This window comes from Rhineura floridana, chromosome 14 (assembly GCF_030035675.1).
Source record: "Rhineura floridana isolate rRhiFlo1 chromosome 14, rRhiFlo1.hap2, whole genome shotgun sequence".
NCBI classification, from domain to species: Eukaryota; Metazoa; Chordata; class Lepidosauria; order Squamata; family Rhineuridae; genus Rhineura; species Rhineura floridana.
In genome coordinates, this window is record NC_084493.1 from 12515914 (window position 1) to 12764527 (window position 248614).

The 248614-nt window shown below is 41.9% G+C and overlaps 8 protein-coding genes, 1 non-coding gene and 1 pseudogene across 24 annotated transcripts; 7 read left to right on the top strand and 3 right to left on the bottom strand.

Moving 5' to 3' along the window:
* The first annotated feature begins 2553 nt into the window (after window positions 1–2553).
* On the top strand, window positions 2554–2661 carry LOC133370118 (5S ribosomal RNA; annotated as a pseudogene).
* Window positions 2662–4122: 1461 nt separating this feature from the next.
* Window positions 4123–24317, top strand: AFG2B (AFG2 AAA ATPase homolog B). 3 transcript variants are annotated; one of them, XM_061595281.1, is made up of 9 exons: window positions 4124–4265; window positions 12578–13694; window positions 14962–15147; window positions 16061–16216; window positions 17438–17647; window positions 18413–18640; window positions 19680–19814; window positions 21915–22040; window positions 23461–24317. In XM_061595281.1, the coding sequence occupies exons 2-9, from the start codon at window positions 12621–12623 to the stop codon at window positions 23605–23607; spliced, it is 2262 nt and encodes a 753-aa protein (XP_061451265.1). In that variant the 5' UTR covers window positions 4124–4265; window positions 12578–12620; the 3' UTR covers window positions 23608–24317. The 3 variants fall into 3 exon arrangements, with proteins under 3 accessions (XP_061451267.1, XP_061451265.1, XP_061451266.1); XM_061595283.1 differs by lacking the exon at window positions 17438–17647 and having other exon boundaries at window positions 4123–4265; XM_061595282.1 differs by lacking the exon at window positions 14962–15147.
* A 5900-nt stretch (window positions 24318–30217) lies between these two features.
* On the top strand, window positions 30218–33711 carry C14H15orf48 (chromosome 14 C15orf48 homolog). 2 transcript variants are annotated; one of them, XM_061595285.1, is made up of 5 exons: window positions 30218–30328; window positions 30477–30541; window positions 30869–30954; window positions 31149–31209; window positions 32935–33711. In XM_061595285.1, exons 2-5 carry the CDS (start codon window positions 30497–30499, stop codon window positions 33001–33003), a joined length of 261 nt encoding a protein of 86 aa, XP_061451269.1. In that variant the 5' UTR covers window positions 30218–30328; window positions 30477–30496; the 3' UTR covers window positions 33004–33711. The 2 variants fall into 2 exon arrangements, with proteins under 2 accessions (XP_061451269.1, XP_061451268.1); XM_061595284.1 differs by lacking the exon at window positions 30218–30328 and having other exon boundaries at window positions 30400–30541.
* Window positions 33712–39952: 6241 nt separating this feature from the next.
* On the bottom strand, window positions 39953–40024 carry TRNAA-CGC (transfer RNA alanine (anticodon CGC)). Its single transcript has one exon. It is a non-coding gene; the product is annotated as a tRNA-Ala (tRNA).
* A 32757-nt stretch (window positions 40025–72781) lies between these two features.
* On the bottom strand, window positions 72782–95338 carry SLC30A4 (solute carrier family 30 member 4). Of its 2 annotated transcripts, XM_061595370.1 has the most exons (8): window positions 94464–95333; window positions 92950–93485; window positions 88775–88921; window positions 83913–84066; window positions 80728–80935; window positions 78542–78647; window positions 76827–76961; window positions 72782–75697 (listed from the first exon to the last, which is right to left on the bottom strand). In XM_061595370.1, exons 2-8 carry the CDS (start codon window positions 93332–93334, stop codon window positions 75543–75545), a joined length of 1290 nt encoding a protein of 429 aa, XP_061451354.1. In that variant the 5' UTR covers window positions 93335–93485; window positions 94464–95333; the 3' UTR covers window positions 72782–75542. The 2 variants fall into 2 exon arrangements, with proteins under 2 accessions (XP_061451354.1, XP_061451355.1); XM_061595371.1 differs by lacking the exons at window positions 72782–75697; window positions 76827–76961 and adding an exon at window positions 76970–77937 and having other exon boundaries at window positions 94464–95338.
* Window positions 95339–117706: 22368 nt separating this feature from the next.
* On the top strand, window positions 117707–125684 carry BLOC1S6 (biogenesis of lysosomal organelles complex 1 subunit 6). 2 transcript variants are annotated; one of them, XM_061595631.1, is made up of 5 exons: window positions 117707–118009; window positions 120621–120765; window positions 121097–121184; window positions 122170–122259; window positions 123569–125684. In XM_061595631.1, exons 1-5 carry the CDS (start codon window positions 117940–117942, stop codon window positions 123686–123688), a joined length of 513 nt encoding a protein of 170 aa, XP_061451615.1. In that variant the 5' UTR covers window positions 117707–117939; the 3' UTR covers window positions 123689–125684. The 2 variants fall into 2 exon arrangements, with proteins under 2 accessions (XP_061451615.1, XP_061451616.1); XM_061595632.1 differs by lacking the exon at window positions 122170–122259 and adding an exon at window positions 122016–122102 and having other exon boundaries at window positions 117712–118009.
* Window positions 125685–129702: 4018 nt separating this feature from the next.
* On the top strand, window positions 129703–160843 carry SQOR (sulfide quinone oxidoreductase). 5 transcript variants are annotated; one of them, XM_061595728.1, is made up of 11 exons: window positions 129710–130015; window positions 130319–130482; window positions 138493–138744; window positions 141485–141655; window positions 143762–143815; window positions 147877–148071; window positions 151321–151530; window positions 152063–152246; window positions 154564–154631; window positions 155570–155748; window positions 157248–157429. In XM_061595728.1, exons 3-11 carry the CDS (start codon window positions 138511–138513, stop codon window positions 157303–157305), a joined length of 1353 nt encoding a protein of 450 aa, XP_061451712.1. In that variant the 5' UTR covers window positions 129710–130015; window positions 130319–130482; window positions 138493–138510; the 3' UTR covers window positions 157306–157429. The 5 variants fall into 5 exon arrangements, with proteins under 5 accessions (XP_061451716.1, XP_061451712.1, XP_061451711.1 ...); XM_061595732.1 differs by lacking the exons at window positions 130319–130482; window positions 157248–157429 and adding an exon at window positions 157734–160843 and having other exon boundaries at window positions 129703–130015; XM_061595727.1 differs by lacking the exon at window positions 130319–130482 and having other exon boundaries at window positions 129713–130015.
* On the bottom strand, window positions 158575–173990 carry LOC133369938 (nicotinamide riboside kinase 2-like). 2 transcript variants are annotated; one of them, XM_061595734.1, is made up of 8 exons: window positions 173898–173990; window positions 165333–165423; window positions 163169–163214; window positions 162796–162979; window positions 161147–161218; window positions 160519–160625; window positions 159675–159757; window positions 158575–158773 (listed from the first exon to the last, which is right to left on the bottom strand). In XM_061595734.1, exons 1-8 carry the CDS (start codon window positions 173915–173917, stop codon window positions 158768–158770), a joined length of 609 nt encoding a protein of 202 aa, XP_061451718.1. In that variant the 5' UTR covers window positions 173918–173990; the 3' UTR covers window positions 158575–158767. The 2 variants fall into 2 exon arrangements, with proteins under 2 accessions (XP_061451718.1, XP_061451717.1); XM_061595733.1 differs by lacking the exon at window positions 173898–173990 and adding an exon at window positions 170196–170483.
* A 1061-nt stretch (window positions 173991–175051) lies between these two features.
* On the top strand, window positions 175052–179467 carry LOC133369939 (CDC42 small effector protein 2-A-like). The gene is made up of 3 exons (XM_061595735.1): window positions 175052–175124; window positions 175585–175686; window positions 177588–179467. Exons 1-3 carry the CDS (start codon window positions 175071–175073, stop codon window positions 177660–177662), a joined length of 231 nt encoding a protein of 76 aa, XP_061451719.1. The 5' UTR covers window positions 175052–175070; the 3' UTR covers window positions 177663–179467.
* A 4799-nt stretch (window positions 179468–184266) lies between these two features.
* Window positions 184267–226393, top strand: SPPL2A (signal peptide peptidase like 2A). Of its 6 annotated transcripts, XM_061594978.1 has the most exons (18): window positions 185013–185375; window positions 188983–189045; window positions 191000–191083; window positions 195571–195690; window positions 196630–196812; window positions 197767–197850; window positions 199781–199914; window positions 203232–203377; window positions 205748–205844; window positions 207939–208040; window positions 208468–208549; window positions 209264–209338; window positions 210536–210592; window positions 210926–210979; window positions 211424–211523; window positions 214059–214136; window positions 214274–214434; window positions 224372–226393. In XM_061594978.1, the coding sequence occupies exons 3-18, from the start codon at window positions 191081–191083 to the stop codon at window positions 224444–224446; spliced, it is 1551 nt and encodes a 516-aa protein (XP_061450962.1). In that variant the 5' UTR covers window positions 185013–185375; window positions 188983–189045; window positions 191000–191080; the 3' UTR covers window positions 224447–226393. The 6 variants fall into 6 exon arrangements, with proteins under 6 accessions (XP_061450961.1, XP_061450959.1, XP_061450960.1 ...); XM_061594977.1 differs by lacking the exons at window positions 185013–185375; window positions 188983–189045 and adding an exon at window positions 184267–184918; XM_061594975.1 differs by lacking the exons at window positions 185013–185375; window positions 188983–189045; window positions 191000–191083 and adding an exon at window positions 184268–184918 and having other exon boundaries at window positions 224372–224464; window positions 225398–226393.
* The last annotated feature ends 22221 nt before the right edge of the window (window positions 226394–248614 follow it).

Here is a 248614-nt window from a genome sequence, read left to right on the forward strand (position 1 = left end):
TGACCATTAGGCATGGGGTTGGCTAGAGCTGATGGGAATTGTAGTCCACAACATTGAGAGGGCCCTGTGTTGGCTATCCTTGGTCTATAGTGGTACCATCTAGGAAGGGCATCTCCAGAGTTTCAGACAGGAGCCCCTCTCAGCCCTACTTAAAGATGCTGCGGGTCAGACCTGGGACCTTCTGCATGCAAAGCAGATGCTCTGCCACTGAGGTACTGGGAAATGTAGGCCTTTCCAAAGTGGTGGATATCTTTGCGGGCGTATTCTGCAACATGTCATTGACGCAATCGTGCATTAGTGGTAGATTTAGACTGGACCATCCACAGATCATTCTGCGTTATTAGTTGTTCTGCAATGCTTCCTCAGTGTTACCACATTATTGCTATCTGGAGGGGCACTCTGCCACTATAGCACAACAAAAAATGGGACAACCGTGCCCCCCCCAAATATTTGTGGTATAAAAAAGTTATAGGACTTGAGCAATAAGCTATAGGACATGCACCAAAGCACCATGTCTTGCCCTTAAAGTTTTGCAGGCACACGTTGTATTGAAAGCAGGAGCGTGCATCACTGCCCTGATACCATCATTAGCACAAATCATCAGGAACTGACAATGAAAAAGATGTCTGAAGGTACCCTTAGGTTTGTGCAATTACAGCGGATTAAAGCACTCTTGTTACTCTAGTGCAACAAATCCACTTTAAAAACAAACAGACTTTTTGCTGGAGTGAAGGGGAAATACACCAAAAAGTGTGGAATGGACAAATGATAAATGGGAAGACATATAAAGACCACGTCCGCCCCATTCAAGTCAGGATGAATGCTGGATAAAAAGGTCATCTGGAGGAAGCCTAACAGTGTCCCTCCCCGCAAAAAAAAAAAAAGGTTGTGGAGAGGAGAAGCAGAAATGGTGGAGATCCTGAATATAACCACAACATTTACTATATTATATAGGCTGGTTTGAGAGACACGCAAAGCAGCAAGAGGAATACTGGATTAGATTTTGTTTCTTCAGTAGAAACTACCCCCTGTAAAATCACTCTTCTCAGAAGAAACAAATATTCATCACTGATGTTTAGCTGCCATCTGGTGGGTATTAAGAACACCCACAAAATATATATCTTGGGAAGAAAGAGTGGGATATAAATTTAATAATAAATAATAATAAATTACTGATGAAAAAAATAGGTGGATTGTCATCACTAGCATAACAGCACAATCCTATCCTTGTCTATTCAGAAATAAGACCCATTCTCAGTTTCATGGGCCTTACTCACAGGTATGTGTGTATAGGACTGCAGCCGTCATTGCTTTTAATAATTCCACAAATTCAAGCAGGGTGGATCTACCAAAATATATTGGCTATGAGAGGCCTGAATTTCCAAATTCAGAGGCAGTATACCTGTTAAAATAAGACACAAGCAACAAAGAGTAGCTATCATCTTCATACTTGTGAGGTTCCCAGAGACATCTGCTGGCTGGTTTTGGAAACAGAATGAAAGACTAAATGGAGATTTGATCTGATCTAGAAAGGCCATCTGTATGGGTGATACCAACTGCAAGACTTGTGAATCTTTTTAAGTTGGCATTCTTACCTTCACAATATACTTCCTTTGGGCAAATTCTAGCAAAGATGCCAATGTGGTGTAGTGGTTAGAGGGTTGGACTAGGATCTGGGAGACCAGAGTTCAAATCCCTACTCAGCCATAAAGCCCACTGGGTGACTTTGGGCCAGGCATCAACTCTTAGCCTAATATACCTCACAGGGTTGTTGCGATGATAATATAGAGAGAGTAGACCCATGCACGCCACCTTCAGCTTCTTAGAGGAAAGGTGGGATATAAATGCAATAAATAAACAAATACAGCACACACACCCCAAGAGCTGCTTTGCCGTGTTGTGTTTTTTTTAACACAAAACATGTTTTTATTACTTTTTTATCTATACAAACTGTAATCAACCACAGAAAATCATTTGAAAACTATTTTTTTTATAAATCCAAACATTGTATGTACTTCAGTGACTCCATGCTCACAACCCCTTACATTATTTATTTATTGCATTTATATACCACTTTTCAGGTGGACCTCACAAAGCAGTTTCCATAAAATTATTACAACAATAATAATGATTTTTTGTTACAATAAAATGGGAAAGACAGCTTGTTTAAGAAGAATCTGTTATGGCTTCTTCTCTTCTCTCCTCTCGGATCAAGATGGTTCTACTGCAGATGCCCCTGTGGTTACCACAGCATGGAGCCAACTACCCCTCCCTCAATTGTGGGCACAGATCAGCCCAGAAAGATTTGTGGTGGCTGGGTAGGACAATCCCAGAATACCCCTTACTTATATATACACTAGGAATTGCATCCATGTGTCAACCACTTGGCATGTTCTAAAGAGCAGCCAGTGATTGTGGGTATGAGGGTTGTCTATCTGAGGGGAACTGAAGTCATTTTTTAATACAGCACTTCTTTTGGATGCCTCCTTGATTTTATTCTCCATCTCAAGATCACCCTCCACATTTTGGTTAGTGAGACGGTAGCATGTTCCTGCCTACGCCATACTACCCTGATCACGCCTGATCTCATCAGCTAAGCAGGGACAGGCCTGGTTAGTACTTCGATGGGAGACTGCCTGGGAATACCGGGTGCTGTAGGCTTAGAGTAAGGCAATGGTAAACAGCCTCTGAATGCCTCTTACCATGAAAACCCTATGAATATATATATTTTTTAAAAGAAGATTCATAGGGTTGCCATAAGTCGTAATCGACTTGAAGGCATATAACAACAGCATGTTCCTAATACTAAATTACTCTTGGGGCCCAGTTATCACCAACCCACAGCAATTCCATGGACAAATCTGCCCCTACTGGGATTTTTTGTTTGTTGGACTTTGCAAAGCGACATCACCTTCGTTACGCCCTTCCCTCTCCTTCCTAGAATTTGTATCCAGAGATAACCATGTCTCACTGGTTCTCTCCATTCCACCAGGTTTCCATGATGCACACTCAATCTATGCCATCTTCTACGGTCAAGCACTCCAGCTCACCTATCCTGCTTGGAGAGTTCGAGCATTAGCAATATAAACTCCTATACACGGTGTGTGTCTCCAAACGTCTGGCATGTGTGTTTTACCCTACGGTGCGTTGGCCTCTCTGAATTATTATCATGCTCATTTTGCTCTCCAGACCTGCTAATGGAGATCCTTTTCACTGGAGGTTGAACCTTCTTTATGTAAATTGTACGCTCTGTCTCTGAAGCTCAGCTCAGCTAAAAGATCCCTGAAGAGCCTTTCTGCACCAAGACATGTGCTTTGAGAAAATGAAGCAAGCTCGTGGCTGCCCTCTAGTAACCAAAGTAAGAAATTATCCCTTCATCTCCCAACCACTGTAGCCGTGCGATGACAAAAACACCCCCCTCTTTTTCTTTACCGTCCCCTACAAATCCAGCCCTATTGTTTTACTGTGCATGGGTGTCAGAGCACGTTGTCTCACACGACTACCAGAAAAAGCATCGAGACCAACAATAGCTTTGGTATGCCCGTCTATCAACAATAATATAATGTAATCGACCAGTGTATATAGGGCTTTGCAAAGAAAGAGACCACGGGTCACCGCCCCAAGAAGCTTACAGTGTAAAGAAAAAGACACGAGAGATTCTTATTATTTCAATAGTATTTTTTCTATTTATAGGGCTGCAATCCTAACCTAATAGAGAAAGTCCCATTGTAGTGAATAGGACTTGTTCTGAGAAGACGGTTAGGTTTGCACTGCAAAATCAATTAACTCATGTGCACCACAGTCCTAGCGATGTTTACGAAGCCCCATTGCGTCCAATAGACCTTACTCCCTCGTAAGTGCCTATTTCGCACAAAACCTCTCCGATCTCCCCAACCCAAGCAGCTCACACGTGCTTCTCCTACATCAAATAAGACAGACTTTCCTTTCTGCAATGATGCTCCACCCTTCTCGACACTACGTCAAATCAGAACGTTCCTCTTCCCTCAATGCCAGCTTCCCTTCTCTGGTTGAGCGTCTGATTGGGTATACGCCACCCAATATCCGCTTCCGATTGGACCAGAGGAAAAGCGACTCAATCAAAGGGTCGGCCTGAAGAACTTTTGGCTTGATTGGCGGGGCTGCTAGCCAGTTAGTGCAGTTGCACGACAGGCAAGCCGCTCCTTCGGAGAAGCGCTTTTCGTTTGCCTTTCCTGCCTGCAAAGAAGATGTTTGACGTCACGTCCCAGATGAAGCTCTGATGCGTGGTGAGTTTTTAGGCTGCGGTGCTATACCCACTTTCCCAGGAGTAACCTGCATTGAACTCAGTGGGGCTTGTTTCTGAGCAGACACGTCTAGGATCCCCCAGTTAGGGTGCATACACGCTATGCCTTTAAAGCACATCCAAAACACATTTCCTCCGCCCCCCCCCCAAAAAATCCTGGGAACTATAGTTTAAGGGTTCTGGAAACTAGCTTTGTGAGGGATAAAACTACAGTTCCCAGGATTCTTAAACTATAGCTGCTTTAAAGGTGTACGCGGCGTTAGTGGGACTCTGGCGGCAATAATGGATTGGACAGAGATATAGTAGAAGTGGAAGGGGGTTGATTGATAATACTTTTAGTTCACATGGGGCTGGGAAATTGCCTTCCCCCCCCTCAAAGAATCCTAATTTCCAGTTTTCATTTTTTTTAAAAAATAAATTTCTAGTATTTATAGGATCTGAGATATGAAGCAAACCGTTCTCATTCGTTTAATGAGCAACTAGCCTGCTTCCACCGTTCTCTTATGTTTGGAATATTTACTTACCACCACCATCACCCCCAAAACCGGAAGAAATCCTGCAGGTGCCCATGCTTTTAGAAGTGAGACTATTGTGGCTGTGTGGTTTGTGTATGGTTTGGAATGCCTGATGTCATCTGCATTTGATTTTCTTTTGTACCTGTGCCTTAAAGTTTTGTCTTTGGAACTGGAGTAGGTGTGTTGGAAGATAGGGTAAAGGAAGCTGCATTATCCCTGATTCAGACTATTTCTGCACCTAGCCCAGTACTGTCTACTCTGACTGGCAGCAACTGTCCTGGGGCCCAGGGCGGCAGAGGTCCTTCCCGTCACCTGATTCCTACTCCTTTTAATCAGAGATGCCTGGGATTGAACTTGGTTCCTTTTGTGTCCAAAGCATGCATTCTACCGCAGAGCTATAGGGCCTTCCTGACTACTGGCTGGGTCGAGCACTAGCTCAACTTCTAACAAGAGGTGCGCTGATGCTGAAGGCTGCCTAAAAATTGTGGCCTCTCGCCCCCAAATTGTGGCAACTTGCAGTCACTAATGATAGGAGGAAGGTATACTGCACCTGCCTAAAGGCAAACTGTTCACATTTGGGAAGTTGGTTTTGGCAGAGCAGGTTTTGGAGACAGAGCCCACATTCAAAGTGAGCGCTGCTGTCTGTGCAGGAAAAGCACAGACTCTATAAATAGACACTGGCATGATCTTCACACACACAATGGTGTATATGTGCTTTTAATTCCCAACCAATAATACAACTGGTAAATTATTGTTTTTATTATTCTTATTTATTAGACTTGTCAGTTGCTTGTTACCTAAAGGTCTCCAAGTAGCATAACAACCTATTTAAAAACATGTTGTTGTTGTTATGTGCCTTCAAGTCAATTACGACTTATGGCAACCCTATGAATCAGCAACCTCCGGTAGCATCTGTTATAAACCACCCTCTTCAGATCTTTTTTTTTTTTTTTTTTTTTATATAGTTTTTATTCAAATTTTTCCAAAAAACAAACAAAACAAAGTAAGAAAAAACATAACAATACTACAACAAAAAATAAAAATAAAATGGTTGACTTCCGATTTGTCACAGATCAGCTATAAGTATATAATATACATCAAACCTGTCCCTTAATATGTACATACAGAATCCCTTTTCTCCATAAGCTGTCTTAATTAATCATCAAATCCCAGTATCATCATTTTATTTTGATCTTTCGACAAAAAGTCTAAGAGAGGCTTCCAATCCTTAAGGAATGTATCTGTCGATTTTTCTCTAAGTAAACACGTCAATTTATCCATTTCTACTAAGTCCATTAATTTCAGTAGCCATTCTTCCATTGTTGGTATTAATTCCATTTTCCACTTTTGTGCATATAATAATCTTGCTGCCGTAATCATATATAATAATATTCTTCCATATTTCTTTTCTATTTGTTTATCCATAAAACCCAGTAAAAAAAATTCTGGTTTTGACTGAATATTTATCTTTAAAATTTTTTGCATCTTCCTACCTATCTGTGCCCAGAATAATTTCGCCTTTTTACATGACCACCACATATGATAAAAAGATCCTTCTTGTTGTTTACATTTCCAACAAACATTAGAGACATTACTATACATTTTTGACAGCTTTTCTGGAGTCATGTACCAACGGTACATCATTTTATAAAAATTTTCTTTAAGATTATAACATAATGTAAATTTCAAGCCTTTTTTCCACATATTTTCCCATTGATCCATTTGTATGTTATGACCAAAATTTTTTGCCCACTTTACCATGCACTCTTTTACTTGTTCTTCCTCCATATCCATTTTCAATAAAAGTTTATACATTTTTGCAATTATGTTTTCATCATTTGTATACAAACCTATTTCAAAATCAGATTTACTTATTTCAAACCCATACATTTTCTTGTCCATTTTATATCTTTCTAACAATTGTAAATAGGCAAACCAATGAAAACTATATCCTTCCTTTATCAATTGTTCTCTCTCTTTCATTGTGTATTCTCCATGTACATTTTCTAATAGTTCTTGATAAGTTAACCATTTCTCTTTTCCAGACATTTCTCTTCTATAAAACGCTTCTTGACTTGAGACACATAATGGTATTTTCGAATAAAACCTTGGTTTGTATCTATTCCATATTTTCAACAGAGAACGTCTTATAAAATGATTGTTAAAGTCTACGTTTACTTTTACTTTGTCATACCATAGATATCCATGCCATCCCCACTTCAGATTGTGGCCCTCCAAATCCAATAGTCTTTTATTCCTCAATAAGATCCATTCCTTTATCCAGACTAAACAGCAGGCAGCAAAATAAAGTCTCAAATTTGGTAATCCCAGTCCTCCTCTTTCTTTAGCGTCTTGAAGTAATTTAAATTTAACTCTTGGTTTTTTTCCTTGCCATACAAATTTAGAAATATCTTTTTGCCATTGTTTAAAAGGTAAATCAGAGGATATTACAGGTATTGTTTGAAACAAAAACATCATTCTCGGTAATACATTCATTTTTATCACAGATATTCTACCCATTAATGACAGTTGTAGTTTATCCCATCTTAGCAAGTCTTTCTTAATCTCTGTCCATAATTTTTCGTAATTATTATGAAACAGCTTTGAGTTTTTATTTGTCATGATGATGCCTAGATATTTCAACTTTTTTTCTATTGTAAAATCTGTCTTGTCCATTAACTCTTTCTGTTCCCTTAAAGTTAAATTTTTCACCAACATCTTTGTTTTTTGATTGTTGATCTTAAATCCTGCTAACGGTCCAAATTCTTTTAATTTATCCATCAATATATGAATTCCTTCCAAAGGGTTTTCTAGTACAATTATCAAATCATCAGCAAATGCTCTCAATTTATATTCTTCTTTTTTTATTTTTAATCCCGAAATCCTTTTATCTTGCCTTATATCTCTAAGCAGCACTTCTAAAACCAGAATAAATAAAAGGGGAGATAATGGACATCCCTGTCTTGTACCCTTTTGTATTTCACATGAATCCGTTAAGTCTCCATTAACAATTATCTGGGCCTTCTGTGATGTATAAATCGATCTGATCCATTTTATAAAGTTGTCTCCAAAATCCATTTGCTCCAAAACCTGGAACATAAATTTCCAATTCAAATTATCAAATGCTTTTTCAGCATCTAAAAAAATCAAAGCTGCTTGTTTATCATTTCGTTGTTCTAAATATTCCAACACATTCAAAACATTCCTGACGTTGTCACGTAATTGTCTTTTAGGTAAAAACCCTGATTGATCTTCCTGAATAAATTGTTGCAATATTATTTTCAATCTTTCAGCCAAAATCATTGTAAAAATTTTATAGTCATTATTCAGTAGAGATATTGGCCGATAATTTTTTGTTTTAGTTAAATCTTGGTCCTCTTTAGGTATTAATGTTATATTAGCATTTTTCCAACTATCCGGTATCTTTCCCTCTTGCAAAATAGAATTCATTGTAGACTGTAAGGGTAGCAAGAGTTCTTCCTCCAAACATTTATAATACATTGCAGATAGCCCATCTGGTCCTGGCGCCTTTCCTAATTTAATTTTATTTATAGCTTCAGATATCTCTCTTGACGTAATAGGGCCATTAATAACTTGTCTCTGAAAATCTGTAATTTTCGGCAAATTCTGTTTAGATAAATACTCTTCTATTTTTTCAGATGGAATTTCTTGACACTTATACAATGTTGAGTAATATTGATGAAAAATCTTTTTGATTTTTACATTATCTGTCAGCGTCTCATCTCCTTCTTGTATCTTTAAAATAATATTTTTTTGACGTTCTTTTCTTAATTTATATGCTAACCATTTCCCAGGTTTATTTGCAAATTCAAAAGTCCTTTGTTTAGCAAAATTTAATTTCCTTTCAATTTCTCTAACTGTCAACATTGATACTTGCTTCTGTAACATTTTAATTTGATTTACAATAGAAACTTTAGCTGGATTCTTTTTCAATTCTTCCTCTTTTTGTTTTATTTCTTCCAAAATTAATTGCATTTTCTGTTGTTTCTTTTTTTTAAATTCAGAATTACATTTAATAAAGTATCCCCTCATAAATGCCTTACTCGTATCCCAAACAATATTTTCACTTGTTCCTTTATATAAATTATATTCAAAGAACTCCTTTAATTTCTTCTTACATTCTTGTACTACTTTATCATTCTGTAATAAAGATTCATTTAGTCTCCATCTAAATCCAAGATTTTTTTTTTTTAAAGTTAATATCACAGGATTGTGGTCCGAAAAAGTTTTTGGTAATATATCCATTTTAAAAATATCCTTCGCTAAAATTTTTGACATCCAAATCATATCAATCCTCGAAAATGTTTTATGTCTTTCTGAAAAATAAGTAAATTCCTTTGCGTTATCATTTATATATCTCCAGGTATCCACCAATTCTAAATGTTCCATGAGTTCAAAACAAATCTTCGGTAATTTACCTTGTGTCTCTTTGATATTTTTTTCAGAAAGCCTATCAATTTTTGGTGAGATTACCCCATTCCAGTCACCCATGACACACCAATGCTCATATGAAAACTCTGACAATTTTTCCATAAGTCCTGTATAAAACCTTGTTTTATCTTCATTGGGGGCATAAATACCCACTATCAAAATGTTTGTACCTTGTAAAGTAATTTCAACCCCCACAAATCTACCACTATCGTCCAATAATACCAATTTAGGAAGCAATTGTGGGTTAATATAGAGAACAACTCCATTTTTTTTTTTTGGTCCAGCTGAAATAAATTCTTCACCCAAATTTTTACAAATCAAATATTTGGAATCTTTCTTCTGAATATGAGTTTCTTGTAGACAAATTATATCCAATTTTAATTTTTTCAAATAATGAAACACTTTCTTTCTCTTCTGCGCCGTGTTGGCTCCATTTATATTCCAAGTTAGGTATTTGTAATCCATCATTAAGCGTGTATTTTAAAATTTGCCTGATGCTCCTTTTGATCCATCATCTTCCTTCCCCTCCTCTGCATATCCTTGTTGACTTTGTTTCCCAGGAACTATATCCATATCTTTGAGTTTATCTTCTTCCATATCTTTTGAAGCTTTTCTCAAGAAGTCCCTTGCTTTTTGAACAGTATTCAGTCTGTATTTCTGTTGTCTGAATGTAAAAATCACTCCTTCTGGAACGTCCCACCTAAATTGAATTTTGCATTGCTTAAGTTTTTCTGTAAGGAAAGCATATTCTTTTCTCTTACGTAAAAGTCTAATAGGAATTTCCTTCATCACCAGTATTTCCTTACCATCAATTTTAAAGGTATATTTAAAGTGTTGCTGTAAAACCATATCTCTGGTCGTCTTCTTTACGAAATGAACAAGCACATCTCTTGGAATTTTTTTCATTGTTGCATATCTGGAGTTAATTCTATAAACTTTGTCTATTTCAAATTCCATCCTATCTTCATTCAAGTCCAGAAATTTTACTAAAGCATTAACAATTTTATCTCTAATGTCTTCACCTGTTTCCTCAGGGATTGCACGGAATCTCAAACAATGCTCTTTATTTCTCATTTCAGTCACAGCTAAATAGTCCAAATTTTTTTCTAGTTCCAGATTTGGTATATCTGTTCTATTCTCCAAGGTTTGTACCTTTTCTTTAGTATTTTTTGCATCTTCCTTTATTTGCCCAATTGTCCCTTTAATCTCATCCACTTGTGTTTTAATATAGTCTTTTATATCTGTCAATTCAGTTTTCATTTCCTGTTTCATTTCCTGTTTTATAGCATTAATCCCTTCCATTATTTTTTGAAACATTTCTGGGGGTATATCCTCTTCCTGTGTATCAATAGAACCTCTTCGCCCCTGGGCCTTGGTTGTTTTTTTAGTTGTCATTTTCAAAAAGAGGCCTTTAATTTCTAATATTAATCACTGTTTCAGAACCTAAGGGCAGTCTATTTCTTTTCTTTTTTTTCCCTCCACCAAAAAGAAGAGTTAATATTCCAGGCCTATTATTGAAATCCAGCCAGCACAACACAGTCCTTATCTGCTTCCAAGAATGCAAAACAATTCTGGTTGCCAAGACTAAACAATTAGTAGCATATACGAGCAGCGGATTCATCCAACAAGAAATAGTCCAAAGAGAAAAATAGTCCAAAATATAATAATTACCTCTCATCCGTTTTTAAACTTTAAAAGTCCAAATTCAAGCCAGCTTTTTGTCGTAAAAAAAGTATATAAGTTGTTTATATTTTCTTTCTTCCTTAATTATATTTAAAAGAGAAAAAGTATGACTCACCCAGGTTTCTCAATTGCTGATTCATAAACAAATCCCTTTTATTGCAGTAATTTAAGCCGAATGATAAGGTTTAGGCAGAAGTGGGCTCGCTGGTTAAGAACGTTTTTTTTTTGAGAGAAGAAAAAACGCTTCGCTTTATTCCAGTTCAGCTTGCGTGGAATTCCTGACTCCGTCTTCAGCCGATCGGCTTGCCTTCTTATCTCAGGAATTTCCTGATCAATTCCAGCCGCCGACAGCTCAACGAAGTCTTGTGGAAGATCTGATCGGTTCTCCTATACCTTGGAGAACATTTAAGCCAGTCCAAGATTCCTCTTGGCTGGCTTTTAACCTGAAAAAAGCTTCCTCTGAGGCAGAGCTCCCTCAGAGACAACCACCAGCCAGCACCACTTCCCGGAAGTCCCACCCTCTTCAGATCTTGTACAGGTCTGTGGATCAGTCCATCTCTTGTTTGGCCTTCCTCTTTTTCTACTCCCTTCGTTTTTCCCAGAATTACTGTCTTTTCTAGTGAATCGTGTCTTCTCATGATGTGTCCAAAGTATAACCTCAGTTTCATCATTTTAGTGTCTAATGATAGTTCTGCTTTAATTTGCTCTAACACCCAATTATTTGTCTTTTTCGCAGTCCATGGTACGCGCAAAGCTCTCCTCCAACACCTCATTTCAAATGGGTTGATTTTTCTGTTATCCGCTTTTTTTATTGTGCCATTCATTATGCCATTAACAAGCCCATACAAAACATTAATAAATGTATTCAAAATGCCTACAATTCATTGAAAATATATCTTATACACACTCTTCCCAGCCATGCCTCTTCTCTGCTGGTGGGCCTCCCAGAGGCATCTAGTTGGCTGCTGGTGGAAATGGGACATAGGCCTTTGTTCTGGTCCAGTAAGGGCTCCTCTTATGTTAGATCAGAGGTGAGGAATTTTTTTTCAGCCTAAGGGCCACATTCCCATATAGGCAATCTTCCAGGGGCCACATGCCAGTGGTGGGCAGGGCCGGAAGTAAAAGAGGCTCAGAGCAATGAATGTTAAATTTACTTTTGTACAGTAGGCTTGCTTCTACACACGCTCACACCTCCTTCTCTGTCCATCCATCCTGGCAAGAAGGAAGCATGATCAGAGTTCAAGGATGCATCCTAGCCTGGCAAAAGCACTCGGGGAGGATGCAAATGCGGGCTGGTGAGGAGTGTGGGCTGTGGAGAGTCTTGAGGGCCATAGAGAGGTGTAGAGGGCCGCATTTAGACCCTTAGCCTGAGGTTCCCCATACCTATGTTAGTTACATCATTCAGGGAAGGCAGACTCCTCCTTATTCCGTGATTCAGGAATGTCTTTATTTTTCAGGTGAATTATACATATGAAATTATCGCAGAACGGCTTTTCAAATATCCTGCTGTCTCATAATTTAATTTTGAATGCATCCAAGAACTTTCAACCTTGCTACAAACTTTGCTCCTCCCCCTGACATTTCTCTCCCCCTTACTAAAACCTGCTGTTTATTTTGTTTTGTTTCCATATTCTACACTGTTCAGAGAAACGTCCATATATATAATTTGTGACCCAGCGACTCTGAAGATGGCTTCGTTAAAGCTGCTGCCACAGGATCCAGAAGATGAAAGCACCCAGAGGTGCCGACTGGGGCCTGCTGCTTTCTCTGCCCTGGGCGCCACGCTGGGCTCCCCGGTTAGGATCACCCTACCCGCCGGCAGCTGTCTGTGTACTGCCTGGCCTAGGCATGATCTGGCTGATGGCTACTTGCAGGTTGATCTGAAATGCAGAACTCGGGGTTTAAAGGAGAGCCAGCTCCAAAATCTCACTGTGACCATGGACCACTTAAAGCTGCTGCCCTGTTGCAAGCTAAAAAGAGTGACTGTTAAAGTTGTCTTTAAAAACCGTGCCTTGAAAAAATCCATTCCTCAAGCCATGCAGCAGGAAGTGGTCAAAGAGCTACTGAGAAAGGCCTGCATTGCCCATCAACACGTTGTTACCTTCAGCCCAATAGTGGCCAATCCAGTGGCATGCGTTGAAATATTGTCCACGGAGCCTGCCACTACAGAAGAAGCTGGCTTGATTACCCTCCAAACCAACGTAATCATTAAAGAGGCAGTCACACTAGACTGGCATAACCGTTTAATAGAGGATGGTGCAAAACTCCTGGTGGCCGGAATGGACGATGCCAGCAACTCCTTAAAAGAGTTGATTGACTTGCCGTTACGCTTTCCAAAAACCTTCCAGAAGCTTGGCCTTTCTGTTCCCAGAGGAGTGCTTTTGGTTGGGCCTCCGGGAGTGGGTAAAACCCTTCTGGTGAAAGCAGTCACCAGGGAAGTAGGTGCCTGCCTGCTTTGCATCAACGGTCCTGTTATCTATGGTTCGAGGCCTGGCGAAAGTGAGGAAAACTTGCGACAAGTGTTTGAACAAGCGAGAGAATCGTCTAGTGAGGGCCCAACAGTTCTCTTTATCGATGAGATTGATTCATTGTGCCCGAAGCGGGGCAGTTCGAGTAACACCCCAGAAAATCGACTGGTGGCTCAGTTATTAACTCTTATAGATGGCATTGGTGAAGCACAGGAAATGGTGATTGTCGCAGCAACAAACAGGCCCGATGCCCTAGACCCTGCCCTGAGAAGGCCAGGTAGAATTGACCGTGAGGTGATTATAAATTGTGTCTTAATTTGTTACTTCTGATTGCTGCTTAGTGATTCACCTTTGGGGGAAATGAGTGGGGGAACTCTGTCAGAAAACTTGGGACTTCTACTGTCTTTCCTCAAAAGACTGTAGAACAGTAGTTCCTGTGAGAGAATTCTTTTGTCACTTAGCCCATTCTCAGAGCACATTTCGCAAACTTATTTCGCTGCAAGTGGCAACAGTATGAAAGTGGTTTATTTATTTATGGTTAAATGTATATCATGCCCTTCCTCCCAGAAGAAGCCCACGGCAGCAAACAAAAACACTCTAAAACATCTTAAAAACAGACTTTAAAATATATTAAAACAAAACATCTTGAAAAACATATTAAAACAAAACATCTTTTTTTAAAAAACAGCTTTAAAAACACCTTAAAAAGCAATTCCAAAACAGATGCAGACTGGAATAACGTTTCTACTTAAAAGGCTTGTTGAAAGAGGAAGATTGAAACAGATTTAAATGTTCAGTTGCAGTCCTGCCGCAGAGTTGCATGGTGTGCAACTAGCATGATGGAAAATGGGATGATAAATAATTTCCCCCAGGTGCTCACACATAGGGGTTCCTTCGCATATTGTGTTCAACATGTGGACATTGGAGGGTGGGGCTAGCCCGGAGACACAACTTTGTGGGTGGGGCCAGGAGTGCACACGCCTCCACACTTCTTCAAACCATGAGTGTCTTTCACATGAGTAATACTTGAATAGGGCTGATATGTGCGAGAGTCATATCAAGGCAAGTGCAGTGGTTCTTTTTAATGGGAATGTGCTGAATCTCAAGCTCACTTGGAAGCTATTCCCTCTGAACTGAAAATGTGGCCCCTGTTACTTGGGTGGTAGAAAAACATTCAGAATACGCTCAAGAGTTTAAGTTTCATTCATACCATCTAGCACAGGATGGGGAGATGTTGCTGGAGTACAGTTCCTATCAGCCCTAGTCAGCATGGCCGATAACAAGGGATGATTCCTGCATTGAGCAGGGGGTTGGACTTAATGGCCTTATAGGCCCCTTCCAACTCTATGATTCTATGATGGGAGTTGGAGTCCTGCAGCATCTGTAGGGCTGGAGGTTATCTGTCCCTGATCTAGCACTTAGTCCTGGCACTCAAAATAAGTCAGTAAGTGAAATTTGCTTCAGATAAGCCCTGACTCGCTTATGGTTAAACCAGTGGTTGTGAATTGTCAGGATACAGAAAGATGCCCACACATTTCTTTTTTTTTGTCCTTTTTCTTAGGTTATCATTGGGACCCCAACCATTAAGCAAAGGTGGTCTATTCTGCAGTTGATTACTGCTAGCATGCCTGTGTCAAACGATGTTAATTTGCTTGAACTGGCAGAAATAACAACCGGCTTTGTTGGAGCTGACCTTACAGCGCTCTGCAGAGAGGCTGCGATGCTGGCTGTCTTTCGTACCTCTTCAGTAAGAAACTATTTCAGACATCAACCCCAGATCTTTTCATTCATTATGCTTTTGTCCATCGTTGCACTTTCCTTTTCGCTCTGCTTTGCTTTAAATGCTCAGCCGTTTTTGGTCCCGTTTTGGCATCAAATAAGCGTGTGTGGGTTGGCATGAATTGCTGGGTTGGGCCAGCACAACATCACAGCTTTGTGGACTTGTGTCAGTTGCACCTGTGCAATGGCGTATCTGCGTCAATGCTTCTCCAGTGGCTTTAGCCATCATTTCTAGATAGCGTAACAACAATGCACAAAGCTGAGATGCAGAAGAGACAAAGGTGGTGAGAGGGCTGTAAATAACTTGTTTGTCCATCACAGAGTTGGCAACGCTGACCCAGCTCTACATGCCCGATACGCATCGTTCCCTCTATTTGTTAGGTTCAGACAGTGAGTGCCATTAACTCATGTTACCAAATAGCATCATTCACACTCAAGAAGGAGGTATCAACCGGCTAGTGGCCGTGGATGCTGGTCCATTAGGGTAGGTGGGGCACACCTCAGTCTGGCCTCTTCCTTAGTCTCTGTGTTGCCATTGTAGAACTCAGCAGGGGATGAGGACGAAACCAGAATTAATTGGCTTTGGATCCACCGAATGTTGGTCAGTCTGCCTTTTGCCCTACCAGCTTTAATGGCTGCCAGCCACCACTGGCCACAGTTGCTTCCACTAGGAGGCCTCTGTAGCTGCGCTATCACGAGCTACTCTACATACTAGCGGAATTGCACGTCTCTGTAGAATCAGAGTGTTGTAAGACATTATAACCCAGACATATGAACTCACTGTTCATTGACAGGACTACTCACAAGTAAGTGACTTCACGGCTTTGGCATTAACAGCAACCCAACCTTTTATTTTTCTGCTTCTATGTGCGTTTCTTCAGGATTCAGTTAAAACCGTTTGTATGTCAGACTTCTACCAAGCATTGAAAAAGATCCAGCCGTCCTCTGTTCGAGGCGGAGTCGGGCTGACAGACTTCAAACCTGTCACCTGGGATCAGATTGGAGGTCTGGAAGACGTGAAGCTAAAGTTAAAACAGGTAGAGTTACAGAGAAGCATCTGAAAGGGCAAGTTATATCTTCGTCAGTCTCAATTTCTGCAATTCTTACTTTATCACATTTTCAGCTCTCTCACTAGGGAGCTTGGAGTGCAGTTCAGGTCCCTGTCTGATGTTAGCCCTGTAAGACAGGATAACATGTAAAATGATAGCTTGATACAGATGACCACTTAAGTCAGAGACAGGGAACCTGTGGTCCTCCAGGTGTTGCAGGATCCTGACCATTGGGCGATGCTGGCTGGGGCTGGTGGGAGTTGGAATTCAAGAACATCTGGAGAACCACATGTTCCCCATCCTGGCTTCAAAATGCTTCGCATATTTTATGAGCAGAGCTGCAAAGAAGATCAGTCTCAGTATCTCCATATGGCAGAGACACAATTTGAGCTTGGGCAGGGGGGAGAGAGACTTCCTGGCCAGACGCATTGATCAAGACCCCAACTGCTTAGCTTGAGCAAGTTGGTGACCTCATATGCCTTCAGACCATAACCTGGGACCAGATTAGAATTGTCAAAAGGAGCACAAGGCAATGCAGCTCAGTGCAGAATGCAGCTGAGGTTATTAGCCCAACATAAGAACAGCCTGTTGGATCAGGCCAGTGGCCCATCTAGTCCAGCATCCAGTGGCTAACCAGATGCCCAAGGGAAGCCGGCAAGCAGGAGCTGAGTGCAAGAGTACTCTCCCCTCCTGCAGTTTCCAGCAACTGATATTCAGAAGCATACTGGCTCTGACTATGGAGGAAGAGCACAGCAGTTGTGGCTGGTAGCCACTGATAGCCTTATCTTTCATTAATTTATCTAATCCTCTTTTAAAACCATCCAAGTTGGTGGCCATCAAAAATGAAAAGCATTGTAGTATATACAATAACACTAATATGTGTTCACATGTCTGATTATACAGGCCTTAGTTGCCCCCTTATACCATCTGGGGTCAGTGGGGTGGAGAATAAAGAGTACTTTGTGTGTGTTTAAAAATAAATAAATCTCCCATGTTTACAAAGCAGAGTGCAAGTTTAGTAAGTGAAAAGCTTAAAGGTGGCTCAAAACTGAACTGATGATTGCTTGGCAGGAAGCAGTTTCTCTTTAGATTGGGGCCTCCTGCCTGCTTCCAGTGTAATGCAGTGGGGTGACATCGTGATCTGAAGGTGTGTTGGTTTGTATGTTCTAAGGAATTAATGGAGGTTTCTGTTTCTTTATGTATTTGCAGAGCATTGAATGGCCCATAAAATTCCCAGAGGCTTTTGTTAGAATGGGGCTCGCTCGTCCAAAGGGCATCCTTTTATACGGGCCATCAGGTTGTGCCAAAACTACACTTGTAAAGGCAGCAGCCACAAGCTGCCACTGTTCCTTTCTGTCTGTCAGCAGTGCTGACCTCTTCTCACCTTATGTTGGAGACTCAGAGAAGATTTTGTCTCAGGTTTGGTTTTCATTCTCAAAATCCATTGTCTTTGGATGGAAGGGGAACACATTATGAGCTGGTTCAGACTTAACAATCTTGGTCTAATAACCCACAGTAGATCCTGGTTTTATATTGTGGTTGGAAAGTCTGAGATTAAACTATAGTTTCCTGGTTTAGGTGTAACAGGACGCTGTGGTTTAATAAACCCTGGATATTTTCAGTTAGAGTGTCTAAGAGAACGGAGCAGAAGAGAATATGCAAGATTCATTCTCTGTCTAATGACCTATGCTTTATTACACCAATATTGTTGCATCTGAACAATGGGCTGTATTCAGCTAAGTCCTACTTGTAGTACACCCATTGAAATTAATGAACCTAAGTCAATCATGTCTATTAACATCAGCGGATCTACCTTGAGTACGACTAGTAGTGAGGACTGCCCTATATAATTATGTCTATACTTTATTAAGAGCGACAGTCTCATTGTTTATACATCATAACGAGTCAAGCCATGCTAATTACAGTACTTTGCAACTTGATGCTAAATTTTTATATTGAGTCATTTCTCCATTTGTCTCTTGGTGTGGCAAGGCTGACCTTTCATGTAGCTAAAATGTAGCTTCAGTAAGTACAAAGATGATTTGCATTTTGTTTGAATTTTGAAAAATATTTTGACTTCATCAAAAATGTGGAACAAAATGTTCATTTATTTTCAATTTGACTAAGATCATGTGTATTCATGGATATACTGTATGATTCCACCCTCATTTTTCCTTCTTCAAGGTATTTCGTCAAGCAAGGACCAATACTCCAGCAATAGTATTCCTGGATGAAATTGATTCTATCCTGGGATCTCGGTCAGTTGGTAAAACTGGGCATGGTGTCCAGGAACGAGTTCTATCTGTGCTCCTTAATGAATTGGATGGCATTGGACTGAAGTTAACTGAAAGACGAGGAAATAAAGCAGAACTGGAAAATGACAGTAGAGAACAAACAGAAAATGATAAAAAGGTATTCTCATAATGAGGTTGAAGTATCTTTGTTTTTAATCATTTTGCTTAGTCAGAAGACGGAGGAAGAAAAAAGGGGGGCAGTTTTAAACTACTCCTTCTTACTATTTGGCCTTACGTATTATACATACATTTCAACAAATCTTAAGCATATTCTAAGCAATATAAGCAGATGTAAAGGATTTCAGCACATTTTATGCATATTTCAAGCCATTATCTGGGCTGGCCCATTACACAGCACTGCAGCAGCTGGACAAATTAACTTGTTGGAACAGTATTAGGTTCATAAGCCAATTTTGTATATATTAAGTAGCTCTTTTTTTTCTTTTGAAAACTTTTTCTTTTGGGTTTCTGTAAGTTATTATTCTTGAATGTGTTTTCCCTTACTATTCAATAAATACCAATGCTAGCAAAATGAAACCTGTTAGATTTTAACAGATAAATATATGGAAGAAATATTGCAAAGAGGTATCTCTGGAACCTCTTCCTTGCATGACTTTGATAGGTTTGCTTACTTTGCGTTTTGTTATGTCTTCAAAAGATGTCATCTGCATAAACTACAGCAGTGGTTATCTCAGGCTGAGTTTTAATTCTGATGAATTCTGTATCTAGAACAAATTTGCTTTCCTGTGGTACCCCATAGCAGGGATTGGGAAACAAATGGCCGGCCAGCCGGCCCCTGCCTGCTTGGCCAGTGGTCAAAGATGGTGCGAGTTGTAGTTCAACAACATCTGGAGGACTAGAGGTTCTCAGTCTATGCTTTGTAGCCTTATCACGCTGAACAATCTTATACATAGAAAGGGGAGGATAAACTGTTTTGTTACTAACAGTACAATCCTATATCTGTCTACCCCAAAGCAGGTTGGATTCAGCAAGGTTTACTGCCAATACATAGGCATAGGATCACAGCCTAATTCTTTTTTCTTAGTTGACTTGATGTCTAAAGCATATCGGTTGGGTACTTGGGAGGAACAGGCAAAATACAAAGTAAATGTATGAATGATTGTTGATTAACCATTTAATTTATGCCAACTTATTAGTTGGAATTTCAGGAAGTTTTTAACAAAGATGTTGTTGTCGTCGCTGCGACAAACAGACCAGACATGTTGGATGATGCTTTGTTGCGGCCTGGACGGTTAGATAAGATCATCTATGTTCCACCTCCTGATCAGAAGGTATGGCATAAATCCAGAGGTGATTTTTAATAAACCAAGAAAATGGGTAATTCCAAGCATTCAGATTTTCCAAGCATTCAATTTCAAGGTATAAAATACCTTGAAAATGCATTTTAATAGTAGTGAGTCTCAATTTGATCATGTAAAACCTGGGTAAAACCTTAGTGGAGAACTTACAGTATAGCTTGAACGTCCAGACATAAAGCGGGCAAACCATGGTTTACAGCTGTTTGCCTGTTTTCATTTTTCATCTGCTCAGCATGCAGCTTCATAAGCTTGCTCCCAGCTCATTGGTACATCTGCCTTGTGAGGAAAAACAGTGGCTCTAACTGTGGTTTGGCAGTAGCCTATAAATTGAGATGCAACATGAATCGCAGCCAGTGGTTTACAAACCAACTTCAGGCCATGGTTTTGAGATCCTAGTTTGGCAGTCCTTAGCAAACCATTGTTTGTATTGTAAGCTAGCATAGGTTTGGGCATAATGCCAGCCCGTGGTTTGGTGCTATGTCTGAATTGGCAGGGTATGTCATTTGGTAACTAATTGTTCTTTTCTGTTTCAGAGTAGACTATGGATTTTCAAGTTGTAGTTTAATGCTGTAAAATATTGGATTTCAGACTGTGTTCCAAGGGATTCCTTAGAAACCTTTCAGGGGTTTTGTGATTTTTTTTAAAAAGATCAATAATGATGGACAAATGTCCCTGATAGGCAACTTGTCTGCCATTACTGTTTTTACCCTACAATGTACAGCTGTAGGGGAGTGTTGGAAGCTTTTAAAATGGGTTTAAAGGTTTTATTTGCACATCTCTTTCCCCCTCCCCTTCTTTTTGTATTTGTTATATGCCTTTCCTGAAATCTGGTATGATGAATGGTGGTATTAAAATGTTTAATACAAATAAAATAAAGTTCATGAGAGGCGCAGGAGGTTTAGATAGCAATCCATGTGAATTGAGAGTGCACTCCAAAATGCATTGAGCATTCTTTGCAATGCACAGAGATCTTTTAAAGCAGTAGTGGGGGGGACTCCAACTCCCATCAGCCTCTCATAGAATGGACAATGGTCAGAAATTATGCGAGTTGTAGTCCACCAACATCTGGAGCTTCACAGTCCCCCACCCCCACCTGCTTGCTTTAGAGTCCCTGGCTATTTAAAAAAAAGTGAGCCATAGATGATGTACATAAAATACTTAAAACTAGCATGCATCAGTTTAACTGTAAATTAACTAAATATGAAATACTGTGATAAACAATAAAGAGCTATGGGATTTTTTTAAAAAAAATTGGAAGATGCCAGATTTAAGTTTGCCAGCATCTGTGTTCTAATCCATTTCTCAGGTATGGTTGAGCCAGCCTTGAAATAACCCCACAAAAGTTACTGGCATACCAAAAAAAATCACTAGAGAGCATGTTGTGGTTGGTGCAGCCCTTGTGGACCAGCCTCCGCCGCTATTTAGTGGCAGTATGGATGTTGCCAAAACAGACTTTCACATCATCATAAAGGCAGGTGCTAAAGCTCTAGGACTAAACGCACGTGCAAGGTGTTCAGCCCCATTGGACACAGTGATATTTGCTTCCAAATTAGCATACATAAGATTGCAGGGCATGTTACCTAAGAGAGTACGAAGTCTGACTCTAGACAAGAAGTATTATTTATTGTAAATGATACAAATAAAAGCAGTTTTCTTAAGTTTTAAAAACATGATTAAGCTTACTTGTTCCACTGGACCTCTGGAGATCAATTGGTGCTACTCCACTATATTTTATAGGGATTTAATATTAGGTTTTTATTACTATGATGGTAATTGTTGTAGCTTTATAGAGAAATACTGTTTTAATCTTTGTATATTTCCTCAAGTGCTTTTATACTTCAGGGGAAGTCCCAAATACCTTTGAGCCTCTTTGAGTATGGGCAAGTGGCTTACAATTTTAAATTAATAATTAATTAATAATTAATTAAATTAATAATTAATGTGTGTTTACTTGGAAGTACATTCCTGTGAACTCTGCAGAGCCTGATTTTGTGAAATTGTGCACAAGATTATAGCATTAGACCTTTACAAGAGTATACAACTAACTGACCTTTCTTTTCCATTCTGCTTTAGGGGAGGCTTTCTGTTTTGAAAATCTGCACAGAAAAAATTCCACTAGATCCTGATGTATCCCTAGAGGATATAGCAGCTCATGCTGATCTGTTCTCTGGAGCTGATATTGAGAATCTTTGTAAGGAGGTAAGGCTTGTGTTCTTAATTAATCAGTGGCAAATAAGGTAAAACATAGAGAATTTTCTGAAATATTCTAATTTTTCCTAAAGGAGGAAAATGTTCATGTATGACTGAGAAAGAAGTAAAATCTCAACTTGAAATGCAATTGTGTTTGTAAGAAAGAGATAGAATCTAGAATTGTTAATCGTATATTATAGCTGTTTGATTGATTTTTGCCTTATAGACTTCAAATGAATAATTTAAGTGGCTTCTTAATTTAATTTGTATCAAATACTAAGGATGCAGTATGCCAGCAAGCTTCCTTAAGATACACTCAGAGTGTTGTATTCAACAAAGTCCTGTTCAGAGTAGACTCATTAAAATTAACATAGGTTCATTAATCATGTCTATTAACTTCAATGGGTCTACTCTGAATGGGATTAGCATTGAATACCACCCATAAGAGGCAGATATGATGGGTGAAATTCATCAAGGTCATACTCAGAATAGGCCCATTGAAACCAATGGGCAAGTAACTTAAATACACTGATTTCAGTGGATTTACTCCTACCGTGCCTGATACTGGATATCACCTCGTGTCTTCACAATCTTTCCTTCTAGCACATGGGTTAGATTAGTCTATATTTTGATTACATCCTTCCTCCAAGAAGCTCAATGTAGCACATGGTTCTTCTCACCCCTTCTTATCCTCACAACAACTCTGTGAGGTATGTAAGGCTGAAAGAGTGACTGGCACAAGGTTGCTTGGGGTCTCTGAAGTCCTGTTCTGACTGTCTGATCACTGCATCACATGTTTATTAAGTATTGTGCAATCACCTCTGGCATGACCTTGGGCATTTCACGGCTGTGGGAAACAACATTGTGAACAGTGTGAGGATTGCTACTTTCCATGGGGATGTATGTTGGCAATGTATCTTGAAGAAGCTCTCAGTCATTTGAGTTCCCATCTGTTATCATAGAAGATCCTATAAGATCATGTCAGAAGTCTTAAAACCTTCCATTGCAAGATTGTTTGTGTGGAAATAACGTAATTTTCTTTACTGGTCATGTTTGAACTAATAGCAAATATTAGGATTCCTCTTAATATTATTCTGTTAAGTGAAAGAGCTGTGAGAACATGAAATGTGTGTATCATATATAAGAATGGAAAACACACAACACAGATGTTCGCCACGTGTGTGGCATACACAATGAATGATGGTTCTGCTTTTAAACTTTTAAGTATTTTAAAGGTTGTTCAATGGTTTTAATATTTCAATAGTTTGATTATATTTTCATACAGATTTTTGTATGTTCTTAATTATGTGTACTTTTTATCTGGAAGCCGCCTTGAGTTCCAGTTTGGAAAAAGGGCAGGGTATAAATAAAGATAATAATAGTAATAAACTTCATTTATGGTGGGTTTGTTCTCCTCCCTCCCCTTTAGGCTGCTTTGCTGGCGCTGCAAGAGAACAGAGTTGAAGCAATACCTGTCAAGCACAAACATTTTGAGAAATCATTGGAGATTGTAAAACCGTCAATAACCAGCAAGGAGCTGGAATGTTATGAAAAAATGTTCAGAAATCAAGAGTGATCCTTGTGAAAAGTAAGAGAGGGGAAACTGTCGTGCACATTGGCATAACCAACTCTTGGTCAAGAATTCAAGAAATCTGCAAAGAGTAGAGAGACGGTGCGGTTATTTATTTATCTGTTGTATACATTTCTACATCACCTCTCCAAAAGTGTTCAAGATAGCTAATATGCATCCCAGGGATTCTCTTAGGACTCTAGTGGAACTTGGATCCCGTGCGATGAGGAGAGGTTTCTTGGTGGCATCACAGATGGGCGCCAGTCAGGCTGCCAGGACCAATTTCCTCTTTGTTTGGCACTAGAGAGAAGATTATACATATTACTAAAAGGCTGTAAGCGTACTTTCACAGTGGTCCCGTGGTGGTGTTTATTGTACATGTCTACTGAATGTCTATTCACCCTATATTTTTAGTTACAATACTGCAGTTATAGAGCTGACAATAGGGAAGTCAACCCTTGACTTAACCCTGAGTGTTGCCCAGGATCTGAAGTGATTATACAAGTGCTGTCAAACCACTCAGGACCACAGTGCTATTAAATTCAACATACTTCAAAATGAAAAATTGCTCCCAAGAGTCTATGACAGTCAAATTTCTCTCTTGTTTTTAACACAAAACAATTTAATTTTCTCATAATAAAGTAAAATGTGTTTGAAACAGAATACAGCTGATTTCTATCATAATATTCAATAAAAGGTGTCCAGTTTGTAATAAAGTATATGTCTTTCTTCTTTCTTTCATATGTAGCTTGTCAGTTTTCTTCTGTCTGATATAATTTTCCCTTGTCTCTAACAACTGTCTAAGGACTACAAGATTATAGTGAAATGCTGTGCATGTTTATGAGGTGAAGGGTAAAGGAGTAAATGATAAAGTGGGACATAAAGGCTTTCAGTTTGGGGGTGATTTCGGGGGCGAGGAGGCAGAAGTCCCTGTCCCTCAATATAACATAAATATGCCAAGATAGCATGTTACTCCATTTGTTTTGAACAAATAACTACAATCCCTGATGCTGGGAGGGGCCATAGCTCATTGGCAGAGCACCAGCTTTGCATGCAGAACGGTCCAAGTTCCATCCCTGGCATCTCCAGGTAGGATGGGGAGACCCCTCTCTGAAATCCTGGAGAGCCGCTCCCAATCAGTGTAGACAGTACTGAGCTAAATGGATAAATGGTCTGACTCTGTATAAGGCAGCTTTCTATGTTCTAAACGTAATCAGAAGGCAAGTTTCTTTCATTTTGGGGCATGTCTTTTTGCTAAGAGATATTGGGGAGAAAATAAAGAATGGTGCCTACTGGGAGGAAGGGCAGGATATAAATTTAATTAATAAATAAATAACAGATTACAACATTCAAACTGACTTGTTATGTCTATGGACTTGCACTAAGGACAAAGTGAATCCAAGGGCAGAGAATGAGTGTTTGGGTTTTTTTGAGCTCAGAAAAAAATGCAGGACATAGAGACATAACTGAGGCTTACAGAATCATTTCTCATATGAAGAAACTCGATAGCTTTTCTCCCTCTCTCGTATCCCTAGAACCAGGTCATCTAGTGAAGCTAGTTGGCCTGAGATTCAGAACAGACAAAAGGAAGTACTTCACATAGTACATAGTTGACTTACAGTATCTCAATGTGTAAAAACAGCCACTAACTTAAATGACTTTAAAAGAGGATTAGCTTAGGTTTATCAATAATTATTAGTCATGTATGGCTAACAAGATGAGCCACGGAAGCTATAACAGGCAAGAGTTCTTTTCTTTTGAAGAAATGGAAGTCTGATGCAAATGAGGACGAAAACTACCAATACAAATGTAAAGTTGACAATAAAGTAAGCTCAAAAAGAATTTGAGGAACACATTGCTAAAAACATTGACATACTATTTGTCTTTTCTTCTAAAGGCATAGTATTTTCCTTTTATAATACTACCCAGCCTGCCTCTCTACATACAAGATGGTTAAGTATAAATAAGCAAATATCAGGGGGAGGTTTTTTATAGGTTAAAACAAATGTCTCATGAGCAGATACTTCCTCTCCTTCCCTGTTCTGCCCCAGATCTGTTTTGGAGCAGATGTTGGCGGTGCACAGAGGCTGCAGGGGCAGGAGAAGAAGTCCCATTACACAAATGCTATACTGTTCTGCTTGTGCGCTGGACACCATTGGATACAACTATATCATTCTATCCCCTTTTGAGCCAACAACGTTGCAAAGCTGTTGTGTAATGGATTTTAATTGCTCCCACTACAGTGAAAATACAATATTGTATAAAAAGTTGCTTTGTGGAGGGGGTTCCCATCTGGGACTTAATCCAGACACAGTGGAAGTTTGTAAGGCTCACATCCCTCTGCATTTGATGGTTAATCATACAATAGTATGAGGGCCTTTTGGCCATAAGGCGCGGTGTAAATAAACTATAATAAGTATAATAGTAGAGTTGGAAGGGGCCTATAAGGCCATCAAGTCCAACCCCTGCTCAGTATAGGAAACCAGTTAAAAGTATACCCAACAAGTGGCTGTCCAGCTACCTCTTGAATGCCTCCAATGTTGAAGAGTCCACCACCTCCCTAGGTGTTATTTTTATTTATTATTATTTATTTATTAAATTCATATACCGCAGGGCGGCAAACAAAAACACTAAAAACATTCTAAAACATCTTAAAATAGACTTTAAAATGTATAAAAAACAAAACATTTTTTTTTAAGTTTTTTAAAAAATTGGTTCCGTTGTCGTACCGCTCTAACGGGAAGATTTTCCTATGTTTAGTCGAAACCTGGCTTCCTGTACGTTGCGCCTGTTATTCCGTGTCCTGCACTCTGAAATGACAGGTTCTCAGGTGGAGGTGGATCCTGTCCCCAAGGAAGGGTGTCTGGCTGCTTCCTTTGTTCACTTTGACAACCTGAAGAATAACCAGAAATTTCACGCTTTTGTGTACAAAACAGTGTTTACATTTTAATTTTAAAAATTGCTGCCTGTTTATAAATAGTTTTAATTCCTCATTGTGTGTGTTTATGTTTAATTATTTGTTGATAATTGAATGTTGTGGGGGGATGGATTTATTTCATTAGTTGTAAGCTATTTTGGATACCTTTTGTAGAAAAGCAGGGTGAAAGTTACAAATGGAACTAGAACTGAACTGGAAAAAAGAGATTAACACAACCTCTATGCAAAGCCTAAATAATAGCCACAATTTAGTGAACTTTTAAAATAACTCCAGTATGGTTAGGCCTGGTGTAGGCCATATATTAGTCATATTCATAAGATGCCTCATAAACAAGCTCTTTAGGCATTGTGTAAATCAATATGTGCAGCTGCCCTTCATGCTGACCCAGAAGCTGCAGCTAATGCAAAATGTGGCAGCTCAATTGCTTATTGGGACAGATTATTGTTATCAAATAATGCCTCTGCTGAAAGATTTGCACCAACTGGCTGCTGTAGGTTGAAAGGACAAAGAACTATACAGCTTGGGACCAGGATACCTAAAAGATGGTCTCATCCCCTAAGTACCCAGCCAATCAATGAATTCTGAAGGCAAGAGCATCCTGCAAATACCATCCCATTAGGAGCTCCATGAAGTCAGAATCGGGCCTTTAGCATGGTGGCACCTACCCTCTGAAACTCCCTCTCCTTATACATCAGTCAGGCACCTTCTCTTATTTTCTTTCAGGCGTGAGCTAAAGATAATCCTCTTTCAACAAGCCTTTTAAATGGAGGTCCCTTTATCCCAGTTGGTATCTCTGTTGAATTTGAATTGATTCTATGTATGTGCTGTTGTTTTCAACTGCTGTTATACATATATTGTGTGTTTTAAGCTGTTTTTATAGCTCTAACTGTTCCGCATCTGTTTTTATTATCTTGGGAATTGCTTTAGGATGCCTCTTGGGAAGCAATTCATAAATGTAATAACAAAGCAAATAGTGCCTCAAAAGCCACTCAAGAAACACATTGGATAATGTTGGTAAACAAATGGAGAGCGGGTCGCCCATGTGCTCCAGCCGCAACCCTAAAAGTGTTATCTTCTCCCAGCAACTGGTTGGCTGACTTTCACCCAACTGGATGTTCCATCAGCTTTTGAGAGGGTTTTCTTCAGAAGTTCTACCTTCTGACTCCAGAGGCCTACTTTGGACAAGCCTGTCTCCACCCCTCCCCTCTTCGTATTGCGGACAGTTCTAGTGCCAAGAAGGAGAGACTGAGCATCACGTTCCACTCATCTGCTGTAAAGGGTAATAATAATAAACCACAGGAGTTTGAGAAGAGTGAAGAAAATGAGGCGAAATTCAGCGTCAAAGGCCTAGCCTATTGGGGGATTTAAGGGTGTGTGAGAGAATGGATGATGACCAACGGGGGTAGTGGAGGTAGAAACAGAAATGACAAGTGGGACATCAGTCCAATAAAAAAAGATGGCCGGGGGTGTGGGGAGGGGATTAATGGCCCTGAGCCCAGATGCCCAACAGCCCTTGGCCTGGTTCTATTTAGTGGTCTATCACACATCAAAGGCCTGTCGTTCCATAATCCAAGTGGAGCTAAAGGAATGGGAGAGGTTAACCATCCACTCGCGCCAGGCTTCTCTGGGCCTAGAGGAGGGCGGTGCTGGTGGCCTGCCTTGCAGCTGGGATTGTACTAGATCGGGGCCTGGTCCTTGGGTCACATCTGGCTCCCTGCAGATGCCAATTCCACCCCACCCCAAGAAGTGGATATGTGGATATATATGGAAGGATTTGTTGCCATGTCAATAAACCTTCCAACGGACCACACTGAAGAGGAAGGGGATTGCTTACAATGCTACGCTTCCCTTCCCAAAGCAGCCTTCCAGTAAACCTTTAGTCTCAAACCTCTTTGTGCCTGAATGAGACAATGTGGTTTCATGTACTCCTTCATAAATGTATAATGTCCTACCGCTATATTTGGGAAGGGGGAGATTGAAGGGGAGCATTTGCTTCTTCAGTGTATGCATGTGGGTGAAAAGGAGCTTTTAGTCTCTGTTGCTGATGATGTCAAACTAGTGGGGCGTGTGATGCCATTTTGGATTAATTGCTTTGAACCTAAGAAGAGCCCACCTAGTCATGTCAAAAGCCCACCTAGTCCAGCGTCCTGTTCTCAAAGTGGACAACCCAATGCCTCTGGGAAGCCTGCAAGCAGGACCTGAGGGTAAAGGCACCCTCCCTCCCTTCTTGTAAACCCCAGCAACTGGTATTTGAGTACCTCCTATACTGGAGGTAGAGTATAGCCCCCTGGCTAATAGCCATTGATAGCCTTATCCTCTATGAAATTGTGTAATCCTGTCTTAAAGTCATACATGAATTATTGGGATATGCAGAATTACATTAAGTTATTGTGGTGGTGGTTGTTATATGCCTTCAAGTCGATTACAATTTATGGTGACCCTATGAATCAGCGACCTCCAATAGCATCTGTTATAAACCACCCTGTTCAGATCTTGTAAGTTCAGGTCTGTGGCTTCCTTTATGGAATCAATCCATCTCTTGTTTGATCTTCCTCTTTTTCTGCTCCCTTCTGTTTTTCCCAGCATTGTTGTCTTTTCTAGTGAATCATGCCTTCTCATGATATGTCCAAAGGATTATAACCTCAGTTTCATCATTTTAGCTTCTAATAATAGTTCTGGTTTAGTTTGTTCTGTTGTTGTTGTTGTTATGTGCCTTCATGTCAATTACGACTTATGGCGACCTTATGAATCAGCGACCTCCAAGAGCATCTGTCATGAACCACCCTGTTCACATCTTGTAAGTTCAGGTCTGTGGCTTCCTTTATGGAATCAATCCATCTTTTGTTTGGCCTTCCACTGTTTCTACTCCCTTCTGTTTTTCCAAGCATTATTGTCTTTTCTACTGAATCATGCCTTCTCATGATGTGTCCAAAGGATTATAACCTCAGTTTCATCATTGTAGCTTCTAGTGACAGTTCTGGTTTAATTTGTTCTAACACCCAATTATTTGTCTTTTTCGCAGTCCATGCTATGCGCAAAGCTCTCCTCCAACACCACATTTCAAATGCGCTGATTTTTCTCTTACCCACTTTTTTCACTGCCCAACTTTCACATCCGTACATAGAGATCGGGAATACCATGGTCCATTAAATTATTGATATATGGTAAATGCAGGATTATAGGAGAGGGGGAGGCCCTGCCCCCCTTTTGTGATGGCACGCTTAAACGAATGTTTAAGAAGGCTACCAAGAGATTAAAGTTGGCAGAAATCAGTGGATAAGGCTTTTGGACTTAATGGCTGCCCCCCTTCCCCCTCGCCCTGCAATAATACAAGCCCTGAATCTATCTATCTATATAGTGGGCATGCTGAACCTAACGAATTGGGTGATGCTGTAAATTGCTGCACTGTGCATGTGTGTATCAGCGGATCAACCCAGCTGCCTGCATTTTTGGACTTTCCATAGAGGCAGGCAGGGTTTAGTCTAAACTTTTTTTCTGCCCGCCCCCTTCCTTAACAAGTGCCACTTCTTTCCACCATCACCCCGCCCTCCTAGCCCAGTGGGGTTCTGACCCTCTTCTCCAGGAGTATAGCGACTGCTGTGTGAAAATCCAGCAGGGGGCGCCCCACCCCTGCATAACGCCGGACACATTGGCAGGTTCCCCGGGGCGGTTCCTGCGCTGGGTGTCTCGTCCGGGCTACGTGACTTGGGCCACATCCAGCCCTTGGGCGTTAGCGGGCTATATAAAGGCGAAACGGCCTCCCGCGGAAGTGCAGCTCCAGACAGCCAGGTTGTCGGGTGTGGGGGGGTTGAATTTTATCCTGGGGAGGGGGAGCGTATTGCAGAGAGTCGAGGTGACAAGGGGGTGGGTACTTCTGCCTGGAGTGGTACCCAGGATGCTGACTGATGGTAACTCTGGAACTTGGTTTTTCTCCCAGGTCTACACTTGCTTGTTGCCATGAGGGATATGGGACTCTTCCAGTTGATGATGAAGAAGAAGGAAGTAAGTTTCAGAAAAGGAGCAGGGCTGATGGCAGAAGGATGGTGGGCTCTGAGTGAACATCCCATCCTCTGCATGCAGGCGATGCTCAGAAGCATCCTTGGAATGCGCTCAGCCCTTCTTGTGACTTGCTTTTGGTTAACCCAGCAAGGAGAACGGAGGCTCTGGGGGAAAACGCCTTTTGGAGATATCCTCACTCAGCCTTCCAATCTCGGCTTTAGAGGAAGGATGGAGCTCAGCTTGAATGACTGTTGATGCATCATCCAGCCTCATCGTACATCACCTTGACCTTGCTAAAGAAAATCCCTGACTTCCTTCTGTTTCTTCCAGCTTATTCCCATGGTTGCGTTTGTGAGCTGTGCTGGATTTGCGGCACTGTATTCTTGCTGGCACGCCCTGAGAAAACCTGAAGTGGTGTAAGCAATCTATCCCATCATTCGTCTTAATTTGGCTATAGGCGCTTTTAATTTGGGGTCTTATTTCCATGTATTTAAAATGGGACTATAACCATCCAGTTTTGCAGAATAGAAATAAATGATTTTTTTTAAATAGAGTTAAATACAGGATGTAATTTCTCTATTTTTTTGTAATTGTTACATTTCATTTTTAGTTTTAACAAGACTGGCAACCCAGAACCATGGCAAAATGTGGATCCTACTAAACCCCAGAAGGTACTGAAAGCAATTGTTACAGGAAAATTAATCCCTAATTATATTGTGAATTTTTATTCAGAAATATTAGGGTATTGGTGTGCATAAAGTTAAAATATTTTGGATTCATTTGGCCATTTTTTGCACCTGCATTTCAACATTCTACAACTTATTTCAAGTAGAAGTTTTGGTTATGAAAAGAGTAACTAATCTTAACGAACATAGCCTGACAATATTTGTTCAATAAGCCTTGGAAGTTTGAGTAGAGGAATCCTGAGAGATCTGCAAAAAAGAAAATAAAAGGGGGGGCACATTAAAAGAAACTAGGATAATAATCTTTTTTGTTTTTATTCAGTTTATAAGTTTATTCAAGTTGTAAATTTAAACTTAAACTGCTTTCTCTGGCAAAATAATATTTTTATAATAGAATTTAGAATTGTATCTACTTCTAAAAGTTGTAAGTCACTCCTCCATTCAGAAAAGGACCAAGGTGATATAGAGTTCATAAACGTATGGTTGCCCGGTCTTTCCTATCTTTAAAAGACAGGACACAATCCAGCAAAAATTAAGCACCTCTACGCATGTACTTAGCTTTTTCCCATTATTTTATTGCATTAAGGCTGCAATCCTAATCCCTCTTACCTGGGAATAAGCCTTATTGAATCCACTAAGATTTACTCAAGGTGAGTATTGCACTATAAGGAGGCTAGCCAACATTAATCATATTCAGAATGGATTCCTTTTTTATGAGAATTTTCACATATATTTTACATTAAGTAAGCAATCAGGTACATTTCACATACAAAAAAAATCTTATCTTTCTGGTGCAGGAGTAAAGCAAAACAAAGTGTATCATTAATACTTTGCCTCAAAAACCTATACTATGTTGTATTAACTGCTATCTAAATCCTAATATCTAACTTCTAATTTTCAATCCCTATCCAAACTCCCTTCCTCTCAGAATAAATATATTGATGTCAGTGGGTCTGCTCTGAGTATGACTGGTTGGCTATCACCTTTCAGCCGGCTGTAAAAAGTGAAGTCTGCATAATTGTCCAAGATAGAAATTCACAGCAAAAAGGTTGGGGGGGGGGCAACAGGGATTTGGGGAGAAGAGGACATCCTGGTCTCTCTGCTGTCAAACCAGACTCATAGGATCGCATTTGAGCTAGCCAGCTTCCCAGTTGCAGTTCTGTCTATTTAAAAGCAACGGGCCAAATTCCAGAGGGTTGATCAATTGCTAGCACGATTCAGAACAATGAAAGTAGGGAGGAAGAAAAGCCACGGAAACCGGGGGATGCTAACTTTCGGCTAAAGTACTCCGCTATTGTTTACTGTTGTAGTGTGGAAGGACGGATGTGCTGTTTCGTTGTTATCATGCTCTAAGTGATTTATTTCATTTTTATGGAATTGATGGTCTTCCGCTAAATAATAAAGATCTGGAACAGATGCCACTGTTAATGGTTAATGTTTGTGAACTGCCATAGGATCGTTCTTGATGAAGGTCGCTTTAAAACGGAGCAATAAACAAGAATGACTTAACTTTGGCTATATCATGATAATGGTTGCATCAGGTGCGGGAAACCTTTGGCCCTCCAGATATTGCTGAATTACAGCTTCTATCATTCCCAGCAACATCTGGAGGTTTAAAGCTTCCTCACACCTGGTTTACATAGATAAGCTTTGGTTTGGTTTTGCTTTTTAACATTTTGCCTTTTTGTCTTTTTGCCTTAAAATGCCTGATAGCTGTTAACAATCAATCAGGAATGGAAGGCCATAGAAGAGCTGGAGAAGGTCCGAAGCGTGACGAAGTGACGAGGTGTCGGCCCCTCCAAATGACACTCTATGAATCTAGTGGAATCATTTCTGCACAAACTAGATTATCGAAACCAGTGTGCGGAAATGCTTCTGCTACATTTTTAGGGTCTCCCTCCAATTTTTTGGACTCTGGATAAGGACCTTACTGTTTGCTTGAGTAAGTTGCCGGGCGTACATCCACACAGTCCAAAGATAGAGGTTAGCTCACATTTGCGACAGCCACGTTTGCTTTGAGCAGGATGCTCAAATATTCTGTTTTCTAACAAGATGTAAGTCTTCATCCATTTGTAAACTTTAAACAAAGTTGGATTATTTTTGTCTGAAATAATATTGTAGTTTATGTTTTCAATAAATTGGCATATAAATTTAAAGACTGTACAGAACAGAATTTCTGGCTAATAGAGGAAAGAACCCAAACTGGAATGGCTGGAGTCCTCTGGAGTAGGAGCACTGAAGTCAGTTCTCTTAACTTGAGAGCTTCAAGCTAAGTCTATCTTTAATCTTTTCTCCAGAGAAATATCTGAGTTTCTTTCCACCTGCTTTTGTGTTAATATCTTTTTATATTTTCATTTTCATTTTTGGAAAAGATTTAAGACCACCAAATTACATTACCCCATCCCCCCCCCAATTTAACAAATTGAATAAAATGCACCGTCATTTTGAGATCAGCAGGACTGGTCAGAGTGATGGGTGTCAGGTAAAGTATCACTTTCTCAATTCATTATGCAAATGCATTAATATGTACGTGTTTCAATGTTTTAGCCATGTTCCTGTCTGCACTTTTCTTCTGCTTTTGAGTAGCACAACAAGCAGGGGTGGGAAACCGTTGGCCCTCCAGTTGTTGCTGAACTACAACTCCTATCAGCTGTGTTTCTCCTCTCCCTGATCTGGTATGGGTGAATTAGTGTGCAAAAGACACTTCTCACATGCTCAAGCACTACTCTGTTATTTCACGTAGTACAAGGTAGTGTCCTAGTAGTAGTGAGAGAGGTTCTGGGGCAAGCCTGGGACAAAATAAAGCTCTTCAGTACTGTTTATCATTTAAGCAGTGATGTGGGTTTTCAGGAAAATGCCCTAAATAGACCGTGATCTCATTTAGCATGTTCATTAGATTCATATTTAGTAAACAACACTTAAAAAGTACCCCATATTAATGTTATGTCCCAATAGTCACAAGTATTTGAACTGAAATATTTGATTAGGGGGGAAAATTCAGATATAAATCCTCTAAAATAAATAAATAAATATTCCATAGTGTTGCAAAGAGTCTAGGCATTTAAGGCTGAAAATGTAAGTTTTTTTTAAAAAAAAGATTTGTCCCATACACCCCCAGTTTTTGATGGTAATGACTAGGTAACAAACAACAAAGCAACTGGACAATGCATCCATTAATATGCTTAATTTGCATAATTAGCAAATAAATTGCATAATAAATTGCATGCCCAGATGTGTGGAACTGGAATATGGCAACCCTTGTGTTAAACACTAAACAAGGCACTAAATGTGTCACGTGCTGCTGTGCTTTTGTTTTAAAGTTAACAATAACAGAGGTGAAGACCCCTAACTTTTCTCAAGAATGGGGCACACAGGGTCAGGAAGTGAATCCTTTTCTCCTCTGCTGTGCTCCCAGTAAAATCTATCCCACCCCACTACTGCTATTAGTTCCAGAAGGGAAACTTTTGCACCATTAGAAACTTTCCTCCTGGGGCTAACAAGCCACAGGAGATGGGACTGTTTTCATCTGGACTGCGGTAAGGGAGGAAAGGGTTGGTTGCTTGATTATTACATTTAGAGCCCACCTTTCCTCCAAGGAGCTCCAAGTGGTATGCATGGTTCTCCCTCTCCTCATTTTATCCTCACAACAACCCTGTGAGGTAGGTTAGGTTGAGAGACAGTGACCGGCCCAAGATCACCCAGCAAGCTCCATGGCTGAGTGGGGATCTGCGCCCTGAGCTCCCAGGTCCTAGTCCAGCACTCTAATTACTACACCAACCCCCCCCTATATTGACCATTGTCGTGTGTAAGGTTGACCTGCCCCTGCTATTGATCTTAAAAAAAAAAAAAAAAAAGCAGCAAGGGCCCTTTTTAAAGCCGTTTTTGGAAAGCCCGCCTCTTCTTTCTCCCTGCATTAACCTGCACTGGGAGAGAGTGATCTCTGCATTAACTCCCATTAACTCCCATAAACTGTTGAGGTGTGCATGGGTCCGTGAGCAGGGCAGGCCTCAGGCATGCCAGGGCCCTCGGGCACCACCCTACCCCAGGCCCCGGTGCTCCCCTCTGCAATTCGCTGCAGGATTGCTTCCACGCATCGCAGGGCAGGAGCTTCAGAGCCCCCGCCATTCCCTCACTCAAACTACCTTTTTTGGCTGTGTTTTGCGGCTGCGTGCACTGTGTGTGCAGGGCTACCCTTAACCAAGATGGCAGCCAAGGTTTCCCTAAAGCCTCTGCCACCATATTGGCCGATGGCACGCATAGCACACATGCGTGCCATCAACCAAGATGGCAGCAGAGGTTTCAGCCCCTTAGGGAAACCTCAGCCACCATCTTGGTTAAGGGCAGCCCTGTGCATGCAGCTGCAAAACACAGCCAAGGAAGGTAGGTTGAACGAGGGAATGGCAGGGGCTCTGAAGCTCCTGCTCTGCGATCCTGCTGCAAATGGCAGAAGGGGAGCAGAGGGGCCCCTGTAGCCCCAGGGGCCCTCAGCCAGGGCCCACCTAGCCACCTTTTGGAACCGGCCCTGCTATCAAGCAGCACCCACACCCACATGTAACCCTCCCATTTTTTGTCACACTTTGTAGAGGCATTTAGCACAGTGTGGAATTATAAAGAATAGAGATACAACATTCAAATCTGTAAAGTATACCCAATGAGCAGCAATTATGAGTAATAGTAGAGAGATGCCTCCCAGCCCAAAGGGACTTCAGTGTAAGGGCTCATCTACACGGTGGTTTACTGTGTATTTGGTGCTACTCACATCTCCTTTAAGTTTGCATGGTTCACATGATGTTACTGGCAAACAGAAGCTATCATTCAGTTTCCCCCCTGTAAATCCACACCAACCCAATCCATTGATAATACAAAAAGGGAAGAAAAAAACATTTTCTCTAGTGCTTGCAGACAATTTGCTCCGATGCTTTTAGGTGGTTGTGTCAATTATTTCCCTCTCCACGCCCACTCCTTCCTCCCTTCGTTCATTTTATTTCCTGTAGTTTGACAAGCAACTTCCAGTTGCTCTCCTCCATTCTGCTGGCCTTTTTTTTTTTTTTTGCTGCAAACGGTGCCTTTTCTTTTTCCCCTAACTTGTGTGCAAAAGCATAACACTGCTCAAACAAAGATTTGTATTGCAGCTGTATCATACCAGAGTGAAAATAAAAATAATTGCATTTTCGGGTTGTTTTTAAAGGAACCCGGTGCAGCTGTAAAATAGACTGAGCATGGTCACCTTAGCAACCAGAGGGAGTGGAAATGTATAATTAGAGGGCAGGACCACAACGAAAAATCGAGTCTAATACTACCCGGAGGAATGCCTGCTTATGTGAATGGGGAAAAGTGATTGGCAGCTAACTTTTGAGCAGGAACTGTGGATGACGCAAATGAAAAGCTAAGGTAAAAGAAGTGTACTTCCTACGAAGAAATGCTCCCATGTAGATGAGCCCTAAGTTGATTCCAGGTTGAGGAATTCTGCCAAAAGGCATTGCATAAGGACTATGTCAGAATGCCTTTCCTAAAAGACTTTTTAAAAGATTGATAAGTGTGTCATGCTGTATGACACGTGTCTGAAGCACAAGCAAAGGAGGCATTAAATAATAAAAATTATACTTGTGCACTTTGGTTTGTTATGGGTACCCAAAAACATGTATGTGAAAAAGAGCTATTGACACGCTTGTGTGCAGCTGCAGTATTAACATTACAGTTTGGATTTTTTTCAAAAAAACAAGAATGACTCAACAGAATTCAGGCACTGCACAGATATAGATAACACACCACCCTTCTTGATTTCTCAAAATGTTTGTTTACAAGGCCGTACTCACATTTATAGACAGTTTATTAACCATGATGAGTGGCAGAGTTATCAAAAAGTCCCCTGGTGGTTACTTAGGGCAAGGCGACACATTCATGGGGAGTAATCAACACCGTTCAGCTTGTAGCTGAATGTGCGGTCCATCAAAAAGGAACAGATAATCCTGCATGCAGGAATTAATTTACGATAGGACTCATACCCAGAACATTATACAAATCTTTGGTGTGACCACTCTTGGAATACTGTGTAGAGTTCTGGTTGCCTCGCCTCGAAAGGAATATTGTAGATCTGGAAAACGTTCAGCGAAGGGCAACCAACATGATCAAGGGGATGGAGCAAGTCCCCTCTGAGGCAAGGTTACAACGTTTGGGTCTTTTTAGTTTAGCGAAAAGGCAAGTCAGAGGGGACATGTATATAAAATTACGCATGGTGTGAAGAAAATTGGTAGGGAGACATTTTTCTCCCTCTCTCATCATACAGTAATATCTCAGTTAACAAAGTAGATGTGTTCCACGGCACCGGAAGCATTGTTGACTGCAGAGGTGCCCACACTACCTGGTAAGGAGCACCATTCCAGCCATGCATGAGAGAGCTGCCTGCAGCCACTGAAAGCCAGTAGACAAGGAGCCACATTCTGACCACGTCAAAAGTGTGTGCCTGCTCCCCCACTCCCAAAAAATACTTTGTTAAAAGGAGCTTCTTTCCTGGAGGATTTGTTAACTGAGGTATTGCTGTACTAGAATTCAGGGCCATCCAATGAAGCTGAATGTTAGAAGAGTTAGCACAGGCAACAACAAAAAAAAGTACTTCCTCCCATAGCGCATAGCTGAACAACGGAATTCACCCCCATGAGATGTAACGATGGCCACCGACTTGGATGGCTTTACAAGAGGATTAGACAAATTCATGGAGGAGAAGGCTCTCAATGCCTGCTAGACACAATGGCTATGTTCTGCTCCGCAATCAGAGACAGTATGCCTCTGAATACCAGCTGATGGAAATCACGGGGAGGGTGCTGTTGCGCTCAGGTCCTGCTTGCAGGCTTCCTGTATAGGTATTTGGTTTCTCGCTGTGAGAACAGGATGCTGGACTAGGTGGACCTCTGGCCTGATCCAGCAGGGCGCTTTTGTTCTTAACTAAAATAAAAAATAGATTAACATATCCCTGAAGAAGTTCCCTCAAGACTAAAATGAAACGTTCAGTGGGATCACTGGTTTTTCTCCCTGATCCAGCCTTTGTTGTTATCCTTCAAGTCGATTATGACTTATGGCGACCTTATGAATCAGTGACCTCTAAGAGCATCTGTCATGAACCACCCTGTTCAGATCTTGTAAGTTCAGGTCTGTGGCTTCCTTTATGGAATCAATCCATCTCTTGTTTAGCCTTCCTCTTTTTCTACTCCCTTCTGTTTTTCCCAGCATTATTGTCTTTTCTAGTGAATCATGTCTTCTCATGATGTGTCCAAAGTATGATAACCTCAGTTTCATCATTTTTGCTTCTAGTGATAGTGCTGGTTTAATTTATTCTAACACCCAATTATTTGTCTTTTTCGCAGTCCATGGTATGTGCAAAGCTCTCCTCCAAAACCACATTTCAAATGAGTTGATTTTTCTCTTATCCAAGTGTCCAACGTTCACATCCAAATATACCCCTGTCTCACACCCTTTCTGATTGGGAACCAATCGGTTTCTCCATATTCTGTCCTTACAGTAGCCTCTTGTCCAGAGTATAGGTTGTGCATCAGGACAATCAGATGCTGTGGTACCCCCATTTCTTTTAAAGCATTCCATACATTTTCATGATCTATACAGTCAAAGGCTTTGCTGTAATCTATAAAGCACAGGGTGATTTTCTTCTAAAATTCCTTGGTCCGTTCCATCATCCAACATATGTTTACGATATGATCTCTGGTGCCTCTTCCCTTTCTAAATCCATTTTGGATGTCTGGCATTTCTCGCTCCATATATGGTAAGAGCGTTTGTTGTAGAATCTTGAGCATTACTTTATTTGCATAGTATATTAAGGCAATAGTTCAATAATTGCTGCATTGTCCATGCTGTGGTAACCTCCAAGTTAGATTACTGCAATGTGCTCTATGTGGGGCTGCCTTTGAAGATGGTTCAGAAGCTGCAGCTTGTGCAAAATGCAGCAGCCAGATTGGTAACAGGGACCAGACGGTTCAAACATATAAAACCGATTCTGGCCCACTTGCATTGGCTGCCTGTATGTTTCTGAGCTCGATTCAAAGTGGTGGTTTTAACCTATAAAGCCTTACATGGCTTGGGACCACAATGCCTGATGGAACGCCTCTCCTGACACAAACCCACCCGTACATAATGATCAACATCCAAGGCCCTCCTCCGGGTGCCTACTCTGAGGGAAGTTGGGAGGATGGCAACAAGGGAGTGGGCCTTCTCAGTGGTGGCCCCCAAATTATGGAATGATCTCAGTAATGAGGTGCGCCTGGCGCCAACACTGTTATCTTTTCAGCGCCAGGTCAAGACTTTCCTCTTCTCCCAGGCATTTTAGCATGTGTTTTTAAAATTGCTTTTTAAAAAAATGTTTTTTTTAAATTTGTATATTTGTTTTTAATGTTTTTAATTGTTGTAAACCGCCCAGAGAGCTTCAGCTGTGGGGCGGTATACAAATGCAATAAAATAAAATAAAATAAATAAATAAATGATACTGAATCAGACCATTGGTTCATCTAGCTCAGGATTGGCTACAGCAGTGTGTTTCAACTTTGGGTCCCCAGAGGTTGTTGAACTACAACTCCCATCAGCCCCAGCTATCTTAGCCAATGGTCAGGGGTGATGGGAGTTGTCATCCAACAACATCTGGGGGCCCAAGGTTGAAGAGTACTGGTCTGTAGTGAGCGGCAGCAGCTGTCCAGTATTTCAGGCAGGATTCTCTCTTAGCCTTATCTGGAGATGCCAGGGATCGAACATGGGACCTTCTGCACGCGAGGCAGATGCTCTACCACTGAGCTGCATTCCCTTCCCCTGGGCCTGACCCATCAGATACCTCCCACACTATCTTATCACTCCAGCAGCACAGAGACCACAAAAGCCGGGGGGCTATGGAGCAGATAAAAAGTGCCCATCTTAAGGCCAGGGGGTTGGCCCTTGAAGAATCTGAAATGTTCACAAGAGGCCAGTGCCTAGAAGGTGTAGGCTGGGGACAGAGGCTTAAAAGGCCTCAGGCTGCTGTCCACCTCAGTTGGAGCAAGTTACTTACCTGGAGCTATCTGTGGTCCTGCAACATCAGAGCTGCCTTCTCCATGGGATGTGGCATTAGACCTGTAATCCAACAATATCTGAAGGCACCACTGTGTTAAGGAGTGAATAATCTAAGCCAGTTGTCCTTGTGAGTCCCCCTCAAGTGAGAGGACAGGATTTTATAGGTGGATTATCCGTTGTAGAACTCAAGAAAAGAAAATACAAGCAAAGAGTGTATACCTGCACTATAAGTTAGACCTAAAGCAGGAATTAGGTACATAAGGGCATAGACATGGGATCTTGTCTCATATGTTTTATCTCATGTTCACTGTTGGGCAACCACACCTCTGGTGTTGCTAAATTGCTAGCCTGCTATGTGAACTAACTCTTTGTTTTCTGAAAAGGGAAAACCTTGCAAGCAACATGACTATGTAACCTGAAAGCTATCCATTATCCTGAGTTGACCTTTTGGTCAAAAACCAATTGTTTCCCTGTTCAAAATAAAACACTCTTTGAAGAAATAGTTTGGGAAGGGATTCGCTGTTGCTAAATTTAGTGTTCTTACTAATGACATATGGTTAATGCAATTCATGGCAAACTCTAAAAGCTCTTGTCAAGGCTTCAGTTTCTTTTCCCTCATTATAACAAGGTGGGGAAAATATAGCAGGTCTGCAGAGCTAGCTGGATATGAGACAATGGCATGTTTCATACTCATCTTAAGCCAGGCAATGGCTCAGTGTGAATGCATAAGTGTGCAGAAAGGCTCTGGGGATTGCGCCCTTCCACCTATCCTCTAGCTGCTCTGCTGCTAATCTAAGGTATGGTTTAGCATGTCGTCCAAACCCGGGCTCATGGTTTGTCTCATTCCAGACAAACCATGAGTTGTAAAGGTTGTTCTTGGATACCTTTTGGATACTACACCATGCATGTTTTTTTCTATGAATGCAATATGATAAAGCTATCTCAGAGTAGACCCATTACTAACTTTGGTCCATTAATTTCAATGGGCTTACTCTGAGTAGAACTTAGTGGAATATAACCAAATGTTTTTACCAGAGATCTGAAAGAGATATGATAAAGCCGTCACAAATCAAACAAGGTTTGTGTGAATGAATTCTAGGCAAGAGTGGTGAAGATATATAACCTTAAAGTCTCTTACAACTATTGTTGGTTTCCAGCATGTGCCAGTGGACCCAGCAGCAGCAGCAGGGCTGTAATGGTTGTGTAGGATCTCATTGTGACAGCCCTCATAGCCACACCACCAAGGAAAGTCCAGAAGTGCAGGCAGCTTTCTTGATCATATATATTACACACATCCCAAAGAGCCACAGTACATCTCACAATACCCACTTTATTAGAATCAGGATGACTGCAATCCTGTGCATAGTTTCCTGGCAGTAAACACCATTAAACCCAGTGGTATTTACTACTGACTGCCCAGGTTCAACTTGTAAAACACAATGAGCTTTAACAAAAGACCTTCAGCCAGCTGAAATAGAATTTCTGGCTTTTAATCAGCAACACAATATTGAAAAGAAGTGTCAGTATTTAAACTGCTGGCATGAAGTAGGAACCCAAATAAATAAAAGGACAGAGGTATCCAGTGTCTGCTTGATTAATTTCCTCATTCTCTTACTTCAAGTATGTATACATGACATTATTCTGCATATAGGTCTTGTTTTTTCTAGGTAGTCCACACACAATCTGGACCTATTGCATATTTTATGCCCCTGAAAAGTGCTTTTCCACAAACTAGTTTCATTCTAAAAATAAAAGTTGTGTAGACTGATTCTGCATTACCCCCCCTCCCTCCAGTGTGTCCATTTGAAAACAGATGGAGGCAGCAACAGGGGTGTAGTCATACCTACCCAATGACATTATGGATGAGTGTATACAAAATTTGCAATTATCATTTCCTTAGTGTGTTGGAGGGCATGGGAAAGGCATGGAAAACCTCATAAGGAGGAGGCTTTTCAAATGCATATCAAGGAACCACATATACCCTTGTGGATGGCAGGATCTAGAACAGTGGTTCCCAACCTTTTTTCCCCCATGGACCACTTGAAAATTGCTGATGGTCTTGGCGGACCACTTAATAACTTTTCTGCCTGTTGTAGCAATGGTGCCACAACAATATCTATTGTGCTAGATGTCGTATAATTGCTATTGCTTCTTTTATTTCTTATATTGTATTTTACAGTAGTACAATTTGCATTCCATAGAATTCAAGTTGTAATGCAATAAAATACAAGAAATAAAAGAAGCAATTAAAAATATAATTAAAAACAATATGAATATTTCATGCAGACATTGCCACGGACCACCTGAATGAAGCTTGCAGACCGCTGGTGGTCCATGGATCACAGTTTGGGAAGCCCCGATCTAGAATACATCTAGATCGAATACATCTACCTTGAAGGTGACTGTGAATGCTTCCGCATTTAGATAAACTACTTCCTTGTGATCTGCTGCTGCTGATCTGTCACAAAAAAAACTTGTGAAAGCCTCATTATCACCTCATTCACTTGCCAGACCAAGGAGAATTTCTCAATTACCCTGGTACACCAGCAGAGAACATCATCAGCTCCTGCTCTGAAAGAAGCTCCAGAGATGCACACCTCTGCAATTCCCTCTCCACCACTACACTGAACAGCAGGCTGCAAAGGTCCTCTGGCAATCCCTCTGGTAATAACTGCTAACCCAAAATGGCAGACCAACAACAGGATCCGTGTGGGAGGCATGAGAAACCATTTCTGCTAGGCAAACCCCAGATCAGCTCATACCGTCTTCCTTTGGCCCACTATCTTCCCCCATCCTGCTACAGCCAGGGAGCAAAACGTCCTTTGGATGTTGCTTTGGTTGATAAACCTAGGAACAGTTGTACACAACTGAATGTACATAATAATGCTTTTACGAGGCAGGTGTTCCAGCATGGACTACAGCTGCCTTTCGTCTGTGTGCTTTTGAAAAGGTAGCTGCACGCCAGCAAGACTTTAGTTCCTCCTTTTTGTGTCAAAAGCAACTGTGCCCTTGTCACTCTTGTTATCCTAATGACTCATTAGAGTTTCGCTTGCCTACATGCTGCAGAAGAACAGACGGAAGCAACCGTTCCTCAAACTTCGTTGTGACTGACAGTGCATGTGTGTTTGTATTTTACATGCACCCCAATTTCCAAGCAGCCCCAGTGCATAACATAACTTGCATTTGATTTCCTTAGAATTAAGGTCATTGGAAACTGGTGCTGTTTTCTGTGATAAAGGGTAGCCTTCAACTCACTTTTACTCAGAGTAGGCCCATTGAAATTATTTATTTACACATGTATACAAGCTGAGCATAAGATGAAAAGGCTCACATCATTAACACCCCCAACAGATCTTGCCTTACCATTAGGATTTGGGGGAGGGGATCATAGCTATAGCTTTGGATTCCTCACAGAGGTCTCTGGGTCTCTTCCCAGCCCAGTTCAAAATGAGAACTGGCTCCAGGTCTGTTGTCCTCTTACATTCCCCAAAGACATCATGGGAAGGAGGGAGGAGGCATTTATTTATTAATTTTTATTTCCTTACATTTATATCCCACCTTTCTTACACAGTCGAACCCAAGATGATACACATGGAGTCTTTAGGACACCTTCCATCCAGACACTGACCAGATCTAAACCTGTTTAACTTCAATTGACCATGTATCCCAGTGTCCCCCTACATGTTGCTGGACCCATCTTCTGCTCACCTTCCAAAAGGATCTTCAGCTACTTAGTTTCTATGGCAACACTGACACTAACAATTTGCTGCCCTTTCATGATACCCAAAATGTCACATGGGGCCTCACTCTGCCTAATCTAACCCCAGCCAGCCCTGTAAATGTGTGTATGAATCAGCTGCTGTTAAATGGTTCAAGGGCAGCTCCCCCCCCCATGTTAACAGAGTGGCCCAGTGAAAAGGTGCTGGGCCCATAACCTGTTAGCAGAATGACTAGAATAAAACACGGAATTCAGAGAGAAAATAAACTGGTAATGCTTTATTCAAGGAAACTGAACAAAACCAGGGAATAATACCAGGAGAAAGAAACAGAGTGTTTTGTCTTATTTACAGGGTTCAGGCCTATTCAGGGGAAAAACATTCTCCAGAACTCCTTTACCTCCAACAACTGTCAAATCTCAACTATCTTCCTGACAACTAACGCCCAACTGACTACTAGAACCTTAAGCCAATCAGAGTCTGCTGTCACCCAGACCAATAAGTGAATTAACTTCTTGTGTAACTGACTGAACCATTCTTGCTTTTGTATTTCCAACAACAACAAAAACCATGGAGCAACCAATTCTTTGTTGCTATTAGCTTGTACCTGCTCCCAGCCTTAGACATTTTCATACCTGAAGCAAAAAGTTAAATGGATGCCCCCTTTCCTCTGGAAGAGAGAGAGAGAGAGAGAGAGAGAGAGAGATGTGGCTTCCAGGAAGGTGCTATTTTCACAAACCAGCAAATTCAGGTTGCACAATTAAAAGCTTATTTGGTGCTAAAAGCCATTTTGGCATATAAACTGTATATAAATTAATAAATAAACAACCTGTTAGTCATCTTCAGTGACAGCTGGTGTAAAAATTTGTTAGCACATTTGGGGGAGTGGGGGATGGTTTGTCACATGTGCAATAACATTTCACTTTTGTTTGCTCTTCAGCTGAGCATAACCTAGCCCCAGTACCAAATGATCCACTTCCCCATTCCAACAGTATGGTTGCCACCACATGCAAAAGAAGACAGGGCTCCTGCACCTTTAAGAGTTGTGCAAAAGAGGGGACTTCAGCTAGTGTGGCTAGTCCTACACAACTATTAAAGGTACAGAATCCCTGTCCTCTTAAATCTTGTCACCCTACCCAACCGTTAGCATTCTGGGGCCACTGAGCATGCTCAGTCCTCACTGGTTTCAGCCCATAACCTTCTAGCACCTAACCAAGAGACAGGATGTGCATGAGAAATTATTCTACTTGGGATCAAAAGGGGTTAATTATAGAACAGCCATATCCCAGGTTGTTATGTAATTCAGACAGCCAATGGGAATTTATTGTGCCATAACCACTGTGGTATGAAAACCATACCAAGATGTTCCTCAGATGTGTCTGAACAGGACTGATTCCAGCTTCAACCAGGTAACAAATAATTTATCACATTACTAACACCATGTAATGATTCTGGGTCCACAGACAGACTAGACAGATGAGGAATGTGCTTGACTCTAAGACCTCTAAGCATGTAAGACCAACTTGTGCAACAACATCTAGGTCTTTGAAATTGCCTGGGTCATGTGAGTTTAGGGCAAGTCCTCAAATTATAAACTTCTTAATACTAAGTAACTATCTCTAAACTATGAACTGTTGTGATTACACTTGGGGGTTCCTCTAAGACTACTGATACCCCCCTCTTGTGTGCAAATGGTGCTACTTTGGTTATATAAGCAAAGGCATTTCACAGCCCTGGATATCAGAAACAGGGGGGTTGAACTAAGTGGAAGCCAATATAAATGCAAAATATTATAAGAAACAATAATTAGGCCAAGAGTGAGATATGCACTAACTTTTTCCCTGATCCCAATGGGCACTCCACCCAAACACCTTCCCTGACTTTCATGCAGATGCTTGCATTAATATGTCTCAAGCAATATTGTTTCAGCTAAATTAATCCTGATTTATAGCTTTGGGGTAAAACAGGTATGGAAAGATCGTGAGACTCTGCTAAAAATGTGGAATGTGAAAGTAATTGCACACTTTGGGACATTGATCACTTAGAAATCAAAGCTCTTCAGGTGCTGTTCATCACAGTGATCACATATAGGTATTTTAGCTATGGTTTAGATAATCCTTCATTTTCTGCATGGATTTAAAAAAAAAATCCAAAATACTTTTGGACACTAAGACAGTACAGCTGCATGTAAGTTAGAATGTATATGGAAAGCCTTTATAGTTACGGTACATATCTTCTTCAGAATTCTGATATTGTAAAGCCTGAAAACTCTGGTCCATCACAAAAAAGACTATTTGTCCTGACATAGTGAGAGGTGTAATCTGACCACATTTCATAAAATTCTCGTGATGAATCGTGATAACAGTTTAAAATGTTTGCTTCAAAGGGCAGGTGTTTGCAATTATTTTGTGTCCACCAAACTTATCTTAAATGTACTGTTTTGGTAATTTAGATTATGTGAAATAATTGAGTGTGTGTTTTTAGCTAGTTGGGTGAAAATTCAGTAGTTATGAGACTTCAGCGTTCCCATTTTAAATCCGTCACATAATGAAATACAGATAGTGCAACTCATGCCTGTTTGAAAGACTGATGCTTCCGCAATGGTACCCCCTTCCCAAAAGAAAAATGGCCAGCATCAACATGATCAGACTAAGCAGATTGCATTTGTAGATGGGGGAACAGGAGTTGTTGCATCTGTGCACACTTGCAAGTGTTTGCACATAGTTTTCTGCTGTGTGCGTGCATTACATCTCACTGTATGTACTATATGTGTGTGATGCATAGCAAGTGGCTAGCTGCTGCAAGTTACACCACATGTTTGCACACAACGCGTCTGTGTGTGTGTTTGGGCATGGCCTGCCACTACCTGTTTCCACACTGCGTGTTGCTGTGCATATTTGAATGTGGCAATGTGTTACATATGTTTGTGTACAATGTGCTGCTGCATGTTGCAGTACATGTTGGCATGTGGCTGCACATGCTCCTGTGTGCATTTGCATATCGTTGTATGTATGTATTGTGATGTGCTACTGCTTTCCTGATATGGTACTTCACATTTGTGCATTCATCAAACTACTTGCCTGAATAGGAGCCACTATAAAGTCGAATATTATGAGAGGAAATACTTTAGAAATGTCAACTTACTATCAGGAAAGTATCTATAATTCAGTGGATGTTGAGAAACTGCAAAGCGCCCAATTGCACACAATGGAACAGACAAGGGGCTCCTCCAGACAACCTGTTTATTGAGCATCCTCATTTGCTTGCACAAAGGGTAGACTATGCCCAGTCTTTACTGAGCATTATTTCTCATTTTTTTTGCTGAAAAGTTACACAACAATGATCATTGTCTATGCAATGTGCCCTCCCTCTATGGTAAAACATCTTTGTAGATCTTGAAGAAGCAAAGGGTTGCACTCAGGAAGTGTACTGCCTTCAAGTCGATTCCGACTTATGGCGACCCTATGAATAGGGTTTTCATGAGGCTGAGAGCCAGTGACTGGCCCAAGGTCACCCAGTGAGTTTCATGGCTGTGTAGGGATTTGAACTGTAGTCTCCCAGGTCGTAGTCCAACACCTTAACCACTATGCCACACTGGCTCTCACTCAGGAACTACCATGCATCCTGTTAGGACTCAAGTCTCTTGAGCTAACGCCCTGGAGGCATATTTCTGCAGAAGGTAGATGTGCAGACTAGCAGAACTCCGAAGATCAACTATTTTTGTCTCAGTGCTGTCTCCATTTCTTAGGGGGTAGATATGATTGTGCAATTAACTAGGATAAAACTGGGTTGCAGCCATGGTCACCTAGCGCTCAGACTTGTACAGAGAAATCGTATATTGTCCACACATTAACTAGGATACATTTTCAGAAGCGTTAAGGCTTGCTTCCTTTGCAAACTTCAAAAGCCTTCTGATATGTCTCCTCTTGAGGGTACTAATGCAAGCCATTAATGGCTGTATTTTTTACTTTTCCATCAAAAGCCCTTTAAAAGAAGGTAATAATGTCTGCCCAACTCCATTAACTATTGGATAGGCTATGGATATCGTCATACATAATAGATTATTTTTCTTTGCAATACAGAAAATACACTGTTAATTAATTTTGAAACAATAATACCCAAATGAGCAAGGCAGGAGAAGATATTTTAAGCTTTGGGGGGGAGGGCTTTGAAAACTGAAAACTATACACAAAAGGGCAAAACGTTTGTTACTTTTGTGGACCTCCACCCCAGTTCTTTAAATTATGATCTAAACTCATTAAATTTAATCCCCGTCGTTGGGTTTAATCCCTTCTGAGACGCAGTCATTGTTCAGTGGTAGACCAAGGTTCAATCCTTGGCATCACCGGTTAAAAGGATCTGGTAGCAAGTAACGGGACAGACCTCTCGCTGCCTCAGCCCCTGCAGAGCTAGGGCTCCTCCAGACATCCTTTTTATTGTTCTTTCATGATGATTTGTGCTCATGACGCTATACTGCTTGCACCTAAAAAGGTCTTGGAGCTGTCACACTGCTTGATTTCCAGTCTGCGCAAGATCTGTAACTTTCTGCTGAAATACTGGAACTTTTTATGCCACAAATGCTCTGGTTTATTTTAGTGCTGCTCTTGTTGCACCATAGCCCCTCCGGACAGCAATAATGTGGTAGCATTGGAGAAGCACCACAGAAAAAAACTATAGTGCAATAAATCCACTACTAATGCAACTATTATCGTATCAAGAACATATTGCAGAATATACCCACAAGAAAACACCACTCTGGAGCAGCCCTTACTGTCAGCGAGAATAGACAATACTTAACAAACAGGATCAACCAAGACATTGTGTGATACTTTTTGTTACGTAAATAACAGCCAGGAGAAAGCCTGGGCAGCCTCTGATTGTGGAGGAATGGGACAGGGAGCAAAAAATTAACTTTTAATTTCCCCATTATTGTCTCTGGGAAATTCCTCCCTTCAAAACTGCAATTTTAATTTCAAGGGAAGCTTCCATTGGCACCATGGAGACTTTCTTTGAAATGCAACTGGCAGCTTTGGGATTTTTGTCTGGACCATGGCAAGGAAAGAAAGGGAGAAACTTAAACTCCCCTTCCATACCTTCCACAGCCCAAGACTGTTCCATCTTCCCAAGACTGATATTTACATAACAAAAACTATGCAATTAATATCATATCTAGTTCTGCTTATATAAGGCAGTTTCCTATGTCCCCTAAAAAGGTCCTTGCAGAGCTGGCATCCTGGGTGCATAAGCAAGATCCACAAGGCAGGTGAAAACTTTTCTATTCCAACAGGCTCTTGGGAACTGACTGCTAGGGCTATTTATAGGGAGCTGTTTTGTTTATTTTTATTTTGTGTTTTCTAATCGCTATGTTTTAAAATGTATAGAAGTTTAATTACATTTCACTTATAACTTTCTGTATGTTATACTAATGTTTTTAACTGTATTTGTTTTAATTTTTGTAAGCTGTCTTGAGTCCCAGTCTTAGGAAAAAGGGAAGATATGAATGAATAAAAAATAAAGCGGATATGTTCTGTGGAGTCAGCAGTGACAGTAATAAACAAGAGCATCAGTAATGGGTCAGGAACAATGAAAATGCCATGAACAATTTGGAAACAGGGCTAAATGGCCAATGTTTCAGTTAGGGAAACAATTATTTACAGGGAAGAACTGCAGTCAGTGATGGTTGAAATAATATAAACTGATTGCTGAAATATCAGATGTCATACTACTCTCAGATACGTACCTGTACCATGACAGGGAGGTAACAGAGGAACCAATGTGAATACAATTGATAGCAGAGGAGATACATCCGAGGACAACTAGAAATGAGTGTCTAGAAAGCCCTTTATTTGTAGGACTGAGGGCCCTTCCAGACTAAGATTGTTGGGAGGAGGGGTGTACAGGTATATTCTGCAACATGTCATTGACATGTCATTAGGGTGGATTTCCACTGGACCATCCACCCATAATTCCACTTTATTAATTGTTCCGTGATACTTCTCCACCATTGTTGCCATCTGGAGGGGTGCTCTTGCACTATCGCACAACGAAAGTGGGACAAAAAAACAAACTGGAACATTGCTGGTGCAAAAAGCGAACAGGATTTCCTCAGGAAGTTGTGGGACATGCACTGATGGGAAATTAAGTAGTATGTCCACCCTGAATATTTTGCAGGCACAAACAATACTGAAGGCAGGATCATGAGTACAAATAGTCATGAACGCGCAATAAAAAGATCTCTGGGATTGGCTGTTTGGCCTCTGTCTCCTCCTACTGTATGGCAAACACCAGTTGTCTGCTTCTCTTTATCATAACAGGATCCCTTTAGCAAACCTGAAGGGGAGGAGTGTTGAATTGTTCTGCTTCATTGGGAGCTGTATTTGTTTTTCTTGTATATTTTACAATAATATAAAATCTAAAAAAGTGCATCTGAAGGGGCCCTGAGTCAAACTACCATGGGACGCATTTATACCAATGGTACATTGAAATCTTTCTGAAAATGGGTTGAAATTTTATTTTATTATGAGGAGTCAGAGCTCCTGCTACAGATATCTATGGGAAACATCATTTTAAGTAGGTGCTAATTCTTTATTGGCTACCCTTTTCTTTTAATACAGCTTCAGTTCCCAGGACTCATTGATGTGTGAGCTGTGATGTAAAGCACTCTAAAACAAGTTTAAACGGTGTAGTGTAGAAATATTCCTAATTTCTCCTCGTTCGCTTATTATTGCTATCAGCTCATGGTTGTAACATTTGCTGCTGCAAATGATGAAAATGATACACATTGTACCCTAGAATATTATTATTATTATTGTTATTATTGTTGTTACAGTTCATGTATAAGCAAAGTGTGTCACCTTATGCATCAGCTGTTGCTTAGGGTTCCATCTTTATGATCTGATTCTGTCTTATGAAATTTCCCCCTCTGGAACCTCCAATGAATCCTTTGGTTCCTGCTATCATTTACATTATCTCCATAGTGGAAATTTCCATGTAGAAGCCAGTTTTGTAAATGGATCCTGCTAAAATGAGATTGCTTCCCTGTTATACTCTCAATAAAATCTTTTTTTTTTCTTTGCATGACAAATACTTCTGAGAATTTCAAAGGTTAAACTGGAGAACACAAGAAAAGCTGTCAGTGTACCCACCCAAAAGCAATAATTCTATAAAACATCAGTAAAGCCAAGTTCACCTAGGAGAAATGAAATCAAGTTCAATAATTAACTATAAAACGCATCAACTATAAAACGAGAGGTAATATGGCTGAGATGCTGAAATACTTATATCACAGGGGTGGGGAACCTCGGGCCTAGGGAAATATGCAACTCTCCAGGCATCTCTGTTTGGCGCTCTGGACTTTTCCCAGGCCACACCCTCATTGGGTACTTTTGCCTAGCTCGAACATGTCCTTGACCCGTGATAAATGCCTCTTGCTTTCCTGGAAGGAGGATGGAAAGATGGAGGGAGGCATGGTGTTTGTAGAAACCTCTAACTTTTGCATGGCTGGAATGTAACCTACTGTGCAAAGGTAAGAGTCCTGCCTGGATGATTGCGCATGAGGGGCTCCCGACCCCTGCTTCATCAGGTACACACAAGGGAAATATAAACCCACCAGGGTAAGCTTCTTCTGTTGTTGCACCACTGTCACAGGAAAGGCCACATGTGCTAAATCCCGCCTTTCCTGAAAATGTTAACGGCATGAGAGCCCCGTGGTCCTTTCTGGAGAATGAAAGATCTAGAACAGAAATTTAAAGCAAAATGGGCATAACCAAGAAGAATATTTTATATAATTGTTTTACTGCAAGTGCTATTGTTGTTGTTGTTGTTGTTCATCACACATTTAGGTTGCAATCCTAACGCCACTTACACAGTTAGGATTGATATCATGATACTAATTGCAAGCAATATTTTTTAAGAAGCAGCAGCTGTTGGCGGGAAAAATAACTTCAGCCCTGAAAAACAAATGTATAAAAATGGAGGACATCTCTGTGAGGATGTGAGGCACATATTAGGCAAAACAGAAGAAAGGAAATCGGAGGTGTTTGTGTTGCTGAAGAAGGTATCATTAGATAGAAATGATGATTAATGCATAAATCAGGACCAGGGTTGAGGGACCCTAGGCAGACCTCTCCCTACATCAGGGCTGTGGGCTTACTTGGCATAAGCAGTAAATAAGCAGGAAACCGCCACCTTACATTTCTCACAATGCCTCAGTGTACCCAATATTTTTGTAGTAAGCAACAAATGTCAACAACAACAATCACACGAGGGCACAGGTGGAGACCCTTTGAGCCTGCAGATGTTGCTGAACTACAACTGTCATCATCCCTGGCCATTGGCCGTGTGGGCTGAAGCTGATAGGAGTTGCAGTTCAACAACATCTGCAAGGCCAAAGGTTTCTCATTTCTGCTCCAGGGCACTGGAAAATTTAAATGGTGGCTTCCCAAACCCAACTGGCTGATATTTTGTTATTTTGCCTTGATGATAGTTATAAGCTGGAGTGAATATTATTATTAATTGCACTTTTAGACCGCCCTATAGCAACAGGCTCTCAGGGCGGTGTACAACAGGATAAAAACACATTTAAAACCAGCGAATGTGGATACAACATAGAAGTATAAAAACACATTAAAAACAGATTAAGACAAAATTAATAAAAATTACAATTAATTAACTATAACATTAAAATTAAAAACTAAGACTAAAATGCCTGGGCAAAGAGGTAGGTCTTTACCTGGCGCCGAAAAGATATCAAAGAAGGCGCCAGGCGTATCTCGTCAGGGAGGGCATTCCATAATTCGGGGGCCACCACCGAGAAGGCCCTAGATCTCGTTATTGCTCTCCGGGCCTCCTTGTGAGTTGGAACCTGGAGAAGGGCCTTCGACGTCGAGCGCAGCGAACGGGTAGGTACATAGCGAGAGAGGCGTTCCACCAGGTATTGCGGTCCGGTGCCATTAAGGGCTTTATAGGTAAGAACCAACACTTTGAATCTGGCCCGGAAACGTATTGGTAGCCAGTGCAGTTGGGCCAGGACAGGTGTTATATGATCAGATCTTTTAGTCCGAGTGAGAACTCTGGCCGCAGCATTCTGCACCAGCTGAAGTTTCCGAACCGAATAGTTGATTATTAATCATATTATACAAATATAATGTTATTTTGCAATGTGTCTACATCCCTTTTCAGAGTTCTCAGCTAAACTATACAGTCTTATATATTTCCCTGTGAATTTTTATCATCATCAGGAGGTGGTTGTCGACGCCCTAATGGAACGCTCATAAAACCTTCCATATCTAATCAATATGTCAACACTTCCTCCTGCTGTGGTCTTTCTGTGTGTAAGAGAAACAGAAAGGAAGATTTAATCAATTCTGATAGCTAGCACCTCTGTTGGATGTTAGTATTTACTTCCTGCAGGAATGGCTGTGTTTGTGTATGGCCTAGGTGTTGCTAGCCAACATCCTAGGCCTCATGATTTCCTAATGGCTTAGGCAGAGCAAGATGGGGCCTAGTAAAGTAGACCCTCATAGCTACTGTTGGCCTTGTTTTTAAAGCACACTTGTTGCTTTAGGACTAGCTGGGGCATACTGATATGGATACCATGGATATCATTGTGGAAATGATTAATTGGTTCTGGCAGCTGTTGGTTCTTGGGCAGTGCCCAGTAAAGCTTTCACATTAAATAAATACACCCCCTGTCCCCCACCTCCCTGCTCTCAGATGGGTTGATTCATAGTCCAATTGGAGACTTCTAATATACCGCCCAGTCTTGTTGTATGAGCCACGCGCAAGAGACGGCTAAATACAATCTGCAAAAAGCATTGAAGTGGCAGCGAGATTTATGGAGCATATCTATCAAAGTTTTGGAAGTGCATGAGGTGACGCCTTCCCTTCTGGATTATTATTTTTTATCTCAGATCAAAGTGATTGACGATTCGGAAAATTAGAAACTGGCCTTACCCAGCAACATATGGCGGGTCCCACCTCTGTGCCATGAGTGACCCCAGGAATGTTTACTAAAATGCTGGTGCTTTTAAAACTGATCAACTCTGGTCCTTTTGTCTCTATTCTGTGAGGCAATTGTAGTTGCCCAGCATGGTTCACAAGTATATTTTTATCACCTGATAACCACAGGTTATCAAATGGTGAATAAGCCTTTGCAAATCAAACACTGAAGCTAGCATGTTAATATCGTTCACCTCACGAACAAAATGCCTCCCTGTGGATTCCATTCACACATTCAGCTGCCAATCAAAGGAACATAGGAAGATGCCTTATAGGGGGAAGGGCCATTCAGTCTCTCTCCAAGTGGGGCTGAGATGGGAAAACCAATGGGACACCATTGTTAAAACATCTGCACTGGCTGCCCATCCACTACTGAACCAAGGTCCTTGTAATAGTTTACAGCAACCTGAACTTAGGTTCAGGGTAACTTAGGGTCCACCTGAACCCTTATATTCCAACTCCGTCACTGAGATCATTGGTCATCCCCCAAGTATCATTGGTCATTCCCCAAGTTGGCAAGGCTCATTTGAGAACAGCAAGCCTTTAGTGTCATCAGCCCCATCTGGAATGCTCTGCCAATAGAGATTCTGCTGGCATCTTCTGTTCTGATTTTTAAATGCCTGCTGGAAACTTTTCTGTGTCATCAGGCTTATGCAGGCAATTGAGACAATATCATTCTGCAATAGTTGGCTAATGATTTTGGATTTTAAAATTCAAATTCAGCTTTAAATACGAACTGAATTGAATTTCTCCACTATCCCTATTTGTAGGCTAGGGATGGGTGAGAATTTTGATTCAGTTTGCATTTCAAGCAGAATTTATCAAATTTGCAATTTCTGAAACAATATGAGAAGCATAATCCCAAGGAGCCCAGTTGCCCCCCAGCTGGTAGTTGCAGACAAGGAAGGGGTGGCTTGTGCAGCTGTGGCAAGCTGAGCAGGCCCTAGCCAGCTGGGGAGGACTAGCCTCAGAGGGAGGCAATGGTAAACCCCCTCTGAATATCGCTTACCATGAAATCCCTATTCATAGGGTCGCCATAAGTCAGGATCGACTTAAAGGCAGTCCATTTCCATTTTCATACACTAGCTTCTGATGCAGGATGTCATTATTAGGCAGATCTGCCAGTGTGGTATAGTGGTTAAGGTGTTGGGCTATTACCTGGGAGACCAGGGTTCGAATCCCCACACAGCCATGAAGCTCACTGGGTGACCTTGGGCCAGACACTGCCTCTCAGAGAGCCTCAGATGAAATTCTTCTAGCCGCCTTTGATTCCTTTTTGATTCAGAGGAAGGCAATGATAAAACCCCCTCTGAATACTACTTACCCTCAAAACCCTATTGCCATAAGTCGGAATTGACTTGAAGGCAGTCCATTTTCATTTCTCTTTGTGTTATAGTCTGCTGTTTCTGCAACCTTACCCCCTTTCTTGTGCAGTTGTCTGTAGTTTAAAAAGAGAAAAATGACTATTATGGCCGATCCTCAGAGTGCATCTGGCTTTGAAAAGAGTGTCTGATGGAAACAGAGAGCTCTGGGAGAAATTATAGACACACAGTGAGTTGGCAGTTTGTGACTACATCACTATACAACCACATTCTTACTGCTCGGTTGAGAAGAGAACAGTGTGTGTGTTTTACTCAGTTATGAAATGGGGAGGGGGGGAGAGATAGGTTATAAAACACTGGGGGGGGGGAGGACAGGTTCAGCAAAACCATACCCCCAAAGTGAAAGCTTAGGTATTGGGAAGTATATGCGAGAGAGAAATGAAAATGGTATTTTAAAACTGTAAAATGCTCTGGAGGACCCGGTGGTCAAAAAGTGGGATGTAAACAGTAATAAGCTACTTCCTCCTAAACTTCACTGAACACAGATGGTCCCAACCTCTACAGGTGGCTCGCCTTCCACTTTCAAGCTCACACAGTGGCTTAGCACAGGACCTGGGTGCAGCAGTCTGGGCAGAAGCTGGGAAAAGGAGAAAGAGAAAGCATTGCCCCTTCATCAATCCTTCCTCCCTCCCTTCCTATTTCAAACTCAGATGGAAGGAGGAGAGAGCGTTGACAGCAAAGGTAGCAGTCAGGTAGGATCTGCTACAGCCACCCTTTCTTTGAGAATGCTGAACCTCGGAGGGGGCCATGGGAAGCACAAGTCACTTTGCTGTCTATTCCCACTAACAGACCCCTGTTTGAGGGATTGGTAAAAGGGAAGCCTCCCCTTTGTGAAGAAACTTTACGGCCCTACGTGAGGGAATGCCTTTAGCCGCCTTTGTTTCCTTTTGGGAGCGAGGCGGGTGTAAATGTTATAAATAAATAACTAGCTCAGGAGCCCTGACATTTCAGTCTTTGTTGTTTTTAAAAAAAGGCAGAGACGCTATACCCTTCCCTATGGCTCAGACAAAGATCTTCCCCTCACAAATGTCTGATGAGTAGGATTCTGCAAAGTTTAGCGTGCAGTTGGACACAGATGGGAGCAGGGAAAAATGTTACGCAGCAGGAAAGCTCATAATGTGCAGTTTGAAAAATGGGGGTTGGTGGGAATTAGACACGTTAGGTGCATGTTTATTAAGCATTTAAATGAGTAATGACGGGCAGTGTCAAGGACAGCACGTACATAAATTATATAAGCGTAGAATGCACTGCATCAGCCCCTCAGATTACATCCTAGGATTATTGCAAATGAAAACATACTGCAAAGAAAAGAGCAGGAATGGCTTGGGGTAGAGAAGGAATGTTTTTCTGCCAGTACAATTCATGAAACTCCACGCTGTTGCCTTGTGGCATCTAGTAGCGGGTAGATTTTGACATGAGTTTCTGAAAACCTTGCACATTTATTATAAATAAATATAAAAAGCCACCCTGGGCTTCTGCTGGGAGGGTGCAATATAAATCAACTAATAAATAAATAATAAAGTGAAATATGGGAGAACCCATATTTATCATGTCGAAACTACTCAACTAGCTTACAAGTCGAGAACATTTGGTCCACCCAGTTCATAAGTGAAAGAAAACCACTGTCCCTGGCATCACATGGCCAAGCCCAGTGCACAGATTGTGTAATTTGATAATTTGATTGTGTAATTATAAGGTGTAAGACAGCCAGTGCGGTGTAGTGGTTAAGGTGTTGGACTGCGACCTGGGAGACCAGGGTTTGAATCCCCACACAGCCATGAAGCTGACTGGGTGACCTTGGGCCAGTCACTGCCTCTCAGCCTCAGAGGGAGGCAATGGTAAACCCCCTCTGAATACCGCTTACCATGAAAACCCTATTCATAGGGTCTCCATAAGTCAGGATCGACTTGAAGGCAGTCCATTCCATTCATATAAGATGTGTTTTTCCTGTAACAGCATTGGGTTTCCACAGTGGGGTAAAATCCATCATTGCTTAACTTCTTGAATGTGAGGCAAGGAAATGAGACAGGAAGGAAGCTACATTTTTTAAAATATGTTCCTAGTCTGGCATTCAAGTTATGTTTCAAAAGAGGAATATTCATATTTACATACCAATTTTTCTACACATTGAAGTGCCTTACAGTGCTTTAAAACAATCAAGTTATACAAATAAAACATAATTAAACTAAATGCTGCATAAAATTTAATAAGGGCAGACAAACTCAGGCCAGCCTATTGTTTTATCTGTGCAATGTGACGAGAGATGACCCTTGTCTCTAACTGTAGAAGATGCTTGCTTAAATGACCATCAATAGCTTTTAATGATTGGTGGCCAGGAACTGGTGGTCTATCTAGCTCAATGAAATCTACACAGACTGTCAGCAGCTCTCCAGGGTTTCAGACAAGAGGCTTTCCCAACTCTACCTGGAGATAGGAGGGGCTGAACCCGGGGACCTTTTACATGCAGAGAAAATCCTCTACCACTGAGCTACACAGCCCAAGCAATTAGCTGCTGCATTAGGTTCTAGTTGGCTGCTGGAGAGAAACATTTTGGAAGTTGGTCCAGTCCTCAACACAGAGGAATTATTACCTGCCCAGAAACAAGAAACCTTTAAAGATATTCACAGGAGTTTGAAGAGTTGCAAGCCAATTGCAACAATACACTTATTTCCCATTTTATTTTCACACAGTATCCACTTGATTGATAATAATGCCGTTTTGTTTTAATGTATTTTAACATGTGTTTTTATGATGTTTTAAAGTGTTTTAGTGCTTTGTTTGCTGCCCTGGGCTCCTGCTGGGAGGAAGGGCGGGATACAAATAAAATAAATTGGCCTGGTGCCGACGCTGCTATCTTTTCGGCGCCAGGTGAAAACCTTTTTATATTCCCAGGCATTTTAATGCGTTTTATTATATGTATTGTTGTATTTTGCTGCTGTTTGATTATTTTTGTTTACCTTTGTTGGCTTGATTTTATTGTATTATTGTATTTATATATTCCTGACTGTTTTATTTTATGTACACCGCCCAGAGAGCCCTTGGGCTTAGGGCGGTATATAAATTAAATAAAATAAATAAATAAATAAATAAATAATTGTGACGTATAATGCCACTATCTTTTCCTCTCCTCTCTTTGGTTAATTTGTAAGGGAGAAGGAGTTAAAATGATGAAATAAAAGATTGCTTCTCTGATGTAGGTATGGCAAATATATTAAGATCAGCATCTCTATAGAGTGCAGGAAGCCAAAGCAAAATCTTACAATCCTCAAATGTCTTTCTATTTTAAAGTTACTTATTAATTATTATTAATTTCAGAAGAAAGGACTTTACATGTACTTCTATGTGGAAGTATACTTATACTATTGTAATTTGTTACATTCCTCATTAAATTCAAGATGGAACTCGGTTTGGGGGTTTTTCGCTTGGGTATCTTGGGTATGTTGCTTGCCTTCACCCTCATATCAGATTCAGGACGCTGTATCAGTCTACGCTCATCAGACTTTAAATCTGTAAAACAGAAAATGAAAAAGCGAATTAATTATTCTTTATGCTATACCAGCTGCAGCATCTCTATTCTAATGGTTAGTGGGACATCTAGCGGTAGGTACAGGAAAGACACTCTCCGGTTTTAGTTCTCCCTGGTTTTGCCCCTGGTATGTGAAGTAGCAGAACTGTCTGGGAGGTGGCCTCCCCAGTCTTTTTTGCTGCACCTGGAGAACAGCAACCTGCAGGAGAAGCCAGAAGGTTTGGTCAGCTCAGCCTGCCTGTGAAAAGCAAGAACTTTGCCACAGCTATAGCTACTTTCCAGGGGTGGAGGGAGCCTATTTATTTGGAGGCCGCTGGTGGTGATAGATGGTGTCACCCCCCTGCAAGTCCAGCAAGAGGGAGGGAAGTCCCCCAGGACTACTGTAGTGTGGACGAGCTTGTCCTGTCCCGGGTGAGAGGCAGGGCTGGTTCAAACCTGCTTGTCCATCACTTGATTTGTCAGCCCTGGCCCGTGAATGACATGTAGCTGACTAGTACGTGAGCTGGCTGTGATGGAAGCCAGTTTGTGTGAGGTAGGGTTGCCAGGTTCAGGGCCTGAGAGTGATCCTGTATCTTTAGGAGAAGAGAAAGCCAGCCAAGTGCAGGTGTTCTTGCAACCCTGTAAAGGGAAAAACCACAAGGTGGAATTCTCCCCCCTGCACAACTTTTAAAGATACAGAAGACCTCTTGGTTGCCAGGCCCATCCTCCAAGAGGTCTTCTGTATCTTTAAAAGTTGTGCAGAGGGAAGGGAGAATTCCACCTTGTGGTTTTTCCCATTACAGGGTTGTAAGAACACCTGCCCTTGGCTGGCTTTCTCATCTCCTAAAGATACAGGATCACTCTCAGGCCCTGAGCCTGGCAGCCCTAGAGGTGATATGAAAGCCCTTGTCTGTGGTGCTGTCTGTGATTCCACATTTACGCATACAAATGGCCATTTAGTGCTGCAGTCATCAACTTTGTATGTAGGTGCTCACAGTTTTCAAATATGGATTTGATCTACATGGTAGCACTGTAAAAGGCCTAGAGCATTTTAGGCATTGTGCTAGTATTTGCAGATGTTGTCAGTGCTGGGCGTAGCCCTAATAGAGGCAATAATCGTTGCTGTAATTAACAACAGTTCTCTCCATCAATAACAATTAAGGCTGTAATCCTACACATCAGGGATTTTTAGACCTGTGGACACATTCGGAATTTTGAGAAAGTGCCGTTGGCGCCAGTCGCAAAATGGCTGCTGTGCAAAGCTAGCACAAAATGGCTGCTGAGGGCACGGCTGGCATAACACAAAATGGCTGCCACAGCTAAACAAGCAGAAAAATAAACGACACAAAATGGTGTGACCATATGGGGAAGGGCCATAGCACAGTGGTAGAGCATCTGCTTTGCATGCAGAAGGTCCCAGGTTCAATTTCCAGCATCTCCCGGTAGGGCTGGGAAAGATCCCCATCTGGTAGCCTGGAGAGCCACTGCTAGTCAGTGTAGACAATACTGAGGATCAATGGTCTGACTCATTCTCTCCCAGAGAGAAGCTCCTGTTCAGAACAGAAGGAAGGGAGGGTGTCTAATCCTGACATCCAATGAAATGTGGGTGAGTTTAAGGGTGTGTGACCAATGTAGGTGAGGCTGCATCAGCCAGCGCAATCAGGAACTGAGCAGGAAGAAGGAACAGCCTCTTGTGTGTTTTTGAGGGGATATTTGCTGAGACATTTCATGGGTGCCATAGGAGGTACTGAGTAGGCACATCGGTGCCTATGGGCACTGTGTTGGCAACCCCTTCACAACCTGGGAATAAAGCCCCATTCAGAAGAGCTCTGTGCTAACATTCCTATCAGCTTCACAGAGCTTGCACATTGGGCAGAAGGTCTGAAGGACTTGTGTGTGTTCAGCTAAACATGCAGACTCCTCCACACAAATGGGAATACTGCATGATTGGGGATCCCAACTGTGGAGAAACGTGACTGTGGAGAAACGTGATGCTGTTACTACTACCGCCAACACTACTAGTACCACCTATCTGGAGGGCACCTGGTTGGCTAAGTCAGTGTTAGGCCAAGAGCTGTTTCTCCCTTGCAAAGCACGCTTGGACAATTTGCAGCAAAGACAGGATGTGAGCAAGTGCTTAACAAAGGTCCACACCAGACCGTTTCCCCCTGAGACAGCCCAAGTTGCTCCTTGTTTAGCTATTGGGCTGCTGTTACACTTGGCTGTTTGGGCCTCAACTCCTGCTGGGCAATGTTGAGCCCCAGCTAGGACTCCCATTGAGCTGAGCCCACACTCGAGAACATGCTCTGGAATGTTCTATAGTAAACAGGCGTTAACATGGCAGACACACAGGGGTTCCCTCAGCAGACGTTGATGAGAAAAAGTTTCCATAGGAACACAAAGCTTGAAAAATAACTGGTTCATAGGTTTCCTGTACACCTTATAATCTCCCTTGCCGCACAAAAACCCAACTATTCATTTCATTGGCAATTTGTCGTGACCAAGTAAGATTGTCTACCAAGATAAGGTCTTTAATGGTGGGTCCGTAAGTGACTCTACAGGCTAATCCTAGATCCACACAGCCTCCCATAGTGAGGACATAGGTTTCCAGATGGAAAACAGTCACAATGGATGTGCGATGCCACTGGGATGCACCTTTCAGATTGTGTGTGTGGTGCAGTCTCTTGTGGTAGCAAAAATCTTACTCACTGCCTCTCCATGAATTTGGAGCCCTGCCCTTCCTTGCATCAGGTAATCCACACCTGTTGATTGACCATCTGAAATGGTGACTCTCTCTCTTTCTGTTCTGAGAGCAAAAAGGCAAATCCTTAAGGAAGGACCTGGCTTCTTGTAGTGGCTCATTTAATGGAACTGCAGATCCTAGAAAAGCAGGACTGAACTTGTTTTGCAAGTGAGCCCTTTCAAACATTCTTCACACTGCGGGAGATTCATTGCTTGCCAATTTTTGTTAAAATCATTGTTTATTTGAGCAACAATAGCTTAGCACTAATTTCTCCTTAATGTCCAACTTCCTGCTCGGCTAACAATCAACACCTCAGCTTTTCTGCGTTCATTTTTCTTTAGTGTGTATTTTTTGCTCACTGACTGACTAGCGTGTACCTTTACACTAGTGGGGTGGGAAAGGGGGGCCTAACCAATCTGCCACGCTGGGCTGGCATCAGCACTCTTGGGCAGTCGATAGGGCCCAAGCACCCCAACAGGGTCCACTGGGACTGACACAGTCACCTGTTTGATCCTCCTGCTCATAGCTGCAGCCATGAGCTTACTTGGTGGCAGGGTCTGGGAAGCCGACCCCCGACCCGTTTAAAACATCCATTGCACATAATTCCTTCAGGAGCCTTTGCCTAGCCTAATATACCTCATTGTGTGAATTCAGCACACATCCTAGACCATCCTTCCCCAAGTTGGTGCCCTCCACATGTTTTGGACTACAACTCCAATTAGCTTCAGCCAGCATGGGGTCAGGGATAGGGTTGCCATATTGCCCCGTTAGCCGGGTTTTACCCGGATTCTCTGCATGCCATCCGGCGCCCGGCTAGTCCCTTAGGCGGCCCGGATTCTCAGCTTTAATTTTTTAAAAAAAATAAGTTTCTAGGTGGTCCGGTTCTCGAGATATGCATAAAAACGTCAGCCGCCCCCCCCGACTGTTAAATCTTTCTTTAAACAGTACTGTATACGGTACTATAGCACTGCCTAGCTTTAACCCCGCCCGTTCAGGATTGCAGCCAATCAGGGATTGTGTTTCAGTTTCATTGACCTGAGGCAGTGTCTAGAAAACAAAATGGTGGTTTCACCCCGTTTATCTGAAAATCTCATAAATTGGGTAAGTATATACATTTCAGTTTTTTTTCCTCTTGTGTGCAGGAGTCAGATCTTGGGCAGTGTTTTGAAAACCTTCCCAATGCTTGCTTTTTGTAAAAGCAATGCTAATCCCATATGCCCAGAGTAAATCCCATTGAATTCAATAGGACTTACTTTTGAGTAGACATGGTTATGAATGTGCTCAAAATCAATGGGACTTTGGAGTGAATGTAAAAAAGAATTGTGTTTGTGTTCTAACTCTTTCTGCCCCCTTCTCCAATCCTATTTTAAAGCAAGTAGGCAGGGCTTACTTAGGTATTACAGTTTTTATTCTGTAGGAAAGTAATACTGATTTTTTTTAAACTAATACTGATTTTTCTGCAATGACCAACTGGTTTGACAATAAACTATTATATGGGCTGTATGTATTTATACATCTGCAGTGTGTGCGTGTGTGTGTATGGAGTCTTTCCAACACCCCTGTGAGGTAGGGTTGGAAACCAAGGCAACTCACAACAAGAAATAAAGCCATTTAAAATCCAATAACCATAAAAACAAGTATAAACAGTTGCAAAACAGCCTAAAGTGGCAATCGGAATTTTGGGTTGTGTGAATGAAGTTGCTTATCACTTGAGGTTGCATTTCTGTCCCTGTTTGAGTAAGCCCCACTGAATACACTGGGACTTGCTTCTGAATAAATAAACCTAGGATTACACTATAAATATCTTTACAGTTTGTGTAAATAATAAATATATTTGATAGTCATGCTTATATAAATATTTCTTCATTTATCATATTTTTGGTTTTTGGTTAGGAATCCTGACTGGTTGTGAGATGCTTAGTTTTTTGCCTTACTCATAGGAATCTTGTTGTGGTTGGTATGGTATTACATTTAGGAAAGTGTTACTGCCTTCTGTGTTTTTTTTTCCTGTTTGCATTTCACTTATCTTTAACCTCACTCCGTTACAGCCATAGAAGCAACAGCAGCATATGCAAGATAATTAACTCCCATTAGTGATAAGAACAAGAATTTATAATTATTATTTCAATTAAAACAAGAGGCTTATCAATACTTTGAAGAGGACCAGATATTTATTTTGTTTCTGAGCCCAGGACTGGGTCTTTCATGATATCCGGGGGGGGGGGAAGCAGGAGAGTAGTCGATAAGACAGACATCCTGGCATTGATAATCTAATTAGCAAGGTATGTGTGGGGTTGTTGCACACTTCCAGGCCCAGTTTCATTTTGAGTATGGAGGTGGAACCTGTGTAGATGTGGTTGATCAAAGGGAGAAGAAATTTTGAGTTAAGCAAAGCTCTGCTTTTATAAAACCTAAGAAACATACAGATACTTTGAATGTCTGAGTGCCTGCACCAGTGGAATACTGGAGGAACTTGTAAAACTTGCTGCAGCAGTATTTAGAACTGAGCATGTGGTGTGAAAGACTCCTTTTCCTAACATTTTGGCTTCTTGTTTTTCTCCACCCACCACATCTTTGAAATATATCGTATATGGTTAACCGTACTGCTGCCCTGACTTACTTTGTTTGTTGCTATTTTGTGTTTTTATTATGTTTTTATATTGATTGTGTATTTTTATTGTTTTTATTATATTTGTAAGCTGTGCTGAGCTCTGTTTTTAACAGCAAAAGGGCAGGATATAAATTTTCTTAATCAATAAATACTCCCTAGTGTTGGAAACTAGAGTCTAGGCATTTAAGGCTGAAAATGTTGCTTTTAAAAAAAAGATTTCTCACATCTTTCCCCAGCTTTTGGTGGTAATTCCTAGGCACAAAAACAAAACAACTGGACAATCCAAATATTAATATGCAGATATTTGCATAATATGCAAATACTTTACATAATATGCAAATTAACCTGCCTGGATTTGTGGAACTGGAATATGGCAACCCTAGTCAGGGATGAAGGGAGCTGTATTCTAAAACAAGTGGAGGGTGTTGGAGTATTGGTAAAATTAGCAGAGGTTAGTGGAGTGTAGCTTGCTCAGTGTTTCTGTGCAGAGTGAGTGTGTATGGTTTTAGGGATGGGATCTGTTTGCCGGTGCTGGTTCAAAAGCATTCCATCAACATAACTAGCTGACATTGATTTGAATTCATTCTGTAGTCACCAGCCACTGCTTTTACTGATATAGGGCTTTTTTGCTCAGACAAAATACCACTAATAACAACAATATTTTAAAAGGATATGTCAATCTTTTGAAGGAAATATTGATAAATTTTCATTCTTACAATCAACGTTTTAGAGGCGGATCTAAAAAAGAAGTCTGTTTTCAAAAACAGCCACGGAAATTCACTACATTAAAATCCAATCCTCAATGATTGAGCATAAGCAAATAAATGAAAAAATTGGTATCTAATCTGAATTGGGCAGAATTCTAGCACATCCCGTGTGGTTTATGTGGGAGAAAGAAAGCTTTTTCGTTACTTTGAGTCACTGAGACTTTAGACAAATAAGAAAATACTACATTATTACCAGAAATACATACTTGATAGTTAGCTACAACTAGAGCCTTTCCTAAGTTGGAGATGCTGCTCCACGAGCTAGAGGAAGCCCCAGCTGACGAAGCGTCAAGGCGAGTTAAGCAGCAGAGCGAAAAGAGGGTAAGTAGCTCCCATTTATTCCATTATTTAAATTGAAGTAAAACAGCTCAGAGAAATAACTAATAAGGGCAGCCCAAGGTCACCCTGAGCTAGGAGCCAAATCCTGGAAGAACCTATATCTTAGGAGACAGATCCTAGGAGAAGGAAGCATATAGAAAGCTAGTTTTCAACACCACCCTAGCAGGAAAGCTTCAGGGGACACTGTAAACAAGGCTAAATTCCAGCCGGAGAGAAGGGGGAAAAGGAAACTCCACCGATACATACAGGGAGAGAGTCGGCTCAGTCCTTGCTAAAAAGGGCAGCTTCAGCCTTCCTGAAACACAACCACAAGCTCTGTTTCCCTAGGTTAAAGAAAGGTCAGGCTGTTCTAGGTGGGAAAACAACAAACACAAAAGACTTGCCTGGAAGGCGCAGCCCCTTGCTGAAATTAAAAGCAGCCAAAAGCTTAAACAGCCCCGCCCCTCGCTCAGGAAGGAAGCCTGAGAGAATACTAAAGAGTTAAGCCCCAGCTGATAGCCATCAGCCTCAAGTAACACATCATTGGCTGGCAGCAGTAGCTGGGAGGAACCAGCCACACATATAAAGTCAGAGCACCCTAGCGAGGGAGCCTGCTCCACGAGCTAGAGGGAGCCCCAGCTGACGAAGCATCAAGGCGAGTTAAGCAGCAAAGCGAGTTCGGCAGCAGGGCGAGGAGGCCAGGGCCCCCCACTCTGCCCGTCTGTTCCCTGACCTCAACTAAACCGCAGTCTCCAACCCATTGACGTAATAAACCTTAAACAAAACTATGCAGGTAAGAAGCCAGCAGGGGTGTGGGGGCTTTCCAGTGTTTTGCACCGCCTGCAGCATGTACGACTATCTGCCTGTTGGACAGAAGTCGTGGGTATGCTCTCGGTGCAATGAGCTCCTGGCTCTCCGGGAACGACTTCATTTCCTTGAGGCCAAGGTGGCGGACCTGGAAAAGCTGAGAGAGGCAGAGAGGTGTGTGGAGGAGGCCTTCAGGGACGTTATAGCTGTGTCCCACTCCAACGATGATAGCTCTCCTGCTATCATGGACAACGATGGTCTCGGGGAAGGAGAGCATCCAGCTGAGGAAGAGGGAAACGATCCCTTAGAAGGGACCCATTGCTTGGGGGATGAGCAGCTATCCTCTCGTGCCGAGGATATATCTCCAGGGGGTGGAGGGATCCTTGTAGTGGGTGATTCGATCATTAGGAACATAGACAGTGGGGTGTGTGATGGGCGTGTAGACCGCAAGGTGTTTTGCCTGCCTGGTGCGAAGGTTGCGGATATCGCCCGTCGTTTAGATAGTTTGGTAGACAGTGCTGGGGAGGAGTCAGTGGTTGTGGTGCATGTTGGCACCAACGACATGGGGAAATGCAGCCGTGAGGTCCTGGAAGCAAAATTTAGGTTGCTAGGTAGGATGCTGAAAGCCAGGACCTCCAAGGTGGCTTTCTCTGAAATGCTACCGGTTCCACGCGCAGGACCAGCCAGACAGGCACAGCTTCGCAGTCTCAATGCGTGGATGAGACGATGGTGTCGGGTGGAAGGGTTTGGATTTGTTAGGCACTGGGGAACATTTTGGGACAAGCCGGGCCTGTACAAAAGGGACGGGCTCCACTTGAACCAGAATGGAACCAGACTGCTGGCACTTAAAATTAAAAAGGTGGCAGAGCAGCTTTTAAACTGACTGAGGGGGGAAACCCGACAGGAGCTGAGAACGGTCCGGTTCGGAATAAACCTCCCCCCTGGGATAAAAACCAAAGAAATGATGAAATTTTAAAAGGGGTAGGCCTAGAAGTAGGCATTGTGAGAGCAGGGGCACGGGATATAAATTCAGAAGAGCAAAATTACCACAGGCCTAACCACAAGTGCCAAAGACACTTGAAGAGAGACACTGCTTACAAGTGCCTGTATGCTAATGCTAGGAGCCTGCAAACCAAGATGGGAGAACTGGAGTGCTTGGTCTTAGAGGAGAGCATTGATATAGTGAGCATAACGGAGACCTGGTGGAATGGAGAAAACCAGTGGGATACAGTTATCCCTGGATATAAACTATATCGGAAGGACAGGGAAGGACGTATTGGTGGCGGAGTCGCTCTATACGTGAAAGAAGGCATTGAATCCAGCAAGCTCGAAACCCCAAAAGAGGCAGACTCCTCCACAGAATCGTTGTGGGTGGTGATACCATGCCCCAGGAGGGACTTAATACTGGGAACGATCTATCGTCCCCCTGATCAAAATGCTCAGGGAGACCTTGAGATGAGATATGAAATTGAGGAAGCATCCAAACTAGGAAATGTGGTAGTAATGGGTGACTTCAACTACCCGGACATAGACTGGCCGCATATGTGTTCCAGTCATGACAAAGAAGCAAAGTTTCTAGATATTCTAAATGATTATTCCCTAGACCAGTTGGTCATGGAACCGACCAGAGGGACGGCAACCCTGGACTTAATCCTCAGTGGGGACCGGGACCTGGTGCAAGATGTTAGTGTTGTTGAACCGATTGGGAGCAGTGACCACAGTGCTATTAAATTAAACATACATGTAACTGGCCAATTGCCAAGAAAATCCAACACGGTCACATTTGACTTCAAAAGAGGAAACTTCACAAAAATGAGGGGACTGGTAAAAAGAAAGCTGAAAAACAAAGTCCAGAGGGTCACATCACTCGAAAATGCTTGGAAGTTGTTTAAAAACACTATATTAGAAGCTCAACTGGAGTGCATACTGCAGATCAGAAAAGGTACCGCCAGGGCCAAGAAGATGCCAGCATGGTTAACGAGCAAAGTCAAGGAAGCTCTTAGAGGCAAAAAGTCTTCGTTCAAAAAATGGAAGTCTTGTCCAAATGAAGAAAATAAAAAAGAACACAAACTCTGGCAAAAGAAATGCAAGAAGACAATAAGGGATGCTAAAAAAGAATTTGAGGAGCACATTGCTAAGAACATAAAAACCAACAACAAAAAATTCTATAAATACATTCAAAGCAGGAGACCATCTAGGGAGACGATTGGACCCTTGGATGATAAGGGAGTCAAAGGTGTACTAAAGAACGATAAGGAGATTGCAGAGAAGCTAAATGAATTCTTTGCATCTGTCTTCACAGTGGAAGATATAGGGCAGATCCCTGAACTTGAACTAACATTTGCAGGAAGGGATTCTGAGGAACTCAGACAAATAGTGGTAACGAGAGAGGAAGTTCTAAGCTTAATGGACAATATAAAAACTGACAAATCACCGGGCCCGGATGGCATCCACCCGAGAGTTCTCAAAGAACTCAAAGGTGAAATTGCTGATCTGCTGACTAAAATATGTAACTTGTCCCTTGGGTCCTCCTCCGTGCCTGAGGACTGGAAAGTGGCAAATGTAACGCCAATCTTCAAAAAGGGATCCAGAGGGGATCCCGGAAATTACAGGCCAGTTAGCTTAACTTCTGTCCCTGGAAAACTGGTAGAAAGTATTATTAAAGCTAGATTAACTAAGCACATAGAAGAACAAGCCTTGCTGAGGCAGAGCCAGCATGGCTTCTGCAGGGGAAAATCCTGTCTCAGTAACCTATTAGAATTCTTTGAGAATGTCAACAAGCATATAGATAGAGGTGATCCAGTGGACATAGTGTACTTAGACTTTCAAAAAGCGTTTGACAAGGTACCTCACCAAAGGCTTCTGAGGAAGCTTAGCAGTCATGGAATAAGAGGAGAGGTCCTCTTGTGGATAAGGAATTGGTTAAGAAGCAGAAAGCAGAGAGTAGGAATAAACGGACAGTTCTCCCAATGGAGGGCTGTAGAAAGTGGAGTCCCTCAAGGATCGGTATTGGGACCTGTACTTTTCAACTTGTTCATTAATGACCTAGAATTAGGAGTGAGCAGTGAAGTGGCCAAGTTCGCTGATGACACTAAATTGTTCAGGGTTGTTAAAACAAAAGGGGATTGCGAAGAGCTCCAAAAAGACCTCTCCAAACTGAGTGAATGGGCAGAAAAATGGCAAATGCAATTCAATATAAACAAGTGTAAAATTATGCATATTGGAGCAAAAAATCTTAATTTCACATATACGCTCATGGGGTCTGAACTGGCGGTGACCGACCAGGAGAGAGACCTCGGGGTTGTAGTGGACAGCGCAATGAAAATGTCGACCCAGTGTGCGGCAGCTGTGAAAAAGGCAAATTCCATGCTAGCGATAATTAGGAAAGGTATTGAAAATAAAACAGCCGATATCATAATGCCGTTGTATAAATCTATGGTGCGACCGCATTTGGAATACTGTGTACAGTTCTGGTCGCCTCATCTCAAAAAGGATATTATAGAGTTGGAAAAGGTTCAGAAGAGGGCAACCAGAATGATCAAGGGGATGGAGCGACTCCCTTACGAGGAAAGGTTGCAGCATTTGGGGCTTTTTAGTTTAGAGAAAAGGCGGGTCAGAGGAGGCATGATAGAAGTGTATAAAATTATGCATGGCATTGAGAAAGTGGATAGAGAAAAGTTCTTCTCCCTCTCTCATAATACTAGAACTCGTGGACATTCAAAGAAGCTGAATGTTGGAAGATTCAGGACAGACAAAAGGAAGTACTTCTTTACTCAGCGCATAGTTAAACTATGGAATTTGCTCCCACAAGATGCAGTAATGGCCACCAGCTTGGATGGCTTTAAAAGAAGATTAGAGAAATTCATGGAGGACAGGGCAATCAATGGCTACTAGCCATGATGGCTGTGCTCTGCCACCCTAGTCAGAGGCAGCATGCTTCTGAAAACCAGTTGCCGGAAGCCTCAGGAGGGGAGAGTGTTCTTGCACTCGGGTCCTGCTTGCAGGCTTCCCCCAGGCACCTGGTTGGCTACTGTGAGAACAGGATACTGGACTAGATGGGCCACTGGCCTGATCCAGCAGGCTCTTCTTATGTTCTTATGCAATGACCAGTCATTGTGCTCATTTAATTATTGTTTTATTTATATATTATTTAATTTATATCCCACCCTTCCTCCCAGCAGGAGCCCAGGGCAGCATGCTTCAGGGGAGAGACAAAAGGAACATGTCTGCTGTCCCTCTGCTCGTCCGAGAAGAGGATGAAAGTGAGGTAAGCTCCCTGAGTGTATCAGTTTACAAGGAAAGGAAGACAGATAGAGGAACTAGGGTTGCCAGATCAGAAGCATCTCAAAGCCTGAGATTTCAGGAGCGGGCCTGAGTAATGTCGTGGGGGCGGGCCCAAGTGATGTCACAGGGTCAGGCCCTGGTGATGCCATTAAGCATGATATATTAAGCATCAACCACAGTTGCTTGGCACATACAATTGAAACAAAAACATTTCGCTGATTGGAAATTAAGATAGAAATCTTAGCTAAAAAATGGGGCCTGAGTAGGGAACATTTAATCTAGCCTACTTGCTTCTGGCAGGAAGAGTTTAGGTACCCTCAGGCCAGGCCAATCACCAGAAGGCCATTGTAGGAAGAAAGGAGCCTAGTGTTGTGGAGATGTTAGATGGGAGCACTTAGGAGTAAAGATGGATGCCCCTGAAGGCTGCAATTCTAAACAAACTTACTAAGTGACTAAGCCCCATAGAACTCAATAGGACTTACTTCTGAGTAGATATGGTTTGGATTGTGCTGTTGGTAAGGCTTGACTAGGGATTCTCTGCAAAGATATCCATATCCAAGCAGAGGTGGCAACCCCTGCCTGGAATGCCCTGCTCCTACCTTTTAACATGGCTGCTCCAAATTTCTTTACAGACTTGACCCTTCACTTCAGAAAGAGGTCTGAGAAATGAGTAAGAAGATTCTCTACCCTTTTTTGTCTATACTGTGGGCTGCTATAAACTCACTTTGACAGCCAATCCAATTCCAGTGAATAATAATTGACAGAGAGAAAACATACATGGTTTGGTGTACCTTCGCAGGCAGCAGCTTGGGAACAATTGCAGCCACACTTCCCAGTATGTGAATTCTCTTTCACCACTATTGGGCAAGAAACAAACCATCATGCAAACAACAAGTGCATCATCAGTGGGTTTCCTGAGCACATGGAACCACGGTTGTTGCTTCTATGGATATAAGGGAGTGAGGTCAGAGGTAAATGAAATGCAAATAGAAAAAGACAGTGATGATTTCCTAAATGCAATACCATACCAACCACAAGAAGATTCCTATGAGTAAGGCAGAAAACTCAGCATCCCACAACCAGTCAGGATGCCGAACCAAAAACCAAAACTAAAAAAAAACCAGTCAACCAATCCCCATGCAGCACAACCTGACCTGGGAGCTGCAGTTAGTGCAGAGTGCTGTTGCACAATTGTTGACATGAGTGAGATCCTATCAGCACGTAATACCTCTGCTCTGAAATCTGTGCTGGTTGCCTATTTGCTACCAGGCCAAGTTCAAGGTGTGCTTTCCATGTTACGGGTGCCACATAGTCCTTGTTCTGCTCTTGTAAGAAATCAGTCCTTTAGTGTGACAGCACCTACGCTTTGTCGCTCCCTGCCTATTGATATTAGGCAGACACCTTCATTGTACTCTTTTCAGCACCTGCTAAAAACATTTTTGTTTAGGCAAGCCTACCCGGGCATGTAGAAGCTATTGTGGTTCTTATCTGCTTATAACTCATTGTTGGTTTATTATTTTGAATGTTTTTAAATACCTGTTTTTCACTGTTTCTACCAATATTTTTTTTTTAACGTCTGTAAACTGCTTTAAGATTTTTTACAATAAAGAGGTATATAAATGTTGTAAATAAAATACATAAATAGATTTTGGAGTCACTGTGGCCGTTGGGTCTCTTTCCATATCTAGGAAAAAAGGAATCCGTCTTATACTGACTCAGGCCATTTGGTACCATCTAGCTCAGTACTGATGACATGGACTAGTATTGGCTCTCCAGGATTCCAGGCAATAGGCTTTTCTAGAAATTGAATTTTGGACCTTTGGATGCAAAGCATATGCCCTACCACCGAGCTACAGCCCTTCCCATTTAAAAAAATATCTTTTAAAATTGTTCTGCTAAGCTTAGACCCTTTGAAATTAGCAGACCTAAATTAGCCAAGTCTGTTAATTTGCTATGGGTCTACCCTGAGTAGGATTAACATTGGTTACAATTCTGGGCCTCACCTGTCCGTTAAACAAATAGTCTACGCATTGAGAATTGCGGTGGACTCCCACCGCACAAATGGTCCCCCCCTACACCTTTAGCATAAGCCCTTTTGCTAAATAAACTAAAATAAAAAGGAGAGAGGAAGAAGAAAAATAACTGTTTAACCTGTGCTACTAACATTGCTATAGAGATGGAACCACTGCATACAGTAGGAAGCGCTATCTCATATCTTGCAATAGCAAATGTGGTATGTGCTGACATTAACTTGGCAAGCAAAAAAATAAAATAATGACTCGTATCTACTCACCTACAGTCCAGAGTGAGTTCAAATGAGGATTCGTACAAGGGGGAAAAAATCTCAAAAGGCACAAAATGAATAATAGGAATAACACATAAATGGGCAGGTTAATAACTGATTTAATAAACCCACCATAAAGCAACACACTAGTTTAATTAAACAAATATATATATCATTACAATTTTAAAAAACTCCAAATACAGTACAGATCTACCAAACCCCCAATTTCTAATTTTGTGTTCTGTAAACCCCATTTAATGAAAAATCCATTATGAACATCCATTGTGTGCAAAAATACCTGACTTCCAGAAAGGTCATATAGAAGGAATACGCACACTTTTCACAATTTGTGATATGGCTTTGTGTTGTATTGTTATGTAGCAAAACAGGCTTCCAAAGCTGTTAGCTCTTCATCTCTGAGCTGGAAATGCAAGCATACTGTACTGTAGGACGTCCTGTCTGCTTTTGGAAGAAAACAGAATATAGTGCATTTTTCTCATAACTAATACTGAAATTTTGTCTTGGGGTAAAGTAGAAGGGGAGAAGTGTTGGCTAGCCCCAACTACAAGTGGCATAAAAAATCCAGCAAGTGGGCCTCAACATCATTTAATCAAGGTACCGACTTCCAGCATACTCCGAGTGAGTTTGCTGTTCATCAAGGAATCTCTTTTACAACAAATTGTGACGCTACTGTTTCAGAGGTGGGGAGCCTATGGCCCTCCAGATGTTGTTGGACTCCAGTTCCCATCAGCCCCAGCCAGCATGGCCAATAGTCAGCAATCATGGGAGTTGTAGTCCAACATCATCTAGAGGGCAACGGCTTCCCCACCCCTCTTTTACATGAAGTATCTGAATAATTATTTAAATAACTATACAAATTGCTTTCATGAAAGGGCTATTTTTTTTTAAAATCACTCTTCATCAGAAGATAACACTTGGTCCTGAAACCCTGTAACAAGATTCACTTCACGAAGGAACTAGATAATGATTTCAAACTATTGTGTTCTAAACAATTACCCAAATTAGTCAAAATATGCTGGCAATGGTCAACATTGATACTTTTTCCATTGTGATCAAGCGGAACTATCCTTTTTGGCTTCTTTAGCCCGAATTACAGGTAATACAAAAGCTTCTGAAGGAAAATAAAATATTGCAAGCTATGTTTAAAAGCACTGATTGACTCAGATTTTACAGATGAAGACCATTGCTTCCAGTCTTAGCCCAAAGTTATAGCAAAAGTTTCTTACAGCACAATGTTATTCATGTCGATAGAGTTCTGTTTAGATGTAAAGAAATTTGAGTCCAAATTCTGGTATTTTTTATTAATATTTGCAGCATTAATCTATGTTGTATCTGGCTTTGAATAACCCATGATCCGAACACAACATCTCTGTATTACGGTTCTTTCCCCTGGTTTTCCCTTATCTATACTTAAAATTAAGAAGAATCCAATATGAATTTGGTGCCTGCGGTGCAGTTATTAAAGCCTGCAATTCAGCACAGGTCAAAAAGGAAGATTTTACTTTTATGTTACTAGAAGGACAGCAACAACAAAAATTGACAGTGGGTGTGCTCCTGTTCAATTAAAAGACAGTACAATTCACTGAATCACTAACATTTCACTGGCGCACTTTAGCATACATCACCATGCAAAAGCCATTATTGGGAGGAAATGTAAAAGTGACACGGAAGCCAGATTCTTATGATGTTCAGCTTCAGGGATTGTCTGAAGCCTTTCTTCTCTTATTACCTGAATGTCTACAACAGCCTTTGCCAACCTCGTGCCCTCCAGATGTTGTCAGACTACAACTCCATGCTGGCTGGGAATGATGGGAGTTGTAGTCCGATAACATCTAGAGGTTACTGTGTTGGTGAAGGCTGGCTTACAACATGTCTACTGATTCAATCTCTGTGTTTCATGTGGTTTCTATAAGGCCCCTTCTTTTTCAGTGAGGCAAATCCATCACAAAAAGTCTCCTACGACATATTTATTTACTAGAATTAAGGTTCATGCTTAACCAAACGGCCTCCTGAAGCAGGTTAAATGATATTCAAGATGTTCGATAAGAATCGTCTGCAACTCAAATATATTTGAAGAAATTAAATATTTTTCTATGGTACAAGTCCTAAGATACGAAAGACAACTAATCCTTTCAAACACAGTGGGTCCAGCCCCAAAGTCTTCAGTTAAACAACTGGTCGCTTGTCCCAGGAAAATACTTTTTCTGGTTTGGATCATAGTTTAAAGCCAAAATTTGCAAAACTGGTTACTCTAAAAGCTAGACCTCTCAACGTGTATTCAAGTTTGTACAAAGAGACAACTTATAAAAAGTCCTGTTATCCCTGCCGCATTTTGGTGTTTTTTTTTTTTTTTTAGGCAAGGTATTAAAAACCTAGCTATTGGGGGAAAATACTGTGTAACCAGTTCAGGGATCATTAACAACTTTGATTACAGACATGATCAACCTTGGCAGCTCTTTTTAAACTCAAGTAGTTAATTCGTGCTGCCCCTTTTGGAGAGTAGACAAGTCAGAGTTAACAAATGGCAACATGGAAGTGTATTCTACGAGGTATCTGCCAAAAGTAACGTGATCTGTAAACATTTCGTTGGAAATATATTGGCATGACAACCGTAGCAGAAATTAACAGGCAGGAAGAGTTACAACTTGTTTTTGTTAAAAGGACAATTCTGACCCAGTATTTTCACCAGTTCCAATCCTTCTTCTTGTACTAGATACCAATACAAGTCCAAACCTAAGGGATTCTATTCCATTTGTAAATCTTGCATTTATTGCTTTTGTGGTCTTTTTTGGCTGCAAGATCAAAAGTATAAGGCAAGTCTCCAAAAAGTGTGGAAAAATTAGGCACTGGAGCTCTGACAGTTTGCACAGGTTTTATTCTCTTCTCGCCTGTAGCTCTGAAGCTGGATTGAACACTGATAGGCTCCAAATGTGTTCAACAACAACCGCCTGGCCTTGGACTGGATTTCCTCCCACTTTGATGAACTACCAGGAACTGAAAGGTAAGGAAGACACAGAAAGTACCATAAAGACATGGACGGAGAAACACAACATCCTGGTGGGACAGCGGCAGGTATGATGGCAGAGGATCAGAAATATCCAAAGCCCTTCTGGGCATGTGGTTGTGGGAACAGAAAGCTTGGAGCAGCATCCGAGTTTATTTTTCCTCCAGGGCTGGGTTTGTTTTGGTTTTAAGTTATTTCCCTCCAGTTGTTGCAATAAGAGGGAAAACACATGTATCAGTTCTAGGGCTGGCGTTTGATATCCCCTCTCTGGCCGCCCTTTCATGGGCACGTTGAGAGAATGGGAAGGCTGTGGATCTTTAGCTTTATGTCTTCCTCTGATCAGTCCCGGGCGTGCCCTCTTTTTGCATTATCGTGGAAACTCCGGTGTCCTTTATACTATCCGTAGTCCCAGGACAACTAAGTCAAGTGGATAGTTGCCTTGGTAGAAGGGAACACTTGTACTCTCCTCTATACCCCAGCTAGGAAACCCAGCAAGCAAAGTTCAGCCTTGCCCCAGTTGGATGTAAATGTCGTTTGTTAAAACTCTCCAGAAATGGCAAGCCTCTGAATACCAATTGCTCAGGAGCACAAGCAAGGAGAGTGCTACTGCAGTCGGATCCTGCCAGTGGGCTTCCCACAGGATGGTGGACTAGATGGGCCCTTGGTGTGATCCAGCATGATTCTTCTTATGTTCACTTTTGTTCTAACATTGCTAAACTAATCTCCCTCCTCTCCACCTTTTCCCACCCCTCCCATTTTCCTTGCGTGCATAGGTCTTTTATTAGACTGAAAGCCTGTGTCTTTATATGTATAGTGCTTAGATCAGGGGTGGGGAACCCGTAGGCCTACTGATGTTGTTGGATTCCAACTCCTATCAGCCCCTAGCCAGCACGACCAATGGTCTGCGATGATGGGAGAGTTGCAGTCCAGCAACATTAAAATGGCCATAGACCCTGACCTAGATGATGCAGGTGCACAAGAAACAATAAGTTACTTTATTTCTTCAACAAACCAGAAATAAGACACACAAACAAAAATGGGAGGAAAAAACCCTTAATCTAGTCACATGGTTCTAACTTCATTAACATAGCACTTTGCTATGCACAAGTCCCATTTTACCTAATTGCAAGTGGACTATGGCAATCGTTTTTCCTGCAGTTAGCGACCAAATATTCAGGTTTTCCACTGAAAGCACGTCTTCAATTTTCATTAGCTCTTCTTTGATGCGATCCACATTCAAATGCTTTGGAACTCCTGTGAGGATATTTTTAAAAGAGATTATACCAATACACTGAACTTGAACAGATTACAAACCGTTTTTAAAAAGGCAGCCATTAGTCGTGCAAATGCCAAGAGGCAAAACACTCTGGTCTAATAAGAATTCTTGCAATGTCTCTCGCACTTCCAAGAACTGACAAACATTTTCACTCATTTGAAGCTATACATTTATTTTGAAATAGTAGTAGACTTCTTCTCAAAATGTTTGGCCTTTAGGAATGGTTTTCACATTGGCCCAGTTTTCACTTAACACCGAACCATAATGTAGCATTATGAGGATGAGCCACAGTTGCCCCTCCCATTCCCTGGCACGGCCACAATGAAGAGATTGGAAACTTTGTTTAAATTAACAACAGTTTAGCATTATGTCTAAAAATGAAACTGTGATTATTCTTATTGAAGGTTTGTTCAAAATAGGCCTGCTTCTAAAACTATGTTATGAAATTAGCTTATTTCAACAAACCATAGTTGGGATCAACCACAGTTTGTTGGATTTGGATGCTATGATAACTGTGGTTAATCTAAATCTAAAAATGGGAGTGAAAAATTGTGAACTCTTCCTTCTGGGTATGTGCAAGGTCAAGGCTAGTTCCCATAATGTAAAACCAGCCCATTGACTCCCATCTGCTGAGGAAACCCAGCACATAGCAAATGATTTTGGAGTATGTTTTATGGCACAGCATTTGGTCACGTAAGGAACTGAACCGCCTTGTTTACATAAGAACAGCAATAAAAAGAAAAGGTCTTCTTATTGATAAGATTCCAAAGAACCAGAATGCAGCTGGAAAACCATGGCAGTGCTCCACTTGAAACGACCCAAAAAGCAATTTAAAACTGCGTTTCTATGATGCAGAACTGATGCATCTCCCCAAAGGACCTGGTCCACAATTTCCACAATTCTTCAAAACTGTCTTTCAACTGGGGTCCTTTCTTTTCGGCACCAAAATTACATCTAAAATGGGGGAAAATACAATCCAAAATAACAATGAGGCAGCAAATTGGGGAAGACACAAGGCAATACTAAGGTTGGACTGGGATAACATCAAGAACTGCATGAGGCTGGTACATCAGACCAAAACAATTCATGGCACCTGGCTAGGTGTCTTGATGGATAGGTCCTTAGAAACTTGCAGTATAAAAGGGAACCCTCAGTAAAGCAGAATGGGAGATCAATTTGCAACATGGATTTACCATACAAGGTTTATTCATCAACATCAGCTAGTATAGCCTCTGATACTGTTAGCTGATATCTGATAGGTGGAATGTCCTGATAGGTGAAAAGATAATTCGTATTTCGGCTGACATAATGAAACATTTAATTCCTCTGGGTGGGGCACAGCTGAAATAATCATTAGAGATGTTGAGTAAAGCTCAGATGGCACTAAAGCTTAGAGCTATATCACTCTTCAGGACCGCTACATACAGCAAAATGTACTAGTATTCCAAAATTATTGATCAAAACGTTAAAACATCTTTAAATGATCAAAGGAGTAATACGGTAATTGTTGCTTCTACCTGCTCTCAGTCTCAAATTTAAGAGTTCCAATGGTCATTACCTTCAAGTACGATTATTCCAGTGTCCCATATGATCCGAAATGTTGTAAAAGCCACGAGAACTGAGAATATGTATGTGCATATGGGATCAGCAATCTTGTACTCCGGCTGAAAGAAAGAGGTTAAGGCCTGGTAAGACTGGGCGTAGGTAAAGGTCTTCTTAAGATTCCAAACATTTTGAAGCCTTAGAACAGGTCGGGCTTGCAAGAGACATACTTTCCATTCTTCTCCAATTTTCGATTTGCCCTCTCTAATCCTCCTGTATTTTAGAGAGCGGGCATAGCTCAGTGGCAGAGCACAAAAGCAGAACAAGCTAAACTCCCTTGCAATATTTTCGTAGTAGTTGTTGTTGTTATGTGCCTTCAAGTCGATTACGACTTATGGCGACCCTATGAATCAGCGACCTCCAAGAGCATCTGTCATGAACCACCCTGCTCAGATCTTGTAAGTTCAGGTCTGTGGCTTCCTTTATGGAATCAATCCATCTCTTGTTTGGCCTTCCTCTTTTTCTACTCCCTTCCGTTTTCCCCAGCATTATTGTCTTTTCTAGTGAATCGTGTCTTCTCATTATGTTTCCAAAGTATGATAACCTTAGTTTCAACATTTTAGCTTCAATTGATAGTTCTGGTTTAATTTGATCTAACACCCAATTATTTGTCTTTTTCGCAGTCCATGGTATCCGCAAAGTTCTCCTCCAGCACCACATTTCAAATGAGTTGATTTTTCTCTTATCTGCCTTTTTCACTGTCCAACTTTCACATCCATACATAGAGATCGGGAATACCATGGTCTGAATGATCCTGACTTTGGTGTTCAGTGATACATCTTTGCATTTGAGGATCTTTTCTAGTTCTCTCACAGCTGCCCTCCACAGTCCTAGCCTTCTTTTGATTTCTTGACTATTGTCTCCATTTTGGTTAATGACTGTGCCAAGGTATTGGTATAATCCTTGACAAGTTCAATGTCCTCATTGTCAACTGTAAATGTTTTTACGACAGCACACCTCCTCAAACGTATAATTTAGTTATGTATACTTGTTTTTTTTGTTTTTTGTTTGCAAATTTAATTAAAAAAATAAGAAAAAATAATAACAAAACAAAAATGCTGGAGATACAAAAAATAAAAAATAAGTTAAAAAAAATATGAATACTAAGAACAATAAAGTGCCATCAGAGAAAAGAGCAGCCGTCAGTATATGCATCCTGAGTTAAGCATTTAATATAAGCCCTCCAGATGTCCAAGTAGGTATCCACTCGACACTGATGTCTATAGGAAATATGTATACTGTTTTTAAGATTTTGCCCATTTTGATCTATTGTTGTCAATATGTTATGTACCCCAGCGGAGATTTTTTTTATTAAGTGGTTTATAAATGTTTGTAAGTAAATAAAAACATTACTGGTTTCAAAAGAAAAAATTATAACATACTGCTACAGTGCTTGGAGGAGGCGTCCCCTGCAACAAGGAGGAGTGTTCTACCCATCAATTGTTTGGGCATTCACGGGCTTCCCTTGGAAGATGTTTCACTGAACTGGGGCCAAAAGAGAAAAGGTCCCGCCTTTCATCCCTGCAATGATACTTCCTGTGGTTCTGGAAACAAAGAGGGCTTCCATTGCCAATCACAATAAACAGGGATGGGGCTTATATGGGGAGAGGCATTCTTTAGCTCGGCTGGACCTAGGCAATCTCCAGTCAGAGTGCTGCACCCAGAATACAAAATGCAAACTCAAGTATATGTATGTGAAACCTCCACACAGAACAGAGAATCTGGGATTTCTTGTGTCCCACACTTGGGTTGGTTAAAAGAAGGAGAGGTGACCAAGAATATCTATTTAAATGTACATTCCCTAGTTAAAAACTTCCCCACCCTCCAGATGCCAAAACTCCAGTTGAAACACACTGTATATTATATCCCCAACGACTAGCCCCCAGATCCTATTAATCCAATCCTGCAGTTCTTTGAATGGACTGAAGCTCCGGTGCACACAAGGACTTCCCCACTGCATTGAACAGGACAGCAGTTCTGTGCATGTATCCTTTGCATGTACCTTCCACTGAAGAAAAAGTGAGAGCTCTGGGTCAGATGCATTTATGCGAACCCCATACCAGGAGCATTTCACAGCGTTCCAGTGTTGACTGGTCCCCAGTCAGAAACATCTTTGTTCCCAAATCTAGTGCCAGGTCCTACCTTGAAACGAATGATGTATGCAGCTACAAGCACGCCAATACTCTGCACCAGATCTCCCAGGGCATGTACAAATGCAGCTCTCACCGCTAGGCTGCCGTGGCTGTGGCCATGCCCAGCAGCTGCAACCGAAGAGTTGGACGGAGGAACAGACGAAGGGGTATGTGAATGGGAGTGAAGGTGACCAGACTGGTTCAGCAGAAAGCCCATTCTGAAATGGAAAGTGGGAGACAAGACAACAAAATAGACAAAAGAAAAGCCCACCTGTTAGTGTATGCTTGATCCCAAGGTTGCAGTATTTTAACTCTGTTTTATAAGCATGAAGAGTGAAGAACAAACCACTCATGCAGCCTTTCCCAACCTGTCCCCATAAGTTATTGGACTACAACCCCCATCAGCCCCAACTAATTCTCAGCCTACGGTCAAGAATGATGTGAATTGTAATACAGCAACATACGGGCCCCAAAGGTTGGGAAATACTGCACTAATGCAAGTTGCTAGCAGCTACAATTAAATTTACAGCCTGTGATGGTCACAGGGCTTTTACTACTAAGCCACTGTGAACGGGATAAAGAACATGGATCTACACATAGTGGCCTGCCACAGATCCAGACTGTTTCCCCCGCCGCTTACTTTCTTTCTCCCCCTTCCCATGGCCCTTTTGGGCAATGCCCTCTTGCAGATCTAATGTGCTTAGCCTCTTGCCCGTTTTAAAATGGAAAAACCATCTCGGGGCGAGGAGGAGGAGGAAATCCTTTTCTCACTTCTGCACCCTAACCATGGCACGGCTTGGCAAGGAAGCCTGGCAGATCAAATCATGTGGTCAAGAGAAAGGCTGGAGCAGCATTGTGGACTCAATGCCCCTTCTCTCATAAGAACACAAGAAAAGCCCCGCTGGACCAAGCCAAAGGCCCAACCAGTCCAGTATCCTGTTCTCACAGTGGCCAACCAGTTGCCCACGGGAGTCTTCTCCGGAGCAAAGGGTGTCTCATACAGACCTGTACTTAATATCAGGTCATCACACTTGATGTCAGAGTTCATCCCTTGCCAGCGTGACCTCAGAGATGTGATAGGAATCCCGAATCTGGTAATTTAGAGGAGTCACTAGGTCTGCACGTACTGGGCTGTCCCCAGTAAAGAGGCGATGCAACCCACACGCCAAGAGACAGCCGCCAACACATTTTATGGCCCAGGAGACAAATTGCTACGCGACACAAAGAGCATTTGGTGACGTTGCAGGATCTAAAATAGGCATCTGTAAGGAATGGCTGTTTTGCTTCTGTTCGCCAAATGAGGATTCGCCCTAGCATTGGAATCTAATGCCGTTGACAGTCCCATACCGAGGGGTGAGGAAGATTTCTCTGCCTGAGGGTCACAGGCAAAATCAGACGGAGCCATGAATGTAACTTTTACCTATGTTCGGTGGCCTAGTTTCTACACACATACACACCCCTCCCTGGCCTCCATCTGGGCAAGCAAGGGCTATCATCAGAGTAAAGGACACGTTGCAGCCAGGCAAAAACACTCCAGGAGGGTGCAAAGCACGGGCAGGAGCGGCTCTGGCTGGGGAGAACCTTGTGGGCCAGGTAGAGAGGCGTGGAGGGCCATATTCATGCCCTAGGTCTATGGTCCGTTAACCTGTAAGCAAAAAATCCTTATTGTCTGACAAAGGGAGGCACCAAAGAGTGATGGGAGGAGCCCATATAGATATAGGAGCAAGCAGAGGAGCTTCCATCTCACTGCTGTGGTCCAGCCTGTCCGATTCCTCTCCCACCTTCCTCCTGGGAAAAAGCCAGCAGGGCCATGAAAAGGATTTCTCCATTGGCGTGCATCTCCCTCCGATCATTTTCGGGAAGCTTGTGTGTGTTCCGTGGGGAAATTACAAATGTGGATTCCCAATGAATAGCAATTTTGCTCACAGTGGCAAGAACATGTATTGTTCAAAAATGGGGAAACAACAAACCCCCAATATTGATAGGCTAGCTGAGAAAAACTCGGGAAACAGCATTAATGATCAAAATGACATATAACAGAAATGCTGTGTACCATAATGATCAAAGTGAGTTTTTAGAGAGATGGGCCTTGTTTATACAAGTTTGGAATGATAAGGTGACACATGAAATAGTTCTATTTCATTCACTTACTTTAATATAGCAATTTATCAATATGTTTAAAAATACAAATGTGTAAAGAGATTTCTTTCTCCTTTCAAAAGTTTTTCTCTTTATTTCACCTTTTTTTCTTACCTTTTCCCTCCTCTTTCAACGTTTCTGTAACGTAATGCTTTGGTTACACAAGTTGTCTCAGATAAATCAGTTTTCTTTTACAATTTTTTTGTAAGTTTGTTACCTTTATATTTCCCCTTTTTGCTTTGTGAGCACTTATTGTACACTAATGTAAAAGCTGTAGTAATAATAATAATAATAATAATAGAAGCTTGGAAGGGTGAAATAGAGTGAGCTGGCAGCCAGGGGTACCCTTCAGAAGGCTGGATGAAGCCTCCAGGCCAACAGTTGCTGGCTGTTGCCCAAAGCACTGTATATAGTACAGAACCCACAATATCCTGTTCGTTGCTGGATGGAAAAGAAAGTAAGAACATGAAAGGGATGACTGGAGAGGTCAAGTGTCAAGGAATGCTGGGAAAGGGAATGCCCTCACACAAAGGAGGGCTGGGTGGTGCAGGACACACCTTGTGGAACAAACTGGTTTTCAACAAAGAGTTAAAAAAAGAAGAGAGGAGTTTGAAGACTGAAAAGCGAGAACAAGAGGAGACAACAAGGGGCCAACAGAAGAGAAACTACAATGAGCCTGACAAATAAGGGCCAGCTTGCCACATGTTTGGCCGCTGCACCACTTCACTTTATAGTTGGTTCTCACACTGCTCCAGTAACATGTAAAGTCATATTGCATGCCAAGGTTGACGGGCATAAATGCCATTATGGCCATGCCACAGGGGCAAAAACGTTTTACACATGATTGGACAACGTGGGAAACATGCATGGCGAAACAACGAGACAGCAACACCTACTTTGCACTAAGATAACACACACAAATCAGCTCTTAAGATCCCGAAGATAGTCAGACTAGCGCGCAGTCAAGTTAAGCATGATGCCGTATCAACGAATCCAATACAGTAGCCACTTGCTTAAAAAACCAACTTTTTTTTAACAGAAGGAAAGAAAACTTACATAAGGTTTACTGCGACACCAATGGCTGCTGTAATAAGCATGATATCCCCATTGATTTCATAGTCCATATGGATGGTCCTTTGAACAGCTTCATACAAGAGGAAAACCATAAGGATATAGATCAGCAATACGCTGAACATGGCAGACAACACCTCTGAGAAAAAGAAAAACAGCAGCAATATCACATTTAGCAGCATTTAGCACTTCTGTCACTTTTTTAATTATCCCAAATGCCTACAATTCTCATCTTATTTTATGAACACTGTTCTACTAGTTAAGCCCTTTCACTTTTGTATGGTACTTCCACATGCCCCAGAACTAGTGGTGAAAGCTCGTGCGAGAGAGATGGCTGTCTGGTGGGGTAAAGGAGCAATAAACATACATGCCTTATGGTCAGAGCTTGGAAAAGTTGCTTTTTTTGAACTACAACTCCCATCAGCCCCAGCCAGCATGGCCACTGGATTGGGCTGATGGGAGTTGTAGTTCAAAAAAAGTAACTTTTCCAAGCTCTGCTTATGGTTTTGGAAAGGTAGCATGACAAGCCACGCCTGCTTAACTTCCTCTTTCTACGCAACCCTGAAAGGTGCAGGAGCCCTGACCTCTTTTGCATCTTGCCAGCCTGTTTATCATTAAGCAATCCTACGTAAGATGTTGAGGATTGCCACCCTGTTTATCATTGAGCAACCCCCAGTTAAACTATTGAGCAATCTCAATTCAAGCTTTTGAAGAATCCAAATTCCCTGGAACACAGTTTGGAAACTCCCTGCTGTATGCACACCGCCTCTTGTAATTAGCAACAACTGCACCACAGATTATTAGCCTCACTGCCCACGAGACTGGCACTGTGCAAAGCTGTCACAATTTCTCTTTTTAAAAAAAAAAATGACAATAGGCTGATTTATTACGAATTTTTCAACAGGAAAGGTCTCGACTATGGGAACAACTCAAAAACTTTCAGCTTCTTCCCAGCTTTATGGGCCCAATATGATTTATAAACTATGGGTTATATTCAACTATCAGAGAACACCCATTAAAAATTAATGAGCCTCAGTCATGTCTATTAGCTTCAATGGGTCAACTCTGAGTAGAACTAGCATTGACTACAACCCTATTTCCACCCACCACCTTTAAAAAAAAAATTCCCAGGGTGGCTTGGGGCACGTGCAGACATAAAAAAATGCAACACTATTTTATTTCGCCAGCTTCTCTTATGCAAGGCTGGGCTTCTCCGGAGGATCTCCATCTGAGCCGGAATGAGGAACTTATCCCAGTGTAGCCCAGCTGAGCCAGGACCCAGCCGGCTGAGCCAGGGGTCCACCATATCTAACTCCCCTCAGTCCAGCATAAACAGGAGTTGGATTGTGCCCTAATGCTGCAACCTAAGCACCTTCTCCTGGAAAAAGACCCACTGAATACTAGGACTTACTTCCGAGTAAACATACATAGGACTGCATTGTAAAACCATGTACTAAATATGAACAGTATGTAAAAGCTGAACCAAAAGTCGGGGGGGGATATTTCCAAAGTCTCCTTTTACTCCATCTAGAAGGAGGGTTAAATTTCATAACTGAGCCTGCCAAGCTTTTATTCCTAGAGAGACATTTTCCTGCACACCGGCCTTCCAGTATCACCTCATCAATTCATTATTAAAGCCATACTGTACCATACTGTATAGCAGCAAGTCTTTCTCTGCCTCAAACAATAAAGAATTTGGCAGCAATGGAACTTTTCTTTCAAGAGTTTTTAATTTTGCAGAATGAGTATCCTTATGACTGAAATACAACCCACTGGGACCAGGAGTAGTTTTCAAAGGCATTTAAATACACTCCAGTGCTTAGGGTTATTATACTGCTCCCATGGGCCCCTTAACAATCAGGAACATTAAAGAACCAAAACTACGGCTGAAAAAAATCTAATTATAGCTTTAAAAAAAAAAGTCATGCAAACAGTGAACTGAATAATGTGATTGTAGACGAGCCTAACAGTGGCATGAAGCAGAGTTGGGTCAGTGTATTTTTAATTGAAACACACTTTTTCCGTTTTGTAAGTTCTATTTCTAAGAGTCGATAAACGTTCTTGGAAACCTTTTGTGGATATTGTTCTGGCTTCTAGAGAGGAAACTGTAGTCATTTTTAAAGGTACATCAGCTCACCCACAATCCAGTACACAGTTATATATGCATGTTATCCCCTCTGAAATCAGTGGGGCTTTAATAATAATAATAAATTTAATAAATTAATAACAATTTAATGAGAGTCCCGAGGCAAATTACATAGATTTAAAAATACAAAGCATACATAAAACCATACAGAAATTGAAAAATACAAAAACGAAGAACCATACATAAACAAATCTGTAAAATCCTTAAAAACATTGGTCTGAAGGGGTAAACATTTAACCAAATGCTTGAATAAAAAGATGGGTCTTCAGCAGCTGTCTAAAAATGGGAGCAGAGGGAGCTGATCTTACCTCACCTAATACCTTACCTAATAATAATAAGAAAAATAGTTACATTTGTATCTTGACTTTCCTCCAAGGAGCTCCAAGCCACATACATGATTGTGGGCCTCCCATAGGCATTGGACTGGCCACCGTGCGTACAGAATGCTGAACTAGACAGACCTTGGTCCGATACAACAGGGCTGTTAGGTTCTTACGATCTCCACCCCACAATTTTATCCTTACAGCCACCCTGCAGGTTGCAAGTTAAGGAAAGATTGAGAGCCTCCCATGATCTCCCAGTGAGCTTCACGGCTGGGTGGGGATCTGACCCTGAGAATCACCAGCAGTAATGTAGTGTCAAATTCAGAAGTGCAGGGTCCCTTCACGATAGTCATGCATAAGAACATAAGAAGAGCCTGCTGGATCAGGCCAGTGGCCCATCTAGTCCAGCATCCTGTTCTCACAGTGGCCAACCAGGTGCCTGGGGGAAGCTCGCAAGCAGGACCTGAGTGCCAGAACACTCTCCCCTCCTGAGGCTTCCGGCAACTGGTTTTCAGAAGCGTGCTGCCTCTGACTAGGGTGGCAGAGCACAGACATCATGGCTAGTAGCCATTGACAGCCCTGTCCTCCATGAATTTGTCTGATCTTCTTTTAAAGCCATCCAAGCTGGTGGCCATTACTGCATCTTGTGGGAGCAAATTCCATAGTTTAACTATGCGCTGAGTAAAGAAGTACTTCCTTTTGTCTGTCCTGAATCTTCTGACATTCAGCTTCTTTGAATGTCCACGAGTTCTAGTATTATGAGAGAGGGAGAAAAACTTTTCTCTATCCACTTTCCCCTTCCACACCCCCTTCCAAGATTATACTCTAAAATGAGCTCCCAGACTCTTACTCTGTTTGGAGTTCTGTGGAGTGATGAGTGCAGGATGAGGGTATGTCTTTTTGAGGTTCAACAAGAAGACGAGTTTCCATAAAATTCTTCTCAGTGGCGAATATGCTCCCCTTTTGTGCCAATTAGTCTGTAGAATGCTGGAGACCTAGGGACCCTGATCCCCCCAAAAGTAAGGGATCTATGACCCCCCATGACCCTAGACAACTACACCCCTAATCACCAGTTCTTGTCTAACCCAGCAGATGGAGAAACCTGTGGCCCTCCACATACTGTTGGACTCCCAACTCCCGTAAGCTCCAGCCAGCGTGACCAGAGGTCAAGGACGAGAGGAACTGCACCCCAGCAGCATTTGGAGAACCACAGGTTCCCCCCATCCTTGCTGTGTTGGATTATAGCCACATGGCTTTTGTCTGGGCCAGACATCTTCTGTACATCAAACCAGACATAAAGCTACCTGACCAGTGTGGCTAAAGGTAAAGGTGTCCCCGCACTTGTAGTGCGAGTCGTTTCCAACTCTTAGGGTGACGTCTTGCGACGTTTACTAGGCAGACTGTATATATGGGGTGGGATTGCCAGTTCCGTACCCGGCCTTTCTTTACCCCCCAGCATATGCCGGGTACTCATTTTACCGACCATGGATGGTTGGAAGGCTGAGTGGACCTCGACCCCTTTTACCGGAGATTCGACTTCCTCCTTCCGTTGGAATCGAACTCCGGCCGTGAGCAGAGCTTTCGGCTGCGTTACCACCGCTTACCTCTCTGCGCCACGGAGGATCTCCAGTGTGGCTATTCCAGGATTATTATTATTTTTTTAATCATGGCTCAGCCATAGAACGGACAAAACTGTCAAGATGCAGCGTTCAGGCCTTCCCCTTTTTCCTCTCCCTTCCAACAGCATTCCCACCCCACCCCCAGGGGAAAATCGCTTCCCCCAAACCACATGTTCTGCCAAGCCGCAAGCTCTGATAAAACTGTATTGCCAGGAGAGGAAGAGCGAGTGGTGTCTAGCCTCTTGAACAATGACAGGAGAAGAGTGTTTTTTGTACTGCGCTGAATATACAGCACAACCCTAGACACGGCTAATTAAAAGAAAGCCCCCCCCCCAAGTTTCACTAGGATTACTCCCAGGTAAGGGAGCATAGGGTATCTTCTTCTTGCCTCTGGTGAAGTAGCTGCTGCCTAAAGAAAGGCATGCTACATTAAGCCAGCGAGAGTCCCAATGCATCTCAGGCTTCTAGGTGAACACCTAAGATATTTTGTACATACATGGAAAAGCATGAACCCAACAAACACATGTTTGCAAAAATATGGTTCTAAGTACAGGAAGCAGGTAACCCCCCCCATACGACCTTCTCTCATCAATCAACATTTAAAAATAGTTTTCACAAGCTGCCAGCCCCTAAGAGAACCATTTAGAGAGTTAACATTTGCACTTATCTGCCTTTTATTTATGAACCCAAGATATTAGACTTAACTGCTAATTGGCATGTACAGCCCTGTTAGAACAATAAAAAAAATAGGTCACCTACCTAAGCGATGGAATCCAAAGGTGAATTTTTTTGTCGGCGATTTCGCAGATAGCCACAAAGCAAGCAGAGTCAAAATAATGCCACTGAGGTCAGTTAACATATGAAGCGCATCAGTCATGATTGCTAGGCTATTGGCAACATATCCACCTTAACATGCAAATTCAAAAGGAATATATATATATATATATTAGGTATATGATGCTAAAGGTCTTCACATAATTAGAGAGAAGCAAAACTAAGTCTACATTCAACAGAGAGCTGTAGCCAGAGGTCTCCTTGACAAGAATATCAGCAGGTTGCATACGTTTGCCACATCCACATATTAACATTTAAGGAGTATACAAAAAAAAATGTACATCTGTAATGGGATCGTGGTAATTCTAAGCAACCTGATTTAAGCCATTATAGTATATTTCTATCCTTAGCAGGAAAAAAAATAATCTCACAATTAATGTATAATAAACGTGACTCATAGCCCACTTCTAAAGAAGCTGGGATGCATTTTAAAGGATCTGAAACAATAAACACGCATGCGTTAGCATTGGATGGAAACATCTCCGCTTGGAAACCTTTCCTCGGACAAGCCATCTCCTAAGACAGCCTGCACCAATCTGGTGCTCTCCAGATGTTTTGGATTACAGTTTCTATGAGCCACAGCTGCTGGCTGGAACTGATGGAAGCTGCAGCCCAAAACAGGTTGACGAAGGTTGTCTTAAGCGATTAATATCATTTTCGTAAGTTACCATAGCTGTAGTCCTGAGTCGCTGTCACAGATTCTAGCGAGGCTCCTACAAAGTTCCAATGAAGGTGCCTCCAGAGGACGTCCCCAAGGACCCTTACCTAGTGTTAGAGCTTAGCTCACCTAGCTGCTGTTTTTTGGCAAGCTACATAATTTGGCTAAAATTGGGGGAAGAGAATCCGAGTATGGGGCTTATGGATTTTATTAAGGGTCTCCTTATCCCCGCACCCCACCCATAATTCAAATCCTGCCTAGAAGGAGAAAACCCAACCACTGTGGTCCTGAAACTACATAGAAACATAGTCACACTTTTGCTAGGTTTAAGGCTTTGTTTTTTTCAAGACTCAGCCCTACAAACTTCAATCACATGTGCCAATCTATTGTGTGGGATTAATGTGCATACCCTGCCCCTGTGATCAGATGGCTAAACCCAGGCAAGCATAGGCACTAGAAACAACAAAAGTGCGACACCAGTGCAACAGGAGGTTAAAATGCGGGCAGGGGACAAGATTGTACTGGCATCACATTCCAAAATGTAATCTAGCACAAAATTAGGATACAATGGACCCCTCACAATGTTAACAGAAAAAGATAAACCAAAATGGAAATTGAAAAATGCTTTGGTGAAATACTGGGCTCATCTACTATATATTTTGGAAAGCTGCTGTCTGCTTGCTATATATTTGAACTTAAGACATTGTAAACAAATTTTGCTTGATGGTTCCTGAGATTATGGAGCAAGCTTTTGTCTATGTTTGGATACTACTGCATGCCATTTTGAACCAAGATGGCCGACTAAACCTTTCAAACATGCACTGATTTAAACCAATGGTGTGGGTTTTTTTGTTTCTTTGAATTCCTAAGCAATGCTGGGTATAAGGCTACTATTAGTAAATAATGGAAGGGTTCCTATATACCTCAATAGCTTAAAACAGTTTATCTTTTTTTTAAAAAAAGACAAACATTAAAATAAAGAAATCCATGGTGCAAATTTGCACCACCAGTGTGTTAACTCCTAAATCCTTTGCGATGGTTTTTTGTACACACAGGAATGTTGTCATAACAACTTTATAAAGTGGAATCTGTGATACAGACAAAATGCTAAGATTTCCCCTACCTATTTTGGGAAGTTTCTGGGGACAGAGTAGACCCACAATTAGCTAAGGTGTGTGGCATTCCCATTCATTTCAGTGGGGGAAATTGGATCCCTGCTAACATAGAGATGAAACGCCTTAGGATAAGTGACTCCGTAACTGTGGAACACCACACGGACTATAAAGCGGTTCAGGTGTGCTCATGAGGCTTTACAAATATTTCAAACAGCTGCCAGGGTGCACAGCAACCCCATTAGTGTAGGAGGATGTTTATAAAAAAGAAAAAGAAGTCTCCTTATTGTCCCCTTGTATAAAAAAAAACACCAAAAAGGCATATTAAGATCCCAGTCAATAATGAGCCTGAAGTCTCATTGCAGTCTTCAATGAGCCATAAAGGACGAAAGTCCATCTCATGGGTGGCTGATCACAAACCTTTTCACAAGCAGTTGAGGATACTCCAAATTTAAAATAATGGGTTGTAGGGAACAATAGGCAAAGAGCACAACCCTAGATACAGCAGAACCCAGCAAACTTTCTGTGGAGGTGGAGAGCTCAGCTACTACTTATTGATCAATAGCCGCAGGCTTGCTTTGGTCAGCTCAACTGCCAGAGGGCTTCTGGGCTGCTGAATCCCTTTTAGTTTCTGCTATGGTGCAATTTGTGTAGATTCCTGACCCACACGTTGTGAAGAAGCTCCCTTCAAGGATGCAAGAACTATGTCCGAGAAAGCAGCCTTTCTCATAAGTCCATAAAAGTTGCAGGCTCCCACCCCAAAGAGTTTTATTAATCATACTTGCGCACACAAAATATATGCTAGTTATTTGTGACACTGAAGATCTAAATGGGGGGAGGGGTCAGACCCATAATGAGGGGGGTTGGGGGGCTGCTCCCTAAAAAGTTTACGAAAACCAAATAATTAAATTTATTACAGAAAATAAATCTGCCCCCCTACTTTTTTTGGTGTCCCCCCTGAACTTTTCGGCTGGCTACGGGCCGGGGGGGGGGAAGACTTCCCAATCTGAAAACACAACACAGACCTTTGTAGCCATTTTTGAAATCACATCAGCAACTTTTTGGTTGCTTAGAAGCAACCCTCGTTTGCCACAAGTAACCAAGTGGCAAGTGCTATAAGGGGCATGTTGACAACAAGCTTTGTCACTTAACATTTTGAAACAACCTTGCTCTGCATAGTGCTTACAACCTTACAGTAACTGAGTAACCTGAGCAAGTATTATCTGTTAGCATGGATCCAATTTGCTGGACTACAGCCCAAATAGCTCACAGAGGCGGAGAAATACACTACAATAAGCAGGTTAACATATTTTTTCCATAAGAACATAAGAAGAGCCTGCTGGATCAGGCCAGTGGCCCATCTATTCCAGCATCCTGCTGTCGCAGTGGCCAACCAGGTGCCCATGGGAAGCCCACAAGCAGGACCTGAGTGCAAGAGCACTCTCCCCTCCTGTGGTTTCCAACAACTGGTTTTCAGAAGCATACTATGGTGACATAGCATAGCCATCATGGCTAGCAGCCATTGACAGCCTTATCCTCCATGAATTTGTCTAATCCTCTTTTAAAGCCATCCAAGTTGGTGGCCATCGTGGCCTCTTGTGAGAGCGAATTTCATAGTTTAACTATGCGCTGCGTGAAGAAGTACTTTGTCTGTCCTGAATCTTCCAACTTTCAGCTTGGGCGGGAAGTTTCGGTATAAATTCCACATAGGTCAGGAGAAAGCTACTTCCCCAACTGTTTATTTCCTGGCAAGCAATCTGTCACAATCATGTCTCAAGCTGCCATGGGACATATAGGTACTTGCAAACAGATTGGCTGGTTAAAAATTATAATTTATGGGTCAGTAATTTACTGGCACCTTGCTGAAACTAATCAGGCCTTGGTCTAGTCAGTGCCTGGATGAGAGACCACCTGGGAACCGCATGCATGCCACCTTGGGTTCTACGATGAAAGAAAGATGGGATATAAATGTAATAAATAAAAAATAGTTTTTATTTTTTACTGGGGCTACCTTATCCTTTTTCAGAAAGATTCTGAAAAAACAAAGGGAAAACAAAACCTTCATTTTGTAAATGGAGACATGCTGTTCAGTAGAATCAATCCGTGCAACTGTACTTCAGGAAGTTGGCAATGCCCTTTTACCCCCACTTTCATGGCATGTTGCTTTTGCTTCAAGGTGTTCTCTGAACTTGCTGCCTCCTTGCAATGAGATATCACCAGCTAAGTAACCAATTGTGCTGAGTAAATAACTAAAAGGCTGTCCCGGGCACAGTGACTTAAACAAAGCAATGACAATATCTCCTTCGTATGAGAAGTCAAGACAGTCTTACCTATAAGCTCTCCTGTCATAAAGAGGAGATAGAGAACGGCTGCTAGGGCCAGCCGCCTCTTCACCTTCCTTTGCTTCAACAGTTCCCTTTGTTTGTTGCAATTGTGACAAGGGTCTGTAGTACTGGGTCCGCTCTGGGTACTCCGCAGAGCAACGTCCCTCTCCAGCAAGAACTCGTCATCAGAAAGGGGACCCACGTGGGCTCCATTGACAGAAGCCTCGGCTGCATCCTCAGAAACCACGACCCGCAACTTGTTGAACCTGGGAAAGTCCTCCTCGCCAGCCTCACCTGAAAAATCAAAGGCACTGCAGTCGTTCAAGAACAAGGGGTCATTGTTCTTCCTCAGGGCAGACTTGAGGCTGTTCCAGATGCTGGAGTGAGCCATAGTAGGTTGCCGGCCTGGAACGCAGCTGAAGGCCAATGCGCTTAGGAACAGCTCTTATCGCAGGCCAGAGGGCTCCTTTTTGCTATTTGCCTGGGTCATCTCTCCTCTCGGAAAAAACAGATGCGCCAAAGTCGGTCAGGTTCATTGAAAGCTGCAATATGCAAAACAGATGGCAGTTAGGAACTCAATTAACCTTCCGCCCATTAACATCATGCCAAGGCTGCAATGATCTGAAGGGTTCTCTGCCCAGCCTGATCGGTTACAAAGTCTAAGAAGGTGTAACCGAGTTTGCTCATATTCAATCCACGCCTCACCCTTCCGTCTCTCCCTCTGCCAACAAAAAATTAAACCAACAACAAAAAACTGTTAACTGTAAGCGCCTCGGGGCAGGAACCTGTTTTTGTTCAACATTACATGGGTGTTGATGGTGGCACTATGTGAATCACCAGCTCAGGAAGGGGGGGGGGGCTTGCTTTTCAAGAAAGGTTTGAACACCAGTGGCTTGAAGACAAAAGGGAGTGAACAGTTGTCAAATGGCACCCCAATTAAGGATGGAAAGATTTGTCAGTTTCGGTCCTCTCAGCTTCTCATTTTTCCAATGTTAAATTCAGTTCTCTACATTTCTGCAGCAATATGCAATTAAAAAAAAACCCTCATGAAAATTCTCCACCATTTTAGCACCAATTTCTCCAAATAAACACATTTTTGTGGGCAATTTTGACAAAGGTACACATTTTTGCAAGCCATTTCTCATCGCATCATGCCTTTTTGCATGCTATTGTCACCCATATATTCCTTTTCATGCACATTTTCCCCTAATACATGCATTTTTGTAAATATTGTTTAGTTGGCGAACCGCATCCCAAAATTCTAATAAATGCAAATTTCGAAGGATGGCTGTGTCTCGGTTCACATATTGTCATATTTCCTCTCATGCACAGGAAAGTGTGGATTTGACACATTCTGCCTGAAATGCGAACTGCATCGAAATCCTCACCCATCCCTCATTCCCCCATCCATCCCCAAACCCAGAAGAAAACAACACCACGCCAAGGGAGCCGCCGGCATTCTTAAGGGCCAACGGCGCGCTCCGTTTTCAATGGCCAGCAAAAACCACCGTCGCTCTTACGTGCGGGAGACAGCCATCGCGGCACGCCTCGGAGGCGAGAGACAGGGGCTCGGGCAGCACGGCGTAGGGACTGGCGATCTATCTATCTGCCCCGCCGTGGAGAAGACGCCTGCCCCGTGCCTGGGATCCAGCTCTTCAGGACGCTGGCTGCCTTAAGTCCCTCGGGAGCGAGCGAGCCAAAAATTCCTCCACTCTCCCCCGCCGCCAGGAGCCAACGAGGGCTGGGCAGAGCCAGCTTGCGAGGCGATTAGCGGCAGAAGAGGGTGTGGGCTGCTTCTGGAGAAGAATATGCATTCCTGAATATTCATCGAGGCTTCGCCTCCCCCTGGCAAGTGGGGCAGGCTTTAGGAAGGGAAGGCTCCTCCGCGCATCGCGCCATCCCCGTCAGCAAAGCAAGCCGGCCCGGTCTCCAAAGCGGAAAGAGGCGCGGAGCTGCCAAGAGGCCTTGAGTTGATAAAAGGAAATGAAACGCTTTCGCTTTTCCCCCCAGCCAGCCCGAGAAGATGCTCGTCTCCCCAAGCCTTGGAATCTCGGCTGTCCCCTGGTTTCTCAAGCAATGCCTTCGCCGAGCGTTCCTGCTGCTGTTTTGAAAGCTGGCCAAAGCCCTCCTCGGACGAGAAGCTAGCCACGTTCTCACGACGCCGATGCGGGGCCACGCGGTTTAGGGAAGGCGCACGCCGTTCCTGCTATGCCTGTTGCTGGACGCCCCGCGGTTCCCCGAGGCGAGGAGCTGGCGGAGCTGCGGTTTCACGTGCCCGCATTCTCTGACACCTTGACGGAGCTCCGAATCTCAACCGCTGCAGCAACGGTGCCGTGGATTCGAAAGGGTTAAGCGTGCACACGCGTTCGAAGCTCGGTGCAGGCTGGGAATTGTAGGAATGCACGGCTTCCTGCGCAAGAAATTAGCCTTTTCTTAAAAAAAACAAAAAACGCATGCACGGTGTTTTGTTACTTTCCCGTCTGCATTCTGTTGTTTATGAATTTTATCCCTCCAAGCGGATCTCACTAGCCCTCATTTTTTTATCCTCACTGTAACCACCAGGGGTGTAGACGTCTGGGGTCTGAGGGAGTCTTAGATCCTATACTTTTTGGGAGCAGGGTCCCAATATCTCCAGCATCCTATGAGCCAATCATCATGAAAGGGGAGAGTGTTAGCTACTGAGATGAGTCTTCTAACATGCTTCCTTGTCCTTTCCTGCTGATTGGAGCCAATCAGAGTGAAAGGAGGTCTGAGCAGACTCTTCTCAGTAGCTAACACTCTCTTCTTTCATGTTCATTGGCTCCTAGGAACATCAGTTGCGTGGGAAAAGGCATTAACAAGGATCTCATTCTCAATCCAGCAGCAAAAAAAGGAGAGGGAGGGGACACGGCATGGCATGGTGTGGCAGTGACTATCATGAAGGGACCCTGAGCTTCTGAATTTGCCACTATGCTACTAAATAACCCTGAGAGGTAGGTCAGGCTGATATGTACACACCATACTTTAAAACACCCCCCCTCCAAGAATCTTGGGAACTGTAGTTTGCCTGACAGCCCTATCATTCCTAGCACCCTTAAACTACAGTTCCCAGGAATCTTTGGGGGAAGTTATGCACTTCAAATGTATGGTATGTAAGCAGAGCCAGTGAATTTCATGGCTGAAGGAGAATTAAGAGCCCACTCTGCTCAGAAGTCAGTCCTATTGAATTCAGTGGGAGTGAGCTCCATTGGATTCAATAGGCCTTGCAGTGCAATCCTAACCATGTCCACTCAGAAGTAACTCAGTAGGATTTACTCCCACATAAACCTGCATATAATCAGGCTGCAAGCTTATTCTGCTTCCTTTCTATGCACACAATCAACGTGTTTGTAGATTTCACAGTATACAGGGACGCTATGAAAAGTGATCATGGTGAATTAGTGCTTAATTTGAGCACCATGCTCAGTCCCAGAACCTCTTTTCTGTGCTAAGGCAATGGAACACTTGCAGCGTCACCAAAGAAGACAAAAAAGGGTTTATGGAACTATCTCATCTAATTGCTAATGATCCAGAGGCATAAGAGCTGGTTTCAGGGTGCAGAGACACTTACTGTTTTGTCGATTCCAGTGCATCTCCACCTCTCTTTTCTGAAAATCAGGGCATATGACGCTAGTCAAACCCCACCCCTTTTTACTGTAAAACTTAGAGGGAGCAGCTTGAGTGTGTGTGTTTTTAAATTCACTTCAAAAAGATTTTGCAACTGATCGGCAGATCAATCCCCCCCTCCAGGTGTGGGCAATGGAAGCGCTTTGCTGTAGGCGACCGGTGTGCTCACAGCCTAATACAAGGGTCACATCTATTCCACATATTTAAAGCACATAGCTTCCCCTGAAGAATAATAGTTTGTCAAAGGTGCTGGGAACTGTAGCTCTGGGAGGGGTAAACTACAGTTCCCAGGATTCTTTGGAAGAAGTCATGTGCTTCAAATGTATGCTGTGGATGTGACCATAAACAGAATCCCCCAGTGAATCTTTGGGGGTAATCTTTCAGGGGCAAGAACTGCAAAAATAATAGGTATTAATATATCAATGTACAGCTTGATTCTGGGGCAACAGTTTACCTCCCATGGAATGTCTGGTTTGATCCTTGAATCTCTGAAGTATAGGGAATAGGGAGGATGGGCAGATTATTTTAATAGTCATGATCTCCGATGCACACACACGGTCTGCTTCCCTAACACATCCTGCATCTGCAAACCACCAGTCTTGATAGTAAATGCTTCTGAGTGTGTTCCACTTGCTGCTGTTCAGTAATAAGTTGCAACCAGGTGCGTGTGGGTGTTGTTATTTTTTTTAAAGAGGAAACTGTTACGGTCTGTTTGCTATGCTGTGCTTCAAAAGCCAGTGCAAGCCAGGCTCTGAGGGAGTAAATGACTGGAACATAGTGGCATAGGCTGTGCAAAACAGAAGTATTTTAGGTTACAATTGTTAGTGTTTTATGGTTAGTAACAGGTTATTATAAATTAAGTTTTAACATAGAATCATAGAATAGTAGAGTGGGAAGGGGCCTATGAGGACATCAAGTCCAGCCCCCTGCTTGTGAGTCACCGTGGGAGAGGTATCCTTGAAAGGCACCTCATAGATAGACAGATAAATAAAATCATGTGAATTATTGAGAATGTTGTGGGGGAGGGGAGGACAGATAGAGGTAGTACAATTAGGAAACCTCCAAGTGAATCTTCTCACTCCTGTTAGTAGGAAAACGTATAGGAGACAATTCACCCCTTCACCATCCACCTGAGGTCTGCTTCATTTATGCAGCTACATGCTTTACTCTCTCTCTCTCTCACTGAAATCAATGGGAGTTGGAAGTAGGTTGTGCCTTATGTTAATTATAGTTGTAAAAAGATGTGTCAATTGGTGGTATTCAGAGCTAGTGCCAGGCATGACTGGGCCCTTGGACACTAGCCTCTCCCGGGCCCATGGTACCATAGCCCAACACACACACCCCATACAGTCAGCACAGGGCTAAAAGCCTGCCTGTACACCCCACCTACCTCTTGTGTCATGTTAATTTATTATTTATTATATTTGTATCCCGCCCTTCCTTCCAGTAGGGGCCTGTGCCTGTCATCAACCAAGATGGCAGTAAGGACGGCAGTCCCTTAGAGAAGCCCTCGCTGCCATCTCAGGTGATGGCAGGCATGGGCGCACACAGCGTGCACAGCATTCACACCGACTGGAGAAATAGGTGGGGCATGTGGGCTGGCTTATTGAAGCCCACACTGGGGGTGCCTGGGAGCTCCCTCTCTGCGATCCACGGCAGCATCTGGTTGCAGGACCCGATGCTGTGGCGGCTCATGGAATGGGAGCGCCACCCTATGGAGGGGCCCTGCAGGGGCCCTCAGCCAGGGCCCAACCTGGCCGCCCTCTGACGCCAGACCTGGTGGTATTCTCCACAGACTGTAGACATTGCTAGAAGCCTTCTAAATTGTGCTGCATGCAGTTGCTCACCAAATACTTAACAATTGTTCATAATTTCTCATGAGAAGCAAGGACACTACCCCACGCAGACAGCAATTTTGCCATTCTTTGTTACGCAAAAAAAAGTCACAATGTATATAGCTACAGCTTTCTCTTGTAACTATAGAGACAGATGTTTTTGCAGTGGTCATTTTTAGCAGAAGTGCACATTTTTACATCTCTTTTCAGAAGTATAGGGAAAGCAGTACCTTGTAAGAAGAAAGTGCTGATGCAACAACAACACAAAATCCTCTCTGCGGGTGCCTTTTGCATTGCTTACGGGGTGTGCATCAGCTTACTGGGGCGTCCAGCTGGTCCTGCCCATCACAACTCCCTGCAGACTCTCTTTTGAGAGCTAGAAAACTTGTTGGTGCTTGTTGGTGTAAGATAAAGTGGTTGCAAGGCAGAGCAGAAATAATGCTTCTGACCTCAAAATACCTCACCGTTACAAAACAATATTCCATAAAGAAAGCCACAGACCTGAACTTACAAGATGGTTCATGACAGATGCTCTTGGAGGTCACTTATTCATAAGGTTGCCATAAGTCGTAATCGACTTGAAGACACATAACAACAACAAAACACTAACTCTGTTGACCACACACAAATCTTAACACCTTTTAAAAAAACCTGTCTACAAAATCTCTTTCAAGGCCCTTCAACCGCCAATTTGCATCTTAAAGCTGCTGCTGGTGTTCCTGCCATTGAGACCCCTGAATCCTCTGTCCTAGTGCAAGGCTTTACACAAGAGAAACGGAAGCTGCAGGAAGAAAAGTATGAGGAGGGTAAAAGGAGAAAGAGTAATGCAGCAGTCATTCTAGCTTTCCTGTGCTCTGTGCCCCACTAAACAGTAGCTTCCTGGGCCGAGCACCGAGATGCCACCTTTTTATGGACTGATGTCCTGCACCTTTAAGAGCTGCATGCTAGGACTAGGCAGAAAATCAACAAGTGAAGCTTGTTTCTGTCTTGCCTTTTCCCTATAAAACTCAAAATAGCATAACGCTTAAGATTCTACAACAAAGGCTCTTACCATATATGGAGCGAGAAATGCCAGACGCCCAAACTGGATTTAGAAAGGGAAGAGGCACAAGAGATCATATCGCAAACATGTATTGGATAATGGAATGGACCAAGGAATTTCAGAAGAAAATCACCCTGTGCTTTATAGTTTACAGCAAAGCCTTTGACTGTGTAAATCATGAAAAACTATGGAATGCTTTAAAATAAATGGGGGTGCCACAGCATCTGATTGTCCTGATGCGCAACCTATACTCTGGACAAGAGGCTACTGTAAGGACAGAGTATGGAGAAACTGATTGGTTCCCCATCGGAAAGGGTGTGAGACAGGGGTGTATTTTGTCACCCTATTTATTTAATCTATACGCAGAACATATCATATGGAAAGCAGGATTGGACCAAGATGAAGGAGGTGTGAAAATTGGAGGGAGAAATATCAATAATTTAAGATATGCAGATGATACCATACTACTAGCAGAAACCAGTAATGACTTAAAATGAATGCGGATGAAAACTAAAGAGGAAAGCACAAAAGCAGGACTACAGCTAACAATGACAACAGAAGATTTGTGTAACTTAAAGTTGACAATGAGGACATTGTACTTGTCAAGGATTATACCAATACCTTGGCACAGTCATTAACCAAAATGGAGACAATAGTCAAGAAATCAAAAGAAGGCTAGGACTAGGGAGGGCCGCTGTGAGAGAACTAGAAAAGGTCCTCAAATGCAAAGATGATCACTGAACACTAAAGTCAGGATAATTCAGACAATGGTGTTCCCAGTCTCTCTGTATGGATGTGAAAGATGGACAGTGAAAAAAGTGGGTAAGAGAAAAATCAACTTATTTGGAATGTGGTGTTGGAGGAGAGCTTTGCGTATACCATGGAGTGCAAAAAAGACAAATAATTGGGTGTTAGAACAAATTAAACCAGAACTGTCATTAGAAGCTAAAATGATGAAACTGTGGTTATCATACTTTGGACACATAATGAGAAGACATGATTCACTAGAAAAAACCATAATGCTGGGAAAAACAGAAGGGAGTAGAAAAAGAGGAAGGCCAAACAAGAGATGGATTCATTCCATAAAGGAAGCCACAGACCTGAATTTACAAGATCTGAACAGGGTAGTTCACGACAGATGCTCTTGGAGGCCACTGATTCATAGGGTCGCCATAAGTCGTAGTCGACTTGAAGGCACATAACAACAACAACAGTATTACCAGAAGGTCTCCCACCTTGGCACTGACTGAATCTGGATCTGCTTAGGTTCAAGCAAAGTTGCTGCAACAGTTCTTCAGATCATGCTTATGTTAAGGGGGTGGGGGAGGAAGAGCTCAGATATCTTTTGTGGTTGTGCAGAAGATTTTTGGCAGGTTGTCATGCAGGGGTGGGGAAAGCTGCAACTACTGCAGAATGCAGCAGCCAGATTAATAACTGGGGCTGGATGCACCTCTTCTGGCCCAACTGCCCTAGTTGCCTACATATTTCCAAGCCCAACTCCAAGCCCTGGTTTTAATTTATAAAGCCTTACACAGCTTTGGGCTACAATACTTGATAGAACGTGATCTCTCCCAATACATATCTATCCATGCATTAAAATCTTAATAGGAGGCCCTTCTCCACAAGCCACCTCTGAGAGGGGTTTAAGAGAGAGTGCCTTTTCGGTTGTGGCCTCCTGTCTATGGAACATTCTCCCCAGCAAGGTCCAGCTAGTGCCAATCTTTTTATTGCCAGGCTGAAATGTTCCTCTGCTTTCAGGCATTTGATTGGCTGTTTTTACTTATCATTAATTTTTACTTTGTTTTTGGTTAATTTTATATACTGCTGGGTTTTATCTTAATGTTTATGAGATGTATATTTTTAACACTATATGCACATGTTGTTATTTGTATATTGTACATTGATTTATATATTGTATTTTGCATTGCTGTAAGTCACCTAGAGTGTCCGTTAGCTCGGACAGATAGGCAACTAACAAATAAAATTTTATTATTTATTATTATTATTTTATTGTTTGGCTTTACACTATGGATGGTATTCAATGCTAATCGTACTCAGAATAAAGCCATTGAAGTTAACAGACATTACTAACTTTGCTTCGTTAATTTCACTGGATCTTCTCTGAGTAGGACTTAATTGAATACAACCCTATGTATGTTTTATATTTACACCTTGGGCCATTTTTGAGAGAGGCAACTAAGCAATTTAATAATAATCCTGCTTTTATATGGGATGCCTCTCCTCTGTTCCATTTAGTTACTATAGGCACTGTTTAAACCATCTGTGTGGATACAAAGCAGAAGGTATATAGCCTATATATAGGGAGAGGCACTTGGAGGGTTTTGTGCCTCAGGATTCAAAATAAACGACAAGCGGCCTTGAAGATTAGATAACAGCCAGGGAGTAGCGTAGTATCTGTTCGCCAAGCAAATCAGCTGAGAACAGTTGCTTAGAGCCAGGCCATTTTTACGAGCAACAGAATGTAACAACAAGCAACCTAAAAACCTTATAGGAATTAACCTCATAGGAATTAATCCTGTCTACAATTATACCATCAAACAATTAAGATAAAGAACTCATTCTATTTTATTTTATTTTCTCCTTCCTGTTCCTCCTTTTCTACTAAAAATAAATGGATAATTAAGCGGCAAAAGACAAGCTAGCAAGTTAGAAATTAAGTCAGCAATTAAGTTAGCAGCAAGTTAGTAAACTAGCAATAAAATTCTTTTTTGCATAAGCCGCTTTCTACTACCAGCTAAATTACGCCCAAGATTATTCTTAATTATTGCTGCTAAGGATGGTCCTCACGAGGAAAATGCACAAGGATGGGGCTAGCACACAAGATAATGAAAGTAAAATTAAGTTATCAGAGAAATTTTCACAGCCGACAGACCGGCTCTGTAAACAAAATATACAAGGTTTACAAACGAAAACTCTGAAACAACTTAAAATAACCCAGTTTTGCATTCGTAAGAACCCCACACAAGAATCTTCATTTGCCTTATCCCCCCCACGGACTATCCCGGATTTAAAGAATTTAAAAGACCCACAGCGTTTAATTAACTCCGACACAGTTTGTTCAAAGTCTCAACATAGAACTTCCTTTCATACACTTTCGGATTGGTCCCTTGATTCTAAGGTATTACATCAACTTCAGGACCCTCCTTTATCTACCACTCCTAATTTAGCGATCGAGCTAGCACAAGCTGATATGTTATTGCCCAAGGATAACGAGATAATTTCAGTAAATCCAGCGACTCTGAAGAAGAGACTCTCAGCCTCAATGGAATATCTTTCAGAAGACCCAAATCCTGCCCAAGACATCGATCCCTTGGAAACGTTCTCTACAGTTCCTGAAATTCCCTTTCTTTTCTTCCATTTGACATCATTTGCGGATCAATTAGGGATGATAAAAAAATTTCTCACAGAGACAAACAGCTTGTTAAGAACTTTAACAGAGGAATGTTTAAAACCCCCTCTTCTGGCCAACTCCACCTTAACTGGGGATCAACCCCCTTTTAAAGCTACTTCAACAGTGTCAAAAGAAAAAAAGTCTTATAAGCAAAATTCGAAGAAAAGACATTCTAGAAAATAGCAAAAAACAATTAAATCGAAAAATATAAAAAATTGGAAACATCCTAAATATAGGAAAATGAATTTCCATAGACTTTTTAAAGTACTTGAGGAATTACTTGCTATAGAACGATCTAAAGGAATTTCCAACCGGACTGACCTGTTTCAAGAACCAGGAGCATATATTTCCTTACCTCAGGTCCCTATGCGGCAGACAACTCCCCAGGCTCTATTATCAATTCCTGATGTTTCTTTTTCTCCTCATTGACCCTCAGATGGCCTTTCCACTAATGAAAAGTCAGATGTTCATACACATTGGAAATTACGACTTAACTCCAATACCTTAGTCCTGTCTCAAGTACCATATTGTTTTCCTTCTAATCGACACGATAATTGTAACTCGTTCAATGTTAAGACACATATTCATCATTTTTTGCAGACTCAAAATTTACATCTGTTCAATCCAAATGACTTAATTAAAGTGGAAATTCTGTCAAAAGCACAGCTTGGCATGTCAGTCTTACTTACTTTTAAAACTAGTAATGCTGTGACCTTACTTTTGAAGAATAGATATCACTTCAATAATTTGGACATCGGACTACATAGACACTTCATCAACGTAGCTAACCCTTGCCCTTAAAATGTCCTCTATATAATGCTCCCAGACACACGTTTTTATCTCCCTTTATTAACTCTAGAGCTGGGCTTTCCTCTGATGTTTTAATAGCCGACTTGTTGTCAGATAACTATGGAGTAATCACTATGGCTGTAGCCAATTTTGCTCTTGCTGCAAAGCATATTAGAATTCAATATTGCAAAACCTAATTGCATTGAATTTTAAATCGTTTTATCTCATAGGGAAGCCAACAAAATTGTGTACTACATTGTATGGTTTATCTCTATTTTATTTATTTTATGGAAACATGTATGCTATGGCCCATGGCTAAAAGCGAATAAAGTGTTGTTGTTGTTGACTGATATGATCGACATATCTTTGATAACCACCCCTAAATCTCCGTCCTCACTTTCTGAACAAATAATATCAAGTTGTATTAATTCTTTACATCCATCATGCTGAATTACTGAGCTACGGCCACATGAATCCAATAGACCCCCCCTTAATATCTCCTAGTTCCAAAAAGATGCTGCTCAACACTAATACAACTAGACCTATATCCACTGTATTAGGAAAAGGGATACATAACCGTCAAAATAGCTTGCGATTTTCAAATAGCCCTCGTCCACCCCGTTGTATTGTCACGCCGATTCGGGTACCTTTAAAAAAAGAAACACGCCATCTTGAAACTAAACTAAAACATTCGGATTACTCAGTTCTACTTTTTAATGCGAGATCAGTTAACCATAAGATTACAATCATTTATGATCTTATTAAAGATGAACATGCTGATCTTGCATGCATAACTGAAACCTGGTTGGAAGACACAGGGGGTGCTAATCTTAACTCCCTCTGCCCCCCAGGATATTCTGCCTTCCATCAGTCTAGATTAGACAATCGAGGAGGGGGAGTAGCTATTATTCATCACAAAGCTATCTCTTTATCTAGGCTATTACCTCAGCACCACTCTGGTTTTAAATCCCTATGTTTAAAATTCAACCATCAGAATCCTATTGTAATCTTATTAATTTATCGTTCACCTCATTCTTTAATAAACTCTTTATCTGAATTACTTGACTTAATTTCAGGACTGATGCTGGAGTCCTCTAATCTTCTAGTGTTGGGAGATTTAAACATCCATGCAGAATCTTTCTCCCTCGGATCAACAAAAAATTCCATGACTTTGATGTCAACCTTGGGATTCCAACAACTAGTACATACTCCAACTCACACTGCTGGCCACACCCTTGACCTCATCTTCCAGTCAGTTTCGGATACGAACGACTTTCAAATTGAGAACATTGTTATCTCCCCACTGTTTTGGTCTGATCATTATTTGATTCAATTCAAGCTATTATTCACACCTCCCCCACCCAAGACCCCGCCTCCTATCAAATTATATCGCCCCAGAAGAGTATTAGACCAAGCTGCATTTTTATCTAAGCTCAAAAACTACCCTGATGTCCATATGGGAGAACCAATCGACATTCTTACCAACACATGGAATAATAGGTTGACAGAAACAATAGACACAATTGCTCCTCTTCATCCATTGAAAATGGCTAGACCCAAACCTATTCCTTGGTTCTTAAAAGAACTGTTAAACATGAAGCGCTCTTATCGGCGTTTAGAACGTCGTTGGCAAAAGTCAAAGGACCCATTGGATCGAGTTGCTGTCAAAAAATTTGTCAAAACTTATACCTCTGCTAGACATGCAGCCCAAAGATCCTTTTACTCAATGGAAATTGCCTCGGCGAATAATCAACCAAAAGAACTTTACCGCATAGTGAATAATCTCCTGCATCTACCGCAACCTGTTTCGCATACAGTTCATTCTCAGACTCGCTGCCAAGAATTCGCTACATTTTTCGAGACCAAAATTGACCAGATTCGTTCTATTTTAGATCATACTGCCTTGATAGACGGAAATAATACTGCACCTGAAACAAACTGCTCCTGTCTTTTTTCCACCTTTCAATTTGTTTTTTCTGAAGACATCTCCCAATCCTTGAAGGGAATGAACTCTACCACTTGCCCACTTGATCCATGTCCTTCCTGGCTCATAAAAATATCTAGAGCTGAATTAGCTGATTGGCTTAGTGTGATTGTCAACTCTTCCCTCCAACAAGGTTATCTACCTGAATGTCTGAAGGTGGCAATTATTACTCCATTATTAAAAAAAACATCTCTTGATCCTACACTGTTAAACAATTTCCGTCCAGTATCCAATCTGCCTTTTTTGAGCAAAGTCATCGAAAGAGCTGTAGCCACACAAATGCAAACATTTCTAGACTCCACTAGCGGCTTCGATCCCTTTCAATCAGGCTTTAGACGGAATCATGGAACTGAGACAGCTTTAGTCACCTTAATTGACGATCTTTGACTTGAACTAGACAAGGGTAATTTATCCCTGCTGGTTCTATTGGATTTATCAGCTGCCTTTGATACTATCGATCATGACATCCTTTTGGATCGCCTATATCAAATGGGATTTAGAGGTATAGTATTGCAGTGGCTCCGCTCTTTTTTAGAGGGCAGGTCTCAGAGAGTTGCCCTCGGGGATTATTGTTCCACACCCTGGCCTTTACAGTCTGGCATCCCTCAGGGCTCCGTCTTGTCCCCAATGTTATTTAACATTTATCTCAAACCTTTAGGTAAGATTATTCGAGAATTTGGAATCCATTATCATCAATATGCGGACGATACTCAACTCTATTGCTCTTCTCCACCGAATGCAAAAGAAGCTGTTCGTCCCCTTAATCATTGTCTTGTGGCAGTACAGAACTGGATGAACAGAAGTAAACTAAAGTTTAACCCAGAAAAAACAGAGGTCATTCTTATCGGAAAAAGTCCTCCTCAAGAAACAGGCAACTTACCGTCACTAGATGGAGTTCTTCTTCCTTTAAAGACTCAAGTCCGTAGTCTGGGTATAATTTTGGATTCAGCTCTGACTTTAGAACCCCAGATTACGGCCGTTTCCAGAATTGCATTTGCCAAATTAAAACTTGTTCGTCAACTTCGACCGTTCCTGGGAATGTCTGACCTAAGAAAAGTTACCCAAGCACTAGTGACCTCGCGGTTAGATTATTGAAATTCCCTGTACATCGGACTTCCCGCCAAATCGCTTCGACCGCTTAAGCTGGTACAAAGAGCAGCAGCAAGAATGATTACCAGATCCAGCCCGTGGGTCCATACTACGCCCCTTCTCTATCATCTGCATTGGCTCCCCATTGGATTTTGGCACCAGTTTAAAATACTGGTTTTAACATTCAAAGCCCGACATGGATTGGCACCGACATACTTGACTAATCGTCTTTATGAATCTCAGTCTTCTCGCCCTATCAGATCGACCACCGAATCTACTCTTACTGTTCCATCGACGTTTAACCATTCGACATACGGCTATTAGAAATACAACTTTCTCGGTTGTTGCTCCCTCCTTATGGAATCAACTTCCGCCTGAGATACGACTTTCTTCTTCTATCATCGATTTCCGCCCCGGATTAAAACATTTTTATTTTACCAAGCTTTTAACGTTTGAAGGGAAATGTCTTAGAAAATTGTTTAGTAACAATATTTTTAACTTGTACTTTTAATTGTTTAGTTTTATTTGATCCTGTATTGGACTATGTTTTATTGTTCCTCCGCTCTGAATTCTAAATTTTTGAACTAGAGTGGAATATAAATTTGTTAAATAAAATAAATAAATAAATAAATAAATAAATAAATAAATAATTAAATTATGTAAATGTTTCTCAGTAAGGCAGTGATTCTCAAACGGTGCGCCCAGGCACACTGGTGCGCCCCAAGAGGTGGCTAGGTGTGCCTCAAATATTATGAAAGTATATCTTAAAAATGAGAAGAAACCCATTTGTATAGGGTAAGTAATAGTTTTCTATAGTTTAAGTTATTTTTATTCATAGTTTAAAATATATTAATATATTTTTAATTTTGTACACGAAGTACGCCAGAAATTTTTTATATGTTTTACAGTGCACCGCAAACAGTAAGGTGTGTGTTTGTATGATGTAACTGTGTACCAAACAAAGGATTAATTGGGTGGACTGGAACTTAAGAGAGCTGCCTTTAATCAGGTCTGATTTTTTGCCCATTTAGTCCAGGTGAAGGAAAATTTTGGCCTTCCAAATGTTGCTGAACTGCGAGTCCCATCAGCCCCAGCAAGCATGGCCAAGCATGGCCAGGTATGATGGGAGTTCTAGTTCAACAACATCTGGAGGGACAAAGGTTCCCCACACCTGATCTAGTTCAGTGGTCATCAGTATAGAATTGTGCTCACCAGTACCTCCCATAAGCACTGTTCTTCAACCTTGGGTCCCAAGAGATTGTTGGACTACAACTCCCATCAACCCTAGCCAGCTTAGCCAATGGCCAAGGAGGATGGGAGTTGCAGTCCAATAACATCTGGGGCCCCAAGGTTGAAGAACAATCATCATATGGGGCCTGCAAAAGATTGTGCTTTAAAAAGCTTGACTTGCTCATTTCTGCATATCAAGCTGCTCCTTGAATTATGGTTTAAAATCTGTACATGATAGGCAGCATCTTATAATTGATCAATTAATTATGACTCAGAATAAGTCGATTAATAACATAAGTTAGGAGTGCATGTATCCCCTGAAATATCCATGCAAAATCCAAACTACTCTTCCGCTCAGTTCCTGTTCAGGCTCTTCTACATTGAACACACCCAAATTTCATTGGATGCCAGGACTGGCCACCCACTCTCCCATTCATTCTGAACAGAGAACAGGAAGAAATAGCTTATTTCTTTGAGCAAGTGTGGCAATAACTAATGTAAGTGCCTGTTTCTATTTGACAGAGTGGCTGATGGGGGGGCAGGGTTCCCTGACTCTTCTCTTTTAGATGTTGTTACCATTTTGTGTTATGCCATGCCCCTGCAGCAGCCATTTTGTGACTGGCGCCCACATCACTGTCTCAGAATTCCAAATGCACCCACTGGCACAAAAAGGTTGGTAATCCCTGATCTTGCCCATCTCTAACTGGCAGAGGTCTTTCGTATCATCTGTTATTTGATCCTTTTAACTACGTCCCTATCTGAGCAGGGAGGACCTCACATCAGTGGTACATGCTCTGGTAACCTCGCGATTGGATTACTGCAATGCGCTCTACGTAGGGCTGCCTCTGAAGACAGTTCGGAAGCTACAGCTTGTGCAAAACGCGGATGCCAGATTGATAACGAGGACCAAGTGGTCCGAACACATAACACCTCTTCTGGCCCGCTTGCACTGGCTTCCAATTTGCTTCCGAGCCAGATTCAAAGTGCTGGTTTTGACCTATAAAGCCTTATACGGCATGGGACCCCAATACCTGTTGGAACGCCTCTCCCAATATGAATCTGCCCGTACATTGCACTCGACACTGAAGGCCCTCCTCCGAGCTCCGACCCACAGAGAAGCTCGGAGGGTGGTAACAAGAACTAGGGCCTTCTCAGTGGTGGCCCCCAAACTGTGGAACAGTCTCCCCGATGAGGTGCGCTTGGCGCCGACGCTCTGTCTTTTTGGCGCCAGGTTAAAACCTTCCTCTTTTCTAGGGCTTTTAATTTAACTTAATTTAGTTTTAAAGTGTGTTGTAATTGTTTTTAGATCTTTCATTCTCTGTACTTTTGCTGTATGGTATTATTGGATTTTATTGTATATATTTGTATTGCGTGTTGTTCACCGCCCAGAGAGCTATGCTAGTGGGGCGGTATAAAAATTTAATAAAATAAAATAAATAAATAAAATAATACAGATGCCAGGGAATTTAAGCAAGGACCCTTGTGTATGCACAGTATGCATTCTGCCTCTGAACTATGTTCCCTCCCCCAAAAACTATGAAACAAAGCCCTCTGAAAACCTAAAAGAGAAAGATGATGGGAAACGTTTCCACTTAATTCTTTGTTTTCCTTGTTGACATTCAGGTACCAATATAATCAACTTTTAATTCTGCTGAATTCAAAAGTAGCATAATTATGCTTTCTATTAAGTTCCTAACAAGGCTGCAATCCTATGCACACATATAGCTTGATCATATATATGTGTGTAGGTTGAGTAATCGCATTCTGGCCAGTCCAATGAACTTTTTTCCCAAGTGGGTGCAAGATTGTAAAACTCTCTGGGAGTAAATCCTACTAAATTTACATAAGACATGTACAGGCTCGGCCTGCCAACTTTGCACATTTTTTGTACCACCCTGTGAAGTTAAGAGCAGCAGAAGTAAAAAAAATATTCTGGACATGTTTGATTTATTTTTCAATTAAGGTTTAATATTCTTGATTTTGGGTTTACTTCAGTATAGTTTCTGGTTTTGCTGGATGAACACTGTGACCTCCTCCTCCCTCAGAATGTTTCTTAAATCTCTGAATGTAGTGAAACTGTGTGTTCTCTTCTTAATAGTCTTTTGAAAGGTTGCATGGTTCACTTAAAAAACTTTTTAAAGTTCTGCATTGGAGGCTATACAATATTTGACAGCTGATTCCCTTTACATGGTATACAGAACTGTGGTCGACAGATTCTTGTATAGATTAAGACAACTGATTATAAAGCCATTCAAATGTTAAGGGAGGATGTGGGGTTTATTTTTTATTATTATTATTTTTGTTTGTTTTGCTTTGTTCAGGATATGAGTGCTTGTGGGTTTTTCCAGGTTGCTAAGCCTTTCCGAAGCAATATAGGATTGCCCGCTTTTCAATCAGTCCTTGTAGCTGTGCCTATGAGAGTCAACCAATTCACAGGTGGTAATGTTTGTGCTTTGAAAAGCTTGTCATGCTGATTTCTGCATTATCAAGCTGCTCTTTGGACTATGGTTTAAAAATCTGTAGATGACAAGCAGCATATTATAGTTGATCAACTAATAAAGACTCACAAGCAGTTGGTTAATAACATAAATTAGGAGTACATATAGTTGCTTCTCTGTCAGCCTCCATTTGTGGGGAGAAGTGCCACAGGTTGTGTGTGTGAAGCTCCAGTTCTGTAAGCAGAGAGTCCCCAAAGAGGGTGTTTTGGGATGGAGCACCCAGCAGCTTTGGATCGGCTGACCCTACAGGTCTGCAGATCCCCTGAGGGGGCCAAGAATCTCATGCCTGAAGCTTCGTTGTTGTTGTTATGTGCCTTCAAGTCGACTATGACTTATGGTGACCCTATGAATCAGTGACCTCCAAGAGCATCTGTCATGAACCACCCTGTTCAGATCTTGTAAGTTCAGGTCTGTGGCTTCCTTTATGGAATGAATCCATCTCTTGTTTGGCCTTCCTCTTTTTCTACTCCCTTCTGTTTTTCCCAACATTATTGTCTTTTCTAGTGAATCATGTCTTCTCATTATGTGTCCAAAGTATGATAACCTCAGTTTCATCATTTTAGCTTCTAGTGATAGTTCTTGTGTAATTTGTTCTAACACCCAATAATTGGCCTGAAGCTGGTTTAATGAAAAATTGCAAGAAACCGTCTCCCTTCCACACACACCCCTTCTGCCCTGGCTGGCACAAGCGGTAGATCTGCCATGTTGCTCTGCCTCCCCAACCTCACTTAGGATTACTCTGAAATTTTAACTGGGCGATGGTTCTGAGTATGCATGATCAAAACTGAACTACACATGCTGCCCCAGAGTTGGCATGGCTAGCTTTCTTTTTAATTAGCAAGCTCTGCCTTTTACAACAAGGTGATGCTTATTTTCCCCCATAACATTTTATCTGGGGGAGATTCCCTTTCCCTAAGCTACATAGGTTGATAGCCTGTTTCTTCCTTCTCTGCTTGTGGCATATTATGGTCTAAAGACCATAGGTCTTCAAATGATGGTTTGGACAATTTCCCACTCTAGCCTACTGTGGCATTACCACCATTTTTCAAAAAGAAAAAGAGAGAGGGAGGCAGCAGCTAAGGAGGAGCGACCTCCTATACCTATCATAGTTTATTTCTTCATTGATAGAGCATGTGATTTGCACATAAAAGGTCCTTAGCATCTCCAGGCAGGGCTGCAAAAGACTCTGAAAGTCTAGAGAGCTGCTGCCAGTGTGTGCAGATAATGCCATGCTCGATGGACTAATGGTCTGACACACAGTATAAGGCAGTTTCCTAAGTGAAGAGGGAAAGCACCACAACTGCAGTTTTTCTTATCCCTGTGTGACAAGCAGCATGTTCCATTGTAGATTCTGTGTCATGAGTTGAAATTGGGAGGATTTTGTCTTGGGGTCAGAGGCTTGACTTAGAAACCTTCTGGTCTCTGTTCTGCTTCAATCTGCAATACAGTAGAAGAGCCTTGATCTAGCAAGGCAGCTCCATTCTGGCAGAGAAGCCTTCTTCTGCCAGTATCACCTCCAGGTTCAGGAGGAGCTTTGGGCAACCTTCATGCTCTCCTCCTTCAGCGAGCCTATCTCCTCACTGTGGTACAGGCTCTCCAGATGTTGCCAAATGACAATTCCTCTCAACCCTAGCAAGAATGACCAATGGCCAGGGATGAGGGGAGATGGTAATTCAGCAACATCTGGAGGGCCAAAGGTCTCCCATGCCATCTGTAGCAGGTCCTTGGGGTTCTTGTCAGTGGGTCCCTCGCTGTGATATGGCTCTCAGCAAATGCCTGACCATGCTGACCCTTGATGCAGGCCTATCTCTAGCTAGAGAAAGTTTTGGCCATGAAAGAATTCCTCATCCACCCACACATGTGGGAGGAATCTCATAGTTAGGGTTGCTAGGTCAGAAGCATCACAAACTCTGAGATTTCGGGGGCAGGCCCTGGCGATGTTATTAAGCATGATACACAGTTGCTTGGAGCATACCATTCAAACAAACAAAAATCTCTGATTGGAAATTAAGAAAGAAATCTTAGCTAAAAGAGGATGTTCCCAGGTCCAGCTGAAGTGACTGGACCATTCTTTCTCACCTGCTTAGGGAATCCGGGCAGGCAACATTTAATCTAGCCTACTTGCTTCTGGCAAGAAGGGTTCAAGTGCCCTCAGGCCAGGCCAGTTGCCAGAAGGCTATTGTAGAAACAAGGGAACCTGTGTTGTGGAGATGTTAGATGGGAGCACTCAGGAGTAAAGATGGATGTCCCTGAAGGCTGCAATTCTAAACACACTTATTAAGAGAATAAGCCCCATAGAACTCAATAGGACTTACTTCTGAATAGATACAATTAGGATTATGATGTTGGTAAGACTTGACAGATCCTCTGCATACATTACCCTATCAAAGCAGGGTTGGCAACCCCCTGCCTGGAATGTTCTGCCCCTGCCTTTTAATGTGGCTGCTCCAAACATCTTGACCCTACACTGCAGAGAGAGGTTTGAGAAATGAGTAAGATCATTATCTACCTTTTCCTGCCTATCCTATGGGTTGCTATAAACTCACTTTGATAGCCAACCCAATTCCAGTGAGTAATAACTGACAGAGAGAAAATACACATGACTTGGTCTACCTTCACAGGCAGTGGTTTGGGAACAACAGCAACTGCAGCACACTTCCCAGTACTTTATCACTACTGAGCAAGAAAAAACTGTCATGCAACCAACAAGGTGCATCTTCAGTTGATTTAAAGGGGCTGAGCTGAGTGCATGGGATCACTGTTGTTGCTTCTATGGATGTAAGAGAGTGAGGCTAGAGATAAATGAAATACAAATAGAAAAACAAAAACAAAAGACAGTGATTTCCTAAATGCAATACCATACCAACCAGTACAAGATTCTTATGAATAAGGCAGAAAACTCAGCATCCCACAACCAGTCAGGGTTCCTAACCAAAACCCCAAACTAAAAGGATCCTGGCAGCCAGTCAGCCAAGGTCAAAGAAATCCCCATGCAACAAAACCTGACCTGGGGGCTGTAGTTGGTGCAGAATGCTGCACTATGATTGCTGGCACAAGTGAGACCCTGTCATTCAGCACATAATACCTCTGCTCTGAAATCTGCACTAGTTGCCAATTTGCTACCAGGCCAAGTTCAAGGTGTGCTTTCCATGTTATGGGTACCACATTGTACTTGTTTACCACATAGTACTTGTTCTGCTCTTGTAAGAAATCGATCCTTTAGTGTGGCAGCACCTATGCTTTGGAACTCCCTGCCTATTGATATTAGGCAGGGTCTTTAATTGTACTCTTTTCGGCACCTGCTAAAAACATGGTGTAGGCAAGCCTACCCAGGCAGAAGCTATTATGTTTTTTTATCTGTTTTTAACTCATTGTTGGTTTTATTATTTAGAATGTTCTAAATACCTGTCTTTAACTGTTTTTGCCAATAGTTCTATTGTTCTAATTCCTTCTGTAAACTGCGTTGAATTGTTTTACAATAAAGTGGTATATAAATGTAAATAAAATACATAAATAGATTTTGGAGTCACTGTGGCCCTTGGGTCTCTTTCCATTTTTAGGAACAAATGAATTTGCCTTATACAGACTAAGGCCATTTGATACCAACTAGTTTAGTACTGATAACATGGACTAGTATTGGCTCTCCAGGATTCCAGGCAATAGCCTTTTCCAGAAATTAAATTTTGGACCTTTACATGCAAAGCATATGTCCAGCTACAGCCCTTCCCGTTTAAAAAAGTATATTTTAAAATTGTTCTTTTCAATTCACTAATGAATGCACACCATACCTAGGGCAGATCCATACCAAGCATTTAAACAATATTCAACACACATTTGAAGCATTTGAATCCCACCACAGAATCATGGGAACTGTAGTTTGTTAACTGTGATGGGAACTATAACTGTGAGACTGGGGTGACTCACCTGGAGACCTGGGGAGTATCCCCAAAACCCAAATCTCTGGGTAAATACTGGAGACCCGGCACCTCTGTTCATGGTCAGTATGGAAACAAATCTCATTTTAATCCTACAACACATCATATTTTTGTATACATCTCTGACAACTAGAGTCTGTTTCCTTCACAGTTTCATTTCTTTTTCTTTCTTGCTCACATATCTGCATACATTTGTATATGTGCTGGTACCCTGAACACAACTCTGGGGAGGGATTGCTTTAAGAAATGTTAAATGTAGGAGTCCAGTCCCCAACATGAGCCAAGATTTCTCCCCTTTTCCTCAGAAGGCAGTTGTTTCACTCTGTCTTGCAGAACATTTTTTTACTCTCGGTGATGAGGGCCAGCCCAAATGAAGTAAGTACCTTGGTATTTTGGGTTTGTGCCATTTTTGTCTCCATTAAAGTTTATATCAGCCAGAAATTATTAACGTGGTTTGGTCACATTTGCTATTCCACAGGCCACAGTCAGTGGTGCAGTAGATGATGAGACTTAGGATGTCCAGCTCCTGAGCAAATGACAGATGCTGTACCTATATTGTCTACTTTAACAATTACAAGGCTGAAAGGTGTTGGGAGTAAAACACATGTTATAAGTGACCTGAACTGGGGTGTTGTTGTTGTTGTTGGATTTTCTCATCTAAAGTGTTTGTTGTTTTTGCAGGCTTTACTCCTCTCCTTCCTCCCTTCTCCTCCAGTCTTTGCTCAGTTAGCTAGTAATGGCTCCCTGAGTACAGACCCTGTAGCGCTTCAGCATGTATGGCATTTATCTCTTTGTAGTTGTTAGGTCCAAACCCAACCACGAGCTGTCCACAACCTTACTCACCTCTCGTTCACCCCAGGAAGAGTGCGGAGTGGCCTTTCCCCCACTGCCAGAGGCCAGGAAAACATGACACAGATACCTTTGTAAAGGGGTCCCAATCCGTCCAGCAAGATGCTTTCCAGAGATGGGAACCCCGTTTATTGAAAGAGTCCAGATTATATACCCTCATTGAGGTTACAGAATAGGGGAGTAAAACATCATAAAACATAAAGAACACTACATGGCAGTATAGAGGTCAGGAGAGGGGAAGGGGCAAGAGGAGGAGGCGAGAAATATGCCAGGGACATGTCACCCCCTTTTGAGATCAGTCTTGCATACTATACAACCTTGAGATAAGAACTGGTGTCAGGATGCCTGAAAACAACTAACAAGGAACATCAAAACAAACAGACAAAAGACAGAGATCCCAAGCTCGTACAGAATACATTATTGTGGGGCAAAGGCTTTCATCCTTTGACATGTCTCTGCTAAGGCTCAATAAACAATGGAGGTGTGGATCCTGTTTGTAGATTGAACCACTTTCTTCCTGTAGGGTTATCTGGGAAAGTTAGGTTAGGGGCAAATAAACCGAGATCACTTTTATTTCTACTATAGTCCATTTTCACTCAACATAGTACTAACAATTTCTTCTTTATTTTTTCAACCACCAGTTTTAAGAGACTAGTAATTTCTGCACTCTGATGCAATATAAATCCATACAACCTCTTAACAGAAAGGAGATGGCCAAGAACAGCTTTCCTCATCGCAGCAGTACCAAGTGAAACCACATCTGCCTAACCTCTTCCCTGAAACCACGAGAGGGATCCTTCATCCACAGATAACGTGCTGCATGATTTGGGGTGACCTGCCTGCCCTTTGCCTCTCCTGCTTTCAATCCTGGTAGAATCAAACTACTAAACCACTCAAGCTACAACTCAGCTAGAGGCCCCTATAATTCTAATATGGACTACACCAGACAAGCACTCCCTAAAAGGCCTTTAAAAGACCTAGTACTGTTTTTTATTTCTATTTTTCATGTTTTGCTTCGCTGTTCCTAATACAACCAACCAAACACTTCTGTGCCATAGAGTTAAGGTTCGGTTCTAAGAGATAGGAGGGAAAACAGAGTGGTAAACTTCCGGTAAAAACTGATTGCTGCCACCGGTTTCACCTGTCCTGGTAGATTTACAATACAGTATACAAAACTCAAGATAGACTGAGAGCCTTGCTGTAGACTTTAACATCTCTATAATGAACCCCCTGTATACTTTTTCTGCCTTGAAAGCTAGGTTGGACAAATTCAAATACTAGACGTGAAGCGCCAGTAAGGGCTGCGATGGAGGTGCGCGCTTACTACACTTTGTTCTTCTCTAGCTCTATGGGTTCCATGTCTCGCCTGTAGGATTACCGCCTTTCTCTGCAGCCGTTCCTTCTTTTTTTTCCGTCACAGCGGGTGGGACAGCGCAACCCAATCAGTGCCAACGTGAGAGTGAGCCGGAGCCTAACAGTGAGAATGGATTTTAATTGTAGACTCCCACATGCCGCCTAACTTCCGGGTTACTTTTGAAAACTAGAAATGCAAGCTTTTCACATTTTGTGTGTGTAAAAATCTACGTCTGCGAGCGCTGGCTTTGAACTCTGGGAGTGGATCTGGTGAGGGAAATTAGATTGCTTTTTACTTTAGCCTAGGGAGATATTTTGTAGTGGGGTGTTTTGGTGTGTGTGTGTGTGTGTGTGTGTGTGTGTGTGTGTGTGTGTGGAGGAGAATGTTTGACTGAAAATCCAAACCAACCTCAGCCCCACTTCTAACCTGCACGATGAACAGTGGACTACACTGCAGGATTGTCATAGGCTACTTAACTTTCCATCACAATCTTCCCAACCTGCAATATGGTAGTGGTGGTATTATTATTCTAGTGTCTTTGTACTCAAGGCGACGCAGAACAGTTTGAAATCAAAATGTCATAAAATAACATTAAAAATATAATTGGACTGCAGTAGTGTTGGCATAACTGCACTCTACATTGAAAGCATGTTGAAAGTACCCCCCCCAAGAGTCCTGGGAACTGTAGTTTACCCCTCACAGAGCTACAATTCCCAGCTCTATTAAGGCTGCATTCCAAGATACACTTATCTGGGAGTGAGTCCCATTAAACCCAATGGAACTTACTTCTGACTACACAAGTATTGGACTGCAGCCTAACAAACTACAGTTCCCAGGACTTGGGGGGGGGACAATGTCTTTTCAATGTGTGTTTTAAAAACACACATGTTTACAGACTAAAAACAAACAATCTTACTTGTCGCACGAAATAAGTTAGAAAGAAAGTGAACTCCTGTGTTATATTTATTTATTTTTGCTGCTTAATCACGCCAGAGCTAAAATCCTGGGTTTCTCCATTGTTTTCTATGGACGATTCTCATTTAGAAGGGGGCGGGGGACAGTATGTGAAGGAACTAGGAAGTTTCATCTCCGCACTATAAATTTCTGTTTCTCTACATTTTTGTTATCTCTGTGATTCTCAGCGACCGTCTTGTTCCTCCGTCGAGGCTGGCTGCCTTTTATGGGAAGGCCTACACTCCTTTCCCCTCGGGGCCTGTCTTTTTCTCACCCTGAGGCGCTCCTTCCATCGAGGAAAACAGGCTTTCCCCCCTTTTGAGTGGCGCAGCTAAGGAGGCTCGCGGGGAGCCTCGGCTGGGTTTGTGCGTGCGGCAGCAATGAGTCTGGCAGAGCCGCTCGACGTGAAGGCGGGATTGCAGCCCCGGCCTTTGAGCGACCCTGTCTTGGGTATGCTGAGTATGATAGTAGGCTTGGGCTGGGCTGGCTGTCAGTGTTCCTTCCAAAATCCACAAAGAGCCTTGTGGGCACTTTGAAGACTGAGGCTGCAATGCAATACATGTCTACTCAGAAGTAAGCTCCATTGGGTTCGTTGGGACTTACTTCCAGGTAAGTGTGTATTGGATTGCAACCCGTAGGGTGGTATCCAACGCTAGTCCTACTCAGAGTAGACCCTTTGAAGTTAATGGACATGGCAAACGTGAGTTAATTCATTTCAGTGGATCTACTTTAAGTAGGACTTAGCAGGATGCAAGTCTTAACAAATTGTATTTTTTGTTGTTGTTTAGAAGATTTATAAGCCACTTGATCAAAGAGGTGGCCAAGCAGTGTACAAATATTGGAGCACAAATTTTCCCAGACTACAGTCCCATTTCATTGGATGTCATGAAAGTTTATGCCATAATAAAATGGCTAAAGCTGCAATCCAATACATGTGTACTCAGAAGTAAGCTCAATTGGGTTCAGTGAGACTTACTCTCAGGTAAGTGTGTATTGGATTGCAGCCTTAGTCTTCTTGAAGATGTCACCATGAAGTCCTTTGTTGATTTTGTTGCAATAGATTTAACACTGCCATCTGGGTTCTGGGTGGAAGGTTTCTAACAGGTATTAAAAATGGGGGAGGAGTGTTGAATTTTTAGACTGGAAAAGATTAAGGGGTGAGCTCCCTCCTCCAGGACAAATGTGGAAAATCAAGCTGTAATTATTATGTACTGTATGTGTGTTTGTATAGGCCACCCAGTAACAGTGTTGTCTGAGATGGGTGTCTTACAGTATAAAATAGTTTTAGTAGGAATTTTCCCTTTCTCTGCTCTTTAGTGTACCACTGGTGGTGTTGTTGTTTTTAGTATACATTTTATTTAACTTATCTTGTATGCTTATTGGTTGGGTTTTTAAATAGTGTGTGCTTAGTTGTACAGTAGGGCCCCGCTTTACAGCGCTTCGCTTTACAGCATTCCGCTAATACAGCGGTTGTGAATTGTAGAAAGGCCCTGCTTTACAGCGCTTGTTCCGCTCTTACGGTGGTTTTTTGCCGCCAGGCGCCATTTTGGTCAATTGAAGTCAATGGGATCCGCTTTACAGCAGTTTTCGCTTTACAGTGGGGGTCCGGAACGTAACCCGCTGTAAGAGCGGGGCCCTACTGTATTCCCTTTTTGTATACCACCACTTTCAAACCTCTAGATAAAGGATGAATAAGAAATATTTAAGTAAATAACATGCAATATTTAAAGTACAGTGTCATAAAACAACTGAAGCATAAACGTTTCTAGCATAACTAATAATGTGCCGTACAAAACTGTCATCAGATTCTTAAAAAGCTTAGAAGAATCAAAACTTCATTTGGTGCTGAAATGAAGAAGGTGCTGTTAGATTTTAATTTAATTAAAACTAAAGTTAAAACCTATCATGGCCTAGATTAAATTTAGCTGCATCTGCATCCTTCTCATTTTTCATTTTGCACAGCCCAGTTTGATATGGGACTTCCAGCCTGCAGTGTGATCATGTCCAGTTGTTTCTTATGCATCATCTGGTTCTAGTCTTTCAGTTGATATAATTAGTTGAATGTAAACTGCCTTATGTCAAAGAATTGGTCCCTCTTCCTCAGTATTGTCTACTTACACTGACTGGTAGTGATTCTCTAGGTTTCAACCAGGAGTCTTTCCCAGCCCTACCTGAAGATGTCAGTGGTTGAACCTGGGACCTTTTGCATGCAAAACCCTAATTAATTCCCATAAGAGACAGAAAGTGACTTCTAGCTCAAACTCTTACAGTAATGTTCTCCCCTGTGTGCATCCAAGTTCGATCCATTGGGACTACATGTAAGGTATCTAAGGAGCTAACACAGGCCTATTGCTTTCTCAAAATAATTTGCTCATAGCTCCTTAGATGTCATTCCACAAAATGACTGTTGCTATCATTTCTTGGATGCTGACAAAATTATATCATAGTTGAAGTGTGTGTTGATGTTTCAATATCAGTTCAAATTTCCAATGACTTGCTAAACAGAATTGCATTTTTCAATTAGAAGATGGCACCTTTGCTTGTGATTTGTGAGCATGAAGGCAGCGGAGGGGCTAGGGAATTCTCTGAAACTTTTTTCCTAACGTGGTAAAAGGTGCAATGCAAGTACAGATCCAACCTGTTCTCATAAGAGTTTTGATGGCCTATCCAAAAGGCCTATCTAGTTCATCATACCCCCTGTAATAAAGAGTTGTCCATATTCATGATGGTGACACTTTTGTGCAGGATGTCCTGCTTTTTTTAAAGATCGGGATTGACTAGGAGTTTGTGTTGGTTGGAATAAATAAGGACCTGTTACTGTAACACAATGGTAAAGAGCCCATAGGCTCAAAAAGCTACAAATTGTTTCCTATTTGAGCAGTCATGGACTGAATATTTAGTAACTCTGCATTATTCTGCATTGCAAACATTTCCAGCATCGCTGGGCTTTTATATTGGGGATTGGAAAATTTAATTAATTACATCTTGTAGTTTCAATAATTTTTTGTAGTTTTAGGGGGCTACACATGTGACAGTTTTTATAAACTTGTTGTCTTTTCAGATTCTAATGCTAATTCTCCTGATGAAGGATTGATAGAAGACTTCACTGTTATAGATAAGAAAGCTGTGGAACAACTAACAGAAGGGCTGATTTCACATTATGTACCTGATCTACAGCGGTCAAAACTAGCCTTAAAAGAGCTAACGTATGTAACAAAACACGTTTCTTTTTCTCTCTTATTCAGATCCTAAATAGACTACCTGTGAAAAGAATGAGTCTACTTTATTTGACTCCTCTGTTTTAAAGATCACCAGAAAAACCATTTGTGCACTTAATCATCAGCATAGATCTACACATAAACCATCATATCACACTTTCCGCTTCTCCAAATCAAACTCAGCCCTGCCTATGGAACTGAGTGACGTGACATGCTTGAGAGAGCTGCTGTGTCTTTGCTGGCAGACAGCATTTATTTTTCATCAGATTCTGTATTTCTAAATGTGATTGGATTGTAAACTATTGTGTTCTTCTTTCAGACAGAACCAAGAAGTACTACTAGAAACTCTACAGCAAGAAATCTCAAAGTTTAAAGAATGTAATTCTGTTCTTTATATAAATGAACTGGTAAGTGTGTTTTGTCAGATACTTGTTTATTTTTCTTCTGTTTTAAAGGCCATGCGTTTAGTTTCTATTTTGTGCAAAAATACTGCAAATTGCATATTTTGAGACAATCTATGCTAAGTGAGAAGCCCTAAATACAGTATAACCAGCTTGATTCTTTTACAGGGGAAATTTAACATCTCATTCTGACGTTTTATAGTTTGCATATTTGTATTCACAATTACCTCTCTTTCTGTGCATGCTTAACATGGGAGTGATCCCCATTGGACACTGCGGGATCTATTTTTGAGTAAACATACATAAATGAGGCTGCAAGTGAGTCTTGTTTGCCCCTTACCAGCTTGATCCTGTGCAGGATTAGGCATGCCTAAGCCAACTGAAATTGACTCTGCAGGCATTTCAGGGAAAGACATTCTTGGGCCATGCTAGAAGTAGCTCAGAAAGATTATCCAACTGGGCTTCAGGAAGATATCTAAATGTACTAGCAAAAACAGTGATATATATGAACGTTGCATGGACTTTAACAGCAGCTCTTGATGTTCTCTGACCTTTCAAAATTCATGGAAGAATATTGGCTCCCATTGTTAGCACAACCTAGCATCATGGCAATAATCTTACAGCCCAATTATTATGCATGTTTACTTGGAAATAACTCTCACAGAGGCAGTGGAACTTAACTTCCAAGTATGTGTGCATAATATTACAACTTCACACTCATTTCAGTATTTTCAGGCAGTCATTTGAGTTGCTATTTTTGAAGTTACACATCCATCTTAGATGGACAAATATATTAAATTCCACTGAACTGAGTTCTCATTTCTATTTGTTTTTAAGTTTTCAGAAGCGAAGTACTATCACAATAAGTTGGTAAACATTAGGAAAGAGATGATGATGCTACATGAGAAAACATCAAAGTTGAAAGTGAGTTTTGTTTCATTTATGCTAGCAAAAGTTTAACATCATGTGCTGTTTATTTCTTTGTTCTTAGTTTCGATCTGGAAGACCTCTGATTTTCATGCTCTGCTTTTGTTATATTTCCATTGCAAACTGCCATCGTCAGTATTTTCTCGTGTTAGAAGTAAGTTGGGATCACTCTGAACTTCACTTGACTCTCTTCATAGTACAAAAAGCTTGTGTACAACAAAATCCCTTGTAACAATTAAGCTACGAGTGAGGAGAATTCATAAAGCTACATGAGAGTAGCTATTGTAATATTACAATATCACAGTCTTTATTACTATGCTTGGGCTGTAGTCATCTGCACTCTTGGTAAATGCACATGATATCAAGCTGCATGTCTTAACTTTAGAACTCTAGTGATTTAAGGTGACAGCCCTATGCATGCCTACCTGGAAGTAAACACCACTGAACAAAGCGGAACTTACTTACAAATAAACATTCTGCTGCATGCAAGTTATCTGGGGATGCTACACAAGGATGTATTTCTTTTTTCTTCTCCCTGCTTTAGCATTAAAGTAAGCGTGTGAAACTAAACAGCCAGTCTAAATATTGGCTGCTTATTCATGCCATTTGAATCGCTGTATCGATGGCCTTTTCTTTGTGGAGCCAAAGAGATTTGGTCTGGAAGGGAGTGGAGAGACAGAGACATAATGTGACGTCTTGGCACTTGCAAACTATCTCCACTATTTTTTCTTACCATTTTCTTACCATACTGTGGGACTTCTTGTTTTTGTGTTTAAAGCTACACACAGTTGCTTGTCTTTCTGTTTTATTTCAGTTGTTTTTCAATAAAGTTTTTCCAAAAAAAATTGCTGTATGGATAGGAGTATGTGTGTACTATTGTCTGTATGATATATCTGTACACACACACATTCAGAATACGTTAATCACTTGTTTAGAATTATTTGGAGTGTTCATGTGCATTGCCCAGAATTGTTCCCTTGATTAGACCAACATCACTCCTTGTAATAACAAGCTTAGGTGGTGAAGTGCTGACAGGAAAAGAGGCAAAACAGGGCTCCTGGAAAGCTGGGGTGGGGACTCTGAGCTTGCAGAAGGACAAAATGTCATCTTATGGGGCATCTCTCTCCCCCTCCCCATCAGTCCAATGAGGTCTGAGCATGCTGAGTATCCATGAAATGTTGCGTGTCAGTTGGAAAAGAAAAATGGCAAAGTGGTGATGGTGGGGAAAGGGTGGACTACTTGGAGGGAATGGCTGGCTAGAACAGAAGCACTCTTTTCAGGAGAGAAGATGCACTGCAACATTTTGTGGCAGATCCCACTTGTTATATTAAGGGACGGGGAACCCAAAAAGCTTTCTGAGGGAACCCTGGAGTAAATAACAGCAGGATATTGTTGCTACTATGCTGCCAAATATAATTTTGTGGTTTCGGGAAAGTAACATGATTTCTGGCTTTTCATTTCAGAAAAGAGCTCTTAAACTCCAGCAGAAAAGGCAGAAGGAAGAACTGGAACGTGAACAGCAACGGGAGAAAGAGCTTGAAAGAGAGAAACGGTTAACTGCCAGACCAGCTAAAAGAACATGAGAGCCGAGCATGTATTGGCTTGTCAAACTAATTATAGCATTCTCTGGACTTGCTGGGAAGGCCATGTTGCACCTCATGATTCTGATGTTCTTACTTGCCAAGAAGTCTATTAGCACAGTATTAATATTTCCAGATTGCTATTACCTAATCAGGAAGGCAGTTAGGAACAGACAGCTTACCATTGCAGCAGCTCAAGATGCCTTTTTGGTTAATGCTATGCAGCTTAATACTGCTGGGTCAGATTTTTTCTTTTTCACAAATGGATGGTCTAGGTTGGTGCACACTTGTCCAAGTTCGAATGTTTCCTTGATAGCAGACCTCTACTTCGTTAACTATATTGTAGACTTAAACTTTCAGTCTTGTTGAAACTTCTTGGTTGTCGTCACTGATTCTCGCTTTCCTGTTGTCATGTATAAAATACGCATTGCCGCTGGAGACAGCCAGTGACTATGGATGAGAAGTCTATATGGGCAACCTTGTCCATTTAATTTTAACATGATATGTAGACAACCTGTCAGAATATGTAGCCAAAGTTTTCTTCACTTCTTCAGCAGTATGTTATGTACTTAGCAAACATACAAAATGTGGATGATGTACATCAGGGTTCTTTGGCCCTTCAGATCTTACAGGACTACAATTCCCATTAGCCCTAATCAGCATGGCTAATAGTCAAGGTTGATGGGAATTGTAGTTCAGCAACATCGGGGGGGGGCAAATGTTCCCCAGCCCTGATATAGATGCAACTTTAAACACCCATGTACACATATCTCAGAACCTCTGGAAGGTTCTTGTAGATTGTGCCTGTTAGTTCTAGCTTTCATAGTGATGCTCCATAACAAGTGATTTTAGAATAATTTGTCAATATGTGCAGCAGTGACATCTTATAAATATGCATGACAAAAGAATAAGATGACATTATCGGACCAGTTTGAAAGCTAGTGGAAGATAATAGATCAGCTCCATGGTCTCTGTTTTTATTGCTTTGCTTTAATTAAAAAATGTTTTTAATGTCCATATTGCTGTGTACTCAACCACTCAAATTAGGAAAACAGCCAAAATGGCTCTCTATTTAAAGTCCAGTCTATTTTAGTTACAGCATATCTTGGGGTCAAAAGGGTTATCTGTAACAAAGGCTGGTAAAAAAAAAACATATATAAACATTGTGCTTTCCTTTTAAAAGGAACAGAATGTGACTCTGTACTTCTCAGCCAGCAAAAACAACAGATAGGTGCTGTTGCTTCTGCTTATTTCTAAAAGATATATATGAAATAAAGTGCACATTTTTTTTAGAATGGTATAGTTACTGTTAAAATACCTCATTTGTAGTCAAATATAATTGAAGTTGGATTATATCTAAATAGTTTAATTAAAATATAATGGAAAAATAAAGAGACGCAATAAAGGGAAAAATAAAGAGAAATAATTCAATGATTTCTTTGCCTTGTCCTAATATTGTGCTCTCTAATATAGTGCTTCCCCCTCCATTTAAGGAGAAGGGTATTTTCCGTCCTCCCTAGTCTTATGTGACTGTAGCAGTGAACAAGAGAAGTTTAATTACACTTATGAAATATTGGTGAATTTTCAAAGAGTCTGACGGGAAACGTCTGGGAACATATGCTAGAGTGATCACAGGTAGTACTTTTCTTTCACATCTAGGGATTACTTGCCTGCAGAGGTACCTAATCAGCAGATACTAGTCTTCTATTAAAGTTGCAGTCCATTTATTTATGTCTTGTCCTTTGTAAAACCAGTGTGGCTGCCAACAATTAAAATTCTGTTTTAAAAAAGTGCAATTAGGCAGATCAAATTTTGTATTAGAAATTAAAGGTTAATTTAAAGAAAAAAATAAAAGTTGACTCTTTCAAGGCCTATACCACATAAAATAAGTGTATTGTAGGTTAGTCTCTGGGTTTATTATTGATTTTTATTTGTATTCTTAAAAAAAGTTGTTTAAAAATTTATCTCAAAATTATTACTTGTCCAATAACTATAACAATGTAGTGTGTGTGTTATATGACTGCTTCGTTTCTCTACAGCAGTGGTTCCCAAACTTTTATTCCCATAGACCAACATTGCTGAGGGTCTTGGCAGACCACTTAATGATTTTTCTGCCTGTTGTAACAATTCTAAGGTGCTGTGCTAGATGCTGCACAATTTTTAATTAATTTATTTATTAGTTGCCCATCTGGCTGGTTGTCCAGCCACTCTGGGCGACATACAGAATAAAAACATACAAATACATTAAAACATTAAAATCTCAACAGTATAAAAAACCTAACCCACCCCAAAAGCCTGTCTGAAGAGCCAGGTCTTCAAGGCCCGGGCGGAAGCTCATCAGCAGGGGCGTGATGGAGATCGTTTGGGAGGGAATTCCACGGAGTGGGAGCCATAATAGAAAAAGCCCTCTCCCTAGTCCTCACCAGTCTAGCTGTTTTAACTGCTGGGATAGAGAGGAGGCCTTTTGAGGCTGATCTTGTTGCGCGGCATCCTTGATGAGGCTGGAGGCGCTCTTTCAGATAAACTGGGCCGAGACTGTATAGGGTTTTAAAGGTCAAAACCAACACCTTAAATTGGGCCCGGAAAATAACCAGCAACCAGTAGAACTTCAGCACTGGAGAGATGTGATCTCGCTGGAGGCTGCCTTTGATCAGGCGAGCCGCTGCATCTGTACCAGTTGCAGCTAATTGTATATTTATTGCTTCATTTATTTCTTATATAATTTGTTTATATTTGCATTCCATAGAATTCAAATTATAATACAAAAATGCAATATAAGAAACAAAAGAAGCAATAAAATGCAATTAAAATCAATATAAATATTTAATACAGATATACCATGGACCACCTGAATAAAACTTGTGGACCACTGGTGGTCCAATGCGGTTTCACTTGAACTGGGGTTCTTTTTAGTTAAGTATTTGAACTGTTTTATAGTGTTTACCTTTGGTTTTGCTGTTGAATGAACATGTATGTATTCATTCTCATCACATGCTTTGGATATTGGCTAAAACCCAGTTCACCCCAGAATAATTATAGTGATTATCAGGCTACAGAGGAGCAAATGGATTGTTGACCAGTCTTGAAAAAATAGACAGAGTTCTCTAATATGTTACCAAAAAATACCCTCTTCCATTAGCTAATTGTGCATAAATCCCAGTAATAAATTCTGCCATGTTTGTTTTCCTTGAACCTGTGCTCTATGCTAAAAGGAGTAGTTGAGAAAAAGCTCTTGGCCTGTCATCTAATGCTAAGTGAGTTGTCCTCAGCTGTGGGCTTTTCTAAATAGTTTTTAAGCTGCTGAGAATATATCTCTGTCTTGGCTTGAAGTACAAATTCGCTGGACCAGATGCTTAATGGTTTGTAAGGCTGTTTGTGCACATTGGGGTGAAGAGCCTTGGAGTTAAACCCACGAGCCAAACACGGCCCTTCAGGCCTCTCTTTCTACTTCTCTGGACTCTCTTTAGGCCACAACCCTCACTGGCCCAGCTCTTCACACACCTTAAGTGTTTTTGCCTGGCTGGAATATATTCTTGCCCGGTGATAATTCATGTATCTTGTTTGGATGGGGATGGAGAGATGTGTGTGTATGCAACTTCTGACTCGTGGATGGAATGTAGATCTAGTAGGAATAGTATTTGTTGCTCCTCCCACTTTTGACTCTGGCTCTGCCCACCACTGGCATGTGGCCTTTGGGAAGGTTGCCCATGAGGGAATGCGGCCCTTGGACTGAAAACGGTCCCCCGTCCCTGGGATACATGGAACACTGGTGTGACCGCCTTGGTGCTAGCTGGGACTCTAGGCAGTCCATTTCCATTTTTACCCCTGCACTGAAAAGATCAGCCCGAGACACCCACCTGTGTGAGAAAGACCACAAATAACGGTTTGTGAGGGATTCTCTCCGAGCAGAAACTCTGTAAGCAATACCTAAACAAAGGCACTGTTCTTTCTGCTCTGTGTCAATGCCTCTTTCAGCCTGAGAGTGGCATTCTCTTGGCAACCTTCCAGTGGCCATGGACCAGTGGTGGGCAGGGCTAGAGGCAGAAGTGGGCGGAGCAACAAATGTGAATTTCACCTTTGTTCAGTAGGCTAGTTTCTACACACGCAGTCACGCCCCTCTCCATCCAGGCAAGAAAATAAAACCTGGGGGAGAAAGCAGGGGCCATGAGGGATATGTCCTGTGGTAAGTCCTGAGGACCAGACAGCTGTGGAGACTGGTGGCTCCGATACCACTGAGGGCAGCAAATCTGCTCTGGGTTTTGGTCCGAACTTTCAAGAAGCTGTCCAAGGTGCTTTCATCCAGTACTCGGGGATACACTGTCTCTAACATGAGTAGTGTAGTGGCAAATTCAGAAGTATAGGGTGCCTTCATGAGAGTCACAACCATGCCCTTCCCTCTTTTTTTTTTTGCTGCTGGGTTGAGAATGAGATTCTTGTTTGTCTTCTACCACAGCAACAGATGTCCCTAGGAGCCAATCAGCAAAAAAGAAGAGAGTGTTAGCTACTGAAAATAATATTCTCAGTGGCTGACTCCTTTCATTCTGATCTGCTCTAATCAGCGGGAAAGGACAAGAAAGCATGTCAGAGGACTCTTCTCATGGCTAACACACTCTCTTTTCATGCTGTTTAGCTCATAGGATGCTAGAGATATTGAGACCCTGCTCCCAAAAAAGCAAGGGATCTAAGTCCCCTGAGACCCTGGATGACTACACCACTGCTAAACATGGAAATTCCAATTAATTAATTAGCCTTTCCAGTGAATGATCCTCAAGATGGCTTACAGTGAACTGTAATAGTACATGCACCTATCTACAAGCCCCAAATCCAGGAGCACTTTATAGTCTCCTGGGTGATGGATGGACCATTTATCTATTTTGGGTAATTAGATCCTCTGAACTTCTTTAAGGGCAATGAAAGGTGTGCTTGTGCCAGTGCAGTGTTTGTTGCACTGCAGTCTTACCTGGGAGTAAATCCTATCAAACTCAGTGGGGCTTGCTTCTGCGTTAGGCATGTAGAGTTGCTGTTGGGAACCTTTGGCCCTCCAGATATTGCAGAACTACAACTCCCGTCATCCCTGCCCCCTGGCCATGCTTGCTGGGGCTGATGGGAGTGGTAGTTCAGCAACATCTGGAGGGCCAAAGGTTTCCCTAACTGGTTTTAAGTAAGAAGGGAGGCAGGTGGGGGGCTGGCTGAGGGCAGAGCCCCATTTTAATTTTATTTCTATGCCGCAATTGTAATAAAACCTCTAAGCGGTTTACAAAAAACATTAAAATGATAAAGAAAAAACAGTTAATGACAAGTAATTTTAATAATCTTTAAAAAAAATTTTTTTTTAAAAACAGTAAGCTAAAAAGAGATCAAAGCATGTCAGCTTCTACTTGTCTGGATAGGCTTGCCTAAACAACAAATGTTTTAGGCATGCACCGAAAAGAATACAGCACATTTACCCTTCACGGACCAGCCTCTGCCATTCTGAGCGACTGGCAGTCATCCAAGGGAGCTTTGTGTGTTCTGTCAAACGTGCGGAAGAGAACATGTTGTCTCAGTGGGGTCACAGGTGGTGTAGTGATGTTATGGGGACAGCACATGAGGGCAGAAGCCCAGGGCCCAACTCAGTAAAATAAGCGGGAGGGGGCCCCAATTGCACGGCTGGCTTATTACATTTTAAAGCCAGATGAAGTAAGTCGCATCCCAGCTAAGTTTCAGAGTAGACCCACTGGGTGGTAGTCAGCTAACTCCTACTTAAGAGTAGACCCACTGAAGTTAATTGGCATGACTAACTTGGGTGCATTCATTTCAACGGGGCTCCTACTCCCAGCAGAGCTTAGTTTGTGTATTTATTACATGTACAAGCCGCCCTTCCTCCCAGCAGGAGCCCAGGGCGGCGGACAAAAACACTCTTTTTTAAAAGCGTGTTTTCAGTTGGAATACAGACCATTCAATGACTCGGCCTGTGCTAGTCATGTGCATTTCAATGGGTCTCAGAGGAGTAAAACTGAGTGGGACACCAGCTGTGCAGGCTAAAAGGTACTGCATAAGCCCAGGCCAGAGTCTGCAATGGCCAAACTGCACCAGCTCGGCGCCCCGGACTTAGATGGGCAAGGAAAGGTGCCGAGGCGTAAAGAGCCCTGGAGCTTTGACCGGGCGAGAGACAGCGGCGCTTGTTTACCTCCAGCTCCAGCCTCTGCCGGCCCCTCCCGGCTTTCCCTCGGATAGGCGACAAGATCGGCTCTTGCGCAACAGGTGGAGGGAGGCCCCAGAGCGAGCAGGCGGGCAGGCAGCGCCGCGATTCTGGCGAGCGGGGCTGGGCGGCTAGTCGCTTTCGAGCTGGTGAGTGTCCTTCCCTAAGGATATGTGCGAAGTTGCCTCCTTTGCCTTCTCTCTTTCCCAGTATCTTTCTTTCTGGGTTCCTTTCCTGCACTTTTTAAACAGCTGCGCGAGGTGGAAGCTCAACAGGTGAAGCTTTGCCCATCCCTGGCTCGTTCTGCCCGCAAAACTCCTCATCCTTTCCATTAGACACCCATAAAAAAAGAGTCCGGGCGTTTGAGCCGGTAAAGGGAAATGTGGAGCAGGGTGTGGGATTTCAGAGTTGGGTCTGAGCCACTGTTCAAGGCGTGTTTTCTCTTGTTACAGAGATGGGGACCCTATGGTAACACAGATTTTGTTGGACTCCAATATCCATCAGGCCCAGCCACCATGGGGAAAGGTCAGAGATGGTGGGAACTGAAGACCAGCACTCACAGGTTCCCCACCACACATGCTTAGGGAGATCATGCACAAGTCATGAAGATTTTTGGGTGAGTGGGTGGTTTTTCTTTTTTTTCTTTTCGCACTATACTTTTAATATTTATATAGCAGGCAGCTGTTCAAGAGGTGCAGCTTCCCCCAGGATAGAGATGGTGCGATGAGGAAGGCTTGTGTTGCCTGGATTGCTGCCTTTAATACACTTTTAAAATAGCCCAGTGTTGCTTTTGAAAGGTGGCAAGAACTCTAGAAGTTTGAAGTCTGCAGGCAGGCATGCCATAGAATCCTGACAGCTGTAGTTTGTTAAGGATCCTGGGAACTGAAGCTCTGTAAGGGGCAAACTACAGTTCCCAGGATTCTTTGGGGGAAGTGTTACGCGTTGAGTGTGCTTTCAATGTATGGTATGTTTGCAGATCATATCACCTGTTTTGTTGTTGTTATGTGCCTTCAAGTCGATTATGACTTATGGCGACCCTAAGAAACAGTGGCCTCCAACAGCATCTGTTATGAACCACCCTGTTCAGATCTTGTAAATCATATTACCTGTAAGCCCAGCTTATGCTCGAAGTTTAGTGACAGAGCACATGCTTTGCATTCAGAGGGCCCCAGGTTCAATTCCTGGCATCTCCGGTTAAAAAGATAGAGTAGGAGGTGATAGGAAAGACCCTGGAGAGCTGCTGCCATTCAGAGTAGACAATACCAGCCTAGATGAACCCTGATGTAGGGCAGCTTCCTGTGCAATTAAGTGTGCATAGCACTGCAACCTAATTGTTACTTGGAACGCCAGGGTGTGGCAAGGAAGTAAAAACCTTTCAGATAATTGGTATTGGATCCTTAAAGATAAGGTTACATTGACCTTCTCTTCTGCTTTTCCATCTGGTTGTGCAAGAGGTGATAGGTAGCCTCTAGGACAGGGATTGGGAACCTCAGGCCCAGGGACAGAATGTGGCCCTTGGGACTCTCCCCAGGTTGGGTCCCCTCTCAGCCCCTGCACTGTAACCTCCTCGAGTGCTTTTGGCTGGCTGTTTTGTGTCCTTGAACTTGTGATAATGCCTCTTGCTTCCCTGGATGGGGGAAGGAGAGATTCCTTGTCTGGGTGTTACCAAGGACGTTTGCCTGTGGCACTACTCACCCACAGCAGCCCCTGGAAGGTTGCCCAGGAGTGAGTGTAGTTCCCCATCTCTGATCTGGGACTTTTCAATCCCAAGGACTAGAGCCTTGGCAACATCAGGGAACTTCTGATTGTACATTGATGTATCCTAACCCTTTTTAAAAAATCCTTTTTGTCATGTATCACCTTTATCCCTTTTTAACCATGCACTTCCATGTCCATAACCCTGTAAGGGAAGTTTATGAGAAGGGTTTAGGAAAAGGTACAGGGAAGAACAGAAGGCAGAGTCAGAGAGGGAAAGGAGTCTTAGGAAAAGTAACTTGGCAGAGAAGAGAGGTGCACATCGCCAAGAAACAAGGAAGACTGAACTGCACATATTGGTTTCGAATTACCAGCAAAATGTTTGGCTGCAAGTCTCCAGTCCTATTTTTTTGGTAATATTTATATACCACTATTTTAAAAAATCAAAAGCGGTTTACAACATATAAAAACACATGATAAAACTGTATAAAAATTTAAATCAGAAATCATTAACTATTTATTTATTCTTTATTACTTGATTTATATCCCGCCCTTCCTCCAGGCAGGAGCCCAGGGCAGCATTTAAAAAATAAGTACATATTTCTATTTGCTTAAGGTCTCTCAGCCATTTCAAAACAGTTCACCATGTAAAAACAGATACAAAATTCACACGAATCACAATCTGATAACAATTTCTCCCCAAAAATCATCCATTTAGTTCAGTCAACAGATATGGAAATAAAACTGAAAATAAAAACGTACAGTGTGCTACCATAATCTTAAGAACAGAGCAAAATACAAAGGAAGGTATAACATACGTACCATTAGCTCAAATATACACACATTCAAGAAAAGAAATGGCCTAAGTAGCCCTCCAAGATGATCCTTCCAGCTTTAGATGGTTAATTGCCTTCACTAGGGAAAATAAAGTCTGTGGGTTGTATTCAGCTAACATTTACTCAGAGGAGACCCATTGAAATTAATGGTCCCAAGTTAGTCCTGGTCATTAATTTTAATGTCATAAATGTCAGCTGACTACGACCGAGCGTTTTGAGGTGACGTCATAGCTCAGTAGTGGGGCAGAAGGTTGCTGGCTCAATCGCTGGCGTCTCCCATTAGAAGGACCGGGAGAGAGATGTTGGGGAAAACCCTTCTCTCTGGAGAGCTGCTGCCAGCCAGAGGAGACGACACCGGCCTAGATGGATAAAATAGTCTCACCTCGTGCAAAGCAGCTTGCTATGTTGATCGGCCACTGGAATAGGATTCTGTTCTCCCAAGTGTATCTTTTGGTAATGAAAAGTGTTCTTCTACCTGCAGTCGTTACAATTACAGCTAATAACTTCCGCTGGAAGTGTAGCATTACAGGGTTGATGCGTTTAATAGTGCAAGTCTCAAAGGAAAGCTCTGTGATATGCTTCTGTCTTACTGCAACGTTCCTGCTGTGCAGACTGAAGCTGGAAATGCATACAGGCACAACCAGCCACCTCAACTCTCTCTCACACACACACAGTACGCTGAACGAGTTTTTTTAAAAGGCTTTTTCTGTGTACGTATCAGCTTAATGCTAGTTTCTTAGGTGGACAGAGCAGCCCTTGCCAGTTGAGGGTCCTCCAGCTGTTCTGGACTGCAACTCTCATCAGAACCAGCCAGGCTTCTTTTTACAGCTGTACAGATTGTAAGATCTTTGAGGCAGGGACCCATCTTATTTCTGTCACTCTGTAAAGGACCACGTACATTGATGGCTATATATTTTGTGTGTGTTTGTATTTATCGCAAACAGGGATCTGAAACGAAACACTGATGTGGTGTGGGAAATCTCAGGCCTATGGGCCAAATGCATCCCTCTTGGCCTTACCCCTCAGCAGCTTTGCACCCTCTTTGTTTTGCTTTGCATGGAATGTGTCTTTGAACTCTAATCATGCCTCTTTTGCCTGCCTAGGTGGAGGATAGACAGCAGTGTGCGAGCGTGTGTTAAAATTAGTCTATTGTACACAGGGGAAATTTACATTTGCTGCTCTGTCCATCGCTGCCCTTGGAAGTTTGCCCAAGAAGGCAATGCGGCCCTCAGTTCTCTCCCCTGCTTCATAGCCCCAGCCCCTAAAAGGAGCCGTCTTCAGCTCTGTACTGTTCAGCAGTAAACTACGGCTGTGGCAGGTCTGTGCGTGCTTAGCACTGAATAGAACTGTAGACAGCACAAACCAGACCTTGGAGGACATTGGCTATGCCTTGTATCAAGCATTTTTGCTGCCCAGAATTGGTTTAATTGGCTTTCAAAGGTGTGTTTAGCTGGCCTTTGGTTGCTGTCTTTGCAGCCATAATTCTTCTAAACTAAACATACCATAGTTATGGCCTGGGAGGGGAAATATATACAGGCCAAGGTTTCCTGAATTTCACAATCTGTTGTGTTTGTTCTGCAACTGCATTTATTGCATGTTGCACCATAACTTGGAGCATAGGTTCCCCTTCACTCTACTTTGTTGCTGGGGAAAGCTGCACCTGTTGGATTTCTTATGAAAGCCACCTCACAAATAAGCCCATTCGAATTTCTATCCCTCAAGAAGCCACTGGCGGTGGTTAGCATTTTTCTGGCGGTGGATAGTGTTTTGCTATCTATAACATGCAGATGTGCACCATTTTTTTTTTTATCATTTGGAATTGACTCAACCCGCAGCTGCTCTTGTCTTGAGTCTCCTGAACTGTTGCGCACAGAGGACTCTGGGGTTATATGGCTTGCTTTGCCCCACTTTTTACGATTGGAAGTAAGCCGCTGTTTAATAATTAAGCCACGTGCTCGGGCAAAGGAGGAAACTGAAGTCATAACCTTTTCATCAATCATGAGTTTGATAACGAGAGCTTTATTTACAGGGCAATCCTGGAATGTATGGCATTGAGCTATACGTTTATGCTGCCGCTGCCAAAAGGGCAGTGCCCTTTCACTGCCTTCTAAGTATACGGCAATTTTGTATCAAGGGAGTGTAAAAGTTAACCTTAATTCCTGGTGTCTGAACAATGTGCCCAACCATAATTTTATACCCTCTAATGCAGTACTTAATTTTTTTATACGGATCACTTTAAAATTGGTGGAGGTCTCAGCAGATCTTCGTTCATGGTCACGTGTAATCGCATGATGGCAAATCACAAACACCTGAAATTAGAGGTTTTGCAATAAAGACCAAAATGTGCTGAGCTTTCCTAAGAAATAAATTTCTTTTCTTTGGGATTTTTTCCTTCCTTTTCTGCAGTTCTTTGGATGCTGACCATTTTTTGTCTCCAACCTTCCGACCAGCGGCATGCCAGTAGTGGTCGGGGCCAAAGGCCAAAGTGGGTGGAGCAACCATTGTAAAATTTACCTTTGTGCCGTATTATTATTAATTAATTAATTTTATTCTATTCATTTATATCCTGCTTTTCCCCTAGAACTGGGACTCAGGGTGGCTGACAAAAATTAAAACAGGTACATGTTAAAAACATTTAAATAAAACATGCAGAAGTTGTAATTAAAATGTAATTAAACTAGTTATAAAACAATTTAAAACATAGCGATTAAAAGACACAAAATACAAATCAGTGAGGACTGCACCCTATTTAATATTTTATTTATTTATTTATTATTTGATTTATATCCCGCCCGTCCTCCCAGCAGGAGCCCAGGGCGGCAATATAAAAAATAGCCCTTGCAGTCAGCTCCCGAAAGCCTGTTGGAACAGAAAAGTCTCCACCTGTCAACGGAAGGACAGCAGGGAGGGAACCAGTCTAACCTCTCTAGGCTGCTTTCTGCACACACCCCTCTCTTTCCTCCATCCAGACATGAGACAAGCAAGAGGCATTATCAGAGTTCAAAGACATGCTCCAGCCTGACAAGAACACTTGGTGTGATAGTCAAAGGCCAGTGAGGGGTGTGGTCTGGGGAGAATTTCGAGGGCCAAGTAGAGAGGGTCGGAGGGCTGCATTCAGGCCGTGGGCCTGAGGTTCCCCACCCCTGATTTAAATGCATAGATTTGGAGCCATTGCATTCAGTTTGGCCCCTTAGTGCCGCTGAAGTTGTTTATTTTGTGGATTCCCCAAGACTATCAGGTGAATAACCTCTTAAATGTGTTCCAGAGGGGTAATCGTGTTAGTCTCTTCCAGCAAAAACAATGAAGGCCACTTCATTTGTCAGATGCAACTGATGAAGCAGACCGTCGTTCATGAACGCTTGTGCCGTAATGCATTTGGGATAGTCTTGAAGGTGCCACAAAACTCTTCCTTGCCCCTCTCCGAAGGGGTTAAATTAAGGTGAATGAGCGAGGGAGAAACAGATCTCTCAACCTGCTTTGCAAAGTCTGGGGCAGGAAATAGGCAGGAAACAGTTCATCTGACGACGCTGGAGCCAGGCTGCTGAACAAAAAGAGCTGAGTCATTTGTTACATGTGCAACACGAACATTCTCTGTATGTCACAGCCTTACGAAATCTGAGTGGATATCGTCCAGGCTTCCACACCTCCCACCGTGCTGTCGGAGAAGTCTGCAGATGTGTCAAAAGGGAAAGGAGGATAATGTGCAGCAACTCCCCTGTGAGGAAAGCTTGCAACATTTGCCGCTTTTTAGTTTAGAAAGAAAGGCAAGCAACATGATAAGAGGTGTATAAAATTGTGCAAAGTGTGGAGAAAGTGAATAGGCAGACTTTTTCACACAGTAGAATTTGGGGCCATGCAGTGAAGCTGAATGTCGGCAGTTTAGGACAGACAAAAGAAAGCACTTCTTTCTTCCTTTTTTTCCCGTCTGCAATGCCATAGTTAATGTAAGACAGAAGTGAAAACTTCCCAGCTCCTCCTCGTGGCTGCACCAGGAGAGGAAGGAGACAGCATCTGAGCCCGAAACTGGCTGAAGCTCATTCTTGTAATGCTAAACCATGATTTGCACCAAACTATAGTTTAGCATTGCATTCAAATCAGGGATGGGGGAGAACTTTGATTCAGTTTGCACTTTCCAAAACAATATTGGAACCAAACCATAGTCCTCCTTCAAACTTCACACTTCTCTGAATTTTCCAGTGCTGTTCTCTAGCCAAGTAATGTGTTCCAAACCATTTATTCTGGGATTAAGGTGCGCGTAAAAATGCATATGTTAGTGAAAATAACATTAAAAATGCATTATGTCTGTGAAATTTTTTGCAAAAATGTGTACATTAGGCAAAATTGCATACAGATATATGTATGTTAGGAGAAAAAATGGAAATGGACTGCCTTCAAGTCGATTCCGACTTATGGTGACCCTATGAATAGGGTTTTCATAGTAAGCGGTATTCAGAGGGGGTTTACCATTGCCTTCCTCTGAGGCTAAGAGGCAGTGCCTGGCCCAGGGTCATCCAGTGAGCTTCATGGCTGTGTGGTGATTTGAACCCTGGTCTCCCGGGTTGTAGTCCAGCACCTTAACCACTACACCACACTGGCTCTCTTATGTTAGGAGATATTCATACTATAATGCCGATGAATTTTCATGAGGACTTTAAAAAATGCAAACTGATGTAGAAATTTGGAGAGCAAAATATAAGCTTGGAAAACTGAAACGGAAATTAACAGATTCGCCCATCCCTGATCTAAACCAGCCCTCTGGATTGCTACTGCCTGTTAGAATAAAAAATGTTGGTCTAGAGGGCCAAATTGTCTTAACTTTATAGAATGCAGCTCCCTCTGTTCCTAATAAGTATGAAGTTGATAAAATAAAATAATTGTACTTTTCATGAGCCCAAATGTTATTGTCACTGCTGCATTTTGCAATATTGCAGCATTTGCATGAGCTTGAAAAAGTTAAGTAATGCAAACTACTGTTTACAATTTTATTATGGACATGTTTGATTTTATTCTTGTAGGCTGCCCTGAGTGCCCTATGATAGGGTAGATGGGCGGGATAGAAATATTTTAAATAAATAAATAAAATAAATAAACTTGGCATACTGCCCCAGTCACTCCTCAATACAACAAAAATTGTTTGCATTTCAGACTCCCCTAACATTTTGCAAACGCTTTAACAGAAAGTAAAATCTCTTTCAGCTGACAAAAACGTTTAAGAGGGTCTTCTCCATCTGGATTAATGTTACCGCACAAGAAAAAGATACAGACAAAAGCAAAAGTCTTTTCTCGTGGTTTATATCAAGACAGTTATTACTGGAAGTTTTTTGGAAAGTGTTTCTGGGAACAGATGTCGGTAAAGTTCTGATGGATGAGAGATGGCCCCTGTGACTCAGTTGGGGATGGTGCCTAACGCCAATAGAATTTAGAAGGCTTCCCTTTTCTTAAGTGACAGCACTGGTGTGGTAGTGAAGAATTTGAAGCCTGACCTAGAATAGATGGTGGGGAACCTCCAGCCTTTGGGCCAAATGCAGCCCTCCTGGTTTCCTTATGTAACTGTTAGGGTTCTCTTAAGGTCATCTCCTGTTCTCCAGAGCTCCCCCTCATTGGCCCTGTTCTGAGCCCTTGATTGCTTTTGTGGGGCTGAAACCCCTAACCCAGGTGTGGGGAACCTCCAGCCTCCAGGACCAATCATGCCCCCCCAAGGGTTCAATTTGGCCAGGGAGGCCATTTTCCCCAAACCGTGCCCACCTGTCCACCTGCTGATGTCACTAGTGAGGGTGGGCTTTTGAAGCCATGCTCCCTCCCACCCATCAGCTGATGGGTAGATCACAGTGCACCTTCAATCTCCTTGGAGTTTGAAAGCCCTGCGGTTTGCTGCAAAGTCTGGGGCTTCCAGGGGAAGTATCACCTAACATCACTATGATGTCAGGTGACTGACAGGTGGTTTGCCCTGCCCACCTGTCAACTTGGGCCCTCCAGGGGTGAGGGAGATGAAGATCTGGCCCTCCGGCCACAAAATGGTTCCCTACGTCTGCCCTAACCATAATAAAAAGCACCTTTCCTTTTTAATGCTCCCATCTTTCCTTACTGCTTCACAGATTTGACACAGACCAAAGATGGCGACAATTGGATTAATATCTTCCTGCGCCTGTGCCCGTTCAATGGTGCCTTTACTTAGGACGGGAATTCAACCAATGAGCTCGTCCCAATTGCACACAACAGCCAGGTCTGCCTCGAAGGATTACTACGAGGTGCTTGTGCTAGGGGGAGGCACCGGCGGGATCTCCATGAGCGCACGGATGAAACGGAAAGTGGGTGCTGGCAATGTGGCGGTGGTTGAGCCTCAAGAGGTAAAAGTGTGTCTGTCTCTCCTCTCTCCCCCCCCCCCAACCATCCCAGTGGGCTGGAAGTTCCAAATATTAATAGAGGCTTGACTCATACATATCGTATTCCTCTCCCACGGGTGTTCCAGACAGAATAATCTTGTGATGTACTCTCTCATTTTGTACTGGATTGGGAGGAAGGCTGTATAAAGTTGCTAAATAAAACAATGAACTGTCTGTGCATAATTTCTTTTACTTTATGATAGGCCTGTTGGAGAAGAAATTTCCTGCTCAAAGCTTATAGCATCTTTTTAATTCAAGGAGAACAGTGCGTGACAGGTTTGTGGGCAAGCGATCAGACAGAGTTGTACTCAAATAATTTTTCCCTGGGACAAGACGTCCTCCTTATGCCTCCGCTCCTATCACCAGGGTGGGATTAAGTGCAGCTCATCGCACATATGAATTGTGCCAGTTTTGTCTTTGTAACCGAGGGATGGGGGAGAAATTTGATTCAGTTCACATTTAAAGGTGAACCTACGTAAGTTGCGCTTTCCGAAACAGTATGAGAACCAAAACAGCCATTCTTTGAAATTTGACCTTCTCTGAGTTTTGCAAGTGCAGTTCTCCAGTGTACAAAAATGCATATTCTGGGTAAAGTGTGCATATTTTAGTGAAATGCATATTTTAGTGAAAATAACATACAAAAAGGCATTGTAGCAGGCAAAATTGCTCACAAAAAAGTTTATCTTAGGAGAAATCAACACTAGAATGCTGATTTATTTTCATGAGGACTTTAAAAAAATTGCAAACTGATGTGGAAATGTGGAGAACGGAACTTAAGAATGGAAAAATGGGAAGCTGAGAAGATTTTAACTGTCAGATTTGCCCATCCTTACTGGAGCCTGGTATTGTTTACTCTGATGGGCAGTGGGTTGCCAAGGACAGGTTTTCACTAGCCCCCCACCCAAGCTTCTTAACTGGAAATGTAACCATTTAGGCCCTGAGGTATGGAACTCTCATTTCTTACCATCTACTTAGCTGACAAGTGGAATGCTTCCCTTTATTTCCAATGTTCAGGCTCTGAGTGCTGTTCCTGATATATTATTATTATTATTAATTAAATGTATATCCCGCCCTTCCTTCCGAAGGAGCCCATGGTGACAAACATATCAACAAAATGTTTTAACGAGACAAAGAAAAGCATTCTAAAAACAGTTACAAACATTGCAAAACACAGTTACAGTTAAAAACATTCTTTCATCTGTGACCTTCAGGATGCCAGAACAGTCTCCTTCAGCCATCAAATGCCTGGGTAAAAAAGAATATTTTCAAATTCCTCCTGAAAGTATGTAGCCAAAACAGCCCCATCTATGCACAAGAGGGAAGGTATCAACAGGCTTAAGGGAAGCCTCTTTCTTTGTGTGAAGTGCCCGGTTCCAGTTTTTATTCTTAGACATTTTCATTCTCTTTGTTTCTGCCCTGGTGTCAGCTCTTATCAAGCCTTTTTTTTTTAGTGTGCAGTTGGACACAAAATGTGGAGCTGGAAAAAAAATTGTGTCCTTGGAAAGCTGATAATCTGCAGTTTGAAAAATGGGGGATGGTAATTAGACACGTTAGGCGTATGTGTTTATTAAGCATTTCAATGACAAGCAATGTCAGGGACGACATACACACAAACGATATAAAGATAGAATGTGCTCCGTTTCCATACTCAAAATGTCCAAACCGTATTAAAACACCTTCTTTGGGGCTGGAACATTCTGCACCTTTACTTTTAGGCAGATAATCCTTCACTGCATCTTTGTTAAATAACCTTGAAGAACCTCTCTTGTTTGGATGCTTGTTATGTTACTGAGATAGAGGAGATTCATAAATGAATTGTCACAGCAGCATATAGTTCGTAAGAACTACCGACTCCTGTTGAGAAATCACCACTGATCCAGGGCATAAGCAAGGAGGCCACATTCACATTATATATTTATTCGACTATTATTCCACTTTAAACACTCATGGCTTGCTCCAAAGAATCCTGGGAAATGTAGTTTGTAAAGGGTGCTGAGAATTGTTAGGACGCTCCTGTTCCCCTCAGAGTGCTACAGTTCCCAGAGTGGTTTAATGATTCATCCCTGTTCCCAGGGAACTCTAGGAATTGTTGCTCTGTTGAGGGGAACAGAGTCTCCTAACAACTCTCAGCACCCTTAATAAGCTAAAGTTCCCATGGGGGAAGCCATGACTATTTGAAGTGGAATAAATGTACAGTGTGAATGCAGCCTTCGTTCAGCCCTTTTGTTTAGTGCAGGGTGTCTGATAGAGCAGTGGTTCCCAAACGTTTTTCCCTACGGATCACTTGACAATTGCTGACAGTCTCGGAGGACCACTTACCCATTTTTCCTGCCTTTTTTAGCAATTGAAAGGCACTGTGCTAGGTGCAGCATGATTTTTAGTTGCATGTTTATTGCTTCCTTTGTTTCTTGTATTGTATTTTACTGTATTACAATTTGCATTCCCTAGAATTCAAACAGTTGTACAGTAACATACAGTAAAAGAAATAAAAGGAGCAATAAAAATACATTTAAAAATCACTATGGATATTGAACGTGGACATGCCGGAGATCGCCTGCATGAAGCTTGTCGACCACTGATGGCCCACGGGCCACAGTTTGGGGACCTCCATGAAAGGGCATTTGTGCAGTTGGAAAATCTGCTTGTAAACAACCCTGGCTTTTATCCTGGGCACCCTGTTGTAGCCTCTACTGCTGTCTTTCAGAATCATTATTATCAGCCACTCTGGACTTTGGTTGGAGCTGGGGCAAAACAGTTGGCACCTTCTTCGCGTCCAACGGCCAGTGTGATTCCCTCGGGTGTAAAGTGGATCCAGTCCAGAGTGCAGAAGCTGGATCCAGATAAGAGCTGTGTCCATTTGGAGAACAACCAAAGGGTAATGTGTGTTAAGGTCCCAACTCAGCTGTCTCCTCAATTGCCAGTTCATTTAACTCTGATAAATACAAAAACCAAAATATTAGGGAAGTGTTGTACCCAATCTAAGTACCAGACCATATTCACACCATACTTTTATTCTGCTATTCCACCATATATTTATTCTGCTGTTATTATTCCACTTTGGGGGAAGTCATGACTTCCTTCATAGAGCTACAATTCTCAGAGTTCCCTGGGAAGAGGGACTGACTGTTAAACTACTCTGACATGTGTCGCTCTGTGAGGGGAATATGAGTCTGCTAACAACTCTCAGCACCCATCACAAACTACATTTCGTAAGATTCTTTTGAGGGAAGCCTTGTTTGTGTAAAGTGGAATAAATGTCTGGTGTGGATGTGTCCTTACTCAGAGTAGACCCGTTGAAATTGATGGACATGGCTAACTTAGGTTCATTAATTTCAAGGGGTTTACTCTGAGTAGGATTCGGTCAACTACAACCCATGACTTCTAATCAACGTACCATCAGAGGTCCTTGTGTGATTGTTTTGGGCTGCAATCCTATATGCACACACTTACCTGGGAGTAAGTCCCATTGAACTGAATAGGACTTATTTCTGAGTAGGCATGCAGAGGATTGCACTGATAAAAGTGATGTATGCTAAAATTGCTTTTTAATATGTTTTTTTTTACTTTTTTTAAAATGTCTTCAAAGCTTTTAAAAAATGTTTTTAAAGTTGTTTTGTTTTAATGTATTTTAAAGTCTGTTTTTATGATGTTTTAAAGGATTTTTAGTGCTTTGTTTGCCGCCCTGGGCTCCTGCGGGGAGGAAGGGCGGGATAAAAATCAAATAATAAATAAATAAATGAGTGTTGTTGTTGTTGGCACACATTAATAAAATATAAGTCCTCATTGTGGGACACCATCTGCCTTGTGAGGAGGAGGAAGAGAGCAAGGCAGGCAGGCAAAGACAACATCATGACTTCCCCCAAAGTGTGCTGGGAACTGTACCTTAACCTTTCACAGAGCTACAGTTCCCAGTACCCTTAACAAACAACCATTCTTGAGATTTTTTGGGAGAAGTCATGTGCTTTAAATTTATTTTATTATAATCTATTCTATTTATTAGATTTATATCCAGCCCAGTAGGAGCCTAGGGCGGCAAACAAAAGCACTAAAAACACCCTAAAAATAACAAAAAACAGACTTTAAAATATATTAAAACATCCTTAAAAACATATTAAAACAAAACATCTTTAAAAACATTTTTATAAAGCTTTAAAAACATCTTTTTTTAAAAAAAGCTTTATAAACTCATTAAAAAGCAATTCCAACACAGACGCAAACTGGGATAAGGTCTCTACTTAAAAGCTTGTTGAAAGAGGAAGGTCTTCAGTAGGCGCCAAAAAGATAACAGAGATGGTGCTTGTCTAATATTTAAGGGGAGGGAATTCCAAGGGGTAGGTGCCACCACACTAATGGTCTACTTCCTATGTTGTGTGAAACGGACCTCCTGATCAGATGATATCTTGAGGAGGCCCTCACCTGCAGAAAATAGTGATCAACTGGGGATATAAAGGGTAAGACGGTCTTTCAGGTATCTTGGTCCCAAGCTGTATAGGGCTTTGTACACCAAAACCAGCACCTTAAACTTTAAATGTTGCGTGTACACAGCCTTTATACCACTTATTTGTTTTAGTATTTTAATATTGCAAACTGCCTTGGATACCTTGGCAGAAAGGTGTTATATAAATGCAATTCAATAATTAAATATAATTGTCATGTTATAAAAGCCCATTACTGGAAACACTGAGGAAAAATCTACTGTGACCGTCTACCCAAGATATTCTGTAATTCTAAGGACTCGAATTATGAGTTGGCCAAGGGTAACCAACATGGTACTCACGGAATGCTGCTGGACTACAACTTCCGTCATCCCTGACCATTGGTTGTGATTGCTCAGGCTGATAGGAGAAGGAGTCCAGCAATATCTAAAGGACTATCACGCTGGCTACCCTGGCTCATGGAGAAACAGCTGTGTAGTATAGACTGGCAACAATACTCGCAGTTAAATATGCTTAATGTAACAACTCATTTTCTTATATTTCAGATATCTTACAAGTATTTGATCATTGCCCTTGGGCTCCAGCTGCATTATGAAAAGGTATTTTTTAAAAACGTCTCTCTGCTGGTGTAAAACCTGATGTAAATCAGGATTCAAAGACTTACTTTGAGCTAGGGGTGTAGGAAGGCATCATTTTTTTCTTTTCTTTTTGTATAATTTTTTATTTATTTATATTCTTTACAGAAATCTTTAGGTAAAACCTCGTACATATATCAGTCCAACAACAACATAATCCTATATCAACAATATTCAACAAAAATATAGAAACAAAAGGGGAGCAAGATCTCTCGAGGAACATGTCCTGAAACAGAACCCGCATATTGGCCAGTTTATGGGAAGATGTCCCACTTAAATCTCCTGTGGAGTAGTTTCTGTAGTTATATTTGTTTCCAAATCTGCCAGGCCTTCATGGGAGGGCGATGACCAAATTAATCTTACAAAGTATGTTCAATAAATGAATGCCAAGCTATATAGAAAGAGTCTGGCACCTCTTTTCCTTGGGCATCATTTTCTGTTCCATTACATGCAGCGCTGTTTCCATTCTGCTGCAGTTCACCTTCCTCCAAAAACTGTTATTTGTCTCGCTGTCCACTTAAATTATGTAATGACATTGTTATTTTGTTGTTCCACCCCATTAATTTCAGTCCAAAGGAAATGCAAAAAACGTAATCAATTACGCATCTTTTGCAGACTGAAAGTAGCAACAAAAGCAAATACTAATCACATTCGCTGGATTGATTTCCATGCCGAACATGGGACAAATAAGTAAAGACTGGCAATTTCCACTCCCGTTTCCATTTTTGTAAAACATTTCCAGCATCCCTGCTTTGTGCACGTTGAAAGGCTTGGGTGCACTGTCGTGGAATTACGACTGAGTTCTTTTTGAGGAGACTTAATAATGAAGCCAAAGCCTCCGTCACAATCATGGCAACAGTTACATTGCATTATTCTATGTTACAATGCTACAATGATGCTCTACCCCCTGTTCCATCCGTCCTCCCTCCATTCCTGCAATATCAGTGTCCTTGGCACATTTTCACTACAACAGCACTATTCTCTATTGTCTACGTGACCCCCTGTCTAGGGAAAATGGCAGTCAGACTTGCTCAGTATTGATCGAAATCCACCTCAGCACTCATTGTCGTCATTCATTTCTTGGAATGGTAGATGCCCTTCTCCATACCCTTTCTTACATCACAAGCAGCTTTTGAAAGTCCTTTTGAAAGAGAGGACCAAAAAGCATGCATAAGTCTAAAGTCCCCTTGAATGCGCGGGACTAGTTTACCATTCTTTAGATCACGGTCTATGTTTCCAGTGGCATTTTACAGGGTTTGTTTTTAACATTGATCTGAATTGTGCAAATTAGATGGAGCTGTTTTATATACCATTGACCAAGAGACTGGCCCAAGATGTTTTGGTGCCTGTGGTGAAGAACAAGTTGGCACCCTCCTGTGGAAAAGTGCACAGGCTCAACCCCAAATGCCGATGAGGCTGTAGTCCAGCCTTTGCCAACTTGGTGGTCTCTGGGTGTTTGGAACTACAATTCCCATTAACCTCAGCCAGTGCTGTTTGGGGTTGATGGAAGGAGCAGTCCAAAATATCTGGAGGGCCTCAGGTTGGCAAAAACTGCTGCAGTCCTCTACCCATGTACCTGAGAGTAAGCCCCATTGAAATTCACTCCACCCCCCTGGGAATCTACTGCCTGATTCATGAGGTTCAAGTTATTTATTTATTTATTATTTAATTTATATCTTCCCCTTTCTACCAGCAGAAGCCCAGGGCAGCAAACAAAAGCAGTAAAAACACTTTAAAACATCATAAAAACAGACTTTAAAATACTTTGAAACAAAACAACTTTAAAAATATTCTTTAAAAAAGCTTTAAAAACATCTTAAATAAAAAGGGTTAAAAAACATATTGTTTAGAAAAAAATGTTTTAAAAAACATATTAAAAGCAATTCCAACACAGATGCAGACTGGGATAGGTTTGTTCACCGCCCTGAGAGCTATTTCGCTAAGGGCGGTATATAAATTGAAATAATAAATAAATAAATAAATAAATAGGTCTTAACTTAAAAGGCTTGTTGAAAGAGGAAAGTCTTCAATAGGCGCCGAAAAGATAACAGAGATGGCGCCTGCCTAATATTTAAGAGGAGGGAATTCCAAAGGGTAGGTGCCGCCACACTAAAGGTCCATTTCCTATGTTGTGCAGAATGGACCTCCTGATAGGATGGTATCTGCAGGACGCCCTCACCTGCAGAGCACAGTGATCGACTGGGTATATAAGGGGTAAGACGGTCTTTCAGGTATCCTGCTCCCAAGCTGTATAGGGCTTTGTACACCAGAACTAGAACCTTGAACTTGGCCTGGTAGCAAATGGGCAGCCAGTTGCCTCATAACAAGGCTGGCTTGCCACACTGGCCAGATTCTAAAAATTTCTGTTAACCAGACTAACACCAATGAAAAGTCATGGTTTTGCATGATATTGATTTGTGGGCTCTTTATATTATTTCCCAAAGCTGGTGGGAGTGGGCGAAAATTCACACCCAGAAGGCCTTTCAGGCTATAAAATATTGGAGTTACTTGCATGCAGGGATGGGGCTGATGTGTGTTCAGAACAGCCTCAATCTAACCCAGGGTTAAATCCACTTTTAAATCCACTGATTTCAATGGGTTTATGTGAACTAAAATCTGTGTGGGCTGTGGTCATGTTGTACACTGGGACACTGTGTCCCAGTGCATGTGTGTGTGCATGCAGAGTGTTTGTCACAGATGGTGATCATGACAGACCAGTTTCATATATGTCCTTCAAGGAAGTACCTTCCACACAGGAATTATGTAACATATGAATTGGCTGTCGCTGGTTTGTCCAAGCTGGATCTGGCTGACAGAGAAGGCCTGCAGGGGCCTCTAGTGGTGTATCTTAGAAAGCTGAACATATTCAGAGAAAGCCTAGCCCTTGCTTCCTGAATGGGATCAATGAGATAATGAATGAGCTATAGGGGACACCTGAAAAGACAATAATGCTGGCCAAAACAGAAGGGAGTAGAAAAAGAGGAAGGCCAAACAAGAGATGGATTGATTCCATAAAGGAAGACACAGACCTGAATTTATAAGATCTGAACAGGGTGATTCATGACAGATGCTATTGGAGGTCACTGATTCATAGGGTCGCCATAAGTCGTAATCGACTTGAAGGCACATAACAACAACAACAACAACTGTATATGTTAGAAGATGACAGTTAAAAGTGGGATTTTGGACACAGTTGGATGCCAAGAATTCAATTTCACTTTTTTTCATCGAGGATGTTACTTTTTTCTATTCCTTAAATTTTTAAAAAGTTAATTGCTCTTTGTTTTGGATTGCAAAGAACAGTGCTCTCAACATGTGGAGGAAGGTAGAGGGGCCTTCATGAAATCCACTTGTGCACCCCAACCCAATTTTAGCCAAATTAACCCTCCCACAATAGCTTTCTAAACAGCGTAGTTCAGGGAAGCATCACACTGTGATTTGAGCACTGTGGCTTATACCAGTGGTAGGGGTCTTTGGCCCCTCAAATGTTGTTGGGCTCCAACTCCTATCAGCTCAAGCTGGGAGGCCCACTGGTCAGGGATGATGGGAGTTGTAGTCCAACAACTTCTCGAAGGCCGCAGGTTCCTCATCCCTGATCTATACCAATCAAGGCACCATGTGACATTTTATACCAGGAATAGGGAACCGGTGGCCTTCCAGATGTTGTTGGACTCCAATGGCCATCAGCCCTAGTCAGCGTAGCCAGGGGTTAGGGATGATGGGAACTGTAGTTCTGCAGTATTTGGAGGGCCACAGGTTCCCCATCCCTGTTTTACACAATAAAGCACTTTGTTGTTTATGCAAAGACTCAGTCTGAATATTTTACAAGTACTGAATCAAGATAACTGCTGATGTAACAACTCTGATCATAATCTTGGTCCCAAGGAAATTACGGGATTATTGTCTGACTGAGGATGGCACTTTTTTAAAAAACTGGTCTAGCATGAAGGAAACCATCCTTAATCTGCATGTCTCACATGCTCGGCACAATTCAACACTACACAGCTAATATTGTTCTGTTGCAGATCAAAGGCTTGCCTGAGGGCTTTAACGCTCCTAAAATAGGTTCCAATTATTCCATTCGCACAGTAGAGAAAACTTGGAAAGCTCTGCAAGATTTCCAGGGAGGAAATGCCATTTTCACCTTTCCAAACACCCCCGTGAAATGTGCAGGGGCACCACAAAAGATCATGTACTTGTCAGAGGCGTACTTGAGAAAGGTATGTACCGGCCACTTCTGGGACCACAGTGGACTTAATAGGTCTGTGTTGTTACCTGAGCAGATAGGCAATACTAAAAGTGCTAGATCTTCACCTGTGCAGGTATTATTCCAGTTTCAACCGTTGGAACAGTGAGTCTGTTCACAAAAACCATTTAGCTTTTAGGGTGGGCATGTGAGTGTGTGTGGTGGGGAGTGTGTGTGTGTGTGAGAGAGAGGGAGAGAGGGCTGTTACCTGATTTAAGAAATCTTAGCCTGCACATTAAACACATTTTAGTTCAGCTATGTCTGCAAACATTTGCAGGTGACTAAAACAATAGTTTCAAAGAAAGAAGGAAACTTTGCTTTTTAGTTGGTGTTTGTAAATCAGGAGTGTGGAACGTATGGCTCTCCTGATGTTGCTAGACCACAGCTGCCATCATCGTTCACCATTGGTCATGCTGACTGGGGTTGATGGGAGCTTTAGTCCAATCACATCTAGAAGGAGACACATTCCCCACCCTTGAGGTATATGGTGTAGCAGGCATCATCTTGGAAGAGGCACCCCCTCCTGTGTGAGAGTGATGCCTTTTCAATTAATTCTGGACGTTGTTTGATTAACTATTTAATCAATTAATGATTGCAGTAATAGAATCGTAGAATAGTAGAGTTGGAAGGGGCCTATAAGGCCATCGAGTCTGCTCAATGCAGAAATCCAAATTAAAGTATCCCCGACAGGTGGCTGTCCAGCTCCCTCTTGAATGCCTCCAGTGCTGGAGAGCCCACCACCTCCCTAAATCATTGGTTCTATTGTTGTACTGCTCTAACTGTTAGGAGGTTTTTCCTGATGTTCAGTTGAAATCTGGCTTCCCAGAACTTGAGCCCATTATTCTGTGTCCTGCACTCTGGGATGATCGAGAAGAGATCCTGCCCTCCTCTGACAACCTTTCAAGTACTTGCTGTCATACGTCCCCTTCTTTGTTAATTGTTATACGATTTTGTTCTTAGGATCTTTTTGCTCTGTTTATACGAATTTTGTCTTATTTGCTGTGCAATGTGTGTTGGAAGTTGGAAGAGTTCAAATAATAAGTACAAATACTCAACATCAGGGACCGAGGAGTTTGTGGACCTCCGGATGTTGTTGGACCGCAGCTCTCATCATCCCTGTCCAGTGGCTATGCTAGCAGTGGCTGATGGGAGATGGAGTCCAACAACCATCTGGAGGGCTGTAGGTTTCTCATTCCTAACATACATCAATCCTAACAAAAGAGGCAGCGTTTAGTTAAGTGTGTTATGGACAGATGAGACCCCCCCCCCATTCCAGAGTGAATGGGAAGACAGTTGTACCAAAGATATGATGTCCAACTACTATAAGGATCTAACATGGAAGCTTGGAGATAAAGATTCTGGCGCTAATATTATGGAGATCCTCTGTGGACAAGTGCTTATATTCCTACGTTTACATGCTATAATCCATAATAAGGAGTCTATAATAAGGCCTCCAGGTGTTGTTGGACTCCAACTCCATCAGCCCCAGGTAGCATGGCCAATGGTCAGGGATGCTGGGAGTTGTAATGCAACAACATCTGGAGGGCTCCATGTTGGCTACCCCTGCATTAAAGTGACGCTTTCCAAAAACTGTCCCTGATGGTCCCTCCTCTTATGGCACAGTATTTCTGTGGTGATTACTTTCCAAGATCTCCAGACCTTAGGAAACTGCCTTAAACTGAGTCAGGCCACTGGAGGCCATTGGTCCACCTAGCTCAGCCTTGTCCATACTCACTAGCAATGAGTTTTCTCAGCTGTATCTGGACATTCCAGGGATTGAGAACCTGTTGTTCTGTGTTGGAGTAGGCTAGGGGAAATCTGTTGTCAAATCCCACTCAGCAGTGGAGTTCTGTAGCTGATCTCGGACCAGTCAACTGTCAGCCTAATCCTACCTCACAGGGTTGTTCTGAGGATAAAATAGAGGTAGGGAGAACCACATAAGAAGAGTCTGCTGGATCAGGCCAGTGGCCCATCTAGTCCAGCATCCTGTTCTCACAGTGGCCAACTAGATGCCCATGGGAAGCCCACAAACCTGAGTGTGGGAGTGCTGTCCCCTCCTATGGCTACCGGCAACTGGTTTTCAGACACATATTACATCTGACTATGGTGGCAGAACACAGCCATCATGGCTAGTAGCCATTGATAGCCTTATCCTTCATGAATTTGTCCAGTTTTCTTTTAAAGCCACCTATGTTGATGGCCGTCATAGCCTGTTGTAGGAGTGAATTCCATAGTTGAACTATGCACTGCGTGAAGAAGGACTTTCTTTTGTCTTTTCTGAATCTTCCAACATTCAACTTCACTGAATGTCCGCAAGTTCTAGAGTATGTTACCCTGAATTCCTTGGAGGAAGGATGGGAAGAAAATGTCATAAATTATATATCCAGAAGTTGCTCTAAACTATATTGGATTATTTGGCTATTGCAAAGATAGCAGTCTTCTACTGCTTCTGGTTTAATATACCTGTATACAGTCAGTGGCAGCTGGTGGCTCTAGGCTCATTCACATGGGGACTTACTCCGAGATCGGTGCTACTCGCATGCCTGTTAAATCTGCTGAGTTTACATGATGTTTCAGCCCATGGGAAGGCAAGTCGCTGCTTTCTCCCTTAAATCCGAAGCAAATCAATCCAATTTTAATCCGAAAAGGGAAGGAAAACCCTTCTGTGCTTTGCATCTCTAGGGGCTTGTAGACCCTTAGCTCCCATGCTTTGGTGAGTCCACGCCCACTCCCTCGTCCTCCCTTTTTTTATACTATGGAACAAACTGAGCATGCCTGGTTGCCAAGGTAACCAGAGGAATAGTTTGATCTTAAGAAGTCGTGGTCATTTGGAAGCTACGAGATTAACCCTTCCCCCTCAGAATGAATGCAAAACAGCAGGGCTCATATTAGGTAAGAAGTGTGAACCTTTAAATTCCATCACGATGAGAAAAGCTTCACCTTCAAAACGGAGGCCAGCTCCAGTGTGAACCAGCCCTCCATGTCAGTGGAGCAGTGGAATTCACTCTGGGGTTTTCCTGGAGCTGTCCAAGGTGCTGAAAACTATTTTGGGCCTAGGTTCCAGCACCTTGGACAGCCCTGGGGAAAACCCCAATGGATCCCACTGCCCTACTGACATTAAGCCACCAGACTCCACCGTATATGGTACTGTATAGACAGACAAAAACAACATTTCTTAAGCCACTTACTTTGGAATTATCTTTCCCCACCCCCTCCCTCATAGACTGGAAAACGACCGAAAGCCAAAATAATCTTCAATACCGCCCTTGGAGTGATTTTTGGTGTTCAGAAATATGCTGATGCTCTACTAGAGATTATCAAATCAAGGGACATTACAGTTAACTATAGATGCAACCTTGTTGAAGTTCGAGCTGATAAACAGGAAGCAGTCTTTGAAAATTTGGACAAACCTGGAGAGATGGAAGTTTATCAGGTCAGTAAAATCTGATTTTGTAGGATGCATCTATGTATAAAGCCAATTAATTCTGACTATCATGAATTTTCCCGTTTACAGCCTGGATTGGTTTTCTGTTTGTTAGAACAGGCAGCAAATAGTAATTTAAAACCTTGATGGAAGTATACTCTGTGCGAAGGTAAGGGCCGTTGATAATAGCTGTGAAACTGATCAAACATGTTCAAGCATTGAGATGGCTGGGCTATGAGGATGATTTTGTGGGCTGGTGATATGGCTTTATTCAGTGGGTGAAGAGACTGCATAAGACCTGAAAACAACCCCCTCCACACATGGTGATTTGTTAGGGTGAAAACGAGCAAAACTTTATAAGGGCCATAACCATCTCTACTTAATATCCAGCAAGTATTTGTGATGGAATTTGTTTCTGCAGCAGCTTAGCCATGAAAAACCCTCTTTTTTTCTTGACCCAAGAATTGAGCCAGCTCAGCAGTGATCTGCAGTATCAGATTTTCAGTTTCATTTGAGCTCTTTTTTCTTTTTCTCAATCCAGTATGAAATGCTTCATGTCACTCCACCCATGGGACCCCCTGCGGTGCTTCTAAACAGTCTGGTTTCAGATGCAGGTGGCTGGGTCGATGTAGACAAGGAGACATTACAACATAAGAAATACCTAAATGTGTTTGGGATTGGAGACTGCACTAACCTCCCTACTTCAAAGACGGCTGCAGCTATAGGTAAGAGGGCAGTTTCTAGAAACGACGTAGTTCTACTTTAACGTAAATGGTGCCGGTCACAGAACTGGCCTTAAACTTTAAGTTATAACCTTCCTATACTGGAAGAAGCATTTTACTAATCCAATGTCAGAAAGATTTCAGATACGTAATGGCTTTTTTAAAAAAAACACACCCAAAGACTTATTTGACTGGTACAGATTTGGGTCAAATGTTAAATTTATTAGGGGGAAAGTAATATATAAGAAAGTAATATCTAAGAAAATATATGGAACATGAAGTGGCACAGGCTGGGACGCTTTGGACACTTTTGTACCTCTGTGGGCAGGCAGTGGAACCCCTCAGTAGATAGAAGGGGTAACAGAGGAAAGCATTTTGACAGTAAGTTTACACTTGCAAGGCATTTCACTGTATTCTAAATCGATAGCTTAGGCTTAGATGATTAGGAATGAGGCTGTTTTTTATCTCAGCTGTCAAGATATAGTTCAGTTCCATTGGATACGCAGCTGTTAACTGTGTCACATGGGTACATGTGCCAACTAAAAGATAACTGTCAACATTTAAAGCATCTCAGGTCCTGTACTTCCATTCACCTGATATGAACTCTAAGCAAAATATTATTCATATTTAAACGAGCGTAGGCAGGCTGCTGAATGATTACTTGCAATAACTCTCATATCTAATGCTGCACCCTTGCACGTGACAGTACGTTTACTCTTAAAAATCACTGGCTGTTACTGTTAAACATGAACCCAACCCAGCTAAAGTCAGATGTATGAAAGTGAGTGAGGCTAGTGGTCTGCCTACCTCAGTATTTTCTACTCTAGGGATGGGGAACATTTGTTCAGCTCGAGGGCCACATTCCTTTCTAGGCATCCTTCCAAGGGCCACATGCCATTAGTGGGCAGAGTGAGGAGCAAAAGTGGGTGAAGGATCTAATGTAATCACACCCCTCTCTATCCTCCATTCAGGCAAGCAAGAGTCAAGATCAGAGCTTAAAGACACATACTAGTCAGGCAAAAGCGCTCAAAGGGAGTGCTGAGCAGGACCAGTGAGGAGTAGGGCCTAGAGAGAAGGGTTGTGACTGGGGAGAGTCCCGAGTAGTGATGTCAGAGAATTCTGATGAAAACAGAAACAGGAGCAGAAATTGCCAATGTTGGCTTATTCGTCCCATGTCCAGAACGGAAATCAATCCAGCGAATATGATCGGATTTTATTTATTTAACAAAATTTATATACCACGTGATTGTGAAAAAAACTCTTAAGTTGTTTACAAAAAATATCAATACAGTTAAAAGCAAATCATTAAAAACATGTTTTTTTAAAAAAAGATTAAAAACAACAGTAGACAAAAAAAGAGAGGTTAAAACGCGTATACAAGGCAGAACAGAAAAGGATGCCTTCTTACGTCGCTAGTCCTGAGAGTTAGATAGAGAGGCCTGAAGGACTGCCTTCAGCCCCTGCGCCCGACGTTCCTATCCAAGGTTCCAGTGTTAAACTGGAGATGCCAGGAGCTGAATCCCAGATCTTCTCCAGGTAAACGTATACGAGAGCCAGTGTGGTGTAACAATTAGGGTGTTGAACTAGGGCCTGGCAGAGGAGGGTTCAAGTCCCCACTCATCCAGAAAGCTCACTGGGTGACTTTGGGCTGGTCACTGTCTCTTAGCTTGACCCTACATCACAGGGTTGTTGTGAGAAGAAAATGGGGTGGGGATAACCATGTATACCACTTTGAGCTCCTTGAAGGAAAGGTGGGATACAATAATAATATTATCTGCCACCAAGCTACAGATACGCTCTCTAATGTGAGAACAATGTAAAAACAATGGTGAGCCTTAAGTTACTCTTTATTAAGATTGTTGAGAACAAGTTAACAGGACTTGTTCACAACTCATTTTAGGTAGATCAGGGTCCATATGTTTTATCACTGACTAAATTGATGATACCAATTAGTTCCATTAAATACAAAATGCACCGTGTTAACATCATCACATTCTCATCCGAATGTTTTAACTCCCATCTGTTACAATTCTGCAGTAGCTAGACTACAAGCTTTTAGAAAGCAAAACCTACATCAATGTATTTGAGAGGCATAAAATGCAGAGGAAGACATGTTGGTCCATTAGGAAATTGAGACAGAAAAGGAATTGCCTGTCTTCTCTTTATATTGTTTTATCTAAAACAGGAATATCCAGATAATTGTTTCAAGAGGTAGCATTTAAAAATAGCATTCTGTTTCCAGACTCGTGTGCTAAACTGACGATTTCAGCCTGAAAAATGTGGCAGCACTAATGTAAACAAACCATTATCTTTTCTGTAGCTGGCCAGTCTGGTGTACTTGATAAAACTATTTCTTCTGTAATGAAGGGCAAAACTCCAACTAAGAAGGTGAGCTGATTAATTCTATGCATTTGTCCTTGAAGGGATAGCATTATATTTTGAAAGGTTTTTTTTAAGTCAAGCTTTGTTTTTAATAGACACCCTATTAGTAATGGATTAAGCTGGAAAATTGTAACACGTTTTGAGACAGTATTCTTTGAATGTCTAATGTCTGAAAAGATTCTAACCCAGATTCGAAAGGTTCTGTTCACAGGTTGCCATCAAACAATTTGTAGGCAGGATTATATTACCTACATTTTAAATAATCAAATGGCTTCTCTCCCTCTCAGTATCTGTGTCCACGCAAGTATTGGCAAATAGTTATCTCCAAGTGATATGTTATGAGGAGCCCCAAATGGGAGCATTCAATACAGAAATGCTCAAATTTAATTGAAACAAAGTTCTGTCATTCTGAAGCTCTGCTGTCATGGCCCAATAGTATTTCATAGATGCAGCTCTGGAAATTTTTCTACCGTTCAAATCTTGAGTGAAATACTGTCAATACAAGAACAAGCATACCTTGCGCCTATGCTTTCCAAAGGTTGGATGCATGCGTTATCCAGCCAGACACCATCCCCTCGATTTTAGAATAGATACGCTTGGCTCCCTTACAGGCTTTTCTGGAAATTTCATGTTGTTGTACTGCTAACATACAACAGCAGGCAACAGAACATCCAAATTGCCATTGCTCTGGCCCTGCCTTTGCACTGATGGGATGAAAAACAGGAGAAACAGACACAGCACCCTAATATGAACTGGATTAGTGGGAAGGAGGGTATGTTGTCCCCAAGCTATGCTCTGTGAAAGAGGGTAGAGAGAGCCTTCATTGTATTTTGTAATCAGGCTTAAGATCCTTCTGGATAAAATTAAGAGAAATTGTTTTGCAATACTGAAGGGATGGGTGTATGTTCCACTATGTAAAATGTATGCCACCAATTATTTTGTAGTATGATGGATACACCTCCTGTCCCCTGGTAACAAATTACAACCGTGCAATCCTAGCAGAATTTGATTATAACGCTCAGCCTTTGGAAACGTTTCCTTTTGATCAGAGCAAGGAGCGGTTCACAAGTTTTCACATGAAAGCTAATATGATGCCTTTTCTTTACTGGCATGGACTACTCAAGTAAGTATGCCTGTGCATGTAAACCAAAGTAGTTTGTAAGGTTTATGGGGAAAATCAACCAGCACAAAACACAAGGGGGACTGCCCTCTGTAAAGTTTTGTTGTGTAAACTGGCTGTGCATTTATTAACTGCATAGGTAGGTTTTTGTTTGAATAATGACATTTGTTGAAAACATTTGGGCAATAGTATGGAAAATGTAGTGTCTTATCCCTGGGAAAGATTGAGGCACAATGAAGTTTAGATTGTTATATGCAATTCAGCCTGAAAGTGACAGCTCATAGAACTTGCTGCTATAAAAGCAGCTTTGAAACAAACACTAATTCCAAATGGCTGTCTGAAACAGTTCCTGACTTAAAGACCACACTCAATTTCCAGAGGGTTAGGCTGCAATCTTAATCCCCTGGCTGCCACGGGTGGGGCTTGATGGCACACACAACCAGCGGGACATCCAGTCCCACTACTCAACACAGGCCAGGATGGAAGGTTGGGGAGCAGGAAAAACAGCCCTTTTGCCAAGTTAGCTCTCAGGCTGGTACAGCAAAGAGGCCCACATCAGGCCTGTTGCTTTCACATAACACCAAGGTCTGCACAAGATCCAGTACATCTTGTGCCACCCCAGTTCTACTGCCTGCACACCCTTTCAAGGGCTGCTGCTGACAGTAGCTTCCACCTGCCCATCAGGGTGGGTGAACTTGCCAGCAGAGCTCTGTAGATGACAAGAGCCAAGCACAACTGAGGGGAGAACATCGCCACTCCATCTAAATCCTCTCCGGTGCAGTAGATCAAGGGTCTGAATTGCTGTTAGGCTGCTGCAATACCTTTAAAACTGCCACATTATTTATATATTTCATTTGCCAAAGCTCTCTGGGCAGTTTACAACAATTAAAAACATTAAACACAAATATACAAATTTAAAAACACATTTTTGGGGCCACCAAGAAGGCCCTGTCCCCTGTTGCCATTCTCCCAGGTTCCTGCAGGGCCTTGGATGTTGAGCATAGTATACGGGTGGGTTCGTGTTAGGAGAGGCATTCCATCAGCTATTGTGGTCCTAAGCCATGTAAGGCTTTATAGGTTAAAACCAGCACCTTGAATCAAGCTTGGAAACATACAGGCAGCCAATGCAAGCGGGCCAGAATTGGTTTTATATTTTCAAACTGTCTGGTTCCTGTTACCAATCTGGCCACTGCATTATGGCACAAAAGGTTATGCCCTAATAAATTTGCTAGTCTTTAAGATGCTACATGACTGTTTTTGTCTCAAGATGAATTGCATTAGACTTGAGGTATATAAGCCACCATTACACCAAACAGCAACCTTTTAGAGTTATATTCTTTCATGCCACACTTGTGTGTCTTCTGGAAAAAAATGAGAAGGGGACCCTGGTTGGAAAGGGAGCACTGATGTTAAATGCAAAGGTTATTTGGTAAATGTGATTATGAGCTTGGGAGTGGTCTTTATCCCAGTTCTAATTGTTTTTCTAAAAAAAATTCTTCTAGGGGATACTGGGGAGGCCCAGCTCCAATAAGAAAACTGCTACACCTGGGGTTGAAGTAATTTCTGTAGCCATTTTGTACCTGCTACAAACCACTCCAGCCACACATGGACCACACCCTTAAGAGACATGCAGGGAGATACACTGCACAGAACTTTTTTGCATCAATAAAATAGTTTTTCAGCACAGATTGAAGCTCGACTCATTTATATCTAAAAAAATTTATGCATAAAAAAAAGCAAACAAAACTGGTACTCTTCTGTGTCTTTATAGTATCTGTATTTAAGAAACCTCCTCTGGATGGTAAGCAGAGCGCAGCAAAACGTTCATTTTTAGCAGCTGATTTTCCAACTATTGTCTACCCATGAGATAATACTTAATTGTAGTGTTAGCTTATATATTTGTGCAGTATCCCAGCTTTGACAGCATGACCTGGCATGACCCCTGTTTGTTTAATTACATTTATACCCTGCCTTTCTTTTCATGATAGAAACCAAAGGCGGCTTACATATGGTTCCCAGGCACTGACTAGACCTGACACTGTTTAGCTTCAGCAGCGAGCTGGCCTCAGATGCCTTTCAGACTCACTAATGAACCTTAATGCACAAGCCTTCATTTGCCTTAAAACAAACTACCACCTCCGAGTCTCTGCCCTCGGCAATAAAAATGGTCTACTTTACAAAGCTGCCATGAGGGCTGCTGAGAAGGTTTGTGCTTTGAACATTCAGAAAGCATTCTATAAAATGTCACTGAGTGTACTAACTCCTTACTTCTCAGTATGCCAGCTAGCTGTCCTTTTACAAAGAACTTCTTGTATCTATGTCTTTGTAACAAATATAAAGTATTCTACACTATTCAATGAAAATCAGGCTCTTTGTAGCCTTTTCTATCTGTAAATGGATTGCAGGATTTGCACTATGAATGTATTGTTCCACACTACTTAAGTCAACATTCCGTAGATAGCATCCAGCTAAGTAGGAACTGTCGCAACCATCTGTTTTCTGTCATTTGTCTGCAATTACATTTTCTTCTACCTGTTGGGGAGGTGTCATGGCTCAGTGACTGAATATATGGCTTGTATGCAGAAGGCCCTCGATTCCATCCTAACATCTCCAATTCAAGGAGTGAGGTAGGAGGTGGTACAAAAGCCTGAGAAGCTGGACAGCAGTTGTCTGTCAAAAAGAGACAATACTCAGCTAGACCAAGTAGTCTGGCCAGGTATTAGGCAGTCTCCTGTACTTTTGATAATATAGTTTACACAATAAAATCTCTAGTATGTCTCTGCAAACATGATTAGTGTCAATAAAAAGCATAAAATAAATCACAAAAGCTTTATCGGTGGTAGATGCTTTTTAATCAAGGCCACATTTTAGAGACTTGAGTCAGCATGAAGCTATTTATTAAAAGCAAAGGGAAAAAGCTTCATAGAAGTTGGAACTTTACTGCCAAGCCAGGCATGTATAAGAAAAAAATAAGTTATTGAACAAGCGTCTTCTACTTCATAAGAATCCTCCAGCCACTTGTCTATCTCTGTCAAAAGAAGAAAACTGTACTGTGAGTGACTGCTGCATATGCTTTATAAACACATTAAACAAGACAGCATTAGATGAGAATCTCAGAGCCTTTAAAGTTTTTTGAAGAATCTACCAACCAGCCCACCAGTACCAATTGTTCAGACCGGTAGGAGTTCTTGCCTTAGGGAAAGAAGGGGCAAGCAACCAAGCAGAGAACAAAAAGCATGACAGTTCAATTATTTCCAGTTGAGTAATGTTCTGGTATGTTAGCCTTTTGAAGCAAGATGGTTGCTTATTCCTAACTGCAGCTTAATTACACCCAGCCCAAGCACTCAATAGTGGAGTCATCCCTCTAGAATTTAATTGTATTATCCATTGCCACCTTGGGCTTCTTCTGGGAAGAAGGGCGGGATATAAATTTAATAAATAAATAATCCACACTCAAGTAGAAACTAGACCCTCCAATGGAAACTAAAATTATTTTTCCCATTAAGCTTTTACAAAAAACTCAATGGAGTTTTGCTGTTGGGATGGATAGTGCATCACATGCACTTAAAAGAGTTGGCCCTTTTCTCCAAACCCCTGAAAACAGGACTACTATATATTTAAGAGTTGCGCAATAAGCAGAAATTCAAATTTCACCCCTTTATTACATGCTGGAGATCTCTATTCTGTTCAGTATTATAGCTGTTTGCCATGGGGTGTTCAAGGTGCAGAAGAAGTGATGTGGAAATTTTTCCAGTGCTTTATTTTTGTTTGCAAAATTTCGTGCTTCCTAAGTTCGCTTGTAACAATGAATGGATGCCAGTTACAAATAAATATTAAGCAAGCAATACTTTGGAACACTGACAAGTTTCTCTTTTTACATGCAACGATCTGCAACTCATTTTGCCCCCATTCTTAAGCACAATTCTTACCAGCAGTTCTTCCAAGCTGTTCTGAGTATGTTCATAGACTTGATTAAAGAGCTCCTCCCTTGATTTTCTTCCATCCAATTGAACTGAAATATAAAACACCATCATTTGAAGATGGAAGAAATTTTGTTGATGAAATAATCTAGTTATTTTAAGGATTGCTATTTTTGTCTTTGCTAGGCACACAGATCTGCATACACGATGCATTTTTAAGTCTGGTCAACAGGAGTTAGGAAAAAAAGGTAGACGGTTAAGATTCACAAAGATCTTTTGCCTGAAGAAATGCTGTTTTGTTTTCATGAAGACATACTGGTGTATTTAATATTCTTCAGACCCCCACCCCCACCCCCACCGATTCATAGGTAACACAAGTAATAGTTTGTTGTTACATACAAGAGCCTTGGCCTTGCATATCCCCCCCTCCTTTCTGGACACAAGGGGATTTACAATTTTCATTCCCAGATATTCCCAAACCTAGCAAATGGCAAGTACAGTTTCTTAATAAACTAGGATACGGATTACAGATTACCATAAAGTTAAGTGCCTGCAGTGAGTAAAATTGCCTCCAAGCAACTAATCAAGTTCACCCAACCTCCTAGCCCGAGCAAATAACATCCTACCCCCATTTCCAGTTTGAAAGCTTGCTCTGAATCCTGGGACAGAGAGGTCAGGTCCAGTCTCCATGTGACAGAGGCCCAGCATGAAGCTAGCTAACTTTCCTCCTGCAGCCCCAGCCATTTGAAGCTGCAAAAGGGAAGCAACTTATGCTTGGTGGAAAATGAATACTTGAAAGTATCTTACCTGACAGGATAATAAAACTGGCTCCCACATCCCAATTTAAACTTACCCACATCAACATTAAGGTCTTCCATTAGCTGCTTATGTTTGATGTACATGGGCCAGACGTGACCATCAAACAATCCAGGTGGATCTGGTACAGTGTAATTCCTTGAACTAAACAATGGGGGGGGGAGAGAAATCCACAAATTTCAACTTGAACTTGGATTACTATGCAGTAAATTAAAGAGCCCTTTGCCTATGCCACTGGTTCCCAATGGATTACTTGAAAATTGCTGATGGTCTTAGCGGACCATGATTTTTCTGCCTTTTGTAGCAATTGTAGTGTGCCGTGCTAGATTCGGTATGATTTTAAATGGTTTTAATTGTTGCTTTATTTCATATATTCTATGTTATGGTATTACAATTTGCAATTCTGTAGAATTCAAATCATAATATGATAAAATGCAACAAAAGAAACAAGCAATAAAAATACAATTAAAACTCAATATGAGTATTTGATGTGGACATGCCACAGACCACCTGAACAAATGTCGTAGAACACTGGGGGTTCACGGACCAGTTTGGGAATCCCAGCCTATGCCAAAGCCATCTACATTTCAGTCACCTCAGTGTGAAGTTTCAGATTATGGAACACCTTGTGCAAGTTGAAGGTTGGTGTGTGTGTTTTTGCCTACCTTCTCCTCCTTTTGCATTCTTCATAGGGAATAGAAAGAAAATACCGGTAATCAAATACATCAATCAAGGGCCTAAAAAGAAAAACATTATATAGTTTTTATACAATAGAACACAGGAAGAACCCTCCAGTATCATACTAAATGGTCCATCTAGTCCAACAGCCTGTCTCCAAGAATGGGCATGAAGGCTGTAGTCCTCCCTGCTGGATATCCAGCAACAGGGATACTGCCTCTTATGTGGCTCACAGCTAATAAGAAACTACTGACAGACATTCTTAATCGTCTAATTCCTTATTAAAGTTGGTTGCTGTTGCCATATTCTATAACAATATATTATGCTTCTGCAAAAGTGTTTTCTTATCTGTCCTAAATTGACTGCCTGTGAAATCCATCCATAACTTTATAAACCCCTATCATGCCCTCCTTTGCATTGTTTATTGTGAACCAAAAAGCCCAGGTGCTTCACCTTCCTTTACAGGGTATGTGCACCACCTCCTTGATAATTTTGTGGCCCTTTACTACATCTTTTCCAGTTCTACAGTACACTTTTAAAGACTGACCAACCAGAATTATACACAATATTCTGAATGTGCTCACATCACAGATTTCTATAATGAAAGAACAATCCATTTATTCCTACCCACTATTTTCTGTTCTTGAACTCATAAATGATCCATAAAAAAACCTGTCATCCTAGCCCATGATTACAAAGCTCATTTATGAGCTTTTGGTGAGAGACATGATCATCAAAAGCTTTTTGGAAGTTCAAGTCTCTATCTACATGCTTATTGATATCAACTTGGCACGTGGAACTAACCAGCGGACAACATTTTCAAGTCAGAGGCGAATGCTACCTGACCCTACCTTACAGAATCATCCTAAGGATTACTAATAATGTATGCGAAGCACTTTGAATAAAGTTCTATATAAATGCTAAGCAAATTATAATAATTTTCCTGGTGTCAATTTGTTGCCATGAGCCGTTATCACAACAAAAATTCAGTGATAAAAGGAATGGCCCATATCAGCTAAACATCATTCTACTTAAGTCTATAGTGGTTGTAGAGAGACAAGTAATAGCTCATAAGTCACAGCAACAAAACAATAAATAAATTTACAGTTTCATAAATTGCAATATCATTCAGATGTTCTGCTTTGCCTGCCTGAGTAATACCTTTGAAAGTTTCACATAAGTACACTTACAAGCTACAACCAGGAACATAAATAAAAAATTACTTGATAAAATTTGACCTTCCATTAACCTTCTACTTGAAAGAATGTCAGCCTATCTTTCAGTCCTGCCATTCTGATCTGATCACACCCCAAAGAAGGTAGGTTACACATGTTTTGGTTCAGCCTTTCCCAAAAGCAACAGAAATAACATCCCATCAGACTAGCAATCTTCCATCATGCACTGAAACAAGAAAGGCTATCATTTCACAACCTGCTCATGTGCCCATAAAATCAAAATTAGTCACACTACACTCACTGCATTATCAAATGCCTGGTGAGAACATGCAGCTGTTTTAGCAGGTATGTGATTAGATACAGACTGGAATATTAAGTTTAATTTACTAGAAGAAGATAAATGTCCTGGATCTATAAAATAATCATCCAGAATGATTTGAATACCCATGTGCTTCAGTTACCTGTAAGTATAAAGCAAGAATCCTTCTACAATAAGGATATGGATGGTATCATTGTTCTCCTCTGAATCCTCTATAGTTCTGGTATCTAGTATATTAATGCCATGCGATCGTTCAAACTTTATTGGGTTTTTCTTCCAAGCGTTGATGGTACTCATCATTGCATCCATGTCCAAAGCACTAATAACTAAGACAAAAGAGCAGTAAAGTGATTAGATTCAAAGGAAGACACAAGCATTACCAGTTACGAATTTCAAAGGACCCTACCAATTCACACCCTATCGTGCAACATATGTTCTGTTCATAAAGACCAGTTCCAGAACTAAAATGTTTATTTTTATGTAATGGTTACTGCATGGATATAAACAGAACTTACCATCATACTGTTTTAATCCATCTTCAACCTCTATCTCATCCTGGGGCTGAAACAGAATAACAACTGTCTACAGAGCTGCTCACAAATTCAATGCACATTTTAAGAAGAGCAAGATGGGCAAAAAAACATGCTGAAACTGACTTCTGGGCAACTCACTGCCCTTGCAAAGAGATTACAGCTAGACCTTCAGTAAACCTATGTAGTGCCAAACAACAAGGCAATGACAAGACACTTTCCCCTTTATCTCATCACTAGCACAAACACACCTAAATTACTTTCAAAGCAAGTCATCCCGACGGCACATTGGGGTCTTATCCATTAACTGCAGAGCAACCCCTGTGTCCTAACTCTCCCACAACAAACTGATATGGCAAAACAAAAACAAGATCGAAAGTACAAACAGGCCTTAAGACATCAGGTAGGAACAGCATAAAACCCCATTTAGTTCCCAAGCTGGAGAAAGCAGAAGTTGCTGGACATGGACCAGGCACAGTTTCACTAAGTGTGTGTTGATTCTGAACTCCTAGAATCCAAAGTGGACCACTGAGTGACTTACTATGGAATTAAAGCAGTCAATGTTGGGGGTGGGGAAGAGAAAAAAGGGATTTGCACAGCCTGGGGGGAAAAGTCTAGGTAGGCTAGATGTGTCCCACACAGCACACCTGTTCAAGGTAGCAAATTAGAGGTCAACTAGATGCTACAGTGGGAGATCCACACATTTAAAATGGGATTTCTCCTAATAATATAGTGTCTGTTTTAAGGCAAAAAGAGCAAGGGAGGCTGTATGCCAAACCTTCCATCTGCCATCTCTCCCTCCAGGAGTTTTCTCCTCAGCTAAGTTCTGATACTGGAAGTGAGCTCAGTTGTGAGATGAAGAGGAGCTGTGGGGATGTAAACAATGGACACAGGCAGGATCCTCACCCATGATTCCCTTCTGCTATTAAAATTGGATACCCCATCCCACTTTTTCTAGAAGGAGGACAGATCGAGTTCTATGGATCTGTGCTGCCACATTTATTCTTATTCCAGTTTGTAAAGTTAAAAATTCAATACCAAGGTGAAAATTCTGTGCTAAGAAAAGTGAAGGTTTGTAATCCGTTTCTTAGGTAACCTGAGCAAACTTGCATTTGTTTGCATATTTCATTGTGTTAAGTCATCAGCAGGACTAGAAGCTATGCTGATCACCAAAGTCCCAGGCCCAACCTCTGCAAATATCAGGTTACTTCCCACACATCTGCAAACCTCTCCTCACAATTATAAGGGCTAGAAAGCTATCTCCCCAAGATGTGGCCAGTATCAAATTCCGTATTTTTTTTTTTGCTTGCATAAAGTTAGTTTTAGCGGCACTTGCAAAATGACTTCCCCACCCTGCACTCCTACTACACTTAAGATTTCAAAAGGCTACTATGGGACAAAAGGGGGAAAAAATCCCCTTTTATAAGAAATGAGCTACTTCTGTGGGCATTACTGGCATAAGAACTGGTGTTCAAGTTTGCTTTTTACTTCCTCCCTCCCCATTTCCCCCCCCCCCCGTTTCCTGTGAGTTAAACATGCTTTAAATAATGCGGATTTTGAACACAGAAAGCTACTGAACAACATAGGGCCAGTTCACATCTCTGTATACAGTGCCTGTTATTTAGTACATGCAGAGGTAGTCAGATGGCTACCGTGGAAGGTGCAGAACAGCAATTCTGCCTGTGTTATCCTTCTGAGTGCACTACAAAAGTATCTCAATAGTAGACATGGGCAGGAATACACAATCCTGGGTGTTACATGCTAAAGCATCCTTTGCAGTGGAAACATCAGACATTCCATTATTATTGTTGTGTACAGGAGATATCTTCCATTGCTCCTTCTACAGATGTATCTCAGAAATGGGATGTATTCTGGGCTCTACATTCAGAACGTTGGGGTTTGATGGCCCCAACAGCATAACCCTTATTTTCAGAATTCAACCCACTTTCCAAAGTGACCTTACACAAGTGAACCAGCTCCAAAGATAAGTTATAGAGCATTTCAATAATGAATTTTGTATTAAATCTGTTTAAAACAGATGCTGGCCACCAGATTTCTTGTTTCCAAAACAGAATAGGACAGGTGATGATACAAGGAACACGGGGATTGCAGAAGAAGAAGGGCGTACAAATTGCATTGCTTGCCTCACCTTAAAGAAGTCGTCTTGATGCACTACGCTGCAATTAGGCAGTGCCTGTTTGAGTCTGTTGGTCAGGGTCGTCTTCCCACCGTTGGTGATCCTGAAACAGGAATACAGAACGAAGGATGGAAGAAAGGTGTGAATTACATCAGCAAACATACAGACTCCAAACCTAACATGTGTGGAATGTGAGAAACTTCTCTCTGTGGTGGGGAAACTTTGCTAGGAGAGTATGAGGGGAATTAGAGAGGTCGAAGGGGAAATATGAAACTAGCTGCTAGAGGAGACAGCTGTACTTCCTGTTTCTGCTTATGGTGGCTGCAAATTATGTCCTGATTACCGCCCATATGCTTCCCTTCTTTTACACACACATAATGGCTGTTTACCATGTTAAAACATTTTCAGTAAGCAGAGACCCCAAGGGGTAGCCATGTTAGCCTACTACAGCAAAACCAGCCAGGGTTCGAATCCCCACATAGCCACGAAGCTCACTGGGTGACCTTGGGCCAGTCACTGCCTCTCAGCCTCAGAGGAAGGCAATGGTAAACCCCCTCTGAATACCGCTTACCATGAAAACCCTATTCATGGGGTTGCCACAAGTCGGGATCAACTTGAAGGCAGTCCATTTCCACTTTTCAAGCCTTTGCAGGCTTGCAGTCTACTTAGATCCATGAAGTGTAATTCTCATTTTGTTACCCATTTTATTTATAGAGGAGCCAAAGTAACAGTATGAGTTAAAGTGCCCATTTAGGGCAGCCCTGGGTTCAAATCCACATTCAGCCATACAGTTCACAGGATAACTCTGGGCCAATCACATCCTCTCAACCTTCCTCACAGAGTTGCTACTGCAAGGTAAGACTACGTACATGCATGGGGAGAACTAGGTTCACTGCCCAGAGCTTCTTAAGAACTCTGCTGGTTCAGACCAAAGGCCAGCTATTCCACCATCCAGTTTTCCACAACAACTGGATACCTAAGGAAACCCCACAAGCAGGACATAAGGCCAACAGCCCTCTCCCACCGTCATTTCCCAGCAACTGGTTTTCAATGCCATGAACTGAACTGAAACAGCCTTGGTCGCTCTGGTAGATGATTTGAGGAGGGCATTAGATAGGGGAGAATTCACCTTTCTTGTCCTCCTCGATCTCTCAGCGGCTTTTGATACTGTCGACCACGGTATCCTTTTACATCGCCTGGAGGGATTGGGAATTGGAGGCACTGTATTACAGTGGTTCCGTTCCTTTCTCTCCGATAGGTACCAACAAGTAGCATTGGGGGAGGAGGTTTCAGACCCTTGGCCTCTCAATTGTGGTGTGCCACAGGGCTCTATCCTCTCTCCCATGCTATTTAATATTTATATGAAGCCGCTGGGGACAATCATCAGGAGATTTGGGCTGCAGTGTCACCAATATGCAGATGACACTCAGCTCTATCTTTCGTTTAAATCTTCACCAGAGTTGGCTGTGGAGACCTTGTCCAAGTGCCTGGAATCCGTGAATGGATGGATGGGAAGGAACAAGCTGAAGCTGAACCGCGATAAGACCGAGGTGCTACTTGTGGGGGACAAAAGAAGATTGGGAGACGTTGACCTGAAGTTCAATGGGGTGAGTTTACCCCTGAAGGACCAGGTCCGCAGCCTTGGGGTTGTACTTGACTCCAGGCTGTCCATGGAGGCTCAGATTTCGGCGGTGAGCCGGGCAGCCTGGTATCAACTACACCTCATACAAAGGCTGCAACCCTACCTTCCTGCTCATCAGCTCCCCCTGGTAGTACACGCCCTGGTCGCCTCTCGTTTGGACTACTGTAATGCGCTCTATGTGGGGTTACCCTTGAAAACGGTCCGGAAATTACAACTTATACAAAATGCGGCAGCTCGACTACTTATGAATAGTCGCCGCCGGGATCACATCACACCAGTGTTGTTCGATCTACACTGGCTTCCAGTTGTTTTCAGGGCCCAATTCAAGGTGTTGGTATTAACCTTTAAATCCCTATACGGTCTCGGCCCAGTTTATCTTACGGAGCGCCTTCCACGCCACCAATTATGCCGCCCGACAAGATCAGCCACTCAAGGCCTTCTCTCAATCCCGCCGACAAAAACAGCTAGATTGGCGGGTACAAGAGAGAGGGCATTCTCAGTGGTGGCCCCCACTCTCTGGAACTCCCTCCCACAAGATCTCCGGCACGCCTCTTCCCTAAATGTATTCTGTAAAGCCTTAAAGACCTGGCTCTTTCAACAGGCCTTTGGGATCTCCGGGGAGGGTTAATTACTGTGACTGAAATGCCTCCTACCCTGTTTTAATATTGTTGCTGCTGTATTATTCTCATACTGTTTTTTATTGTATTATTGTATTTTATCTCATTGTGTTTTAACTGTTTTGTACGTCGCCTAGAGTGGCCTTTGGCCAGATAGGCGACACAGAAATTAAATTTTTTATTATTATTATTATTATTATGCTGCTTCTGTTCCTGGAGGCAGCGTATTGCCATCCCAGTGGCCACTGATAGGGAGATTCATGGAAGAAGAAAGGGTGAGATAAAATATATAATTTAAGAAAGCTATCCTGTCTTCATTAAATGCAGGTTCTCAAGCAGTCTCCCCATCCAGTCTCAGAACCTAGCTTCCAACAACCTTGCTGTTTCATGTGCCTTCAGCCCTGACCCACTATAAGGTTTTACATTTTTTTAAAACGCACAAACACTAAAATATATACTGATTAATTGGATACACAAGGGGAGAGAGAGGCTATGTACGAACCATACGCTGCAACCACATTATTTCTCCCAAAGAATCATGAGAAATATAGTCTGTTAAGAGTGCTGGGAATTGCACTTTTGTGAGGGGGTAAACTACAGTTCTCATGAGTCTTTGGGAGGAAATATGTTTTAAATGTATGGTGTGTACGCAGCCAGAGAAAGATTGCGGGAGGAGGAGAACCCAATGTGGACAAAAGGCCATGAAAAAATATTAATTTGAAATATTTCTATGACACCTTCCAAGACTACAGTCTTTTCAGGCAGCTTCCATTATTGTATAATTTCATTAAACCAACAATACCACAAAAATCACCATAAAAATGCAAGAAACATTACTGGCAGTTACCAACTAGCGCTGCCTCACTGTCTTAACATCCTACACTAGAGCCTCAACAGCTGCTGCCGAACAGAATGGAAGCAAGACACGTGGAAACCTTCTGCTCCAACGGCCAGTTAGTTGCACAAGGACCATCGAGCTGAAGGCAGCACACTCTGGTCTCTCCTATCAGCCAGGGGACAACGGTCCCTGGAGGAGGCTGCTTTCTTCCCACCACCATGAAAAAACCCCTCTTGGCTCCATTCATTGGCCAGAGAAACAGCAACTGCAGAGCTCACTTTTCTCTCTCCCCCCCCCCATCCCAGAAAGAACATTCAGCTCAACTGCCGGTTGTTGCCCTGGAAAAGCAGAACGGATGAAGGAAAAAACACTCTGGGCCAAAGGCACAAGAACCACCAACTGCTCCTCATGGAAAAACACCAGCGAGCCAAGATCGAGATCTACTAAATTAAGGATTCTTAACTGGGGTCCACAGATGGGCTTCAGGGGGTCCCTGAACTGGGCATGCACACACACAAAAAATCAATTCCCAATGCAATCAAATTAATTGTACTTATGTATTTATTCATAGGGGTCCATAGCTTTCATCAGATTCTCAAAGGGGTCCCTGACCCCCTCCCCAATGTTAAGAACCACTGCAGTAAATGTTTGTATAGTTCACCACCTTGTTTGTGGCCCTTGAAAATCAGCCAATCTTCCCTCCCTCCTCCCTTGTGCCCTTGGCGCCTCTTCAGTAAATCCGAGGGCAGCGCAAGTCAACTCGTTTTTTCAGTCTTTTTAAAATGTGTCGACTTCTTGTTTTGATTTTACTGGCATTTTCTTATATTTTATATTATTGTATGTAAACCACCTTTCCAAAAATTTAAGCAGTACGCAAATAGCGTTAATCGAGCCTCCTTTTTTAAAATACCGATGTGAGCCATTTGGGAGGCACTAAAAAAAGGAGTAAACGAAGTCATGCCTTTCCCAGCCTCCCTCTTTTGCATATATATAAATATATATTGTGGGTTGTTCCAGCCAGACCAGTAGGGGGGGAGGAAGCTAGCCCCTCCCATAATTTTCCTGGCCTTCCTAATTTTTTTTTTATACAAAAAATAAATGATTAATTTATTAAAGGAACACCCCCCTCCAAACTTTTAGCTGGAACCAGGCACATAGCCAGCCTATGTCCTACTCAGAGTAGACCTGCTGAAATCAATAAAACCAAACGAGCCATTTTCATCAACTTCAATGAATCTACTGAGTAGGACTTAGTTGAATACCACCATATATGGGGGGGGCAGAGAGATGTGAACCACTGTGCGAGAAAATGATCGTTGGGACGTAAAAATATGGTATAAATAATGGAAAAGCAGGGTTGGGCTTTCAACGGGCCGCAGAGAGATTACGATTTTATTGAAGTACGGTATTGTTTTATTACTTATGTGAATTCTCAACAGCAAAATATGTAACCTCCTGCGACCCATATGCAATTGCGGAGAGGGACTTTTGTATGATGAGTTATGAATACGGAAAGCCTTTTTTTTTTTGCTCTGGTGTCTTGCACTGTTTGGGGGGAATAAAGTTGGAGGGCATAACGGTTGCAGGGGGGGAGTGGATTGGGGAGGGAGTTGATTTTCCCCCTGTATAGATGTATTGTTACTTACCTTTTGAAATAACATATATATTTAAAAGGGTATAAATAACTCAATAAAAGCCAAAGTCACCCCTTCCCGCCTCTTCCCCGCGCGCGCGCTCCGTCCCCAGCCAGACACCACGCGCCAAACTCTCCTCCTCACCCGCCAATGCCGATGATGACTTTCATGATGATGATAACGATCCGCGAGCCAGGCGACGGCTCCCCTCACAGATGGTTCCTTGGGAGACTAGAAGACGACGACGAGGGGGAACAGAAGGACAAAGGGGGAGCGAGAGAGCACGAACATCAGCTGCCGAGGGGCGCCATAATCTCTGGGAAACGGCGGCAAGAGAGAGACCCGCCCGTGCCGCGCAGAAACGCTGGTAGAAAGAAAGAGCCCACAGTCGCCGCACGCAGCTCGCTCGCCCTCCCTCTCCGATAAGCCGGACGCGCCGTCATTGGCCCAGGCGCGTGGTCGCTGCTACCAACCGACTTCTCAGAGCCCCGGCTGGTTATCCTACCAGCCAATGAGCGAGCAGAAACTAGGGAGGATTCAACTCCTATTGGCTAATCGCTCGTAGGTCCTGGGCCCCGCCCCTGCCGCCTTTCGACGCGCCCCCTCAGGCAACCTTGCAGTGACTCCCTCTCGCACAACAGACATTTACTTTTTCTCATAGCTTGAGGGGAGGGTGGAGGAACCAGAGGCGGGCGGGGGCGGTTCTACAGACACCAAGCAATGTTATTTATTTTAACTAAAGCAATTACAGGGAGGGCTTTTAAAAATAATTAAAAAACCACGAATAGTAGCTTATGATGAGTATCATTCTATCATATGGGGGGAGTTTAAAGTTGTCGTTAACTTGAGGAACAGTATGCCTAGAAATTTAAAAAAATAAAATAACACGTAGAGCACCTCAAAGCCTGACAAATAGACCGAGCAATCCTATTTACTTACTGTGAAATCCAGTACATGTCTTCTCAGAAGTAAGCACCATTGGGTTCAGTGGGACTTACTCCCAGGTGAGCATGTATTGGATTGCAGCCTTACTTGGGAATGGGGCTGACATGAAGGAGTGTAATGCCAGGCTGCAGTCCTGTACCCATTGTTTGGGGGAGTAAGTCCTATTGAACCCAGTGGGCTTATCATTGAGTAGACATGTACAAGTTTGCACTCTTAACAAGGGCATAAATTCTGGTGGGCTGGAGTCTTTAGGTGCCACAAGACTCTCCACTATTTGCTGTCGTGGCCTAACATGGTCACCATTCTAGGAATTATAACTGATGTCTCTCAACCCCAAACTGGTGGTGCTGTCTATATCTCCTGGATCTTATAAAGACCTGCTTCATAAAGAAGTGGTCACATATTTAATTGGCGACAGTTTGTATGGAAATTGTCAAAAGATGAAAACTCACTGACCAAGAGTGTTTCATGCTTCTCATGCATGCATTTTTTTTTGCAGTATCTACTTACCACCATTGTCATCAAAATACCAACCTGTATTTCCCCCCATCTAATCCAGATTTACCCATTTCAGGGAAAATCCAAAGCATTTTTTAAAGTTGCAATACCTCAACAACCTGTTTGCAAATTAAGCCTCCTTGTGGAAACACCCCAAATCTCTGTTGAACTTTGAAACCAACATGCATCTTGTTAGAAAAGTTAACACATCTACTTTGAACCTCACAAAAACAGATTCATGTTATAAAATGTGGCACCACTACATTTGGTATATTACCTTATCTCCCAGAGGAAACAAACCAAACTACTGCTTTACATGTTAAATTGTATGTTACATTTGTTACCTTACTTCAAACTGAAGCTGTGATTAATTAATAGCATTTCTAAACTGCTTAATATTTTAAAATTTCTAAGCATTATACAAAAATACAACATAAAAAACCAATAAAACAGTCATAAAAACAGATACAGTAGGGCCCCGCTCATACGGCAGGTTCTGTTCTGGACCGCTGCTGTAAAGCGAAATCCGCTGTAAAGTGGAACTTATTGACTAACATTGACAAAAATGGTGTCTGATGCCCGAAAAACGCCGTAAAACCGGAACAAGCACCGTAGGAGCGGGGCCTTTCTGCAATTGACAACCGCTGTATCGGTGGAACGCTGTAAAGTGGAGCGCCGCAAAGCGGAGCCCTATTGTACAGTGTAAAAAACAGTAAAACAGTATTATAAATACAGGAATTCAGTAACAAAAGGGTCCAATCTTATGGGTCAGAGAAAACCTGGGCAAAAATATGTGTCTTTACAAGATGTCTGAAGCAACTGATGCATGATGCTTCATATATGGCAAAGAGAAGGAGGGCATTCCACAACAAAGAGGCAATGGTGGGAAAATTCCCATTTTCAGGTCACTGCCCTGTAATATTCTGTGGGTACCACAAGTAAAATTTCCCCAGATGATCTAAGCGATTGTATAGGTCTCTACAGGGGCAGGGAGTATTTCAGGTCACCTGGTCCTGTTCAGGGCTTTATAAAGACTTTAACCTCAGTCCAGTAGCTGATTGTTGGGCCCAGTGCAGTTCCCTCAGCACAGGTATAATATGTGCACATCCAGGTGCTCCATTCACCAACCAGGATGCAGTATTCAGGGAAGCCCCATATAAAGCACATTGCAGTAATCCAATCATTGGTTATCAACACATAAAACACAGTGGCCACACTCCTCTTCTGAGGGCTGAACTATTACAATTATTTTTGGATTGCATTGATTGGATTGCCAAAGGTCATGGCGTATGCATATGACTGGGAACATTGTCTTAGTTGAGATAACAAACTTTACTCTTTCAGCTACTTTTCCCATCAGGTCTCAATCAGCCTCTTTGGAAAGTGAACCAAACTGAAGCCATTTATAAAACCATATAGGTAATGTTGGGGTGGAGTATATCCCAGGTTTATAAGCTAGTAGCCAGCCAGCCAAGCTAACAAGGATGCAGGTTTTTTTTGCGTATCTACCTAACTTGATAATAGGCACTCATTGCCACCGAGGTTAATACAGTATTAGAAGTGGGCTTTAAAACTGAAAATGAGAAAAAATGCTGTTGTGGAATATCTTATTGTCATGTAGCTGTTAAGAGATGCAGGAGGTGGCACTCTTAAATATATGGAATGTCAGGTTCTGTGCCACTTGTGGCTTGTCAGTTAGCCACTGATTCCCTGGATGTGGAGTTCTAGCTCATGAAACAGTGACTGTAGACAGGTATTTGTGTATTTTATGCTAAGTCGTATTTGTGTATTTTATGCTAAGTCTGACTTTTGTAGTGTCTAATGTCACTAAAATGTCTACTTGCATCTAATTAGGATTCCTTGTGGCAAGGCTCTTGTGCCTTTATTTTCTGCATGTCAGACAGCTGCACTGATGGACATACAGAGGTTCAGTTAACAGCTTGACCGGTTGAATTTTGACCAGTCAGACAGCTGTGAAAGAAAAAAAGTGGCAATCATCATGCACAAATACAATCTGCCTCACCATTGCGATGGATGCTATTTGAGGGTAATGTCATGTGGACTACTCAAATTAAATGGGAATGCAAATTGCTGCAAATACAGTAAACTCTGGTGTGGACAAGCCCTTGAACTGAAATGAGGAATACTTTCTATAGGTCCTATTCTTGAACAGTGATAGGGAGAAAAATAGTCCCTATTGATTCCTCCTGAACTAAGATTTGAATGTAATGTAGACCTTCACAAGACTGAAGCCTCCTTTTATCTCTACAAGCTTTGTTAACACTATTTTATATCAGTGCCCAAAATAATTATAGATAGCTCATTGACTGCAATGGGATAAGTTCAAGATTTTAATGAATAATAAGAAGGCCCAATTAAGCCCACAAACTCAAGCAGACTTACTTGGATGGGAGGGACTGCATCCAATTGAATTTAGACTTACTTCCAAGTAGAACCCTAAGAGGAAATGAAGTATAATGTGTGTGAAGGGCTCCACCCAGAGGAAAAGAAGAACCAGCATGCAATTGTGATAAACCAGAGGAAATAGAGGTGATAATTGGATAATTTTTATGCCTATATAAGTGAATGTATACCGCTTTTAAACCTTCATTTTAGAAAAACTCTAGTGTTTAGAGAAACAGCTGGCTTAGAAGACTTGGTTGTGAGTTTAAATGCCTTGCTCCTTTTGTAGAATCTCCAATTCATTTTGTTAGACTATAATGTTAAAATGGATATAGTAGTATGCTGACTTTCTAAAATACAGATGACTAATATTAATAAAAAATCTTAAGTAAAAAGTATTGAATAACAGCACAAAAAGGAGTTTCTGAACAAATAGTGTACCATGTGTTCCACTGTATAACTTCTGAAGTGGTCTAATGAAATATGCTATTAAGAGTTAAGAGAAGCTTTCACAGGAGTGTAAATGTTATCTTAGACTTCTCTATTGACATAGTATGGCAGTATTCACATAAACTGGCATTTTCTATCTTTTGGGAGTGGAGTTTGGCTGACTGTAGTCTTGAACCATTAGGGCTTGCTTCTTGTTCTTGTACAGCTGTTTATGGCAGGAGGTACCTTCATGTTAAAACACTCATATTCCTACCGTATATGCTCAAAACCTTATGGCCTTGGCAACTTGGGGGTAGATTCATTACTAATGCCATGATCTGAACATCAGCCCTACCTTTGATTACTTACTACCACTGTTAAATGGCATGACAAGATACACAGAGGTAAGGGGGGGAGTGAAATTACTTGACAGAATTGCAGAAATTTTAAACATAACTAGGAATATTTTCCTATTTAGACAAATGCATAGGAAACAACCAGACCCATATATTCATCTATGCAATCTTATTCATATAGGCAATCTTAATAATGTCTACTTGGAAGTAAATCCTATTAAACTCAGTGGGGCTTACTCCCAGGTAAGAGGGGTTAGCATTGCAACTTTATGCTTGTTAATAAGTTTATTGGACATAGTGTTGATTTTCAGTTGTGTATTGTCTATCTATGGCAAGCCTAACCAACTACTTTAATCTCTTACTCTCGAGGCCACTCTTGAGTGCTACAATGACAGAGTTCCTGGTTTGTTTTAATTGTTGTATTGGTGACCAGCCCCAGTCGGTGAGTTGACCTATGAAATTCCAGCTGTTTTTCTTCAGTAATGCAATGGCCTTAATATATAGTAGATGTTGTGATCCTGGAGCTGTAAAATAAACTTAAAAAATCAAATTATTGAATAGTACCTGTGATATAAGCACAAGCAGAATTGGGGGAAAGCTAATTAGGGTGTTTTTAAAATAGCTAGGGAGTTGAATTTAGAGCGGATTGTATGGAACAGCACCTGAAGGCTATCCATTCAGGAAATGGATAATGAGCATAGTTGTATAGTGAATATTCATTATAGAGTATAATTAATATCAAGTAAAGAAACAGAGTTCCAGTAATTGTGTTTGTGTGTAATGTACATCAGAAGTTGACTATAAAACTTAGAATGGCTAGTAACTATGCCTATCCTATTTTCTAAACCCAATCCATGTTCTTCTTGAATTAAGATGTTTTTCTTTCTCATGGCAATATAAAGAAGAGGCATCCAAGACTGGACAGAAACATGATAGGAGAGCCGATGAACTTCGTACACATCACCCACATTGGAACAAAAGAGATGGCCAGTGCCCTTCCATCAGTAAGTATGTGCTTTAATATGCCTTAGTGTGTAGAGAATATCACATTTAGATATGGCTATAAAGATGTTGTAAAACTAATCCAATAAAGTGGGAGACTATCCCGTTCTTCCCTACGCCGCCCCCCCAAGCAACCTACCAATAACTGGATTATATAACTTTTGTATGATGGTTTTGTACTTCTTGAAGATCTTATTTGGCCAACAAACAGTTTAGGTTGCAATCCCCTGTATGTTAATCTGGGAGTAAACCTGAATGAAAATAGTGGGGGCATGCTTCTGGGTAACCATGCATACAATGGAATGCATGGTTGTTGCAAAAGAGGGGAGAATTAATATTAACAAGTAAAATCTGTAAACGAAAATACTTTGTACATGTTTAGATGTCAAGAATACAGAGGCTCCATATTTTGAGATCTAACTTTAAGTAGAAGCTAACCAAAGCCATAACTTAAATGTACACATGGTGAAATGATTTTATGTTAAATACCTATTAGGGCAGTACCTTTATTAGGCCAACCCAAATGTCACAAAACGGTATGCAAACTTTTGAGTGCACCAAAATTCATGGTAGGAAAACACAAGGGGTGGGGAAGAAGGAAAATGTAACTGCTCAAGCAATCTGTGTCTGCATCTAATTAGCATCTTAAGGTAAAGTGTGAGAGGAGGCATGCAAATGTGATCCTTTCAGGTGCTTTGTAGGTTTCAGGTTGCATCCAAGTCTCATGGGAAGAAGAAAACACATAAAGGTTGATCCTCCATGCCTGCAAACCTAATGACAAGCTGTTAGCTCCATTCTGCCTCTATCCTTAGTTGAAAGACAGTAGACTACCTTAGTAGATGGATCTCTACCTTTGTAGGACTACCTAGTTTCTCTTTACACCTGTTCTCCACCTACCAGAGGAACTTATGTGTTCCTTCTAAAAATGGAGGCCAAATGGAGCTGTTTGTGTTATGTGTGTGCTTGGCGATCACTTGTGACCGAGAAAGATTGTCTTCCAAAATGAAGTCTTTCCATGGGAATTTTGTTATGGAAGACACCTGTGCGTGATTTTGTTTTATGTGGGGAGATCGGTGCACTACGATCAACACACAATCTTGACAGAAAAAGGCTTTGATCCAATGGCATGGGTACCACATGATTGGAAGTCCTTTATCTGCTGCAGCCTGCATCCGCCTTCACAGCTGTTGTAACACACATTGTTATCCTCTGCCTGTTCTGCCGTTGAGGACATTCTTGGATCGTTTTTTGTCTGGTTCCTCTCCCTTGACCTTACCGCCATGGGTGACCCTGCTGGGAGTACATGACTCCCGACAGCATCGCTCATAGGGTTCATTGGAACACGCAAACCCACTCACCACTACAAGGTGACGATCTAGTGAGGGGTGTGTACATTATGCATGTGTTTTCTACTTCCCAGGAAACCTGGGTGCAACCTGAAACCTGCAAAGCACCTGAAGGTTCTTATTTGATTGTCTGATAGCACATCCCACACTCAAGAGTCTTCCTAGATGCTGACAAGGATGGCTTAGACTGCATTTTCCCCTTCCTTTTTTTTTTTTTTTTTGCAACCTACCTGGTGAAAATTTCTGAAGAACTCAAAAGCTTGCATGCAGTTTCATGAATTACACTTGGCCTAATAAAAGTATTGCCCTAATATGTGCATTGGAATTTATTTTATTAACAGTACTTAAGACAGCCTTTCAACATTAGGTGTTACTTTTCACACTGTAGTTCTTTGACACAATCCTGTGCATGTCTACTCAGAAGCCCCACAGAGTTCAATAGGGCATATGCTGAGGTAAGTGTGTATGTATAGGGTTACAGCCTTAATAACCCTATACTAATAACCCTATACTGTCAGGAAAGCATAGTGAATGCAATCCAATTATGTCTTTTCCAGGCTGGAGAAATTCAGGAACAGATGAATTCCAAAGGAGGCTACCACAACAATAATTCTTCAAGTACACAGGTGTAAGGTGTTTGAGTGAGAGAATGAAGTACCAGTTCTGGGATGTTATGCTTTGAAAATAATTGGGTCTAGGGAATAGAACTGATCAACTGTCACTTCTTGTATTTAGACCACTTATTCAGCTAGTATGACTATGTAATGCTAAATTCAATTCCTGTGTCTGTGGAAGTCTGTTCATGCTGGGGATCTGATCTTGACCAAGTAATTCAGACAACTTAACCTCATCATTATATATATATATTCGGTCTAAAAGTAGTATTTAAGATGGTAGTTACATTTTAATGAACAAACTCATGGCTTGCTCCCATGAAAGATGCCTGGAATTGGTGAGTCTATTGGGGAAGTGGGGAGAGACTAGGGTATATACTGTATACTGCTCTGTATTTTAAAAAAATCTGAGCTGTTCACAAATTCTGGCTTCCATAAAACTAAAACCTTCCACTAAGGATTGTGCCCTGGAAAACATGTCTAAGCTCATTTCAGCCATGAATTGCTTGGTCTTGTCCCTGATCTCTGGAAAGCCTGCTTGGGCAGATATTTGTCACTGTATTAAGCATTCTATATATTAAAACTACTATAGAACTTATTCTTGACTATCAAATTCTAACAACACTATTGCCTGTATTCCCGGACTAAAAATCATGGAGGCTGATCTCATGTAAGGCTGTTTTTTTCTAATATGCTTCTTGTTATAGAGAGTGCGAGTGTGGTCTTATCATATGCCTTAAATACTAATCTAACACTGGCAAAAACAGCTGGTTTAAAACTGCTTTTTATCACAACAGCCATGCCATATTCCCTGAAAGGCTTTGTGAAGCATGCAAGAAAATATAAGGATTTGGTGGAGGATACTAAAGATAGCTGAAATAATGTCCAGTTCAAATAGGAGGTTAATGGTATTTGTTGCTGTTGTAACTTGTAATGCCAAAATCTAAAAATGAATTAATTTTAGATGTTAGGTGGTAATCTGTCAAAATTAATTTGTCCTAAACGCATAGACTTGTAATAACAAGTGCACTGCTATGCAGTCAACCATTTTGTTCCTTAATTCCGTTCTCTTGCAAACAGTTTACAACTAGCAGAAAAGATGTGCATTCTCCAAATTTCAGCCTACAGCCTAACACTAACTTGAAATTTTCATCAGAAAAACTTGTTATTGGCACTTGACATTGTATGTAGTCTGGGCTAAGTTTGCAAGTGCTTCTATTCAAAGCTGATTTGATGGGAATTGAGTTAAATAAGCCATGGTCATAAGACACTTCTAGAACAGAATTGAAGCACACCTTTGCTATGACCTTCAAAAGTGAGAGCAATAGCAACTCTATTTCAGCTTTCGTGAAGTGAAAGCAAAGGGCTGAACTCCCAGTTTTAATAAATATCCCAATATCACCTCTATTTTTCTCTATCTAAGAAGATGGTACCATTCATTTTACTATGAATACCAAACTCAAACATCTCCGTTTTTAAAATGGGCATTTTAAACTACTGATCTGTATGCTGTTTTAAACATAAGTAATTATTATTATTGAAACATTTGTTTGTGTGTATATAGTGTATGTACTGCTGGAAGACTTCTGTACAGTCATGAGAAAATACTAGTAAGAACACATACTCAATACTGGAATTAAGATCCCTGTTCTTAAGTACAGGTGCCAGTGTTGATGTTCAGTAACTATTTGGTGCAGCAGTCTTACAGCTGCACTGTTGATTGGAAGATGTTATAGACAATTAAATGGTAAACATAGCACAAATGAAATTGTACTGATTTTGATCCAATATAGCACATAAATTAAACATTTTTGAAAATTCAATTTTGTCTTGAATGTGAAGGCTACCTCAGAATAAACATGGTGTTCCATCACAACTGAGTTACTGAAACCGGCAGTCATCTGTTTTTGGCATACTATAGTCCACAACAATAGTGCAGTAGCTTCAACTTCACATACCAGCAAACCACATTGTAAGAATCATCAGCTTTTATTAGAATATACTAGAGTTGATGGCTTTTGTTGGATCACTGCAAACTAGCTGATTCAAGCAGTGTAAAGCACTTGATGTGTAATCTTATCTATGGAGTTTATCGGTGATTCTCCAGGCCTATTGGAACTGCGTCACAAGATACCCAAATTACATTTACAACTGCTGGGAGGAAGGGTGGGATATAAATCAAATAATAAATAAATAAACTAAAGCAATTCCTGCTATACACTATATCCCTTTTCCATTGCTTTTACCTAACTGCTGCTAGTTACATGTATATGTGATATTAAGCACCCTAATCCCATTGAAAGCAAATAGCCTGAGGAATGCTTAACTTTAAGACAAGGGGTACAAATATCACTTATGTGAAGCTTGTTATTAATCAAATTCTCTCCATGTGTCTAACTCCTGTTAAGCACCTCAATTTGACTGTGTTAGGATGATCTTTTTGTAATTGGGCTTTTACTCATGATCACAGGAGGTAGTTCTCTCTGTGAAACGGTGGTGCGATACCCTGTTAGAATGAAGAAAAGCTGCTTCTGAGGAGCAAACGAAAGAAGGGAGTTGGTGATATGTAAGTTCAGAACTTCTTCCACAAAAGTCATGTTCCCTTCCATTTCAAATGTCTTTAAATGCAGGATATGACAAGAGTGAGGGTATATGGAGCAGCTTTCTTCATTCATGTTGCCTTTGTCTGGTTGCGACAACTGGGTTTAGAGCAAGGCTGTTCCCCGCAAAGTTGGGCCACTTCTTTGTTAAAGCAGTTTAAATTCTATATATATGACACTATCATCCCTGGATTGCTTGGCAATGGTAAATGGCTGGAAAGTGAGAGACCTACCATTATGGTATATAAATTAATTTATACCCTGCTTTTCCAGCCAGAGATGTCCAAGAGGATAACAAAGTAGAAAACCAATTCCACTGGGAGGAGGGGAATATAAGCTTGGTGGTAGGTCACATGTGTTACACAGAAAAAAGCCTAGGTTCAATCCCTGGAATCTCATAAGAACATAAGAAGAGCCTGCTGGATCAGGCCAGTGGCCCATCTAGTCCAGCATCCTGTTCTCACAGTGGCCAACCAGGTGCCTGGGGGAAGCCCGCAAGCAGGACCCGAGTGCAAGAACACTCTCCCCTCCTGAGGCTTCCAGCAACTGGTTTTCAGAAGCATGCTGCCTCTGACTAGGGTGGCAGAGCACAGCCATCACAGCTAGTAGCCATTGATAGCCCTGTCCTCCATGAATTTGTCTAATCTTCTTTTAAAGCCATCCAAGCTGGTGGCCATTACTGCATCTTGTGGGAGCAAATTCCATAGTTTAACTATGCACTGAGTAAAGAAGTACTTCCTTTTGTCTGTCCTGAATCTTCCAACATTCAGCTTCTTTGAATGTCCACGAGTTCTAGTATTATGAGAGAGGGAGAAGAACTTTTCTCTATCCACTTTCTCAATGCCATGCATAATTTTATACACTTCTATCATGTCTCCTCTGACCCGCCTTTTCTCTAAACTAAAAAGCCCCAAATGCTGCAACCTTTCCTCGTAAGGGAGTCGCTCCATCCCCTTGATCATTCTGGTTGCCCTCTTCTGAACCTTTTCCAACTCTATAATATCCTTTTTGAGATGAGGCGACCAGAACTGTACACAGTATTCCAAATGCGGCCGCACCATAGATTTATACAACGGCATTATGATATCGGCTGTTTTATTTTCAATACCTTTCCTAATTATCGCTAGCATGGAATTTGCCTTTTTCCACAGCTGCCGCACACTGGGTCGACATTTTCATCGTGCTGTCCACTACAACCCCGAGGTCTCTCTCCTGGTCGGTCACCGCCAGTTCAGACCCCATGAGCGTATATGTGAAATTCAGATTTTTTGCTCCAATATGCATAATTTTACACTTGTTTATATTGAATTGCATTTGCCATTTTTCTGCCCATTCACTCAGTTTGTAGAGGTCGTTTTGGAGCTCTTCGCAATCCCTTTTTGTTTTAACAACCCTGAACAATTTAGTGTCATCAGCAAACTTGGCCACTTCACTGCTCACTCCTAATTCTAGGTCATTAATGAACAAGTTGAAAAGTACAGGTCCCAATACCGATCCTTGAGGGACTCCACTTTCTACAGCCCTCCATTGGGAGAACTGTCCGTTTATTCCTACTCTCTGCTTTCTGCTTCTTAACCAATTCCTTATCCACAAGAGGACCTCTCCTCTTATTCCATGACTGCTAAGCTTCCTCAGAAGCCTTTGGTGAGGTACCTTGTCAAACGCTTTTTGAAAGTCTAAGTACACTATGTCCACTGGATCACCTCTATCTATATGCTTGTTGACACTCTCAAAGAATTCTAATAGGTTACTGAGACAGGACTTTCCCTTGCAGAAGCCATGCTGGCTCTGCTTCAGCAAGGCTTGTTCTTCTATGTGCTTAGTTAATCTAGCTTTAATAATACTTTCTACCAGTTTTCCAGGACAGAAGTTAAGCTAACTGGCCTGTAATTTCCGGGATCCCCTCTGGATCCCTTTTTGAAGATTGGCGTTACATTTGCCACTTTCCAGTCCTCAGGCACGGAGGAGGACCCAAGGGACAAGTTACATATTTTAGTTAGCAGATCAGCAATTTCACATTTGAGTTCTTTGAGAACTCTCGGGTGGATGCCATCCGGGCCCGGTGATTTGTCAGTTTTTATATTGTCCATTAAGCTTAGAACTTCCTCTCTCGTTACCACTATTTGTCTCAGTTCCTCAGAATCCCTTCCTGCAAATGTTAGTTCAGGTTCAGGGATCTGCCCTATATCTTCCACTGTGAAGACAGATGCAAAGAATTCATTTAGCTTCTCTGCAATCTCCTTATCGTTCTTTAGTACACCTTTGACTCCCTTATCATCCAAGGGTCCAATCGTCTCCCTAGATGGTCTCCTGCTTTGAATGTATTTATAGAATTTTTTGTTGTTGGTTTTTATGTTCTTAGCAATGTGCTCCTCAAATTCTTTTTTAGCATCCCTTATTGTCTTCTTGCATTTCTTTTGCCAGAGTTTGTGTTCTTTTTTATTTTCTTCATTCGGACAAGACTTCCATTTTTTGAAGGAAGACTTTTTGCCTCTAAGAGCTTCCTTGACTTTGCTCGTTAACCATGCTGGCATCTTCTTGGCCCTGGCGGTACCTTTTCTGATCTGCGGTATGCACTCCAGTTGAGCTTCTAATACAGTGTTTTTAAACAACTTCCAAGCATTTTCGAGTGATGTGACCCTCTGGACTTTGTTTTTCAGCTTTCTTTTTACCAATCCCCTCATTTTTGTGAAGTTTCCTCTTTTGAAGTCAAATGTGACCGTGTTGGATTTTCTTGGCAATTGGCCAGTTACATGTATGTTTAATTTAATAGCACTGTGGTCACAGATCCCAATCGGTTCAACAACACTTACATCTCGCACCAGGTCCCGGTCCAAGTATGATTGGACATCTCCAAGTATGATTGGGAAAGACTTCTGTTCAAGAGCTGGGACCAGTCAGTATAGATCAGTGATTCTCAAACGGTGCACCCAGGCACACTGGTGCGCCGTAAGAGGTGGCAAGGTGTGCCTCAGATATTATGAAAGTATATTTTAAAAATGAAAAGAAACCCATTTGTATAGGGTAAGTAATAGTTTTCTATAGTTATTTTCATTCATAGTTTAAAATATATTAATATATTTTTAATTCTGTACACGAAGTGCGGCAGAAATTTTTTATATGTTTTACAGTGCGCTGCAAACCAAAAAGGTTTGAGAAGCACTGGTATAGATGATACTGGATAGACCTATGGCTTGACTAATAAGACAGCATTCTTGTTCCACATAATTACAATACAATTTCAACAACACAAACAAGACAGACAAAATGCATTTAAAAGATTTTAAAATGCCTTCTGGAACAGAAGTCTTCAAGAGTCAATGAACAGTGATTAAAGTGGGTATAAACTGCATCTTTCTGGGAATAAATTCCAAATGAAACCCTCAGTAGTGTCCAACTTGAAATCAAAACAAGTTTGCTGGGACCTTGGATCTTAATACATCCAATGTAGGGCAGGGCTATATATAGGGCAAAAGCTGGGCAACTTGGAGTGTTGATATATAAGCAGAAAGTGCCTCCTTTAAGAGTCCCATTACCACACATTCAGAGTTTTACTAGCTGGAGTAGAAAGTGCATATTCCTGTCAACAATAAAGAGGGAAAGTATTAAGCTTTCAAAACAAAGCATAGACTCTAAAAGGCCTGTCCTCAAACCTTTCTTTAAAAAAATTAAGATTGTTTTAATCCCCCTTCCATGATGAGTTTCTGCTGGGCCTTGAAGACCTGGCTCTTCAGACAGGCTTTTGGGGTGGGGTAGATTTCTAGGTATTGTATGCCTATTTTGTACGTTGGCCAGAGTGGCTGGACAGCCAGCCAGATGGGCGACTAACAAATTCAATAATTTTACACCTCACCCTTCCTCCCAAAAAGGGAGCTCAAGGTGGCTTCCAACATAACAAAATATGGGCGGGTAAAAAAATCTCAGCCCACTTATAAAATTGTGACATCACTTCCAGATGCTTCATAGGAAGTAATTCATAAATGACACTAATAATAATAAAACAGCCCCTATTAATATACCTAATGCCTGGTTTCTTTTACAAAGGGAAAGACAAGTTTCCCCGGCTAAGAGATACTTTGCTCTTAGGAGTGTTTTGGTTTGATTTTTTTTGCAGAAAAGCTCCGTCCCTCAGGACAGAGGCACCGTTAAGAGACGCAGAGAACCCCCAAGACAAAGGAACTCTGAATAAGCTCAGAGATCCCGAGAACCTGCAGACACCCTTCCTTCCCGGTCTTCAAAGGCGCCGTCGCGCGTGGGCCTCAAGACTGCGCGGAGAGACCCCGAGACAGCTTAGGCTTCCCCTCAGGCGCTCCGTCTGGTCCGCCTCTCCCCTCGGCAAAATCCCGCCCAGAAAAGGCGATTCATTGACTTCGCTGTTTTAAGACTGCCGGGCGCCGACAGGCCAGGCAAACCGAAAGGAGAAGTGGAGAAACTCGGCGGCGAAGCTGGATCCGAGCTGGGGAAGGGGCGGCTGGCTGGCTGCCTGCTGCCTGCTGCCGGGGCCAGCTTGACGGCCCAGAGACCGAAACCAGGGCGTGATTTTGTGTGGGAAATAGGCCGGACGGTGTTTTAAGGGAAGACCCGTTTCCAGTGGCGGCGGCGGCGCGGCAAGGACAGAGAATGGGGGCCGCCCGACTGCTGCGGGCCGTCTTTTGGGGCCTGCTCCTCCCGCTGGTAAGGGGCTTGATGTGGCCCGGAAGTGGGCCTGCGAAGCACCTGGCGTCCAGCGTGTCCTCCTGCGGCTCCTGCCGCGGCGGGGGAGGTCGGGGTGGCCTCATGAGGAAAATCGGGAAAGCTTGTAGCAAGGGTTTGTTTGTTTTTGAGGAACTTCCACGTCGTAGAGCGCCACCCGCGATAGGGGGGAGGATATAGATCTATGGGCATCTGAAGCGGAGTGTGTTGCGTGAGACAGGTTGTGTGTGCATATCAGGGTCTTCTCGTATGGTGGCTTGCCACGTACACAAAATGACACCCTGGGACTCGTGAAACTACGGCTGTTAAGGCATGGAAAAAGAAACCTCCGTGTTCGCTGGCAGAGCGTTTCGTAATGAGGAACAAACAGGAATGTAGCCATGGTCGGCATTGTCAGCTGGCCTCCAGGGGCATCTGACTGCGATTGGGAACTAAGGCGGTGTGTTCTATCCTATATTTAAAACACATTTTCCCCTCCCCTCCGAAAAATCCTGGGAACTATAGTTTGTTAAGGGTGCTGGGAATGGTAGTCCTCTAAGGGGTAAACAACAGTTCCCAGGATTCTTGGGTGGGGTGAGGGATGTGTTCTAGGGTGCGTATGTGCTCGGGATGTGAAATTAGATGGACTCAATGTGAGATGTGACTCTTTTGACTGGGTGGATCTTTTGACCTGGTTATTCTTGGGAGCTAGTTAAAATGCTTTTAGTTAAGGTAGCTAGGCTGGGTATGGATGAAGGGGCCTGGATACTGCAAAGACTTCAGAAGGGGTGATGGTGCAGAAGGTCTCTGTGTACATATATTCACACACCCCTGGTGGAATCTCAGTCCATGGCAGCCAGGATACCCCATATCCAGGATGGAGGTCAAGCTGTGTCCTCACAAAAAAAAGTGTCCCCAAATACAAGACCTTTCTATTTTATGGGGGGAAATAAAAGAGTGCAATTCAGAGTTACCACTAGGCATAGGAGATAAATTCACTCTCTGCCTTTGATAACTCCAGACAATCACGCCTGACACTTTATCTGCATAAACCCAACCTAGGTTGTAGGAAGAATGTGATAGAATGATTCTTAATGCAGGTTAGACAACTGTCAGACCTGGATTTGTGTTTCCAATCACTAATGCAACTGAAAATAAAATGTTCAATGCAAATTTAATTAAATTAAAATGTTCTATGAAAAACAGAAAACAATTTCATCTTTTGGGCACCAAGCTTTAATTATTCAGATCCTTAGCATGATATAGTAAAGGAGGCATGTTGAAGCCAGCAGTAGGTATTTATTTATTTAATTTATATCCTGCCCTTCTTCCCAGAAGGAGCCCAGTTAGAGTGTAATGATAAAGGTAATGGTTAGAGCGTTGGCCCAGGGCTGGGGACTCTCTCTTAGCCTAGCCGTAGCCTATCTCATAGGGCTCTTCTGAGGTTAAAATGCAGGGAAGAGAACTATATGCACTGCCCTGAGCTTCTTGGAGGGGGCTGGGTCTTGCCTGATGTAATGCTGAGGTTCAAAGATACTTGGAAGCAGGAAGGGTTCCCAAGCTCTCATCTCTTTCACTGCACTTGGGCAGGCACTTGCCACATTGAAAGATTGGGTTGCTGGTGACCTGGCATACAAATTTGTAGACTCCTCATAATGTCACTGTGTACCTGTTCTGCGTTACACATGTGAGACAGAAGAGTGTAGGAAGCTTTGAGGTGCAGGTGATGGAGATGGAACAAGGGGATGTCGGTGTTAGGAGCAAATGAAGCAGACAGTGTCTTTTCTGAAGCTTTCAGAGGGGACTTTGCAAAATGAAGCACAGTGTATTTACAAGACCATGCTTCTTTCAAGGTAGCATTTTAACAACACTCACTTCTACTTCTGTCCCCACAATCATTGGCATAGATGATGTTATGCCACGGTAGTAGCTAGGATTACCATCTGCCATGCTTTTCCAGATAGTGTTAGAAATAAGCTCATTAAAACATGTTAAGGGATAACTAACGACCAACTGAGACCTTAATTGGCATGCTAGGGCAGATTAAAGCTCTATCTAGTAGTGTTTTACTTGGGGCCATTTGGGACATTCTGTCCCAAATCTTGTACACTTCCCTCACTGCGAGTTACTCCAGTGGTATGCAGTGAAATCACTGTAAAATAATTGCTTGATTATTTCACCATATGTTCGGATTGTGGCTGCCGACACTTCCTTTCAAAATAATTCTGAAAGGTTTTCCTGCTTGTCACTTAAGTAACATATCTCTAGCTCTGCTAAATAGTTGTGTTGAGATGTCCTTGATTTAACTCATAATGCCTGAACTACCCTTTGGTTTAGACTGTGAGACCGAGTTTCTAGAAAACCGTATTATGTGCATGTTCTGAGTTATCTCCAAGATGCTTTGAATGGTAATCTTGAAAAGGTCTCCAAAGTGATTCTTTGAGTGGAATGAAATGAGAACCAGTTGGTTAGAATAGTGAAGTAGTAGAATGGTTTCAGAATGTGGGTGGTGAAATCACAGTTTTGAATGCTGTAGATTGTAAGTTTCTGCACTGCACAGAGAGCTGGTTTAGAACCTTTCTCTTTGGTATGCTGATTTACTGCTTGAAGGGAATTCTTTTTACATGGGTTGGTACATTTCGTTCTTCCATCTTGAGATTCTGCAATATATGTAGATCCCCAAAGAGATGATAGTATAACACTGCAGTCCTATGCATGTTTACTTCAAAGTTACCTTCAGTGTGTCCCATTGGCCTTACTCTAGGTCAGTACACATAGAATTGCAGTTAGGATTGTTTGGGAATATGTAGCATGAATACATGTGGCATGAATACATAAGCCCTTCTGTACAAAGAGATGTGTTTAAGGCACTAAGATCATGCAGCAGGTTTATGTGCACTTTTGTTTTAGTTAAGCAGCTAGAAAGTGGCTTTTTTCTTTTGTCTCTCTGTCCAGTTTCAATAGGGTCAGAACTGAAATTATTGAATCATGGGCCTTCCTTGTACTGTCACCTGGACTTAGATCCTTGGGGTTTCCATCTCAGGGCTGCAACTCAGGATCTGAGCAGGCATGGTGAACCTGTGGCCCTTTAAGAGTCCAGATCAGGGGTGGGGAACCTTTGGCCCTTCAGAGCTTCCTGAACTACATCTTCCATTAGCCCCTGCCAACATGGCCAGTAGTCCACGCTAATGGGAGTTGTACTCCAACAACATCTGATGGGCGAAAGGTTTCCCACCCTGGTCTATATGCTATTGAACTCCAAATCCTGTCAACCCCAGAGAGCGCAGCAAATGGTCAGAGCCGATGGAAGTTATAGTCCAACAACATCTGAGGGCCACAGATTCCCAACCTCTGAGTGAGACCAGTATCAGCTGAACTTTCTAATGCCTTCTAAGGTAACCAAAGGATCTTTAGATTTGTTTATTTTTTGGAGATATTTGTTATCTTTCTGGTATGGCAGAACTGAAAGCTGAACAGAGCTGTAGGCGGTGAACTGATGTTTGCCAGAGTCCTGGTGCAGCAAATAATGGGACAAAATGGATACAAGAAGTTCCTTATTCTCCTCCTTCATTAAAGTGTTCTATTATGCAGTTTTCTAATTCATTTTGGCTTGCTATTGAAGGAACAGAACAAAGCACATATAGTATATTTGAATGAATGAATGAATGAATGAATGAATTAATTAATTAATTGTTACGGTCGATAGACCTCTCAAACATTAGACAATACAATACAGTACTATACATATAAAATTTAGTCGGGTAATACCAAACAATCTGATATTGAGCCCTGTCAATAAAATAGTTAAAACCGTTAACATCTATTGATAAATTATGTTGCCTCTGGGATGGTTTTAATCGTTTTCCTATAATGAATGGCAGCTGCGGTATATTTAGCAACTGCAAAGGTCACATCCGATAGATGGTCACCTAATAGATAATCTAAGTAGAATGATTGGGTTCTGCCTGGAAAAGGTGATAAAATAGGTAGGATTAGTTTGTTTCTTAGGTCACGATAGTAGGGGCAGCGGAGAAGGACATGCTCATTGGATTCTACTTCACCCTCAGCACATGGACAGAGTCGTTCGGAGTATGGGATTTTATTATATCTGCCATAAAGGACAGCAGAAGGTAATATATTTAGCCTCATTAACGTAAAGGCTCTACGGTAATTAGGAAGTTCCAAGGTTGAAAGATAGGACATTAAGGTACAGAACTTGGGATTGTATATTTGGTTCCTGACAAGTAGTAAATGATGTTGGAAATCAATATCCCTAAGCCATTTTATAACTAATTTACGAGCAGATTCAAAGCCCAGTTGTAAAATATAGGATAAAGATAGACCTAAACTTGATATTTTATCAAGAATCAGTTTTCCCCAAGAAGAGTGATAATTATCTATAAGGACATGTGGAGCCAGCCCAATGGGGTTAAAAATCAGTTTCAACCATAGTAGTATTCTCAGCTTCCAAACACATGATTCAATAGATTGGAGTCCACATTCTAATCGCAGAATATGGTTAGGGACACATGTGGGCACTCCTAATATAGATCTTAAGAAGGAATTTTGGATAGTTTCCAGCTTTGCATAGTTCGTGAAAGTGCTAATTTGAGTGCCGTATAGAAGTTGGGGAATGATTTTAGTAACAAATTTTTTTCTGGCCGGGGAGACAAGTTGACCCCCTTTAGTATGGAAAAAGGATAATAGGGTCTTTGTTGTACGCCTAGCGTTTAACAGACTGGAGGTAATATGTTGTTGTTGAGAGCCAGATGATTGAAAGGTAAATCCAAGATATTTAATGGATTTAACCTGATCAATAGGGTGCTTATCAATTCTCCAGATATGTTTTATCTTTTTTTTGGTAAAGACTAGGACTTTGGTTTTTTGGAGGTTAATTACTAGTTCTTCTTCTAAACAGAATGATGTTACAGTCGCCATCAGTCTTTTGAGACCAATAGGGGTCTGAGATAACAAAACTATATCATCTGCATATAATAGACAAGGTCTCGAAATACGAGAGAGCATTGGAGGGTGCGATGAAATAGGCGCAAGGTTGTTTATATAGATGTTAAATAATAGGGGGGCTAGTACGCACCCCTGTTTAACACCCTTTGAAGTAGTTATTTGCTTCGTTAAATGGCCTTTATTATTGCATCGTATTTGTAGAGAAGTGTTTTGATAGACACCTTGTATTAGTGCTAATAAACGCCTGTCTATACCCAGATTTTGTAGTTTCAGCCAGAGTCTTGGTCTAGATATTGTATCAAATGCAGCTTTTAGGTCAACAAAAGCTGCAAATAGAGCACTACTACCCTTAGAGCTACTATATTTGGAAATCAGATGCTGTAGGACCAAAGTGTGGTCGCAGGGAGAACGTCCAGCTCGAAAGCCAGCTTGCTCTGGTGCTAATAGGTCCTCTTGATTTATCCAATCTGAAAGTTTTCTATATAAAAAGGTAGCATAAAGCTTAGTTATTATATTCAGCAGACTTATTGGCCTATAGTTTGCTGGGTCCAGATGAGATCCTTTTTTAAAGATAGGTATTATTATTGCAGCGCCCCAACCTTCTGGAATGACCATCGAGGAGTTGATCTTGGTAAATAAGTCAGCCAAAAAGGGAGCCCACCAATTGGCATTTAATTTGAAAATTTCCGGGGTATGTTGTCAGGCCCTGGTGCCTTATTTAATTTGAGAGAGTCTATAAGATCCAAAATATCATCAATGGTGACAGGTGGCCAAATTGGAAATTCCATTAAAGGGCTTGGTAACACCTCGACTTCAGGGGAATTTGTTTGATACAGAGTGGCATAGTATCTTTCCCAGACAGCTGGGGGTATGGCGCAGTCTAATTTAAGGTTGGATTTCGGCCATTGTTGGGCTATTATATGCCAAAACATAGTTGAATTTTTTAGTTTTGAGGTTTGAATGAGACTTTGCCACGTTTGCCTCAGAGCCCAGTTCTTTTTTGTTTTAATTAGCTGTTTGAAAGTTTTCCTGATCTCTCTAAATTTTTCTAAGCAGTCAAGAGTTCCGTGCAATTTATAATCTTGATGTATAGATTTAACTTGCTTTTTGATTTCAAAGCACTCTTGATCAAACCAAGAATTCTTCCTACACCCAAGTCTTTTTGAAGTAACCAGAGCATCCTTTCTGAGAAGACCTTGAATGGTAATTATCAGTTGGTATAGATGGTAATAAGGCACCGTATCATCAGAGTTTAGTATACATTGATTTTTAATGGTTTCTAATTCTAAGGAATTTAAACTATCAGAGATCTCCTTTTGGAATTTGGGAACCCATTTTATTCGAGGAGGGCGTATTTCTACTTCTGTTACATCAAAGGTGTGAAGGACTAAGACTAGGATTCATTGATATCTTTAATTGAAAAAATCACTGGAAAATGATCACTTTCAGGACGGGCCAAAACTTTACAGCAATCAATTAAGGCAAAAATTTCCTGTGATACAAATATCAAGTCTATGGCAGATGCTCCTCTGGCCGTTAAATAGGTTAATTCCCCTTCCAAATCTCCATTTGTACGGCCATTCAGCAGTAATAAATTTAGCTTTATAGACAGTAACATTAGATAAAGTCCTGCGTAGTTGGAGCCCTTATCCTTAGATTGCCTCGTAGGAATATTTGATGTCCCTTCTAACTCAGGGGGTTCTAAATGAAATTTCGTGTAAAGGTCATTATCCGAGGAGCCCAATCTGGTGTTGAAATCCCCTGCTAATATTAGCATAGCTTCGGGGAAAGAGTCTATCAAGTTTAACAAGTAGATCTCTAGATTCTTAAATTGTTTTTTAATCAGATTTTTATTATTATTGGGTGGAATATAGATGTTTATAATTAGATATGTAGAGTGGAGAAATTTTAGTAGTATTGCAGCTGCAAGACCCAAAAGCGGGGTCAGGGGGAGAATTTCAACTTGTATCTTGGTGGTAACTAAAATACATACTCCTCCTTTAGCTCTACCACCGCTAGTACTTGGCAAAGCATCCATTGTAAAGGGCGAAACGCCATCCAGATATATTTCCCCTATTGACCAGGATTCTTGTATTAGGATAATATCATATTTAGATAGAAAATTCTTGACGGTTGGGAGTTGTATTTTATTAGCCCAGTCAGCAATGTTCCATGAAATCAAGTTCAGCTTCCAGTTGGAAGCGGATGTTCTTGGTCAATTCCTAGAATTTACTAAGGACCTTGGCTGAAGTGTGGTCAGTAAGGGACTCTTTAGTGGTTGAATATTGGTGCTTTTCGGACTGGTATGGACATTATTGAGTAGACTAATTTGGCCAAAATTGATATCCCCAAGTTTTGAATCTTAGTAGCTCAGCTTGCATGCAACACTAAGCCAGATGATGGCTTAGTGTGAATGCATAGGCTCCCGGAGCAGAGATCGTTACTTCTTTGCTCCTTTAGTTGTGATACTGCTGCACTGCTGTGAGCTAAGCCATGGTTTGATAGCATGTTGTCTGAACCCAGCTTGTGGTTTGTCTTCTCCAGACAAACCATAAGCTGTAAACGAATCGAGAACAATTCATGGTTACCGCTTGTGGTTTGTCTGGAGTGAGACAAACCATGAGTCCAGGTTGGGTGACATGCTAAGCCAAACCATGGCTTAACACACAGCAGGAGCAGAGGAGGAGAAAACCAAACACACATGTCCTCTGCAGAAGCTTGCCTGCTTCCACATTCATGCTAAGCCGTAGTTTGGCTTAGTGTTATCTGCAAACTCGGTCATAGACTGATCCTAACCATGTTTTGGATTTAAGCCTTAATTTCATAAATGCACAAAGCTGACATAGAATATGGTCTTGTTCCAAAGTAAAGACGATTAAATAAAAAAAGCTTTCCTAAACTCTTTTTCCTTGTTAGGTTGGGTCAACTTGTTCAGTAATTTTGTAGATTAGGAAGATTTTTTTTTAAAAAAAAGTCTTTATTGATTTCCCCAGCAATCAGACATAATCAATATACAGTAAATCAAGACAAATGGAGCTGAAATCTAACCGCTTCAGTTACAACCCCCCTCCCAAAATAACAAGGCTTGAAACTTAACTTAAACCCATCCTCCAAGACAGAGTATTATGTGTGTTATGAGTAGTAATGACAAGACACAACATCGGAAGCTGCCTTATACTGAGTCACACCAGTGGTCTGTCTAGCTCAGCACCATCTATTCTACACTGACTGGTAATGGCTCTCCAGGGTTTCAGGCAGAACTCTCCCAGCCCTGCCTGGAAACTGATGACATGCAAAGCTGATGCTCTACCACTGAGCTATGTCCCTTCTCTGCAAGCCTGGCATAATTTCATAAGAAATGTCCAAATAAAGTAACACTAAATTATATATAATGTACAAAAAACTAATATAGGAAGTGTTTTTTTTTTTTTTAAGTTCAGGAATATGGCATTTAAATCAGGAAAGGCTGTACAGTATGGCTAAGATGGCTACATCCCAAAATTAGGTGAAAATGTAGGATTTGCCAAGACTTAGAACTCTTGTTGGGTTTTTTTACCGCTTGCCTCATTGTCTTGGCATTAACCTTGATGATGTTTCCTACCTATGCACTTTTTCCTTCCACAATTATATGCTTTTTAATAAAAAAACTTAAATAATACTTCATTTTTGCATAAAAGGTGTGCATGTGAGTACATCTCTACACACCTCTACGCATGTCCCCCCCTTTGATGTGGGGAGCGGGTTTGCTTCAGCTAAAAGAAAACTAAACAAGGAATGGACATGGTGCATGCAGGTGGAAAGATGCTATAGAGAAATGGATCAGATTTGGTATATATTTGAAAGTCTTTCGTAATGGAAAAGGACAGAAGAATGGCCAGGAACAGCGACATTAACAAACTATTTAACAACCCACTTTAGGTATTTGATTATATTCAATAGTTGTACACTTTGCTAAAAAAACAAAATTCAAAACCAAACCTGCAAAGAAAAGCACCAAACAGTGACAAATTGTGGGATATCTACAGTAGTTCTACAGTATATCTGTATCTACAGTAGTTCTTGTGCAAACATTCATAGCAACTCCCCCCCCCCATAATCTGCTTATTCTAATGAACCCAAGCTCTTCCTGGTTAGGTATGTAGGCTCCATTTGAAGTAAAGAGACCTGCACAGTCAGTTCTTTTAACGGCCTGAGTGGGATTAAGGGAGAACTCTTTGTTACTTCAGATAACTATGTTAAAAAAAAAAATCCTGACAGCTCCTTTTTTCTTTTTTTAGAAAAAGCAACTTCAGAGGGGAGTTTTGGAGCAGGCATGTGGTGGGAGGAGAATCTTAACTTCCCCCCCATCGTGCCCCCCAAACACACACACTTACAGGGTTCTAAATATGCTTATCCTCACAAATCCATGTCTGGAATCTTGGGGGGGGGAGTTAGGGGGACGTTGCAGGGGAAAGGGTTTCGGGACTACAGTTTTCTGCTCCTGAGGTGCAGCTGCTTCTTGTAGGGAAAATAAACTTTGGGAGGATTACTTTGAAGAAGCAGCTTTGGGGGTTTCATTAACTGCATTATTCTTGAAACAGGTAGTTCTGCTCTTGGATGAATGCTAGATATATGAATGTTTTCATACTTAATTCTGAGGTATGTGTTGGTGAAGCTTCTTAGTTTAGTTATTAAACATTCACAAACGTGTGTGTGGTGATTGATCCTTGGTAAGTATTCTTACTATACTGTTTGAATCTTAGGTAGGTAGAAATCTATGTCTTCTAATAGTGTTGGTATGTTTCTTGTCATCGTGCATCTCATGCAAGACACATTTGGACAATCAAATCCTTGCTTCATAAACCAGGGTATACTCAAGTTCTGTTCATCTCTGCATGATCAGGGAAGGAAATCAGGAGCCTGCAGTTAGCCATGCTTTCCCATTACATCTGGACTAGCAACCTATGGTCAGTGGCTTTTAAACAAACCATATGAAGCCGTGGTTTAAAGTTGGCTTCCGAGATCTGGCTTGTTTGGAAGCCAGTAATAGTGCATCCTGGTTCCCACTTAATGGGAAGCTCTGGTTAAATGCATCTTCTTAGTAGGCTTCCCAGTTTATGCCAAAGGGGAACCAAAGGTTTTGTGCATGGGTGCATGGAGCTCATGCATATCTTGACTTTTCTCAAGCAGGTAAAGGAAATTATCCTGTATCAGTTTATGAAATGAAAGTATAGGAATTTGGATTGTTTCATCTTTTTGTTCCTATCTGTGTTTGTTTATTTAGAAAATTTTTAACCTGGCTTTCAAACAAATATTCCCAGGGCAGGAATCAACAATCAAATCAGTAAAACAGCCATAATAAAATATATAAAGCATCACATAGCAATAAATAATATGTTGGGTTCATGAAATGTGTACATGCCAGAATGACAACACTTTTTCTTCTTGTTTTAAACTTATTTGTTAATCTTTCAGTTGGTTGGGGAACTGTGACCTGTGTAAAAATGTTCTGCAATTCATTTCAAGGCACTGCTACGTTCGTAATACTCAGATTTCAGTATTAAATTTATATAAGAAATGATGTGCCAAGAGAATGACATCAGATATTGCATAATCTGAAACCCTTTTGAAAAGGTGCAAGTCTTGTTTAAGTCAACATTTTCATCCATATTTTGAAATGTTACATGGAAAAAAATATTTTTCAATTATAGATTAACGCTGAAGAAGGAATCTTGCATGCACTTAAGAGTGAAAATCCTCAATTAACAAAGGACTACTGCATATATTATAATCCTAATTGGACCTCTCTTCCCAGTGCCTTAAGTAACACTGTAAGTAATTACACTCTTACACTTCCTAAGAATCAAGTGAATTTTCATTTGGAAAACATTATGTCAAAACCATTCATAACCTAACAGTGCAATCTAATGGCCAGACTATGCCAGTGTACGATATATAGTTGTGCCAAAAAAGACTGTTGAAGGATGAGTAAGGCTCAATGAAATGCATTGGGATTGGGAATGAAATGGTTTTGAGGCCTGGAGTAGTAGAATAATTACAGATGGTGGGTAAGGAATCACAATTGTGAATACTCTCCCTGCAACCAGAGAACTAGCACAGCAGGGAGAATGCTGGACAAGAATCTGCTTGCGAGGAGTTTTAACATAGGGAAAGCATTTATAAACAATAACCCCTACCAGCAGTCTGAATGGTACAGTGAATACAAATTGTCTGTATTATTTATTTATTATTTATTTATTTATTGTACTTGTATACCGCCCCATAGCCAAAGCTCTCTGGGCGGTTTACAGTAACTAAAAACATATACAATTTAAAAATACATCTTTTAAAAAACTATTTAAAACACAATTTAAAAATTTAAAACAATATAAAACTTTCCCCCATATACTTTCTTCCCCTGGCCTCAGTGTAGTATGGGACTTCACCAACAGGAAGAAAAGCCTTGCCAAGTCATTTCATAAGCCGTATACTGGCTACCTGTATCTAAATAAAGCAGGTATCATTCTGCTATAAGCAATAATCGTTAGGCCCAAATCAAGGGAGGAAAAGTTATTCTTTTAGTAAGACTTCTAAAACTACATTTTCATTGTTAGTGAGTTCTTCACTTCATATTGTAGAGTCATTATCTTCATTCCATCTGTTTCCAGTAAATAGTAAGCCTGTTACAATAACTGTTTCAGCTACATTAGAGACTTGTCTTGCGTTTGCAATTTTAAATGTAAAGAATCTTTTTTTTTTTTGTATTTTAGACTTCTACGAGACTGGAGTTCTTGACTCCCAAATTGCTTTGCAGTCGCTCGGATGCTACTCGTGAAACTGTCAAGGACAAAGCAATTGTAGTGATGAGGGGAAACTGCACTTTTTTGGAAAAGGCAGAGCTTGCTCAAAGTCTTGGTGCTAAAATTCTGCTGATTGCCAGTGAAAGCGGGCTAGTAAGTTCTATTATACGTATCTATTTTTGTGTGAAAAAGTTCTTGTTTATATTGCAGTGGCTATTGTTGTAGCATTCTTATTTTTTTTTTCTAAATTTCAGATTGCCAACTACCAGTCAGTAGGCCAGATAACATATCTGGCTCCCAAGGGCCCTAACAAATCCTAATCAAACCATGGCAAAAAGTTTGCCCATGGTTTTACTTGTAAGTTATAGGGAAGTTCTTTTTTTCTTTCAAGCATTTTTACCCCTCTTTTCAGCCAAATAGTCTCCCATAGCAGCATGTAAAGATCAGCAGCAACCACAGCGGTCCCTGCCCTCGTGCTTGAAAAAATATGATACAAAAGGGAAAAAGGGATGGGGAGGGAAGAGGGAAACAAGCAAACTCAGGCACCAGTTCTTAGATTCTTATAATGACCAGCTTGAAAGAAAACAGTTCAGGGAAAGGAGAAACCAAATGGAGCTAGTCTCAGCAGATCTCGCTCTCCTCTATGGTCAGATAGAAGAAGTAAGTTGAAAGTACTGGAGAGATTCAGGACTTCTCTGTTTTTTTAGTAGGGGGCCATCACCATGAAGACCCTGTCCTTTATACTGATCTTAATTGTGGGCACTCAGGAAGGACTCCTGAACTTATGGGCAAGATCATATGGGTCTAAAGATAACAGCTGATGTACAAGATAGAGCTTATAAAAAGCACTCCTGGCCACTGCCACTCCCTGTGCCTCTCCAGACAGCAATGAGTCCAGGAGCACCCCCAAGCTGCATACCTGATTCTTCAGGGGAGGGCCATCCAGGAATGGCTACACACCAGATCAGCCAGATTAATAAGCAGTAGCATGTAATGTGGAGTTTGGACCTGGGAAAGGGACAGAGCTTTTTGGTTTTTTTAGACTTAAGCAGAGAATTCAGTGATTGATTCAGTAAAGCAGATATATTAAGACTGTCCTTTTTCTAGAATACCCCTCACGGTAACAAGACTCAAAATATCACCATCCCAATTGCACTTGTAAGAAATGAGGATATAATTGATTTGAAACAGGTAAGTAGTTTTCAGAATTGCTTGTTTCCTTTTTGTAAACAACAACAACAAAAGATCAGCAGGTTGGAAATAGGCAATTTTAGTTTCACATTTAGGCCATTTTCCTTCCTTTCATACCCCTTTTCAATATTTTATCAGTGAAATCAATCAGATACACATACTTTTTGCCCAAGGCAGTATCTCCTTTGCTTCCCAGCCCCTCCACAGTTTCTGATTACTAGGATGAAAATTCTGTAGATTAATCTTATTTAGACATCTCTGAAAATACCCTGTCAGGGTGTTCCTTCTACTTGCTGTTCTATGTTGACTTGACTTTAGTAACTTGCCTTTCATCTACTCTGTTCCTAAAAAGGAAAAGACATGCTGGATGAAACAGCTGCATCCAAAACAAGGCATCCTAGTCTAGATTCTTACAGTGTTTTATTCTATGAGAGTCACTTGACAAGTTTCCTCTTACCTTTTATGTTTGTCCCTATCGGCATTAACTTTTACCTTTGTATGCTCATTCTCCCTTGGAACACTTGCAATCAAAATGGAAGGATGATGATGTACTTGGGTTATTAAACCTCTATGGCACACTGGGTTTGCAATGAAGATCCTCCATTTTGCATCTTATTTTGTTAATTCTGTGTTGCTGCTTTTCACATGAGAGTGATAAAGGGGCGATAATTTCTTAGAGGAATACAGTGGCTTGGTTTGCAAGTCAAACCATGGTTTTGCACAAACGCTTGGGTCCCCAGAAAGGAGATCACAGTTGCTTTGCTCCTCCCCATTGGTTTTGCTGTTGCACTGAGCTAAGCCATGGATTGTTTTCCAAAGCTGGACTCATGGTTTAGGTATCTTTTTTGTGGTTTATGGTTCATGGTTTGTCTGGGAGAGCGAAACTACAAACCCCAGATTTGGATGACATGCTAAGCCAAAATATGGCTTTTCTCATCGTGGCGCAGCAGCTAAACGACAGGGAGAAGCAAACAGGCCACATTCTCTTCTCCCAGAGTCCACATGCTTGCGCGTCTGTGTTAAGCCATGGTTTGGCTTAGCATGATTTGTAACGGTTGAGCTATGTATACAGGCATACCCCGCTTAACGTCGCTTCACTTAACGTCGCCTTGCTATAACATACATGCTCCATACGTCCCCATACCCCGCTTAATGTTTGCGCGCTTCGCAATAACATACACTTTATTGGCATGACGCCGCTGCCATCTAGTGGTGATTGAGTGCAGTACGAGTGAAGACAATTGCTTCACTTAAAGTTTATTTTCGCTTAAAGTATACTCTCCGGTCTCATTGCGAACATTAAAGCGGGGTATGCCTGTAGTTTTGTTGTAGCATTATTACAGGCTTTTAAATAGTAGCTCACCTGTTCACCTATCATGAATGAGAATTGCCTCCTGATGGCCAGTGTTTTTGTACACTGGAGAAGAGTTTATTCTCTTTGTTTTTTAAAAAAATATTTCATGTTCCCCCCATTTTCCACTCAGTCATCTCTGCAACCTTGTGAGGTAGGTTAGGCTATGCATGGCCCAAAGACATCCAATGAGCTTCATGACTGAGTGAGGATTTGAACCTGAGTCTCCTCTATTCTAATTCAACACTTGAACCGCTACACCACCCTGGCGCTTTCCCTGTTTTATCTCTTTGATGAGCTACATATGACTAAAATATGTATGTGTAGGCAAGTGGGCTAGTAAAGAAAAATGGACCTCCTTGCAACGCTGTATTAACGACACAGTAGTGTTTTCCAGAAACATGGTCAGATCTTGAAATATAAAAATTCTCCTTCTTGTTCTGAAGTGTCAATACGAGTTTTCCTAAGTCCGTCATCCAGCAGAGGCAGGGCAGTCATGAATGGGATTCATGCACGAAAGGTAGGAGCTTTCTGTTGTTTGACTAGACATTTCTCACGTGATACATTTATAATTTCCAGAATCTTGGAAAGAACGTGAACATGACATTGTATGCACCACCCGTGCCAAACTTTGACTACAGCATGGTGGTTATCTTTCTGATCGCTGTACTCTGCGTAGCAGCGGGAGGCTACTGGAGTGGAATAGCAGAGCTGTAAGTTTACCCTTCATATATGCTGGAATGGGAACAATTTTTTGGTTCTCTCTCAAACCGTTCCAGTGAGGTTTGTTCCTGTGGGGATTGAGGTCCTGGAAAATAAGTTATATCTCAAGGGCATAAGATGGTGAAATCCATAATTAAGTGACTATTTCCTCCCCAGTTTCAACAGGACATTTGAATAGTGCAGCTTTGTTTATCTGATTCTGTTATTAAACTGATGAAAACTTCACAATCAAATGATGTAGTAGGTAGGCAGGTGCTGCTGTGAGTCTTGTGGTGCTTCCAGACAGGCCCTTACATTGCAAACAGGTCATTCAGATCTGATTTTTTCTGTGTGTGCATTTGGCAAGTTAGTTTCCATGCATTCCCATTTTTTCAGTCCTAATGTTTATTGCTATTTCACCACTTGCCGTCCACATGAGGGGAACTTGAGGGAATTTATCTGGGCTGTGTTTTTCTGTCCCTCCTCTCTCCACTGCCTTCCCCTCCCCACCACCACTGTTTGCTGTGCATGCACGCAGGTTTTTCTGCACCTCTGTGTGCACACCTTAAAAAAAATCCAGGAAGTGCCCAAGAGCAATCATTGCCAGCCTTATGCAGCCAGTTACCATGTTTCACAATGGGCAAAATAGAGGTTTGTGCTTGTGGGGGCAGGGAAGTATCTATATCTGTTTGGTTTTTAATGGGTAATATTCAGTGCCAATCCTATTCAAAGTAGACCCATTGAAATGAATGAATGCAAGTTACTTGTGTTTATTAACTTCAATGGGTGTACTGTTAGTAGGACTAGTATTGAATACCACTCAATGTTTTTAAAACAGATTGAGGTCTTGTGCAAGAGTGATAAAGTGGTGGTTTTTACTATTTATTTTAGAAGAAAGCCTGATGTATACACTGTGATTACAGTCTTCTAGGTAACCCCTTACATTTACTATTTAGACTAGAGATCTTCAGAAAATATCTCCCCTGAACTGAGCATGTGACAATCAATGGAAATAGGTATCTTTTTGTTTGGCATTGCGGAGGGGACCTAAAATGGCTAGGTTGAGTTCAGGTGAGGAGCAAACAGATGGCAATAGAGACCACCCACCGAAACCTCACCACACACATGACAAACGCTCCCTCCCCCAATGTGCTAATGAGCACTTGCATCAGCAGTGACTATAGCTGTGTAATGGACTGTATTTACTTACTGGATCTTCTGTGCTAAGGTGTAATCCAAACCAAATGTAGGGGGAAAAAGTATGGGCAGTCATTTTGATGACGACTGTGGTGTGTGGATGTCGCAAAAGAAATTGTGGGCATGAGCAGAATCAATTCCACAATAGACTTCCTTCTGGAAGTGTCTTTGGTTGGCCACTCTGAACAGCACATTGTGCCTGGTGAGTGAGAGAAGGTGGTGGCGTTGGTCAGTGCTGCACAGCTCTGTGCTCTGGTTGGCCTGGGGGCAGCGTCAGCTGGGGAGGCCCAAAGTAGAGGCTTCTCCTCTCTGATCCACTCTGGGTGGATAAAGAGGGTCCCTCATCTGGGCACTGACTAGAGCTACTCTGGCTTGTTTGTGGACTGTTGTCACTTGCCAATCCTGGGCAGAGCTGCAGGGAAGGTGCAGTCAAGAAGGAAGGAGGAGAAGAAAAAGGGGATGGCTGCATCACCTTGGGGAAACAGCCCAATGGAGCCTGGGATTTCCCTTTTGGGTGCAAGCAAAGAGTTGAAATCGCTGTGGGCTTTGTTGGCATGGGCTGCATCTTCTGCCTGCCATGAGTCGCACTGCCCAGGTCAAAGGAGGATGAGTGGTTAGGCAGATGGGGTCTTTTGCATGCCTCTTGCCAGGGGGACTAGAAGGGCTTTTTGTTGTTGAGCAGTGCAAGGTTTGAGCATGGGCTGGAGCTTAGGAGGAAGGCTCTTTGGTGGCTACTTGAAATGACCTTGTTATGTCTTCCCCATCCACAGATCAATGTGCCATTATATATATATATATATATATATATATATATATATATATATATATATATATATATATATATATATATTAACAAGGAAAGAAAGAAAAAAGTGGACGGGACTGGAAAGCGATATGCACAGTGGCATATAGTATAATGTCCCTTACATCTGGCAGCACTGAGCATGCTTGGGTGGAAATTTGCAGATTGGGGGATATGACATTCCCTCTCTTCCCTGCTGAGGAGTGGACTGCATATTGTAGTGCAGAGATTTCTAAAGCTCCCAGTTCAGGGATCCCTGGCCCCAGAGGCCCCTCTGCATCAACCCCCTTCCGTCAATTTAGTATGTTTGTTTACTAAATTGATTAAAACATTGCAATTAAATGACATATAAGAACTGCCAGCAAAGTGTTCTTATTGTGTGCATCTTGATGTGACATGTGAATGAAAAAGTGAAACCTAACCAAAAAATGCTGCTAATAAACATTCTTATATGATTCAAGACAAAATTTGATGTCTAAGTTGCTAGGCACCAGAAGTCTAATGGAGCAAACCTAGTTTGATTGTAAGCTTGTATGGCCTCCCCCCCAAAAAATCAGGGTCTACAAAGTCTGATTGGACCTAATTAATGACCTTGCCCAGTGCATTAATTAGGGATGAACTGAATAGAGACGAGAGCGTCAGTATCTCAGTAAAGATGATTTATTCAGGAGTATAATATAAATACGCCTCAAGTCTCCTGCTGATATTAGACTGACATTTATTTTGTAGTGTGTTCTCTATGGAGATGCTTTTGGCACAATGTGTGGAAAATTCTGTTGGCACTGATCAGCTACATGGACTATTCAGGAATAATCCATGAGCAGGATACTGGATTTCCTGGAAAATCTATGTGGAATTTCAAGACTGATGCTTTTAATGGGCATTTCTTCACTAGAACCACTACGAAAGTATTCCTGTAAGGACGCTCCAATGACAAGTATCTTTCATGATTGAAACATATTAAGGTCATATTAATATGAACAAATGGTCTGATAAATATTGTCTACACATGCCTTCACATAAATATATCTTTAAATTATGAATCTTGATGTAACTTTCTGAATTTATTTATTTATTTATTTAATTACGCTTTTAAACCGCCCTATAGCAACAAGCTCTCAGGGCGGTGTACAGCAAAATGAAACCACATTTAAAACCACATTTAGCTTACAATGCCACTGAAATTTTTGATATATTGAAAAAAGCCAATCCATCACGAAAATGGAAACAGCCAAGTATTGACCCGTGTTGAAAATGCTAACAAGGTACACTGAGACAAAGTATTATCCTTTTTGGTAGTTTTCTAATTGCTTATATTTACCCCCACAGTGAGAATCTGAAGGTGGTTCCAAGCGGGGGAAGCAGTGACTCAAAGAATGAGGAAAATGTGACTTTGACTCCTGTGGCCATTGTTGTCTTTGTTGCCATCTGTTGTATTATGCTAGTCTTGATGTACTACTTCTACAAATGGCTTGGTAAGGACGTTTTTGCATTTGCCCCGGTCTGATTTTCTTGATTTGCTACGCTTTCTAAGGGCTGCTTCTCGCCGAACTGGTTGGCTGTGGCTTGGATTGCAGGCAGGGGCTGCCGTGATTGACGGCTCCATATTTAAATAAATAAATAGAAAACATGTTAGGGAAAAGCATTCTAATCTACCCTCTTTCCTGATATGCCTCCTTTTTTGTTTGTTTCAATGGAGGAGTCTGGAATGGTTTAGCCCCAATTTTAGGTTTACAGCCTCAGTGAAAACTGACCCCCCCCCCCGGCTGAACTGAACACTGAACCGCTGTATATAGTCCTACGTAGGATATGCCTTCTGTTCTCCTTCTGTTTGTCTTTATGTCTTCAAGCCTGTGCTCTACTTTTTCCCCCACAAGGAAGCAGTTGTTCAATGGAGATATATTTATTTATTTACTGTGTTATATTTATATCCCTCTGTTACAAAAGGGCCAGACCTTCTAGTCTGAGGTCTACCAATACAAGCCCCAATTCCCTGTACTGCTGGTTAGGAATTGGAGACGAGACCAAGTTCTCAGAAATTTGCCTTTATTGAACCTTTGCAAGGGGAGAGAACACAATCAAGTGAGCTCTCCCGATTAAGCTGCCAGTTATTACTTTTATAGGCTAGTACGCATCTCATGCATAATCAAGCTGTTGTGTCATAAACATTATCATTAAAGCATTACAACATCAAAGGATATTGCTAATCAAAAGCAAAGTTATATTTGGGTACTTTGCTATCTTGGTCTTTTGCAGACATCTGTTGTCTCATGGTCAACTTCCCGGTTCCTACTCCTAGTTCCTCTATCCTTGACCTTCAGTCTATGCAACCTAAGCATAATAAAATGATAGCCAAGCTATGTCTTCCAGCTAAGCCTTGTGCTCCTCCAGCTAAGCCTTGTGCTCCTTTCAAAGCATTTCTTGTAAGCAAAGCATCTTCATTCTTCAAACTGAAGCAGAAAGCCATTTATTCCATGAATACTACAAAATGGCTGGTCTTTATTCTACACCTCCTTTCCTCCAAAGAGCTCAAGATGACATTCACAGTTCTCCCCCTCCCTTTCCTCCGTATTTTATCCTTGCAACAACCCTGTGAAGTAGGTTAGTCTGGGAGTTAGTGACTGGCCCAGGGTCTCCCAGATATATGGTGATATGCCACATTTTTCCTCAGCTCTTAATTTTCAGAGGAAAAATTGTGTTTTCTCTCCACAGAGGACTGAGACAACTTTGACAAAATTGGTAAGGCTCTTCCTGTCACGTTCACATTTATGAATCTGCTGAGGAGTGATAGTACATAGATGTCTTTATAGGGGAGCTAACCTTTGAAATTCAGGTAGAGAGAGCATGGAGCAACAGAAATCCAGAAGGGTTCTGTTTGTAATGAATAAAAATCCCACCATTTGAGCATAACAGTAATAACGTTTAGTGTATATATTTATTTATTTATTTATTTATACCTTGCCTTGAGGCCAAAGGCCCTCAAGGCGGCTTACAAAAAACACAAATATAAAAATACAATATAAAACACATCAATAAAACAATACAATTTACAAAATACAATTTACAAAAGTTAAATAACTGCACTTAGGCTAACAATGTAAAATGAGGGGAAAAGGGACAGGGAAGAACAAGGGGGAAAGCACGCTCAGGCACCAGTTCTTAAATTTCTTATCGTGACCAGCTGGAATGGAAGCAGGTAGCCTGATAGCATGGTGGCTACTGGAGAGGGCAAGGGCAGCTAGTCGCTCAGCAGAGGCGATGAAACAGCTCACGGGTGGATCAGCTTTGGCATGGAAACAAAACACATCTTTGCTGCTGAAGCCACGATGCATCCTCGTGCTTTCAAGCCTGTAAAGCGCTTCACGTACAGCTTCGTGTTGTAATACAGTCCTGCGAAGGAGCCCATTTATTATTATTCCTGAGGGGGCTGAGGCTAAGAGAGTGTGTGCTTGCCTAAGAGCATCCGATGGGTTCGTGGCATAGGTGAAATTCAAACCAGGGTGGAGGGAAGGGAATTGCAATATGAGAGAGAAGCTCTTTCAAGGCTTCGTGGTTTTGCTTCATGTCTGAGCAAGTCCAATTTGAATCCTCAGGAGAGCACATAAACGCAACGGTGACTGCAATCCTAAACACGCTAATTAGAAATTAAGCCTTATTGACCTCAGTGGCAGGGGTTACATCTAAGCGAACATGTTTAGAATTAGGATGATTATCTAGAAATACGAATGCTTAAATATCCATCTGGGCATGAGTGATCTTTTTTTCTTCTTCACTGAATTTGTGACGGCACATTTCTGATAGCACTGTTTATACCAATATATCCTTGCTTTCCTTTTTTTGTCTAGTATATGTCGTCATTGCAGTTTTCTGCTTGGCATCTGCAACGAGCCTGTTCCACTGTCTTTCTGCCCTAGTTAGAAAAATACCTTATGGACAATGCAGGTAGAACCTATTATTCCATATGACTTTTTAAAATTGGCTTTGTGGCTAATAAAAATGGTCTTATTTGGTCTGGCTTATGGCTTGCAAAATTAAAAGTTTGGTGCTGGTGTTATGTTGATGGTTGCATGTTTTATGTTAGGGAGAGCCAACCTGGTGTCCTCCAGATGTTGTTGGATTCCAGCTCCTATCATCCCTGACCATTGGCTTTGCTGGCTGGGGCTGATGGGAGCTGGAGTCCAACAACATCTGGAGGGCACCATATTGGCTAATCCTATTTTATATTATTGACATTTAAATTCGTTTTATTTGGAATTTGTTAGCTGTCTTGAAGATTTTTGAAAGTATATAAGATAAAAATACTTTAAATAAATAAATCCAACGAAGTTAAACTCAAAGTTGATAAACTGAGTCTGAATCATAGCAAGATGGAGGTGCTGTGGGTTGGTGCTTCCTGAGTTCGGATACTTGGTCAGTTGCCTGCTTTGGATGGGATCGTACCTCCTCTGAAAGAGCAGGTCCATAGTTTGGAAGTGCTCCTGGATCCGTCTTTGTCACTGGAGGCCCAGGTGACCTTGGGGTGCCTTTTACCAGCTTTGGCTGGTGAGACAGCTGCAGCCGTTTCTGGACTGGGATACCCGACCACTGTTGCCATGCACTGGTAACCTCCAGGCTGGATTACTGTAATGCGCTCTATGTGGGGCTGCCCGTGAGGTTGGTCCAGAAGCCGCAGCTGATGCAAAATGTGGCGGTACAATTGTTCACTGGGGCAGGATTTCACCAACATGCCACCCTGCTGTTGAAGGAATTGCACTAGCTGCCCATTAGCTACTGGGCCAAGTTCAAGGTTCTGGTTTTGGTGTACAAAGCCCTATACAGCATGGGACCAGGATACCTGAAAGATCGTCTTATCCCTTATATACCCAGTTGATCACTGCTCTCTGCAGGTGAGTGCCTCCTGCAGATACCATCATAGGTGCCATCATCTTTTTGGCACCTACTGAAGTCCTTCCTCTTTCAACAAGCCTTTTAAGTAGAGCTCTTATCCCAGTCGGCGTCTGTGTTGGAATTGCTTTTTAAGATGTTTTTAAAGCTTTTTTAAAAAGATGTTTTGTTGTTTTTAGTGTTTTTGTTTGCTGCCCTTGGCTTCTTCTGGGAAGAAGGGCGGGACATAAATTTAATAAATAACTTAAATCCATTTATTTAATTGGGTGTACTCCGAGTACGACTGGGTCAAAATACCGCCCAGTATATTTATGGTTCCAGGGTCATTGTAAACTTTATTTGGGTTTTGCGTCCTTCATGATGTGCTAAATAAATTTCATTTTGTTACACAGAGGAAGAACCATCTTTCTGCACTTCACCATTATCCCACCTCTCACCTTACTCTTTCTTCAGATACCTTGTATTTTTAAGAGAAGAAAATCCCTTTATCTGTGCTAAATAGAAACACCAATCATAACTGGTCATAAATAGTACTAATCTCAGCCCTGTAAATTTTCACAGACAGGAATAATAAATTCATGGTGTCAGTGGAACCTATTTCTACATAGGAACATAGGGAGCTGTTTTCTAATGAGTCAGACCACTGGTCCATCAAGCTCAGGATTAACTACATCGACTGGCAATGGCTCTCCAGGGAATCACCCAGGATCCTCTCCTGGCCCTATCCGGAGATGCCAGGGATTGAACCTGGAACCTTCTGCATGCAGTTGCTCTACCACTTAGCTACAGTCCTTAACTATGTAAATATTATACTGTGACTGGGGTGGAACACAGGAAGCTGCCTTATACTGAGTCAAGCCATTGGTCCATCTAGCTCAGTATTATCTACACTGACTGGCAGGGTCTCTCCAGGATTTCAAGCAGGATTCTCTCCTTGCCCCACCTGGAGATGCCAGGGATTGAACCTGGAACTTCTGCAAGCAAGGCAGATGCTCGACCATTGAGCTATAGCCTTTCCCCAAGATTCCTTGCAGAGGAAATTGCTCTGGATGATGCCTGTGTCTAGTAGACTGTCCTTACCAGTTTCTGCTAGAGAACTAGGTATAGTATGTGCTGCATTTATAACAAATTACTTTGCCATTTTATTCTTAGGTTTCCATGCTGGAACAAATGCATCGAAGTGAGACTCCTTTTTCTCGGTGTAATGTGCATAGCAACATCTGTTGTTTGGGCGGTGTTTCGGAACGAAAATCGGTATGTGAATAATTCTAATATTCAGAATTGTAATGATGATAAATGTTAGTTTTATTGCTTTCTAAATCTTTGTTGCCTTCAAAATATTTAGGCCAGGATCCAAAGGCTATCTGTATAGGAAGGCTTTTCGGCCTTCTCCTTTTTGTCTCCTTTTTTCTTCTGCCTCCCCAAAGCATTGCTGCCAAAGGTCAGGGGACCCTCTGGGGTAGCATTCCATGGGGCATTAGAGGCTACTGCTGCGTGAACCTCTTTGAATCTTGGACTTAGAGTTCAATCATGTACATGTTTACTCCTAAGTCAATCCCACTCTATTCAAGGGGGCTTACTCTGTCATAAGTGAGTTGAGAACTGTAACCTTAGTCTAGCAAAATATGTGCAAAGTTTTGTCTCCTTGTTTTTTCCTGTAACAAATTCATTTTTGTTTTAGCTGGGCCTGGATTTTGCAAGATCTCTTGGGGATTGCTTTCTGTGTGAACTTCATTAAAACACTCAAATTGCCCAACTTTAAGGTACAGTAAACTTTCCATCTAGCTAAAAGACATTACAGATCTGAAAGAGAGAGTGCTACGCTGGTCTGTTGCAGAAAATATTGTCCCAAGTTTTGTAGCGTGTGTTAGTTGGCTAGAGCATCTGATGGAAGTAGGCTCTTGCCAAATAAAGCTCCTAAGCCATATAATTTTGGTTTTTAAATGTGCCACTGGCTCAACTGCCCATTATTCAAATCATGCTTTGGGGGATTGGAAATGAGCTTGTAGGCGTATGTGGTTTTCTTTCTCCTCGTTCACGTGGCATCACTTTTCAGTTTGTAGTTTATTGCTAACCATAGTTTTCTACAATGCTCAGGTTAGCCAAGCATGACTTGTGCTTGCTTTCAGTGCTGGCAAAGTCCTTCTCCCAGGACCATATGAGCCAAAGTCTTGACTCAGGCTTGTTCCAGCTGATTCAGGTAGCTTAAACCATGGTTTAGCATGAGTGGGGAACCTTTGACCTTCCAGATATTGCTCATCTACAATTCCCATCAGCATTACCAAGCATGGGCAATGGTAAAAGATTATGGGAGTTGTAGTTCAGCAACATCTGGAAGGCCAAAGGTTCCCCGCACCTGGTTTAGCGTTATGTGCAAACACTTTGAATATCTTTAAGTATTGTGGTATGATTATGCTATATCTTTTTAAAGATTACTCAGATGCTTTATAAAAATAACATGGTTCTTTGTTCTCTAGTCGTGTGTGATTCTCCTCGGCCTCCTCCTTGTATATGATGTATTTTTTGTCTTCATCACACCATACCTTACAAAAGTAAGTGTGCAGATTTATAACTTTTTTCATGAAAGCATACCAATATTGTACATATTTTAAGCGTACTGATTTTACGAAGAATTCTGCGCCAGTGCAACAGAACAATTTGTATGTGCAAGATCTAGACTTTGTATGGCAGTGTGTCACAGTAAACAAAACAGTAATATTAAAAATCGTAACGTATCTAGAAATGAAAGCAGGATAGAAACAGCAGTAGTAGAGGAAGCAGAAGGGGTAGAGTCAGCAAAAAAAGGTTGGTTCCATTTCAAAGTCCTGGGCAAACAGGAATGTTTTTACTTTGCGCCTAAATGAAACCAACATGGGGGATAGCCGAATGTCGTTTGGAAAGGAGCTCCAGGCTGCAGTTAAATGCCCATGAAGAGAGACGTGAGAAAGTAGAAGGTAAGAACGTTGTCTCACTTGCATCTTAACATTTAAAAAATTAAGAAGTAGGATTCTCATGAGAGTACATTCAAGCTTATACCTGGCAGTTCTAAAGTTGAAAGGCGAGTAAGCTGTGGAGCCTTGGCTGTTGCTGAGTATAGTTTCATGCCTTTGAGTGGCACTGTGATGCCATAAGATTAGACTAACCTCTGGATGTTGTGTATTGCATAATTCCTCCCAGATAGTCTACAGGGCCTGTAAGTCCAGTGCTTTTAAAGCAACTACCAAATTGCCTTAGTTATCTTGATTATCAAATTAAGGAAGTAGCATTTGAAAAGAACACAAAGTTAATACACAGATATTTGAAACTACTTTTTTAACACACTGAAGTTCAAATTGTTCATTGGCCTTTTCCAGTTTTGTTGTATGCTTTTGACTCTTGTGTAACTGTCGAAATTATGTTAAAATTGGTACCATCTCAGACTTTTTTGGAAATTATTCCTGTAGCAGAATTTACCCACCTCCTTCTGCATCAGTCAACTGTGGTTCAATTCTTGTTTTTTAAAAAATTAAACTTCTTTCATACTAATCTGTACACTTTGGATTATGAACAGATTCTGTTTTCTTTCCATGTGTTTCATTTTAAATGGAGTTGCTCAGGAATGTACTGGCCAAGATATAGTGAAAGAGGATTATGTTCGATTTTGAATGTCTAATAATGCAAACATTTAAAAACCATGCACTTGCTAAATGAATGATTCAGTATCTTGTAAATGAATGATTCAGTATCACAATACTTATTTAAACTTTCAGAGTGGAGAAAGTATAATGGTTGAAGTTGCAGCCGGTCCTTTTGAAAACAGCGAAAAGGTAGGCATTCAGTCATTTAAAAAATACATAATTTCTATTCATGCTATGTAGGAATTATAACATTGAGTTTTCATAGCTACTACTGCAGTGAGTTTACACTAACACACAATCCAGGCAAGGTGTAGCATTTTGAAGTCCTTTTGACTTTTTTTAGGTGGGAGAATTAAGGATCTGCTTAACTGTTTCCCATTCATACCAGATGGAATATAAAGTGCTGCACACACCTGAATTCCTCCCTAAATATCTTGGTATAACATGCTCACAGAATATAGCCAATTTTTTCCTACTTTCCTTTAAAGTATTAAATGCTTGTTGACTTGGGTTTGATCCTAGAATGATGGAAACTTGGTGGAAGCCTCTGCTGAGCGGTCAGCTCCTCATGAGAAAGTAAGGACTGTATTTAAGATACGTTCACTGGATTTTGAATAGCATCCTCTGAAAATGAATAGCATATGGGTGGGCGGAGGAGGAATCTTTTCTCTCTCTCTCAGTCTCTCTGTGTCCATCCCTCTCCTAATTTATTTCTTCAGGGCCTGGATCTCAAGTCTTCCCCAAGCACTTTTAAATTCTGATATACTTCTTTTCTCACTTCACGTGATGCATTTTCTTAACATTCTTGTGCCTAGTGTCTGTCTGCATTGTCCTCTTGGCTTCTCTGCTTGGTTATAGTGTACACACTCAGCATCTTGATTCCTGTTTTCTTAACTCAGGTCCTTCATAATCTGAAGTTCTGTGTAAACTAGTAAATAATTCTGCTAAAATTGAAATCTTTCTTTCTTGAATGTCCTTTGGATTGGATTGATGTGGGGTTTTGAAAACACTGTTTTGCAGTTGCCAGTGGTAATCAAAGTGCCTAGACTGGTATTCTCTGCAACGATGTTATGTGCAATGCCATTTTCATTACTTGGATTTGGTGATATTGTTGTACCAGGTAAGTGTCTTTTTTTAACAACTAAGGTTAACTAAGTAAGAGAAAAAACAAAGAGCAATGCATATAACCCAACTTCAAAAACCAAAACAGGAAACCAGTTAAGAAATAAAATACATAAAGACTTTTCAGACACTGTAGAACTGAATATATTACATTTTATAACCACAAAAATTAAAAACAAATATCTTGTTGCATGAAAAATAGAGAAACAAATGCTTACATGTGATAAACACCAATGTCTAACAAGTAGCAAGTGTGGTTCAACTAGGCAATGGACAAAATCTGGAAATCCTGTCGCTAAAGTTATTGCTAATAATATTTGTAATGGGTAAAATGAGTTCAGGGCAAAATAAGCAAAGAATCTTTTCATGTAATGGCTGTGTGACTCTTTAGTGCAGCCTTTGCCAACCTGGTGCCCTCCAGATATTTGGCTGTCCTGGCTGTGGCTTATGGCAGTTGTAGTCCAAAGACTGCTTTAGCCCGTGAACTGCAAGTTTCTAAATCATTCTGTCTAATTTTAAAATACGTTAAAAATAATTTTTACTGGATTCTTGCTCCATAAATGTTCTTTTGACTTTTTTTTAAACTTAACCTGCTTTTCTAACTGTGAATGCACAAAGTGACTTACAGCGAGAAAAAAATTAAAACGTAAATAATAAACAAAAATCATTAAAACGAACTGCTGGAGTTCAGGAATGTACTCACGAGGAATGTACTCACTTTGGAGGGTCACTGTGGACAAAAATATTATTATTATTATTATTATTATTAACTGGATTTTTAAAATGTATTTTATTTAAAGCAGAATTTTTAAAAAAATCTAAATTTCTCTTCAATAATAATTTGGCTAATATTCTGAATATAAGCATGTGAACCTTATGGTTAATGAACCAGTTTGTGTATAATGCTAAACCATAGTTTAGTATCGCAAGCATGAGCTCCCCCTCTGCTCCAGTGCAGCCTGAAGGAAAAAAACCCTGAAGCATTTACTTCTATTTTCAGTTTAACCATGGTTTGATATTCTGTCCAAACTGGGAGAAACAAGCCAAATTGTGATTGATGATTCTGGCTTGTTCAGATAAACCAGATAATTTATCTGCGGATGGGGGTGCAATCGTCTGGGGTCTCTTACTTTTTGGGGGGCAGAGTCCCTATGTCTCCAACATTCTGTGAGCCAATCAGCATGAAAGGGGAGTCTGTTAGCCACTCAGAAGAGTCTGTCATTATGAAGAAGGTATTAACAAGGATCTCATTCTCAACCCAGCAGCAAAAAAGGGGGGGAAGGGTGTGGCTCTGACTAACATGAGGGTCCCTGCACTTCTGCATTTGCCACTACGCTACTGTCTGCAGATCCTGCTGACAGGGAGAAGCATTATCATGCCCTGACCTCCCATCAGTGCCATCACTGTGCTTACTGGGAGGGAGGGGTGAGGTCAGTGTTGTGCAGGTGTATCGACAGAATCCATCCAGCGCTCTTGCTGCACCACACCAGTATCCCTGCTGCCCGCCCCTCTTCCTCCTGATAAGCACAATATCGCCACTGATGGGAGGCTAGGTGTGTGGTGTCACCCCTCTCATGCAGCCACTCTTGCCTGGTTCAGTCATAGCAAAAACCTGTTAGTTGAAATTGCTTCTGGCTTCCTTGTGACTGGGCTGGAGGAGAAGGAAGCCCAAGGGTTGTGTGCATTATACTAAACTATGGTTTAGCAATACATGCAACCCAGACCACAATCACACTGAAACAATGCCCTACACCAGATATAGTGAGTTAAAGGAGGCTTTTCTATGTTAATGAAGAACCAATTTAATCTTCTCAAATATGAATATTTACATTTTTCCTACCAAACATTGGCATTTTATTTTCACCTGATGAAAATCATATCCTCCAGTCTGCCAGACCATGCTTTGACTACCAGTCGTGAGCATTTCATTCTTGTTTGCCGCTTTTTCTTTTTGCAAGGGTGGGGCTGGGCCAAGGCAGAGCTAAGTGGAAAAGAGCAATGGAAAGAAAAGGAGGAAAATATTTCAATGCACACGTGGTGCTGGTTGTCAGAAAGACCCTACATGGGAATATTGTAAATAAATTATGCTATAAAGTTAGCCATCAAGCAGTGCGTTTATTTTCTAAAATTAATAAAAATCAAGTCATCTAAGAAAATAATATATGGTGTTTCCATTCTGTATGGAATAGTGTATGGAGAGTATTAGCTGTAAATTAAAAATTTTTACTGGTTGTATTTGCACCATTTTAAGGAAATATATGAAGTATCATTGGGAAACTTGATTTAAATCAGTGATTTAAATCAATCCATCCTGCTGGAGAATCCATGGTGGGAGCTTAAACCCTGTAGCCTTCTAAAACAGTAGCTAAGGGGGTTTTCACAAAGGGGGAAACAAGGAGGCCCCCCAGCCTACTCTGTAATTTGACCACCCCTATTTATTCGTAAGAATGCATAGGTGAGTGGCCTAGGGCGAATGGTGATTTTGCTGGCTTCATTTACTTCCTGACAAACGTTTCTGGTTTTGGTTTTTTAGGTCTCTTGGTCGCCTATTGTCACAGGTTTGACGTTCAGACAAGCTCTTCCTCTGTGTATTTCATTTCCTGTACTATAGGTAAATAGCACTAATATAACTCTTAATAGACAGCATATTAACAATTTGTTGGTGATGTGTCTACAGAATGAAGCCATGAACACTAAAGGTGTATGTTACTCAGCCGCTCTCTCTTGTAACGTTTGTCTCTTTTACAGCTTATGCTGCTGGCATGTTGATCACATTTATGGGTCTGGCCCTAATGAAGATGGCACAGCCAGCCCTTCTCTATTTAGTACCATGTACACTCATTGTCTGCACGCTACTTGCTTTGTATCGCAAAGAGATGAAAAAGTTCTGGAGTGGCAACAACTATCAGGTAAGGCAAAGTGCATTTTGGTCAGTATGCATATAATTTGTTCATTTTTTAGAATATAGATGTGGTACAGATTGTACTTACAACATTTATTTACTGCTTAATCGTTAGCATTTCAAAGGAATGTTCATAAAAAGAAACCATCCAGAAAATAAAACAATGAATGGTATATCATAAAACGGAGCATTACATTAAAATGCCTGCAGTAACAAGAGAGTCTTAAGGCGCAATCCAACTGCTGTTCATGCCGGGCTGAGGGGAATTGAATATGACGGACCCATAGCTGAGCCAGCTGGGTCCCAGCTCAGCCGGGCTATGCGGGCATCAGTCCTTCATCCTGGCTTAGCTGTGGCTGAGCAGGGACCAGGCTGGCTCAGCCGGAGATCCTCGGGTGAAGCCCAGCCCAGTGTAAGGGGAGATGGCAGAAGGTCTGAAAAACGAGCGTTCCAGGGGTGTGTTGGGGGAGGGGCCAAGGGGGGAGCTTACAGTATATCCAGGTCCTGTTTAGTTCCCTCCTGTGGTCCAGCCAGTACGCTGGGAAAAGGGGTGGCGGAAGGAAACATGTATTTTCTTTCCTTCCACCGCGCCCTGCCAGCATAGCCAGTGTCCTCCCCTCCAAGAGGCCTCCGAACACAGGTGGATGTAGCGCCCCTTCCACCAGCTCCACCGCTGCCGGCTTCACACCTGCTGGCCTCCAGCAAGATGGATTGCTCTGCCCTTATTGCACCTAAAGTTCAGTGAGGAGGGTGCACCTGTCTAATCTCAGTCAGGAGGAGGTTTCTCAGGCTTTGGTCCACAACAGTGAATGCATGGTATACAGATCACTCAAGTATTTGTGGTGCATATTTTTTTTTAACTAATGGCTGTTTTTAAAAGAATGTGGCTCTTGCATAACGCAAGGTACAAGGAGGGGGTTGAATGTGAATGCTTGTTCACATCAGGGCTTTTGAATTTGTATATATTTGAATACCCAGTCCTCCTCTATACTATTAGTAGTTTAATAAACATAACGGCTTGCATATTTTGTATATCTTTTTTTTTCCCTGGGAATAATCATAGAGCCATGTTTGAGCAAAATAGGAAGAGTTTTCCTTCTTACAGTGAAATTGACGAAGTCCTAGTTTTCATTGAGATGACACAGCTGTATATGGTCTGTACTATTACAGATTGCAGGTGGGGGCTCACATGACTAAATGCTCTTTCATTCAGAAATATTCCCTCCACACGGAAAGGGGACATGTCAAGGTGCAGGCTAGGTATTCTGTACGAAGAGCGTTTTATTAAAGGATGATGATTTTATTTTTTCTGTTTCTATACTGCCTCATATCCAAATATTTCTAGACAATTTAAATCACAACATCCACAAAATTAAAACTTTGGTTGTATAGTTGTTTTAAGTGGCAGTTAAAAGCATAGTTAAAAGTAAAGAGTTTAAAATGATGCTTAAAATGTCTGTTTGAATAAAAAGATTTTTGCCCAGTGCCTAAACGATAGGCAGTTTCACCCAGCTCCAACTCCGCTAGGGGGAGTTTTGCACAATTGAGGCACAACTGCAGAAAATGCCCTCGCTCTGATAGACGTGTAGTTGCAGCAGGGTATTGCCTGGTGATCTTAATAGGCAGGCAGGTTGGTATGGGAAGAAATCTTCATTTAAGTACATGGTTCCAAGCCATTTATGACTTGAGCTACCAGGTCAAGTTCAAGGTTCTGGTTTTGCTGTACAGAGCCCTATACAGCTTGGGACCAGGATACCTGAAAGATCGTCCTACCCCTTATATACCCAGTCAATCACTACGCTCTGCAGGTGAGGGCCTCCTGCAGATACCATCTTATCAAGACGTCCGTTCCAGCATAGGAAGCAGACCTTTAGTGTTGTGGCACCTACCCTTTGGAATTCCCTCCCCTTAAATATTAGACAGGCACCATCTCTGTTATCTTTTTGGCGCCAACCTAAGACCTTCCTCTTTTAAGCCTTTTAAGTAGAGACCTTATCCCAGTCTGCATCTGTGTTGGAATTACTTTGAAAGATGTTTTTAAAGCTTTTTGTTTTAAAGTCTTTTGTTTTTAAGATGTTTTAGGGTGTTTTTAGTGTTTGAGTTTTTGTTTTGTTTTTTGGCTGTCCTGGACTCCTTCTAGAGGGAAGAGTGGGATATAAATCTAATAAATAAATAAATAAAGTTCCTAATACCTGACTGTTTGGTTAGTGGTTGTTGAAGGTGGGCTCTTGCCGTAGACAAACTGCATGGATATCTGATGAAGACATTAGTCCTGGTTGAACCTCCTTTCTGTATTTAGAATGTTGATCAGAGAAGTGCAGCTTTTACAACCCATAGCTTGTATGGCATTCAGTGTGTGTTCAGATTCCCAGAGTCTGAGTGAGTCAAGGAAGCTCTGGTAAATGTCTTCTCAGAGAGTACTCAAACATGAAATATTTTGAATCTGAATAATGTATTTGCCTTTGTTTGCTACCAAAGGTTGCTCTAAATACTTCAGCCTCAGCTCTTAGCCAACAAACAGCTACTCATACCTCAATAAGAAGCTTCATTATTTAGAAGTATTATGTTGCCATAGTAATGGTTTCAAATGCTTTTCTCGGCCAGCTCTTTTTTGAAGGATTAAAATGGCTCTGACCTTTGGACCTTTGTGTCAGCTTGACTTCACTTGGAATGAAAATTCAGCCTTATAATTTTGGAATCTGAGTGCAGTTCAAATATTGTGCATAGATTAATGAGACCTTCACTCTGGCCTTGATGTGCACAGCTTCAAGAATTGTTCTCATTACATTGTATCCCATCTATCATGAGCTTCAACAAGGTTGTGAGGTATATATTTTGGTTGTGCGGGCTCAGCAAACTTGTGGGTTTTCATGTATTTATTTATTTATTACATTTGTACCCCACCTTTTCTCTACGGAGCTCAAGGTGTGGCATACATGGTTCTCCTCCCTCTCCATTTTATCCTCACAACAACCCTGTGAGGTAGGTTAGACTGAGAGATGGTGACTGGCCCAAGGTCACCCAGCAAACTTCGTGGCTGAGACGGGATTTGAACCCTGGTCTCCCAGGTCCCAGTCTGACACTCTAACCATTATGCCACACTGGCTCTTATGAGATGTCATGAGACTACCAGGCATGTACATTTTTATTTTATATATTTTTAAAAGGGGAAGAGGGACAGCAATTCAGTCGTGTTTGTGCTGTCCACAGCTGGCTAGCAAAGGTACTCGGTTCACCTTTTTATTGGGAACATAGGAAGTTGCATTAGATGAGCCAGATGGTTGGTCTGTCTCGCTCAGTATTGTCTACACAGACTTGCAGTGGCTCTTCAGGGTTTTCCAGGGCTGTGGAGTTGGTATGCCAAACCTTCGACTCCAACTCCAATTCCCCTATTTTTCCACTGTCCGACTCCGACTACAACTCCTCTATTTTTCTACTGTCCGACTCCGACTCCACCCAAAATTGCTTCTTGTCAATCAAAATTTATTTGGAAGTCAGAGTCGGTACATTTCTACCGACTCCAACTCCACCCAAAATTGCTCCCGACTCCAACTCCACCCAAAATTGCTTCCGACTCCACCCAAAATTGCTCCCGACTCCATGACTCTGACTCCGACTCCACAGCCCTGGGGTTTTTGGCAGGGAGCGCTCCCAGACCTACCTGCAGATGTCAGGGCTTGAATCTGAGATGTTCTTCTTACAAAGCAGATGCTCTGCCACTGTGCTATAGCCCTTCCCCGTCCCCCAAATTGTTTTATTATTGCTGTGTTTGCCACCCTGGGTTCCTTTGGGAGGAAGGGTGGGATATAAATAGAATAAATAATACCTGGAGATGTTGGGGATTGAACCTGGGACCTTCTGTGTGCAAAGCAAATGCTCTACCACTGAGCTACAACCCTTCCCTAAGACATTAACACAGATTCTGAGCAAGCATAATTGATTTACTGTTGTTGTGTTTTTAAATGTACATATATTATACATGTGTAGTTCCATCCATCCGTGGTTGGCAAAATGAGTACCTGGTATATGCTGGGGGGTAAAGAAAGGCCGGGGAAAGAACTGGCAATCCCACCCCATATATATGGTCTGCCTATAAACGTCGCAAGACGTCACCCTAAGAGTCGGAAGCGACTCGCACTACAAGTGTGGGGACACCTTTACCTTTTTAGTTTTAAAATAGCCACCTTAAGGACTGTTGGTTGAAAAGTAAGTTATAAATGGAAACAGAAACAGACTGGAGATGGTTCCCAGAATAGGCTGGCCATTGGCCATTTCATCTTGATCTGCTGCACCGTGAACACTTTGTGTTATTTCACACTCCCCTAGCAGTGGCCCAGCTGAGGCTCATTTAAGGTTCCTTTGCATGCTCCCAGCAGCGTTGGCTCATGTCCCAAATGTGCAGTGTAAAATGTGACTGTGCTTGAATTAATACTTGCATGACACAAGCTTTCTAGAGTCAGCTTTCCCTAGAGAACTTCTTACTTGTTTTGCACCGTTCTTCTTGCGTATTAAAAACAAGTGACTGTCGCCAAGGCATTGAACTCCCAAAGGATACGCTTCTTTCAAGGTGTGATAAGCAATCCTGCTGATTCTGAGTTGAAACTCCTGCTTTCTCTCCCTCTTCAGTCTCCGCCCTCCCTTGACATGTTCACTCACACTTGATAGAGGCAGTTAACGCATACTCTCCTGGAACGTTTTGAGAAATGGTTGTTCCAGTAAGACCTTGCTCCAATAACAGGTGTACTGTTGCCTCTAAAATGTGGTATATTTCACAGTTTTTCTTTGCATCAGGTCAGCAGGGACAGGGCAGAATTACATGGAAGCCTGAGATTTGTTTCCCTTTCTGACTAGATACAGAAATAAACCTCTGGCTCAGGGCCTTAGTTACTTTTTGGCTTTGACCTTTGTGGAGTTTGTCCAAATCCTTTGCTCAAATCTTTGGAGGCTGCAGCACAGGCCACGCCTGCACCATACATTCAGAACACTATTATATCACTTTAAACAGTCATGGCTCGGATGATACAGAGAATCAGAGATTATTGTTGTTGTTGTTGTTGATTTGTACCCCGCCTTTGGGCCAAAAGGCCCTCAAGGCGGCTTACAAAAAAAATAAACACAAATATAAAAATGCATCAATAAAAACAATGCAATTTACAGAAAGCAGCAGTTACAACATCCAATAAAATACATTAACAAATCACAAAGCAAAACTTCTCTCCTCTCTCTTCTTGGCCTTCTAAAAAGGGCCCAGGAGAAAAGGTGGGAGGCAAACGCCCATCTCCAAACCGGCAGAGAGAGACACAAAGCAAGAAAAGCCCCTCTAGAAAGATGCAATTGTGGATGATTTATGTTTTCTTCTGGATTGACCTGGCATTAAATGAAAGCATCACCAGACCAGAGGGCAGGCTGACATGGCACCCTACATTCCAGTTGAAGGACTAGTTGATGAGCACATTCTGTGGCACCGCTTTGTATTGTTTTTTGGATTGAATGTACATGTGGTGAAGCAGTGATTGGAGTGCCCCATTACTCACCTGGAACCAAGTCTACCTCATCGGCATAAAATTGCCTTTCTGAACAACTTCAGCGGTGTGGTAAACCAGGATCTTTTCAAGATGGGGATTGGTTAGCTAGATTTTTTTTCTCTATCCATTGTTCAGCCCTGCCTAACGATGACAGCATCGCATGAATCAGCCCAAGAAGCCACATAATTGTTCAAAAAGCCTTGTGAAAATAACCCATAGTTGTATTGAGTTTATATCCTCGAATGAAAGTGGAGGCACTGTACACATTCTCAGCTAAACTTGGACTCAGTTCTGCAACATGTATAAATTGTGCAGTTTTGACATGTCCTTAGTTTGCACCATTTTACTTCTGCTTGTGATGAAAAAGCACAATGAAACCATGACCGCTTTAAATGCTACTCAATACTCTGGTTTCTTGGAGAGAATGCACCAATTCCCCACATGTTTTCAAGCGTGTCTTCCAGTCACAAGGGCTAGAAACTTGCTTTTGTAATTTAACATGAAAACTGATTTGTGGGATGCTGATTTCATCAGCCAGTACTGTCTTCTGTGCTTGTCCAGATCTGGGCAGCCCACACGCAGCCCTAGCTCTAAAGTTGCTTAATTGAGCACAACATTGCCCCCTTCTTTTTTTGTCTTAGTTTATGCTTTGCATTTTAACTATCATCTGATCATCCTCCAGCCTATGTCTGTTTATTTTTGGCCCAAGATGGCAGCTTTGTGTTTCATTCTTGCCAGTATGAGAGTCTAGCGACATTAGATAACATGTCAGTGTGGAGCCAAATTCTGCCCTTCAGTCGAGGTCAGTGAAGCGCTTATCTCTGTAGACCTCTTTGTACTGCTTCCCAGATACGTAAGGTATTAGTAGTTCATACGGGTGTATCTGAATTCAGAAATTGCCCAAGCTCTTCTGCACTATTACTCAGGGTATGTGAGCAAATATTTTGCCCTTCTGGACCATCCCTTTGATAGCATTCTTTAAAAATTGCCATTGTTGATTCTGACTCCCCTGAAGTAGCTTGATTGTACAGTGGGGCCGTTCACAGCCCTCCCTATCCACCTCGTGGCCCTGATCTGTGGGTCCATCCCCAAAGTTATTTGGGAGCAGGGCTAAGGGTTTTTAAAATTAAAACTATGGTTGCAAGAGGGGGAAAGGTGATGCTACATCTTCACTACCACCACCCTGACTGAGAGCAGGTGGGTACCACCAGCTCAGGATGGAGTCGTTTTGCTTAGTGGCTGGTAAGCAGGACAGTTCCATCCTGAGTGTTGCCGGTTGCTGCTGCTTCACAAGCAGCTTCTCCGCATGCAGGGAAGCCGCCCGCAAATGAGCCATGAGCAACACTACACAGAATGAATCCTTCTGCTTATCAGGTGATAAGCAAGAGGATGCCCTATTGTGGGGTGCTGCTTCTTTGCATGCAACGAAGCCACTCGTGAATGGGGTTTGGTGTGTGGGGCTTGGGGAGGCCTGGCAGGAAGGAAGAGAATTTGGGCAGAAAAGGCAGGCACCTGCTTTCTCCCACAAAGAGGTACCCTTCCTGCCCAGGCCTCCTGCTTCTTCCTGCCCTACCCCCCCCCCCCGTAGTCCCAGATCACTCGGAGCTGCTGTACCTGATGTGTAGTGATCAGGGCTATCTCAACCTGACTCAGCCAAGGACCAAACACCACTGAAGAGGCCCGATTTGGCTCAGGCCTTGGGCCTCAACCAAATACGGAGCACAGCCCTATCGTACAAATTTCATGGATTGCATCATTTTGAAAGGAGTAGCTAAACCTTCAAACCACTTTCTTACGACTTTGGCAAGCTTATCAGGTTTTGAGCTGCGTAGAGGGGCCAGCTTCAGCATGCGGAAGTCATAAGAGCGGGACAATGTTGTGTTTTGGAAATGGGCTTTCCGGATTACTTTTGATGCCTTTTTTTTTTTTCTCCTCTGGGGGAAAAAATGGCAGCTGCCCATGGGAGGTCTTTATGAAAGCTACGATTGGGGCAGCAGTGTGTCCTCCTCACTTTCATGCAGATGAGCTGCACTTTCCCCCCCACCCCACCCCATCCCTTCGAGCTGTGCGAAATGAAAGTTCCAGGTAAAACCAGAAACCAGAGAGGGTGCATAAATCTAGTGTAAGTCTTTAGGGAGATGATAAAACGAGGCCAACTTGGCTTACATGTGACAAGTCTGATAGCCAAGTGTGGCCTTAACGTGGAACTTCTGTCACCACACAATGAACTGGCCCTAGCAAGGACACCTCCGTTCATCCTTTCGCTCCCTATCAAGGCAGCATGTCGAAAGAAACCTTCCAGTGGCTGTAGTGGCCGCCAGTTTCTGAAGGAGCTGTGCCTCGATGTCCTCCTTCCTCCCAGGGGAGATGATGTTTACTCATCCTCACAGCAGTGCTCTCTTTCTTGTTTCTTTTGGAGGGAACAAGAAAATCCAATGGGGACAATCGGATTGTGGCTGGAAAGAAGATCTTGAGGTGTGGCTGCTTTTTAACTGCTTTAGGACTAGCGACCACTGGGATGCTTCTTTCTGTTGGATGTCTCATTAAGAGGCAGAAGGATGAACCGAAGGGAATGTTAATATCCCTCCTTCTCCAGCGAAGGGAATGTTAATATCCCTCCCTCTCCAGCGAAGGGAATGTTAATATCCCTCCCTCTCCAGTGATACATGTATGGATTCCGAGATGTTTCCGCTGCAAGTCAACTGCATGGCTAAATTGGTTCACATTTGGCTCTGTCCCATCATACAATAAGTAGCGTATCCAGCTGTGAATGTGCTACATGACTCAAGTCCACTCCACATCCGTACCTTTTTTTTCCAAAAAGTGTTATGAATTACTGCACATAGGGAACTACTTGGCTCATTAAAAACACATGCTTTGCTTGCAAACGTAAACGATGCGTGGCAATACTGCCTTAAGCTCTTCTCTGCTCTTTATTTCCATTGTGAATGGCAACCTAGATCACTCACGTCACCCTAGTGTAGCTAACCGAAATGGCTTTTATTTTACATTTAGCATTCAGCTACCATCTTGGCCCATTTTTGTTGTTGTTGTTGCTTCTTTTGATTGCAGGCTTCCTGACAGATATATTAATAGATTGTATAAAAGCACTTTTGATGAAATCATTCTTAGTTCTTGTTTTTCCGCTAGACAGTGGGCAGACATTTGCCCACTGCAAGAAAAATAATGAGCCATGCTGAGTATTTACTTTCTGGGGAATCATGGGTTTTCAGTTTCCAGTTTTTTTTCCAACTCTAAATCATTAGCTGCTAATTCTGTAAACCAGACAACTTTCCCTGCTTTCGTGCTCAATGTTGATCAGTAAGTGGTTAGGACAGCCTTTCCCAACTAGTGGGCCACGACATGTTGTTGGACCACAACTCCCATCAGCCTCAGCCAGCATTGCCAATGGTCAGGAAAGATGGGAGTTGTGGTCCAACAACATCTGGTGGCCCGCTAGTTGGGAAAGGTTGGGTTAGGATGACACAGTATGTGAATTTCATAGCTTAGAAGATATATTAGGAATAAATTGTGTAACATATGTTTAGCAGTTGTAAGGAAATACGAAGCATTACATCACACACTCCTTATTTGTGCAGTTAGCCACGCATTTCTCCCCATATAATGGAGCCCAGGGGCCTATTCTTCTGTATCTATGTGCAGTCATATAAATTCATGGAGGAGAAGGGGTCAAAAGCTCGTTGCCACAGTGGCGATGTTCTGCCTCCCTAGTCGGAAGCAGTTGCTGGGAACCACAGGAGGGGAGAGTGGTCTTGTGCTCGGGTCCCGCTTGTGGGTTTCCCACAGGCATCTGGTTGGCCACTGTGAGAACAGGATGCTGAACTAGATGGCCCATTGGTCTGGTCCAGCAGACTCTTCTTATGTTCTTAAATTCTTAATCTCCTTTCCCCCCCCTTCTACTAACTAGCCAATTTGCTTTTTTCACACTCCCCATATCTAGGGGCTTATCCACATTACAAATATTTATTATTTAAAGCCATCTCAATTTCTATGGTCCCCCCACCTTCCTGCCCACCAAATATTGTAGCCTGATGAAGGAACTGAAAATTTGCTGCTAGACACTTGCAGAAAATCCTCTTTCACCAAAGTGTAGGGAATAATCCGTTTCGATCTTCAGCGCAGATCCTTCCATCCACACCCTCCTGCTAAACAGGTTTGCAGAAATACATAGGGAATTTTTTAGTGTGCATATGTAGTCAGTAGCGCTTGTATGTGTCATGCCACCAGACCACAGCCCGTGATACAGGATGTTTTCTTTAGCTAGACATGTGTTTTTTCTGTATGCCTGCTAAGCTTAGTTCAGCTGAATGCCATCAGATCTCTTACATAATTGTTGCCTAGAAAGAGTGCACAGAGATTTGATTACTAAGAGTGTACTTTTTTTTTTATTATGTTCAGGTGATGGATCCCATGGATTTCACTGCTAATGAAGAAAATTCAACGAGAGCCAATGAACAACATGAAGGACAGTAACAGGGCACCTAAAATAATGTATTAAGATTTTCTACTCAAAATATTATAGAGACTGGTCTAATTTTTAAATTGGAATATTTCTTACAATTTATTATGAAAAGAATTGCCTTTTTTAGACTTGCACATATATTTTTGTGAAAAGCTTACTGTTGATGATGCTATCAGAATGCATTCAGCTCTTTATTTTTTAAAGTGCCAAACTCTTTTCAATAAATCCGTGCCTTGCTCACTTTGAAAGGTTGTTGCCTGTGAGATAGATAGTATTTTTACTTATTGCCCAACTTGCTGCTGTGTATAAGGCTTTCTGAGTGATACTTCATTAAAGTTGTTTTAGCTGCAGAGTGGCGGAAACGACAAATGTTTTGCACAGAATCTTTGGGTAGCAGTAAATGAAGAATTATGCTTTGGTTGGACCATAGGTAACTGTGCGATTGTAATAAGGCGTGGATTGCTACAAAGTTGCAATGCGGGATAAACAGAGATAGTTAAACAGATGAATTTATCATAGCCTTTTAACCCAGTTCTTGTTGAAGATGGGCAACTGTTCCATTGTCTTATCTTTTCATGCAGATTTATTTTCTTTACCTAGCTGTGTGAACAGCAAACCAGGTTAAAAATAATAAACCTAGAATAAATAAGAACCAAGAAAACAGATATTTTCTTTCATTTTAAACACAAATTAATGTTATGTAATTTCCATGCCAGGGATTCAGGAATCCTTTTAAAACTGCCATTAACTGTTGTTGTTGTTTTTTAGTAAGGACATGGATCACCAAAAAGTATTGTTCATCAACTGTTATTCTTAAAGGGTTATCCTGTCTTAGAGGAAGAATTTTTAATTGTGGTAGCTTGTGTAATTGATAGTCTCTGAAATGCAAATGTATTATTCATCCTTATGTAAGTTAAGGCCAGGCCTCACTTCTGCCATTTTTACTCTTTTCATTCACTAAGCACCTGACAATGAATGAAATTATCAATTTGGATTTGGGAAAAAATTCACATCTATGACAGCATCTTCAACATCTTTCACTTTAGAAACTCTAATGAAGAAAAAGCTCACAGTTTGAGCAGGAACACATTTTGAAACCAAAGATACTTGGAGGAATCTGCAACAGACTGTTACATCTGAACTTGGGACTAAGGCAATGGTAATGAGAAATCATGGACCTAATGGGAAACTTCTTTATAAACCAGAGGAGACTGGAAGCTTCTGGTTTTAAACTAACCACAGTTTCTTTTGACATCTGAACTTGAGGAACTATGGTTTGCTTAAACTACTGTTGGTGAGAACAAGCCAGGATCTGAAATCAGGGTTTTGATTCTGGCTTGTTTTCACTAAACATAATTTAAACAAGTCACAGTACTGATGTCTGAGGAAACTGGTTTGTTTAAAATTGGAAGCAAAAGCATGCAAGAGGAGGAGAAGGAGAGGGATGGTGTGCAAGGCCAAGATTTGATGTAGCTTTTTCTTGTAGCAGGAATCCATGGCTTCCTCTTACATTTGAAGGGCTTATTCTACAGAGCCGTTTAAATGCACTGTCTGCCCCTTTTGAAAATGATTCAGTACCTCGAAGCGCCCCCCCCCCGTGTTCTCCTCCATGCGGTAGTAATCACATGGAGGAAGAAAGCAGGACATTGCCAAGTAGCCCCTCTGTTGTAGCCCTGGTCTGCTATGTGTGGACAGTGGGGTTGCAGGATAAGGGCCCCACTTTCTTCCTCTACACAATTATGATCATGCGGAAGAGAGTGCCAGAATGGGGCTTGAGATGGCACCACATCAATACAATTCAGTCCGTTAACCAGAAAATGGATTATTCAGCCCCTTTCCTCATGAGAGAACTTCAACTATGTATTGAGAGGAAAAAGAAAGTGGTGTAGGGGTGTGATCTTCTTAACTGCAGGCACAATCTACCAGGACCACCTCCTACATATGTAATATTTCCACATCACCAAGGCATTTCCAGTAGAGAGAGATCCTTATTGATAGGGACTCTCTTTGTTATCTGGAGCTCACCAACAAAAGGACTGATTGATATAGGAGATGCATTGGAAATAACCATGGCCACAAAGTGGCTTTCAGATTGGTGATTTACCATTAAGGTTTACAAGCCTGAGAAACTTGAAGTGATAGCCAGCAGCTGTCTCATCCCATCCCCAAATATGAGCCGTCACCTTTTAAGTTATTCTTTAGTCCACATGAACTAATTCAAATACTGGCAGATTTAAGATTTTATGCTGATTGTAGTGAACAACAGAATTAGCCTGAAACATCCAGCTACATTGTGGCCACAGAAGCCATTTCCCCCTTAAATTGTCTTTGACTTGGTGGGTCGGGGGGCGGGGAGGGAATAAATTATAGATAAAATTAATTATTGTTTTTTTGGGGTGCTTTTTTTAGTCGTGTACACATGCAGTGAAGATGAATTTTCTTAACCTGCTTTTTAAGAAATTGGAAATATAAGAAACTTTTTACATTACTTTGATGCTTTGTAGATTTAAAACTAAGATTGATAATCTTATCTGTAGAGGAATGTCTAATTTTATCATAAATTTCTAAGACTTTCTTGGATTATATTCTGCAAGATGAGGAATTATCTGGCAGGATGCTTATCGACATATTTTTGCTTTCTTTGAGGAGTCTGCTCAAGTCATTAATATTCAAGGGGTTCTCATGTGCTGGAGTTGATTTCAGGGTGTTAAATTAACGGTATTTGCTTGGGCTGTTAACAGAAAAGTTTAAATTGGATAGTTTAGCTGAATAGCATGTTATTAATCTAGTTAAATAGGACTGGTGTTGGAAACTTTTACTAGAAATATTAAATGTTTAAAAATTCAGTTGGCCTTTTACACTTTAACAGCCTTAATAATAACAACAACATAATGCTAAAATCATAATGCCATTTATGGCAGTGATCATTTCTGATAACAACCTTCTTTCTCTCCATTACCTCTGAAACACTGTACATTCATGTTTTTAAGAATGTTATAATTTAGAACATTTGATATTTAATAAACTTTTCAACAATAATTGGAGTACTATCCTTGTGTTACCTGTCTGGTTTAAATATTAAAATGAGGCCTGGTTCATTTAAACAGTGCTACTGGAGATCTACCATACTCCCTATTTAATTGCTTTTAGGACTATTTGCTGATGATCATTTAAGACCTTCCTGTTCCAGACATCTTTTAAAATATTATTTATATTTTAATATGCTTCAGCTGGCTTTGCATTTTTAATGCTATCTTCTTTTTTAAAGTCTTGCCTTTTTGGAAAAAAAAAGGATTAACTTTGTACTCTTGTTTTTACTAATTTGTTTTCATTTTCTTGTGTGTCTTCTTCTGTTTTGCAAGCAGCTTTCGATACATTTTTAGAAAAGCAAGGTTAAAATTAATAAACCAAACAGAGGATATTGTATACCTATTCCTAGACTGTAGCGCTTCAGACTGCAGGTGGGGAATGTTATGGCTGGATGCTGCCTGTATGAAAAATAAATCCTTGCACAAACCCAGCCTGGAGTCTGTAGTGCTATAGTCCAGAAAGGAGAGTTATCCTCCTCATTTCCTGTTTGTGTGAACCAGGCCTAATATTCCTGCCACAGTCATCAAAAATATGCGGTATGCATAAGTCTGAAGCCTTATAGAAGGTACATACCAACGTACCATTCTGAAACTTGCACAGTTTACCAGCTCTATAAACCCATGTACTACATCTGTTCTGAGGCAAGATGCTTATAAAAAGTAGTTCTGCAGATTTGGACTGGAAAGATCCATTTGTGGTGGGTACCAGTTGACTTGTGCCTGTAACAACAATATTGCAACTTCCTTCTCCGGAACACTTTTGTCATCTTACTTTATAAAAGTTTGTGATTTTTTTTTCTTTGTAAGGCAGGGATAAATGCACATTATATTTTTCAAAGGCAGATGGCCTGCCTGACCCTGAAGGCGAAGGACAAGACTGATGGCTGATCCAGAGGATGGCCTCTTTTTTTCAAGGTGAGCCAGGCTCGCATTCAGGTGAAGAGCCAGATGTGGGTGCTCTTTATATCTTTCCTCGGATATGGAAATGTGAGAAGGAGTAGAGCAGAGATGAAGAGAGGCCAATCTTTGGTTATTCTTTGTGACTGAGCAGTGTATGAATATGGAGGTTTCCATCACTGACTTGAGTGAGATCCAGCTGCTTAGCACCACTCTCTCACAGGATCTCGGTGGGAGCTTTCAACAAGGGAAGATAAGCTTCCATCATGGGCTGAGATGTAGCTGCTCAGCCCCCAACTCCCTTGCCTCAGAAGACCTGCTGCCTGGCATCTGTCAGCAAAAGACCACTTTCTTTGTGGGCTGAGCAATGTCCAGAAGCTCAGCCCCACTCCTTTGCCTCAGAGGACCTTAGCTGGGAGTTGCAGTCAGGACCGGGGCAGGAAATGCTGCCTGGATAATCCTGGTTCTGTAAGAACACCATGCAATTTCTGTCCCTGTACTAGATTTGAGCGTGAATTGGACTGGGACCCCCTGCCTGACTCTAACTCCCGAGAGAGGCTGCAGTCAATCCTGCAGCCTCTTGCATCAGCTCCTGGCTGGGTCAGGGGGCATAAAAGCCTGGCTGCCCTTTGGGTCCTTGGGAACAGCTGCAGCACTGGGGGACTGGAGAAGACCTGCCCTGGGAGTGAGTACCTGAGCATCTGGGTGCTTGCTTGCTCGCTCCTCTGGGTTGCTGTATCTCTTGGTAAGTGCTGCAAGGACTGGGACCCCCTTGCCTGACCCTGACTCCAGAGAGAGGCTGCAGTCAGTCTTGCAGCCTCTTGCATCAGCTCCTGGCTGGGTCAGCGGGCATAAAAGCCTGGCTGCCCTTGGGCAGCAGGGTCACCACCGAAAAGGGTTGCCCTTTGGGGAGCCCCTTAGGGAGTTGCAAAGGTGCTACCCCCTTCTATTTTTTAAAAACCAATCTGGAGGAGATGAGTAGTGGGGAGGGTGTATGGTGCATGTGTAGTACCTGAGCAGGGTGTGAGACTGCAGTGAACTGAACGATAGGAGAAAGTCGCCAGATGCCTTCAAAGTGAGAGTCTGTAACTGGCAGAAGACTGGCCCTCCCTTGGTGTGAGACGGGGGAAGTAGATGTGCCCTGTGTGAAAAATATTGAGTGGGTCTGACTGTTCCCAGTTCTCGATAAGAGGCCCTCTGGGATAATTGGTTCAAGTAGGGTTTGTGGGTGGGCTCTTGTTGGATTCATATCAGGTATTTAGGAGGAGCCTTAGTAAGGAGGAACATGGGTGATGCCACCCCAATTTCAGTGATCATAGAAGTGGTGAACTACCATAGGGGACAAGGGCAAGGCTATCTACACCTTGTTTCTTGCTCCCACTCCTCTCATGGATGGGTTCCTCATTGCTCATCTGCTGTGCCCACTGGCCTGTGTGTGCTGTTGTTTAATGCCAGATCGGTACACAATAAGACCGCTCATCCATGATTTGATCGTGGATGAAGGTGCCGATTCGGTGTGCATTACCGAGACCTGGGTGGGTGAGCTGGGAGGAGTTGATCTGACCCACCTTTGCCCACCTGGATACTCGGTGCAACACCAGCACAGGCTGCAGGGATGGGGGGGGCAGAGTTGCTGTGGTCTACAGAACTTCCATCTCTGTTACCAGGAAACCACTCTGTCTTGGAGTTGGCTGTGAGGGCCTGCACCTGGTGTTGGGCCAGGGAGACATTAAACTAGGGTTTATTATTTATTTATTATTTGATTTATATCCGACCCTTCCTCCCAGCAAGAGCCCAGGGCGGCAAACAGAAGCACTAAAAACACTTTAAAACATCATAAAAACAGACCTTAAAATTCATTTTAAATTTAAATTTAAAATTAAACATTTTTAAAAAAGCTTTAAAAACATATCCCCAAAAGTTAAAAACATTATTAAAAAAATGCTGGTGTACCATCCAACCTGCTGCCTGGCAGCTTCTCTGACTGAGTTGGTGGAGGCCGTCTCGGCTGTGAGGGCTTGCACCTGGTGTCAGCCTAAGGAAACAGTAAGCTAGGGTTGCTCCTGGTGAACCGTCCACCCTGCTGCCCAGATTGAGGTGGCAGAGGCCGCCTCGGCTGTGGTATTGGAGTAGCTGGGAACTATAGTCCTGGGTGATTTCAATGTCCATGCTGAGGTTGCCTCTAGAGTTGTGGCTTGGGACTTCGTGGCCTCCATGATGACCATGGGGCTGTCTCAAGTTGTCACTGGCCTGACGCATAGGGCAGGGCACACCCTGCTCCAGATGGAGGAAGGGGTGGTCTGGAGATGGGGGTGGTGGATGTCACCCCATTGTCATGGTCAGACCACTTCCTGGTGAAGTTTAGACTTATGGCTCTGATCCTCCCCTGCAGGAGTGATGAACAGATTAAGATGGTCTGCCCCCAGAGAGTAATGGAATCTACTGGATTTCTGGATGGCCTGGGGGAGCTCCCAGTAGATAGAGCAGGTGACCTGCTGAAGCCCTTGTCACACTGTGGAACAGCGAGGCATGTCGGGCTCTTGGTACAGTTCATTTATTTATTTATTTATTTTATTAAGCTTATATACCGCCCGACTAGCAACAGCTCTCTGGGCGGTGAACATTAAAAATACAATAAAAATAACACAATATAATATAACACAATACAAAACTGTACAAAAAACTGTACAGTCTAAAATCAAAATATAATAATTTAGAATTAACAGGAATTAAAATGCCTCAGAGAAGAGAAAGGTTTTAACTTGGCGCCGAAAAGATGATAGTGTCGGCGCCAAGCACACCTCCTCGGGGAGACCATTCCATAGTTCGGGGGCCACCACTGAGAAGGCCCTAGATCTTGTCACCACCCTCTGGGCTTCCCTATGAGTCGGAACCCGGAGGAGGCCTTTGTAGTAGACCGTAGTGTACGGGCCGGTTCATATCGGGAGAGGCGTTCCGACAGATATCGTGGTCCCGCGCCGTATAAGGCTTTATAGGTAAGTACCAACACTTTGAATCTGGCCCGGAAGCATATTGGAAGCCAGTGCAAACGGGCTAGCACAGGTGTTATATGCTCAGACCGCTTAGTTCTTGTTAGCAGTCTGGCCGCCGCATTTTGCACTAGCTGTAGCTTCCGAATCGTCTTCAAAGGTAGCCCTACGCAAAGCGCATTGCAGTAGTCCAGACGCGAGGTTATCATAGCATGTACCACTGATGTGAGGTCCTCCTTACTCAGATAGGGACGTAGCTGGGCTACCAACCGAAGTTGGTAGAACGCATTTCGGGCCACCGAGGCTACATGAGCCTCAAGTGTGAGGGAAGAGTCTAAGATGACTCCCAGACTACGCACCTGTTCCTTTAGGGGGAGTGTAACCCCATCCAGGACAGGGTATATATCCACCATCCGATCAGAGAAACCATCCACCAACAGCATCTCAGTCTTGTCAGGATTGAGTCTCAGTTTGTGAGTTCTCATCCAGTTCTCCTGTTGTCCCTGAGTTGCCCCTGAGTGCCCTCTCCAGCATTGTGGAGCCTGGGTTGCACCCTGGTACACCAGTGAGCTAAGGGCAATGAAACGGGCTGGACGATAGCTCTGGAGACTGAACCAACTGTTTAAATGAAGTACAAAATATGAACTAATACAAAATCACAGCCTCAGTAGAACCAGTTATTAATGACTACAGGTGGCAAGCTAGGAAGGAACTAACAATCATAGTAGGTCTAAGAGATTTCAGCATTCAGATATATTGCCACCTGTTCAGTAATTGATTATTAGATGCCTTCAGGGGTCTGTAAGGGGTGACCAAGAAACCACCTCATAAGGGAATAAAGTATGGGTTGTGTCCAATGCTAATCCTACTCAGAGTAGCCCCGCTGAAATTAATGGGCCTAAGGTAGTCATGTCCAACAGTTTCAATGGGTCTACTCTGAGTAGGACTAACATTAGCTACAACCCGTTGTGTTCTCTAACCCCTTGATAGCATCTGCAAAAGAACATATGAGAGACTCTTTTAAGCAAGAACAGCCTCTATCCTTGAAGGGAACTTTGGCAAGATCGAAAATCTTAAGAGGGTAAAATGTTGAAACATGCCAACAAAACTCTTCCTTGCTAGGAATTGTTAGAAGACTTTGCCATACCTTTGTTAGAAGCAGACCAAGTCAGGCCCATTGCCTGTGGTGTGGTATACATGGCCCATTAGCTGACACATGTGACTCTTGCACATCAGTTTCTTATTACTCTCTGTTTAACCATAGATTGGCCACACTAGGTCCAAAGGAGACAAACCAAACAAACACAACGTTTTCACATTGACGTACTTTTTCACGTAGACACAAAAGAACTGCCCAACACCAGACATGCCAGAGACACTGAAGAAGAAGAGCCACTAATGAATAGAGTATATCCATCCCAAGCTGTTTAATGAGCTAAGTCCAACCTCCATATTAAAAGCAGCACTAGCAACACGCTTAGGTGTAACTCTAGCAGAAAAGGACTGAGTTCCTTCTAAGGAAAAATTAAGCCCTGGAAACCAGATTGAAGCTCCAAACAAAATCTGCTCACAACTTTGCAGCGTACACACTTATGGCTCCTGGAACAAATTTAACTCCTTTTGTGAAGAATCAAAGTGATACTCGTATGCTCTGCTTTGCTAATTTGCTTAGCACAGTCCAGTTAGTAGAGTCATGAAACCAGATCCCAAAGTATGTGTAGGAATCAACTTGTTCTAATCCATGGTCTAAGAATACTTGGCTTTCCTTTTTAAAAACAATAAACTCATAGTTAACAGTTAAAAATTCTTTCCTGCAGTAACCTGCAAATCAAGTGAGTAAAGTCCTAACCAGGTTTGTGAGATTACCCAACAGCATCATCTGTGCATAATGAGATGTTAACTTTAGTAATGTTTAATATAGGAGGATGTGAAGATATTGATCCCAAATTTGTAGAAAGATCAGCCAAGCATAAACTAAATAAGGTAGGAGCAAGAAGACAGCTTTGCCTAATTCCACAGGTGGAAAAAAGTACTTCAGATACATGACAAGAAAAAAAAAGATCCTGAATGTTATGCAATGCAGAATGTTTGTATTTTGAAATAATAGTGTGTGCATTTATTACTCATAACTGTTTACCATCAATTTCTTTAGACAACATAACAATTCTGGTACCTCCTTCAGTCTTGAGCTGTGAAACATCTCCACAAGGTGAAGCAGTTGTAGGGACATTCAGCTTGGAACATTTCGTTATTTGTCTCCACCCAGGTCTTCAAACATTCCAGCTTTTAGTGACAATGTGGAAAAAGTTAGAATGGAAAAAAACAAAATGAGTTTCAATGACCTTGTCCTGTGTATCCGATTTCACGTAACTATTAAGAGAGGGTGCTATGCATGCATTGACTTTAATAGTAATGAGAATTTGTAATAAATCCAGATGCTATTTATTCCAGAGTCGTCAGTCTGCCTTCAGTGAGAATGATTTTAAGTGTCTTGAGGGCTGTAATTGTAAGGACAATAAGGTCAACTAAGGAACACAATATTAATGCTTTACCATCTCTCAAACACAATTAATTTGTAATTTGAAAATGTTCTCCCTTAAAGATGGCTATTAGCTTTAAAAATGGAAGCACAAATAGGCTGTAAATTGGATTGGTTCACAACATAAAAGCTATTTTCCCACACTCCCAAAAAGCTGCGTTAAGGAACTCAGTATTTCTTCTACCGATAGTTTTGTAAACTACAGTTCCCAGGAGTCATTCAGAGAAGCCATGTGTTTTAAATTTGGTGTATGACCTGATTGTGCAGATAAACAGCCTCCAGAATAATCACCAAGAGAATGTGCACTGTACAAGAGAACCACATTTTATGGGGAAGGATCATAGCTCAGTAGAAGAGCATGCAGGAGATCCCAGGTTCAATCCCTGATGTGCCCAGGTAGGGCTGAGAAAAGCTCCCACTGGAGAGCTGCTGCCAGTCAGTGTAGACAACACAGAGCTAGATAGACCAATTGTGTGACTCGGTATAAGGAAGCTTCCTATGTTCCACTGTGTGATAGTGATGGCTCTGGAGACTCCCAAGTTTTCATTTTCATTCATTCATTGGCGATCACTCGTGGCCGAGTAAGGTTATCTTCCAAGATAAGGTCTTAACCAGTGGGTCTGTAAGTGACTGTGGAGGCCAATTCTGGATCCACACAGGCTCCCACAGTGAGGACATACATTTCCAGATGGAAGATGGTTGTGATGAGGATTTGTTTGATGTGCCTTTTGCTTAGCTCATTTGTTTCATTCACCCTGTATTTGTGCTTCTTCAAAGTCCACAGCACCTTTGATAATAGCCACCCTCCATTTGGGACCTTCATGGGCCAAGACTTCCCAGTTCTCGATGCTCATGTTACATTTTTTTAGATTTGCTTTAAGAACATCTTTAAGCCTCTTTTGCTATCCACCGATATTCCGTTTTCCATCCTTAAGTTGCGAGTAAAGTAGCTGCTTTGGAAGACCATGATCAGGCATTTGAACAACATGGCCAGTCCAGCAAAGTTGATGTTGAAGGATCATTGTTTCAACACTGGTAGTCTTTGCTTCTTCCAAAACACTAACATTAGTCCATCTGTCTTCCCAAGTAATTTGCAGAATTTTCTAGAGGCAGCATTGGTGGAATCTTTAAGAAGTTGGGAGTGGCGTTTATAAAATGGTCCATGTTTCACAGGCATACAGTAAGGTCGGCAGTACAATGGCTTTGTATATAAGCATCTTGGTCTCCCTACAAATATCCCGATTCTCAAACACTTTGTGCTTCATTCAGGAGAATGCAGCACTCGCAGACGATGTTGAATTTCATCGTCAATGTCAGCTTTTACAGAGAGATGGCTGCCAAGACAGGGGAAGTGATCAACATTCTCCAGCGTCACGCCATTACGCTGGATTGATGGTGCTACAGAGGGACTAGTTCACACCTGTTGATGAAGCACTTGGGTTTTTTTAATATTAAGTGAGAGCCCAAGATTTCCATATGTGTCTGCAAAGACATTTAGGATAGTTTGAAGATCTTTCTGTGAATGTGCGGAGACTACATTATCATCGGCATATTGAAGTTCTACAACAGAGGTTGACATTACCTTTTTGCTTTCAGTCTACTGAGACATTACCTTTTTGCTTTCAGTCTACTGAGATTAAAAAGCTTTCCATCTGTTTGATATATGAACTCCAAGAACATAAAGTTGGAGCCCTGCTAGATCAGACAGAGTCTATAAGGAAGGCCACCAGCAGGGTATCTGTAATCTTTCAGGATAGGCATTTGCCTTGGAATCACTTTCCTAAGTATTTTTACAAGGCAGTGGGTTGCCCCAGAATTGGAATCATTAGAGAAAGCTACATCTGCCAAATCTTTATATCTCTCAGCAGCCATTCCTCTTCCACCTGCCCCAAGTCTATCCATGAAGGGATTCAACTGAAGGAAAGGCAGGGACAGATTGATGCAGGTTCAACTATTGATTGAAACGTTTGAGAAGTCAGTCACTGCCTTTATCATACAAAGCTCTTTAGTGGCCCAGCTATTCTGTGTGATGGCCATGCTGGCTGGGGCTGATGGGACTTGTAGTCAAAAACAGCTGGAAAGGACCAGGGTGGCAAAGGCTTTTGCACACTGCTCCATTCCCAAAGACCTGTGGTGAGTTACAAAATAGGAAAATCAGCCAGACTAAAGCCAATGAAGTGTCTTTACTCCTGCTTAAATTTTGAGCCTCAAACAAATGGGCCCTTTAAAAGTTTATCAAATATAATGAATGAGGATTTCTGCGGGTTGTACATAATAATAGGCTCAGGAACTTTCAAGTCTAATAAAATGGGCTGCAAGACAAAGGAGATGTGGATTTAATACATCAGGCAATGCAAATATTTTAATCCTACAAAGAGTACTTGCAGGAGACTAGAGCAACAAAACAAAAACACCAAACAGGAATGTTAAATGTTGAAGGTGGGTTTATTTGGAAACATTTGTGGGATGACATCTTAACAAGATGCGTTTAGGATCCAGTTGACTGCAAACCAATTTTGGAGAAAGTGAGACTGAAACGTCATAAATTCAGGTATTGTCGTGAGGAATTTACATGATTGCAATTGCCCATATTACCTTCCTGATTAGTATCAGGGTTACACTTCACAGGTACACAGATTTCCTAAACACATCCCACAAATGTTTCCAAATAAATCCCCCCTCAACACTTAACATTCCTGTTTGGTGTTCTTGTTTTGTTGCTCTGGTCTCCTGCAAGTACTTTGTGTAGGATTAAAATGTTTGCATTGCCTGCTGTTCTTGTTCTGAACTTAAATGTTCCGAGTTCTTGCCTGAGACTTGAGCTTAAGTCTGTTTGGTGCTGTAGGGATATATTTTTTGAGGGACAATGAAGATTTGCTTCACGTTTCTTTGGCAGAAGCATACCAAGGCTACTGTCCTTGCTTTATCTTCACTCTGACAGGAAGCTGCCTACACCTCACAGAGCTATCAGGTGTAAAACTGAGGGGGTGACCCCAAATGGGCTTCTACAACCACAGCAGGAACTGAGTACATCCTCATCCTCTGCTCCCGGGACAAGGTGGTGGGGCTGAAAGGCAAATATTTTTGAGGAAATAAAATGTATTTTAATGAATTAAAATTAAGCGAGCAACCTGTGGAATGACTAGGACGGGACACACTTTTAAATGTTTTTGGCAAATATGTGGCAGTGCTTGGACAATGTCCATCTGCCCTAAAGGAAGCCATTTTTTTTTCATTCTCATTTTTGGGTGGGAAGAACGTGTTAAACCAGGTTTTGATTTAACTATTTACATTCCAGGATGTTTTCACACATGAATATAAGAAATTTATTTACATGGAGTCAGACCATTGGTTCATTAGCCTAATACTTTCTATTCTGACCAAAAAGTGATTGGCGACGTTTCTACCATGCATGGTTACCTGAGGTTATCCATGTTGACTGGAGTTGCTAGAAACTGAACCTGGGACTCTTCATGCAAAGCATTTGCTCTACTGTCCAGTGGAAGCTAATTCTCTGTGGATCGTCACCTTGTAGTTGTGAGTGGGCTTGCGTGTTCCAATGAACCCTGTGAGCGATGCCGTCGGGAGTCATGTACTCAGCAGGGTCACCCATGGTGGTAAGGTCAAGGGAGAGGAACCAGACAAAGAACGATCCAGGAAAGTCTTCAACAGCAGAACAGGCGGAGGATAACAATGTGTACATTACAATGGCTGTGAAGGCGGATGAAGGCTGCAGCAGATAAAGGACTTCCAATTGTCGTGGTATCCCATACCATTGGATCAAAGCCTTTTTCTGTCAAGATTGTGTGTTGATCGTAGTGCGCCAATCTCCCCACATAAAACAAATTCACGCACAGGCGTCTTCCAAGCAAAGACCTTATTTTGGAAGACAATCTTACTTGGCCACAAGTGATCGCCAGTGTAATGTTACCAATATCAAGTCCCACTGAAAGCTATGGGCATAGGTTAGTAGCAACAAACTTTTTCATTTATTTAAGTGGGACTTTCATTAGTAATTTTAGCTGGCTGTTCTCTACTGCTGACACTTGCTTTAATGCAGGTCTGGGAAAACTTTGTTCCTCTGGATGTTGCTGAACTACAACTTCCATCATCCCCCAACCATTGGCCATGCTTGCTGGGGCTGACAGGAGTTGTGATTCAGCAACATCTGGAGAGCCAAAGGTTCCCTACACCTGCTTGATCACAGGGTGTTTTGAAATGCACTGTCTGTTGTGTTCTCTGCACATAACTTGGTCACTCAGTTCAACCCCTGAAAACAACACTTGATGAATAAAAGCAGTATTTTTGTGACACAGAATAGTTTTATGGCCCTCTAAAGTTCAGAGTGTAAAGTGTTCAGTTACTTTATCGCCGTTACTGTGAAAATAAAGCTCCCTTTCGCCAATTTCAAAAAGAGAATCCATTGGTGTTTCTGGTAAGATTGCCTCCTGTTCCTGTAACACATTTATTTTAGAGCATTTTAGCTGTCTGCAGTAGTTTTGTTGCAGCGAGATCAAGTTACAACCGGTTTAGTGAGCTATCAACCCAAAAGATAAGAAGTACTCAGGCCTAGGCCAATTTGGTTGAGATCTAACTGATACTGCAGCTTACCTTCACTAAGGAATAGAGCAGTATACATAATTGCTTCAGATTGGGACCTAGTCAGAAGGGTTTTCAAATTTTCTACCTTCAGGGAATCTGCTTTCTATTGACTTTCTGCCGAGAAGCTTCTTGCTCTTCCACTAAAATCCTTTGCCCGAGAATCATTTACAATGCATATTCTTGGGTGGGGAGAGAACATCCTTGAAGTCCTTTAAAGTGTTTGTATTTAAAATCTCCCGTTCCTCAAGAAATTCTAGAAATCTTGCCTGGGGAACTAGTTTTCTTCACAAGGACATTCCTTTCCTTCTTACTTATGATATAAAGGTGCCACCCTCTCTGTTTGAGTATCATTGCTGTACACCCACCAGTCCCTTCTGGCTGTGGGGAAGATTAGGTCACAGTGGATAGAGCTATCTTTTAGGAAAGCTTGCTCACTAGTATTGATATTCTCAATGAACTGCAGAGTTCCTCTGAGGATAGTTTGAAAGCCACCTGTTTATAGAATAGGTGGGTGAGCACTGTGAATCCATTGCAACCTGTGCTTGGAAGAGAGGCTCAGTGATAGGAAGACGTGTTGTATGTACAAAGACCCTCTTACTATAATTGCCATATAAAATACCATCCTTGCATAGTTTGTATCTTTTTCAAAATTGATTGTAAGTTAGAGGATCGTGCAGAGTATTATTATTCCAGCATTGGTTGCAGACATCTAGAGACAGACAGAGCAGCCGACATGCTGACTGCAGTGGATTTCTGCAGCTGTTTGTAAGTTTGGTTGTGACCTTCTAATGGAAAAACTAGAAATCGTTTTTCTCATATTATGAATACTGGTAATGTCAAATACTTCATACCTTTGAGAAAGTGGCATATAAACATTTCTTTGATAAGTAAAATTCACAGCCAGTGTGGTATAGTGATTAGCGTTTAGATCTAGCGGACCCACATTCAAATCCCCACTCAGTCACAGAGGTCACTGATGCAGGTCACATCTACACCATATATTTAAAACACTCTCATAACGGCTTTAACAGACATGGGGAATCCTGCGAACTGTAGTTTGTTAAAGATGCTGGAGACTGTAGGTCTGTGAAGGTTCTCCTAACAACTCTTAGCACCCTTAACAAACTACAGTTCCCAGGATTCTTTGGGGGAAAGCCATAACTGTTAAACTGGTATAAGAGTGCTTTAAGGCCCTGTCTGCAGTATACATTTATAAAGCACTATCATTCCACCTTCAACAGTCAACAGTCCCCCCCCCCAAGAATCCTGGAAACTGTAGTTTGTTAAAGGTGCTGAGAGTTGTTAGGAAACTCTATTACCCTCACAGAGCTAAGATTCCTACAATTCCCTGGGAAGACAGATTGATTGTTAAACCACTCTGGGAATTGTAGCTGTGTGAATAGGGGTATCCTAACTACTCTCAGCCCCCTTCACAAACTACATTTCCCACAACTGTTTAAAGTGGTATAAGACTGTTTTAAATGAATGGTGCAGATCCTTGCTGGATCGTCACCTTGTAGTTGTGAGTGGGCTTGCGTGTTCCAGTGAACCCTGTGAGCGATGCCGTCGGGAGTCATGTACTCAGCAGGGTCACCCATGGTGGTAAGGTCAAGGGAGAGGAACCAGACAAAGAATGATCCAAGAAAGTCTTCAACAGCAGAACAGGCGGAGGATAATGTGTACGTTACAACGGCTGTGAAGGCGGATGAAGGCTGCAGCAGATAAAAGACTTCCAATCGTCGTGGTATCCCATGCCATTGGATCAAAGCCTTTTTCTGTCAAGATTGTGTGTTGATCGTTGTGTGCCGATCTCCCCCCACAAATTCATGCACAGGCGTCTTCCAAGCAAATCCATCTGGAAACCTATGTCCCCACTGTGGGAGGCTGTGTGTATCCAGAATTGGCCCCACAGTCACTTACGGACCCACTATTAAATACCTTATATTGGAAGACAATCTTACTCGGCCACGAGTGATCGCCAATGATGATGAGATGAGGCCTAAATGTATTGCATGGATGTGGCCCAAGTGTGATGTCCCTTGGGTCCTCTGGAGAGTCCTTACCTGGCATCCCAAAGGTTCACTGGGGAAGCCAAATGAGATGGGTGGCAATTTGCTCCAGCTTTATCACTGGGATTAAGTCCACCCTGAAATACCCAGTGAATCACTAGCTGTTGCTCTCTGTTGAGGTTTGAGATCAGTGGGACTCTAGGTATTAAGGCAAGAGTGGAGAACTTTTGGTCCTCCAGATGTTGCAGAACTATAACTCCCATTGTCACTGGCCAAGCTTGCTAGGCCTGATGGGAGTTGTTGCTCTGCAACATGTCGAGGGCCAAAAGTTCCCCACTCTTGTATTAAGGGGAAAGGATCTTGCTGAGGTACAAGTTAAAAGTTTGCCAGCTTCCAATTTCCAGTTCCCATAGACAGGTAGTGTACTTACCCTCAATAACTTGGTTGAGGCCACATTCCCACAATATATTTATTCCTCTATCATTCCACTTTAAACAGTCATGGCTTCCCGCAAAGAATCCTGGGAAGAGTAGTTTGTGAAGGGTGCTGAGAGATGTTAGGAGAGCCTTATTCCTCCAATTCCCAGTGTGGTTTAACAGTCAATCCATCTTCCCAGGGAACTCTGTATAGCTGAGCTATTCAAAACATACTTCCATTCTCCTCTTTGGCAGCTGGTAGATGCCACATTTGGAAACAAAAGTTTTGAGATGGCTTAGAGTTAACACTTACCATTAACACTATGACTAGTGAGGGAATATGTAACAGAGACCTTTAAAAGAGTTCTGAACTTTTTCAGAACTACTAACTACAAAAAGGAGGGGGGTTACAATATTGGAAACATATTTTTGTTGCAAGTGATTGGATCCAGTTTTGCAAACTGACAGTTTCAAATACTTCCACTGTTGGAGGCAGTATGCTTCTGAATTCTGGTTGCTGAAAACCATAGGAACATGGTTGCACTCAGGTCCTGCTTGTGGGCAGAGCTTGGAAAAGTTACTTTTTTTGAACTACAACTCCCATCAGCCCCAGCCAGCATGCACTGACTGGGGCTGACGGGAGTTGTAGTTGAAAAAGGTAACTTTTCTGAGCTCTGCTTTATGGGCTTCTCATAGGCATCTGGTTGGCCTCTGTGAGAACAAGAGGTTGGACAAGATGGGCCACTGGCCTGATCTAGCCAGGCTCTTATTTTGTTCTCATTTTATATCCGTGCAAAAGAATTGCTTTCCATGATGCTGAAGAAGCAGGCATCTGTGTGTGTGCGTGTGTGTGTGCAGGAGGGTACACAAGCTTTCCCCAGTTTGTTGCATCCACACTGCTACCATCACTGCCTCTGCTACATCGTTCCAGGTTCCCAGGTGTGTGTTTGTCGTATGCAAGCAAGAAAACTCCTGAAGGGCCTGGCAGAAATACTCCCACCCACAATTACTTCTCTGCAAATCATCCCTCTATATTTCAAGACAGAACTGGTGACCAAGGTTAGAGTGTTGGACTGTGACCTGGGAGACCGGGGTTCAAATTCCCCTTCGACCATGACCTTGGGCCAGTCACTGTCTCTCAGCCTAGCCTACCTCACAGGGTTGCTGTGAGGATAAAATGGTGAGGAATAGAACCATGCACCACTTTGAGCTCCTTGGAGAAAAGACGGGATATAAATGCAATCATAAATAATGAATATAAATAAGGAGAACAAAAAGGATCTATTCAAGTTCCACCAAGACAGGCATTTTCAGAGATGCTCAACACCTATATTTTTACTGAGTATAACTACTGATAACCCAGTCTTATTTGTTTTTACATGGTAATGCATTCTATTGACTTCAGTGGAACTGACAAGTTAAGTGTGCAATAATCATAGTCTGAGTAGCATATGGACCCTCTGGCCACATCCAGACCACACATTTTGAGCACTATGATACCACTTTAAACAGTCACGGTTTCTCCCAAAGAATCCTGGGAACTGTAGTCTGTTAAGGGTGCTGATTGTTAGGAGACCTCTATTCCCCTCACACTGCTACATTTCCCAGAGTGGTTTAACAATCAATCCCTCTTCCCAAGGAACCATGGGAATTGCAACTCTGTGAGGGGAACCAAACTACAGTTCCCAGGAACTCCAGAGTTCCCCATTCTTTGAGGGAAAGCCATGAACGTGTAAAGTGCTATCATAGTGCTTGAAATGTATGGTGCAGATGTAGCCTCTGATGAGCAAACTGCACACCAATCAAGTACTAAATGTTCAGAGGGCAAACAAACTATCCCCGGGTGACAGCGTGTAAAAGACAGTTTGACCCAGTTCTTGTTATGATCACAACTTGGCGGATGGTTTAGTAATTGGAAATGTTAATCTGCAGACACACACACACAAAGGGAGGAGCTGAAACCGTGGCACTTTATGACAAATGTATTTACAAAAGCAATATGCCAAGTTGACAGTAATTATGACAGTTAAGAGTACAAGGATAATACTGGTTTGGGTTATTACATGCTACAGAGGTCACACTAACATTTCTTGCAGAACATCTGAAGTGATGAGGAAGAAGGAAGAAAGGAAAATCTCTAGATGACATGCTTTTCAAGCTTCTCCTTTCAGGGAAGCCTTTTCACATGGACTCATCTGCCAAAGGATGCTTGCATATACCGCTTCAGAACCCGAGCACGTTGCAAAGAACTCTGCGGCATCTTCTGAACACATTCAGTTCCAATATAAGAATGGAATACCATAAAAAAGAGACTGCTGGATCAGGCCAGTGATCCTTCTAGCCCAGCATCCTGTTCTCACAGGGGCCAACCAGATGTTTGTGAGAAGCCCACCATCAGTATCTGAGTGCAAGACCACTCTCCCCTCCTGTCCCCTCTAGCAACTGGTATTTCCACTCTGACAGTGGAGGCTGAATGTAGCTCAGTGATAGAGCATCTGCTTTTCATGCAGAAAGTCCAAGGTTCAATCCCCCGTTTCTCCAATTAGGGCTGGAAACGCCCCGTCTGAAACCTTGGAGTGCTGCTGCCAATCAGTGCAGACAGTACTGAGCTAGATGAACCATTGGTCTGACTATAAGGCAGCTTTCTATGTTTCTGGGTAACATAACCATCAGGGTTAGGGTTAATATGGCATCAATATGGCACCGGCCAGGCCTGTTTCGCCTCGCCTCTTTTGAATGGAGGGTGTGTGATCTAAAACATTGTTCTTCAACTAATTGGTTAGGACCCACTACTGGCTCACAGCCTGATCTAAGGTGGGTCGCAACAGCAGCACTACTGCCGTACAAATATATGGTAAAACAATTAAGATATGTGTCCACAGATGCATGTTTGGGTTAAAGGTGGGTCTGAAAAGGTTGAAGACGGCTGATCATAAATACATCCAATGCTTTCCTGAAGCTGCACATTGCATGGAAGATTGGTAATGATCCCTGACTTTCAGGGGATGTCGCCATTCATATTCTTCCCATTAAGGAAGCCTCAATGAGTCCTTCCTGAGAGAACCTATTGCAGCTCTTAGAACAGTACTCCCAGTCACACAATGGTTTTTGAGATGAAATTGCTGCAGCATGTTAGAATAATATTTTTATTAGAGAATGTTTGATCACAAATCAATGCACAGGCAGTGAAGCAGTATATATCATTCCTGTGGAATTTGGGTGCATGCAGAAGTTTTAGTGAACAGCAGCAGGAAGCAGCACAATAAGGTATGCAAGTCCTTTCTGGGAAAAATGGGAGGCAAGTTAAGGTCAGAGTCCGATTAATGAATATCAAGAAAGGGAGATTGGGGCAGAACCAGTCTCACCTTCTGTGGGGCCGGTGGACCAGGCCAGTTGTCTTCCGCCAATTGCAGCCTCCAGTTGTGAGTCCTTGGCTACTACTGGTAGTATTACCATTTGTTATCTGTACCCCATCTCTTACTCCAAGAAGCTCAGAGCAGCTATTCATCTTACAGCAACATCGAGAGTTAAATTAGGTTGGATGACTGAGCCTTGTCCAATGCCTCCAAGCAAGCTACACTGCTGAGCAAGAATTTCAGCCCAGATTGTGCCATTCTAAGTCAAGAAATCTATCCACTATACCTCATTATCTAGTCTCATTCTAACAGCAACCTGCAAAGGAAGTTAGATTGAAATATAGTGACTCTCCCTGCCCACCCACACACACACACTCAGTGAGCTGGGAAGATTGGTAACTGAGCTTCTTACAGCTACCCAACACTAATTGTATTCCAAAGTCTGTTTCCATTTCAGTAGTGAACTAGACCCTATGCGGAACATAGAAACCACATACTATTAGTTCAGATGCTGTACTATCGAATAATGTGGTTTATAATTGGGGTGGGCTTATAATCTATAGCCTTTCAGATGTTGTAGGACTACAACTCCCATCATCCTTGACTTTTGGCCATCCTGAGTATGGCTGATGGGAACTGGAATGCAACAATATCCAGAGGGCCACCCTTGGTTTACTCAGTAAAACACTTGGGTTTTGTGAAGGACAGCTAAATCTTAAAAAATACTGGGAGGTATGCAACGCTAGTCCTACTCAGAGTAGCCCTACTGAAATTAACAGGCCTAAATTAGTCATGTCCATTAACTGGAATGGATCCCATCTGAGTAGGACTAGAAATTAATACCACCCATTACCTTCAAATGAGACATAATGGGTTGTATCCAGTGCTTGTCTTACTCACAGAAGACCAATTGAAATCAATGGTCATACTAACTAGTGAGAGCCAGTGTGGGGTAGCAGTTAAGGTGTCGGACTGGGATCTGGGAGACCATGGTTCAAATTCCCACTCAACCATGAATCTTCCTGGGTGACCTCAGACCTGTCCCTGCCTTTCAGCCTAACCTACCTCATAGGGTTGTTGCGAGGATAAAATTGAGAGGGAGAGAACCATGTTTGTACGCCACCTTGAGCTCCTTGGAGGAAAAGGCAGGATATAAATGCAATAAATACATAAATAAATAACTTAGGTCTGTTAATTTTGGTGGAGCTACTCTTTGCAAACCCTAGTTGGATCCATCCAACCCATTGTTGATCATTCAAGTTTTCTTTTTCCTTTCAGGCTCCTTTCTGTTGGAATGCTACCAGGAGCTGCTCAAAACGCAGAACTTCAGGATGTGTGCAGCACAGAAGGCGCAGGAGGGGTGCATCACACCCTTCCCCCCGCAACCCTTGTGGTAACTTACCTTACCAGCTGGGTCGCAATCTGCTCCAAAGCATACACACAGCAATTAAACAATTTTAGCACAAATCCCTGTGGTTTCACCTTATCACTCATATAGTGTTTTTTATCTGACGCTGTACATTGTGAAGATGAAGAAAAGCCTCCGTCTAATCCAGTGGCATATGCGGTATCAGTAGCAGATAACTGTACTACTAGCAAATAGAGCTGAGTATACACTTTTGCTATATCCATGGCTGGTTTTTTTTTAATGCGTCTGATAATTAATGCAGCATAACATGCTATGCTGGCATGTGGGAACAAGTAATTTCTAAAGTCGCTCCATGGACAGGATGCGAGATCCACTACGCCAGGAACTGTTAGTTCTCTTTTAGTTCATAGTGCACCTAGCCTGGGAAATATAAAACAAAGGAACTTGATTCTAATTCTAGCAGATTGTGTCATTCATATATATATATGAATGACTATTGGCTCTGTCAGGGGGATTAGTCACACTAGTGCTGTCATCTGTTAGTACAATCTACCACTGAGTGAAGGGGATCATTACTATTTTACTGCCTGTGCTGTGTAGACTTAAATTTCCTCTAATCAGCAGTTCACTTACAGTGTACTTGATGGCCTATCTGATGGGAAAATTCCAGCAAAGGTGTTTGTGCTGTGTTGTGAATATGATCCCCTGCCTCTCCCACCCCCCTCCACTTAACACTGTGTGTCTAATTATTCTGGAGTAGTAGTATCTGTTGGTTTTTGGAAGTATTAATCATGCCAGGAATGGATACAACACAATTTGGTCCGTATGCACAATGATCCATAATTTATTTTTAAAGGTACAGATTGCACAGGCTGGGTAAAATTCAGTGGTGCTTTTGGTATTACTGGTCTGACAGACTAGAGGGCAATCATAGCATTTTTGTTCAAGAGGAATGGCTGAAATGGAGGATGTTAAAATGGAAATATTCTGATATTAGGCTAATCATTCCTAGTCTGCGTGCTAGTGACAGAACTGTGAGTATGCTGTGAAATATAAATGAATTAACATCCAACGCAAAGGACCTACTCACAGAGGAGACTGTCTTTGCTGGGTCTGCTCCCATCTTGCCTCATTCCAATCAGTCTCCACTGGGGTGAATAATTTTGCTCTGGTGCAATCGGATCAAATACAAATTTCAAATAAAATGTATTTATGGTCCACCAACCCAACCACAAATAAAACAGAAAAGCTACAAAATATGTTTTAGGTTCATTTAAAGGTAGAAACAAAAAAAATATCAAAAAGTAATCACAGACTGTCTAAACCAGGGGTCCTTAAACTTTCTAATCCCAGGGGTAAAAATTACTAAGATCCACCAACGACAAGATGGCTGTGCAGGCACAGAGCCAGTCGGAAAAGGGGGCAAAGGAAGGTTAAGTTGGCATAATCATCTGGCAATTACTGACATCCTTTTGATAGTATCAAGATCTTATTTGAAATTTGTCAAATTATTTGCTACAACAATTTCCTTGACGCTGGGACTTCCACAGTTCAGCTTTTCTACAGACAGTGACTTTAGAAGTATTGTGACTCCTTCTCCCCATTCCAGCCACAATTTGCTGATCCAGAGGGAGGCTTTTTATTTTATTGTTTCCTCTCCACGCTCATCTCCTGTCCTTTCTTCTCCCCTTCTTCTTTCACACTTCAAGTTGTCTGTTTCTTTCATCTCTCCTCCCTGCTCCTCTTACATTCACTTCTTCCTCCAACAACAGCTTCCCTCTCTTATTAATGTGTGTGTGTGAATGTATTTATATATATGTATATAGGGTGGGGCTGGTAGTTGTGTGTTAGTGAAAGGAGGTGAAGGCTGTGTTTTTCCCCTCTCTGCAGGTACCTATTTAAACGTGTGCCTGGCAAGGGCGTGAACCCTTGGCACAAGCCAAAGGGTGAGAGCAAAGAGGTTGTCGTCATGTGGCTCTCAGCTGGGGGCAAGCCGCCTGAGCACAAGATTCTGGCCTATAAGGCATTAATGGAGTGTGCCGGCTTACTGGTGGGGAAGAAAAGTATAGTCACTGGATGGTTTCAACTCAATGCATCTTTAACTCCCCATCCATGGATATACAACTTGTGCTACTGCAGATCACTTAAGAACATAAGAAGAGCCTACTGGATCAGGCCAGTGGCCCATCTAGTCCAGCATTCTGTCCTCACAGTGGCCAACCAGGTGCCTGAGGGAAGCCCGCAAGCAGGACCTGAGTGCAAGAACACTTTGTGCATTATCCTCGAGGATGGTGCTACCCCCGTCGTTATGGGTGTTGTGTGGGGATGGAATGCTTGTGGGTGCTCCCTGGTGAGAGGAGGGAGCTCCAGGGGTGGGGAGTGTGTAGTGTTGCCCCACCTTTTGGTGACAGCAGAAGATGAGGTGGTAGCAGCAGAAGTGCGACTGATGCTGCTACCTGTACAAGCACACTCGTGTGTTTGGTGTGTGGGGTTGTTTTGTCTTCCCGGTATATTTCTGTTTTAATCGGTTAGTAGTGATTATGACTTCTTATGTTAGTTATTTGAGGTTATATTAATGTTTAAGATTTAAAAAAAATGTTTTGTATTGTTTTAAACATGTAATTTGGTTCTTATGATGTTTATTGTTAACGTTAAGATGTTAATGTTTAAGATGTTTCTTTTAAACATTTTGTATTGTTCTAAATGTGTAATTTGGTTTGATTTTTTTTAACACTGTAAACCGCTTAGAGGCTTTTTTTCAAGTGTGAAAATGGAAACGGACTGCCTTCAAGTCGATCCCGACTTGTGGCGACCCTATGAATAGGGTTTTCATGGCAAGTGGTATTCAGAGGGGGTTGACCATTGCCTTCCTCTGAGGCTGAGAGGCAGTGACTGGCCCAAGGTCAAGCGGT

What these genes read in the sequence shown, in the direction of transcription:
- LOC133369938 (XM_061595733.1), bottom strand. Translation starts at nt 170,221, where the DNA reads ATGAAAGTCATCATCGGCATTGGCGG. An exon ending in TTCTTGCTTTATACTTACAG is followed by an intron (nt 161,219 to 162,795) that starts GTAACTGAAGCA and finishes TTTTCTTTTTAG; the next exon opens with GCCCTTGATTGATGTATTTG. An exon ending in GAATGCAAAAGGAGGAGAAG is followed by an intron (nt 160,626 to 161,146) that starts GTAGGCAAAAAC and finishes CCCATTGTTTAG; the next exon opens with TTCAAGGAATTACACTGTAC.
- C14H15orf48 (XM_061595285.1), top strand. Translation starts at nt 30,497, where the DNA reads ATGAGGGATATGGGACTCTTCCAGTTGATGATGAAGAAGAAGGAA. An exon ending in TGATGATGAAGAAGAAGGAA is followed by an intron (nt 30,542 to 30,868) that starts GTAAGTTTCAGA and finishes TGTTTCTTCCAG; the next exon opens with CTTATTCCCATGGTTGCGTT. An exon ending in ATCCTACTAAACCCCAGAAG is followed by an intron (nt 31,210 to 32,934) that starts GTACTGAAAGCA and finishes AATGCCTGATAG; the next exon opens with CTGTTAACAATCAATCAGGA.
- LOC133369939 (XM_061595735.1), top strand. Translation starts at nt 175,071, where the DNA reads ATGACAGAGTTCCTGGTTTGTTTTAATTGTTGTATTGGTGACCAGCCC. An exon ending in TTGGTGACCAGCCCCAGTCG is followed by an intron (nt 175,125 to 175,584) that starts GTGAGTTGACCT and finishes GGCAATATAAAG; the next exon opens with AAGAGGCATCCAAGACTGGA. An exon ending in TGGCCAGTGCCCTTCCATCA is followed by an intron (nt 175,687 to 177,587) that starts GTAAGTATGTGC and finishes TGTCTTTTCCAG; the next exon opens with GCTGGAGAAATTCAGGAACA.
- BLOC1S6 (XM_061595631.1), top strand. Translation starts at nt 117,940, where the DNA reads ATGAGTCTGGCAGAGCCGCTCGACGTGAAGGCGGGATTGCAGCCCCGG. An exon ending in TTTGAGCGACCCTGTCTTGG is followed by an intron (nt 118,010 to 120,620) that starts GTATGCTGAGTA and finishes TTGTCTTTTCAG; the next exon opens with ATTCTAATGCTAATTCTCCT. An exon ending in CTAGCCTTAAAAGAGCTAAC is followed by an intron (nt 120,766 to 121,096) that starts GTATGTAACAAA and finishes TTCTTCTTTCAG; the next exon opens with ACAGAACCAAGAAGTACTAC.
- AFG2B (XM_061595281.1), top strand. Translation starts at nt 12,621, where the DNA reads ATGGCTTCGTTAAAGCTGCTGCCACAGGATCCAGAAGATGAAAGCACC. An exon ending in CTGTCTTTCGTACCTCTTCA is followed by an intron (nt 15,148 to 16,060) that starts GTAAGAAACTAT and finishes GCGTTTCTTCAG; the next exon opens with GATTCAGTTAAAACCGTTTG. An exon ending in TTGAGAATCTTTGTAAGGAG is followed by an intron (nt 22,041 to 23,460) that starts GTAAGGCTTGTG and finishes CCTCCCCTTTAG; the next exon opens with GCTGCTTTGCTGGCGCTGCA.
- SLC30A4 (XM_061595370.1), bottom strand. Translation starts at nt 93,334, where the DNA reads ATGGCTCACTCCAGCATCTGGAACAGCCTCAAGTCTGCCCTGAGGAAG. An exon ending in TATGACAGGAGAGCTTATAG is followed by an intron (nt 88,922 to 92,949) that starts GTAAGACTGTCT and finishes TTGCATGTTAAG; the next exon opens with GTGGATATGTTGCCAATAGC. An exon ending in CATACATCATTCGTTTCAAG is followed by an intron (nt 78,648 to 80,727) that starts GTAGGACCTGGC and finishes TCTTTCTTTCAG; the next exon opens with CCGGAGTACAAGATTGCTGA.
- SPPL2A (XM_061594974.1), top strand. Translation starts at nt 184,865, where the DNA reads ATGGGGGCCGCCCGACTGCTGCGGGCCGTCTTTTGGGGCCTGCTCCTC. An exon ending in CCAGTGCCTTAAGTAACACT is followed by an intron (nt 195,691 to 196,629) that starts GTAAGTAATTAC and finishes TTTGTATTTTAG; the next exon opens with ACTTCTACGAGACTGGAGTT. An exon ending in TCACACCATACCTTACAAAA is followed by an intron (nt 209,339 to 210,535) that starts GTAAGTGTGCAG and finishes TTAAACTTTCAG; the next exon opens with AGTGGAGAAAGTATAATGGT.
- SQOR (XM_061595732.1), top strand. Translation starts at nt 138,511, where the DNA reads ATGGCGACAATTGGATTAATATCTTCCTGCGCCTGTGCCCGTTCAATG. An exon ending in ATTTGGAGAACAACCAAAGG is followed by an intron (nt 141,656 to 143,761) that starts GTAATGTGTGTT and finishes CTTATATTTCAG; the next exon opens with ATATCTTACAAGTATTTGAT. An exon ending in TACTGGCATGGACTACTCAA is followed by an intron (nt 155,749 to 157,733) that starts GTAAGTATGCCT and finishes TTTTCATGATAG; the next exon opens with AAACCAAAGGCGGCTTACAT.